Source organism: Falco punctatus (genome assembly GCF_963210335.1).
Source record: "Falco punctatus genome assembly, chromosome: 11".
Classification (NCBI taxonomy): domain Eukaryota; kingdom Metazoa; phylum Chordata; class Aves; order Falconiformes; family Falconidae; genus Falco; species Falco punctatus.
The window spans coordinates 2970664-3220895 of record NC_137591.1 but is presented as its reverse complement, the minus strand read 5'-3'; the positions used below and the strand labels follow the sequence as shown (position 1 = coordinate 3220895).

The window sequence follows — 250232 nt, the reverse complement described above, 5'->3', positions numbered from 1 at the left end:
CATCGGGGACATGGGATCAAACCTGCAGCTTTTCACTGCTGCTGTCAGATCTCTGCTCCATCCCCTTTCCCTGGCCCAGCTCATGGGCAGCGTGGGATTCCTCTGCCACCTTTTTTATTCATGCCGATCACTGCTGTGAAACCTGCCTGATTTTCCCCCAACATTTTAACTGGCAAATAGAGATTCCAGTTCTGTAATAGAAGCCCTTGTTCCCTGATGGTACTTGGTGCTGGGCTATGACAAAAACACCTCCTCCTTGCTGCTGCTCTGCAGCACGGAGCTGGCTCAACTCTTCCATTTTAATCTGCAGAGGAGGTTTGTAGTTGTTTTAGTGGAGACAATGTTTGGAGCATTTGGGGCTGTAATGAAGGACTCCATTTTCATACTGTGTGTCAGGCATCATTAGCACGGATGCTGCTGTGACTTTGGCCAGATGAATTGGTCTGGAAGCATGAGCCACGTGGCCCGGAAAGGGCAGATCCAGTCAGCAAGGAAGCTTCCAAATTAATCTGGGGAGTCTCCTTTCTTCTGAGCACTTGAAAGACCAAGCCTAAATCTACTTGACAGCTTCTGTAGGGACATATGTGGTACAGAAACATTTGATCTCTCAGTTGGCTAATAACAAAGTTGAAAACAATGTAGATAGGTGACTGTAAAATACTTCCAAGAGACAAAAGAATTTACATTTGCACTATAGAGCTTCAGTCTGGTTTGATTATGAAAAACAACGAGAATCACAAATAATGACTTCTGTAAATTGTGTTAGCACCCTGATAGCTACTCAATAGAATGATCTAGATCAGTCTTAGGGTAAAGAGGAAAAAGGAGATTATAACAAAGGCTAAAAGCTGAGGTGGGAAACACTGCTGCCCGCAGGCAGGCTGTGCCAAGCTGCTGCGTGCATTCTGCAAACGGCTGCTCAGCTGTCGGTGTGGCTGTGAGCGCGGGTGTGCGCAGCATCATTGCCCGGTGGTGTGGCAGCTGCTGATCCAGGGAAAGCTTGTGCCTCCGTCTGGGAGAGCCGTGTTTTCTGTGCCGTGGTCCTGTGCCGGCACTTTGCTTGGCAGAGTGGGGTCTGGGAGGCTTTCCTCACCGTTGGCTGCAAAGCACTAAACCAGAAAGCTGGGATTAGTGGGGAAAAACAATTTGGCTGCTCTTATTTGCCTTTTGAGCACTGCATGAACAAGTGACCTTGTAGTTTATGGTTGGCCTCTTTTTAAAAAAGGTCAGCCCTGAGGTCTTTCTAATGGAACCATGAGCACTTTTCAGTTAAATTGTGTCCAAAAAACTGCTCTCTTGCCCATGATGGTGCTAACAGCTCTATCGTGGGGTGCAGCTCTCCTCTCTTGGCACTCCCTACTTATTTCAGCATCTTCAGGATGAGATGCAAAGCTTCCTGTGCTCTCGTAGCTTACAGTTACAGTTTCTCCAGCTGTTCCTTTCTGCTGTACCTGGAAGTGCTGCGAAGTAGGGCCTGAACTGTTCCCCCCTGTCGATACCCTTCCCCCAAGACAAACAATTTGTGCCTTTGCAGCCCTTGCCTGTTCATCTCATGGGATTTGGAGCCTTGCACAGGAGAGGGAGGTAGCCACAAGCAAAAGACTGCTCCTGGGGAAGCCCGAGTGGATTCGCTTGCTGGGTCACTGAGCAGGGACGTAGCTCTCAGCAGCTGCCTGTGTGCCGGCAGGTCTCTGAATATACAGCAAATGAAGGAAAAGTGGCTGGTGGTTAAGGGTAACTGGTACAGCTCTGAGCGCGGGAGACTTCCGTTCTACACGCCAAGGTTCAGTTAGTCATAATTTTCTCAGGAAATTCACTTTTACCCCTGGGCTGCATTGTAGTGGATTCCTTCCAAGTCAGTGACTCTGTGCAACAACAGGGAAGCACGGTCAGCCCGTACGGCACTTAATGGGCCGCGTTTGCCAAAGACGTGGCAATGGAGGTGTTTGCAAAGACTCAGCCCCTCTACGCAGATGGATATTTGCATGAAAAATTACGGCTGCTCTTCCTTTGCTTCTCTTCAGGCTAAAGCTATAAGACTCCTGTCCCGGAAGAGCCCAATTAGATCCAGATGTCTCGCTAGTTGTATGTGTTTTAATCTTTACCCCAAGTTTACGTAATGTAATATTTCATTTCTGCATGCAATTTCCACTGCACAAATGAAAATACATCACAAGAGCTCACCAACAAAAATAACCACAGCCGTACAAAGTGGAGATCAGCCCAGCCACCAAACTGCCACTCGGTGATTTCTTGTCCCAGTCTGGTGGGTCTTGCAGAGGAGCCATTGCCAGAAGCCAGGTTATTGAGCAGCAGCAGCAGCCGGGGTGACTCCCAGCGCCCAGGGTGATGGTTTTCCTAGCTGGTGTCAGTGAGCACCTGCACCAGGGGCTGAACCCTTGTGCCAGAGGCAGAAAAGCTCTGAAATCCTGTTCAGATCCTACTGCTCCACCTGTGGAAGGTGGACTGTTTCTTTGTAGATGGTAGCAATGCTAAAGAGCCTCAGGGCATCCGTCTCCAGTGGACCCAGGGTCTTGCTACACTTCACTTTGGCGTGATTTCATCTATAATCCAGGTGTTCGTTCACAACTCAAAATTACCGCATCTTTGAAGTCCTTAGCGAGGCCACAGGCTGCCAAGCTGTTCCATAAGCATCGTCTCCCAAGCATATGCTGAAACCCAGCCTGGTAAACCAAAGGTCACTTTGAGACTGGCTAGAGCAATTCAGGAAGATGCTGCATAGTGCTGGGTTTTGTGGGGTATTTCCATGTGATAAATCCAAAGTCTAATCCCCAGATCTTCAGTGTATAGAGTTTTGGGCAAGATTTCCAGTTACCATTGGAAAGAATCTGTTCCCTCAGCTTTGCAGTGAAGAGCATGTGTTTTTCAGCACGTTTCTATCACAGCACTGACAGCTATGCCCAGGCTCGAGTGGGGAAAGTGGCTGCAAATGCAATAAACCAATTATCAAATCAAATAAACCAGTTCTCATTTTTCCTCTCAACATTACCTTATGCTGTCCAGGCACATGGGGCCGCCAGCCCGTCCTGGTGTCTCTGCACTTTTCCCACCTTCAGAAGAACTTCCCTTCCCTTAGTATTTCCTCGCACTCCCCAGCTCTGGGAGGCTCTGGAAGGTTCTGGAAAGACCCCAGAAACTAGGAGCAGGGCTAGGCTGGGCCCAAGGAGTGTGGGTGAAGGACCAGGGTCAGGGAAGCATGGCAAGAACAAGACAGGATCAAGAGCTGGCGCTGGGGTGGAGGTTGGGGGGAGTGTAGTGGTATATATGGAAACTGAAAGGGGCAAAAGCTTCAAAACAGTGATGGCTTTGGTTTTACTGACTTTGTTTTTGCAGGTTGTGATTACAAGCCAGAATTAACAAAAATAACAGCCCTATTCCCCATTATAGGACATGGCTGTACATGCCAGTTCAGAACCTGCTGCTCACAGCATCCCACCTGCACTTTAATTCTGTAAATTCACATTTTCCTCTCTGGCTAAACACTCAGTTGTACTCACATGCAGCTTGGTTATAGGGAAAAAAATGTTTAAATTAGGATGAGGAATCCTAGTGATGCGCAACAGTCCAGATTTGAAATTCATCCAGGCTTGTGTGACAGTGTGTGATAGGAGCCAAAGCCATATCCGTTAGGATGGATTTGTATGGCCTCTGAAGTCGTTATTAAATATCCATCCTCCCATTTTAGATGGTATGGGTTATAATTTGCATCATCTTGGTAAACAAACCTCAGCACAACAGGGGCTGGGCGCTGGGAATGTCTCCTGGCATCCCACTGGCTCCTGGACAGAGCAGCAACACTGTGCACTTCACCAGTGAAACTACAGCAAGGCAAAGGCTGGTGAAGAAAACCTGCCCGTGGCACATTTATTTTGCCATAATTTTGACCTTTCTATCCATCCCTGGAAGCAGCCAGGATGGGATAAATTTTAGAGGAGTTTGGCTGTATTTAACACCATGGCATTGCTTGGAAAGGCATTTCACCAACTCTGGATCCATTCAGCTCCCTCACCCCCTTTACAAAAGCCATTCTGGAGTGTCTATTAAAAACCTTTCACGCTCTGCTCCCTTGAGGTGCCAGTTCAGGTGCCTCAGGGTGACTTTCAGATATGCTGTGGCTCCCACTGTGGTGTGCAGCTCCCTGCATTGGAGAATCCACAGGGTTATTCCTCAGCTCTTTCAGGTCCCAGTGAACCTCCTTGCATGCACAGCAGAAAGGAAGGTTAAAAAAAAGGTAAGTTGTAGAGGGAGTGAGTGGGCAAAGAAAGTCCTGTGTCACAGTGAGCGAGTATGCAAACCTTTGAATCATTTGACTCCGTGTTTATCCACTGCTCCTGGGAGAACAGGGGGAGCTGGAGGGAAGCGGAGGAGTTTAGGAAGTTTGCAAGCAGAGTGCTTGTGTTGTTTCTGGCACAAAATTCCCAGTCATGTGTGTCCCTTCACAATGCCGTTAACCTCCCATGGCGAGGCTGGGATACCTTCAGAAATGATCAGCTCCAGCACTTCCATGAAGGATGACTTGGGCAGTTGTTCCTGGCAGCAGCAAGGCTTGGGCTGCTGGTAGGAGCCATGAGCAAGGTGGGGCAGGATCCAGTTTTGCAGAATAAATCTGGTAAGTGCGGGTTAAAACGCTGGAGATGGCTGCTATGGGAACGAGAAACAGGTCTACCTCTGGATGGTGCTGCGAGCTGGGGGTGACTCGCTCGGAGGAAGGTGCCTAATCTGGCTGTTCGGCATCAAGGCAGCAGAAGTTGGAAGCACTGACAAGGGGGAGCAGCACGTGGGGCTTTGCCTTCTCCTTTGGGGTCACCTGCCTGCGAGGATCCTTAGGGAGAGAGGCTTTACTGAGTTCCAAGGCAAGCATGCCTGTAAGCATTTCCCTGCTCAGGTCACTGATGTTGCTCCCTCCCTGAACTGAATGTACCGCTGCGGTCTGGTTTTGGCTGTGCTAATGCTACACACTCCTCCAGAATGAAAGGAAGGAGAAAGTTTTCTGTATTTTTCCCTTCTGACCATGCACAACTGGATGAAACAGGAGACAGACTACAAATCTACCCTGCCCAAAGATAAAAGCGTTAAAATACTCTGTAATTATAGTCAGCCTCAAAGAAGAAGTTTTATGAGGGCAGTAATCAGATGCTCAGCTCTTACAATCCATGGCACAGAATGAAAGAATGTGATTTTTAAACAATGCTGGGGTTTAATTTGGCTCAGCAACAGTTCAGAGGTGTTTCTCCCTTTGTAAGAATTTTGAACTGTTTGAGAGTCCAACCACTTGGATGACAGAATAAAACCCCACATTTAAATGACAGTCCTGTCCCGTTCTAGATGCCTGCATGTTTCAGGGTGAAGCGTAGCTGCCTACAAAGCAAAATGAAAGCATTGGTTATATGCAGCTTAGGCTGAGGAAGTTAATTAGTATGTAGGTGTTATTTTAAATAGCTAAATTAGAATTTATTAGAATGCTAAGATGGATGTGGCCCAGTTAGGTCCTGACTGCCTTTTTCAGGAGCACACGAGCTTCTGCCGAGTTCAGAAGGTCAGAGTGTACCCCGTGCTTACCGGTTCTTAGCTTTAAGTGTCCTGCTGATAAAATTGTTGCTTTTGTGGAAGCTGAAACGTTAGGTTACAAGGAAAGTAGAGAAGTCAGGAAGTTTGGATACCTTAAGGACAGATTTCCTAACGCAGGATGGCCACCCTCAGCCTGTGTTATTTAACCAACTAGCTTATTAAAAATTAAAAACATTCTGTTAAACGTTCTCAAAACACTCTGGTTTTCAGTGTTCAAGCTAAAACTCGGTTATCAGAGATTCCCTCAGACTTCCTGCAGTCAAAGGGAACTTACTTTCCCAAGTTTTAACTTCTTAATGGGCAATGCATAGGTATCACGCCTGCCTGCACAGCGCTCTTGTGAATTTTTTAGCCTGATTTCTTAGAGTCCCATGCGATCACCTCACCTTTGCTTGTCTCTTCTAGGTGACACCAGAAAACCTGTTGACATATTTCAAATTGGATATAGATGTGAGTTCGCAAAGATGTTAAAATCCTGTCGGTTTAATGGCACTTTGCAGCAGAATGGCAGAGTGAGCAGCCCTGGTGAGACCTTCACCGAAGAACAGTGGCTCTGGGGGGTTCAGCCCTTCCTCGACATCAGTGAATCCACACGGGACTGCATGCCTAAACCACACACCCATAGGAAACCCAGTACCGTCGTCTCTTGTGCCAGTGGAACTATTTGTTTCATCATTAGTTGTTCAAAAAAAGGCGTGAGGTACTGGTGCTTCTCGCGGTGCTGCAGCGAGCCCGGAACTGGCTCTGTTCGCCCCCTCCTCGCTTAGCAGGCGGGGCAGAGCTCTCAGAGGTCTGGCTCATGGCAAAGGAGGTCTGGCTCATCCTGTCCCCTCTCACTGTTGTTAATGTCCTGTTTATTTTCCATGATCCCATGAGCCCTCCAAACTCAGGAGCTGGTACTTGCACCTGTGAAAAGGGATGCTCTTTAGCCCCAGAGCAACGTCAGCAGTCAGCTGCAGAAGGATCTGCTGGAAAGCTTCGGGTTTTTTGGGTTTTTTTTTTGTTTGTTTACTCCTTCTGCTTATTTTCCTCAGGGAAAAGTTGTGGTGTGACCTCAGCCTCTGCCTGCTCTGCCCTTGGCCGGTGTTTGTGTGTGTGCAGGCACTGCAGCTCAGCACCAGCCACAGCAGCACCTTCGGGGCGAGGAGGGAGAGGGGAGGTGGGGAACTCGGTATATTGGAGTCACAACGGATGCTGGATGGGTGGTGGGAGATTTTTGAGGTGCATGCATTAAAGGATAAAGGACACAAAGCTGCTGGGTATCATTACTTGTGCTGTTTGTATCTTGCTTAAAAATACATTCTGGGATTCTGATATTAGTCAATAGAATCACAACACAGCAAGAAATATGGCAGAATGTGGCCAGAGCTGCCCCGGTGGAAGTAAAGGGAATCTACAGGGCATGAAGCTGTGTCTGTGTTTCAGCAGCACACCCGGCTAGTTTATAACTCCCTCTGTTAATAGGAACGTGCTGTTGGATGCAAGTTACTGGCATTTTAGGCTTTTGTGTGTGTGCACGCTATTAAAATCTGTATGTGGTGAGAGTGACGAAGACACTGACCCGCAGAGCCGCGCATGCACACCGCAGAGCCGTGGTGCTGGCTTCGTGAGCCAGGGCTGAGGCAGGGCCAGGACTTGCACTGGGGGCTGGTGGGGCGTGCAGAGCTGGGGCTGCTCTCCTCCGTGAGTCCACCCCAGTGAAGATGGATCGTGATTTGTGATGCTGCACATACTTGTTTGCTTCGGCACATTGTTGTGCGTTGAGAAAATCAGGGAGATATTTTAAAAAAGCTAATCTTTCTGCTTCTGTATTTTCAGGATAAGCTTCCTAATTTTTGTACATTTTATTTTGATTGAGAAAAATGTTTACTGTAAATTAAAGCCATTTATTTTTTACTTTATTGCAAAACAAAATTGCAAGTGAAAATGTGCTACATATACAGGGCTGTTAATTAGTGTCTCGCTCGCAGTAGCAGGTGGGACAGCAGAGCTTCTGGCAACATTTCAAGCATTTACTGTTGATAACATTTACGGCAGCGCTAGCAAGGTAAGACATTTTATTTTTCTGCTTTCACAGAAAAAAAAAAAAAGAAGAAATGGAATTGATCCATGCAAATTAAACAGCAACAAAACCTAAACTAGACATTAGTGGTTTCAAATACCCAGGCTGTACTGGTAAGGTCTCTGTCATAGAGGGAATCAAAGTCAATCTTTAAGCAGCTACTGTATGTTCTACTTTGAACTGATTATTGTAGATGCCTTATAAAAAGCAGCTGAGCTGCATTTTTCAATTTTATATACAGGCCTTGAAAACCCACTAAGTAGCTGAATGCCCCCGTGCATGTATGTTAAACGTCCTGTGTGGTAGGAAGAAGGTACAGAATATACCTCAGCTCGTATATAAATAACAAATGACTGATTTTTTCTGCCATTTCCAAGTAAGTTGACGCTAAACAGCATATAGCCTGTGGGTGTTTCCTAGGAATTTTTTTTAGATCCAGGGAAGTGCTACAGATTCCTCTCACTATGCACTAATTCCTGCAAAATTGTGCTTTCATACTGGATCTTTCTTTCATCTTAACTTTTGGACTTTCTCCTCCTATCTTTTTTCCTTCCTTTGTTTCCAGCTTCTCCTCCTCTTCAGTCTCCTTCACCATTTTCCAGTTTGCCATCTTCTCCGTACGTAATATTTTTTCCCCCTCTAGATTTCTTTTATCTTTTGTAGTACTGTGTGGGACCACAAGACTTCAAGATATTTAAGCAAACCAACATCTGCAATCCTTCCTCTGGTCCATGCTTTCAGCATTGACTAAAAATCCCTTTGTGGAACTCCAGCACGGGTGTCTGAGGAGTTACTGTATGATCAGGTGAGCATGAAGAAAAGGCAGACAATGCAGTTTTTGTAATGTCCCCGGAAAGTGCCCATGGGAGAAGGGCGAGACAGTGGCTTCCCTGGCTCTCCTTGGCTGTGGTGGCTCCTTCAGGGCTGCCTGAGAGTGGCTGGGGCTTTGGCCACGTAGCCTCAGTTGTGTAGGTTTGTCCTACTAAAAGATGTTGTAATATGTACAGCTGTGTTAAAGTAAAGAACATCTGCAAAGAACATAGCAACTGCAGTGTTTGTAGTAGCAATAGCACACAGGATTGCCTCACTCATGCACTTCACAGCAGTGATCACTGCAGTGATCATCTGTTGCAAGGAACGCTGAAGCCATGAGGCACTGACTGGAGAAAAAAAGGACATAAACCCCCATTTTCAGAGCCAGTATAAGCAACTTACAAATGAATCACACTAAGAAACAAGGGGGAAGCAGCTCATCAGTCATTGCAAACCTGAGTTGGATGGATTAAACCATGTCTTGTCCAGTTCCACGGCAGCTACACACCACAACCCTGTGCACAAACCCATGTGCTCTGCTGTGGAGCCCAGGTGAGTGTGCAGTGGCCTGACGGGAGCAGCTCAGTACTCGCCCAGCTCAGAACTCGTGTTCTGAAGACCCCAGGGCGGACGCACCAGGGCACTCAGGCACCACTGGGCAACTGGGAATATTTAACCCAGAAGTAGAAGCAAGGATGTTTGTGCTATGTATGTGGTCTTATTCCCCAAGCTCCAGCCCTCCTGCCAGCTGCATGGGTCAGTGATACCTGGTACCTATGCAAACCTCAAAGATCTTAAAAGTTAGTCTTCTTGCGGCACTCAACTCCCTCAAAACAGTATTTAAAAGCATATGAAATGGCCTTCAAAACCAAGCTATCTGTATTTTGACATTGTTCCCTTCCCCACCTTTAATAATGATTAACATTATTTTAAATCTCTGTAGAGAGACCTTGAGCGATGGCCAAACACAGAAGGTGCTGATGCGGGTGCCAGAACTGGAGAGGATAGATCAGGGGTAGGAGAAGGAGATGACATGGGGAGGCGCAGGCTACCTTTTAAGAGAATTTTTTAACAGTAAGGTATTTTGCTAAGGGTTATTTGATGGAATTTGTAATGGAACACTCTGGAAAACATCTCGAGTTGTTATGCATTTAAAGCTCTGTAGATTTTCAGTTTAATTTACTCCATAGAAACTAATGTAAAGAATGTTTTAATCAACATCCTTTAGCATAAATGATACACTAGAAACATTACAAAATACTAAGTATTCAGTTACATCCCAGGGTCCCATCGCTTTTATTCCATGTACAATGAAACATATGTGTCCTGAAGCGGTCTGAGAGGTAAAGGTTAAATTATGGATATATATTCAGCATTTTAAAAGTCTAAGAAGTTGTCAGGCTCTGTAGTCCCTTCTACATGAAAGGCTTGTCAGCACGTGTTGCTGAGATCAGTGGGAGATCTGCACTGGCAACCCAGAGGAGACAAGCTGACATGTCATGAGCTGAAAGGGTAAAGAATAGAACTAGTAGTGGTCCATAAACCCAATATAACTCGTATTTTTTCCTTTGGCATTGCAATACCACTCCAAAACAGAGGCCAACTGTTAGCAGGGGCAAAGCCAACTTCATCTTTTGCAGGCTGACAAATGGTCATGTAAGTTACCAAATAACCCAAGACCTCAGGATTAAACTTCGCCAATTGTTTTCACATGATGCAACTTTAAATCTCTCTTTTGAACAGTATTAAATTTCCTTTCATTCCCATAAACTTCAGAAAAAGTTGACTGCTCTCACATTTCAGACTGTGACCCAGCTAACTTGCACTTTTCCCCTCTGCTAGTCTGGAGAACAGAATAATGAAATTCAGACAACAGTGACCAAATGTTGCTCCATAGAACTTTCCTTTTACAAAACAGATGAATACTCCTGGGCTCCAAAACACTGCAGGGAACAAAACTTTCAAACCTTATGGAAATAAAATAGTAAGCCTATGCAGTGACTTCATCTCCTTTATCAGATCAGAGACATTTTCACTGGAATTGAAATGGGTTTAAAAAAACCCTCTAAATAGAGCAAAAGAATTAAAAAATCCCACTGAAGCCATTACTGAAATACTGTTTCATTTAAAAAAACCCACACCCATGTGAATGAAAGCTAAATTTCACAGAGCTACAGAGGAAAAAACCCCACTATCACCCTCATAATTTACATAATTCTTTGTTGCAGATAGAGGTGCACTTTTATAACAGCCAGGAAAATAAATATTTTAGCTTTTGTGTTTGTGATTAAAAAGATGATAAGCAAATGTATTGTGTACTCTAATTTGGACAAAGGGCTATAGAAAATGACCACAGACATGCTGTGTGGAGGTTCAGTTGCTGCAAGGTCTGGAATTTCTCCCTCGAGGTGCTGAGCACTCTCGGATCTCACAGAAACCCAACCAAGTTAGTCCACTCAGCATCTTGCCAGATGAGGCCCTATATTTATATAACAAGAAATACCCACTGTGCTGCAGATTTGCTGCTGGTGTGAGTGGAATTGCATTCACTTAAGCCCATTGCAAATTTAGCCACTAGAGTCAAAATAAAAGGAGCCAAAATATATAAATCCAGCAGACGAAGTTTATGGGGGAACTAAACCAAACATTCAACATCAAGATTTAGTGCAGCCAAATTGTTATAACTAAATGGGGTACCTTACATCATTTTGTGTCCTAGGGGCATAGTCTCCATTTTAGTGGCGTGCTAAACTCACGCTGATATCAATAAAAGTTTTACATGCAAAATGAGTGGAAAATACGAGATGTTAGATAGTACGATACAAGTCTATAAACCTGATACCTAAACCCTATCATGGCTTTGCCAACCCCCTGCTAACTTCCATGCAAATTCCACCGATGGATCTCTAGTTCAGTTTGTCTTAATTGAAAGTCTTAAAGGTGAATTGAAATGTTGTTGGAATAAAAACCTGTTTAAGATGCCAAATCCGTAACAAAATCCCTGTGTAGACTTACAAGTAAATAAATTGTAAAGGCAAATGTACAGGCCTTCTTATTAACCTGTCAAACCACAGATCCTGGAATCTATTTTTCTCCTGAAAAAATTGTGACATTCTTCTTCCTTTAATGACTGATGTATTTTACTGCTTTACATGCCTGGCAACAAAGATTATATTGTTCAGGAAGGTGGTGAAATCTCCCTTGTTCACGCTGATGACTGCCATGGCCCTTCCCGGCAGGACTACTTACTACAAGTTGGTCTGGGGCTACCTGCAAATTGTGTGAAGTCATGGATTAAGACAGCTGAGTGTAATACTAGTTCGGTTTTCCAAACTATTGCCTTAATAACCTCCTCCTTGAATCAGATTTTTTGAGGATTGGTTTAACTGATTCCTTTTAGGAAAAGCAAACAAACTCTGCAAAAGGAATCAATTAATGAGGAGTTTCACCTGAAATTACCTGAGATATTTTGCAACAGAACAACCTGGTCATGCCTGAACTGAGCTGTAAATCCACTGCCTTCTTTTCAAGACTCACTTCTGGGGCTAATGAGAAAGTCAGAGATAAAACAGTTGCAACTCTTTCCTCCCAGAGGACAACTACAAAGCTCAGCATCTGAAATGTAAATTACCAGCCTGTGCGACTACTTGGTACATGCTTCTCCTATTGACTGTCCCGCTCTGTACCATGGCTGGTTATTCAATTAACTCTTTGAAAGTGCCTGGCACAATGGATATCAAATTTAATGAAATGCTGGATGCCAAACAAATATAAAGTAATATCAACAACAAAAATAATAAGCGTGCCAATATTTGCGTATGTTATTAAGCAGTTGCTAGTGTTTGTGCCCCATTCTATCACCCTCGTTTTACCAAAAGGGTAACATTACATGTTATGGAGGTATGTAATTCAAGGATATAAAGAACAGAGTCCTTCTGCTCTATATATAAAATTCCAGTGTAATACACATATGAAAGGGAAAGAATTGTGGTCTATTTCAAGGCTTTTCCTTTTATCTTTTCCATAGTCTCCTGCCAATTTTCAAAGTACTCCCAGATCACAGACTGAACTAGGTTGTCTGAACAAGATTGTACTGCACCTCCTGATACTCCCTCTGTCATTCCCCAGGGCTGCAATCTGTCCCCTGTCCCCTGACGGTGCTTCTGCTCCACCTCTCCCTATGGATAGTCGGTCCTTTGCTTTTCAGGCAAAGAAAAAAATTCAGCCTGGGAAGGTGGCAGAGCTGCTGCAAAGACTGGCACAAATGCAGCTACTCGTTGGCCTAACCTGGTGCCTTCAAATCAAAGAGGCCCCTGGCAAGGGATGCGTATCCCACTACCTACGGGCATACCCTGAGCTACTGCCTGATGTCTGCAGCTGACCTGCCTGATTCAGGCAGGGAAAGGCACATCAGGAAACATCCTGACAATAATGACCAGTGCTGGATTTAACTCTAAAATAATGGATCAAGTGCAATCCATTACCTCCCTGTCTTTGGCGTCTTCTTACTCCTGCTGAAAACAAATACTGAAACCAGCCTTAAATGCTTCAGAGTGTTCTGTCACGATCACCAGGTTTATCAACCATTTTCTCATGCAATTATGAACAAAAGAGAAAGCTTTTGCTACATGATCACATAAAGTAAAATTTTTCCCATGCATGTTGGCCAATATCTGTAGTTCTTGAACTGTCTGCAACAGACTTTTACAAGACAGCTAACTTGCTGAAAAAAATCACGTAGCGCGACGTCTTTCTTGTGCATGCCTGTTCTCTACACAGTGGCTGATTTTTTTTAGAGAAGTCAGAAAATTTACACTCATATCTCCTGTTCCTTTTAAAGAAACATGTTATTATTTGCACTGCACTTGCTCCTGAAAACTCAGCTAGAAAACAAAGGATACATCGAGTGGGACAATGTCTTCACGTAAGTTAGAGAGAATTCCTATTCTAGAGAATTGACAGTATAAGGTAGACGTAAATCTCCAATCTTTAAGAAGTACCAGCAATTGTTGTTTTCCATGGCATGTCAGCATTTAAAAATCAGCGGTGAAATCAGATTTACATGTGGTCTTTCCACGGATGCACAGATTCTAGAAATCCACAGGCAGTTCTAACCTCATCTCCAGGTTCCACTTGGGAAGCCTTAACACACTAGTGTAATTCTAGTGGAATTTCAAATGGGCAAAGGATGATTCATGTGGCCTCAAATGGTTGAATGAAAAAAATCTGGTATAGATTAATAGGAGTATTAGTGAAAGATGGAAAGGAAAACAAGGATTCTTTTATAATGTGACATGATACTTAAGAACACACATTGTCAGTAACTACAAATGTGTAATGTTTCTCTTTTATTTTGCTGTACTTCTGACACTATTCTTTTACAATATTTTGCTTATCATCTTCTTGTGAGGTTTATTGTACTTACAAATCATTCCCAGACAGTCAGCTTCTTTGCTATCTTTTCATTAAAAAAAAAAGAATAAAAAAGTTTTGTGTGTAATACATTTTCCCTGCAGGAACTAATTCCACAAAGATATTGACTACAAGCCTTTCGTTGTTTTAAAATATGTAGACATGCATCAAACAGTTGATTTTTCTCCCCAGAGTCACCTTCTGAAGCTTTATCTGTGCATTACATCTCCGAAGCATCCTGCAGACTGCGCAGGAGAAATTCTCTCTGATTTGTCCTCCCAAGCCAGTGCTTATCCTTACCTCGACTACTTTTTGCCATCATATCATTATGAATACTCTGTGCTATTCATTTCATGGTGTTTAGGGCTGTGTCCGCTCTAGTTCCTTTGTTTAATATATTTTTACTCTTCCACTGTGGTATGACAGACTGCAGCATGTTAAAGGAAAAGCAGGGAGAATATCTGTATTGATTTCAAAACGCTGCAGATTGAGAGCAGATGTACCATGTATTCCCAAAACGTATGTTTTAACTTTCATTTATGTGCTGTGCTGAACAGTCTTCAAGCCAGGAAGTGATTTATATTTGCTAATTGCATGCACTTTGGTAGATCTGCAGCTAAAAATAAGTGGTTTGTTTTTTCATTATAAATGATTTATCCTTTCACACTGCATGTATCTAACACTTAGAAGCTAACTGAAGACTTGAGGATTCTGCATTTAGTTTCCTCATCTGCCATAGAAGCAGTATCTTTAGGCGTGCACTGTGGATTACCCCTGTGCCCAGCTCAGAGGTATCTGGACCTCACGGACATCGTACTTCTTTACACAACCAGCAGACAGATTAAGGAAACACTTCTGTGTTACAGCTAAGCAAGTCTTAACAGCTAGTTGCTGCCAAAAGCAGTGTTCAACTGCTCTTACCCCACCCCTGAACCAGGGTCCCACTTGCCTTTGCTGGATCTCACACCCAGCAGCTGTGGGGGAGCTGACCCAGCTGGCTCTTCCGGAGGAGTATTGCTCTTCTTTTCTCTCATCAGAGGGTTAGTTTTCCGTAGGACCAGCTGGCTGAATGGATTTGCCCAGATGAACATACAGGAAACAAAGTGGATTTTTTTATTGTGGACAGCTTGCAGTTAGAGCACCTAAAAGTAACTTGAAATGTCACTTTAGGGGGTCAGGGCGGTCAAGTCTGGGCTGGTGCTGCAGAAATCCTATCCCAGCTGTACAGCGTGACCTTCTCACTGGCATTAGCTCTAGTATTCCTGTATTTAGATGACACGTGTCAGGACCCTGAGGGCACTCACAGCTCTTAATGACTGACCAGCTTCATCTGGGGCCTCAAACACCACCCCACCCTTGTCAAGGGGCTCTATTTAAGCTCTGCCCTGCCCCCCACTACCTCTTAGTCCCTGCTTGGGCTATGTTGGAGGGCTTGTAGTCCGCTACTCCAACATACCTGTGCCTGGCTATGGACCCTGGCACGTGGACTGACTTCCCTGTTTGACCTCAGACCTGTCTTATTGCTCTGGACCTGCCTGGCAATCACTGTCCTGATGACCATGATGGAACGGACCCTGGCCTCTAGTTGATTTCTCATCTTGATGTTAGACCCACCCCACCACTACAAACTTGCCTGGTAATAGAGACTCTCGGTTGGACCTGGGCCTGCCTTGTTCAACTTGGTTGGGGGTAGTGAGACAAGCTCTGGCTTCTAAGGTCCATGTTCTGCTGGTTCTGGCACCACTTCAACTCCTTGTCCCTTAAGAACCAAAAAGCATTTGCTATGCCCTGGGAAAGAAGTGGTTCAAGGACCTAAATTGGCAGAAACACCTCCACTCTGAAGCAGTAACTATCTGTCAGCTTGGCTCTTGAACCATCTCAGTTCCTGGTTCTTTGTGTCAGGAGAAAATGCACGGGACTGGGAAGACCACGTAGCTGTCTAAGGAAGGCAATGGTGTGGGTCTTTCCTAATCTTGATTTGAATTGGCTTTTGCTGGTACTGATGGGCTTGGCTTCGTGGTCAGTTTAAACTGGCCTAAGCTCATACTGCTGCTGAAAGGGCAAATCCTGTGTGGCTGTGTACCTACTAGGGGTGACACAAAGACTGTATTGGAAATGCATGATTGGGAAAAGGGGGGAGGTGGCAGCATGGCTGCCTTCAGTCAGCTGTGAAACTGCATCCTAAGGCATATCAGAGCAAGGTGACAAAAAGTCCTGCAGCTCCAACAAGGACCTACTTTGTCCAGTGCTGCAGAAATTAAATCCCACCATGCTGCAAACATAGGCACCTGGGTCCCAGGCACAGCTGGTCCCTTCCATGCATCACACACAGAGCCTGTAACAGCTCTGGCAGTACCAAGCTTGGCTTGCCTCTTCCAATTATTCTGTGTTTGCATAGTGGTCAATTTTCACTAGGAAGTGGATAATCTCTTGCCATTGTCCTCCTTGGTCTGAGGAGGAATATGCGCACATTTGTGTATGTGAGGAGAAGGTGGTTTCAAACCTCCATCTACTTCCCTAACATGCAGCCAGATGCTTATCTGGGTTTGTTCCTCCTCTTGAAACTCTATTAGTGTCTGACAAGAAATACAAGATTCATATGGCAGAAAGCAAGCCTAGGAGGGCTGGGATCTGATCTAGCAGGAAGTGAGGAGGAAATTCCTTTAATCTTGTCCTTGTTTCCACTCTGCTTATGAACTTTTTATTAAACAGTTGCTGACTTTTGAAATCCTAAACCTAACCTAAGCATTCCAGGAATGTGATCCTTCTCCTGAATGGAAGGAAAGTAGTTATCATCCTAGTAGCTTCAACTAGCTTTGGCAGTGTCCTTCAACTCCAGCAAAACAGTGCTATCCGCTATGGAACCTGCCCGGGCACAGTTACAGCTGTGATGTAACATATGGTCAATGGTCCTTTGTGTTGGCAGGAGGGAGCTGCAACCCTTCTGCTCGCAAAGCTTAGCTTCTATCACCAGAGCGAGGGAAAAGCATGTTTGGGGTCTGGCTGTAGGTACCTTGGGATGATTGAGCCCTGGTAATGAGGCCACAGCCGTGCAGGCAGCACGCTTGTGGGGGTGCCCCCCCCCGGGCTGAGGTGTGCTGGAGAATGGTGGGTAAGAGCAGCATTACAGTGCTGCTCTTAGCATTTACGATCTTAGGTAGCAAGTATACCTGACTCCTTTCAGGTAGGGTGGTTTTTTTTTGGTTTTTTTTTGTTTGTTTTTTTTTTTTTTTTTTTGTGAAGAAAGGCTGAATTAGGAGAAATCTGTATATTAAACATTGATTTCACTGAGGCAGAGAGGGTTGAAAGTGATTCCTAAGAACTTCTGAGTTCCTGACAGGAAGAGTAGGAGATATCCAGTAAATCTGAAATGTTGTGAGGGGAAAACTGGAAGCTCTTGACCCTCAACCCATGTACGAAGAACAGCCCTGCTGCCGCACTGCCATGAGCCCTGTGGGAGGCCGTGGTATGTGGGGCTGGCCTGCGCGCCTGGCTTGGAGCTGGGCACCCTGACATGGCGTCCTTCATGGCTGGGGAGCTTCCTCAGGGAAGTTTGCTGACAAGGTATTCCAGCTGTCATGTGTGGTATGGGAAGACCAGGAAGAGACCTGGACCGGTTGTGAGTGGTGGTAACAAGTAATAAAACTGGATTCTGCCTGGAAAAGTGGTTTCCCCCCAGTAATCCCACCTGTCGTGTTTGCTGTTTGATCCCTGGAAAGTGAAATGTGGAGGGGAAAGGCTGGTAACCCCAACTGCTGCCTTTGTAAATCCACCTGCTATGAAAGGGGAAACGTGAGGTGGGCTGTGAGGAAAGGTGCTTCTCCTCCGTCAGGCCTCTGGCTCGCGGGCAGGTGAGAGGCGCCGGGGCCGCCTGCTGAGGTGAGGAGGGAAAATGGCGGACGGCGGGGAGAGGAGAGCGCCCCCCCGCGGCGGGCGGCCGGGAGGCGGCGGCGCGGGCGGGGCAGTAGGGGGCGCTGCCGGGCCGGGCTCGGCGGGCCCGCGGCCGGGGCCGGTCTGTGAGCGCAGCTCGCGCAAAGTGACAAGTGAGAGGGGCTGAGGCGGCGGCCGCCCGCGCTCGCTTCCCCGCCCGCCAGGAGAGCGCAGCCCCGAGGGCGCGGCGTGGGACGGCTCGGGAGGAGACGCGGCCCCGCGGCGGTGCGAGGGCCGGCCCGGGACGCCGGCGCTGCGCGGTGGATGTGGGAGTAGCGCGGCGCCGGCTCAGGAATGCAGCAGCCGGGCGGCGGGGACGGGAGCCTCTTGCTGCTCCCGCTGCTCCTGCTGCTGCGCGCGGGCAGCCGGGCGGAGCTGGGGGACGCCACGCAAGGTAAGGGGTGTGCGGGGCCGCCGGCCGGCTTTTGTCCCGCGGGAGCCTCCCCTCGCCCGCGGCGGCGGTACCGGAGGCGGTTTGTGAGGGGGACCGAGCCCGCGTGGAGTCCGGCGCGGCGGGGCCGGCCGTGAGGCGCGCTGGGGCGAGCGCGGCGCAGCCCGCCGGCGGGATGCCGCCCTGCTGAGGGGCTGGGGGGCTGGGGGCCCTCCGCCCGCCGGGGAGCCCGCGGCTCCAGCGCTCCCCTCCCGCCGCCCGTTAACGAACTCCGAGTTTTATACTCGATCGGTGTTTAATTGCTTCGTAAAAAGCCCTTCCAAGTGTTCGGCCGAGTTATTAGCTAAGTGTAACCATGCCCAGGCAGTCCCGCTTTTGATACGTGATTGATGGTTCCCGAGGCGGCGTTATCGACGGTGACTTGTCCTTCAGCTTGTAGTCTTCCAATAAGAAGTTTTCGGCTTTTCTATTTTTTTTAAAAACAGTAATCTTAAGGTCCCTTTGATTTAGTTTTAACGAGTAATATCTATTTTGCTATCCTTCTGTTTTATGAGGGTTTTGATTTCAGCCTTTTGCAAATGATTTATGTTTAAAGCATAGCGTAACACATGCATAAAGGGACCTAGATGGAATTAGGCAAGAAGGACTGATTCTGAAGCCAAGTCAGTAAAATGTGAGCCTGCTTTTGGACGCCTACATGACAATTTCAGTAAGAGGTGACTGACTACTCATGAACTCCATCTCCTTGAAGGTATTTTATGGTGGGTACTTAAATCACAAGCCAATTCTGCAAAGTCCCGGCTGATAATATGGCCATATTTAGTATTTAAAGAAGAGGGGAAAAAAGTGAACACTGAAGAGATCAAGCTGATTGAATTTAAATACTTAGCAGTTCAAAACTGAAAAAGCTGTGGTTGTAAAACCTCTAAGCCAAATTGCAGATACTGTAGGATAACTGCGTTTAAAAGGCTGGTCGTAGCTAACAGATACAATGCTTTTGTCATATGCCTGTGCCTGAATTTCTCGCTGTGTTTCAGTGTGTCCCTAGTGATGCCGTTACCTGGGACTGTGTGTTAGGTAGTGGATCTGTTTGAATGACTTCCAGATATTGCAGTGTGATTCTGTTGGACCCAGGAGTCTCCTGGTGCAGATTCAACGGCTGGATGATGTTCTAGCTTAGGGTAGGAATTCTCTATGACATCTCAGTGGGAAAACTTTCAAATGCTGTTTTCTAGTGTCCCCAGGGAATGCTGTATGTGCTTAATAAATAGCTGTATAATTAAAAGGGGCAGGGGGGAAGACAGGCCATCTTTTTCAGATAATTTCAAAACTTTAGGGTTAAAATATGAGAACTTGTGATTTTCTAAGAGCCTAGAGAGGGGAGAAAACCCATGAACATAAAGCAACTGATCATGTTGGGTCTAAACCTGCCCATTTTCTATTTACGGTGAATTGTGCAGGGAAGTATCTTTCGTTATATGAATTCACCTTTATGTATGACTTAATATAGTCATTATGCACAATTACTTTCCACAGTGAAATATTTCTTGTGTTTTAAGTAATATTTTTGGCGAAAGCTGACAATGTTGATTCATGAGCAGATCAAGTGATTTTTTTTTTAATAGATAGACATTTATCATATGTTACAACTACATACTACGTTTTCCGCCAAGCTTGCCAAAGATCTAGGTTTTGTCAAAGAGTAACGAAACCTAAACATCTAATGCTAATTAAACAAACAAAAAAACTATTATAATGTGTTTTACAAATGTCTTTAAGATAACTGTAGTGGCTGGGTAAATAGATTTTGCTCCATCAGAAACCCAACGAACCATACAGTACCCTTCAATCCCTACCCTTTTACCTTCACATTTTTCAAAAAGGTAGAATATGGACTGCTATATAAGTAAAAGACTTGATTTTTCCAGGCATGTCAAATAAGGACTGCAATGAAAGTCCATCTCTGGTGGTAGCCTAACTTCTGCTACCAGAAAAGATGGCCTGGAAATCCAATATCTGACAGCCTAATACACTGAAAATATTGAAGAGTAGTTTGGGCTCTTAGCTCCCTGAGGTCCGTAAGGATCAGAGCCTGCTTGTGCTGCGCTTGGTCCAAACATCTGTGAAGACATGGCTCCCAGTATAGAGTTTGACACTGTGATCCAGTAAACGTATACAGATGTGCACAGATGGCCTCATGTGAATAGGCTGATGCAGCTCAGTAGGACAGGTCTGATGCCAGGAACTTGCACAGCTATTGTCACATCTCTTTTGGGGAGGATTATTACCAGGTCATCCATTTAGTTGAGTTATTGTCAAGTGACCAAAACTGTGTTGCTGTGTTGCCTTCCAAAGGCTCTTTTTTGGCCTTTTCCTCTTCACTTTTACCCCCGTCTCCTGCTGCTTCCTTTTTGTCAATGACCTTTCCTTGTAGAAAGCAAAACAAAACAAAAAGCACATTTTCCTTTGTATATTCATGCTGTCTTTAATGTGTGCTCTTCCCAAGGGTGCTCACGGGCTGCCCAAATGTTCTGAATAAAACCACAAAGTTAACTGGAACAGAAACGCTCCAACTTGGGTATTTTTTCATTCTTTGCAGTATCTGACTATGGATATTACCAGTTCAGCTTTGTTATTTTTATTCCATAGCATGTAACTTTGTGAGGAGTCATGATAGAAGAAGTGTGACTAGTATAAAAGCATTATAAAAACATACAGTAAAACCACAGATCTCTAGATTAGGTTTTAGATTATAGGGGGTACTGTTGATTTCCTTGAAAGTTGCCTCTTGTGAGATAAAGTTCCACAAGCTCTTCATTAGTCCCTGTAATACTCCAGTGGTTAATTGTTTTGTCCATAGGTCAACAGGCTGCTATTTCAGCCAGTATCCACTTACGAGTTCACAAACAAACTAAATGCTTTTGTTGCCTTAAGCCTATAAGAGGATGAGAGTAGATGTCACTGTTTGACTTACAGTGATTGTAGTCTCACATTTCTTGAGAAAAGTTGCTTGAAGTATCAGCAGATTATCTTCAGGACATAATTTCTTTGTTTCTATAATTAACATTTACTGGAACTGCTGTGTTGATTATGTACACACAGGAACTTTAAGTTAAAGCATTGCAAATGAGATATGGTCAGGAGAGCGTTTTTGAGCTTGTGTATGGATTTTAAATACAAATACCTAAATGTAGGCAAAGGTGGGGGAAGCTTCCCTGAGGTGTGACGCTAGATACCACTCTTTGGAAACGTGTAGAAATGCAGCAGTCTTCTGAGGCTCAGAAGAGCACCTCAGAGTTGAAAACTCTTTAAAAAGCTCTCTTAACTGAATGCAGCTGCTTTCCACATAATGATTGTCTTGCAAGCCAGAAATATCTGGAAAGTTAACTAATACAAAATAAAAGGTGTAAACGTTTTCTTCCCCAAGCCCTGGAGAAAACCTCAGTGGACCTCACTTGCAATTACAGCATGTTTTTGAAACTATGTATCTTAAGAAACAATTTTTACTGATCTGGTAGACTGTGAGCTGCAGTTATTTTCAGTTGCAAAGCCCTGTGTTTTATCTGCTGTTGTAGTGTGATGTTCTTGTCTTGCTGCAGGTACCCAGGTAACGTTGGCTGGTACTTCACTGGTGAAGTCGCTCTCTGAACCAAAAGAAATGAGGTAGAAGTAGAGTAGTACCACGCGTAGGTAGAGGCGTGGTGGTGGTAATGCAGCTTGCATTTTGACAGTGACTCCTATGTATTGAAACACTTAATAGGAATGTCAAATGAAGTTATGCTATTGTTAAGATGCTGTCTTTGATCTAAGTTTCTGCTTCTAAAAATTACCAAATTGGGGTATATTTCTTATAATAATGTCTTGCACCTGAAGGCAGAGGAAAGGTTTATGTGAAATCTGAATCTGGTTATGCAGTAGGAGGCAGTTCCTAGTGGTAAGGGTAGTGCAGCATTGTGGGGAGAACTGTGGAACCAACTCCTTAGAGCAGAACTTAAAGAAATTGTGGGTTGATTGGGGCTGGGGCGGTGGTTAAGTGATAGTTCAGAATAGTTGAGTGACTTTATAGGGCTTCTGTCCTGGTTTCTTTTTCATTCTAATAATGGAACTATTGAAAGGCAGTGAATCTGCTCATTTATAAATGAAACAATAATGAAATGAATAAAACAGCGCAACTGTCTATGATCCTTTGGAAATAATAACAAAATACTGCTGTTAGCTGAAGGATGGTTCTATAGGTTTGATGATTGCAGTTCTACATTCTTTATGATGAATGGAGAGCACTCTAAAATTCCTGAATTTTACATTTGGTGTAAAATTTCATTTGGGCAGGTGCTGCAGAAGAAGTTACAATTTTTTCTGTCTGTTTACAAGCAGAGCCACCCCCTGCCCCCTCGCCAGGAGTGTGGCATGTGAGAGGCTTGGTTGTGTTTAATGTCTTTTAATTGGGCTGAAATGACAGAATGCATGGAAAGGCTATGAAGTTTGCTAAGGTAAAAAAATGGAATTATTTCAGCTTAAATAGATACTACTAGTGTGTTATGTAATAATAAAGATCTAAATACTGCTGTTTAAAACTAGTAAAGTTCATTTAGGTCCTCTTGGGAATATAATGTAAAATAAAAGAACTTGCATATATTTGGAATCTAATGCAATGTGATATTGAAAATGGTGCTCCGCCAAAGTTAGAGAGCTTGGGAAAAAGAAGTAGCTTTACAAAGGAATCCTTTAGTGAGGGAAAGCAATAATGCAGGCTTCTCAGCATACTTCCATGCCAGCATCCTGTAGTGAGGAAGATTGCTTTCCAGGATCTCCTTCTGAAGTGGAGACATTGGAGTGCCACTGTTTCCAAGTAAATCTGCAGAACAGTATATGAAAGGAAATGGCTAGTGACTTGTAAAAAGAATCCCATGGTGCATATTACTGGGATGGACACAAATTTGGAGGATGATTAGTTAGATACGATTCCTGAAGAAATAATGCAGAATATTCACCAACAGAAAGCCAGATCACTCCCATTGAGGAGGGACTGACAGGTATAAATTAACTGCAGGGCCAGTACTGTGTTTCAGCAGTGCTGCGTTCAGTGCTGGGCTTTTTCTAATGTGTTTCAACAAGTCATTAGCTGGAGTTCCTGCCGAAGGCATGAAATAGTCTCCAAAGCAGAAGAAAGCCTAGGTCAAGTCTGCTTTGTTACTTCTACTGAGTTTCATGGCGTAATTGTACTTGATAGCCTCTTTTAACAAAATCCCTTCAGGGAGCTGCATAGAGGCTCTGGTTGTGTTTGATCAGTGAGGTGCTATAGAGCACCTTCACAGGAGATTGAAGAACAACAAAAAATTGCCTCTTGCAGGAAGTATCCTGTATTGCTGATGCTGGCAAGGTCTGGGGAGTGTGTCTCTGTCAGCTGGACTGGGACAATTGCATGCCAGTTCTAGGCATGTGCTGGTCCTGGCATGGCTTAACCCACTTGGGCCTTTCTGTTCTCACGTTGGAGGCAGGGAACCTGGGCACATTTATGGTGCTTCGGGAGCGTTGAAGGGAAAGGAGATATTTCTGGCCTTGGTGTAAGGGGAAGTTTAGGAAAAAAAAGAATTAAAAAAAAATATGAGGTGAATCACTATATGTAGAGGCAAGACACGCTCCTGAAGAGTTCAAGAAAAAGTGCTGGTAACTTTGTGCAGATGTTGCATGTTTTTTATAACTGCTGCTGATGCCCTGTTCTGCGTTGTGTTGTGCAAAGACATGCTTTCACTCAGTAACAGATATTTGGGTCTAGGTTTACATTAAGACTTAGCTATCCCAACATGCAATGCCGAAGTTTCATAACTAGATGAGTTCTTGAGAAAACAGTTAGTGGAGGCTCTGGTGGAAGCCTGCATTTTATTAAAATTTTTTTTCAAACTGGTCAGGTCATATGTTGAAACCGATACTTCACGATGGCTTCCTGTGACCTTCTGCTCCTTTCCTCCAAGGGGTGTCAGTTGTGTGTACTCCTGTCCGGTTCCCAGATGCTCTGTTCTGTCTGCAGCAGAGGTCTGAACATCTGTTCCATGCGGATCTGGGAAAGAGACGGAGTAGTGAAACTGTGTGTTGGAGCACAGCAGCAGGCCATGGGAAATTGAAAGATCAGAGATAAGCAAGGAAAAATGTTCGGCAACTTTATAACCTCATTGCACATTCTCTCCAGAGACTGGAAATATATGAGGGTATGCTTTTCTTACCCTTAGAACTTGAGATTATCTTTGGAAGGATATGTGCTTCCAGATTCACAGAGTGAGCATTCCTTTCAAGAAAGCTGTTTTGTCTTCCTCTGAAGGAGGTGGCACGGTCCCTCCTTGAAAATGCTGAGCCATGCTTTCAAGGATTGGTGGTGAAAGTTTAAAGTGCTGCCTGAGAGCGTCCGCATTGTGGCCAGTCAATACAGAACATAATGGCTACTCATTCAGAGGAACTGTGTGCTGGGAATATGTGCTGGGGAAGGAGGGATTTTATGATCTGTGTGGCTGTATTTTCAAAACTCATGAGGATCTTTAGCTCTTATCATGTTTCCTTGGGAGAGCCAAGCACTTCTCTAAATCTCATCAGAAAGGGCAGAGGGTGCAGACCAGTCTAAAGGCTTCAGAAGCCTAGTCAGGACGAATGAAGCTGCTTGAGATGATGCAGTGAGTGAGAAATTTTAGTAGAGCCCTTTTTATATCATGTCTGGTACTTCATCTCTTCTTGTTGGGCTAATACCACTTTGAAAAGAACCTGTCTTTGTACTTCAGTCTCCTAACCACATCTAGGTAAAAGGGAGAAATGGCATTTGTAGGGAAAAGGGTGAACTTTTGTTAGCCCAGCTGACAAGCTTTTGAGTGCAGAATGTGGGCTTTGCCCTGAGGGCAGGAGTGGACCCTAGTAAGACCTAATAATAACACTACCACCTTTCCTTGTTTCTTTCAATTGTTACAACTATGTAGGTATCATTATTTGAAAAATAATAGCAATGCTTCCTGTAGTACATAGAATAATTCATGCTAGGCAGAGGCTGCAGGTTAGTGTTCTGTTTTCATCTAAACATTTCCTTTAGCACTAGCACTATAGAAAAGTTATTATGATGTTCAGTATGTTGAAGGATTTTCAATTAAAGTGATTTTTCCACTGTCTTCCAGAGAGCTTTTATCTGATTTTGGACAGAATGTGTGTCTGATGATAGGATTGTTCTTACTGAAGGCTTTGGTTTAAAAGCACAGATGTAAAGCTGCTTGCATATGTAAAAGCATTATTGGGTAACAAAACAAAGGGTGGTAGAACAAATTGCAGAGTATGGTGACGAGGCTGGGCTAATGGACATCTTAAAATGTTTGAAGCCCATACAGCAAGGGCATAGGAGTCTTCATGTTCTCCTAGGAGAGTCTGTTGGTTGTGGTGAGCGCTTCCCTTTATTCTTTCTTAGACTTGGTACCAGCCTTTGTTACACAACTTTATGCAAGGGTATGTTTGGATAATACAAAACAGCTTCCAGAGATGTTTTGTTGCAAATATGAACATGTTATGGAACTGCTGATTGTTGAAGTTGTTGAGATAGTCAGGCATCTGGAAAAAACCAGAAAGGATTCGTCCAGACTCAGTATACCCCGTGAGGTCAGGCAGGTGTATTCCTGACGTTCTCACTACAATTTGAAAAGGGTTTGAATGTTTTCAGATGATTCTTGCATTTCATGAACTTTTAAGTTTTCATCCCACTTGCAGAAGTAATTATCTATGCTTGTGCTTGTTAACTGCTCTGAGCTATGAAGCGAGTGGTAAAGTCACCTTTTTGACTTGGTTAGAAAAGGAGAAATGCAGTGTCATAATGCTGTCATTGTGTTTGTAGCAGCAGCTGAATAAAACGTACAAGCCACCTCAGCATCCATAGCTTTGAACATCTGTGAAATATGCAACTTGGAGAGGGGGTTTGTTTTCTTTCTGTTGAATTCAGCTTCAGTAATTCTGTCCTCAAAGATTATTGTGATTGTGTATACAGAGCAGTCTCTAAGAAAAGCCAGAACCATGGCCAAATGACCAAGAAAAAATATAATTCAATGTTAGAACTAAGATTAGATCTATTTTTGATCCAGCAAAGTCCTCTTTGAAAAAAACTTATTACTTCACCTTTTTCTTCTTGGAGAGTTACTGTCCTTATTGTACAGTGAATATCATTTTAATCTGTGACACCTTTATAGAGTTATTGTATATCTGAATGCTGTGGATTCTACACTGTATTTACAACAGTTTTTGCCTCTCCTGGTTTTTCCTGTAAGAGGTCAGTTATCGTGGTTGAACATCTCTTCTCAAAATTAACTTGGCTTCAAATAAAAGGAAGTATTTTTGTAATTGTTTTGTTTACTCTGAAATATTTGATGTGCTGTATAAGTAACAAGCATTCTGTATGTTTTAGTTTTTAATTTTATTTTATATGTTAATTATTCATTCCATGTTTTGATTTTTATTTTTAAAATGCATTATCTCTCTGTGAATTGAGTGAAAAACTGTAGTATGATGGAGACATCTCTTTTTCTCCAGAACAAGCTGAGTGTAGAGAGCACCACGTTGAGCTCTGCTTTCAGTGTGTTTCACCTAGAATGACAAGAGGTCACTTAATTTGAAATTGATTGTCAGGGAAATAGATTTATGTCACTAAATGCTTTCAAAAAGCCACCGAATAGCATTAGGTGGATCTCTGCTTTTGACCATTGACATACTATTCTAGTGTGTTGAATCATTTTCTTTTCCTACATTTAAAGCTCTTCTCTAAATGAAAAAAAAAAAAATATGGTTTCCAGCTTTGATTTGTGCGCCCTTTTTTTATGAAGAGTGGAGCTCCCCTGAGAGCTGAGTTACTGTGGAGGGCTACTAATACCCACAGCTGAGAAGCTGGCAGCAAGAGGGAAGGCTGGTAATTAGAAGTAAAAATGTGGTAGTTTAGAAGTGACTATCAGCCAGCGATTAAATCTGAAATTGCAAGTGGGTTCTTCCTTTGTTTGGGCCCTGTCTGGGCTTTTGATGCCTTTTCCTGCTACTGGACAGGAGAATTGCATTTACTCTAATTAGCAATATGTCAGAAGTCCTCCCAGAAACCCTGGCTGGTACAAAGCTGGCCCCCTTCTAGCTGGTATGCGCTTATGAGGCTTGAGCCTCTTCATCGATTTGTATTTAATATCTGGGGCAACTTGGTAGTGTTGCCAATGCTTTTTATAGCTCTGAATGGTCCAGTGTTGTGGTTTGAGAGCATGGTTGTTCTGCCTGGTATTGCATCAAGCAGTTAAGATTAGCTTGGGAATGCTGGGCTGCTGGCATCTCTGAGGCTGAAACACTTCATGTTCACGATAGGATGTTTTTGAACTGAGGGCCCCTTACTTTTACATTCACTTGGCGTTCTGTCAGAGCCCAAGTCTGGCGACCTTTGTAAGTGAGATGCAACAAGCCTCACTTATTTTAACTATTGGTCTGTCACTGTGTTTTTAATTTACTGTAATTTAATAACTGACACAATGCTGGAATGAATAAATGGGCTGTGAACATTCTCGTAGACCTTGGAAGTCCAGCTCAGGGCAAGATTTAGCTTTTAATTAACACTGTCCATGAGATTTATTGTTAAAACTATATCCTTTTAAGTAAGTACATCTGAAATTGAGTAAGAGATGAATAATTGAAACCTGGTGTGGGATAACAGAATGCATTCTAGTGCATGCAATAGTGTAGCACAGTGACCTTCTGCAGCAGAGTGGAGGACCATCACAGATCTAGACTCTGTTTCTATTAAGTTATGGGTCGTTCCACTGTTGGGCAACAAGTTGAATGTTGTCTTTATCTCTCCCTTTATTTTTCTTGTGAATGATATGCTGCTATATGTAGAAAACCGCGTGTTCTTCACTACATTAAGAGCACTAGTATTTTCCATGTGTATAAACCAGATTTTTAGTACAGCAAAGAGCTTTAGGAAGGCCTTTGGATGCCCAACTAAAAAGAACTGTTGAAGGGGTTTTGCATCTTTTAGCCCCTACTGCTACATAAATTTTCCAAAAAGAGGCCCAGGCAAAGGAAGAAGCTGTAAAGGCATCCTCTCACTATAGAGGAATCTTAGTCATTAGCAAAATTCTAATTAATGAGGGATCAAAAGATTATGTTCTTCTGATTTTCTTCCGTTATGTAGGGAAAGATTTTGGCTGCAACGCAAACGTCTTAACTGACATAGTTGTTCTCGTTGTGTCAGTAAGTGACTGAAGCTGTTGCCTCAGGCATCGCAGGCAATCCAGCAAGGGTCATAGCCAGCAGAGCAGTGCTATCGCTGTCTTTGATTTGGGAAAACTGCAGTGTGTAGTGTTCTGCACAGTTTTGTACGTTAGGGGGTTTTAATTTTATTTGTCAGCTCCACAGAAATCCCCTACCCAAACCCTGTAATTGTTGGATGTTCTGTTATACTATTCCCCCTGCCAGTTATTATCTCCTAAGATTATCAAGGGTAACTTCACATGGACTAATTGTAATAACTGAAAAGGCCCAAGGGGAAGAATTCTGTCTCGATGTTGCAAGTAGGGGATTAAGTGTGCATGTATTCAATGTAATTTGCTGAGAGGTGTCTATGTACATAGCTGTCAGAAGAACTGTAAAATTGTTTGAAATATTGCAAAGGATAGATACGTGGTGATATGGAGGCTCAACTTTTGCTTTTGGTACATTATCCCATTGAAGGTAAATGTGTATGCTTTTTTCTCCCCTTGTCTGTATAAGCTAGTGTCAGGCTCCTCAAGAAGGAGGAATTTATGTTCTTGAAGGATTATTGTGCTAATTTAGCTTTCATTTCATCAGGTATCAAGGACTGATATTATCCTGCTATTTGTTACTGTATTTTTACTGTAAATTACTGACACCAGAGATGGTTGATGATTACAGTGAAGATGACTGAGGTGCAGGAAGGAAATACTAGTTTTTGATCTCTACTTGCTTTGCTGTCTTAAAAATCCTGTAAGTGGTTATGATCCTCTGGGGCTCAGTTGTTCAGTAACGCTGATTAAAATAGCTATTCTGAGCAACAGACCCTGACAGATTTTCTGCCAGGGCCCTGTAAAGAATACATGCAATACATCTTTTAGGAAATCTAGCGGGCAATTGCTTTCAGTCAGCTAAAATATTTCCCGTGTAAAAGAATGCCTGCTATGATGGACTTGTGATGGGAGGTACTGTTGTGTCAGAAATAACAGGCTGGATTCATGGCAGCTCTCCTGACAAATATATTTTTCTAGTGATCAATGTTTTTGTTAAAATAATGTTAACAGCACTAGACTTGTATTTGTTCTATAGTATTCCTGGGTTCCAGGTTGTTTCTTCTGAACTGTAGCATATTGAGTAATACAAGCATCCAAAGCTATTCAGTGTCTCAGTTTTATTTAAACAAAGGGTAAAAAATGAATTATCTAACTGTTCAAAGAAGATTTATCTTTCTTAATTTTGGCCTCAGTGGAATCTCCCTCTAAGCTTTTCTTGGGGCTTCTGGGTAAAATAGAGCCACTTTCAATGTGAGAATGATGATGTGTGCACTGCAAGCAAGAGCGTGATGTTACTGCCCCAAAAGATGCATCTTTGAACAGTTAGCATGATCATTCCTGTTAATGATGGCACTTGTTACTGTTAGACATAGAAGTAAATTGAAAAGTTACTTGGATATATTTTCCTTACTTCTGAAATAAAATCCATTTTTTTTTAATAGGGAATAATTTTGCTACTTTGTTTCTTGGCACACTTCATCTAGCAGTGAACAGAGCAGAAAGCAATTTCAGTGCTGAGTGTCCTAGAACATCTTATCCTGAAGAACAAAGAAGTGCAATTCTTGTCATTAATTTCATTGGGACTTAAAGTATGTGGGGTGCTTGAAAGAAATGGGAGAGGTGCTGAGTTTTGTTTTGCCACATTGCTCCATTACACTGGTGCAACTCCTGAGTATTTCCCATCAACTCTGGTGTTGTTCAAATGTACAGTGGTACCACTGAGGTGGTTATTCTTCTGTAGATTTGTGCAGAAAAAAACCCCTAATTTGACAAATGGCGATAGTCTGGACTTCTGCTGGTGCCCCTTTTCCAATCGAAGTTAAGTGTCCACTGCAGAATGTGTGAAATTTGAATACTTTGGATTTTGTCTGTAAGCAGAATATAGTGTTGCTTTTGCTTCCTGCACCAAATGCCATGGGAGAAAGGATAGTTTTGATCTGTGCTATCCATACTGTGATGTGTAGCTGTCTCGGCTTTCAGGGATGAAAGACGGCTGTCATTTACAGCACTTGCCATATGAGAAAATAGTGTCTGTTCTTGCATAGCTGTTTGGGGGAAGGGAGAAAGTGAATGCTTTGCATACAGGAAAATATCTGCTCAGGGGGTATTTGATTTCACCAAACAAAATATTATCCAACCTCCTTTGCATGACTTTCATACTATAGTGGGGTTAAAATGAACAGCCAAATGCAAATGGTTACACTTCTTGTTCCATATATGTTTTCATGCCTTCTCCAACCTTAATTATAATATCCTCTCTTTTTTCTTAAAGAAATATATACTAGGAAATTAAAAGGCAACTCGTTTGCCTAGTAACAAATAGTATAGAATTCAGTCAAATCCTAATTCAGTCAAATACTGTTTTTCTATGAGAAATATTTCTCAGACTGAATGTATGACTCGAAATAAGCAGTTTCATTTCCCTATTTTAAATCCATTTGTATGTCAGGAAAGCATTTACACTATTTGATGAAAGCCATTGCTACTTGAGACAATGTTTGTTCTTGAAACCTGCATTTAGTAATTGCATGTGCAATTCAAGGAGAGTAATAGTAGTTCTCTGAGCATGAACTTTTCACATTTTGGAGGAATATAAAGATATAAAAAAGGAAATGTTTGATGCTGTGCATTTAAATCTGCTCTTTTGATTGGGGAAACAACTGTTTTTAGTCTGCTATATGGCTTCTTTGGCTTTTATTAATTTTGTTATCACTTTTAGAGTTCTGAAATGAGTGATATTTGTCTATAAAAAAGGATTTTATAATCTTCAATATTTTTCTGTTTTGCCTGCATCTATCAAACATTTGTTCAGATGATGTGAAAGGGAAGACAGCTTGAAGTGTCTTTTTCCTGTTGCATGAGATTTGATCCTTGTTTGAGTTCTGCAGAATTTACTAGTTTGAGCCAAACTAGGAAACATTTTGGATATTTTATGTTCATTCATCTTTGATGTTTTTGATTTGGGACTTCAATGGCTTATTTTGGATATAAGCCCAGGTGAAAATGGGATGGAAAGGGGTTGTACCTGGCAGGTGAGGTTCTGGCAGCCCTTTTCTGGCCTGCACCAACAGGTTCTGTCCTGGGCCAATTTTAATCCAAGGCATTTCTAGGGTTTCCATCTCTGTCGTATCTAGATACTGGTATGTCTGAAGATGCAATACCAGGAGGATCACCCTTGGAGAGCACAGATACTAAAGATTTGGAAATTCAGTGTTAGTGCCTGCTTTCCAGAGTAGAGTTTTGGTTATTTTTTTGTTCTCTGCTTAATTATGTTATTTACCCTCCATGGAACTCTGTTGATTCAGAGGTGAAATGGCGTACACTGAACTTTGTGATTTATATTGTCTTTGGCAGAACACTTATTCAGAGATGCTAAGAGTATTAGAAAGCATCAACCCAGAGTGTAGCCACATTTTCACTCATGTTCTTTCGTGAGGAGGGGCTATGCTATTGAGCTGCTCTGATGAATCATTTCTATTGGCAATTCAACATCCTGGGGTTTTGTTTGGGTTTTAGTGTATCCTTGTCTCAGCCAACATCTGCTTAGATGCTTTTTATTGACATCCGTTTAATTTGGGGATTTTCTTTGTTTAATTGAAACTTTGAAGTCACAGGAAGATCGTTTGACCAAACCTGTTCTTCTTTGCACTAATATAAATGCAGAATAAATCCATACTGTGACTGATGCTGGTAATAAATTGTGTGTGTTGAAGAGTCCATGGTTTGATAGTTGCCAGTTCCTTTGGTTCAGCAAGACTTAAAATTTCTTGACTTTTGAAGCATGCTGCAAGGCTTGCCTGCTTATTTGAGCTGCTTAATAAGGAATAGATAGAAGGAAGGGTAGCTCTTAGAAATCGTGAATGGGTAGGGGTAGTCACTAATAAGTACGCTATGACATACTTTGCATGCATTTTTTTAAAAAACATTATTTAAATGCATTTTTTTGTACATGTGCCAAAAACATAGGGCAGTTACAGTTTTAAGTGAACACCCTGATCTGACTTTAGAGATGTGGTATGGTTCAATTCTTACGTGCATGTGATGAACAGCAGAGAAACATAGCATATCATGAAGTTAGGCAGCAGTGCCAGCTCTTCAGTTGTTTTGTGTTTATAAGCAGATGCTTATTCTTTAATCTAGGGAGTGATTGGTATATTATCCACAGTGTGACTGATTTACCAAGAGATGCAATCAATTTGTTTCTATGCAGAGACATGTCTGGCCTAATACAATACAGGCACACTAATGACAATGCAGTTTCCAGTGCTTTTTCTTATTTTCCAGTTTTTAGTGACTGGCATTATTAAAAAAATGAATAAATCCATCTGTACCAATTTACATTTTCAAGGGAGAAGGTAGTGGGGAGCAGAATTACAGATGTTTGTGTGCCCAAACCCTATAATGATATTAGCAAATAACAGAGCTGCAATGCTATTTGGCATGACAGCTAAAATGATTGACCTGTTTTTCTTTCCAAACCTTTGTTTATATTAGAAGCTTTATATCTCAAATAAAATTAGCTTTATATGAATTGGAACTATACTTGTAATGATTTAGTTTAGAAAAGTAATGTCAACACCCCAAAGGATTTCTGGCCTTTGATTTTTTTCAGTGTCCAATGGAAGCCTTTCATAGAGGCTGGATAATGTCTTGTTCTGACTTCTGTTGCAGCACACAAAGCTAAGTGTCTTGACAGCTTCCAAACCAATAATATCTTACTTATGTTTCAATATATGAATAACAGCACAGGCTTTCTAGAAGTTATCTTTTTAGAATGTCTTTAGTTCTGTAACATGATGTAGCCAGATGAATGTAAATCCTTGAGCATTTTGAAGAACAGGAATGTATCCCTTTAAAAAAATGTGTGTTATAGCAGGGATGTGCAGTAATATTAATTCAGTAAGCCAGAGCTATACTCTTTTAATTAAGAGGTACAGTTAGCAGAGCATATGATACTTCTTCCTCTTCATGCTGTTTCTTTCCTTTTTTCTAATCTCTGCTCTCCAGTGTGTTTTTTTCATGGTCCTTGGGAGTCTTGTTTTTTCAAAGTGATCCCCTGCTGACTGTTTTGAGGTCTGTCTAAGCAGTTTCTTCAGCTCTAATTTAAAAGAAAGTGTTCCCTTTGATTACTTAAATAATTCCATTGCTGTCCGTGTGCTTATTTTCTTCGCGTGGAAGAGCTGGGAGGAGAAGAGACCAGAGAGCTGCCAGTGCTTCTTGGTCCATCTGCTGTGGTGATGTCTCATCCAAGTGGATGCATCTTTCTGCATCCCAGGTTTGTCACCCTAGGCTGGGGACTGTGTAAACAAGCGTTTGCATCAGGTAGCGCATGGAGAGACTGGTGGAGAAGCCATTCTGTGCAAACTGGTGCTGGAAATGCTGTTTCTGTTGAAAAAGCTGTTCCACACAGTGCTGCTACAGATGTCTCCTCTCTGGTCATTCTCGGCAGGCAAGTCCTATGGCAAGCTCTAGTGCTTTATCAGCTACAGCAAGAAGTGAGAACTCCTGCTAATTTTCTTACAGAGGCAATTGGTGTGGTGAGGAAAAATGCCTCAAGCTGCTACCTTCTCCGCGGGCCTGGTTTGTTTTCCCCTTTCCTATCATTTCCCTTTGCCCCACAGCATATGCAGCACTGCCTGTGTTTGCCTTCTTTCTCCTATTGACGGCAAATGTTGCTAATTTATTCTTGTCTTGAGGAAAACTTTGAAAATAGTAACTTGCCTTTAAATTTAATATCTGCTGGTTCCTAGATTACTGCGGTGGCAGAATCTGAAGTGTTCTGACTGGGGGACATCTGTGTTTGTTCAAGAAACAACAGGAGATGCAGTGGATGGAAAATAGATGAAGTTTGTTGAGGCACAAAAAACTGGCAAGATACCTTGAAGAAAGTGTTAAATAACAATCTCTGTTTAAGGCCCCAATCCAGCAAAGCACTTAAACATATATTGTAATTGTAAACAGTCGAGACGCCCGGTTGATTTAAATGGGAGTAGTTTTGTTTTTAAAGTTGTTAGATACTCACTTGAGTGCCTTTCTGGATCAGGGCCTAAGTGAGCGAGGGATTGAGTTGTTTTTCATTTACAAGAGTGAGACTTGAAAGTGAGACCTGACTAGTGGTTAGTGGTGTCCTGGGGCATCTGAGATCTCAGAGAGACTTTTTAAGGCTGTATCCCTGCTGATACTTTTCCTGCCACTTGCAAATATGTTGCTTTTCCCTTGCTTATTTTTCTGCTAACTAGTCAAATAACTTAGGCAGAATGTGAACCTAAAAGATGCAAATAATTCATTTCATGCCAGGGTCATGGTGTAACTGATCACATTTTTCAACCCAGCTTGTGTGGTGGAAGAGAGAAGGGAAGGAGCAGAAAAAGTAGTGATGTAGAGGTGGCTTTCTACTTTACTGGCATAAAGTACATGTAAAATTCTTAGGTTTATGTAAGTGCATATAAAATGATAGGTGAGGTTTTAATATATATATAGGTCCTATTTAGATAATCTGTATCTTTTTGTGAATCTTCAATCCATCCTAGAAGTGTTTCTTAGGAAAACAGGATTTTTTTTCAAGCAATTATTCACATATGACTTTAATTACTAGGAGGAACTTGCTTAGTGGGCTTGATCACACATATTTCTCTTGCAAGTTGTCTTTACTCCAGAGAGCTGACTGCTGTTTTCAGAGGAGACTGCTGTGCAGAGAATGCTCTTCTGCTTCAGGTTTGCCATTGGCTTACTCTGCAACAATTTGTCTCCTTCCCAATCTATGGGAAGCAGGATAATAATGTTTACCCACCTGTGTAATACAAGTTCAGATTCTTGAATGAAAGGCCCTACTGTGCGAAAATACAAGGTAGCACTATTGGGGAGAGGGTGGGAAGTGTTCTATACCTGCAACTTTAGACGACTTACTGTGGATGTAATGAAGTTTTCGTTAACAAATAGGTAAGGTGTAGCTGGTATGCACCAGTGTATGATGTTGCTTTAAAAAGATAACATTAGGGAATAATGCTACAATTGTCACTATCTTAGTATTTTTAAAAATGGGAAGGTCAACTTTCTAATCCCTTAGGTGTGGAAGTTGTGCTGTAGCTATTCCTGGTTATTGAACTATTCTGCTCTGGTTAACATGCTGCTTACCTGCTATTCCTCTCCAAGGCTTGCGTGTCCATGTAATTTCTAACTCAAAACGGCAATAGTATTTTGAAGGAGCTGGTAGAGGAAAACTTTTGCAATAGCAGGGTGATGAAGAAGAATGAAGAGGAGAATCAGATTTGCTGAAGAATAATATTGTTTCTATTGTGTATTGCACCCGCAGTGCCTGGACAAGATTTATGCCACAGTCCAGGTTGTGTACAAATGCCTGGTAAGGAGCAGGCTCCTTTCTCTGATGCTTTTATGGTGTAGATCTCAGTGGTCATGATGTCAGTGGTAAAACTCCATTGACTTCCACAGGGAAGGGGGTTTGCCTCCCCCTTCAATATATAGTGAAGTGTGAGAGATGGAACAGTAGCTTAGAGCAGAGATTTGACCAAAAGTCACACAACAGGTTAAAAATAAAGCACGTGCTCTCCCAAGTCTCCAGCAGGCGCTTTATAAGCTGCCCAAAACACTTCTCAAGAAGTAAATGAAAGTATATAGGAAATTGTGAAATAAGCAGCTCTTCTGTTAATCTTCAGTCATCAGCCGTGGGGGTGTGTGGTAGGTGTGTGTGTGTACAGCATACTCAGTAAAGGCCCTTATAATTGTTCCTGCATGAGCCTTAGGTCAGGAAATACACCTGACAAAGCTATAATTTGTAGACCTGTGTAAAACACCTTTTCATAAATCTTTGTTTCATATTTGTTTGGCTAAATCTTCTTACAAATTTCCCTAGCATTTTAGGGGCACAAACTATATCATTGTTTTGGAAAATGCAAGTCTGACCACTGTAAATGGGTTTATATTTCCAACAGGGCAGTTATTTAATTTCCTGTTGGAAGTCTGCAAATGTTGGCACTGTTGGCTCTTTGGTAGGAAGCCAAAAGAGTACGGTATCATTAACATGCTGCAGTCCATTTGAGATTTCAATTGGTTTCATCCAACCTTTCAGACTGGACTATAACAAAATATGTTTTTTTGATTAAATTTCATAAAAGCAGTCAGGGAGACAGGGGTGAAAGGAGGGTGACAGGGTATTCTCTAGCATGAGAACAGCTTTTGTTCTTCCTTACCTAGTCTTGTGCTGGAGTAATCCTCATTTTGCTGCAGACTTTATCTCACTTTGTAATTTTCCATTAAAGCACCACAAAAGGAAGGATGAAGTCTGATCCTGAAATTGGCTCTTTCAGTATAAACACGTTCCCTGATGCAGTTATCTTCCTTGGGATCCACGTGCAAGGTCCCTGCAGAAGGAGGAGTGCCAAGGTTTGAACCTCTTAATAGTCACGGTAAGTCACCCAGGTGCATTTCCAAAGGATTCATCAGCATTCAGACGACTGAGCTGTTTGGAAAATGCTGTGTTTAGAGACAAGTGCTTAGAGATGATTTGGAAAGCAAACTCTTATAAACAGAAAAGCTATTTTTGTTCGGAGTTTGTTTTAATTACACAGTCTTAACTCTGCAAAAATTAATCACACTAGTATAAAACCACATAGTTTACCTTGGATGCCTGGTGTAGGCTATCTATAGCTGCATGATGCATCAGGCAAGGCAATTTCCTCTGTGTAACAGTTACTGGCTCACGTGGACCTGCTGGTGTACCATTTCTGGTGCCCAACTTGCTTGTGGAATTCTCCATTTTACCATGGTTTGTAATGGAGATATATTCTTAACAACATCTACATCTTGAAATAGAGGAAGCCAACTTCAGTTTTCTTTTGCAAATTTTTCACTTTGAAAGGAACTATGTGTTGAAAACAAATGATCAAATGATGTGATGAACTCTTCATCACTTGGAAGCCTTTAAATCAAGGCTGACTTCCTGAACAATATGCTCACAGTCACAGTGGGCTATGCAAGAATTGCTGGATGAAGGAAATTGGGGCATGTGTCACACAGGGGATCAGATATAGGATTATTGTGGTCTCTACTAAATCTCGCATAAGACAGTACTTCAGTGTAATCTGTTTGGATTTACCCTGTTCTCAGCTGGAGCAGCTGCTTTTTCTCAATGATTCGCATGTTGAAGAGGAAGCGCTCGCAGAGAAATGTGCACAATTTATACATTGTAGTTAATATTTGCACTCACTTTCTGGCTTATCTGAAGCTGTAATAGGTAAAACTATATGATGGAAAGCAGAAGGAGGATAAAAAGCATGTTTTGTACACCTGTCATACTTTAGTATTGTTGCTTGAATTAAATTCTTGGCTGCTGATACGTAGCTTAGGCCATTGATAATGTACTGAATCAGAATGGGGAGTATCTAAATAACTTGTGTGTCAAAAGATCAGGTTCTTTTTTCATTGGGTCCTGAGAAGTATGCAGTGCAGCTAAAGGAAAATGCATGTAAAGATCAAAACATATAAAAAAATATATTCCTGAATTGTGTACTGCAATAATGTACTTCTGCCACTTCCATATTTTTGGTGATAATTTATTTAGTAAGATTTGTAGGTTTTCTTTTCCTTTTTTTTGAAGCATACCGGTGAATGCACTTAACTGTATTTACATCCCAAAAAGGCAAACTAGAGAGTGTTCTTTCCATATGCTTATGGGGCTAACAGCCGTAATAAGTATATAGGGACAGGAGAGCCTCTGGTCCTTTACAGTTTCTTCTGGGTGTTAAATTTCATGCAGAAAATATGGTTCTTATTGCAGTTTGGCAGGCTTTAGAAAAAAACCACATCTTTTCAGTGTTCCATCTACATGGGAACATGGCACGCTCAATTTCTATTTCTTTGCTGTCTCTTAGTGATAGTATCCAGAAGTTATCATTTTTTTAATATTAGGTTTGATCAAGGGATCTCAGAACTGTTTATAAACCATTCTTAATTTTTTACTGTGTCTTGTCTGTGATTTCTGTGTTTTCTCCTTTTAGATACATGTAATGGAGCACAGGGTAAAATCGCTTGTTTGAGATCCCAAAAGAGAACCCCTAGCAGGTCTGGAAATAGAAGCCAGGGATCTTTTCTTCCACACACCTCTGTTACATCAAAATGTTAAGACCAAAGTCCTATTTATTTATTTTTTCCCTGGTAGTCTGGGACCTTGCCTACATGTGGTTCTTTTTCATGGTGTACGTATGCAGCCATCTTACATTAATCCTTATTGGACTTGCCCAAACTCTGCAGTCAGTGTCTCCTACCCATGCACCTCCCACATCCTGCAAAAGTCTTCTGCCATTCCCAGCTGCCTACCTCCCAGGTTTGTGGATTTGGGGAGGGGAGTGAGATGTTGACAGAAAGAAATCATTATCATGTTTTTGAAGTTGCTAATTATTTCAAAAGTTGTTACCTTCATGAAATAAATGCATTTGCTAGCATTTCTTGAAATTGCATGACGTTGGGTTGAAAATACTCTTTTCTGCACAATGTTGCATACTGGTTTGTTAACTCCAGTTGCCCTTGAAGGCTTGCTCTGCTGCTGGCAGAGATTGTCCCCAAGTTCTGATTGCCACCTGAACATCAAGAAGAAGTGTGAAGAGGTCATGTTGTGCAGCAATCTGAAAAGAATAAAGCCCTATATAATGCTTTATGCATTTCAAATCAATATGAGATATGCTAAATGTTTTAAATGCAAATTTAGATCAAACCCTGAATCTATAGACATCTAAAAAATCAGGTTTACATAGCAAAGGGACAATAAAACAACGTAAATTAGCCACACAACGAACAGTGATGTCTGTACCTATATGTTAATATATCCTGCTAAAACAAATGAACTCTCAACATCATGTAAATAGCATGAAACACTTACTAAAGTGTAACAACAGAGGTGAATATATTTTTCCAAGGAGAACTTCCATTTATCATGTAATGTTCAAAGTTTAGCTGAATGTATAGCCATCAAATATAAGATGACAAAGTGCTTTTAAATTTGCGCACTTGACTTTGAAAAGTATTTTGATTTTGAATCAAAAAATTTTTTGAATTCAAAAGCTTTGAATGATGTGAGTTCAAAATCCTTAGGAAATAAGGATGATATAAAAAACATTGTGATGTGGTGCAGACTAAAGACTAAAGTTTGTAAGTAATGTCCTGTGGGAAGCAAATCTAAAGAGAAAAAATATTTAAGGGAATCTATGGTTACATACAGAGATTATACTGCTGATGTGAGGGCATCCTCTTATTATATGGGAATGATAGCTGTGATTAAAAGGGAGCGAGTGGCCTCAAACACAAGAGGGAGGCATCTAAAAACTGCAAATGAGATTACCAGAAATGGGTACAAAAGCTTAGGATAAACACAGCAACAAAATCAGAAAAGCAGAGGCACAGAATAGGACTAAATCTCTAAGTGATAAGAGAAGCAGAAAGAGAAAGCCAAGAGAAATGCTGACTTGTGAATCAGTGCACAGGAAAAATTCTTGATAGGTAAAACTGAAGGCTGAAATCTCTAATGTCCTTTTTTTGCACTGCTTTCCATTCTGCCCTGAAAAAAACAGCAGATGCAATGAGTGCAAAGATGTAAGGACTGTAATCTCAGTCTAGAATAAGAAAAAACAGTCAGAAAATACTAGATAAATTAGATGTTTTCAGATTTCTCTTGTCAATTCTTTAACCAGGGAAAATTGTTTGGTCCTGATCAGTCTCAGGAGTGAGAGACACTGTACTGATGGAGGTAGGCCTAGAAAATTGGGAAGAGGGGGGAAGGACAAATATAAAGCCTGTTAGAAAGAGAAGTGCTAAGGAATTCTACATCAGTCTGCTTAAGAACAGATAAATTATTTGCAAGCAGCTGGAAGATAACAAGGAGATAAATAGCAAGCTAAAATGGTTTTGTCAAGAACAAATCCTCTCACACCAATCTCCTTTTACAGCAGTGTATTGAGTCTTGTGGAGAATGTGAGACCATGTATCTTGAGTTCATGTAAACTTTTGATGCTGCATTTCATGTGCCATTCCTACAAGTCACTTAGAGATGCAAGGTCTTAGTGAAACTAGTCTAGCCTAAAGGCAGAACTGGAGTAATTGCACGTCAAGGATAGTTCTCAGGGTTCACAGGAAAAATGGAGACCCTCTAAATAAGTGGAAAGCCTTGGACCCAGGGGTTTGGTACTTCTGGTAGCAAGCTGGGAAATGGAATAGGAATTATGCTGGAGGACACACAAGTGGGAGTGACTGTGAGGGTATCGGCAGGCAGGTTTTAAAATGCTCTTGCTAAATTAGAGAAATAAAAGAAATATTATGAAATGGAATAAGTGCAATATGTTAAACTTCCAAAGGAGTAATCAACTGTATAAATTGCAGAATAGGAATGTGGTTAGGTTGCAGCTCTTCTAAAATGATTTGGGAGTTTTTGTGGAACAGAAATTGAGCAGAGTCAACAGTGGCATACTGTGAGGAGAAGGCAAACATTGTGTTTGGCTGTGTCACTAGCAATAGACCCAGCAGGGTACAAGAAGTCATGTGTCCCTCTGCTCAGCATGGGTAAGACCTCAATGGGAGGAGTGCTGTGTATAGTTTTGGGAAGCATATCTTGGGAAAGGTATGGATCAGCTGGAGAAGGTCCAGTGAGAACAGCAAGAATTGTCACAGACTAAGAAAACATGACCCGCGAGAATGAATGAACTGAGAATGAATGAACATCACCAAAAAGGGGGTGGAGGGGCAGGAAGCAGCAGACACTATGAGCTTTTTGGTACATAAACTGTTACAGGGAGGAAGAGAACAGCTTATTCCCAATGGCAGTGATTGATAGGACAAAAGATATTTGGCTTCATTAACAGCTGAATAGATTTAATTTAGATATGAGGAAAAAACTTGCCCAGGTAAGGAGAATAAAGCCCTTCACAGTCAGGAGACTGTGAATTTTGTGTTGCTAGAGGTCTTTAACCACAGATTAGGTTTACATCTGTTAGGACTCAGTTTGGGGAGTGAGATGGGAAGAGGACTTTTGACACCTCTGTTTTACCCTGGTTAATTTGGTGACTCTAAAGAGATCCTAGAGAAACTAGCTTCTGTAGGCTCCATTTAGTCTTTGTGAATATTTCCCTCACCTGTTTCTTCAGATCTTCACAAATATACACATTAATTAAAACAATAGTAGTATCATGCCTAAATTGTTTCTCATCTAAAACCTGATAGAGTATAAAATGCTTTTTGATATGAAAGCTTACAGACCTAAACAGTAGCACGTGATCCTGAAGCCCTCTTCTGTACTTGTTCCTAGGACTTACAAAAGGAAGGGTGCTTTTGCACTGCACATCTTTCTTGCGTGGTGGGGGAGGACAGCAGTACTGTGGGTGGTATCCACCTGTGGTGTTTATCTAAAAGCCTATTAGTCTTTCCTCCTAACAAAGTACGTTTTTTGTTCTGTCCAAGGAGATGACAAATACGTCTACTTTATTAATCACATGAGTCACTTGAGAACAGCAAAACATCAAACATTTTCAAAGGACCGAGTATGTCAGAATTTCTGTATCTGTGTAATAGTCTTTGATTCACTTATGACTTCCCAAGTAGTTCAAGTCTGCCAAGAAGCCTAATCACTCGACACCAACCCACAAAACTGGATAGACTTAGGTTCACTGTCGTTTTGAGTTAATACATCAGTGATGAGTCTAGTCCAAGAGCAGAAGAAAAATCTGTTTTCCAAAGTTGTGTGAGCCATTAAGAGGGGTAGCTCTGCTGGGACTAGTTTACATATAAGTTAAATACCAGATATGAGGGGTTGTACTGAAAAATAAGTAGTCTGTCGTTATATAGAAAACAGAGGCCCGTTTTCCTATGTACATGTGTCTAGCTCACAATTTAGGCCCCAAAGGATGTGTCTGTTGAAAAGAGAAGGCAGAGATTGCCAAGAAAAAAAGGCATGCCCTACTCAAATAACAAGTATTACTTTCCCCTTTCTCCTTCCTCCTTTCCCCCCAAAAAATTATATATACACATACTGCCCCCCTTTTTTAATACTCAATTTTTTATTCAAATGGGCTGAACCTTAATCTCGTGAGTCTGAGTGCTATGTTTAGCTGCTTTTCCTTCCATTGGAAACCCCAGCATGGTTTTTTGTCACAGTAACTTCCATCTAACACATCACCCTCTTTGTGAAGTCTGCTGTTACTCACTGTCCTGTAAGGATCAAAGTCAGCCTTTTAATATTTATTAATTAGACTTTAGCCAAGAAGTTTTGTGTTGTGTGTAATGGTGTCAGTCAGTTGTGCCAGAATCTTGCTATTTTCCAGGATGCAGAATGTCTCAATTTTATAGAATCATGGAATCCTTGTAATGCTGCTCAAAGGGACTTGGGGTCACCCAGTCCAGCCTCCTGGTTGGGGTCAGACTGTTTTCCTTTCTGTTATATTATGCACATGTGCTCTACTTTTCTCAGTGGGTTTTGCTGTTTTTCTTATGGTAGTTCCTCAAGGCCTTGTTAAGCTGCACATGATGCAAAGACATTTTCTGTAGGACACTGCTCCCGGTAAGCTCATGTCCTGGGTAATAAAGCAGACAGAAAGGAAATATCCAGAGTAACTTGCCTGAACAGAGCTGCAGTTTAACCTCTCCAGGTTCTCAGTGTCAGCCTCATCTCTTCCTCTAACTGCTCATTAACACGGTGGCTGTTAATATGAAACTTGCACATTGTTTATTCACATGTGTACGTACACATGTATGTGCTACACTGGGGAGCACTGCAGAGGTGTTTGGGTTCTTCTCTTAATTCTGAACATTTTTCTTTCTTCTGCATGTAGAAGGGACCAGCTCATCTGCAATGTATATAGTTGTTCCAGGGGGCACTGCTAAAAATGTTTAGGTTTTTCTTCCCCTTTTATTATTATTCTATAATGTATCTGGTTTTTCAGATACTGCTTAAATATAGTTCATTCTCATGCTGTGTCCCATGAAGGCAACGTAAGCCATTTCTAATGCAGCAGTGAAGTTTGACCAGATGCAGTTTTGTTGAGTATCTCTCTGTATGCCTTTGCTGGGGTACTCTGCCTGGTATTGTAATAAAGGAAGGAAAATGGTCTTAGTCAACAATAAATAGATTTTACTTGTTTGTAAAACCCAATTTCTGTTATTTGGCCGAAAGGAACCTGCAAGTGAGTATATGCAAGATCAGTGAGGTTAGTGGGCTTTCTCTACAGCTGTCATGGGAAAGAACATTTCTCTACAGCTGTCGTACTAGAAAGGCTTTCAACAAATTGGGGTGAAACCTTAGAGGAAAAACATCAAAATCGATTCTGTGGTTTGTTTTTATTTAGGGGAAAATGAAAGCATGTTGAAGTTAAGGGGGAGGATCTTGCGCATACTTGATTTCCGTGACCAACAGGGAAAGGGTTGATTGTTTAGAGCAATGCAAAGGAAAACATGGCTATGAATAGGAAATGCAGACAAGGAAGCCTCGGCTAAATTTCAGAACCAGTTTCCTAAGAGTAAAACCTGTTGGACTGAATAATCTTGCAAGGGAGGTTATTGAAGCTACATTGTTTGAGATGTTTAAATTGGACTGGGCAGAACTACAGGGGAATACATTTCTGGCACCAAGTCCTCCTTGGCAGTGGATTGGATGTACAGGTTGGTCCAGCACCTGGGGAAGTCAATGGGAGTCTTTCAGCTTGCTCTGGATCAAGCCTCTACTGACTGAAGATGTTGCTTCTGTTTCTGTGATCTCAGTCATGTTTAAATGTCTGTTCAGATTTTCAGGTTTCCTAGAATGGAGGAGGGGACGAGTGGTGGGACCATATTTGCCATCATTCTTTAATTACCTCAGACTGCTACCTGTAAATGCTGCTTTAGAGACTAATTTTTTAAGATGAGATTAAAAGAGATTCCCCTGTTGAGATGGGAATGTATCTTTTTTCCCTCTTGGATTTTCATAAACATATTTTTAACCTGGATCTATTTCATTAATTTTAAAGGTGAATGATTTTTCTGGGTTTTTTCCCCTGTCTTTTTAATATTTCTCTACTTAATGCAAAGTCCCTGTAATGTTTGCCTTGTTGGTGGTCTTGAAAGAACCCAAAATATAGATTTGGTTGATAATGTGTAATGTAAATACAGTTAGTAGTATGTGCTTGCTTGTTTTTCTAACAGAAAAAGGTCTACAGAAAAATAATACATCACCAAATTCAGATCACAGGAAGGAGCTATGATACATCCTTAGGTTTGTTACCTCAGATTGTGTAACTGCCCTTAGTATTTAAATTCCAGAGCAATAAAAAGCAGTATTTTTAGTCTCACAAATTTAAATAACACAGTATGATTCCCTGATACTGCGAAGTCTCTGTGTGAGAGAACTGTGGCAATATTGTGTTTTTCCTCCCTCATTTCCCTGCCATATGTAGTTAACAGAATAATAGTTGGTGGTATGCCTATGCCTCGATGCAGCTACCACACTGGAGGAAAGTTGCAGGGCCTTTTGGCTTTCACAGTTCGCCTATTTCTGCAAATCAGTTGCTTAAACAATGCAGCAAGTTCTTCACAGATATGTGAATCCCTTATGCTGGCACGTGGCAGCCTGCCTGCTGCTTAGCTTGTTGGCATAAAAATCCGTTTCTTTGGTATTTAAAGCTTTCCTCTCTGAAATTAGCTTTTGTTGAAGTTTGTGTAAGTCTTTGGTATTAGAGCACTTCCCCCCCCCCAAAAAAAAAAAAAAAAAAAAAAAAATACTGGGATCTATAAAACTATATTTGTGTTCTTAGAATTGTATGGAAAAATAGCAACTGATATTTTTTGTTTTGTTTGTTTCTTTGTCATCCTCTGAAGCTTTGGCACCATTGACACTTTACTACTTATTTCTGTGGTAAGTGGGAAGACACTTTTTTAGTCATTGCACAGCATGCTGCAGCTGCACAGAAATGGAGACAGCCTGAACTCTTCTGCTTTGCCCAAAATCCACAGGGCAGATTTGTGGCCACCATTTTGGATCCTCTCCTGAATGCAAATTCTTTCCCACAGCCATTTAAGTCTTTCTAAATGTGTTTTTCCATTGGAAAGACACATTTGGGCATTAAACATGTGCTTAGAGTGTATAAAGAAGAGGAGAAAAGTATTTCAGATGGGCAGAGCGGACTCATTTCTTCTTTCCCTTGGGGGAGCATCCTCCTCAGGAGGTTGTGTGTGTGCATACCCCGGGCTGGCACTTGGGCACTTTGCTTCAAGGAAAGCAAAAAACTGCAGTGGACCACGTATCGGTGCATTGGGGTGCCAAAATTTTACTAAAGTGAGCAAAGGGAGGGAGTGTTCAGAGTTTCAGCCTAGAAAGGAAGCATTGTTCAGAGGCAGCTCTCATTCTGTGCAGGTATTTGTTTGCTGACAGTGCAAGGCGCAATGAAGAGGGTTAGTAATCATCCACTTCATTAATAGTACTGCTGAACTGAACCTGTGCTGCCCTTCAAAGCCCTGGGAAGTGATTTCTGTATTGATTTTTGGCTAAGACAGTTTTTTCCTATCTGATACTTACACAGTTCTTACCACTGTAAATACCCCAAAGCTGTACAATCTTTGACATCATTTTCCCCATTAAATTCCTTTTGAGACAGACAAAACCTGCTATTTCCATTGTACGGTTGGGAAACAGAGACATAGGCTAAATAACTTTGTCTAGGATGACACCAGACAAAGATAATTATCCAAGATTCAAACCTTGAGCCCTCTGCTCAGATGGGTACTGTCACCTCCAGGCCACTTGCACGGAGACTGGAGGGGGTGGCAGAACTTTCGGGGCATGTGTATTTCTGCTGGCATAGTGAAAGCTGCTTGTCGCACTGGTATCACAAGAGTCATGGTGTGAGCTAGATACTGAATCTTGGTTTTATACTCAAGGTATCAAAACACTAAAGACCATGTAGACTCCCAGCATCCTCACCACTGTCATTCTCCACCCAGTTCTGTACTTCCAACCCCATATTTTTGCCTTGTAACATGATTTTACTCCATGCAGTGATTAATTGTCAAAACATTTGAAGCCATGAACAATTTCTGGCGTGGTAGAAAAATGTAAGGGGACACAAAACCCCAAAGGTTCAGAGCATGTGTGTTTCTCCAGGTCCAGGCTGGCCCATGGGAACATCTGGTTTCCCAGTACCATCATCTTCCACTTAACCACTCCTTGGTTCTGCCAGTCTGGTGTGTCTCCTTCCAGCTTGTTACTCCTACCTAGTGTGCTCTGGGTGATGATAAAGGCATCTTTTCCTATGTTCCTCTAAGAGAGTTCACAGGGGTTTCTCCCCTGTTCTTTTTCCCAAGTTGTTACCTGGACATTGCACAGCAGTTTGTCAGCCTGTGGCAGCGAGGCAGTGGTGGTGGATGCAGGTGGGGAAGGTGGAGTGCTTTTGCTTCCTGCCATCTCCTCTCCAGGTGAAACTGCCTCATCCTGCTGTCATCTTACTCTAAACTGTGCAATGGACAAGGAGCTCAACCCCACTCCCTTTCAGGGTAGGGTTCAAACTCTGGTTAAGAAATCCCCATTCACATGTTCAATAGACAAATTTGGTTTACTTTTTATTGCCCAACTTTTTTTGTATAATACATCATTTTTGAGTTGGAAATCTTGAATTTACAGCAAGGTATTTGTTTAAGGAATACTTCAATGAAGTATGAATGTCTTCGGGTGAGGAAACAGATTTTCTCTCTTGCTCTAGCTGTGGCTGTTTGGCATTCAGATGCTACTCTCCCATCGCATTTGGTCCTGTCACAGATGGAACGGTTAACCCACACCACCAAACCCAGGGGTGTAGCCTTGAAAAAATCCAAACCAGCCCAGCAATACTTTTAGCAGGTACTTTCCCTGACACTGTTGCTGAAGTGCTAGGTGCTTGATTCAGCTGTTCAGTATGACATAGCAAAAAAATTATGAGAGATGGTAAAATATAACCGTAGACATGAGTTAGTGTTTCTAAAATATTGCATTTCATGTTTTTTAATCAGCTGTGTAATACTTAATATGCAGCATGAACATCCCATGCCTCTGTAGGGTGTGCTTGAAGCAATTTTTTCATGTAGTTTGGGTTCAATGTTCTGAGCACTTTGTGTTTTATGTGTCCTGTTCTGCAATGAAAAAGCAATGAATTATTTCCAACTAGTTATAACCTGCTCTTTTTCTGTCAACACAGAGTAGAAATCCTGGTCGTCTTTCTCTGTGACACAAATTTTCACACTTTCTGCAGTTAATGTAATTGCAGGCGCTGCCAGATAATGGCCTGCTTTCTGGGCACAGGACTGTGAATGTGCATATTATCCCATATTTTAGAATAATTGGCCTGTACATGTTACAGAGTTTGGAACTTAATTTTGGAAAGCAGCATTGCTTCTTGGCAGTACTTCTTGGCAGGAAGCAGTGTGCTTTTTTGTCCGCAGCAGCTCTGTTGAGCAGCATGAAGAGGGTTAATGCTGATAACACTGGAAAAGTCTCCTGGCTGCATGGTGGGGGAATTGACCTAGGCTGGCTGAAACAGCGGGGAGATAATAGAAGTTTTCTGCTCTATTCAGAGCAGGGTAGTCAAGCATCTGAACTTCCCACCAAACTCTGTTTTCTATTGTACTTTTGATGCCAGCTCTCTGTAGCACTCACACTAAAAGACAAACATTTGCAACTCCATCTTTGCAATTCTGACTATATGGCATTTAGTCTTAAAAAAATAAATAAATACCTGCAAATTGCTAGTCTTATTTAAACAGACTGGGGGAAAGGAACTTTGCTATTTGCAACTAAGAACATTCAAACTGTTTCAGAATAGAGTGTAAATAATTAGACCACACTTACACGTCTGCTCTGAGATAATGCCACTGAGTGAATCTTATCTTGAGGGGTTTTTTTTAGAAGTAAAGTTTTGATTAGGGTAAATGTCATTTTTATCTCTCTTTAAAGCACCTATCGTATTTTGGAGCTCTATGCAAATAGCAAAGGCAGAGAACCTAATTTCTGCTGTCACCTTTGCACTGTAGTCTGAGCATTGCTGTTCACTTACTTCAGCTTTTTTACATGAACATCCCAATAAAAGAGAACAAAATTTGACTTTCATGCTAATGAAACCCCACTCTCATTTTCCTTTGTGAAATTTCCCTTTTTTTCTCAGTATATACTCTGCTTTTGAACATTTTTTTTTAAACAAAAGTATAGGAGGAAATCTGCTATAAATTTTATGTACATATAAAGAGGGTGAATTGTTGTATACTGGAAATACACTGTTGGGTGGATCGCTAAACTTATATATTGCAAGAATTTTGTACATCTGTGCCTTGATATGGAACAGCGCTTGGAACGTAAAGGTACAGGAGCATTTTGCCTCTGCAAGCAGGGCATGAAGACAGCCACTCTGTAAAAATGTGTATTGCATCTGGATCTAGGAGTAACTCTTGACCTATCCCAGACAACTGATTGACATTATGAACAGGGGGCATCTGAGCTCGAATACTTGGCAGAAACAAAACTGCCTTGTCCTGACTTTCTGTGATCCCTCAGTTGGAGTCTTTTCGAAAATCATAAGGATGGAGACCCTGTGTTGAAAGACTGTCTGGTAAGATATTGTTGAAAAGAGGCAGGGGGAAAACAATTTCTGAAGAATTTAGAGCCCTGTTGATCTACTAGCCCATTGAAAAGACTAGCTGAAGCAGAAAGTCCCAAAAGGGTTAAGTGGAGGCAGGTGTTCAGTGGACATGATAAACTATATCCCTTTCAGCTCTCAAGAAATATCTCATTTCTGCTGTGGAATGGAGAGAGAAATGACTCTATGTGCCTCTTTATACCTAAATACATTCTGAGGACTGATTAAGTTTCCTTGATACCTTTTGTAAATATTCTCATTTTTTTAAAAAAAAAAAAAAGGAAAAAGCTTTCTTTTAAGGGACAAATACTTACAAATTAGATGATGGTGGATTTTTTTTTTTTATATAAGGAAATGCAAATGTTAATTTGTTAGGAGCAGATATTTGTGTACAGCAGGCCCCAAGCAATTCTTGTGTGTCTCTTGCAGTAATGAAGGCAGTTTGGGTTTCAGGCTGCTAGCTAGCATGGCCATGTAGCATTCACTGCTGCAAAATGTTTAGTATGAAGTGTGGCCCTACATCCACGACAAGACTGTATCCCTTCCAGATGCGCAATATCGGCATACTAATTTGCAGTGTGTTTGAATGCATGTCAACAGGAGTGGTTATTTTAGGCTACAGAAAGTTTATCTTGAAGTAAGCATGATAAAAGAATATCCTTTTTGGTCCACCCCCCCACCCCCCCACCCCCCCCCCCCACACACTTCCCCCCAGGCAAGCTCTGATTCCTGTGCTATCCTTTTCTCTTGGAGCAATGTGCAGGATCTGGGCTACCTCATCCATCTGGGCTGCATTCACTCTTTCTGTGCATTTTTACATACATGCTGTTTTCCTTTGTCTCCTTGTTCTCCTTCCCCTGTTCCAGGCACGGCAAAATGAAGGAGTCAAATTCAGGCTTGTGAGGGCTTCTCTCTTGTTCTTCTCTGCCGTTAACATGTGTCTCCTAGTTTTTACTGGACATCCTGAGAAGGTTGCCAGATGACATGTATGGAAATGCTGATGAGGTTAATGGGACATCAGGAGAAATATTAAAAATCATGATTTATATTGGGACATCTGGCAAATCTGTTTCCAGAGCCTCTTTTGCTCTGTAGGTGAATTCTGAAAACTCTTAAAACTTCATAGGATGAGCTTGTACGCTGCAGGATCTACCCTGTGCTTTGCAGCATTGTTATCCCTCCCTGGCAAGTATTTAGTGCTGTGTACCCAGAGCCACAGCTGATTTTGAACAGAGCTTGTTTGGCCTTCATCTGGCATGGCACATTAGTTTATTTCTGGTGTTTTCCTGTCCCCTTCCATTTCTCCGGCATTTAGCAACCCTAAAATTTCTCTTTTAGGGTTGGTTGCATTTAGTTTTCCTTTCTTATAATACGCCTGGTAAAAACTAATAGAACATTTTAAACTTAAAAAAAAAAAAAAGTGTGTTGTGTGTGTACAATTTTTGGAAGGACTGGCTCATTTTTTACTTGTTTTTGTGTAATTTATTTAAATTTGAAGTATTACTGCACATGTTAGCATGAATAAAAGATTCCAGGAATTTTTCATTTACCAAAATGAATTTTAATTTATCAAAAGCTCCTGACATCTTGAGGCAAGCACGATGCGTTCTTTGTGTTTCAGTCTGATGCTGGCTCCCAGCCATAAGGCTGTGAAGGATCGTTTTCACCCGAGGCCTCTTGTAGTTGGAGGAAATCAATCTTGTGTGATACAAAATGCCTGAGCATTGGAGGCACGTCCATCTTCAGGAACTTCAAACTCATTCGCTTCCTTTCAGGGACTTGGCTTGAAGGCAAAGGCTGAACTCTCTTCTTGTCCAAGAAAAATGAACAAGCCTTGTAAAGATGCTTTCTCCTCTGACTGGATGTCTATTGAGCTGGAAGATTTTGACTTCTCCCTGGAGTAGGGAAGATGTGGGTGGCCTTCAACAAAGATGAGGCCGCTGAACAATGTAGCCATTGTTTGAGCTCCTCCAGGAGGTAGCAGAGTGTTGCTTTAACATGGTGGTTCTGTTTCTGGTGGGCTGGTAATATTGAGGCATTGCTTTTTGTCTTGTAATTATAACAGTATTAGCTAAAGTTTTCTCCCTCACTAATATTAATTAATCAATGATGTAGATGGGCTAGTGTTTGGGTTACTCTCTCTTCATGTGCAAGGGTAGGAATCTATAAGAATTAAGCGTGGAATCAGAAAACATGTGTTTTCTCAGGGAATGAATTTGAGGTAGCAGCTTTTGAACATTCTCTGCATTATGATTAAGAAGGAACAACAACAACAACAACAAAAATCAAACTGCCATCCTGAGTCTAATAGCCTATTGCACTAGCATGACTGAGGCACTGGTTTCTGCAGCTGATGATACCCAGGGACCTGGTGTGGGCAGCTGACATAGTAGTCATGACTGAATGATTAGATACCCCATTTACAACAGGGGCTGCAGTAAGGATTCAGCTGGTCTTTGCAGAGTGAGTTGGCTCAGGCCTTCTGTAGTTACTCCCTTTTCTCCTTTTTTTTTTATTACAACATGTTTAATTTGGGAAATAATTTAACACAGACTTCTGTTTTCTAGTTTTAACTTCTCTCTGCTGTCACTTGGGGAAGAACTGTTGTGTTCTCTCCTCAGGAGATAGGAAGATACCTGACTGAGGGTCTCCATGGTGGAAGCCTTTGGCTTTTTTCAAGGTAATCTGTAGTTTGTTCTGTTTTGCCACAGCCGCTTGTTGGAAAAAACTGTAATTACTTCAGGTTGGTATTAAAATGAGCAAATAAGAAGTCTGTTTTCTCTTTGCTGGCTTACATGGTGTTTTACCTTATAAATCTTCTGTTTGAAGCATGTGGAATCTGGACCAATATCCATGGTGACATGTTATGCTCACACTGCACAGCTGTAAGTCTATGAAAGGTGAAATTTGGATGTCACTGAAGTGCATGCAAAACTCCGGTATGCAGCAGGTCTGAGATTTCACACTTCCTCTCCAAAGTTCTGCTGGATGAATTGCTTAATGCTGGGTTTTGGGAATGTCAGGACGACCTTTTTTGTTTGTTTGGGTTTTGTTTTTCAAATAAGGTAAGGCTAAGCAGCTGCTGCTGCTGGAGTCATTCAGAATGAGTTGTAGGGGGGTAGAGATTAAAAATGTTTTTAAATAATTGCAATTTGATTAAGAAAAACATACACATAATTTTGAGGTGGTTCAGGGCATAATGAATGTGTGGCCCTGCTTTCTCAGATGTCTGTACTTTTCTCTTGAGGGTGTACAACTAAAACTGCTCTGTGCTTCTGCAAAGTATTCAAGCCCTACACCCCCTTCACGGAGAATGTTGTGCACATGGTGTTATGTTCAGTGGGGAGGAAAGGAAAATTTGCTTCAGGATTATGCTGCAGGAAGGCTGAAATCAGAGCAAAGGTCTTACTGCTGAAGGTGGGATGCTTTGCTCTCTTAGGAGGGCAGCGGGCTACAGGCATCAGAATTGTGCTATTTGTGTCACTAGTGACAATTCCTGGTTTTGCAGAATTGTCTGGACTTTGCTTCAGCTCTGGTGCTGTGCTTCCAGACTCTGCCATTTTATGTTACTGAAGGAAAGCACATCGTCTGGCATTGCCATTTGGAGAGGAAAGGTGACAATGACTCGGGCTGTTTCTTAGAGAATTCAGCCTGTTGCTTTCTGTCGTTATGGCATATCTTCATAATCTCTGTGACTTTAGTAAAAGTAAAAGTAAAGGGGCAAAAAGTAAAAGGGGCAAAAGTAAAAGAACTGAACAATGAAACTGTTATTAAATTGAATTTATTACACGCAGACATGAGAGGGCAGATTTGATAATGTGGTCCAATACGTTAAGGAGCTGCCACAAAAAGGAAGGCAATAGTTGTTCTTGGCCACTGAGATTAGGACTAGCTATGGTTTTAAACAACAGCGAGGGACGTATAGACCAAACCATTAGCTGATGGAATAGCTTTCATGAAATTGCTGTTCTACATGATCTTTAAGGTTGTTCAGATGCTTGTGGTACAGCTGATGCTGCTTTGTGCTGAAGGGAGGGAAGAGGAGATGTCTACAGTGTGAGCAGCTCTGCTCTCTGTAGTGCCCTGCAACAACCTACAGAATGGGAGTTGCTATGCTTAGAATTATGGAAATAAGGTTGCAGAAAGTATAGATTTATTAGATTTCCCTTAGCAAAAAGGTGAAGATCCTCATCTTATCACATCTCCAGTGATTGCCCTGCTCATTTTTGTTGGAATTGCTGTCGAAGACCATATCTGCAGGGTAACTGATGGCTTTGCTTTGCTGAGTGGGAAGTCACTCAACAGCAAACTTCATTTCTTTTTGCCTGGCCGCAGAAGTGGTCCTCTGAATTGCTACAGCGGAGTTTGTGCTGCAGTGCCTGCCTACCACAGCTTTTTCTTCTGCTATTTATTTTCCAGAAGAATACAATAGATACAGTAGATAAATGAGCAAGAACATGAACATAAGCATGAAGGTAAATGCACAAGGAGTAGTGTTTTTTTCCCTGTGCTTATGTGAGGTGTTGTACAAAATGTCATGGCACTTGGATCTATTCTTTTCTTCCTGCCACTGGCAAATGTCCCTGCCACTTGCCCATCTGTAATACTGGTTTCATAATAATAATAGTTCAAAGAACTTGCATGGTGAGGCTGTAGTTTTTAAAGCATGTTGCAAATACCAGTTGAAGCACACTGCCTCCAAATGGTGGGTAAGCCCTGGCCTCTTCTCGCTGTAGGAGCAGCAGAGCAATGACTTGGCCAGAGCAACAAAAGAAGTTATTGTTAAAAGCAGCACGAGAAACTAGAGGCTCCTGGCTCAAAAGCCAATGCCCAGACTCCCAGGCACATGACACAATTTACCAACATGCAGCCTGGTTTTAGCAGTTTTAATGTCAAGCATATATCATCATTAGTCTCACTCCAGCAGCCTATGTATTTTCCTTTTCTTTATTTTCTTCCTGAAAGCTGTGAGCAGCTCCAGTAATTCTTGAGAATAAATCTTATTTCATCAAAGTGAGTGCCTCGTCAAAAGCACTGTTTATCTTTGCAGCTCTGTCTGGGCTTTAATGCTTGCAAGGAGTCAGGAGTGGCTGCATTGTGCTTCCTGACCAGATGTACAAATAGCAATCATGCGGGCACTGGGATGAGGCACATTCCTATCATTATTTTGCAGAGATAAGATCTATCAAGCTACTAGACAGTCGTTGTTTGTTATGTTGATTCATAACTTTATTCATTCCCAAGGAGCTCATTGATCTGGTAAATTCTGTCAGGCGCACAGTGCTGTGAAAAGAGCTAGTTAGCACATGTAATTCAAACGGTTTTCACATAAAAATCAAGCATGTGCTCATAGCCTCTTTGGCGATTCTCTGAGTACTTTTTCCAATGGATTTTATCCTGAAGCTTTAAGTGATAGAAATGCCATACTTATCTGCATGTCTATATAAAGACACATATGCAAATAATATTAAATGTCATGCAGTGTGACTTTTGCTGCTGTTGTGTCAATGGAAAAATCATCAAGTAGTTTTAAAAGGCAATATTTTAAAGTGGTGCTTCAAATTAAAGGAGTGTCATTGTTTTGAACCTTATTACCTAATATTGCTATGGATAGTACTGAAGATGATAGTAGGGTAACTACCTGTACTTCTGTATTTTTTTTCATTTTAAAAAGAAAAGTGATAAGAATTATGAAATTTGCAGAATACCTTGGGCATGACTTATTCTTGAAATAAAATAGAGACTTTTACAGATGGAGGATTTATCTTTACATTATTCAAATTGAGATTTCAATTTGCAAGAATGTGATTTTTTTTTTTTTGTTCATATCACTTGATCAATTTGTTTTTATGGATGCTTATATTTAATTATTAACCATTGTGTATGGTTTGCTTGTAGGTTGGTTGTGTAAATAAGTATAAAAGTCCAGATCTGTTATTAATTACAGATAAGCTCTGTGTAACACACACAGCTTTGTATCATCCAACAGTCACAAAATCTGAATGTGTTACATTCGGCTTGATGTGTTTTTCCTCACTTATACGTTGTTTCTTTTCATTTGTACCAAAAGAAAAATGGATACAGTCAGTTAATGCACAACTTCTTTGTTCAGGTTGAGTGACTTGCTGTAGATGGTTTAAAGGGAATGTTAAACATTGAGGGTTTTATGCCAGGAAGGTACTACTTTATTGTAAAACAAGACAATAAAGGGAAGAAATGCTCCTTTATTTTATTTATAATTTGCACAGTGGTACAGAAATAATTGTTTAGTTTTCTTTTGAGGTCAGACTGAAGTACAGCAGGAAGATCTTATTACTGATTGTGAAGAAGTGTTTTCATAAAAATAAAGATATACCTAGATGAATCCATGCTTTTGTGTTCACTTTAAAAATAGTACTGTAATAGAAATATTAAGGTCATGGTTTTGGTTAATTAATGTAATTTAGAGGCATATAGAGGATAAATTGAAATCCCATGTTACTTGTGTGGTTGTCTTTTGGCATGCAAGAGACATTTGATCAAACACTAGTTATATGCCTACATAATTTTAATACTTTGGAGTTTGTGAATGTGATTTCTGTTCCTGCATAGTTTTGAAGTAATCCATATTATGATTAAGAAATGAATCAATCCTAGACAATGAAAGTGTCTCAGTACATTCACTGAAGAACGAAGTGCATGTTCCTCTCAGCGTTTTTTGCATTGATTTAAACAGAGGAGTGCTTTAGATCCTTCCCGGTAGCTGCTGCTGTCTCTATATGTATGTGCCTTTGTTACTGTAGAGTATGAAAACTCAGTTTGTAGGTTTCTGTGCTTCATATGATGATGAGCATCACTGTTGGCATCAAGTCTAGATGTCCAAATAAAGGGAGGGTTTGTGGATTATATGGGTAACACCACCCACCAGCCCCAATTCTTTGCAATTCAGAGATGTAAAGTGAAAATTACCAAGCAGGAAACAATAGTATGTGTAGATTTATTAGTCTGGGTCTTAGGAAGCTGTTGCAATGCAAAAGACACCAAAGAACTGTGTAGACAGTGACTTGAGCTGCTCTCTGATGGTCCCGGCAGAAGTGGTGCATCCAGAAGCAGCTTGCAATAAATAGCATTTTCCATTTTAGCAATCCATCTTTTGTTTAAAAGAGGACTGCAGACTCAGTCCTTCTTACAGATTTGAAGTTATTAAGTGGTATAAGCAGTCTGCTAATTGGGGGGATGTAGTAGGTAATATATTAAATCCTTTTCAGTTCTGCTGATTTTGTTAGCAGGTGGGGGTGGGTTGGGGCATGATTCACAATTCCTTTGAAGTTCATGGCATAACTGTTGATTTCAGCAGAGCTGGAATTAAGCTTCGGGTCTCTGCCTATAAATTTCTTTTTCCCTCTATCTGTAATGTTTTTAAATAGCAATGGCATTCAGGTGCAGCTATTGTCTTGCACTCAGGGTGATCACTTTCTGCCCTGATCCTCCTCTGATTGCAGAGCTAGGAATCCCATGGCCATCAGCTTAGCTTGAATTTCTTTAAGGTACAGGAGAGGAAAAATGGGAGGTGTTGAAGGATTTTGTGGTTTGGTTTTTCTTTCTTTTTTTTTTTTTTTTTTTTCCCTCAATCCTTGGGGTTTTTGTATTCTCTTTAAATCAAGAGTGAATGATTTTACATGATACCATGACAACAACACAGACTGGCAGTGCTGTGTCTTGTAGCACAAATTTCCTTCTGAAAGGATGGCATAACATCACCCTTTTCACCATTAGCAGTAAGATGGTTGTGCAGATGGAGGAACTCAAGCTGAGCTCTCAGGTGGACTTGCCCTAAGTTTCCCTGCCACTGAACCTGTGAATGTGCTAATTGTGCAGACAGCACTGTCCTGAACAGAGTCTGATTGAAGCATATAAATGATTTTTTTTTCCTGAGTTTGTGAGAGTCTCTTGGGCACAACAATTTAATAAATATTTGACCTACCCTGGGGGGAGGGGGGGGGGTTATTATAGCTTAGACTGTCTTAACTCAGTGACTCAGGAGACACCAATCCAACAAACTGTTGATATTTTAATTGAGACTTTTCTGAATTTCTATCAGCGGTCTGAACCTAGCCAGAACGGCTGCCTACCTCCTCCCTTGACAGATTATTTAATTGTGGTCAGTTCTGGATAGTTACGATTTACGATCTGTTGGTTGTGTTCATGAATGCTTTGGGAATGGTGCTCTGCTCTTGGGCTGACTTTGTCCAGATGCATCAATATTTTGGTTTGGATGATATAAAATAAATGGTCAAGATTAACTGTCTGCGACATTCTCATTTTAACAACGAAGTAGAACCATTTTTCACATCGGGAGATGTCTTTAAAACAAATATTGAGGTTTGCAAAATGGTTATAGCAGCCCATGCAGAAGTGGCTTTCCATTAGCCTTTGCTACATCTTTTTTGGCATTGCTGTTAGACGGTGAGAAGACCGTGGGGAATCCACTTGCGATGCTCTGTGCTAAAGGCTTCAGATTGTGTAATGATGACCTAAGTGTGAAAGGATAAGGTGAAATCTTTTCAGCCTTCAGGCAGCTAGTGCTGCTCTAATAGGAGATGAGCTGGGAAAGGTTTAGAGAATTTTGTGATGAGAATGGAAAATCTGTAGTGTGATTTTTATTTGGTTAGCTCTGATCAAGTGAAGGAGGTCAGATCTCCAAAGGCTGATGTTATCTTGAGCTCCTCACAGCCTTCTCCTTTGTGGCTGCTGTTACTTAGGGTAACACCACTCTGTTATGTGCAAGGGGCTTCTGAATAGGGAAGTGCCAAGGTACTTGCATTACAAAACCATGAAGCTGACAGTTGTTAATGGGAATAGAAGAGCCCATTTCCCCTTAGTACCAGTCTCTGCCATGGATGGGATGTGAGCAGCCAGCAGAAATGGGTCGTTCAGGGCCTCCTACTGTTAGAGAAAAAAGATGAAAACTCATCTGGATAAGTCTCTGACAATAGAAGATGTGCTGATTCACATCAGCAGCTGTGAAAACCAATTCCCTGCTAAAGAGCTGTTTTTCAGTGTGTGTATTTCTTGTTTGTGGAACCAGGATAGTTTACTTGATTTCGGTCTGATGCTTGATCACTTAGTAGTCCTTGAGTTCAGAGGACAGCCACAGGTCTGGACCAAAGACCCATGTGAAAGAGCAGCATGTCTCTGATGATGGCTGGCCAGTAGACGACACTTGGGAAGGAATGTAAGAAACAGTGCAGGAATAGGATCCTCCCAGGCTCAGGCAGGGAACTGCTTGAGCTGGAAGCCAGTTATTAGTTTTGTCATTCGATGTAAGATAATCTGGTATGACAAAATGAATGTAGGATATAGAGATATAACAAACCTGTTATAACAGAGTTAGCGTAAAAGAGAGCAAATGATTTTGTTTGGGCAACAGTAAGAGCAGTTAGCTTTTTGCTACATCAATTTATGCATATAAAATTATTCCAACTAGGTAGGAAGAATTTTCTGCATAAGGCATTAACTGGGTCAGGCTGGCTTTCGAAGGTGATGTTTGATAGCATGCCTTGAGTTGGATGTGGGGGATACTGGAAATGAGGTGATGTAAGTGTGAGCTACCTTGTGACCTGTGCTATACTTTACAAATGAACAAATAAATTGCTTACTTTAGGGCTGAAAAGAGTTGGATTTTTCAAAGAGCTGTTTCTACAGGATTAGGTCTTTGATATTTCTGTTATTTTGTTTTTCTAAGCTAGAGAAAGCTTTGAGTATGTAATACCTGCAGAACTGTTTTTTCATAGAAAGCCAATCTGATAGTAATAAAACAAGAAATGCAGCAAAAGGAACACTCTGTTTTGTTGTGCAAGTACATAGTATTTCATATAACTTTCATGTGCACTTCCAGTAGAATGGAGGTGATTAAACACCAAACACATCTTTTGTCTCTATCTAATAATCTGCACTGGTAAACCAGCCTAAACTCTTAAATTGCAGGGAAACAATGTTTTCCGTAAGAAGTGGGTATGTCTCGTTCTGAACTCTGAGGCTGGTGTAGCTACAGCCAATAAATTTCTTTCTAAAGGGGAATTTGACGTTTTAAAAGAGAAAATACGGTTATTCCAATCTTTCATGGTGTAAGCCTTCTGGTGTATTACCCATACCCTTTGTGTGTTGTAGTCATTCAGTGGCAATGCCTTGTCTAAATCGGGGATAGGTTACTACTTCTTTTTAAAAATCTGTTGCTTGAATTACTAAAGGTATGGCTATAGTGAGAAGTTGCATATTTCATTTGAAGCTGATTGCTTTAACTTTGAAAATATTTGTCTAAGTTTCATTTGGTTTGCTAACTCATTATATAGAAGTGACAGTAGTTTAATTAGAAAACACAGTTTGTATTTATGGAAAGTTTTCACATGCTGTCTTTTGTGAAAGCTGAAGAATTCAAGAAGGAACACAATGTTTCCCACAAACCATACATCTCCGCAATTCCACAGTCTCTCAACAGCTGGACTAAAAAGGTTTTAATACAAGTTATGTGTTTAATTAGGGAAGGGAGCCTTGGCAGATCTTCTGACTTATAGTTCATTTTAAAGTCTTCCAAAAAAAAAAGGAAAGAAAAAAAATAGAAAAAAAGGAATCAATCCAATTTGGTTTAATTGTCATATATAAATTAAGAACTCATTTTTTTCCACTTCACAAAGATATCTTCTTTGGCCCCTCCTGATGGATTGCACAGGGCAATTACTTCCAAATGAGGAACGCCAGGCTGGAATTCAGCAGTGAGTTCTCATGGTCTCCCAGAAGGCCCCGCTGCAGATCCCCCCATTGCAGCCCTGTGGTTTCCCAGTGCTCTGCAGGCATTTGCCTCTACGGTTCCTCCCACAAGACAGTTGCTCAGCCCGGAGAGAAGGGCTTCTTCCAAACGCTCAAAAACCTTCTTGAGAGTGGACTGTGGGCAAGAAAGTATCTTGTAGGAGATTCCTGCCTGAAGTGGCCATCCTGCGTGTTCAGCAGGACGCAAGGCCAGGCTTTTCCAGGCTCTGGTTGGAGGGTTCTCTACTGCTTTCTCTCCCCTTTTCAAATGGGCAAATCATTTTGGGTGATAGAAATTTATTCCCTTTGTAACATTTCTGCATGGGAGAAGATTAGTCTGACAAGATCAAAATAAATGGGCTTAAACCACAATAATTTAATGCAAGAGTACAAATTGCCTACCGGTTTCTTCTATTAGGTTTAACTCTTGGTAACAAATCTAAAACAAATTGGAAAGAGAAGAGTTGCTTCAAGCTGACTGAAATTTCTTTACTGTCTTCACAGGGAAGCATACAGTGGATTTGAGCTCTAGAAATATTAATGGCAAGCTGAACACTAACATTTTTATGTCTATCTCTTAGCAACCCTCATTTTCAGGATATAGGGTTGAATATGGTGAAGGATGGACAATTCTTTTTTTAAAAAATCTGAAAAAGGAAAGTTTCAGGGGTTGCAGAGGTTAGTAGTCTCATTCGTTAACTTCCTTTTAAGAAATGCCATGTGTCACTGGGCTTCTGCAAGGCACCGTTGCTGCCTTGCTGTCTCCTCCTTGCCCTCAAGAAGCCAAAATGTTAAACGAGTGGAGTTTACTAGTTCTACAGAGAAATTCTTCACGTCTGGCCTAGATGTCTAACTAAATTTGGTATGTATCTTGTGGGCTGGGGCAAGTGCTGGAAGCTATTAGAACGCTGAACAAAAAGCTCTATTCAAGGACTATCGCCTTCCTGCCGGGGTAATCCAACTATCAAAATGTTAAAAATATGGGGTAGGAGACTGTGGCTGCCACAGACGAGAACTTTTAAAGGTGTCTAGAACATCCACTCACTTTAAAATGTTGCTTCGATGGTATATGATTAATTTGAAAAATGCAACAAAGCCGCCCAATATAACATATACATATATATCCAATTAAATAAAATTGAACACTTTTAATAAAGTAGAGTTGCAAGCTGGTAAAAATTTTCTCTTGTCACTCAGAGTTAGGACAGGAAAACATTTTTCTTTCCCTTGAAATAGCTGTATTTATTATATCTGATCTGTTTAACATTGCTGGTTTTACTTAAGAACTAGAAAGAAACAAATGCTTTTCATCATTTGGTGCCTTTTTTGTAGTGTGAAATTGTGTTACCAAGAAAAATAAGGTAGAAATGGTTTCCAAAACACAGCCCTGAATAATGATTCTTTTTTTTTTTTTTTTTTTTATGAAGCTGGTTAATCCTAATTATTTGAATCTATTATAAATTATTTACTTTCTGAAAGGCAGCTTGTTCTCATTTTTAGGCTTTAAAACAGCTATGTATGGGTTTTAGTTTTCAGTAGTTTCTTCAGGAAAGGTGAAAATGCAATGAGAATACTTGTAGTGCTTAGAGAAAACCAGACCATACAAAGTGATTCAACTTCCAGTTGAGCTATCCTGTCTGTTAGTTACTTTTAGCTGCTTCCTAATGAAAAAGTTCTAGGCAGCAGGAGAGCTGCTCAAGTCCATTCTGTGCTTGGTTTACTTTTAGCGTATACTTGTAGCTATATTTTTTGAGATATTTATACAAGATTTTTTTTTTGATGTCATGTATTGTAATGGATTTGCCTGAAGAGCAGACCTGCTCCATGCGTGGCTGGGCTAAATATCTTCATTCCACAGCCAGAAGCATGGGTTATTTATATTATTTGTCTTTCATTTTACCTTAACCATTCCAAGTTAGCCAATGAACTGTGCAGCTGGTACCAGGCAAGTCAAGGAAAAAATCTGCAATGTTGTGGCCCCAGCAGGCAGATGCTGAGGGTGTTGGAGTAAGTGGGAGTATTTCTGTTGGGATCACGGGAAATGAACAAAGATGAAGGAGTCAAGACCTTGCTGGGGTGGGTTTGTACACATAAAGTTGAAACTTGCAGCACATTATTTCACAGGAAGATCCAGTTGCAGCAGATGCCTCAGGATGCTCCCAGGGAGGGCCTGATTCTCTCCTTTCCAACTTTTCCCCCCAGGTCCATTGTCCAAACAAATCTTGAATGAACATTGGATAAATTGCTTATTTCCCTCCCTGTTTCACCAGTGTGCTTTAAATATGGGAGACAAAAATTCAGCAATTTTGTTTTACACATGCTATTTGCTTATCTCCCTGAGGATTTTGAAGTCAGAAATGGCATCTATTCTGCATTGCTGCACTACTCCTATTGTATGGAATTTGTACCTGTGTGTACTTTTCATGTTATGCTCACACACAGAGGAAAAATCGTAGTTTTTAATAAAAATTAGATCTGATGTGTTTGCTACCTATTGCCACTTATTTGTCCATCTTGCAATCCTTTAAGGTTGAGAGGCAACTGAGCATAAAATCTGCTGGTAGGGCAGAGCCCTTACACTTACCCTGTCCTCTCTAGCAGGAATGTGAGCCGAAGCCTACTCAAGTCAATACAAGCCTTTCCACTGCCTTCAGTAAGTGGTGGATTAGGTCTGCGGTGTGGCTGTTGAGATTGGTTGAAACAGAAGGCTTTTGTATATAAATTTATTTTATTTTTCTTCCATAAATGGCAATGAGTGGTGTTACAAATAAAATAATAATAGACTTGCATTATAGAGCTCCTTTTATCTGTTGACTTCTAAGTGCTTCCAAGTTTGCATGAAGTTCCCAGCTTTCTTGTTGGAGAAACTGAAGCAGGTGGAAATCAAATTCGAAGTAACACGGTGCAATAGCAAGATTGAGAATAGCACTTGGCCTAATTTTCATTCATATAAAGTGTCCTTAGCTTTTGCTAGTTTTCAGTTGTCCTGAATTTATTTGGATGTGTTTTTTCTGTCTCCTGTATTTTTTGACAACCAGGATACCAGAGTACAGCATTAGTGAGAGGCAGTAGGTGAAAGCCCTGGCTAGAGGCTTTGTAAATGTACCATTTTAATGTACAAAGGGTGATGATCTTATATTTCGATTGTATCTGTGTTCAGTGTCATAACATTAAGCTATTATATAAACCATAGCAAAAGCTTTGAAAACTTGTAATGTATTAAGCTGTTCCTTTCCAATTTTCCTTATTGTCTAGTTTTCTTTTTTTCCTCAGTAGCTTCCCTAAAGCATGCTCATTATTTCTGTTTTCCAGGATTTGCTCTAGAAGTTGCAATTAGACTGACATAGTCACAAGTATGTTTGAGGCTTTCTGTTGTTAGAGAGTTAAAACTGAGGTGATTTCATGCCCTGAACTTGGGGTGCTGTGTGATGAGAGAGCACCAACACAGTCTCAGTTCTAAGAGGTTTGTCCTTACTTACAGATTGGAGACTTTGAATTCTTAAAATATTAATTGAAGTGTTATATCCACTTATATTTGTCTTTTAAATACCTGTATAATGGATATTAATACCTGTTCAGCTTTGTGCTTCAGTTTCACTGGACCCATATAGTATAAACATGATCTTTCACCAGATTTTTTTCCAAAAGTAAAATGATCATTTGGACTGAAGACTCGCACTTTTGGCTGGAGAGAGAGTTGTAGACTGAGCTGATTTTACAACCATCTAACTGAACGGATAAGTTCTGGTTTCTTTTCAGAGATTATCTTCTAAAATAAATAAATAAAAAGCAACAAGCTGGAGACATGCACAGAATCTGTACAGTAGGGAGTCCAGAACAGCTTTTGTGTGTTTCCTGCACTTCAGATGAAACTTTCATTACAATTTGTCTCAAAATGATTGCTTTAAAGCCATCTCTTGCAAGCTACAGAAGCTTGGATTGATTACAGTTGGTATAAAGCTGTAGATAACATTAAAAAAAAATAAAAAAAGAGACTCCAACTTTTACATCTTCCACAGCCCTGACTGGATACGCTTGGAAGGTGGATTGCTCTTCCCTGTCTAAATGTGGGGAGGGTTTTTGGTTTGTTTTTCCTTCTTTAGCTCCCATGTTGGTCACTGAGAGGGAGGTTGCTGGGTTTCAGAGGTCATTCTCCTTATTGCTCCATTCTCTGTGTCGGGTCTTGGCACTTGCATGGTTTTCGTGCATGAGAGTGTTAGAAAAATTCTAGTTTGCAAAAGACTGTATTTTCTACTTCTGTAATACCAACATAAGCAGGAAGATGAAAATTCTAATTTGATCATAATTTTCAGTAGAGAATTGTAAGGATTTACTTTCAAACTAGAGGCCAAAAAATGCAACTGCTTGGCACTAATTTTATATTGAAAATTATAATACGTGAGAAATGGGAAGTGTTGACTGCTAGGCTTATGGCAATCTGTCGTAGCTGGAGGGAATAATTTTTCTCATGGGACAAGGAGTATGATTTCTAGGTGTGTGATCTAGTTGCTAGGTATTTAGTACATGAACAGTGGTAATTGATTTTAACATTTACCAGTTTTTTCTTGTCATTCTTGTCTTTGACCCTGTGTTTGCTTTGATAGGGCCACATGTGCTCTAGATGTAAATTGGTGAATCTTTGTGGCCTCTGGTAATTTGTACCTGGCTCCACATTATTGCTGTACAGCAGACATAGTGTAGTTTGGCAATTTTTATCGTCTTCAGTATAGTGCTAAGGCAGGTGGTGCTTTTTGTGTTATGTTTTACTTCCATCTTTTGTGGAAATAATGAAAAAATAGTAACAGAAAGCACCCTCCTGCTTAAGAGAAAGGTGGTTTTAATTTCTTAACAAGTTAATAATTCATTACTTTGTTTCTGTCTGTACAACTATTAGTGAAATGTGCTGTAAAGATCTACCTGATTGCCTGAAGAGAAAGCTGTTATGTGTACCCATGCATAAAGAAATGAAAAGCACCTGCCAGGTCCTATGTAACGCAAGCCTGGCTTTAAACTCTACAAGTAGTACAGCAAATGCTATTAAAGCGGTGCACTGGGATCAGTTGATAGTCCAGTGCTAAATCAAATTACCAGATTTCACTTCTCATGACAGTGATATTCCAGGATTGCTTTATGCTTTTTCCATTTGGAAATAACTAAGTTTTCCTTACTGGTTTTGTTTATAGCTTTGATAATCTACAAATTTGAAATCCATATTGTTACTGAGTCAAACAGAGATTCCACCAAACATTAGAAAGTTGGTATTTTCATACTGAAAACTTAGGCACTCTAAATGCCAAGGTTGAAATTAAGTAAGTCCTTAAAAGCTTGACCCAAAGTCTGTTGGGTCAATATAAAGACTCACATTGAATTTTAGTGGGCTTTGATCAGGCTGTAAGTAATGTACAATTTATCAAGTTATTTCCTTGCTATTCTCTTTCTTTTCTCTAAGGTTCACAGAGGAAATGGCTTTTGTTAGTGACAAGAATAAATCTGAAAGATGAATGGAGGGGAGAAAGTATGCATATGCTGAGGGCTTGCTCCTCCTTTCAGCAATGCAGGTGTGGGTCTTGGTATCTTGTAAGATCAGCTGCACTGCTGATTTTACAAGAGATATGATTTACATTGTGTGCTCTGTGACCAGAGTCAGCCTCAGTGATGCACGCCTGCATATCTGTGACTGGGGCAGGCTGAAGTTGATGGAAAGTGCAGGTATTCTTTGTGTCTCTGTCATTAGCTAACATTAAACTGATGTAAAGGACATTTAGAAAGAGCTCACTATTTGGCAAGCACATGGAAAACCAAGCAAACAAATACAGAAGCACAGTTTTGCACTGCTGGTTGTCTTGCACTTTTTCAGTCCTTGCCAAAGTCACATGCAGGAGCAGGTTCTGGCATAATCAAGAATAATAGGGGAAATCTGTGTGTATGCAGGGCAAAAATTAGTCAAAAGAACGCCTGTCTTTTGACTTCTATTAGCTAGAACTTCCTGTGTATCTGTTGTGTAGCAGTGCTTTCACGTCAACACTATTTGTATGCTTTTCTTCAAGACTTGTCTGTGTCAAAACAAGGCAGCTGGTACAGAGTAAAAGCTTGAGCTAGTAGTTGGGAGAAGTGTGGAAAGTCTTATTACTTAATACCTAGCAAGTTCTTATGGAACTTGCATCCTGTTTCAGGGTAACTCCCTATTTATTGCTGCAAATAGTCATAGTAACATCGTCTCTCCTTTGTGGTGTTCAAGGAAGAACTACAATGGCTGGGTTATGCGATACACAGCAGGTGTGGACTGCTGGTGTATGACCAGACACGTCCATTTATACAGGTACCTACGATGCATGCAGAGTTATTTATGAGAAAAAATCCATAGTAGCTGTGTTGGCACACAAGGGTAAGGTATTTCTCCTTTTTCCAAGCTGGCAGCCTTTAGTGACTCACTTCAAAGGTAAAAACACATCTTTATTCCTGTATACCATAGCCTTTCATCCCTCTGCTAATCCGTAGGTTTGGGATACTTATCCCATGACTAAAACACAAACTGGTATATAGTACAGAAGAATGTAGAGAAGAAAAAAAACCCCAAAACCTACCCCAAAAGAATTTGAAGGGCACAGTTCTGTAGGTGGATTTTATTTTTGCCTTGAGATAGCTTTCTTCTCATTTCGATTGAAGACTGGAGATGGTAAGTATCATGAAAACTTCCTTTGTCCTGCAGAGGCCTGCATGGCAGATAACAAACCCTTTGATCTGAGTCCCTGTCTATGTTTAGAGTTTAGTCCGGAGAGATGAGGTACAAGAGCTCGTCATTCTGGGAGAGCTGCTGGGTAAGAGTATAAGCAGAAGCAGTTACTGGTAGAGAGCAATATGCTCTTTGCTTACCTTGCAGCAACTCGTTTTTATGTCCGTTTCCTGAAGTGGTTTTCCTTGTTTCTGCTGTTTTCTCATAGCTGTTTCCCCCGAGGGTTTCTTGGGGTTTGTGTTTTTGTTTGTTCTGCTTAGTTATTTTTTGAGTTTGGGTTGTTTTTTGAATGAATCGCTCTGTTTCACTGGAATTAATAACTCTCTCTTTTCTTTTTGAGTAACCACAAGTGGTTAAGACCTGTCTCCTCTGGTAAACAGCGCGTGCAAAACCACAGTAACTTATGCCGCTGTTGACATGCTTTTTCCACTGCCTTCTGGAGTCATGAACCTCTGCAGTGCAGCTCAAAGGGTTGTGTGTCACCTTCAGGGATTCACCGTCAGTATTCCCTTCAGCATTCTGCCTTCTCTTGGAGGTGTCACATCAAGGTATTGACCTGATCTGACCTCTGTCACCTTCTTTGACCCAAAACCTCCACAGCCTGAGGTGGTGTTACTGCAGGAACACCTGTGACATTTTCATTTTTTTTCCTATTGGAAAAAAACAAGTTTTTCTTTCACACTAATTCCATCTAAGCACTGTATTTTCATCATTCCGGAGGTAATGATTTGAAATGACTTCATTCTGCTTCCAAGGATAGCAATCGGAATTTAATAAAGACCAACTTGACAGAATTTAGTGCCTCATCATATGGTATAATTAGGATTGTGGAGAAAAATAGAAGTGTAAGTCCCTGTGTACTCTGAGAAGCACAAGTCTTGTGCCTGTGTAAGGTCATGGCATGTTTTATCCCTGTTCAAACTTGTTAGGAAACTGATGATTTTAAAGCCCACTTAGATGTTTTTCTTATTGTTCTTGCCTCTTGATGTTTGCTGGCTGGTGGGGGATCATTATACTTTGGGCATAATATATCTGTACTCAATGCATAGTTGCAAGTCATTATTAACCCTGGAAGCTTGCTTACAGTTCCATTTTTTGCTCAGTTTTTTTTCCTGTACTAAAAGCAAGGTAAGCCAATGAGCAGTGTTTGGAAGGTTTGTTATTAAAGGCCTGTGATTTGCATATTTGATATGTTCAATGTCTTTAAAGATGTCTTATGGATAAACATAAAATCACAGAGGAGTTTAGGCTGAAAGGTAGGTCGTCTTGTCTGAGCCATTGCTCAGAGCAGTGGCTGCTTTGAAGCGAGACCCAGCTTTGGTGTTAGATCAGCTTGCTTGTAGGTTGAATGGCTTATGTGTTATGGACTTTGAGGGGTTAAAATCACTTTGCTAAGTGGTAATACTTGAAGTTAATAATATTTCTTGACTACTTAGTACCTTGAAGTAAACCTTCTGGATGCATCCTATGTTTCAGTACAAGTCCATATTGTCACTAATAGGTTCTCAATAATACAGCATTTTCTCCTAACAATGGATTAGAGAGAAAGAATGCTGCTTCTTGGTGATTAAATGGCACTTACTCTTGTGTGCTTTATTCAGCTATTCCCCACCAGTTGCTGACAAAAGGTGCTTTCTCTGAATACAGACCAGCGAGCCATCTCCTCTGTGTTAGTAAAATACTGTAAATTCCAGATGCCTTACAAATAAGCTTGGCCAAAACGTTGCATTCAGGAAGAAAGGCTACTTTTTAATTAACAGTAAAGTTTTGTAGAAAATTATAACTTCAAAGTTTTTTTTCCCATTTTTCCTTAGAAGTATGTTGTTTTGATTTTAAACTCCACTGAAATACTGAAAATTCTAATGGAAAGATTTCCATCATTAAAGTTTACATGTGGGAAGAAAACAGTTTCCTACCCAGTTAAAATTTTAACCTGTGCTCCCCCAATTCCCAACACTAGTGTTTCTCAGTAGTCCTTGTTCCCTGAGAATTTTCACAAAGAGCTGATTTTTTTTAATTAGGCATTTGCAAGCACACGTATGTTTGCATCAGTGAGTACATTTTTATCCGCTTCATGTGCGCACCTTTGAACACGAATTTTTGTGGGTATGTATATTTAACACGTATTTGAAAACTCTGCTCTTACGATAGCTGCCTTTTGAGCACTGGCGCCATAATTTCCTAAGGGAGATGTGCTGCAGCACTCCCTCCCATCTGATCACCAGGACAGTGATTGCGGTTAGAGATAACTGGCAATATCTTTAATTAAAAGGCTTGCTGGAGAGCAAAGGGCACTTGGCCAGTTACCATAACAACTGTTGCTGCTGAGAAATTATAACTGCATGCTTTGGCACAAATGGTATGCTTTCAGGTATGTTTTTTATCTCCTCGTGACTTAATTGTTTGTGTTTGCAAAGTATATGGCAATTTTTTTCTTTAAGTGTCATGTGGTTTTCACTCTGCTGTTCTCATTGTGTCTAGGGATTTTTAGCCTTCTGCAGCAGGCAGTGAGAATTGTTGCTTTAGTTTATAATGCTCTGTCAGGCTTGTGACCATAAATAATCCATGGTGGAGCAGTGATTATACTGCATTTCCCCAGGAGCTGCAGGCTACCTTTGCACTGGACATACACCCACTGCATTGCTTTAGGCATTTGAGTGATTCCTATTCTCAGTTTATTTTAAAAAGTTGCAAATGGACAATTTTTTAAATGGTTTGTTATTTTTATTTAAGTTGATTTAGTATTTAGACTTTTGCATTTGTACTTTAAAGAGACTGCAAATTAAAACCAGTTCTGAGTCGGGAATGTGTATTCACTACAGCTTTCGAACATGTATGGAATCTGAAGTTTATGGCTTTGAAAGCACTTGCCCTCTTTCAAATGTTTCTAATAAGATAGAGTGTGGTGATTTACACCTCTTGAGATATTGAACTGCTCTCCAAGAATGCTGTTTGGCTCTTAAAGAAAGAAAACATTGGTGGGCCTGATTTTGGTAAAAAAAAAAAAAAAAAAAAGCCAATGTGATTTCATTGAAACTTAGACAGTATGAGTGTAAAAGAATTCATTATTTAACACTTTCTCTGCACACCACGAATGCATTTGGGATCCATCAGCTGTTAGTTTCTGCCGAGGACAAAGAGGAGAGCAGAGGCCTCGCATGACCTGCTTTTTCTCCCGCTCCGAAAGGCGTTGCTGTACCAGGAAAAGAAAATTTGACTCCGCTCCCAAAGGAAGCTCTTTGTCTCTCCGCTGCTGGGCTCTGATAGCAGTCGTGGCGGTTCAGAGCCGCAGGCTCCCGCGGGGTGAGGCCGTGCCGGGGTTACGCAGCTCAGCACAAGGCGGGTCAATCGCCATGGGGGTCCCCGATACTACTGTATCGCAGTGCTAGCAGCACTGGGTGGCTCACACATAGGAGAGAAGACATTTGGAAACAGTGAGCTGGGACTTTTTTAATATGTGTATATATTTTAATGTAAAACAGGGTGTGTAGCTTATAAGTGCTCCAGGGTGTGTTTCAGCCTAGATGCAAAAAATGAAGCATGGGTAGGGAAAGTGAAGGGAGAGACAGAGCAGAATGAATTCTCACATCGCTCATCAGAAGAGGAAGGACTTGTAAACGGGTTTTTGGAAGAGCTTCTAGGAATAAGAAATGGTGTCCTAACTTGGGAATCTATGATGTGTTTCTCAGGGTGATTTAATGATTATCTATAGAATATAACTATATTATAGTTATAATTAAGGGGTTTTTTCTTACATAAAGTTGAGAATGTTGTGATTTTTATAGATTACCTACACTCACCCCATCCTTGTGGGCCAGCAGTGCTTCTGCCCTCGCTCTCCCTGACTTTCATTAGAGGTTATCAAATTACATTTGCAAATCCTGAGATGAGTTACAAATTATGTTTGCCCATTCATTTGACTGGAAGAACTGGGGAGGGCAGGCATGAAGAGGGCAGGAGGAGGTTCAGGTCTGTCCTGGTGTGTGTGGTTCAAGTTTTAATCAGTGTGGTATTTCCTCTTCCTGCAGGCCAGAGGAACACCTGTGTTTTTCTTTAAGTATTGCAAGGGACAGTTGATGGGCCCTATCCTTTTGAAGAGAAACGCTTTAGAACCTATCTGCATATATAGGCTTCAAAGGGTGTGCTCAGTGTTTTGGCTGATAATTTAAAAAAAATTAGGGTGAGATCTCTTGATGGAGCTAATAAGGCTCTAGGTAAATTGCTTTAACAAAGCATCTGTCCTGGAGAAGACACCTCGGGGTTGATATGAAAGGTCAGGGAGGTTTTGTGTGATGAAGTCCTGAAGTGTTTCTTAACCTTCAGGACTAGTTTCTTGTTTTGAGGTTATGTTTTATTTCAAAGGACAAAACTATTCTTAATTTCATCCTTTGTTTCATATAAACCTATGTTAGAAAGCTGTAAAATTACATACACTGTTTTTTGTCCGGGATCTTTTTCCACTCCTGAGAACTTTTAATGGGAATTGTTGCTCCCAGGTCCATTTTGCAGCTTTGCTGGTGTGTAGTAGCACAGTACTGCCTGAATGTCTCCGGCACCTTTATTGGCACACGCTGGGGGTTTGGCAGGTGAGTGCATGTAAAGCATAGCAGGCACTGCTGTAACCATGTTTTGGAGGCAGCTCCATGAAAGCTAGAGGGGCACAAATGCAAGCAGAGAACCTCTCTAATCTACAAAACTGGGAACTGTTTGCTCCTGTTCTCCCCTGTGAATTAACTTGTTTGTGTTTTTAAAGGATGAAAATTTGAGTTGTGTGGAGAAAGATGATTACTACTCACAGAGGACTAGAGCATTTAAAAGCTGGGGTTTTGTTCAAGGTTGCACTGAAAGCCAAACCTGTGAAATTCTCTGTAAAGGGAATGGGGCCTTAACTCAGGGCAAGCTGCCTGGGGGGACGCATGAAGCCATCGGCCGGGAGAGCTGGGGCTCCTTGCAAGACACAGTCCTGGGAATGATGTTTCCAAGCTCTGGGCTGCCCTTTAATCTGCCAGGTGGGCTGAAGGGAAGCCAGGAAACTGAAAGTCTTAGGAGCCACGGCTCCAAAGTGTCTGGCTCGGCAATAGTTGCAGGCTCTGGCTCCTCTTCAGCTACTGATGGGGAGCCAGAGAGCCCTGCTTCCCAGCACACCCTCAGGGGAGCTGCACTGGAGGGGGAGTATGCCGGCAACTGGGAGCTGTGGGAACTGGAAGGCATGTTGCCAGAGGGCTGAGAGCTGGAAGGGCAGACTCCCTGTTAACCTAGCAAGGCTGCTTGGTGGGGTAGCAGTGAGGGTCTTGTCATAACCCTGGCAGGGCCCTGCAACAAATATATTAGAACTGAACCATCTCCAGGTAATGTTTTGATTGTGCAAGTTTGGCATTCTCCAGTGGAAACTCACTCTCTTAAAGAATTTCTGACAAGCATTTTTAAAATCCAAGTTTGTTTTTTTTTTCTCCTTTTCAAACATACTAAGTTTGTTGATTACAGCCTTGCTTTTGTAGCAGTAAGGTCAGCTGTTTGGTGGGTTGTTTTTTTTTTTTTTTTTTCCTGTCTTTTTTTTTTATGTCTTTGTTGCTGATTGTTATTCAGGATTTCTGGTTAGCTTTTCATACTAAATGTCCAGGAGGGTGATTTTTCATATGCTAGAGTATAAATTCAGTCACGTACAACATAGAGGAAAATCTGTTTCCCACAGAAGTCAGTACAAATTTGAGACAAATGAACTTGACTGCAGCATGTCAGGACTAGAAATTTAGGCCCTGGTCATGTCATCAGATTTACTTATGTGGCATTGTAATGAAATTCAGTCCTTTAAAATGTGTTGATCAGATCTTAGCGAACGAAGATGCATCTTCAGTTGGAAGTGTATTGAAAACATTGCTTGTAATCATCCGTCATTATATCAAGAAATTGCACATTGCACCTGAAGTGGGGAGAGCAAAACAAAAACAACCCCAAAACCAATAAAACCCAAACCTCAAGGATCCAGGGAAAACCACCACCTTTACAAACTGCTATAAACTCATATTCAAAGACCTCCTTACATTATTTGCAGTTATTGCATAAACATGTTGCACAACAGCTATACTGTTAGCAAAATACATAAACACATACTTACAATATTTCTCAGAGCAGATCATACCGCAGGGGCTGCTAACATGTTCTCAGGGACTTCGCTAGCTCTTCTAGCTCTGCTCACAGCTCTGGAGGGAGGCAAAAGATGAGGAGCTAGGAAGCCCGCTGTGTGCTTACATGTAGAATGTGTGTGCCCCAGTTTCTTGGATTGGGGGTCTTCTCAGGGTTGCAGATTTCCTTTTCCAGCACCAAGATTATGATTTTGGCTTTTTTCTTCATCTGCTGCTGTTGTCCCCTGTCTGTCCCCTCTCACACATTCTCATTTAGCAACATGGTCCCTCTCATCCTCTCTTGTTGATCTTTCAAGTACCCATCCTGATTTTCTGATAACCAAGCTCTAAATCCCATTTGTGCCCACCGTGTAAGTTTGTGTTTCTTGATGGAAATTCTTGGTCCAGCCCGAGTTCTGTCCCTTTGAAAGAAATTTTCTCAGAGTTGGTTTTCTGAAGACCCCTTTTCCTTTGCCTGCTTACTGTTCCAGGTAACTAGGAATTTTGTGCCTGATTTCTCTGAGGTAAAATTCTGTCCTCTGGTTGTTTTGTGTGTGTGGTGTTTTGTTTTTTTTTTAAACATGCGGAGAATATGGGAAAAAAGCAGAAGGGAAACAGGATTGTACCAACCAACTGACTGGGAATCATCAATGTGGGCAGGCAGATGAAAAGGCAAATGATACCCTAGGGTGTACCAGGTAACTGATATTAATAGTGGAGTAAAGGAAGTTTCAGTGTAAAAGGTTCTGGAAAGACCCCATCTGGAATTCTCCACACAACTTTAGTTTATGACTTTGAAGACCATCACTGATATGGACAGGCTCCTTGGTGAGACTGCTGATACATCTTGTGTAGTCAAGCTTAGGTGCTTGCTACAATGAAATGTGGCTGGCTGAGTAAAGCGTTTATCCTCAAATGCCAGAAAGGCAGGGAATGTAACTGAAGCAGAGATTAATGCTGATGCAAAATTAAATTTGTCTAAACTGGCCAGCAGTAAGTTTTAGTTAATGTTTTCTAAGTAGAAAAGCTGTGAGGCACTGGAATAGCTTTCCAGCAGGAGCAGTTTGGGCAAGAAACTTCATTAGTTTGAAGATGGCACTCATTCAGTTCCTAAGTAGTGTGGCCTGCCTGCAATAAAAGGCAGTTGTACCAAATCACCCGACATGTCACTTTAAAGCTGTCATGGCTACCTGTCTCCTCCAGCCTTCCCTCCTTCCAGAGCTTATCCTGCACCTCCTGGTATTCCCTGCCGTGGCTGTTGCTGCCTCTGTATCCTGCCCACCCCTCCTGCCAACGGCCCACCCGTTCCTGATGCTTCTCAATGAAAGGACATTTTGTGGAGCTGATTCACTGCTGTGTTTTTACTCTTTGCTGCTTTGTATAATCCTTGCTCTTTCAAGCTAAACAGCTTCCCGTCAGATGGCTTGCCAATAGCAATTGTGATCTTAATATTTCATGCCAGGTTCATCTCGCTGCCCTTACAAGATAAATGAGGCTTATGTGTACTCTAGAGAGTGCATCTTTCTTTTTGTAAGGCCACAGTTAATTGCAATTAAACAGCCAGCCTTTGTAAAATTAATATTATTATTACTATGCAGTGTATGTGCTAGAACTTTGGGAATGGCTAAAAAATGTCAAACAAATACAAATGTAGCCCTTCGCTTACTGGGATTTTTAATATATTATAATCACCTGTTTGCCTTGGCAAAAATGTATATTTTAGATATTCAAATCAGTGGGAAAATAAACTCGTAACTTTGCTTTAAGTATAGCCTGACATCTGTTCCTTTCTTCTTTTCTGTTCAGCTTCCTTCATTATGCTTTTTCACAGGTCTCTTTGTTCTCAAATATGTTAATTTCTTGGGTTGTTTAAACCACATACCTAAAATGTCGATTCTAAAGAGTTCTTTAGAATTTAAAGTTGCTCTTATTATTCTGAAATCCAATTCTACCACCGCTTGTACAAACCGAGCTAGTGGGAGTAACCCACACAACAAAGTTACCAACCTTGAGCGTTTTCAGACTGGTGGAAGTTTGTGTTGTACATTCGATGTGACAGGGCTGACCATCCGAATGAACTCTGCGTGCTTTTCCTTGGGAGCATGAAAGTAGCAGCTGACATTCCCAAGCTGAGCCAGGCGTTGGCTTCCTTTTCTCAGCATCTGTTGTTGCTGCTGCGCGGAGCCGTGGTTCGGCTGCACTAAACGGATGACCTTGTGATTGCGAGATCCTAATATTGGGGTTAACTTCCCGCAGTTGTGGCTTTTAGCAGACACAGCCGTGAGCACAGGTAGGCTGTAGGAGGTATATCTCTGTAGATAACCTTCTGGATTATTTGATCTGTTCTCCTGCACACAGCATAAATGATGAGACAGTGTGATGTTCCCTAATAAATATAGATACTATGTAATCTTGATTAATGAATCATGACTGCAACTATTTACTGAAAGACATATTTGTAACAGAAGGAAGTTCTTTTTATTATTATTTTCTTAATTGTGGTGACAGTCTCTCACCACTGAGCAGGAAGACTCCCAAGATACTTAAATTGTTCATAATTTAGCACCCCATGTGAAACAAATTGGGTGTTGCCATTTTAATCGCAAATGGGCTCTCATATCCCTCTGAATAGTGCCTCATGCAGTTCCCCAAAAGTGCCCCCACTGGAAATAAGCATTGCTTAGAAAGAAAAACCCAGAAATAACCCTTCTGACTGCAGGCCCTTGCATCTCAATTGTACATGTGGTTAGGTTGAAGGTCATGGATGCGTTGCAGAAGGAGCAGGGCTCTTTGCCGAGGCTGGAGATAGAAGGGATTTCAGTTCTTATGACTGGTTCCTAATGTTTCACAAGTACACGTTTCTTTCAAAATTTAAGAGAAGAAAAACTGTATTTTGACTAAGGAATGTAATTCCCTCTCCCCCAAAAGAGATATTTATTCAAAAGCTGGAGCAGGTCCAGTTCAAATGTTGAATACTGAGCCAGTACAGAGACATATAGCACATGTTCATCACCATGCAGGTGCAAGGGGAAAGGGAGTTTAGGCTTGAGCCGTTTTGAAATATTACTTTTACCTACATGTTTGACATTTTGTAGCTCTTTTATAAGGAGTGATGGAAATCTACGTTTTTCCTCCTTTAATAAAATGAAATTCTTGCTCGTTAAAGGTGCTAGATTGACAACTGTGGAGACTGAAGTCTTCTGTTTACCCAGAGAATAAGCACAGCATGGGAAAGCTGCAGTACAGACTTCCTTCAGGTGCTGCCTAAGCTAATGTGCCTCAGCCTTGACCGGGTGAGAAATCCATCTGTTCCCGTTGCAGCTGTAGCTTTTGTGATCAGACTCTGCAAAGGAGGAGTCAGTTCAGGCTGGTTCTAATGATGCTGTTATTCCTTTAAGAAATTTTTTGGACCTAAACAGACCACCCCACAAGCTACCTCTGGAGCATGTGCAGTAAGCAGAATAACCTCATCATCTTCTCTTTCACTTTGTACACACAAAACTGAACACGTCTTTGATGAACCCCAGGTGAAAATTCAGAGCTTGCCATGTAAAATAAGTAGCAGGAAAAGATGACTAACTGAACACATACATTGAGAAAACCTCCAACGATTCCTCATTTTCCTCCTCTAGTCTTAATCACTGGTGCATTTTGTATTAGGGAATGTCTGAATGTGTGTGTTTCAGGACAATAATAAATAGTGGCTTTGCATTAAGATAGATCAGGTCTGCACATCCCAGAAAAAGTGAAGGAGAGAAACTGAAGTTTTAAGTCCAAAAATCTTTGTGCTTCTCTCATTTTTATGGCTAGCAAAACGCAGAAAATTTAGCTTTGGAAAAAATTATGACAGGTCTTCTTCAAAAACAGTTTGTGATGACTGACTAACAAGAAGAAAGATATACAAGTACCCCAACAAATCACTTAATGATATAAATTTATGCATAATGGTAATACTACTGGCCTCAAAAATTTAACTCATCAGTTAATGTTAATGTAGGCAATGTTTTCATTACTGTCCTGTCCTATAACCCATTTTTCTTTTTTTCATATTACTAGTTCTGTGGAGAAAATAAACTTTGGTAAACTCACTTGTGATTGAAACTATTAACAGTGAGTTCTTAGCACATTAAATAGCAGATTCTTTAAACACAAATTTAGATAAACTAATTTTAATGTAATGCTAGAAATTATTAATTTAGTGAGTTTGAAATAAATAGTAGAACTACTAGGTGCTTTTCTTACTGGAAAACACTTTTCTTTTGGAAACACCCCTACTGTGCTGTTGGTCTCTGTGAGCACACTTGTTCTGATCATCTCAATGAAGCACAGTCCTACTATCCTCCTGGTAAGGAGACATCTGGACTTGTAAAACACATCTTCTCTGCATTATCTTAGTCAGTAAATGCTGTTGGATAAACATTTGTGCCAGTGTGGCCCTGAAGCACCGGAGTCCTGCGGATGGCCTGACATGCTTTCTAGGTTTCTGCAGTAGAGGGAAGTCAAGTAGGATAATTTATTTCTGTGAAAAGGTTAAAGCATCAGATTGGGACATAGAGGAGATGTAGATGCAGAAAATGGCAAAACGGGAAGATGGTTTCCTAATGAGTACTAAGCAATTTAAGGGAGGAAGAAAAGTTTTAAAACCCTGAGATATATGAAGGACACTGCTACAGGATAGTGAAGATCTGCTTGAGAAAAAAATATAAGGGGGAAATGAGCTTCTTGAAAATAGTTGTGTATCTATTAATATGTGAGCTTGGAAGTAACCTGAACCCTGAAGAGGGCCAGGTCTTTTAGGAGCTACACCACTTGGAGTGGGCTACTGTGTAGTTTTCTGGGCTCATGTGAATTAGGGGTAATGTTCATTAGAGTTTCCCATCTTGGCTCTAGCCTGTGACTCTCCAAGGTGCATCTTTTCATTTGTAGTGTAGTTATGTTTCCCTTGAGCCTGTTGATATCCTCAGAATGCAGGTAAGTAACACAATGACCTACAACCTCACCAGGACAATTATAGTCCAGTTCCACAGAAGTCAGTGTAAGACCTGATTTTTATTTTTTTTTTTAATCAAAAGAAGAGCCTGTGCTCCTGCAATTTTATTTTGGGAGTTTATCTAGTGTCAAGATTTTGTGTGCCTGTGCTGTGACAGTGTAGTTGAAGAACCCTGCCAAAACCTTCCTCACTTAGAGTATGTGTACTCAGAATGCTTAACTCAGGCTTTTAATGATGGAGAATGGTATTGTGCTATTGGGACAATAATTTTCAGATAAGGTTTCCAGACATGATTTCTGCTTTAAGGCTTCGCCAGTACTAACATTAAACAAGCTTAAGTATACATCTGGGTTTTTTTTCTATCATCTAGATATGCGGTGTTATTAACATAACTTTTAATTTACATGTCAGAGTACAGATAAAACTCGTTTGGATTAGGATCACCATGAAACTGCTGAAATGGTGAATTTTAGGTGTGTGACTGTGTCACACTAGGGAAGGGAAAAAGCAATCAAATGTAAGAGGGCTAGAACTTTTCAGGGTTGTTACAGATCCCATATGGTGAGAAATCACTTTTTTGGCAATTTTCAAAAGATAGTGATATGATTTCACTTCTTTGTGTCTGTCACCACATCATCTAGTGTGGAGAACAGCACAGAGGAATGTAAGACACTGTTAGCATGACTTTAACTGTTCTGAATTTAGTTTATTTGTGCAAATTGGCTTAATATTATACTTTGAAAACTCTTTTATCAAAAAAATTTTTTAAGTTCAATTTGGTTTGAAGGTATATATTATATCCTTTCAGGACACCCTTTGGTGATTACATGGGAAAAATGTATTTTTTTGGTTTGTTTTTGTAAGCTTATTTTTCAGTGGTTCATTTACTTACTGGTTCATTTTTTGTTGAAGTTCTGAAGGAATGATGCAGTCATTTTTCTGTGACACCTGGTTATTTTTTCTTTATGTTACTCTTGGAGTACAAGAAAGTAATTTGCACAGATTCAGGAGTCTTTAAAATTCTTCTGCATCAAAACATTCACCATAGAAACTAATCGTGCTGCTTCTTAACTGGGAGTAAAGGGGAGGAGGGGTTCCTTTTAATTAGAGTAGACCTGAAGCCATAACAATTTCTGAAGTCACTTGGGTCTCTAGAATCCGTGTATTTTGGTAGAGCACTGGAAGTCCTTTTCAATGCCTAGGCTGATTACCTGCAGTCTTGGAAACAGCTGTTTGCAACATCAGGGATAGCATCTAGTGGTGTGTGATACTGGCTGGCGCCAGTGCTGCTTTCAAATAAGCAAAGTCCTACAGGACTGGTAGGAACTGATTAATTATTACATATGAAGTTTACGTTGTGTGGACAGCTGTATAAGGCATGATCACCGCTGAAGTCCCAAATAGACCCATTGAATAATGGGTAGTAAAGCGCATGCTCCTGTGTGAGAAAATTTCCTTCCCAGTAACTCATGCTAGTACAGCACGTACTAGTAACTATTTGTGTTTATATGGTGACACACAGAGGTGGAACTGAAATAACACTAATAAAGTTTGCAGGTACATGCTGGATTGCCAGTGATGTGGCAATCCTGTGACTTTTACATCATACTTCATTTAACAGTGTTGCCAAAAAACTTCTTTTCAATCTTAGTGGTAAAATTACTTTGTCTTCCCTTACTCTACCCACCTTATTTTACTATGATATAATATTTGGCTTTAGTAAGTGGTATCATATTAAAGGTAATAAAAAAAAGACAAGGATATGAATTAAAACTTATAAAAATGGGATTGTCTGTTTCATAATTTGTACAGAAGTAGAATATCTACTATTTCCTACTGATATGTCCGTCATTTTGTATCACCTAAGGAGTAAAGTGCAGCCTTATGTTGTACTTAAGCTTTACAAATCCTGTTTTGACTCATCAAGAGATAAGCATTTAAAATGTTACACTCTGCTTTGAAGTTCTTTACAGAAAATTGTACTTTACATAGTGTTTCTACAGTGAGGTACCAGTGACTTCTTGTTACGTATTTGGGAATATGAAGTTCAGAATCAGGCATTCAGCTTCAGCTAACTGGAACTGTTTTCTTATTTTTTTTTGTGCAGTATGTCGCTGATTTATAGTTTGGTGCCTGAGATGGTATCTGCAAAATATAACTATTATTGAAAGTATTTATTAAGAATTATATTAAGAATTAGAATCACTGTTGCTAGTAGGTTATATATTTTTAACTTTCAAGCTCTCTGCTTGGTTGTATGTGTGGCATTTTAAAATTACCATTACCCACCCACCCTCACCCCCCTTCATAGAAAGCTATTTAGTACATATTATCCCCTCTCACTATTTATCCCCCAAGTCCTACTTTTGCATTATAAACAAATGCTTACACATGGTAGTGGTACCAGCAAACATGAACCCACTGACCAGTGGCCATAATATTAACAAGGATAATTTTGCTGGGACTGGATAGCAATTTGGTTTTAGCAGTAACATAAGCTTACCATGTTGCAGAAGAGAAAATGAATGTCTTTCAATGTGGTTCTTTATTGTACATCCCTAAGGAGCAAGATTTTATGTTAGTAGTTCATATTGTGTGGGAGAGTACCATTTAAAGTAGTATAAATAACAGCACAGTAGACTTAGGATCATTCGATTTAGCTTAAAATCAAAGTGATTGAGCATTTTCTGTCTAAGCACCATGGGAGTTCAACGAGCCCAAGATCAATGCCTGAATCAGTAGTTCACATTCTGCACCTGGTTATGTGGGTATGTTAATCTTGAAAAAGTTTCCTTCATTGGCACAGATTTATACAGCGATGCAAGAAGTCTGTTTTGTGACCTGTCCAAACATTCAACTGTTACTTGCTCTGGGCAAATGACTGTTCAGCAGAACAGCTGGGTTGTTGTGAATGCAAGTCTAAAGGTTCACAAGTTGCACAAACTGGTGTCCTGCCACTTACTAATTATCCTCTAAGTCAGCAGACTGATTTCTCAAGAGTTTGTACAAAAACATACTAAAGAAAATGGATTATGTTATTTATAAAGCACTCTGCTACTTCTTACGTGAGAAAGAAATATTTTTAAAATTCTCATACTTGTCTAGTAACTTTATTCAAGTCTGTTTCCTGAAGGTTTTTGACTCCACTTTTATGCTTTATCCTTTAATAACTTTTTTGTTCCTTCCTGTTCTTCCTTATACATTTTTGAGTGAATTAATCAGAATGCTGCACTTGGAACAGGCTCACTTGCATTTTTCTTGGGAGGAGACATGTATTGTAGGGTATTAAACAGTCTAGTTCTTTGTACTTTGCATATTGAGTTACTACTGATCCAATTCTGTTGATCATTTTTTTTACATATCATCTGCACTAGTACAGTGAAGAACTGAGCATCTGCTTAACTACTGTATTGAATCCACAGGTTGCTTGTTGTTAAACTTCTTCAGGCCCTTATGCAGGTTTTATAGATGATATGAAATACATGCACAGGCAAAAAACATTGACTCGGGAATGTAAATATGTAGAGGATGCAAAGTAGCCACCTTTAGGACACCAAAACCCCCACATCTTTATTACAATTTTGCTGAGGGGAATGCACAAAGAGAGTAAGCAAGCTATTAGAAACATACTGTAATGCCTAGTGTGTATTTGTATGATGCTGTAAATCATGTAAGGGCCTTGTATGCTGAGAACACCGGAGCAAGCGAACAAAGGAAAAGACTGAAGTCACAGTTCCCACAGTGCGGCTGTTTACCCTGAATTGCTTCTACAGACTGTGACTTTTTGTTGTTGGGGCTGAGTCTCACCTCGTTCACTTGAGATGATGCAGGACTTACTCTGTGCTTTTGTTGAGCCCCTCTGGGTTTTTCTTGACCAAGAATCATCAGGATATTTTACTGTTCGGCTCATTATTATTCAATGAAAAGATGACAAGATGCTGGAAACCACAAGCATCTGCCCACTATTAGACAATGCAAAGAATGGTAAATAGAGTGTTTGGCGATTTCTTACACTTGTAAATCAGTTACTAACTATGCCTGTACTTGTGGATGGATGAATCACTTGCTTAATTTATTGAACAGGCTCTCTTGTTTTAGTAGGGGTGTAGGGAGCTCAGAAATCTTTGCACACTGGGAGCAGTGAAGGCTCTTGAAACAAATGTGTGCAGGCAAAGTGTTTAGGTACGTTTTGCCTTAGAGTGACCTTTCAAAGAATTTCACACACACTCTGGGCACTGGGTTTCTTTCCATGGGTTTACCCTTAAGTGCAAAGCCATATGTTTTAGGTAAGGTTAAGCCATCAACAGGTTGTATGTTTAACCCTTAAGTACCATATCTGGGACTAGACATTTTTATTGCATCGCTTCAGTCTATGTATTGCTCTACAACCAAGTAAGAATTTAAAAGGTTGATACAAGTGCCTCTTGAATAGTATGGTGGTTTTTTTTAGCTTGTTGATTGAAATTTATTCCAGATGTAGGTTGTGATTTATTTATTTATTTAATATATTTCATAACTGCGAATCAGTACCTGATTCTGAAAGGTGGTCCTCTTGGGGGGGCTTGAATATATTGCAGCCTGTTGAAGTAAATGGTAAGTGAAAGTGCCTGTGATGTGTGATTAGGCCCTTGTTTCAGGAGACAGAGGCCATCAAGCTTTTATTTACTAGATTTATCTTAGTGGTTACTCTGTATTCTAGCCAGCTGCTAGCATTTGAGGAACTATGTGATATCTTTAAGAAAATATATCAGTATTTCCCTGTTGTCCCTGTGATAAGGGAGTGTCAGCGTTTAGCAAAGGAGTTGTAACAGCATTGAGAGCTGCCCCAAACCTCTTGACTGCTCATCTGGGCAGATCTCACAGATTTCACGGATCTCCAAAAAGACTGGTCTTATCCCCACATGGTGGCTGGCGTTACCACCTAAGTTAAGGTCATGGTATGCTTTGTTTTCTAGCAGTACTCAGATGGAGAATATTTGTAATAAAATGTATGAAACTGTGGCTTTTTGATGGGAATATGAAACTCATCCCCTCTTCCCCTGTCTCTGAAGGAAGAATACACTGTCTGTTCCTACTAAGAGTATTCTGATCTTAGAGCTGATGCAAAGCAGTGGCATAAGCTGATTAATGGCACGGCTCACCACCGCTGACGTTTGGGGTTACATTTTTGAAAGACACTTGTGAAACTGAGCCACTAATGTTATTTTACAGCCGTTTTTATGCTTTGAAATTCCTCTAGCAATACAGAATGTTGTTTTTCCTTTTTATCAAAGTTTAAGGATATTTCAGCAATTAAATTTAGTGTACTTCAGCCAAAGAACATACTACAGATAGCTGCTTTGCCTTGTTATATAACAAGTCTTCCCATATTACCAACAGAGTAAATATTGCTTTGTTTGGCATCTTGTGAAAAGAAAATTTCAGAAGAAGATGGGAAAAATATGCAAGATTGCTTATGACAATTTTTAACATGTAAGTGAATAGTGAATATAAATTGCTGTAGTTCTAAATTTAGCAGATCTATCCCAGCGTGCAGTTGGTCAGGATCTGTCTTGTGCTTCCAAATATATCCTGGCAGATATGTTCCACCAAGTGCCTGCTTTTGAATTAATCCTGAACTTCCAAATTTATTGTTCATGATCAGAAAAAGGAAAGATGGGAATGGAAAACGCTGGGAGTGGTTATCCAGCATTGCCCACAGAACCAACCTGTGCAAGAATAGTCGTCTTCTGGAGACGCTTCTTTCTGCCAAATGCCAAAACATCTTTGTGTGATTGAGAAGTGCTGTCACTTCTGTACCTGAAAGGGCTGGGGAGTTTTACACCACCATTTCTTTTCTTTTATGTTTACCTCAGTAGTATAAGATGTAATAGAAAGCCAAGAAGACATCTCCATATATAGGTCAGAAGCTCATCTGAATTTGTTGTGCTCCAGCTTCATTTGCTGAATCATCAGGCAGAGTGCTGCAGAGATAGAGGGGGATTTGGGTGTTGAATGTCGTTAAGCACTTCCTGCACCTTGCCATGTGTATAGTTTTCTTAGTTTTCTGATGCTTCTTTCACTATTTTGAAAGAAATAATTTCTATTATAACAATGTTTGGGGCACTGTGAAGGGTAAAGATGTCCTCTTGAACTTGACTTGCATTGTGCTTTTTGAAGGCAGTATTAGCTACCTGGCGAAGTGATGCTTTTTTGTCTTCCATATAATGAAATCACGAAATGCTAAGGTAATAGGCCCATCAGATGCTCTGTCAGGTGCTATATTGAAAGAGGTGCATTGTCGGTGATTCTTTAAGCATAGCAAGACTGTGATTATTTGGCTAGGTGAGCAATTTTTATTTAAGTTTTTATATGTATCTTGAATTTTTGTCCAGTGAAAGCAGTAGGTAGGATGGTACCTTTCTACTTAGCACGTGGCTTTCTTTTCAGATAGAAATTTTCTGCTAAATTCCTATTAGCTTTTCCAGTTTAAATTCTGTTTTTGGGATTCTTGTGTTACATGTATGGCAAAATCAAAATTATTTTCTGGTTTTATGAGGGATTGAGTTCTTTAAAAAGTTTTGTAAATCATAAAAAAAAGGATTTGTTTTTAGTAAGTTTGAAGTTTTCCAGGCCTTTAGCTCACTATATGGACTAATCAATGCCTTTTGGATAATTTGGACAGGGAAAACAATATGAGACTAAGATACTCTCTTCTTTTTTGGGAGTCACATGGCATTTCTGCTTTTCAGCAAACATTTAATCAGTATTTCTGACCCTTGGGGGTTGCATGCATGCACAACAGCCAAATAGTCTCTGGGTTTAAGACTCCCTAAATACTCCTTGGCATGATACACTAACTACTCCAGTGCTGTGAAACCTGAAGGTCAAAAATTGCCTTTATAAAAGTCCCCAAATGCAGGTTTACAATTCAGTTTTTAATGTCTACTGGCTAGATACTACCTGCTAGGAAAGATCTCCTAATACAGCTGGGCCAGACAGGATTTTTTTATGTCAGCCCTGAGTTACTGCTTGAGAAGTTGCTCTAAGTGCTTTCCCTGGAAAGAGCAGCCTTGGGAAGGAGCTGACTTGGAGGAGTCATGGTTCATTGCCTGACCCCGTCTGGCTTAGACCTAAGAGGGAACAGCCCAGGAAAAGGCATTACTGCTGGCTTTTCTCTTTTCTCCTCCATCTTGCAAGAGCCTGCTCAGCTGCCTCTCGCTCTTTTTTCTTTATCACAATTTTTCAGTGCAAAAGATGCACTAAAGCTTCTTTGAAACACAGCCAAGATCTGCATGGCCTGGGAAATCCTTTTTGCCCGGGTCCAAATTAGAAAAGGACACAGCTGATCTGTGTCTAACAACTGTTACTAGGAAGACTTTCTTTTCTAGAATTCCTCTCAATGACCAGGTTCAGAATTGCATTTGCTTAATCATATTTTAAAATTTAAAGATACATGAAAGGTTGAACTTACTTGAGCTCAACAAAACCACTGTAGCACTGAAAAAAGAAATTGGATTTCTTCATATCTCCCCTGCCTTGTTCACAGAACTACAAAATCAGTTCCATTTCTAGCATCACCTCTTCAACTCCATTGTTTTCAGGTTATGTCCTTAGCTGTAATTGTGCATCCTCATGGGTAGCAATAGTTTTCCTGTTGCAGTGCTGAAGGATGAATGAAGTCAAGGTCACTGCTTGACCTGTAGACTCTTCAGTGTTTGGTCACAGCCATGAAGTAAAGGTAAAGCGCATTCCTGGGGAATTAATGATACAGTTTTAGTTCTGAGTAGGAATTCTCTGGCTTGTTTAGTTTCTTGGAGTCCTGCAGCAATACTCTCACACTGTATTTAAATGTGGAATCAGTTCAAAATTTCAGCATCTCAGCATGTGCTTGCTATCGTAGTACTTAGCCATAAAACCTTTTTATGATCTCATTTAAAAGGCTCTATTTTATATGTAGTTCTTAAAAGCCCCTAAATTGTCTTTAAAAAGCTATTTTTAATTATTGCTCTTAATAACCATGTTAAACCCTATAGACGAAAACCTAACCTTACTGAGGAACTTCAGCAAGGCAAGGATTTCACTCTGTGTTTACAAGTGTATTTTTAAAGTGTTGTTATAGGCAAGTGGCCAAGTGAGTTATCCTTGAATGATAACCGCTGCAGCCACGTTATAGGTGCTGTGATGGGCTTTTGGGAAGTAACTGTTGAGTCTAGCCTAGAGGTGTTAGTAAATCAGAGTTCCTTCAGATGACTGATGATACAGATAAAGTAAGTGTGGGTTTGTCTTAATTCAGTGTCTTTGTTAAACAGTTCCCATGGTCACGTAGCATTGAACAGACTACCTTTTTGTGAAGGTCTGGACTAAGCTACCTTTCATCTTCCCCACTGCTCCTTCTGGGTGAATGATGAGGATGTTAATGGAGTCATACTTAAGAAAGCTAAACTGTTGTGACTTGTACTTCTAAAGTATCATGGATAAAAATATACCTTTTTTGGTCAGGACTGAACAGTTTCCCAGAACCAAACCTAAAAAAAAAAAGCTTAGCTGTCTACAAAACAACATATGGATGTTGTAGAAAAACAACACACATGTTGCTTTACAAATCTATAGTGGTATATGTAACATAAATATACATAATAACTTGATTGAGTATCTTCACTGAATATCTGAACATTTATGTCTCTGCTTTAATGGAACTTCAGCAAAAGGAATCATGAGTTCTACTTAAAAATCCCACAAGCAGAGGTTTTTAAGGGTGGATTTTATATTGCCTGATATATTTGGTGATAGAATGTTAAATTGAAAGATGTCACATGTAACGTTTCAGGTGGAAATTCTAACTAATTGGCAGTGAGCCACTAGAGATTGTGTTACAGTATTGTCCACAAATTAAACAGTTTTGCTCTTGATTTTTTTAAATAAATTATCATTGTTTTCAGGGCCAGGCCATAGTTAGAAATTTTCTGTGATTCTGTCACCAGCACATTTTGCATAGGTAGACCTCTGCAGAACTCTCAATAAACAAGCTGTCAGGGCTGTTTGGATAAGAGCTAGGGAAGGGACAATAATAAACCAAATGTACAACAAAGTTTGAAAAGCAAAGTTATCTCAGACTGTTTATTTTTAATGGCCTTTCACAAATAGAAGGTACTTTATTGACTGTGATGCAAATAAATATTATGAAGTGTGCAGGTCTTCAGCCACTGCTGAACTTTGTAAGTTGAGTAATTTGCAAAATATAATGAAATATCAGATATTCCATCAAAAGTTCCTGTCTGGTGCAGGGTAGTGATCTGTACACTCTTTCTCATTTAAAAGATAAATAAAGATTGGGATTCCCTGTGGTTTCTTTAGAAAGTGCAGGTCAATACGATGTGCAGGTGTAAAGGGATTGTGGCATCACAAGTACAGGAGACAGGGGCTGTTTGTAAAGTCTGCAGCTGCCCTTTTTGAAAGTGGGGTAAAGTCCACCCTTAACTCAAAGGTTGTCGGGTCTGTTTTTTTATCATTTTCCTGCATAGACTAAATAGAAAGAAATAAAAAATTAATGCCATGTTAATCAAAAGAAACAGTAGGATATTTGCTGCATTATTAAAACCAGGCTTTCCTGTTGTGGCAAGTCACCTGTATTTTCTGATCCGAGGTCTGAAATCCTGCCACTTTCACAAGCCCCAAACTGCAGGTGTGGGCCTGAAAGTCCCCATGATGCCTTTTGCAGATTCAGGCTTGCCTTTGCAGCCCATCTCAGAGAGGTGTGTTTTAAAACTCCAGCCTCTGCTCTTGACAAGGACCCTTTTGGAGTCTGCATTGAAGAGTCAATCCTCTAGCAGTCATCTGCTGTTCTGTGTTTCTTGTATCCCTCTTTTCCCCATAACATATAAAGGAGTTTCTTTGCAGCCAAGTTAAGAATGAACTTAGCTGAACCAAGTCTAATACACAAAATATAATTTCTGTGTGTCCTCTCTTTGAATTTGACTATATTATTTTTCTATTCTTTGTGTGTTAACAAGGGACTTTATAACTGTGTTCGCTGTAGTGCAGATACACAAGTACAGTACTTGCCTGTCACTTTCGTTTTTCTTTTAAAAAGAGACTAAGTAAAATAATAAATATAATAGCATTATATTTCTGAAGAGCCAAGTGTGAGATGTTTCTTTTTGTTTTAAAACGTCTGATTTCTTTTTGGGGAGGAACATGGTACCAGTAAGCACGAGGGACAATTACAGGGATCATATTTCGCGGATGCGGCCCAGGCATTTATCACACAAAAACATCTGATGAATCTGAGTATTCCACAAGTATTAAAGTTTATGTCCTCAATCAAACCCAGCATAGGGTGTAAAAAGACCACCAACAACAAACACAAAACCCCCAAACAAACAAAAACCCCAACCAAAACGCTGCTTTCCACCACATGCTGTTTCAAAAATTAGTTTTGTTTTGAGCACAGAGATGGATCATGGAGATAAGTTGCCCTTTCCAGCTTTCAGCGTAGCTGTTCTCCTATGACTAGACCTTTACCTGCCTTCTCTCTGGTCTGCTCTCCATTCCGTCATTCTTGCTTCTCTCCATTCATGTTTGTTCCTCTACAGTTTCTCAGCCATAGCTAGAAAGGACGCTACAGTGGGATACAGCTATAATAACAAATCACTTGTGGAGTTTGAGGTTTGGATCTGAACTTGGATCACTCAGTTTTTTCTTTGAACAAAGTATGCAGCTGACAATTGGCATATAGTAGATTTTTTGAGAAGTAAAGCATTTGGTGTGGAACAAATGGAAAATTTAAAAATAATTGTTAAAACATTGGAAAAAAGATTCACTTTGAGTCAGAGTGCTTTATTTGAGAAAATCAAACCATCTTACTTGCTTTTGACTGTTTTAAGTTTTCAATTGTATTCAACAACAATTTGAAATGAAAGGTCTTTTCAAATGAAATAATTACTCTTTTCCTGAAGCCATCTAAAGAGGATTCAGAATGGTATGAAGCTTTTGTTTTTACATAAACAATTCATTAAGATTAACATGAACCTGCAAAAAATTGTGTCATCAATCAACATGTGTTTTTGCTATATATAAAAAAAAAAGCAGCCTGTTCAAACCAAGAGATGTGGGTTGATTATTTTGCACCAGCACAGATTTATGGGTGGCTTTAAATCAGCTTCCCCCTCCCAAGTTGTAAAGTAGTGATAATGCTGCTCTTGTTCAGTGTTTTTATTTAGATAGTAAACCTCATTGAGGGGAGGGTCTGTTGTGAGCAGCTGGTTATGTATGGGAGGCCGTGCTGAAGTCTGCTTGGGCATGTGTCTGACACGGGTAATGCAAGAAAGTAATGCAGTTAGTTCCCTTTGGAGATGGCAACTGTCTAACATAATCCAAAAGAGGGCTTTTGTGGATTTTTAGCTTTATTTAATGAAAACAGTGCAAATGGTGAGAAATGTGGTCTATTTTGATTCATTGTCTGTGCAGCCTTCTGCTGGGAATTAATTAATAATTTTGTAGGTTATTTTTGTAGGTCTTAAGTAGCAGGATATTATCTAGTCTGTCTTGGGGCTTCACCTCCTCAGAGTGGTAGCCAGGATGTCTGAGAGGGTTTTGAGGGCTTTTCCCCCCTTGCAGCCCATCTGGTCCCTTGATGAGCTGTACTGGGAACGAGTTAGTCTTTGAAGTTTGTTTGGAGTCCTATCTAGACTTCCAAAAAATTCCCTCCTCCCCAGCTTTGCTTTTGTAGTTTTTTAAAAATTTTTGTCTGTTAAAAAAATCTTTTCTTATGCTAGTACCAGCTAAACTTGTCTGAAAGCTGTGTGATTGCATCAGAGAGGTACTGGTCTCCTTTTGGGTGGCAGAAGCTATTGAAGTTCATGTGGTGGCCCCTAAACTACTTCTCCCTCCCCTAAATTCATGTACCCACCCTGAATGACTTTCTCTGCAGGCAGAAATAAAATCACTATAACTGTACGAAGGCAATCTGTTCTATTTAGTATGTCAAAGAAACACCAATTTTTAATCTATGTAGTTGACCTCATTTTCGTTTTAGGTAATGCTCATGGCTAATCTAATGCATAGATGCTATGGGAAGATAAGCTTTATTGCTTTAAAAATGTGCATGGTAACACACTGTACGTTATTTCTCAGTCATTGCTCATTTCTCTAACATTTGTTCGCATAGCCAAAGAGGTGTGTGTGGTTTTTTTTTTTTTTTTTTTAATTTTTAAAAAATAATAATGAACTGGAGAATTCAGAGGCAAGTGTAGTATTTTCTTTTATAGATGACTGCTGTTGATTCTCCTTTTAATGTTTTTTAGCTTTTATGTGCAGTCGTCATTTCCTTGAGGTTAAATTTCTAGTGTTTATTCAAGATTTATGTTTAATCTTAGTTTCAAAGAATCCTAAAAATTATGAATGCATTTCTTTCAACCAAGTTTTCATTTCTAGGAGCCGCTGTTCTTATTGGAGCTGATCTACAAAATAACACATTATTACAGTCCCTGTCTCCTTTTAAAAGAGACTTTGTTAACAAGCTGTGCAGGTCTTGCACACTTGAAAGAAATGCAGAAACCATGGGGAACTGTGGTGTAGCTTTTTATCAGACTGATACAGATATTCCCAGAAGCTCTTTTTGACTCTTAGGATGTGCAGAAATCATGGTAAATTTTTGAAGTTACTTCTGTTTTATGTCTTTAAAAAAAAAAAAAAAAAGTGAACTTTTCCTGACCCTTTACACGGACTGCACTTGAAGCTGGCACAGATTCCATCTCATAAATCTCATAAGAGAGTAAAATGTCTACTTTTTGTTCCATTCCCCTTCTTCTCCCCAGCCAAAACTTGTCATAGGTCCAAGGACAGTGTTACTTGGGTTGAACACATGCACCACGTTAGAGGACAGAGGATCCTCGAAGTCAAAAGCACACACAAGTCCAATAGTAGATCCGTTTTAGTTCCATGTGCAAAGGTCTAACAGGCAGCAAAGGAATTGATTCTCAACTCTACCAACAAAGGAGGATCAATGATTATGTGGTCACCTCTATGCCTAAATTATTTGGAGAGTAAAAAAAAGGACTGTCCTTTGGTGGAAACCTGATGGGTGCTCCTATCCTGGCTGAAATGGAACGAGTGAGAAAGGAGTTCAAACCCGCAGTGCAAAATGGGGAATGTCTTGAGAGAGTTTCATACCTAACCTATTTCCCCTTCCTGGGGATGTAATACTGTGTGGGAGTAAAACCTTATTTCAGCTTACTCAAAATGTCTCTTTCAATTAAAGTAGTTTTATTTTCCCCATCTGACTTCTTATCTTTCCTCCAGCTTCTCATTCACGCAGGTTTCCCAGGTGACAAAAGCTGACTCTACACTGAATGTCTGAGGTCAGAATGAAAATAATGCGACTTTTTATTTTGGTAGATGAATCAGTAATTGGAGAGTTATGCAGATGTATCTAAACCTTGCTAATGAAAAGCATTTGAAGTTTGTTAACTTTAGAAAGGCATTTTTTCATCATGAACAATGGCATAGGTGGGGCCAATGTATCGCATGCCAAGTGTGAAATAAGTTTTGCTCCAGGGAAAATCTAATCAGTCAGCTAAATGTGGGGCTCCCATTGCAGCTCAGGCAGGCTGTTTGGCTGTGTACATCGGATGAGAGACTGGGTGAATTCAGGGGAGTAAGCTTTTATAGCCAGATATGTCAGGGCAATTGGCGCCCTGAATAGTATGAAGTTCCTATTTCTTCCTCCCCTGTTTCCAGGTGCTTTTTCTCTGATGAAACCCAGCGGACAGTATCTTCATACCTCTACGGGGGAAAGTACGTGGAGTTGTATTCTACAGCAAAAAGCACTAGTCCTGCAAGTCCTCAGGAGGCAGGCCTGCTGGGCTATGGCTTACTCCTGTTAAAGAAAGTCCTTTTAGTGCTGAAAGATGTATGGAAAAAAGGGTGCCTGGCAGAACCGCAACAGAGTGGTGCAAGGGCAAAGAAAGGGTAGGATGAACCCCCACACTTAAGGATAAATAAGTCGAACTTTTAAAAAACAAAATAGGACCATTTAAATGAGTGTATTTCCTTCTTGAAAAATTAAATCAATCTTCCCCACAAATTTAATTTATTTTAGATTGTTTTTTTACAAAAGTCATATAGGTTTATAGTCTGGCTCCTAGTTTTATCTTTTTAAATAAATGTAGTAGTAGGACACGTTCTTAGTTAAAAAAATTATTCATGTCTTTCTTTTGGGTAAAATAGAGAGCTTATTATATACATTGTATTTCTATTTGTCTGTTGTTTTGAAGTTAGAGGTAGGGAGTTGTACTTTTTGCTGTATATATAGCATGCATTTTCCGTAGGACCATTTTCTGAATTGCTTTTAAAGAGGTGTCAGCAAGGTAGAATGAGGTGTCCCGCTTTAGCCTCTGCTTCCATGGAAGTGGGATTTTGCCTCCTGTTTTACTGCCAATATTTAGTTTGATGCCTCAGCTTGCAGCATGCTGACTGTGAAAGGACAAGATCTTCCTGCGCAGGCTGCTGATTCAGGGAATAGTGGCTTGGTAACCTGCTTGCAGCATTCTGCTGATCTAGTGTTACAGTAATTAAACACAAAGAGGTCGGGATAGCAAACACATGGACTGAAATCTTCCCTGGGTGTCAAATGCAATCTGTCTTACATCAATCGCTCTGGGCCGTTTCAGTCATGTGATGTCATAACCCTGATGACATGATCTGGTGTGACAGCCAACCTGATTGAGGCACATGCTAGAGAAAGAAATTTGGAGGGGGAGGGAGATGGATCACTTTCCCTTCCCCCAGATGAAGTGTGCATGGAAAAGTTTTGGCCAGCTATTTGTGTTGAAAGCTGTGTGGGATCTTAGCCCCGGAGCTCTCTGGAAGCTGATGCTCTGATACATTGCCAGAGCAACATTGCCCACTAAAATGTATTTTTGGACATATTTTCATCTAAAATACCACTACTTCTGGAAGAGATATGTGGGATGGGGATAATGCTTTTTCGCACGAGCACAGTATCAAAAATCTGTTGTTGTGAGTAGTGCCTTTGCTTAGGAACTTGCCATTTTTTTGCAGTGTCTGAGACCCAACAAACTGAAATCTTAACTGCTGCTTTGTGACAGTGTTAAAGAACAAGTGCCAGCAGAAGTGTCACGTTGCTTATGGACCTACCTTTCACACATACTTTGTTGCCAGTACCTGTGTAAGCATAATAAAATGATGCTCAGAAGTTGGAAATCATGAGAAAATGTAGCTGGGAAGGAGCTGCTGGAGGTCAGCTCATCTAGGGCTAACTTCAAAGTGTGCCCAGGACCTTGTTCTGTCTGGTGTGAAAAACAGGCAGAGGTTTTCCAGTGGTAATGTTTCTTTCTGCAGCTTGTGGGTGTTGTCTCTTGTCCTTTTCCTGTGCGCTTCCAAAAGGAGCTTGGCTCTGTCTCCTCCACTCTGCGATCTCTCACCTGCTTTCTCTTCTCCAAGTGACGCAAGCCCACATACCTGGGACTGCTCTCCTGTGTCGTGTAACTCCATCCTCTGACCATTTTAGCTGCAAAACTCCCTCTAGTCGTCTGTTCTCTCTCAAATGAAGGGTGTGAGGGGAGGGAAAACGGGGCTCCAGATGTGACCTCACAGGTCCCATGTCGAGGGGAATGCTGGCTCCTCGCGGCCAGCTGGCTAAGCTCTGCTAATGGCAGTCCCATAGGTGAGTGGCCTGCGAGGGTGTGCTGCTGTCATGTGTTCAGCCTGCTGTCTGCCTGTCTGGGTGAGGAGAAAATGATCAGCCTGTTTAGTTGGTGAGGGAAAACAGCCTTATGCTTGGGGTGCTGGGCTACGGCTACAAGGACGTCATATCATGCCTCATGTGAACACATACACTGTGTGACCTGGGTAGAATTCTTGATTTTGCTGTGCCTCTCTTGTGCATCTGCAAAACGGATGATAACACTTCATTCCTTTTTTGTACTGTCCATTAAGCAATAAGCCAGTGAGATTGGGAACTGTCTCTTAATGTGTTTAGACAGTCTCCAGGGCTTCACCAGGGATCATCAGGTATGATTGATCTGAAATGACAGTGAGAAAGAGACCACAAGACAAAAAGCTGTGCAAATATTTCTGAGATGATCTGAAAATACCCGGAGTTGTTAGCAAGGTAGAAGTCAAATGCCTTAACTGCATGCCTTCTAATTGAACCAAGTTGGTCTGGCTACATGCATCTAAACATACATTTTTTTTAGTTAAATATGGCAGATCTGTGAAGTTTCATCTCTCCAGTGATTATTAGGAGCATTAATCCTTCTTACTTCCCCTTTCACTTTTCTAAGGAAGATATGTTGGAAGCTAGTGTTTAGGCAAGGAGGGGAAAAGAGGCAGTCAGGTTCAGGTTATTATGAATACAATAGTATGGAACTCGTTTTGCTTTATGTAGGGAACTGCTAATTGGATGTTAGAGGCTGCTAACTTTATAGTCCTGTAAAACTGCAATGAGTGAAGCTGACACTTGTATAAAGTCTCTAGGGAGAAAAGGAAGTTTTCATGTCACTCTAAGGAAAAGGTTAAGAAACAAACTGAAAAAACAGTTGTTTTTTGTGTTTGTGCTTCAGTAATTCTCAGTTCTGTAATTTAAACAAGATTTTAGACATCCTCATGGCATTTGCAAAGTAATTGTAAGTGCTCATACTGAAAATAGTGGAACAAATTTTAAAATGGCATAGATTTAATTTGCATATGGCCAGACTTAAATCTAGGTTCCCATTCCCTCAGTTGTTTTCAGAGGGCCAGCAAGTTGAGATAAGTTTGCTGTAAGCTTGTAGCAGCAGAATACAGGCAGTTGTACAATCCAGTGTTTGTATCTTGTGTGCAGAAATGGATTAACTACTTGCGTGTACAAAACAGTGTGTACTGGATCTTAAGAGCAAACCAAAAATACTTACTGTGCATGTTTTCCAGAAGTAGCTAGCTCTGTGTGTGTCTGCCTATAGCACCCATTTTGCTCATTAGTTGAATTCCAGCAAACCGTCATTCCCAGGACATGGCAGAGTGGAAGTTCTGCTTGGAAGTGCTGTTCCCCGTCCCACCTGGTCTAGCTAACAATGTAAAATACAGTGTCAATATTTTGTACCCACAGAGGTGAAAAGAGCCTGTTGTTTTAAACACAGGCCACTCATAGCTTGTACCTTTTTTCTTGTGTAAATGACAGTGAAAGGGTCTTGAGGATTTTTAGAAATCAAATCCCTCTGAGAGAAAAATGCATCATTTCCTTAACTTTTAAGATGTGTTAAGAGTATATAAATCTGTGTATTGAGCCTTGAGGGACTGCACGCCTGGACCTATGCAGGTGCACACAGTAGTAAAAGCAATAAAACACACTAAGTGGTCGGTACGCTTTTGTTTCACGCAGATCAATTACTGTGTTTTCATGTATGGAAAAACTGCCTTGCCAAAGATGACGTAGCTCCTTTTAAGTGATATAATAAAGTGCAGTGTTTCTGAAGGCTGCGTGTGAAAAACTCAATAGTGAGGGTAGAACTAAACCATTTCTAGGTGCCTGATTTAACTAACCTGCAGGTTTTTCTGAGATAGACCCTGAAGGTGTCAGTTTTATAAATAAAGTATTTTTAGAGGTATTGACTGTTTCCCTCCTACTCTGCTTACTGGGACACTGTAAAGGGGACATGGTCAACTGTGGTTTTAAATAGAGTGGCTGATCCTTTGCAGCAGCACGTGGCGATTTATGGTCTTAAAGTGACATGGTCAAGTGTCTTAAGCTTAGAAAGAAAGAGAATGCCATTAGAAAATGGGTGTGAGGTGACAAGTATTCTCCAGATGACAAATCTCTGTATGTTCCTTTACATCAGTCCCTTTGCATTTCAGAAATAAGAAGCAACTAAATGATGCTTTGTATGGTGGAAAAATGGTTTTGTACTTTTTGGGGGGACACCACCCCCTGACCATGTGCTGCTTCTGGGCAGTACAAATACTTGATTCTGGTTCAGCTATGAACCCCCCACTATAGAGCTATGGAGAAATGATGTCATTGGCAGAAGCATAACTACAAATACAATTCCAGATTTATCATGATTATAAGGAAGGGCCTTTCCAGCACCTCACATCTGTCTGGCACAAGAAGGCTGGCCAGCTGTGTGTGCAGGAGCCGGTGGTGGTCCCAGCCCGCTGTGGTCTGCTCCGAAGCATGGCGGTCCCACTTAGCCAGGCTGAGCAGGAGGGAGGAAGATCATCAACGAGCTGATGCTGACACCCTTGTTACTAGCAGAATTCCCTCTGGCGGGGGAGAGAGGGAGGGATGAGGTTTTCTAGCCAAGCTGGAAGTGAAAGCAAGCTTTTCCCCCTCCCTACTATCTGGTTATCCAAGTTCTGCAGTGATTCAAAGGGGACTGTGATTTAGATTCTGCATAATTTAGATTAACAAAGGCAATCTGCCTGCAGCAGAAGGTGGAGACAGTGCCTTGGCTAGCTCTGGAGAGGTCAAGCAGTCTTGGTCATGCAGAGTTCTCCAAGTCTCCCGAGCTCTGAAATACCTTTGTAGCTGAAGGAGATTTTTCTTTCCATCAGTTATGCAGGCAACGATAATCTTCCCATCAGCTATGCAGCCCTCAGACCTCCTTCCCCATCTTTCAAGCCTCACCGTGGTCCTCCTGCTTCAGAAGTACCACTCCTTGGATGCATGCCAGAAAGCTTGGAAGAAGTAGGGGGGTAAAGCACAGTAAATTATACCAGTATTATTCTTAGTCAATGAAGGAAATGAGTGATTAAGTGTACATGGGACTCATGAGTGTCCAACACATTATCAGTGCCGGTATTTAAACTATGTACAGTGTATCAGAGAGAAGAAAAGTATTTCCTTATATCTGTGTCTGCCTTTCTTCTTGACTGATACAAAGATAAGGCCTGTGCTATAATGAATCTCCACTGTGGGAGACAGTAAGATTGATTAGGCCTATTACTGAGTGAATAGGTCAGATACTTGTAGTACAAAGCTAAACTTCAACTTTGATAGCTCTCAGGCTATGCTTTTACTGTCTGCCCCTACCCCCCCAAAAACAAACAAACAAACAAACAAAAACAAACAAAAAAAAAACCCCAAAACCCAAAACCCTAGGCTTTTATATCTACAAAAAGATATTTAATTCTGTAAGAAATGTCTATTGGCAAAATCAAGATGGACAAGATAAAACAGTGACTGTGCTGAAGGTTTACCTACAAGTCTTCATAACTTTTGTAGTGACATTTAGTCTACATTTATGTGTTAGCTAAATTACCAAGGTGATGAGCATCTTGCATAGATCTCCTTTTAACTGTTGCATTACATTTTTCCTCTATTTATTTAATTCAAACATTTAACACTGACAATTAGGTTTTTAAATAATGAAATCTATCTGCAGTTGTATTTTAAAGGTTGTTTCTTAAAGGGCTGCTCACTTCTGAAAGTATTAGGTCTGAACTGTGATGAGCTGCTCTGAAAATGCTGAGGGGACAGCCAGCAGGGCATGGGTAGCCTTCTGCACTGGAGCTCTTTATCCTCAGAGGGTCAGATCTTGCAGGAGTTAATCCCAATGCACAAAGTTAGCCCCCCAAGTAGGCTGCACACCCATGTAATTGACACCCTTGATCTTTGTGTTGCTGGAAAGGACTGCATCTGTGGTGATGCCTTCATCAGTGGTGGAACTGAGCTGTGGATTTCCATTCCCTCTTCTGAATTCACACTTGTCATTGGCAGGGGGTGATAATGAGAAACTTTTTGTGGGCTTTGGCAAAAGATACTCATGTCTTTCCTTTCTGGACATCCCAGGGTGTCTCAGCTTACTTGAGCTATATTGTCTCTCGAGCTCTTAACAGAAATGCTGTGTCCAACTACCATGGCAGTGTAGTGCCTTTATTAATACAGGATAATTATTATTTTGTGTAATAGGGCACTTAACCAGTTTTCGGTATAAACGTGCAGGAGCATTTAACCAGCATCTACCTTATTTTCTTATTTGTCTTGTGGGGGCAGAAGTTTTACTGGGGAGGGTCAGACTCCAGCCTTTTAGCACTGCATTGGCATTGCCACCACTGCATTCCCACCTTCTTCCCTTCTGCTCAGACTGAAGATGTATCCATTGTTTTTTTTAAATTCTTACATATGGACTTTTTAAAAATAAAACTATGAGGACCTGTTTAAGGAGGAGAAAACTGCCCTTCCAAGTTAGTCCTCAAGTCTTGGGCAGTAAAGTGAGTAGATAATCAGTGACCTGTATTAAGGAATTAACGTTTGGTGGAGATCAGACCTTCTGAGCATTCCCACAGAACTTCTGTGTTGCTTTTGTCAATAGATATGTCATCTTTGGTCCTGTATGAGCTGTTTATGGTATAGCCTGGTGTTTACCAAGTGCTTTTTAACTGACTTGAAGGTTTATGTCACACCCCAACTGAACTCATATTTCCAAACATAAGTTTGAAGCCCGGAGGAGATTTAATAAGTTGTTGACCAGTGCGTCACTGAGAGACAGTGGAAATCCACTTTCAGTGCTGTCCAGGTGATAACCTTGGGCTTGTTTTTATAGGTTTTCCAATACTGAATCAAAGTATATTGAATTGGTTTGTGGTTCCTCAGGACACAGACTGTCTTGCAGAAAGACTTGTCCCTGATGGAACTGCTTTGGCTAGATCTCAGACTACATTTCTTGTGAAACATTAAAAGCGCTGTCAGAATTGATGAGAACCTTTACTTAGATATTTAGACAGATAATTCTTAGCACCTGAATGGCAGCACCTCTCATCAGCAAACCATACTTGTAGTACACAGGGATACTATGAGCCGAATTCAGGAACTGTGTTGCTGTTGTATCTGTCCAGGTAAAAGTTTGATGAAGAGGATCCAAGACAGTGCGTTGGAAAGTAGCAAGTAGTCTGCCAGCTAACAAGATTTGAAGTCCACAGCTTTAAATGTATGTATTCAGTGATGGGAAATGTCTTTTGTGGAGCAGGATGGCTGGTAAAGTCATTTTCCTCATTACCAGTGAGAATCATTTACTGCTGTGCTGCTTCTTATAATATTACGGAATATGAGGGAGAGTCCTCTGCTGTCACTAAACAGTAAAAGGTGATTTCAGACCAATTCTGTATAAATGGAGCGGGGCTTGCATGGCATAGATGGTGATAATTCTGGTACTTTGAAGCAGTTAAGTTTTTGTTGACTCTAAAGGCTACTGTGGTAATGATAGAGTTCCTTTTGTAATACCTGTTTTGGCAGTTCTGGGAATGCCTTTGGAGCTTGCTTTGGCATACTTTGGTCTTTTGTGGTTTTGTTTGCTTTCCATCTGTGCCTTTTTATTTCTCAAAGATGTGTAGTTGTTTATCTTGATCATCAGGGAACATCAGATCTGTTGACATACAAATAAAGGAAGCTATTATTTGTAGAGCTTTTGTGGTTGGTGAGCTACAAATTATTATGAAGTTATTATCTTTGCTATTGTATTGCAATACTGCGTTCTTCACTACTTTTGTAAACTAGATTTATGTGATTTTAGTGTATCCTATATATTTCAAAAAAGCAGTAGTGAATGGTAATCAAATGATGCAGGCAAAAAAAATAAATCACAACTGATCAGATCCTAACCTAACACTATTGGAGCTGTCCTCACAGGAGTATGATATCTGTGAATACGTATAACTTTCTGCTATGCAGCGGTCGTTGTTTGAGTGGAAGCGGTTTGGGCAGCTTTCTCCAACTCCTGAACCCCAGCTAGCCTTCTGGAGTGGTGTCTGCAGCTCTACCTGGCTTCTGTGTGGAGATGTTAAGAGGGAAATCGGTCTGACAGAATTTACTCCTACTTTCTTTTTGGTGTCCTACAGCAATCTTTGAAAAATGTGAAAATGGATGAGAAACACGCAAGTCGCTGTTGAGATTAGGCATTACTTTTAGCCACTTTAGAGTTAGAACCTAACTGTTGAAGGCAAGTTTTATAACCAGCTGCTCAGTTTTTCCCTTTCAACCATTATCTTTACCTCAGGGAGATTACTCATGTAGGTAAATGTTATTGATGTGAATCAAGTTTGTAGGACCAGGTCCACAGACCTCATCTTTGTATTGCTGTTAGATTGCAGTTTCATTTAATGGAGCAGCATTAAGTATAACATTGTTGCAACATGTTAAATTGCTTTAAATATAATCAACCTTCACATCATGCTTTGGGTTGATCATTGCCATATTTGTAAAAGTAAGGCTGAAGACATTTTCTTGGCAGGTTCCAAACTACGTTATACAACCTGTAATGCAATCCCAAATTGCAAGGGCTTTAGTATTTTTGGGGAAATGATTTCAGGCCTGGGAGCCTCAGCATGGAGATGCTGTCACACATGAGACTGAAATCGGCAATGATGTAAAGACTTTTAAAACAATCTCATGCAGTAATTTAACTTGGTTGAACTAGATTTAGACAGTTTTGCTTCCAAGATCTTTCAGGTTACATTCTAATTATTTCAAACACCCCATGTGGCACAACAGAGATAACGCTAAGTGGCTGTAGTTTACTTTTGCTGTTAAAATCTGCATTTAAAGAGAGCTCATAAGTATACATTTGTTTTCCTTGACACTTGGCTTAGCCAAAAATGCACAGTTTTGAAAAAGCCAGGATAGCTGAGGTGGCTGTTAACTCTAGAGGTTTCCATATTTTTTACATACATCCCTAGCAGATTCTGCAAAGGGAGAGCTCCAGCTGGCCTGGGAAGTTCAAGCTGTAAAAGGAAAGCTGTAAAGTGAATACATAAGATTACCATACTTATTCTGTAAACCTCACATCTCATTTCTCAGCTAGGACTTCTAAATGCAGTATTAAAATTAAAGTGAGGGCAAGAGATTTCTAGGTGAATTTCTGGCTTTCTCTGGATTCGATTATAAGGTAAATATTTCAAAAATACCACTCCACTGAGCTGATCAGAAACTATTCAAATTTTTACATTATTGAGTACCACCAATACATACTTACAAAGTTTCATCTAGATTTAAACAATGAATTCAGTCATTCTGTAAACGGCTTCTGAATTACCATTGTTCCCAACGATGACATTATTTTGTAGGTAGCTATCAAGTTTCAAAGTTATTAAATGTTATTCAGCCCTCGCCTTACCTCCCCCTTGAAATTCTCTCAGCAACCATGTGCCACTCTGCAGTCCCAGTTGATTAGACTCTGCTGAGAAATGTGTAGGTGAATGATCTTTTTGTATTCTTGTCCACTGTGATGCAGTATGTGAGAAAGTAGGAATGAAGGCTTATATTGCCCCAGCGGGTCAGTGTTAACTCTCTGAATTCCTAGGTTATAACAACGTGAGTTCAGCATATCCTTTTGTGTTTGCTTCTCCATGAAACATTGCAATGGAGTCTCTTCTCTGCTGGGGTGAGAGGGCAGTTCTGCAGGAAAAATTTATTCTGGCTGTTTGAACTTCAGTCTCTTGGGCAGGAGAGTTTCAAATTCCAACCACTTGTAGGTTGGGTGTTGTTTTGTTTTTTTTTTTTCCCCTCCTGAAACACATAGCAAAGGAACAGGGCATTAAAATGCAGCCTTTTGGTAAGGTTTCAGGCCTTGATTTGGGAGTTGTAGTAACAGGTAGGTGATGAGCACAGGGCTCTATCACACAGGAAGGCACAAAAATTTCCAAACTAAATTACAGAGGAGGGAAGGAAAAAGGAGATTATATCGTAGTCTTTCTAATGCCTTTAGAAATGCCTAAAAGTGATAACATACAAACTATATGTAAACATCCTGAAACTGGCTGCAGAAAACATCTTTTCCTCTTTTTCCTTAAAATCACTGAAGAAATGTCACAAAATTGTCTGGAAGCCCTGAGAAACTTGTTTGAATGGAGAAAGTAAAAAACCAAAACCAACACCTATCACTCAGCCTCAAGTACATGCAGCTTGCCTGAACAGCAAGGACTCGGAGAGAGGGAAGGAATCTATTATCTCAAAGTGCATTTGTAATTATTACGATTCAGCCTTTGCTAATAGTTACCACAAAATGTCGTTTCAGATGCCACATTCTCCCCTCCAAGTTTAGAAAGGCAAATAGCTCTGTGGGAAACACTGACTCCCTTGAAGTGGGCGGTATTGGATAGTAAAGGGAAAAACCAAGAAAAGAGAGGAGCTGTTTTAACATAGTCCAAGGGAATGATGGGTGAAACTGAGAAATGGAAAATACAGAGCAAACATCAGGAATGAAGTCCTTATTGCAGAACTTTTTAGCCTCGAGGATAAACTATGAAAGTAAGTGCTGGGAACTGTGTTGCTTGGGTCAGCAGCAGTAACATGAAATAAGCTTTTCAGAGAGTGCAATATGGAATAATATTGCAAAGGTAAGAGACAAGAATACATGAAAACGTTGACGTGATTTCCCAACATAGACGGGAAAGTTAGACACTCAGAATGGTCTATTGAAGTCTCATGATGGTTAAACATCATGCACGTTGCCAGGTTAACTTAGCAGTTGTTGATTAAATGAAATAAAAGGCATTCTTCTGGCCAGGACTGACTGTTTTGGGGGTAATTTGGGGGCTTTTTATAAGCTGTTAAATGAATGCTGACATCCTGTATCTAGTATCTACGGATAGGCTGATCTGAAAGCCTTGGGAGACCCTGAGGGTCTGACCTACATTACTGGTACTGTCAGTATAGCAAGCTCATATATCTTCCAAGCTTTTCGACAATTTAAAGGGCAGTCAGCCTAGCCCAAATAGTTAATCTCTCTCTCTTGTCTCTCTTTCCCTCTTTCCCCCCCTCAATTCAAAGAGAAGGGAGAGAGCCAAGGAAAAATTTATTAGAGCGCAGCATGCCTATTTGTCTTTTTAAGTTAAATAAGTGTTGGATGTAGTTAAAATATGGTTTTGTTAAAACAGAAAGGGATTTAACCTCTTACTTTCCAACAGTGAAGAGGGGGGAATCTACACAATGCCTGTGACAATGATAGCCTATTTGTTGGTTTTAGGTTAAAAACCACACGTTGTCATCTCAAGGTAGAGTGGCTTCAGCCTGAGAATCGCCATTCAAAAGCAGATGAGCTCTTTAGCCAGCAAAACCCAATCATCAAAGATGTTAGGAGTCAAACTGTGGAGCATCTAAACCCATGTGATGTGTGGGGGCCAGAGAGCCTTCTGACCTGTAGATCAAAGGCTGATCGAATCCTTTCTCCATGCCCCTTTGGGAAATCAAAAGTCAGCACCTACACCATGCCTCCTCTAAAAGCAACAGTAAGAAAGCATGACGTGGGCTCCATTCCTCCCCCATTTTTTGTAGAACAGCATGTCTGTTTTAGGGAAATGAAACAAATATCCATCATCAAATCTGCATCCAGTTGTTTTGTTTGCTTTGATCAAGGCGTTTGATCATTACATATATCTTTATCGTTTCTGTGCAAAGATGACGTTCAAGAGGCATGTTTTCCATCACTCCTCTGTTTACTGTCAGACAGGACAAGCATGTAAGCATCTATTACATGTAAAAAGTCTATAAATAGATGAACGCAAGAATTGTTGCATAAAGGTTTGTGGCTTGCTCCTGATCTGCACTAAAGCAGGCTGACAGACAGCCTCAGAATTAACATGATTTAGAAGAGGCAACCTCTGTGAAAGCCGAAACCGCCCAGCCCCTGCTGTGTTCCGTGCTCTGGGAAGCAGCCTGGCGCAGCAGCAGGTATTAGTGATAAGGACATCAGTGCTATCTGGCCTCCTTCAGAGGCAGCATCCCTGAACTCTTGCTGGGTTTCAGCTGGAGTCACACAGCTGGTGGAATCTCCAGAGCACACCTCTCTTCCCTTGCATTTTCTGGCTGGATTTAACTATTCCTTTCCCCCAGGAGTTGTACAGCATGAGCAATGTGAAATAGAATCAAGTATGAGCACATGAACTGGGGAAGCCTGGTTTCCTGGGGATTTATGCCTTACAGCACTGACTGTAGGCTCAAATGGAAAGACCTTTTCACATCTGGAGCATTTAAAATGTGCTCTTTGCCAGGTAGACTCTGTGGTGGTTGTAAGGGCTGAGCTCACAGTTCTGCCTCTCCTCCATAGGGCACGGAGGATTTCTCTCCTTTATCCACCCATTTATATTAACGCAGAGGACTTTTTCATTATAAAGCCCTTATGCTTATAGGGTAATATAGAGCCAACTAAGAGCTAGCCCACAAGGGGTTAAACAGGACCTGTATGCTGCTGTATAGTAGAGATAAATTCTTTTGCCTGTTTCTTTGCCTAACTCTGTTTTTCTCTGTGTGCTTTCAACTACCTCTTCTTGCTCCGCCGTATCAAATGCAAGCTGCTTCCCTTAATTTTCAAAGTCCATCCCAGTTTGTTCTGTTCTCTATCGTATTTCCTGGGGCTGAGGAGGGGAGTGCCTGCCTTTTGCTGGCTCAGCCTTCATCATCTACTCATTAAATTTTCAAACAAATGACTTTGTGTATTCTTGTACCTCTCCCCTCATGCATGGAAGGAGCTCCCCATCAGTATCTGCAAAGCTGTTTCATTACACTGTTTCAGAAATCCGTCCTTAAAGCTTTCCTTTGCTGAGATGCTGACAAAAAAAGCCTTGTTATCAGTGGGGCATTGAAGGCGCTGAGCCTGCTGCCGGTCACACTGACCCTACTGTTTCCTTGAGTCTCCTGCTCTCCCAGTCACAGAGGGTTTCTAATTCTTGCTGGCAGAGAATGCAATGAAAATTCAAGCTGCTTAACCCCATCTTCATTTTGATAAGGTACGGGAGGCAAGAGCAGTGATGGTAGAGGTAGATTGTAATGCTCTGAGATATTCATGGTGAGCAGGGAGGAGAATGGGAAAGTGGCCACCTTGTTCAGATGGCTATTACAGTACACCTCGGGGACCTGTTAGTCTCAATAAATGGGGAATTTAAATCAGATGATAAAGGAATATTCAGTGTCTTCATGGGGAAATAATGCTATATGGATCCAACCCCAAAGTCTCAGTGTGAAACATCTTACTTTTTTCAGTTTTGGTTGGCTCAGCAACATATTTGAAGATTAAGCATTCATTTTTAAAATTATAGAAAAATATTTTACAAAAATGTTTTAAAAAATGCCCAGGCCAGATCTTTGGACAGGTAGTATGAACTGCCTACAAGACAAGTGACGTTTCCTGCAGACGTCTCAAAAACCAAACCAGCACTCAATGTGAAAGGGATGAATTGTTACCAATTGCTATGACTTGTGGTTCTCATTGAGTTGACTCCCTCAGCTGTGTAGCCATGCTCCCTAAAATCCAGCAAGTTGGAGTAGTCAAGGAAGCAGCTGCAGGATAGTTTTTACAATCCAGGAAACAAGTACAAATAGTCTAGATATTTATCAGTCCATGTCTGGATAAATTTATTTGCAAGTTTAACTTAAATTATGATAGATCCATTCTATTCCTGTTGTTTCTCTTCCTGTACCGTATGCTTTTTCTTTCCTGAAGGTATTAAATAGCTACATAAATCCTGGTAATCCTTCATTCATGGGATTTTAAAAAAAAATCCAGGAAGAAAGTTGTCAGGAGAATGGACAGTTATGCAGTTATTTCCAGAGTCTGTGCTGCCAAAAAGCTAATTGTTCAAGTGTTAGAATAGCTTCTGCCACATTACGGAATTATCTAAATAATGTGGTTTCTTGTCACAACTTTTGCTAAAACATTTGACCACTTGATTTTGGTCTCACAGCAAACTTTTTCAGATGGAAATATAAGCATCCTCCTTAGTTAAGGAGAATTTTTTTCCTAAATGTGAATTATTGTACCACTGTTGTAGACAGCCTGGAAATCTCTTTTAGAGTGGGAATGAATGGCCTCACTAATTCTAGTGATTCTTGACTTAAAATAACTATGATACCACTTTTTCCAGAAGTTTTGCACATTGCTTCGGTTAATGCTGGGACTCTCCTTTGGCTGTGCAGTTACTGCAAATCTGGGAAGCACTCAAAATGATGACCAGATATTACGACAGTGGAATTCCTAAGAATGCCTTGTATCAATATGGTCATTAAACAAACAAATCTAAATTATTACAGAAAGCCCATAGTCTGCTTTGAGGGATGTTCCTTGTATTGCCATAACTGGGAGATAGGCAGAGCAATATGGTATTCTAAAACTGCAGCCCAATCCGCAAGCTTAAACATGTGATTTTTCATTTAAGCATAATTCTGATTTATTTTTACCTCTGTACTTCTTTCCTAGATTTGTAACTCAAAGATCAGTGTATTTAAAATGAAGAGTCCTTTATCTCTGTCATTATGCTTAAAGAGTATAGAAAGTCAAATTGGACTCTAGTATTTACTTTTATTCAAAGAAGGTGCAGGTAGTACTTTCAAAACCTGACCTGTTATCTGAAGTTGTAGCTAAGCTGTCCTTTTCCCTCTCTGTAACAATCTCAGTTAAAATAGATGCTATGAATATAGTCATAGCTCTAAACACTAAAAAGTGAGAAAAGAATTCTTATCTCTATCCTCAGCTACGTACATTTCTCAAGGGCAAGGTTTTTTATTTTGTATGCTGAGGTTTTTTTCCCCCATAAATCTTAATTTCCTAGAATGTTTGTTGTGTGTAATTCTTTGGAGCTCATGTATGAAATGTGAAGGAAACCATGAATGTAATCCCAGAAAACAGTTTGAGTAGCTCTGAGCTGTGTTGGAAGCAGCCTGGCCGGAGTGATCCTGATTCAAAGCCAGTCAAAGTCCATGGAAAACCTCCTATGCCTTCAATGGCTTTTGGATCTTGGCCCAAGGTTCTGGCTTCCCACCTTGTTTCCAGCTGCTAGAGTGCATTAAAAGAGGCTAAAAATACGTCAGACAGTTTTCTAACATTATTTTTTCTATGTAAGCAACTGCCTTAGTTGCCATTTTATCTGGTGGGTGGCCCATGACCCTGTCTGTTGATACCACGGTCAATTCTGTAAAGAAACTAAAAGACTCTGGAGTGGATACTATTCCAGTTAGCAAGTATATTTTAGAGACAGAAGAACTGTACAAGAAAAAAATGAATAGTGAGTCTCAGCAGCTGTTACGGGTCTCATTGTGCTAATGCAGATGTCTAAAGGAATGGTGTGGAAAAGAAAGGAAGAGAGAAAGAAGAAAGGTTTCTATTCTAAAAATGTAATTTTCATTTTTAAGGAGAGAATGTACCTTCAGTATATGGTAATGTATACAGGGTCTGATTAATTGACCGTGTTGTGTAAAGGCTGTGTGGGTGCATGTCTCTGAGGTCTTATATACAACATAGTTTTCTCCAGGGTATTTCTCTTTTTGAGTGATAAAACATGGAAGGACATAAAGTCTTTATTTCTCCGTACCTGAACAAAAGATGTTGATAGAGGCACCAGCATGCATAGTATGAATTTCTGTTTCAATGAAATCTATTTAAATCACTAGTGAATTCCCTGATTTCAGCAGAACTTGGGTAAAACTTCAAGTTCTCTTTTGGTTTTGAGGAAGACAAGTGGTCAGCCTCTTTCTGCACTCTTGGAGCACAGGTCAGAAGGGCTTAAGGCAGTATAGCAGGCAGCACTCCCTGGCTTGGGGCAATAGTTACCTCCATCATTTTGCCTTTCCCCTTCCTGTGTTTTACCTGTTCAGATGATGAATTCTTTTAAGCAGGGATGAATTTTATTCTTTCTCAACATGGTCTCTTAAGCACACAATAACTGGTGGTAGGAGCAGTCATGATATTTTCTCGAGCGTTGTCTCAGGAAAATGCTTGATGAAAGTCAGTTGTAGCAGGTTCCAGCTCACAGGATTTCTGAATCATTTTAGCAAGGTATCAGAACAAACCCCAAGGATTTGGGATAACTCTGAGCTTTGGAATAAGTTTGATTCTGCTTTAAACTTGAGCACTGATGCTTTACTTTCTGGAATAAAAGCCCTGCCTGTGAGCATCTGTGAACTCTGTACAAGTTCAAAAAACAGAACCAGACCCACACTTTTGTGGCTTCAGCCCATCTTTCATTCATTAATTTCTAAAGTATTTTATGGCCTTTGTTATCTGGCTGCTTCCTGATGCCTTTAACAGTTTCCTCATAGCAAGTGAAGCTAATAAATTTACGGTCACCATTCTTACGGAAGTTTTAAGCAGAGTCACTTTCCTTTAAAAGAAAAAGCGGGGGGGTGGGGTGTGGGGGGTGTGGGAGGGAGCTTCATCATCTGATCTCTCTAATGTCTGGTAGTTGGTAAGGAAACAATACAAATAATAATTGTGACTGATGAGATGTATAGGAAGAAAATTTGATAATTGAGTGTGCAGGAAAATGTATGACCTGGAAGATGCTGGATCAGTCACTGGAACTCACCCTTCAGCTTAGGAAGCAGTATTCCCAGTGGCATTCCCAGCTCAGGGCCCTCTATGGCAGCACAACTTGTTAATCATCACACCATCAGACTGGCCAGAATGCAGCTATATAACTTAAGCTTTTGTGTTGCCGTGGATGCTATCTAAGCATTCCTGGAACAGTAATTTCCTTTTCGACCTCCATGGAAACAGTCATAAAACAATTCTTAAAATGTCAGGAGAAACTGCATCTAATGGTCATGCTTCAGCCAAAGAAAACATACTTTAGTTTTGAAGCATTCCCACCAAAACACTGAAATCTTAAAGCTACTAATAGGCTGTGCATCAGTGCCTGAGCACTTTACCATGACATTTAATAAAATGTAATTCATATACCAGCTTTACTGAAATCACAGTATTCACCAAGGTATGCTAAAAACTTTCCAAAAGAGATCAGACAAAGAGAGAAGGGCACTGGCGACAGCCTAGCTGGAGGCAGAGAAGGACCAACTGGCTTGTATGTGCCAATAATACTGCAGCATGGTAATTAGTAAATATTATCATCACGTCACGCTCCTTTAAATACCTGTCCAGTAGCGAAAGGACTGTTGGTGCTATTGATAAATGTATCACACAGTAGAATTCACAACAAGAAAAATGTGACATCTTTGAGCAAGTCGATGTGTACAACAGTAGTGTGTGTCCATGTGTTTGCATTCTTACAATTATTTGAATTTTTTCTGATGCTGCTTTTTGGCAGCAGGGAAAAGATTCCTCGTGTTTTTATGGATAAGTTGCCTTTTGAATCACAGGTCTCTTGTGCTTTAGTTGAATTTGAGGAAGGAAGGGAGGGACAATCAAAGGTGCCAGGTGAGCAGTTGCAACTCATTTTGTATCTTGCCTAAATCATTCGTCGTAGTCAATGGTGAAGGGCTGAGGAGCCTTCGTTTTTCGTTGCCTCATGTCAGAATGGATTCAGTGCTCAGCCCTGTATACTCTGAAGCAGGATTTCCATGTTTAATTTAATTAGGTACCAGTGCCAGGAGCAAGCAGAGTCATTCCTGGCCTTGTGCTGGGCAGTATGACAGGGGAGAGCTGGCACAGTAATGCAAGACATGGCCCTGTGCTGGGCTTCCTCCACTTCTGTTGAAGTTGGCGTATTGGGCTATTAATGCAGTTTCAGTTCTGGAGATGCTCATTCACTTTATACTAGAAAAATATGTCAGCTGTTCCAGAGATAATGACACCCCTGTGAGCGGCTGGCTGGCCTTTCTCTGCCGTAATGCTGATGTACATCAATAATCTGGTAGGGCAAACTTCAAAAGATTCAGAGAGTGAGTTCATGCCAGCACACAAAGTTCAACTGCTTACGGGAAGCCAATCCAAGCATATCAAATGCTTTTGGGCTGGAATTTGCACTGTGAATCTTTCAGGATTAGGCTCTCTTTCGTCTGCAGGACAGTTTCTGTTTCCAGCAAGGCTGGAATACCATGAGAACAGGCACCTTTGAAATGATCTGAGATTTGAGTTTCCATCCCAAAGATTAGTGCCTGAAATCAAGTTGTGGTGATAGATACGGGAAAGAAAAAAGCACTTAACCACATTTCTTCCATGCTGGGTATGGCTTGAGCGTGTTCAAGTTTTTGATGACAGCCAAAATCAGCTCTTTATTAAAACTGACTCACGCATCCCTGGTTTGTGGGTGGCTGTCAGGCGGATTCCTGCTTATACCCCATGTTCCTTTAATTCATAGGTGTTTCAGATTGCCTTTATCTTTTCACCCTGGAATATTTTATTTTAATACACTGTTTTAATATAACCAAAGTGTGGAAAGCTTTGAAAAATTCTACCTGAAATTATTTGTACAATATTTAAACTACACTTTAAAACCTTCCAAATTTTAAAAAAATATTTCTCCCTTCTTAAGCCCTTCTGCACTTTGGAACATACTACAGATTTGAAAGATACTGCCTATTCATTTTATTTTTAAGTTTTAGTTTGCTGATATTTTTTTTAATTGGGACTGAGCTAAGCTCATTCTCTGTAACTGATATGGGTATCATTTAACTGATGTGGGTGTAAACTTTCACCCTTAAGACAATTTTAAAATTATATTTCTAATCCTCTTATCTCTTTTGTGAATCATCAGTCTTGCTTGTAGGTTTTCTGGAGAGAATGATTTAATTATGAATTAATTTTTTCCATTTGGATTTGTTTATTTTTAAGAAAGATAACTTATCTTTCTATGAGAGAGAGCAATTAAAATATTTCTAATTATAAATTTGAAAGAGGTGCAATTCAAAATACTTCACTGACTGTTTGCTGGGATAGCAGAAATGTAACTGATGGAAACATAAAAAATTGATGAGCCTGTGAATTTGAACATCATGATGAAGTGATATGAAAGGGAGAAGTAACAGAAAATGGCAGGAATAGTGAAATAAATGGAGATATGTAATCGGTGCATCTCTCCTCTTCAGGTACCATTTAATTTGTGGTATATGTAGTGGTATTTACTGTTCAGCCAAGTCACTTCCTTGGTATAGACAGGGAAGTTCTTTAGAAACCTACCTAGAGAAAACCTGTAAAAATGTCTTTTACTTGCTGCTTTGTGTCTGAGAATTAAAGCTTTAGGATATATGAGATCTTGTAAGAAATAGTGATAAACACCCACTTCGGGCTGGGAGTGTAAGTGTCAGAAGCCTGAAGGGAGGGAGAGGGAGTGCTGTGGGATGATATCCAAAGGGGAGTAGGTATTGCAGAGGACCTGTGGAGAATTTGCTGGGTGGTGATAATGTGGAGGAGCTGGGGGCGGTTGGGAAGTGAGGCCAAAGCAAAGAGGTATTAATGCTTGACAAATTTTGTTATAATCCTGTGTGATCATCAGCTCATGGAAGCCGGAATCTAAATATTTCTTTTGTCCACATGGATACAGACCCAGCGTCCATAACAAGTGATATGCGGTGTCCCAGAGGTGGGCAATTTCCACCTACCAAGGATGAGCCAAAGCAGTATTGTAAGAGGCCCAGCATCAACCTTCTCCCACATTTTCCTATTTTAAAAGCTGTGATTTCATCGGGGGCTTCTTTCTAGTCAAAAAAAGGTTTCTGCATCTGTGCTCCTGGATGGGACTACTGCTGTGGCACCTAGGAGGAAATCCCAGTTTTCCACGTTCACAGGGAACCAGCGTCCCACTAGCAGCATTTACAAAGTGATCTGAAATCAAGTGGGCAGTCTGATTCCCAGTGTTGAGTCAAGTACGGCACATGCTGAGGCTTTCCCTGTGAAATAGTCTGTAATAGCCCATTTCATCTTATATGTCTGTTTCCCTTTAGTTTTTGCAAGTTATTTTTCAACTGAAGACACTGTTTCTGCTTGTGCCACCATTTCATTAATTCACTGGACACATTCTGATAATCCCGATGTTCAAAGCTAGAAGAGGGAAGCAGATGGCAAGGACTATCTGGCAAAAGGTCTTCCAAGTTTCCGTGTTGGCTTCACTTGAAAAGGAGGATAAGCACGACTGTACTGCATGTGGGATTTACTGCAATGCAAATTTCCATCCATCTTCTGGAAAAATAACTAAGGGATGTTTTGTCTGCTTTTACTGATACACCTTGAGGAAATGTTGAGCCTTTTCGAGGTGGTGGTATATTAGTTACATTGTGAAAACCTTCCTTAGATATACATGGTTTCTTTGTCCAAAAAGGAAAAAGTGGTCAGTATATTTACATTGTTAATGGAAAAGGAATTTAAATCGGATTTTCTTGGACAAACTGTCTTAAGTACTTCTATAATACTTTTTTTTTTTTTTTTTTTTTTTTTTTTTACATAACAAAAGCCTAGAAATAACCCAAATTTATAAATACGAAAAAGCTTGGAAGAAATGCATTAACCATTTGTGTCACTGCAAACAGTTACACATTGAGAAGGTCCATGAATACTCAGAAACAATGCTTAGGCATTCACAATTGGGCTTAATAAAAATTTAGTGTGGAGATAAAACCAGAAAATATTTGTGCGCTATTGCAGTATATTAGAGTTTAATGATACTCAAAAATAAATCATATCTTGCCATCCTTCGTAAGTAATCACTTGGTGGGGTCAGATTACCATGCGTTTGCAAAGGCTGATGCAGAATTTTGCCTCTTCTCACCAACAGTTACTCTGATGGATGAGTATATATTTTTGTGACATAGGGAAAAGGACTGTATATTAACATTTTCATAACAAATACACTGAGAGATGTTCATAAAACAGGTACAGATGGACAATAATTCACAACAACTCTTCTTTTAGAGCCCAGGGACTCAGGATCACCTGGTAGGTATCCTTAGTGTTTTGGACTGGTTTTCTGATTCTAGTCCCTTTATGGTATGGACCATGAGCCCCTCTTACAGTAGAGTATTTAGGCACATACTTAAGCCTTATTAAAGTTACTCACGTGCTTAAGTACTCTGCTGAACTGGGCCTTGAAATGCATTCAGCAAAAATGGATTTGAGTTTTTTTTGTTGGCGCGTTAAGTGTGTCATGCGCGACTCAGAGTAATTAACATGCCTGTTAAGATTCCTTTAAAAGTTCAGCAATATGGGACTCTTTTTCAAAGAACTGGCTTTCAACCTTTGACCTTTCTGAGTATTTCTAAGGAATTACAAGGATGGACACATTTTAAACTGTTCAGAGTTGCTCCTTCCATAGTAAAATTTATTATATTGATCTGAATGGCCCAGAGTCTGCTTTTGGGGGGAGAGAACATAATAAGGGACTTTGCAGACTGTTAAAGGGCCCTGGGCTGTTCTTTATGGTGGGTGTCTTTCTGCTGGAGGAAGGAAAGGAGATATCTTCTCACCTTCACAGTGGAAGGCCTTCTTTCTCTATGTTTCAGGGAATACATAAGATTAGGCTAGGGCTGCTATTTTTCTGCAAAAAACCTCACACCTCTAGAAGAACTTACTCCAAATGACATTATCGGAGGAACGACATTTCCCTGTGGCATGAAGCATTTTAAATGGTTATCAAACCCAGCCTCACAGCCGTCGAGATGAATTATGAACTACAGGCGTGCGGGAGTGGGGACACTGCTGCGGAGCTGAGCAGCTTTGATGCAGGATTGTCCTTTGTGCAAAAAATAAGAACCAGCTTCTCCAGCACTCCCAATCTCACACGCTTTTCCCAAAGAGTGGTGCTGGAAGGGCAGTTACATGCTATCTGATGGACTCAAACACATTAAGAGCAGCGGGGTGAAATTTTACTATATTTGGATAATCCTTTAGCACTGAGGCAATCCAATATTTTGTTTCAGATGGCTGATCTTTCCCCCCCCCCTTTCCTATGCAAGTGAATTGGTACTTTCTTAAATATTGACATTAATCTCCTCAGCTGGAAGCAAACCAAGCTTCTGTATTTCTTATCCTCCCAAATTGCCTGTACTTCAGATCTGTTTACCGAATGGGCTATATTGCATTCCCATAAATCCTGTAATTCGAGTTTGCTGTGATATTAATTTATTAGTACGCATGCATTTTCAACATCAATTACACTCTATCTCAACAGACATAATCTCTCTTCAAAGGAGATAGAAAGCCATGCAGCTCTTTGGTTTCCACATCCCTTCCCCTCCCTCTACCCCGCTGCAGAGCGGCCGGGCTCTGCTGGGCTTTGAGGCACTGGGAGCCAGCATCTGTGCAGGAGCAAATAGATGAATGAGAAATATCACTGCTGCAGTGTTATTCTGGGTTTCCTGGTATTTTGCTTAAATGTTGTGCTTGTACGGAAGGCAGTTTTCCCTGAAAGCAAAACTGCTGTTTGTGTTTGTAGGAAGGTGCTTGACATTCTAATAGAAGTGCAAACTTCTGACACAAAAGAGCAGAAGAGGGCATTAGCTTTCAAAATGTTGTAATTTAAAATCAGTTTGGAGATTTTAGGGGGAAGGAAGAACAACAACTTTTTTTTTTTTTTTTAACCGAACAGCTGGAATAAATGTCTACAGACGTACACATCTTCATTTATGCGCCCAGAGCTTCCCACTACACCAAACATTGCCTGTTAAGGGAAAATGATGCCAAGTGTTTATTTTTTAAAATGAAGAATTACAAAGGACAATTTTTTGAAAAAGACATACCAGATCTTCTCTTCATGCCCTAATATTGCAGTACTTGGGGGGGACAAAGGCAAGGGAAAGGAAAAACTGCTTTAGTGAAAAGGAGTTAAGTGCCTTAATTTTCTTCCTTATGTTGGGCTGGAATAGAAGTGGTGCCTTGTAAAGGAAAAATAACTTTTCATTTAGATGACCTGTTTAAAACTAGAAGTACTGTTAAAGTTTAAGAAATGCTTGTCAGCCTGTCACTGATACATAGGGAAAAAATGACAAAAAAAAGAAGCACATGGGACTTAGATCCAAAATTTTACACAGTTTTACCTGCATCCACTGTGCTTGTAGGTACACAGGCTTGTTCCTCAGACAGAAGTCTTGCAGAATGCATTTGATTTTGTTCATGTAGGTTGTTCAAAAATACACACTGTGCTTTCCCTTCGTCACCTATTGTTTAATGAATCTACATGTCTAAGTGGGAATGTTTCCCTGGTACTTTTTGCCAGAAATACTTACAATTGTCCCTTTTTTTTTCACTCGACGTTTCAGAAGTTTTCAATACTTGGTAGTGAAATGAGAGAGTCCATTCTTCCCTTTTTGTAACAAACTACTGAATAACTGCAATCCAAATCACTTCCTCCCATGGTGAGACTTGCAAGAGCTGTGAGGTGATTTGAGAGGCAGAAAGACTAATATTTTTCTCACTTCCTTCCCCCCAAGTTGTCCACTCAGCCTGGGCAGGGCAGCTCTGAATCCCATGAAATAACAGCAGGTTGTGTTCTTGCAGCCTGCCATCCCTTTGAGATTTGCTCCGGTGCAAGCTGCCACAGGAACTTCAGCCTTCCTTCTATTCTTTCTAATTTTTTTCCTAATTTCCCCCAATTTCTCTATTTTTAATTTAAATTACCCCCTCCTTTTTTAAAACTATTTTGCAATAGTTATTCTTTAGTAGGTTATTAATTCAAATGGAAACTGAGTGATTTTTTTTTTCAAAGTACCTTTCCATTGAGGTACCTTTCCAGCTTGCCACACTAAACTGCAGCACAGATGTTAAGCACATTTAACTGTACAGGCAGTGTGTGCATATTTTTAACATAACTTGTCTTGAAAATATTTATTCAAGCCAAGACAACAGAAAATTAGAGTAATTTGATTGCTCAGGCTTAAGGAATAGATTACTACTGTTCCAGATGTAAGAAACAACAGATGACTTATGCTTTCTAGGCTGAAAAAAATGTCTTTGGCTCCTGATACCAACCATATTTGCTATTATGTTCATAGTAAATCTTTTAAAAGTTGAATACCTTTAAAGATTTTCAGTTTAAACTTTTGCCAACTAGCATTACGAGAATTTCACCCCAAAATAAGCTCATTATGAAGGGTTTCATAATACCCAGTGCTCCAAGGGTGCACTATTACAAAGCAAAGTTATAAATCATCTTTGCTGTGAAATAAGGGTGCCAGATATCTGTATGGCGGACTTGGTACTTGGACTACTCAGGGCTTTCAGCAGTCATTGCTGATTAAATTTAAATATCAGGCAGTTGGCACAAAGGATGTGTGATCTGGGTTGCAGATTTTTTTTCCTTTCCTTCTCCTCTTCGACTAAATCTTTGTTGTTTATATTTGTAGTTATCACTCAGCCTTTTGGATTTGTTTTTACTGGTTGTTTTTTTTTTTTTCCTATTTATGACTTATGCTTATCCTTTGTATCACTCAGTGGGTTTCTGAATGTATATAAATATGCAATAGGGAAGCAAGACAGAAATGCTAGCTGTCTTACCCAGGGTTTAAAATACATATTCCTAATAGCTTGGGTTAGTAACTGTACAATTAGATTGTCAAAGTACTGTGGGACTATGGAAGGCTATTTTAACATATTTTTCTGCAACTGCAGCTTCTGTATCAGTCCTTCAGGAGCGTGTTTTGGGATGTAGGTATAGTCCTGCTTTGCATACAAGTACCTGAGCTATTTTTACATGAACTGATCATATATGAAATGATAGTCGAGTTTGCAAGTGGGGCTAACGTTTTGTGTCTCTTCATTTTTCCACTTGTGCCTGTAAACTGCCTTCATACATTTCATTTGAATGTTTTGTATCAAGATGTCTTTTTGACTTGTTAATCTAAATGTGGTGTCCACAGATGTAAAGTTTTCTTTGTGTAAGAACTAATCATGCACATGTGGAAACCAGGTTCACAGCTCCTGAAGAGTGTTGCTTCCAAGCTGACTATAACCAAATGGAGCTGGGCAGATACTCTTGATGAAACTACCATTTTGTTGTGGGTCTCCTCTCCATTTTCTCCTAGGTACCATTTTTATTTAATCTTTTATGTCTGGTGGTGTTTGCGGTTTTTATGACTCTGTCAAAGAGAGTTAATGATTAGTAGAGTGAGAATCAAGGTGCAGGGGTCATACACTGTTAAAAGAAAGGATCATTCTCAAGCTGTCTCTGCTGGTTCCCTCCAGTGTGCTGATTCTGTCTTCATAGGCTGCTCTGTTTATTTAGAAGATTACTTTTCAAGAATTAGCTTTCTCTTTTTTTTTTATCCCTGACCTTTTTCAACAAAAAAAGTGCCTATGTGCAGGGTTTTGCACTAACTGTACCATACAACTTAATGCATGCTTCATTACAGATCTTCCCTCTCTGTCCCACCAGCTGCCTCTGCTCCAGTAGTACACGAAGAGAAGACTATAAAACCCTCGGTCCTGTGTCTGGTTTTACTTAAGGACCTTATTATTTTAGGGTGAAGATGAGGATGAGAAAATAGTCTTCATAATTGCTGTTGAACAGAATCTCTCTGCGTTTGAAATCACTTACTTAAATCCATCCTTCTTTTCTCTTTTCTGAACAGCAAAGAATGCCATATTTTCACTTCTCTTTCTGCAGTAATGCCATCTATTTCTCCTGTCAGCTGAGTGGAAGGAGTCATTCAGCAGTGAAGTAAAGCACTGTTTCCACTCCCTTTTGGATCAAACTTTGTGCCTCCATTAGCTGGGTGTAACTATGGATATCCTTATGGTCCAACCACTGTATGCCTTAAAGCTAGTCTTAGCCATCAGTGTTTGCGAAGAACAGCGCTTTGAATCACAGTTCCCTAAAACTGAAGTAATGAAAGCAGAATCTTTAAGTGGATAAATGTTTCTGGGCTGCTAATCAAGTAGTGTGGAGCTCTAATAGTGCTGTGTATACACTAGCTGCTGGAAGTCTAGTTTAGTTGTCTGAAGGGAGATTTCCTTCATTCCTGTCCTTCCATGTTCACCTTTTGAAGAATACAAATGTTTGTGTATAAAAGGTCATTAGGGGTTGACTTACTGCTTAAATAACAGCACCTTGTGTCATTTTTCACATAATAACCAGGATGGAGCACAGCACCCTTTAAAGGGGAACTTGAGCCATACTGCTAAATGTTAACTGACAGCCTAGTAAAAACAAAAGTCTTCATTTTTCTCATTTATCTGCTTTCTAACCAGCCAGAAACTGTGCAGAGTGCTCTTATTAGATCTCCAAGCATGCAATGCGGAGAAATCCTTGGATTCTAAAATTGCTGAGTACACACAAACGGTGCCACAGTGTCCTCACCCTGTGCCAAAGCAAATCTCTTGAGTTATGTAATTCTTCTCAGTATTTGAGTTAGGTAAAATGTTCAGCATGTCTGAGTTGCTTGTAACAGCGCATAATCTGTAGGATCCTGCAGTTTATCAAGGTGCCATTGGCAAACACGGCACTGTGGCATTGGATTTCATGCAGCCCTGCGGGGTGAGTTTGGCCATGCTGGCTTGTGCTTGCCATCGTGGGAGTGCCCTGGACCAGTGTCGACTCCTGATTTCTAGTAATGTGGTTCTGCATGAAATGTAAGTTGTCAGAGCTTATGAGCCAGAGAATGCCATGTTCATGTGCTAACCCCGTTGAGCCCAGGAGATTTTTCATGTGCAAAACTCTAAACCAACAGTCTAATTCAAGGGGCCATGAGCCCTCGTCACAAGACCAGATAACTCTTCCAGTTCCATCAGTTCTGGCCTTATTTTATGTCTGCAGTCTGTGAAAGTGCCAGCTATTTAGGTTCCATAAACTTCAGTAAGGTGATTCTGGTGGCTGCAGAGCAGTTTTCGCTCTCCTGAACTACAATATACTGAGCATGTGTAAATAAACATTAAATTTAATTAAAACCTAGACCATGATGAAGTGGCCTTCAGTAGATCGTGTGCAGATGAAAAGGACTGCAGGCAGTCAGTGTGTGATGGTTTAGAAGGGCTTTCAAACATTTCTACCCCTTTCTTTGCTTTTACTTTACTTTCTTTATTTTCATTGCTTGTAACTTGTAGAGCAGTTGTGAGCTAATAGCTTTGTAAGGCACTTTTCATCCACTTGTACAGCTTTCAAAAGTGCTCAGGATTTCCTAATTCAGTAACAGCTTTACTGTTGACTTCAATTGGAGCGCAAGTGGGACCAAGTGCCTCTTGAAAAACCACGCTGGTTTCCCTAGAGTTTTATCTTTTTGACTGTTACTTCATAGAATAAAGGTGACAGCATCATCAGGTGATAATTGTAACAGTTAAAAATTTCAGCATGTTCTGCAATTTCAGTGTTTGATCCCAGATCGCTAGAGAGTCCTCTCAATGGGGCTGCAGTAGGTGTGGGGGGCTTACAGGTATTAATTGGCTTTTAAGAATTAATTGTTAAGGAGAAGTTCCTACTCAAATCAAACATGCTCCTTTGCATACATTGAAAAAATCTCTCTTCTCATACTGCACGTTGGTTTTGCTCTGCATTTTAAGTACTCAGCGTAGGGGAACCTCCTGCTTGGTGACCTTTGTCTAGCCTGGCTCTTTCCCATCATCGGTGACACCTGGTACCACTGGGACTTTCTTCTCAACCCGGTATGGGAGAAGCTAATTCCACCATACTGTTCTCTGCTGACTTCTAGGTATTATGAAGTATTTTTGTATTTATTTATTTAAAAAGTAAACCCACCTGCACTGCTTTACCTAAATACATGCTGGGATCTCCAAGACTCCCGTGTCTGCAGTGCAGTGTTTATCCACTTGGATCAGAGCTCACGTTCTCATTGCCTGGCACAATGTCAAGTATTATGGCACTAAGTAAACCAAATCCTGAAAGCTTTGGGCAGTCCTTTATTTATCCTTTTTACTCAGAACTCAATTGACCACAGTGGGAACCCTCCCAGAATTGGGTAGCAACGTATGGATATGGACAGGAGCCTCCGGTGGAAGAGCTTATGGCAATACATGCAGAGTGGCAAGGTGTGGGGTGTCCCTGACCCTGGAAGGTCAGCTGTGCTAATGTCTGGAGGTTTGCCAGCAAAATAAATCAGTTTGTTGGTTCTGATAAACTGACAGTCTCTTTAAGGTACCACGTTATGTGCCGCACAGTGTGTAAATGTGATGATTGTACAGCTTTTCTTTTCCCCTGCTGCGCTTAAAGATTTCTAGATAGAAAGGGAGACCGCTTGCAAAAGTCAGCTGGAAGGCTGGAAAATTTACAAGTGCCTCATGCCCTACGCCACCTTCATCTCCTCTCATGCCTGAGAAGAGTGTATCTTTTGGGCTGATATAAAGTGTGCAGGATATAAGGGTGTTAGGCTCGTCTCTGATTCCATCTGTTAAGTAAGTTTGTTACATGTTTAAACCCAGCAAAATGTTCAGAGAAGTTTGGTTACTTTCTTGCAAGGCAAAGCTGGGAAGTGTAATGTCTAGGTGTCACAGAAGACTAGTTTTGCTTGTCCTTGCTCTTGATCAGGCTTGCACAGAGAGGAGCTCTGTCATCTAATGTAACTTATTTCTAGATTATTCTCTTGAATTCACACACTCTGCTCCAAGGCAAATTAGTCCTCATTTCTATCCTTGTGCTTCAGTTTTGCATTAGTATAAAGCTGCACACAAATGCACAAGTGTGTTTAATAATTAATTCCACCCTGGAAGGAGCGTAACAGAGGTTCTGCTCAGCAGTGGAAATAACAATTGTATTAATTGCTTTGGATACTATGGTGCAGGTTACTAAAACTCCAGGCTAACACTGTCATTGAAGGGCTGAGGTAGAAGTGGATAAAGTTTGGTCCAGTAACTCCTTGTTTTCAACCAATTTTAGCTTGAAGGAGCAACAACAAAGCTTTGTTAAACAAAGCTTTTGTGAAAATGTGAATTTTTCCAAAAATTGTGAAAATGGCCATACTGTTTGTCTGCATCAGTCACATAATAGGACTTCAGTGTTCCTCATTGTCTAGCAGGACTTCATAACCACTTTGTTCCCCAGGGAATGCCTTGAGTGGGTATTTACCCCCGAGGGTTCACGTTGCATTAGCTTTCCATGTCTGCTTCCGCTGTAGCTCCTGGATTCCTGGTGTCAGAGAATGCAGTTGAGTTAATACCTCACCCCAGATAGTGTCCAAGGCATTTGGATGCACACCTTCCCCCAGCTTCGTTTAAAGCCAGTGTCTAGAGCTGTGCGTGCCACTGCCTGGTACACCAGCAAGTGGGTCAGTTTGTTAAAATGGAAAGCCCAAGGCAGAACAAAATTTTGTCAGTCACCACAACAACTGCTTCTTAATGAACATTGTGCTGTGCTTTCTCCTGTGAAATTCATCACAGGTGAGATGTTTGGGATGTGCTATCTGTGATGTGACACTGCGTGTGTCGGATTTTGTATCTGAATCCAAAATCCCTATCTGCTTAGTTGTGTGTGCATGCTTGTGTGTCTGTGTATATACGTATGTATATGTATTAAATGGTTTCAGAGCTTTAAGTCAGTAATGCAAGGAAACCAAAATCACAGGGCACGATTTGCTCTGTGGTTTGGAGAGAACCACATCTTCTGAGAATTCCCGCCTTCGGCATACCAAGCCCAGACATTTCAAACAAGACATGATTTGCTGAGAAATGTGGTGAAAAAAGACACTTCTGCATGATTGATATTTATGGTTTGTCTAAGTTTGCATTGAGAGAGATGATGCTGCTTGGTACCATCTCAGTGGCCCTCAATGCAGCAGAAGCAATTTCATCACTTTACCTAGGATATACCTCTGTTGAATCCATTTATGGTCTATTCACATCTTTTTGTGAATATGCCTCCTATTGCAGGTAATTTTTATCTTTCCTTTGTCATAAATTGAGAACATTTTCAATTTGGTTTCCTGTGAGAATAGTGAGATTTGCTCCATTTGCAAGTTTAGGACTAACCTGAAGTTCACAGTCGCTCCAGGCTGAGGAGTTAATATCCCAGAGGACTACTGGCTCTGAGAGATCACTCACTGGGAGAGGGAAATTCAGTCCTTCAGCTCTTGGACTTGCCAGGAAGGTTGCTGCATCTGTTAGTTGTGTTTTCTGTGACAGGGGTATTTGGCTGCCGGGAGCTGGACTGAGATCACAAAATGTGATGTCTTTATCAAATCAGGTAACCCACAAGAATATATCTTCTCTTACTTCTGGTAAACCCCTTCTGAGTCTTTAATAGCTACATTTTTAAAAGATTATTGTAATGCTATAATCTGCTGTCCCTGGCTTTATGTAAACAGCGTGACTAATCGCAGCACACAAACCCACTGTCAAAGTCCATTAATTTGGGAATTTGAGTAAGAAAATACACAACTTGGCAGTGCTGTGTTTCAGGAGGATTGCAGGCATGCACAAACCTGAAACAGCATCCAAAATCATTAATTGATGCTGGGTTTTCCAGGTATCTCAATAAACTCTGGATTAGGTTCAAATATTCCTCAAGCATCTGCGTATTAAATAGTGGAAAGTTTTTAGTCTTGTACAGCCACAGGGTAAGGAGTTTGATTACTTCAGCGTCTTAATTTAAACTAAACAGGTGATAGATTGTGATATTATTTGAGCAGAATCATGAAAACGATAAGGTAATCTGCCAGAATAAAAAAAAATAAGTATTTCCAACGTATTTCTCATATCACTGATGGACTGTTTAGACTTTGTGCAACCAGTCTTCCATATCTCTCAGGCAGGAACACTCCTGAAACTGCAGTCACTGCTCAAGAGGCTAAAATTGCAGTTGTCCATAGTCTCCTGCCATCATTCATTCAGAAGCCCCTTTGGTAGCATCAAGACTTTGCTTTGTTTTGCTAACATGGGGTCCTGTACAAGATGGTCAGAGCTGAGAAGTGGGATAAAAGTGAGGGTGTAGCTCCTGGCATAGTGTGGAAGGGACCTGAGAATGAACTTTAGGAGACTTGAAAAATTAAACTGCAGAAAAATTTGGCTTGACCACAAGGAGTAGTTTGAGAACTAATGACAGATGAGTGGAGAAATATTGGAGGAGCAGTCTGTAAATACTAGGTACGAAACTAATGAGAAGGCTAACAGGACATTCTACCGTTTCGGTTTGCCAGTGTCATGTTTGCTTCCAAGCTATCAGGGAGAAACTGTGTTTTCCTTTACTTGTAAATAGTCTGTGGAATATATTTCAAGCATGTCTGGATGCTATCAGAGCTGACTAATGCTAATGAACCCACTAGTCAAATTTAGCCCTGTAATAAGTATGTGCTCGTTTGAACTCAGCAGAATCTGTGCACTCAGGCTTACTTTGGCAGACACTTGCTCTTATCACCTGCTGAGCTTGATATTACTGCAGTCCTTTGGCCTGTAGAACAAGAAATTAGGAACAGCAATGAAAAACCTTTGCGCAGCTGTGTGGTTTGCAGCTACTAGGCAAGCAGTTGGTCTGCTGGAGCTTCATCTGGATGTACTGTGCTCAGCGTGTTTATTTGGATTGCCTTGCCTTTCAGGGAGAATCTATATCCGTTTCCAAGCTAACTAGTTTCTTAAAGTATGGCAGTTGCCATGACTTTGAAACATAATCTCTGTAGATCTGCAGTAGCATTACATCAAATGCCTAACTTCTTGTTTGTTGAGCTAATAAAAAAATCATCAGTGGTTTATCCTTCCACGAGGCTTCAGTGGCTGCAAAAGCAGTTAAGACTGAACAAGCCAACTTTGCCCTGCTCCTGTTGATTTCCTATTGTACAGGCTATTAACTTTTAGAGACTGTGGGTTTTTTGTGGCAAAGCCCTTACGGGGTCATGAAGACTACAGACATTTGTACTTCTGGGTGCAATTAAGACGAAGGCTTGCTAAGTGTTAGTTGTGTTGTTTAGAAGTGGCTCTTTTGCACCAACCGTTTCTTTAGTCCTGACTCTGCTTGGGAAAGTGCACAAGGATTGCTGCATAATTTAAGGATTCAGGAGATTGACTTCATCAAACCTTTGGATTTGGTGTTCGTTATTAAGCTGCCAGCATGAGGCATGCAGTGCTGAGGTCTGCATGCCCATGAGTTTCAGTAGCCCCTAGAATTTTGCATAATTCTATATCTATTGAAATGATGGGGAATATAGTACAAGAGCATGCTTAAGCCACAGGTGGAACAATTTGAAGATCCCCCAAAACATAGCAATGAAAATAAATTTGGTCCTATTGGTAAGTTTGAATTTAATTTTTCTTAATGTTAGAGAGTATCTGAATCAGGAGATCCTGAATTCAGGAAACTTTCCTACAGTAAATAAGTTGTAACCGTGGCTGAATCAGTATATACGCTCATTCCAGCAATGAAGGGATTAAAATTAAACTTCTGGAGCATTGATATAAACCTTTTGTGTGGGCTAATTGCCTATGTAATTGCTTTTGTTAGCTAGCATGCGGACAGCCCTGATCTGGAGTCCCACAAGGGTAGGACAAGAACAGACATGCCTGTGTCCTGTCACTGTTGTGTCTGAAAGCCAACCTGGAGCCGTGAAAAGGGAGTTCAGTCTTCACCTCCAAGAGACCTAGCCCTCTCTTGATGTTGCTACTAAATACAAATTAGCTGGAGGGCCTTGGTTTGGTTTTGGCTTCTTGAGGATGCTGTGCCTGCATGCACAGAGGGATCTGGGTCAGGATTCTGCCTCCTGGCGCTTCCCTCAGTGCTCCCAGCTGAGACCTGAGCTAAGCCCAGTTCTCCACTTGCACACTGATCAGCTCTTACTCACAAGTGGCGTCTGGTTGACTTCAAGGAAAATTGTAAAAACCCAGCCTTTTAGCAGAAGAAATTAAGTTTTAAATCTGCCTTCTAAAATGTGCAGGCTTTAAGCCTGTCTGAGATCAGGCTTGTGTGGGTTTAGACCAGGGTGTAAGTTCCTCTTGAACAATCAATGTAGCTCAGTCCCGACTTGGCCAAAGCATCTAGCTCTGGCATCAGTTAAATATTTACATTCCCCCCTTTTTATATAAATTGTGCTCTATTAGCATACGTTTCACAGTGTATCCTTGTGTTTCAGACTCTTTATAAATTTGGCAGTTTGTACATTAATCAACATCAACCCATGTAAAATCCTAGGCATGAGGTTGAAGCCGTCAAATGTGCAACATTTGCTGTTTCATCATACGCAGCCAATAAGTCATGTTGCAATGTATGCCTTGTACCAAGAGGATATGGTATAAAATGGAGTGTGTTTACACTAGGGAGACTTCTGTGTATTTAAGAAGTAATTGTTTCAGGACTGTTCATTAATTCATGAGCTGACTTGGGTACATTTTTCGTCACTGCAACAAAAATAATTATCGAGCTCAAAAAATAATAATGAATTTGCACATGCCAAACTTCTACTGTGATTTTCTTCACAAGTTATAAGGGTTTAATTGTAGATTGCTAGTAGCCTTATCCATTTCAATCATTCCTGGCTCTCAAGTGCTGAGGTGCAAGGAGTTACGGTGTGCTGTGATTTATGGTGGATGTAAATGATTTCTTGTTTGCCCTCCCGGTACTTGGCTGGGTTTGCCTTCTTTAAAGCTTTTGCGGGTGGATTTAGTGTGGTGGCACTGATGGAAGCCAGGGACAAGCAAGCAGGTGCAATGCAAAGCCCTGTCCAGGCACTTCGTCCTTTGTCTGCAAACACTTCTATCCTAGCTGTGCACTTGTGGGTGCTGCTCAGTCTGCTGTTTTGTGAGATAAATGGGGAGCCTGTGTGGATGTTCTGTCAGTAGAGGGGCAGGGCCCCAAAAATGCTTGTGCATGGCATTGATGCCTTCAGGAAGGCAAGCTTCCATTGTAGATGTGGGCTGTGTATCACTCAGAGTCACAAGGACATCTGGGCTTTGCAAGAGAGCCTCTTCTCTTTGCTTGGATGGATCTCGGCACTCTTCACACTTGGGACCTTTCCAGGGGTGTTAGGGAAACCTCCATCTCAGACAACCGAGATGTTGCTACCACAGTGTTGTCCCCAGAAAGTGCCTAACAGAGAATACTGCCTCCTTCCGTTCCTCCCTGGACCCTTTAATACCATTACTGACATTGAAATGTCTTCGCCTAACAGTGCCCCGGGACATCTTTCTCCATCTCCCCACCCTCCTGATACTGTGACGGGTTTTTGTGATTCTCTGTTTCTTGTCACATCCTCTTGCCCCAGACTAGGCACCCAGTACTTTCTTGCTGCCGTTGTTAGTTTTTTGCTTTCTTCTGTTGCAGTCATCCAGTTTCCTTTGTGTGGTTCCCACTTCCACTTTCTCTTCTGTCTTTCCGCCAATTTGAGGTGCTCAGAAGAGAATAGCTCGGGGCACGGAAAAAAATCCAGTATTATTTCAGGTAGGCTGAAGAGATGCAAAATTTGCATTTATTATGCGAATTCCCAACAACCAGACTCTCTGATACCCATGTCCAATAAAACCTGCCTTTATGGGCAAGAAAACCATGTGTTCCTCCCATATCTTGTTTCTACATCCCTTGTGTTTCAGATTGAGCAGAATACAAACAATTCTTCCTAGAAAAATGTAGAGGTCCCGTGAGTTTTTGCAGCGTAGGATCACGTCCAGTCCACCTGAGCGGTGCCGTTCCCCAGAACACCAAACGGAGCATTTTCTGCGCTAGGCTCACGTGCCTGAGGTTCACGTCTGGTGACGTGCATTGAAGTGCCATTGTAGCCACATTTCTGCAGTTCATAAGCACAAAGACTCGACTGTGAGCTATGAAATGCTGGCATTCAGCCAACTGGCCATTTCTTTTCTTCATTCCCTGTCATTAAAGCTGTGGGTTGCTCCAGGGTGCAGTGTTTTGCTCTTCTTAAGTGGAACTGTTAACAACCCAATTTAGAGCAATGTAAAGTGCACCCAGATTCCACAGTGACTTCTAAATCCATATAACATTAATGATAATCTGTAATTAATAGCTGCAATCAAAAGGAATTGTAGTTCAGTAATTAGAAATTTAGGATTAAAGTATTAGCATATAAAAAAGCCTCTTAAAAACCTCTTCTTCCAAGAGATGGCTCTGATCCCATGGAAGAAAACAATTTTTAACTGATATGACCTTAGCCAAAGACCAAGTTACTAAAAATATTGCAGTCGGCCCTGACTTGTTTAGGTCATTAGACTACTGCCAAAACATTTAAGGTATTTTACTGCAGATATTCAGTACGTAGCAATCACATAATTTTCTGATGATGTTCCAGAAAAAAATCTTCAGAATGATGTGTTTGAGAATAAGCTTTAATCTCCCCAGTAGGCGTTTTGGAGTGGGGTGGGTACTGCTGGTATCCTGTAAGTATGGGAAACCCCGGTGACTGCCCACCTTTAAGCCAAAAGCTTTCCTGGTGTATCCTTATTGAGGAGAGCAGATCTGCAAGAAGAGGTAAGGCAGAGGTATCAGGTGCATGCAGCGCTCCTGGCTTCCTGCCCTGTAATCAGAAATAGGGCACCAAGAGTCTTTCTGATGATGCATCATAAATGGGCTAATCCTTCAATTTATCTCTAGCCCTCAGGAGCTTGAGGCATTTAGTAAGACTCCCAGGCAGAAGGCTTATTCATTGCGTACATGCTGATTAAAGTGCCAGTAGCAGTGATTAAGTGCTCTGATAAATGGAATAAGCTGTGGTATAAATGAAGTTCCTCACAATTTCCAGTCCTGCACTAAATGAAATCATCATGCTGCCCATCTCGCTTTTGAAGCTGAAAATGAATATATTGTATATTTGAAATCCCTAGTTTAATTTGTTCATTAGTGTTGAAAATTGTTATGTAACGCCAATTATTAACCTACCCTAGATTATCAATGATGATATAGTACAGAAAAATAACAGGTAGATGTGCTTGAGATTTTTACATTCTAACAGTGTGAACAAAAATAATCATTTGAAAGTTAGTAGCATCGCATGGTATCATCTCTGCCCTTGTCTGCATGGAGCAGCCGGAAGAGCTCCAGCGGGTCCTTTGCCAGCAGAAAGTGCATTTTCTGACACAGCGATGACAACAGTTGTGAACTCTGCAAGAACTGGCTGGTAAACTATCTCTTGGATCTGCCTATGCAAGGTTTTGGCAAAATAAACTTTGCCTTTGCTTTTTCAGCCATAAAGGAAGCAGGTGGAGTAAAGCTAACTAGTTAATGTTAAGCATTTGAAGGAGAAATGCTGTCATGCAGCGTTTCATGTTGCTTACCAGATAGATCTTTACTTAAGGTCTGTTATTTGTAGGCTCTTCTCTTTCAAAGTATTCAAAATGATGATACAAAGGCCAGCAGCTTCACCTAAACATGGAAGGCTGAGTCTCTTTGCAGGAGTAAATTTTTAATGTAGGCTGCTTGCTGTAAGCTATATACAGGATATCTTTTACACGTCATTGTGCACTGAAATTGCTATATGCATAACAGCTCAATGGAAGATTTGTTGCTGACCTATGGTATTGCATACTATTACAGGCAGTATTTTCTCCTTGAGAGACACCTGCCTTACTTGAAGAGCACAAATGCACTCAACAATTTCCTTTCTTCATGCAGTTTTGCCTTGTTCAACTGATTGAAGTATTTATGATTCCTACCTCCTTTTGAAACACAAGAATTGTATAATGTAGACATGTCTACTGACACACAGAGATACTGATGTCATGAAAATAGAATCCTTTCACATAGTAAAGATATAAGCAAAATTTGAGGTATATATTATGGAAATTCAAGAATGGTGCCAACTTTTAAACAGACAAGAAAATTAGTAAATAATAGGTCATATGCATTACAGCCTGCAGAAAGTATGTCTAGATTTCCTTCAGCACCTCCAGGGTGGGCTGTGGATAGGCTGGTAACTGGCTGATTGCAAAATGTAATATCTTGGGAGATCAGATGAAAATGTGTGGGGAACTTACAAAGGATCAGTGAAACAGAAAACACAAAAGGCAAAAAAGGAAGATGAGGGAGATATGACTGAGAAGAAAAACAGCCATGAGGCATATCTGTGGGAAGATCCTGGAAGAGATCAGTCAGGTAGGAACCAGACAGAGAAAGATGAAGCGTCGGTCTGGAATGTGCAGAAAAGCCAAAAATACTGAGCACTTAGTATAATTAGGTTTTGCTCTAAGTCTGTATAACTTTATCTATGATTCCTGTTTTCACAATGTTATGTCCAACTGGGATAGCTGAAGATTCCATTTTCTGAAGATTTTTATTCACCTGTTCAAGGGGTGTTGATTTTTCTAGTAGATCTGCTGCTATGAAATGATTATCGGTGATTTGGCCAATATAGTTGTGCCCAAATCTCCTGTTCAAGTTATCCTCTCTTGACCCTCCTGATGTCATGGGATAGCTCCCCATTTGTGTCTGTAGTACTGTCTTGCCCAATCTTGTTTTCGGCGTCTTGTGAAACTGGAGTTTTATCACTTCCCTAGGCAAATTACTTCAAAGGATAAAAATCTCACTTGGGGTAGACTTTCTATGCAGCTTCAGAAAGAGGTTTGCAAATGGAAAACTTCTTTTTTAATTTAGTTTAAACATTCATTTTGTATAGTTTGTCTTACTACTCAGACTTCTAACTCCTTTGTTGCTCTGAATACCTCCTTGCTCTTTTTGCTATTTTGGGTATTGTACAGTGACATCTGAGTTGCATACATTGGAAGTCACATTCATCTATGTATCAGAAAAATTTACTCCCGATTATGCATATAATTAAATAATTAGGGTATATAGTCACCCTCGGGTGTGATATGAAGTCAGACAGAGGATGCCCATTAGGATAATGCTTTGAATTTTTTGTTTGTGTGTTTTAACTGGATATATCTTCTACCTTAAAAAGATGTGTTCCTGCAAGACCTGGGATTTTCATCTCTGCACCTGAGAAGAAAGCCTGTTGCAGCCAGTGCTTCTGCTGGAGTGCACGTTGCTACGCTTAGCAGCCATACAGACCTCATGCATTCCTCGTAGGGCCTTGCAAGCAGAATATCCACTTCCTCAGACTTACTCTGCTCTCTGCTTTGTTTCTGTATAGCAGATTTATTCCTTGTTAAAGTCTTCCATCAATTCTGGGTTTGGCGTCATCTTAGTTATCTGCCTTCTTCCTGTTTTGACTTATATTCTCTTTACTTCATGTTACAAATGCATCGCACAGAGGTATTAATTAGCCTGGGCATGGGGCCTAGATCTTCTCCTTTTTGGTTCTGTGGCCAGGGAATGAAGCTGCCCCAGCCTTTTGATGGGTCTATAACCATGACAGTATGAACACTGGAGCACTGAATAATGGTTGCTTCTGGTGAGAAAATGAGACAGTAGTGTATGCCTGTGATAAGAGCTAGCTCTGTAGTTTTTCTTCAGAGGCAGATTTTTGTAAACCTTATTGAAGTTTATTTAATCACAAAGGCTTTAAAAGGACTGACTTCTGTGAAATTCACTCTACATTTATGCTATATGGTAGTAAAATCAGATATTAGCCAAATTCTCTGTGGGGTGTGTATTTGAATACACTTTACTTGGCTTTTCACAGGGGTTATAATTGACTGGTTTGATTTCTCATTGACTTAAAGACCAACATTTCTTAATAGTGATAGAGATTTGAACAGAATCTTATCTTTCCAGTATTAAGCCTAAGATTTGTCATTCTTCAGAACGGTTTCATCTATATATAAAATCTTAACAGGATAATGTTTCTGTCTGTTGATCACATTTCTCAGGTTGACTTTTTTCCAAAACAAATCTTGTTGTTGTAATAGTTAAAGCAGGGCATAAGAGGGCATTTTTAACAATTAAGGATTAATTTTTAAACTCCTCATTTGAAATCCAGTTGCAACATTAAGCAGGATTATTTTTTTTTCTCTCTTGTTTTTAATGGTGACAGCAAATGGGCAAACCTGTTCTGGTCTCCTTCAGGTCACGGGTGGAATAGCTGTAGGTGTCTTGCATTTGGGGTGACCTTCTTGGTGCTCCAGCTCTTTGACCCACTAGCACATAGTGGGTCCCAGAAGGGAAAAAAGTCCTACTCATTCCCAGTTTGGTTTTTTTAAACCTGTTTTCCTCCTGGAGGCAGAGTTACTGAGAGTTACTGAGCGAGGTGGGTCAGGCAGGAGCAGGAGGTTCCAGGGGAGGAACAAGTTTGCTGGGATGAGTCTTTGATCCTTCTCCCATCCATGACTCATCTCTCTCCATGGGCTGGCTGGAAGCTCACCTTCTGACAGAGCGCACCTTGTATTTGGCCTGCAGGTTATAACATAGTTTTTCCAAGGAGAGGTATCACTGCTCTCATTTTCATGCACAGCGAAGTCATCACAGTTAGAAATTAAATTCATGCGTGTCTCACGGCTGCCTTTTCTGGGATGCTTTTGTATTCTGCATTAACCGATTCGGTGTTATGTTCCCATGCTGTGTAGCTGCTGTGCATGGTCCTTTCAGTCAAATAAAATATTTACTAAGGGCACAGTGATGCTTTGCTCTTAAATCTGAGCTTTAATTCAGGAATATCAGAAAATTGCCGGTTACCAGGATAACTGTCTCACAAATAGTAAAGTTTGGTCTTCTAATGTGGTTTCTTCTGTAGATCAGATGATGGATGTCTGCTCTGTGAGATTCACGGCCATGTTTTCAAAGCCTGTTTAAGGAAACATTCATATGAGCACTCTGGGGTTTTCAATAGCAAAATATTGTATTTGGTCATAGTATTTTTAGTACTTTTTTCTTTCATTTTGCTTAATGTGTGTTAGCTGTTTGCAGAATATGGTTCATTTGTGGGTTCTTAATGCTGGAATATTTCCAGGTGAACAAAAGTAATATCGCATACAGAAAACACAATGTTGAGTGCAAAACTGGAATGAGTGAGCAGTGTGAATGACATAACCCATTGTTTGTGCCCTGTGGACATGAGAGATGAACCTGTTTGGTCTACCCAGGAGGTGTGAGAGGCAGTGGCACCTTAGATCCCTGTCTCAGAGGGTTTTATCACGGGCCTACAGGAGCTGCCCTGTTTTTGGGGTAGGAGGGATTGATAGGCAAGGATGCAGGGGAGGCGTAGGAGATTGGGCATCCCAACCTCCACTACCAGCTTAACACCAACCAGGTCCTGGACAGCATTTGGCGCACTGGTTATTTGTCACCTACCCTACACCTCAGCTTTAGCCTCAGAGCAAATCCATTGACCTCAGTGTCCTTTAGCCCGGATGCTCGTGATCAGCATGAAGATGATATTAGCACTGGATCAGGTTTTTTTTCCTTAAACGAAGGAGGAGGTCTTTCATCCATGTGATCCCTAATGGACCCAGTGGGCCAAAATCTCAGCTTGGGTAAACAGGTGTCAACTGCTGACATCAGAGCGCTGCCATTTTACATGGGCTCAGGATTTGTCTCTGTCAGTGGGTCTCTGCCCTGTGCATCTGTGCAGGCTGGGGGCCGTGTTTGTAGGTGAGTTATAATGCCTTCAAATTCCGTGTTTACATTGGAAATACTTGACAGAGTCTTAAATAAGCAGTGCTACCAGGTGGGCTTTTAAGAAAGGCGGTATTTATAAAAAGCGTAGTGGCTGTATCTGAACTGCTTCATGCATTTGTATGACTTTGTGTTTACAATTTTCTCGTGATTTTTTAATGAAATAGAAATAGAATAGTTGCCAACCGGTCAAATAAACACAGAACATTTTTGCATATCCTTGCACTGCCACAGTTTTATGAGTGAAACTGCTTTGTAGTTAAAAGCTGTGTGGGAACAAGTTAAAGGGATGGTGTCACAATAAAAACAGTATACTTCAGACTCATCCGGGATCCAGCCGACGCTCAGCGTCCTGACTCTGCCCTCACTGGGACTCTATGGGACCAAGTGAGATGACCTAGCACTGGGGGCCCAGCCAGGGTGCAGAATCAGGCCACAGGGTGTTAATATGTAGTGAGCATCCCACTCAGGTCGGGAGCTGACACATCGAGCACTGCTTGGTTTTATTTCAGATTCACTCTCCCCTCCCACATTCTGTGCCCTAGCACTCCTGTCCAGCATCGCGCTCTTCCTCCTCAGGGTCAGGTTTCCTGGGGCTGGGTAGATGCAGGGAACTGGGAGCTGCGCTACATTTCCATGCATGTAATGTGTGCGCACACATTCTTCCCACCGTCACTCACTAAAGCTCGTATATATGTGTAGTATCCCTGGGGGCTGACTAGGAGAGCAGCAGTGCTTTCCAGGTGCCTGAAGAGCATCACAAGGCTCATGTGGGTCAGCTGTTCCAGGGGAACAGTAATTCCACCCACACCATGTGATGGTGGGTTTACGCTGCTGAACATGGCTTTGTGAAGACCCTCGGGGAGCTCGGCAGACACCTCATCACTGTGCCTGGCCACCACAGCCTGGTGGGATGTGGCAAGCGCTATGGCAGCAGTTACACACCATATGGGTGTCCTCATGTGGGTGTGTGATGAAATCATCGATGTTCAGATACAGGGAGGTGTTTTACCATGACCTATAGCTGAAGCTGGAAGTATTCTGGCAGTTCCCCTAACACCATCTTCCATACAATTTACTGTTTGTGTGTTTAAAAAAAAAGGTAAAAATAGAAGTGAAAACTAAAATCACCATTCAACTTCTTCAAGAAAAAGGAAGAAATGTCATAGCAATGAGAAAATGCTACTGATGTTCAGATCAGTCTTTCCGGCCCATGCTTACATGAGTTGTAGGACAATTTTTCATACAAGTAGCCCTATTAACTTCAGTGCATAAACTATGTCTCTTCTTGTGCACATGGGCCTGCAGGATTAAAATAGCTTGTAAATGTTAATAGATAACATGGTCAGCAACCTCATAGTGTTTGTGTTTTTCTTAGCTGTAACACTGCAGAGTCATTCTACCTCTATAAAACTTGTGGAGAGATTTTAAGGTGGGCCAAATACATCTCAAAGATGGGTTGCTTAGTTAACGCAAGGCTTCACAGTGACAGCATTGCAAAACAAACCCCAGCGCTGGCCCTGTGCCTTTTTCCACTTTGCTGGTTCTGCTGCCCATATGTCTGAGCCTGCCAACACAGAGCATCGAGTGCCTTTTAATAGCTGCTGTTCTTCAAGTAATTTTATTACTGTGACAGCGACTTTATAAATGTCTCTCACTCTCCTGATTATACAGAATTGATATATTAACAGCATCTTTTTTTTTTTCTTTTCTTTTCTATTTTTCCTTTCTAGGAGCAAATTCATCAGTTGTTGCTGATTTTATGCCTACATCATCATGGAACATCTCAAGTGAATTAGATAAAGGTAAGAGGACAGAAAAAATAGAAAGATGTGAAATCAGACTTTAAAATCTCAATTCTTGACTTGGCCAAACCAGCAGGCAAAGCGGTGAGGGGGCATTTAAGATAAACCTCGTTTCTCTTGTGATCGTTTGACAGTTAATTATGTGTTGTTCTGTGATTTCTGGAGAATGCTGTGTTTGATTCTTGTACCAGTAAAATGTTCCACATGGTAAAAATATTTCAAGATGTGAGTTCTGTTGGTTTGTGAACTGCTTGACATTTTGTCTGGTGGACGGTAGGATTTGTACTCAAAGTTAACAAGCATCAGGCAGGCAGTTTGCCTCAGTGTGTTTTATTATGAAATTTTGAGGCTTTAAATTAAGGGGGGGAGGATAGATTTGCAGGTGGTAATTATGTATGATTTGGAGCTTTCCAAAGAATATCTATTGTAAAATAAGGGTTGTATTTACCATTCCCCTTCATTTTGTAAATTATGCACCACCAATTATTTAAACCAAATTGCTTAGATTCCTCAAGTCCTTTTTGCAAGGCAGCGGCCTGCAGCTCCTTGAGTTAATCGGGTCTTTGAAATGCTTCTAACATAACATGTGCAGTGGAGGATGCTGTTAGCTACACTAACTGCAATTTGTCGACCACTCTTTTCATTTACTTATAACTTTGCCTACCATTAACTATTTAGACTGAAATTTCCCATAGTGGAGTTCTGCTACAGATGTTTTTTCTCAGTGTTTTTGTCTGTATTTTGTTAATGTTTTTTATGAACATGTGTTCATAATGTTTTCTGTTTATGCATAAGTATTTTTGGTGCTAAAGTGTGAAGAGAATATATGGTTCTGAGTACTTTAAGACAAGATTGACTCTTCCACATCTGCCTTCCCACCAGGGAAGGAGCAGGACTTTCTGGCGATGCAGGACACATTGGAGAAGACAAAAGTCAAAGGGCCTGTGCTGGCTGGTGGGAAAGGGAGAAAAGCATGTAGTCATTAAGCAGAGAATTCCCAATTCACAGCATATTGCTGAAAGAAGGTGTTGATAGAATGGATGTCTTGTCTCACTGCAGTGATGCATCCAGGTGCCCATGGTAGGACTGCAGGTCCAGGGAACATCCTGAAGCTGTAGACACGTGAGGGTGGTGGTTCCCCCAAGCAGGATGCCTGCATGTTTCTTTACTTGTTTGACAGCTTTCTGTGGTTTTTCAAAAAGAAAGAAATAAATAAGTGGCTAGAAAAAGCAAGTAAGGCCACAAAGCCAAACACTCAAAAGTTAGAAAATGACAGAGAGGCAATCAGTCTTAATTCAGGCCTCTGACGATATCACTGGCAGGCAGCCTTTACTAACCTACAGGAACCCACCCCGTGATCAAAGGAGAAGACAGGGTCACACTTCGTTGAAGTGGTGGAAGTATTTGTTGCAAATGATCGTCAGAGATATTCTTTTTTCTCCACTGTGAGCCCTAGGGTTCAACTGGTAAGGTGCCCATAGATTGCTAGATTCTGCAGGGAAAGCTGTGTGCTTCCAACCAAAACCTAGGTAGAAAGGAAGGCAGAGAAGAGATATTAAAATTTACTGTAAAATTACATTACCTTGATCTGGTCTGTGATGAAAAATAGCCCCCCAGTAGCTACTTTATTGTTATTCCTAATGGGAAGTTTCATGTAGACTTATTTCTTATGACCAGAGTGACTTTTAACCCATACTTTGATTGTTTTCTCTCAGCTGGTAGTTCAAATGCTCCTTTTTTCCAGTGTCATGTGCTCCAGGTAGGCACTCTCCAAAATTTTAGTTTGGCTAACGTAGCTAGGAAACAGAGAAAAGTGCCTGATGGTAGCATGGAGTGCGGGCCTCCTTTGGCATCTGCTTTCTTCAAAATACTCTCCATGTCTTTGTGCTGGGCTCTGTCAACCAGGGTTCAGATGTCCCACTCTGGTTGCCAATGTCTGTTGGAAAGCAGCAGCTCCAGAGGCAGCAGAGGTAAAACTTGGGGGGGGGGCTGCCACTGTCCTGGACATTGAGTCATCTTACTGCTCAAAGCAAGGCTTACACTTTCTGCGCCAACGCTGAGCCTGGCCTCTACACTGGTAATTAAACCATTTTCTGCATTACTTCCATGGCACCTGTTCCTGAGCTATATTGTTAGAAACAGGTAAAATGAAGTTACATGCTTCTAATCCAGCTGGAATGTGGCAATTACCACTCGTTGGGCTGAACCCTGCATTCCTGGGGGATTACCGGCCCCTTTGCTTGAGCTGATTAGCATTTAGACTGCTGTAAGCTTACACACCTAAACACAGATTTACATATGTGATTAAAATGCATTTGCTGCCCAAAAAGCTTAGTCAGAGGGGCGGATTCTCCCAGTGTGCCTACAAGCAAAGTAAGGTGCGCACGTTTCGTCTTGTCTAAGAGAGAAGCAGGGGCTTTAATGTGGGAGCTGCTGGTTCTGCTAAAGGTCTTTGAAATTCTCACTTGTGTAGAGCCAAATATACTGCAGTGCATGCTGACTTGGTGAGTTCAAACCTCAGAGGAGAAAATTAGGTGTGCACTTAGTTTACATTTCTTTTCCAAACAAGTATCTCAAGAAATCAACATCCACTTGTCTTTGCTGCAGTTAGCCATGAGGTCATGCAGGCATCCCAGTAAAACTCATTTTAAAGCCTATTAAGTTCACCACATGAAAGTGGTTTCCAGCCAAATTTCCCAATTAAATGGCTGCCTGCTTTAAGTGGCTCTAACTCTACCTGCTGCCTTTTGGAAATGAGCATCTACTCCAATATATCTTCTGTGTTTGGGAAGGAGGAACAGCTCACAGTCTTGCTAAGCAACATTCTGCATTTTGAAATAATTACTTAATATGGTGCTTTCCCTAGCTCAGTGAGTTCTGCAATGATTATCTTACAACTGAGCCCTATTCAGGTTTCAGTTTCTATTAAATAAGCTAAATCGACAGCATTAAACAGTTGCCTGTTTATTCTTTTTAACAGGAAATGAATTTAAAAGAGACGCAGCCACCCGTGAAGAGCTGTTGAAAGCAACGATTGATGGGAGGGAGGAGGTGGTTTCTCACCAAAACCTTAAAAAAACAAACAAACTGTGCTTAAAAAATAAAAAAAATAATCACTTTTAAAATAGGGGAAATTCAGCTATGAGCATTTCTCTCTCTTTTCCAGCTGATAAATCATGGCATGCAGAGGGAATGCCAAAAGGGAAAAAGAGAAATGAAAACTTGATTCAATAAATATTTAATTACATCAGGAGAAATAAGGAAAAAAGGGGAGAAAAGAGGGCTCTGGTGGTAGGAAAAGGCCCATCTCAGGCGGTCAGTGGCAGGATGCGAAGCCTTTCATCCCCAGGTCGCTAGCCGAGATACCCCTCGGGCTGTGGGAGCCTGCAGCTGCCGGGCGGGTGGGAGATGACGACGTAGCTCATCACTTCATGAGGCTTGCAGAAGTCTGCCTCCACGTGTGCTCCTGTGTAGCCCTGCTGCACTGGACTTTCTAACTGCTCCTGACACTCGCCATGGCATGGCCATTTGTTCTTGGTGCCTTAAGGGAATTTCCTTATCTGGAAATGGTTTGACATCAGCTGTGGCAATAGGTAATATCTGAGGCAAAACAAAAAGACCAGATGGAATGGAAAGTAAGTGGAGTTCACGTGGACACTCTGCCCTGGTGCCAGCTTTCAGGGTCCATACTCTGTTCTTTGATGCAACTCTTTTTTGGGGGTGTGCCAGCAGAGGAGGGAACAAGGCAGGCAGTCTTGAGCATTATTTAGTCTGTCTCTCTTCTTGTTGTGTAAGGCACTCTGGTTTCTCATTTCTCCTTGGATGTGCATTGCCTCCCCTCTCTCCCCTTACACCACGGGACAAGCTCCTGCTCCAGCTCTTTGAGAAAGCTTCCAATTTACCGTGAGCTCTTCTTTTCCCTGATCCTTATTTTGAAAGGTGAAGAGCCCTTCATTCAGCTGCTTCTCTTCCACAAAAACAATTGGAAGGTTAGGCTTTTCCCTCTGTCAGATGTCAGTTTATTTACAAAGAAATAGGCCTGAATTTGAATGAGAGCCTATTTACATCTGTACAGTAGGGGAATTGTTTGGGAACTCTTCATCCTTAGGCAAAGATAATATTGGAGTCTTTGCCAAGAAAGAGTCAGCTTCAAAATATTATTTTCTTTAAACTGTGGGTAGGATTCAGCTTTGGTGGACATTCACTCTACAGGACTGGTAAGAAAAGGATGCTGTTGCTGTAGCTTCCCCTGGTCAGGTTCTCCCAGTCCCCCCATTCCCACATGCAGCCTCCTCAGGAGCTCATTTCGCCATGGCGGCTCCCTAACCATGCACAAGGATGTGTCCTGGCTGTGATTGATCGAGAGCTGAGGACGCTGATGCTGGGGTGCAGCGTGTTCTCTTGTTGTTGGTACCTCATCCTCCCAGGAGCTTTTCACTTGGTCCTTCAGTTTCCAAAGAAAACTATTTGTGTGGGTTTTTGCAGATACTACCTATTTTCCCTTTCATGGCCTATCTGCTTTGGCAAACAAGTTTAAAATGCTAGTGATTGAGGGCTTGGGAACCATTTTCATTTCCAGACATCCACGATCCCAAGCCCAGGCTTTGAGCTTCCCTCTGCTCACAGCCTCGCTGTGTGGCATGGACCTTGCAGTCACTGCTGCAGCAGCACTTAGCAGTCTCATGGTGCTCCAGGTATTATATGGAAAGCAAACATTCCCTGGAGAGCTCGGCAGCAAGTGTCAGGATTTAGAAAATGGCACCCCAAATCACGCTGTGGTTTAAGGTTAATCTGGGATTTATCCTAAAGTATTCGAAGACATATCAATACAAGGATCACCTATAGCAAGCATCCCTCCCCTGGGATGGTCTGGGGATCCAGAGCAGAAAATAACTGTAGAAGGCCAAACCAGGGAACGGGAGAGCTGCAGTGTGTGCTCCCATGCCCTGTGTGTGGGGCTGCGTGTCACTGACTTGGAGATCCTTATGCAGGCAGAACGTCCTCTGGTGGGGTGGGCTGGACAGCAGCTACTGCGCAGGAGGCCACAGAGCGCGGAAGGGGCTGCAGGACATCCCAGTGGGTACAGCCATGCTGCTGATCGACCCTTTGGGTCTGGGGGCTTCCTGAGGGGAGAAGCAAACCTTGCTGTCCTTACTGAGAAATCCAGGCTAAAGCTAGTACCTTGACAAGTCTTTCCAGGCAGGGGAATGACCTGGCTATGAGTTCTTACAGGGAAAATCTTTCTGATGTCCCAGGGAGAATTTGACTTTTGGGCAAACTACATCTTAAAAAACATAAACAAAACCAAACGTGGCGAAAACCAGGTGGATCAAGGCCTCCTGACTTTGGCCTCAGTTCTTTAGAGATTTCCAGATTCTCTTTTGAGATCACTGGATGTGAATTTGATACACATGGTGAAAGGGGAAGAATTACAGCTTTCACATTCATGCACAATTTACCTTTTTATTTTCCTTTATTATCTGGGGGATATTCGGTAAATCAAGCTCCCCTTATGGAGCTCAAGATTCTGATTCTATTTGTGGGGTCCCGTTAGTAGCGAGGCAGTAAATTACTTCTACTTTGTTTGAAAATTTTTTTAGCCACAGTACATTAGCTCCTTTTGTTTGCTTTTCCACTGACGGAGTGTACGTTTTTATTTGAGAATTTGTGTTTCTTGAATGTCTCATTTATAAATAATACAGGGTGTGAAATTTGAAGGTTGCAGAACACAACCTGAAAAAGAAACCACCCTGAGTAACGCTGGGCATTCGTGGCAAAAATCTTTCACAAAATGCTTCACTTACATTGGATTTTTATATAACCTCAGTGTGTGCAGTGAATATCTGACCGTTATACATAAGGTAACTATATATAATAACCTTTTCCTGGCTCATCCAGCTATCTTTGTTTATTTGAAAGATTGATAGATCAGAGAGTGAAGAGACGTGTTTTATTGTAAGTTTCTGTTCCAAATTTCCTGACATTTTTGGTTTTTTTAAAAAAATAGACTGTTAAAAGGCACAGAAAGGGCTAATAAGAACCAGATCCTAAAGTGATGCTATGTCAAAATGTCAAAAATAACAGCTTTTCTTCGACTTTACCACATTAATCTTAAGGCACATACCTTTCTATACACCCTTCCTTTAATAGCTTGAGTTTTTCTACGTGGCTCTTTACTGCAGAGCAGCTTTTAAAGTGACAACAAAATCCCTTGATGGTTTTCAGTAGTTGGGTTTATAGCTGGATGTGGACATTTGTTTACCTATTCCAAATCACTTTTTTTGTGATAAAGTTTAGAAGCTTCCTACTTGTGCTATAAAACTGGAGCCTGAGTAAAGAAAAGCTTCGTTTCCTGTTGCCAGATCGTAGCGTCAAAGCTATCACCAAGACATCTGTCCTTAAACATGAATGTTGACTCATAAAAGGAAAGACAGATACAAACTCTCAAATGCATATTATGAATTAACATCGGTGCGCAGGGCAGAGAGTTTTTGCAGTTCCTATCCAAAAGCAGTGGGATTCAGGTGCTCAGCCCCAGATAATTTTTTGCAAGTCTGCAGGCATCTGTGCTCTGGTTTCCCTCTGCAAACCTTCCCGCCCCTGCTATGGCCCAGGGCAATCTCTAAGCTACTAATTATCAGAAAGTAGCAATTAATTCTGAGAATCCCAAATACACTGAATGTCACACATGGATATCTGAAAAGCCATAAAGCCTCAGGCAGTGGTCAGCCTGTTTCAGTTCAGTAAATTATCCTCAGGTGGCACTAAACCCCCTAGATAGTGTCTGTGGAGAGAAAGCCCAACACACAGCTGCAGGGTGTATTGAGTCTTGCACATACACATCGCTGAAGAAACTCATTTGAAAATAAGCTGGGCAAGCAAAGGCAGTAGAATATTTTTCCTTTTGTCCCAAGACAGTTAACATTGAATATTTCCGCATGATTGTCTGGACTTCTTTAATATTCTTTGTACGGGTTGCTGAATTATGGGTTGAGTGCGGTATTCCTTTCTTCCCACTGTCATTCCTCTACTTTTATTCATTTAAAGTAAGTGAAATTCCAGCCAAGAGCCTTCCTTTTGCCCCTTTTAATAACAAGGGCCTGTTGGTCAGACCCTCAGATCGGACTTGCCAGGAGTTGTCTCCCTTTGTGAGTTACGGGCAGATCAAGCAATCGGTGGTTAATCCTTTTTCCAACTGAGAAGTATGTGCTCTGTCTATGGCTACACTTCAGTCAGAAATCCTGCTCATTCCTTCTTCAGCTTAAAACTCAAGTCGATTGAACATATGGAACAACCAGCAAGCCCCTCCAGCATCTTCAGGCTGGGTGGGCTCCGCGTTGTTGACTTGCTCCAAAGAGAACATTTCCACGTAGAGAATTGTCAGTGCTCAGTGGTGGTGCCGATACATGTGAGTACGGGGGACATGTCTAAGTGTAGCATCAGACTGCGCTAATGTAAATAATGCAACAGTCTGAATGAATGAAAATGCTTCTTTCCAGACTAGTATATTAAATCGGACAGACTGTGTCAGACCCTCTGATGTGCCTGACAGGCTCTTTCCCCTTCAACAAAGGTTATCAGCTCCTTAAGTTCCCAATCACTAAATGCATCTGTCTTGCAATCACTGACTGAGACACTAGTTACATTTCTTCTCGCCAGAGTATGCTATGACAAAGAACTGGTGAGCTGCTAAACTTGTGGTGCAGAAAGATAAATGCAATAAGCAGTCTGTAAGGCTGGTGTCCCGACTGCCTTACTCCAACCAGGTCAGGTGGTTGCTTTACGTGCTGCAATGCAGATTTAAGTTTTCAAATCCAGACTTAAACTTATTCTCCAGTCCAGCAGCTGGAAACAGTGTCCCCACAGCTGTAGGTTTGCTTGAGAAAGGGTCTGGAGATGTTCCTGTCCAGGGAAGTGTGTTCTTACATGTCTATAATGGGAAGTCACTTGGTACCCCAGCCTCTCTGTTGCACCTGGATTGAAGCTGTTTTCAGGGTTGCGATGGCTTGAATGGAGACTTTAATTTCAACTTTTCTTTGAATATTCTGAAAGATCAGAAGGGCGTAAAGAAAAGGATAAATGAAACAACAATTCTTCTCATAAAATGAACATTTTAGGGTCTAATTCTGCATCCCCATCGTGCTTTAAACACCTAGTGAAATCAGAAACATATAGTGCACAGTGCTTGGGGAAAAAAGGTCTCACTGTGGCCAGCAAAATCCTCCTCCAAGGAAAGAGGGTGTTACTACTTTAAGATTTGTCTTTGGTAATTTAAGATAGAGTAACCATGTGGTCACAGAGGAGATTAACATTCCTTGGCCAGAGAGGACGAGCTTTTATTTTGAAAGCCACCTGGGTTCCACTTAAAAGTAGTAGAATACTTCAGGATTTATTATGACTGGGCAGGCTCCTATTTAACAATGTCAAGACGGAGCTGTGGAAATACACACACTTTTCTTCTTTTGAGATGCGCAAACGCACTACGTTTTGTCCTTGCACAGCTGCTGCTATTCTGTAACATCAAACCAGCAAAAAGTTTGGCCATGAAGGATACCTAATATTTGGATTTTATATGCAGTGTCTCCAATTCATGCGCTTAGAATCATGAAGATGACTTATGATGTGTTGTGTTTGCATTGGCAACGGCTCAAAACCAGAAATATATTTCAGGCTTGGCTTTCCAGATATTATCTCAAGTCATTTAAAAGTTCATTATAGGGCACCCGCTAGTGCTGCTATAGTAAAGGGGCTGTCAGCGTTTTTCAAGGGTTTATAACTCAGCCATTAAAAAAAAAAATATCTCTGTGGGCTGAAACTTGGCATTCAGGGTCTAGACCCAGCAGTAAATTGTTTTTACAAATTAAAAAAAAATCAGTTTGACTATTATTAAATTATAGGTGGGCTAAATTTTATTTAGAACCTTTTCAGGCTATTCTCCCATACTTCTGTAAATTAAAATGTTTCCAAAATGTTTTTATAGAGTGCTACTCTAAAACATGGACCAGCTTTTGTTATGTTCTTGAAACCCTGATATTTAACTTAAAATATAATAACAGTGCTTATCCCAGCATAGCACTTTTCACCTTCAAAGTGCTTTATGAGCATTATCTCATTAATGTACATAACAGCCTCCCCATGATGTAAGAGGGATTATTATCCTCACTTTACAGCTGGAGAGATTGAGCCAAAAGGTTTAAGGCTGTTTTTAAAAGGACTTAGTTGCACAAATCCCATGTGAGCTTTGATTGGCTTTGGGTGTCTGCTTCCCTTTGGCTCTTCTAAAAATCACAACTGAAGTGATTCACCCAGGACTACTCAGAGCCAGGATTGAAACTCAGACTTTCCGATGGCCAGTGCCACTAGACCAGTTAATTCTCAGAAGCGCAGTAATTACTTTGTACAGAAGAAACATCGTGTTTCTAAGAAATTATTCTTTCGGTTGAAGGGAGTCAACTCTGGGCATCTGGGGACCTCCTTGATGGCGCGGAGACTGTCAAATTAAATCTGGTAGAACGTGGCATGCTCTAAGACCATGGCCATGCGATAGTGTCTTCATCATGTGTGCAAGCAGCGAGTCCATCCTGTTTCATCATCCCTGTTCGCCTCCTGCTGAAAGCACAAAAGGAGGATTTACCACCGTTTTTCTTGGCCTTTTGTCCCAGAGAGAAGAGATGTTAATGCTGGTGGCCCTAGGGAGTGGTTCATGGGGGATGACCTGGGCAAAAACCTGGCTGTAGGCAGGAACTGGTTTATATGTTCTTTGTATAGTTGTTATTAAGGGCAGAGGATGGTGGTGGTAGCTTTGAAGATTTGACGGGCTTTGGTAGGTGAGAGTCAGACACAGGTATTAAAAATAAAATTGGGCTTCTCCTCTGCCCCTCCATGTCAGGCAGGGCAGCAATGGGTGGCTTTTGTACGTGCCAGGGAAGGAACGCTCATAATTTTGTATGCCTCGGTAACAGCTCAGGGTTTTTTGGAAGCACTGTTAGATATTCCACTCGTTTTCAGTTACAGAACTGCTTTATCTGTGAGGAATGTCTTCTCATGAAGCTTCCAAATGCTTGAAACCTGCCCTGTTTAAATCTCATCTCAGGTGATCTGCTTGATCTGATTTATGATTTGGATGCAAAATTTATGGATTTGAGGACAAAGCTAAACCGAATTTAGCAGATGCGTTTTGTTTAGGGTTTCTGTAGTAGTTTGTGGAGGAGGGTGGAGAACACTTAGAGGAGTCAGAAACTCCTGAAGCTGAGAGGCTGTTTCTGTTTGTGCCTATAGAGCAGTTGCACCGTAGCTTTTGCATTACAGCCATATTTTTTCACTGACTTACTGTCGCTACTGATATTTTAAAATCCTTCTCCAGCCTTTGGAAAGCTATGTTACATCCTTACTCCTTTATTTGCCTCTCCTGTATACCATAGGACCTTTAAAATATTATATTTACTGTGGTGTTTGTCAGCAAGACCATCACAGGACTGAGGCCATTCTGGTTTTTGACTGTTATACTGTAGATATCTGAACTAGTCTTTGAAATGTTATCAGGAATTATATAAATGACTGCGGTATAGAAACGTTACGTTGGATAATTAAATGTGGTTATCCAGTTTCATGCTATTACTGTGATTTTATTAAACCCAGATTGTGGAGAGAACCCAAGAATACGTGCGCTGACTTAGATTATGCTTCCCAGTGAGGTTATTAAGATAGCAAGTCAGGAACATTTCTAGTCTTGCAGTGAAGCACGCAGAAATGGTTCTGGAGAGCCTAAAGGCCAGTCTGACACCCCTGACGAGAGACGTCGGACCCTGTTGTCTGGCTTCACCAAGGGCTGGCATCTCTGCCCTTTTTACCCCATACACAGATTTCCTAGCTAATTAGATCCGTAGGAGCTTAGGTAACAGTTGTATTTTGCACAGTTTCATACCTGCATGTTGAAAGGCTAGTCTGGTGAAAAAAAAATATGTGTGGGTAGTACCTTTGTGTTAAATGTTTATCCTGATGGCTTCTCAGGATCAAATGAAAACGGGGATGCCTTGTATAAAGTGCTATGCAAACACAGGGTAAGAGCTTAGGTGCTAAACAGATTAAATACAAAGGAAAGAGATAATGATGTACACAAAATATAATTAAGGGAGTAGCTAGTAAAGACACAAGTCTTCAATAAATAATAATTTATTATTATTTAATAATAAAATAAATAATTAGGGAAGCAGGTTAGTTAAGTAAGTTAGTTGGCTAAGCTGTTTCTATACATGCTAGAATTTTTTTTCATACTTTTAGGCAGGCTTATTGCTGGAGTTAACAGTAGATGTACCTGAAAATGGTGGAGCATAAGCAGCACAGCACAAGCTTACTTACTGATAGGCTTTTCTTGACGTGCTGGGTTAGCTCTGAGAGTGCCAGAGCAGGGCACAGTCTCTGGATTTCTCATGCTTTGGCCACCCTGCTGAGACAGCCAGCAGATGATAATGGGTTTTGGCCCCTAATGACACTTAGATTTGAACCTGTGACTTGGAGATGAAAGCCTGCATATTCCATTCCCCATCCTCAATCCATCTCGGTCTCTGCCTTTAAAGGATTTAACTAAATGTTGAATACAGTTAACTAGAAATGGTCCTGTTCCTGAATGATGCAGAATGAAATAGCACTTGACAGAAGAAGACAATGCTCATGAATGGATTAGACGAGATTAATTTTGCTAAATTTCAATTTAACATTCTCTGTCTTAAGGAAAGAACTCTCAATCTTCGATCTTCTGCTTGCACCTATCATGAGACCTATTTCAGATTTAATATAAATTTTGGTACTCTAGCAAGGAAAATACCAAGTGAGAAAAAAAGTCTTCATCTCCCAGATATGATCCTTATTCTTCATCTATGCAGTTAGCGCTTACAAAATCATTGACAACATACTGTCTGCATTGCTGTGTGAATCAAATAGAAATGGCTCTGAGATCTTCACTTCTGAGTGATTAATTTTGTATATTCCTATATTTTGTGGGTCTTAACATGAGCAGAGGGAGGTCTGCATAGGCAAAGGCATCAAAATGAGCAGCCAGATTTCTGATACATGTTTTTCATGTGTATTGGTTAGCAAAAAGGAGAAATAAAAGAAAAAAAGAGAAGCAGTGCTACCTCCTTTTCCTGTGTTGAATGAAGCCAAATAGGATGATGTTGAGAAAGTAGAGAAAATCCATGGGTATATGAAGGGAGAGAAGTTTTCAAGAAATACAGCATTACTGTAGTACATGGAAATTCCAAAATTTGTTCCTTTTATTACCATGCAAAAACTATGTGGGACCTACTGTCCTGAAACATCAATTAACAAGTATTATTGTTTTCTACTAAATTTGATGGCCACTTCCTTTTTTTCCCTTTCGGAGACAAGCATGAGGTTTCTTTAAAATAACATTTCCTGAGCTGGAGATTTTTATTCACCCTTTTTTCTTTTTACATAACAGACTACTTCTTGACGCTTGATGAACCTATGAATAACATAACTACCACCCTTGGCCAGACTGCAGAGCTGCACTGTAAAGTCTCTGGCAATCCTCCGCCGACAGTCCGTTGGCTGAAAAATGATGCGCCAGTTGTCCAAGAACCCCGGAGGATCTCCTTCCGTGCCACAAGCTATGGGTCTCGACTGCGCATAAGGAACCTTGACACTACAGATACTGGCTACTTCCAGTGTGTTGCAACTAACGGCAGAAAGACTGTTTCTACAACTGGTGTGCTGTTTGTAAAATTTGGTAAGTTTTCTCCTTTTAAGGTGTTCAGACTGTTACTTAGAAAAACAACTCTGGAGAAAGGGGTGTTTATCCACCAAAAATGAACGCACTGATGTAGTAGTATTATCCAATCTGATTCAGCCTGTTTCTGGGAGCATCTCTGGGATGGCCGTTTATCCTCTCTGCCTGTTTGCTTTTTGCTCCACTGCGGTGCCTGTGTTGACAGCTGTAATCGTGGCTTTTACTGTATAAAAGCCTACTGGAAGCAGGACCGAAGCACAGAGGTCACTATAAACAGCAATGTTCATGAATATGCTACCTGAGTGGATTCAGACCAGAAGACAAAAAAGGTTTTATTCTCAGGTGCCTGGTGCCTGAGTGACCTCCTTTTTCTCTAACAAGTGAGAAATTTCAGCTTGCAGTATAGATTGGAGGCATGTTAATGAGAGATACATATACACCTGTCAGGTGAAATAAGCACTTTTTCTTGCAGGTTTATATTGAGATAATTGCCTTCAAAGCTGATCTTGCAACTGGGAAGATTCCAAACAAGAAGCAGGTTTTGTGTGTCTTCTCCACCTCCACATTCAGAGGGAAATAATTCACTGAGATGAAGATACTTGCAGAGTCCTAGTTAATCCTCTTAGGAACTGGACAAACACACAATGAATGATGTATGAGATGAGTTTCATAGTCTTTTTTCATAAACCTCCCACATTTTCAAAATTCTAATAAGAAATTAATCATTAGATGTTCTCATAAGGCAGTTTTCTTTTCAGCTTCTGTATTCTTTTCAGTATCTGAAATGTAGGAGATTTTTATTTGAAAAATGATACTTGTTTAGATGCTCCTGTAGAAAATGGTCAGTATTTTTCTTTGTTCTGGCTGGAGCAATATTCAGTCTCACAATTTGGTTTCTAGAGCAAATACTCATTAGTATGAACCTCCCTGAAATCTGCTGCAGCCAACTCTTCAGTCTGCACTGTGCCAGTGAACGTGCACTCTGGCCTGCTCAGCACTTCCAGCAGCTGTCAATATACAAGCACCCAGGGCAGTAACAATGAGACCCTCTCAGCCAAAGCCCACTGAGGTCAGAGTGAATTTGACCAATGCATCTGAATCAGGTCTAGGATGAATTCCCTGATAAATAATGAAGATTGATGGGAGAAACGATGATGTTTTCTCCCAGTTACAGTTACAACATGCTTTTGGGCAAGCCTGCGGTTTGCTTTAACCTTTATGTGATGGCCTGAGACACAGCTGAAATGCAGGATGAGTGCCTCACCTGCTTATTGTCCTTGTCTACGGCATTTTGCAATCACTGCTGTGGGGTACAGTCTTGTCTTTGGTACTTAGAAACTGTGACTTATCTGTTAAGCTACATAAACGACATCCAACATGACAGAGTATTACTTTTATCTTTTAAAACATTTTCAAAAGCTTCCTGCTTGCTACCTCACCATAACTCATCACACTGTTTTTCTTCTGTCAATTTTCCAGGTCCGCCGCCAACAGCAAGTCCAGGATCATCGTAAGTTGTTTCATGTCTGTTATGTCGATTCATTAATCTTGCGTTTCAGCAGTCAGAAGTTCATTTTTCATTTTGTGTGACAGGAGCACTTTTACATTCCACTTTGAGTCAGATACTATGGTAATTTATTATAACTGAAATATCTGTCTCGTAGATATATTTTCATGTTATCATGTCAACTTCTATTTCTTACCCTAGACTTCTTAATTTCCAATATTATTACCTTCAGATCCTCTGGTGCCTTCAGTCTTTGAACAGATTTCAGTGTCCTTCAAACTGTTCTTCATACATGTCACAGCCCAATCCAGAAAATATTTGTCACTATAAGTAGATTTTACTATCTAGGGGCTTCTTACTGGTTTTAAGAGGACCGATGGTCATAAACTGTATCTGTATCTGTCTGTATTTGTGTTAGTATATTGTCTTAAAACTGAGATTTTAAAGATCAAGTATGTGGGTGGGAGTAGTGGCTGTTTTTACAACAGTTCCCTGTATCCCGGAGCTCAGGTTTGGTTCCTGCGGCTGGGTCTGAGCAGTTGCCACATTGTTGTATTTTGGCAGTGGAGGTTCTGTCTTCAGTAGCTTTTGAGAACATAGGTTTATCATCCCCTCTAGTTCCAAGACACGTGATCAAACTTGCTCACCTTATGTAGTCCCTTACTGTTTTCACGTGTGATTTGCAACTCTTCTGAAGTTTGAAATTAATTTTGTGATAGTGCGTCCAGCTTATGTCTTATGTGCCTGGAACAACACTGAAAACCCGCCTCTCCTGGTGAAGGAAGCCGCGCCATTAGAAGAGAAATACAGTACCAATTAAAACATAAAACACATCTATTACACTTACAAGGGATGCAAAAGCTTGGGGATGTGACTGTTCCTGATTGTCCTTATAGAAGATCCTTCACAAAGTATTGCAGAAGATATATCTTAAGAGCATCTCACCACAAAAGGACATGCTAGGATGCCCTCTAATGGAACATCATAAAATGTGTTTTTGTCTTCCCTTTTGAAGGTACCTGATAGGAAGTTGCTGAGTTTGTTTTGGAAGGGGTGCGCTTTGCTCACACTCAGGCTATGTTTTGTGATTGTGGTGTTCCAAGGAGGAAAGCTTCATGATGCTGTGGGAAGTGGGGGGGGCTGTGGTGCTCTTTAGTAGTTTGGAGAATTAATTAATGAGTTGAGAAGATATGTATTTTGTGCCTACTTCCACCTAGTTTGGGGTTTCTGAAATGTGTAAGGTTGAGCAACACATCGTTGGTGGCCAGAAACCCACAGGAGAGCAGTGGGAGCACAGAAAGCAGAGAGCTGTGCTGGAATTTCACTGTCTAGGCCACTCAGGTTTGCCTCACTTTTTAAAAACAAAACAGATTTGGGAACCTTTTCCCATTTTCCTTTCTGGCAGGGTTTGGGGTTTTTTTTGCCCCCATGCGAAAAAAAAAAGACCACGACTTAACTAGTGAGAAGCCTTACCAAGTTATGGAGAAGTAACAGCAAATGGTCCCTCTAATTCAGTGAGTGCTGGGCTGAGCTCTAAAGCGATGTCTGCACAGCATCACCCAGACCATGAGGAAAAAACAAACTAGTGTCATGAGTGCTAGTTTGGAGACTAGGAGTATTACATTCCACCTGAGCTAAGCACCCTTCTTCCAGCTTCACATGGCCGTGTCTTATTCTGCATGTAAAGGCCATATATCCAGGGAACAAACAATCACTGTTCTCTGTATGCACCATATAAAACGTTCAATTGGCTTTAAAGTTGACTCAATTCAATTTTTTAATTTTTTTTCCCCAGCATTTGCTGCCCACTGGTATACATGTGTACAAACACAAAGAGTGTGAAAAGGTGAAAAAAAGTGAGACGCCCACTTTAATAGTCCTATTTAATAGTTGATTTTATAATTGTGCCCTATAATTTTGTAGCCAAAAAATACATTTAATCACACTTCATTACCATGGGGGGTTGTGGGCTCTATCTAGTAAGAGGTCAGTCACATTGTACTAAACATTGGAGAGAAACAAATGTTGCAGAAGGATCTCTGTTTTACCGAATGAAAAATCTCTACGTTCCTGTAGGAGGTAACCAAGTTTAATCTATGGAATAAGAGAATCAGGAAGGAGCTTATGACAAAGAAGTTATAAACTTGGAACTCATACTAAATAAGAGGTAAAAAAAAGGTCAGTGTACGTCATCTTGAACCTTGCTCATATCTGCTGCCAGTGGTGTGAGTGCAAGAGCCTTACGGATAGCAGCAGTGGGTTAGGTCCAGCTGAGTGAAGTGGAATTGCAAAAAGAAATTGCATGTTCTGGAATGCAGGAGGGAAATTGCCTCGAAATCTGTTCCTTGCTGTTTGCTGTTCTTTCCATGCAAACAATATCTTGTGTGCTGTATAGCCTATTCACGCATAGCCTTCTCCCCATACAAGTTGGCAAACAAATTCATAGCTATGAAATTAATGAAAATTTGGTGGAAGTGAGAGTGAGCCCACATCACATAGGTAAGTGTCACAAAAAAGCATTTGAAGGACTGCTGGCTAAAGGCCGCAGTACTCTTCAGCACAGGGGAACAGCATTTTGTACAGCTCTGCAAAATTATCTTGTCTGAAAACCAAATTCATGTAAGTTGTTCCAGGGATGAAAAAATATTTTTTCTGGTGTTTTGATTGAAAATTTCTTCAAATATGAATAGAAGTTGGAACCTGCTCCCTGTGAGACCCTTTGAATGCATCAGCCCTCAGACTATTACATTGTTTCATAGTCTTGATGCCATTTTAGGACTCCTCCTTGCTATTAGATGAGCAATGAGTATAGTCATGAGAAATACCTGCTTTTATCTGTGAAAACCAACCCCATCTATGCCAGCCTGGATTTTCAAGTTCCAGGGTGATACATGGTCAGCCTCCCTCTCCATCATTTAAGACTCATGGGAGTCCTATGGGGAAACAATTTCTTCAGGAACACTCCTGGAAGCTGGGTCATGAAATATTTGCCTGCCATTTTTTCCAAAGCTAGGGCACTGGTCATGGTGCTTTGGCTAAACTGGCTGTGGGTCCATGGGTTCGGCTGGTTTTGGTTCCCCAAAATACATTCATGGGAACCTATGGCCCTCTTCCCTTGCTGCGCAAGCTGACTGCTGGTGTAGCTCTGAGCAAATGGACACCCACCGTACATCATCTTACAGACATATTATATTATTTTACAGTGATTAAATGAAGGCTAAATATGGAAAGCACTTGGAAGGATGTTGTGGAAATGAAAACTCATACTTGGAAAGTGTTTGTGCCTTATCAGCATGAGTTTCTTCTCCTATGATAAGGCAATGAACAAAATTGATGGTGAGTAGCAGCCCTGTTCAGCGGGTGTGCTTCTCCCATGTTGTCTTTATCAGTCTACCATGAGTGGAAGGTTCTGTTCATTTAAGGATTTAATTTGAGGATCATGTTTTTAAAAAAATCCATATGCTCAGCACTTTTTTTCGCATAATTTATAGGTGCAGAGTTCTGTGCTGATGTGATGGCAGAAAAATAGATGAGCCAAGTGTAGCTTAAAAATAAAAAGGTTAAATGTGTGACTTCTGTAAAAGAAGACAGGCGATGCTAGATAACGTAATAATTCACGTGTGTGTTATATCCTTATTCTTTTTGCTTTCCTTAAGCACTGTTACAGGTAGCTAGAGCCAGAAGTCTCATTTACAAATCAATCTGAAACAAATAAAAGAAAATCCAGCAGAAACATGCCACTGCAGTGCATAAGGAAAGCAAGAACCCAAGGTATTACTGCAGTGTAAAACGCTGGCTGACCTGAATTTCTTCTTTTAACTCTCTTGTGTTTGGCAAAGGTCAGCTTTAAAGCCCTTATCTGTGAGGTGTGGTGTTCATGCCATTAATGTGCTCCACTGCTCTGCATCTCTGACATAGCTTGAAGAAGCTTCTTTTGTTAAAAAAAAAAAAACCAAAACAAACAACAACAAAAAACAAACCCACTCCCCTGCTTGATAAATAAATCATTATTTTATCTTTTGTTTTGCCAGAAGTTGCTACAGATACAGTGCCAGTTACAAGCAGTTTGGTGAGCTGTGGGGAGAGTGCGAATGTCTCTGTCCTGCAGCCGGACGCGTGCCCAGGAGCAGGGCAGTCATGGCTCCGGCTCTCAGACTGCTGGAATAGTTTCTGTAAAGTGGATGGTGTCAAGGGCACCTCCACAACAGGCAGAGTCGGGGCAGGGGGCCTCTTCAGGCGGGTAAGTCAGGTTGTGCTGACTCTTGGTGGAAAAGGCCACCATCAGCTAATTTAGCCCCTTCTTTTTTCCACGGAATTTATGAATGCAAACTCAAATTGAATTGATTGAATAATTTGAGGAAGATCAAAGGGAGCGTTTTGCTTGTTAACTCGTGTATCAGTGTACACTTGTGCATCGCATATTTCTGTGTGTATATATATAATATTGTACACACGTATATATGCACAGCTTTAGCCATCACTTCTAAAAATTTCCTGAAAGACCATAACTCTAACATTGTTTTTGAAGTTCCTATGCTTCACATCACTTTGAAATTCACTTTTTATCCATCATCCATAGCAAAGTTTGCACCTTTAAGGACATAGAAGTGTGTATCTTAACCTCAGGTCTCTCTGGTTGCTACAGAGATGAAAATCAGAAAGGGCTGAGGTGAGAGCACAGCAGATTCCTGGAGATGAGAGAATTTAATATGACAATAGAGATACTTTGGCCTAGAAAATGGTTGCATGCCCAGTCTTTTCCATTATTATTGTTCTTTTTTCCCCTCATTCTGTATCGTTTCTACTGCCTGGAGCGATGACCCTGTCCTTGCCCTGAACTTCACCCACTCCAGGAGAAATGCTAGGCACAAGTCACTGAAATGAGAGGAGGCAGAGCACACTTGCATACTGTTCGAGAAACTGTCAAAAGAGCTATAGTGGGAAAGAAAATAACTGGTTTACATGGTCTGGTCTAAAGATGAGCAAGACAAACCCTGCTGGAGTGTAGTTCAGTGGGAAGAGTTCAGGATAATGCTCTGACTATTCTGTGTCAGAAAACCACACACAATTTATTGTGTTTTGAGCATGTTTCAAAAAGGCTTAACCTGCAGGTGAAATAGTTCACTCAGTAACACAGACTTATGATTTTATTACTGGGAACACATTGGAAGAACAGCATGGCACCTCTTGGAAGCATTCTGTAAGTTTGCAAGACACTTTTAGGTTTTAAAGGAGAAAAATGACTAGTTCATCAATATTACCGCTCTTGGATGTGCAGGGGTTACTGTGTGGCAGAGAGACAACAGCGTGAATGTAAATCAGAGTGGATGTGTATACTGCAGACTGGCATCTCCTGGGTGTATACAGTCCTTGTGTCACTATTGCTCTTCAACAGTCCTTTTATTCTTAATGGAGCCTTTTCTACATATATAACTAAATATGGTATTGTTTCGTTCTTTATTTAACCACTGGGAATGAGGAGAGGAGGAAAAGAGGAGAGGGCTGTAATTTTAAGGGGCATTTGCTTCATAAAATCAAATGGGGTTTGTGATTCCCAGAAATAGCTCGCAAGGCTTGTGAAACCACAAACCCCACAGGATTCTCCCATCCTCTTTTTCAGTGATTAAGAGAGTTCTCTCTCTCTCTTTTTTTTTTTTTTTTTTTTTTTTTTTTTTATTAGTTAAACATATCTGGGCTTTTTTAGTAAAACAGATCTTTTGTACAGTGGCTCTGTGTGGCTGGATGTCACCGTGGTTCTTTCAACAAGAAAACGCATAACCACTGGCCAGCATCCAGGTGAGGCTTGGCCAGCCATGTATTTGACTGTAGATTTCAAAGAGTAACATAGAGACTTTACCCCTTTGGCCACAGAAGCTATATTTTATACAAGAAAAAAATCCAATGAAGAGGCAAGAGTAGATTCACTGGAGAGCCACTTCAGCAGCATCCTGAGACCAACCTGCCTGCTGCTGCCCACTGCCAGCACCCAGGGCTCTGGCACCCAGGCTGGGCATCAGCCTTGACCCCCAGGATCTTGGTGGAGGAGGTGTATTGATTTCCAGTCCTGTGACATGTTTTGTGGCTGTGACAGAAGCTACCTCCTTGTTGCTTGGTGATGGTGGAAATTTTGAATGAGGACTGAATGCAAGTCCCACGAGTTTTGGTGTGGGATCTTTTATAGCCCCACCGTGTGTTGGTGCAGCAGCTTGTACGTATGGCATGTAGGATCTGAGGCGCAATCTTGAAGTGGGATATTCTATGTGGAGGCCAATATAAATATATTTGTGCAAAAAAATCACGTGGTATGAAGATGAAGTCGGAGTGGCTGATGCTGACAGAAACCATGTTACGTTCTGTTGCATTACTTCATTTGAGTGAAAATAATACTCCCTTAGTTTTGCCAGGGTCTGAGAGTCAGATTATCTGCTGTGAGCATGCCAGTCGTGGAACTGAAATGTTTCCAGGGAGAGCTGGACCTTGTCCTCTTCACTGCATCTTTGATCTGGTACACACTTCTCTGTTATGCCACTGTCTCACCTTTCCCTTGTACTGATTATTCTGCTGTAATTTTCTTTGTGGCATTCCTGTAGCATTGTGGACAGTAAGGTGAGTGCTGAGGCACTGGGGTGTATGGTTGAGGAGGGGGCATGCTCTTGGACTTCCCTAAGCAAGCAAAAATAAATTAAAACCTCTGGGTAAATCTAGCACAGAGTTTAGGAAGCCATGTTTGTGTCTTGTATTAAAACAAATGGGCTACAGGCAGTATTCTAGTGCATTTTATCTACCTCAAGGCACTTACGTAGCTAAATATACACATTATCTGAGAATTCCAGGATCCTTTGCCTCTTGCCTTCCTCTTATCTCCCAGACCACATATGGGAAACAGCCAGAGTAAGATTAAAGGTGTGGTACAGTTGCCTTGACTGCAGCTGTTTGTGCTACTTCAGATGCAGCTGAAGTCACACTGGTCACCTTGTCTGGGTGTGACACCCTGGGGTGATTTGCCCAGCTATTGCGTGTGTAGCCCGTAACAAAATCGAGAACTGAACTCTGTCTCTGGAGGCTCAGGCCAAAACCTGTGCTACTGGGTGGTTGTTCTTATCGTCTGGGGCCATGCATTGTCCACTGGTTTGCATGTGAGCAGTGCTGCAGAGATCAGAGTTCTTTGCCACAGAGCTCTTATCCCAGCTCTTACTAATGAAGTGAGTTAAATTGTATTTTGTTATGCTATGGGAAGTCTACAGAAAGGAAAATGGCCTGTAGTTTGGAGAAGGATTGTCCTTAGAAAGTGCTTTTCACTTTTGGAAAGGTATCTGATAAGTATTTTTACAAATTTTAGCCGAAGTGTTCCACTCTTATCTACCTGTAGTGCAAACGGAAAGCCCTTCTGTCTTCATGCAGCACAAAAGAAAAGTATGACACAATATGGAGACATAGTTGTATTATCTGAAAACAAATTAATTGCACTGATGTCAATATTTTTTAAGTGGGGAGAGATAAGGATGTAAAGGACGTTATAACATGGACATGGGGAGCTAGAGTTCCCTAATGCATTTTTGTAATACAAGGGAACAGACAATGTGCTGTTAAGAACTGGATTTGTTTTCGTTCTGTACATGATCACCCATAGCAACTGCATATGCAAATAAATGTTTGGTATAGCAATGGCGTTTGTGGAATGCTACAGTCAGTATTTGAAGAGTATTTGGACTTTTATTTCTATGAAGCTTTGATATGAGCCAGTTGCATAGTCAGTAACCCCAGACGTTGCATACAGGATTTGTAGCAGGACACGAGGAGACTGGGAGAGTTGAAGCCTTGATTCCAGCATTTTGTTGCCCTCATCCTGAAGCCAACTTGTCCGTCCATGAGCGGCACCATTACCTGCTCACCACATCTTTCTCAAGCACAAGTCTACACAGGCAGCTTAGTGCAGCATCCTGCTACACCCAGCTCACTTCAGCAAATGCCCTGTGGTACCTAAGGACAGGAACACAAGCACTGCTATTTCATTTCTTTGCAAAATCAGTTCTCAACCCTGTTTCGTCGCCTTCCTGAAGAAGCAGTAACACAGTTTCTTGTGCTAATTCCCACTGCACATCCAAACAGAAAAGGAAAAGTACATATGGTGCATTTTGATGTGCCTGTAGAGGTCAGAAGGAGGCAGGCAGTGTTAATTGTGTATTACAACCCACATCGAAGTGAAGATGAAAATATGAAATGGCTTTTACTTGCTTAGGAAGTGCTCAGCTTTCAGCATTTTGGAAATGCAGGATCAGGTCTTGTACCTTTTTATATTTAGCTGCTTTTTAGCATGTTAATTTAGCCTTGCTGCATTAGTCCTGTTGCCTTGTTTGGCCATATTTGATAAATGCTGAAGATAACACTGAAAGGTGAATTTCAGCTGTCGTTATAAACTATGCTCAGATACCTTATTGTTGTTTTTTAACACTGTGGATCTAGAAACATTTCAAATCCAGCGTAGGAACCTGGGGTGCTGATACATAAAGTGTGGATAAGAGAGTAGATTTTCCTTTCTCTAATTGGTTAAGTCAGTTGTCAGTGTTTCTGTAAACACTTAAAGAAATCCTGTAATTATATAATTTGACCCTGAGTTACACACTATGTGTATATTTTCTGTTTGGAAACAGAAAGGATTAAAAAAAAAAAAAGATAGGCTGAAAAGTTGCATTACTTAGGCTGATCATCTCTTGCAGCCTTCAGGGTGTCGTGTTTACAGAGATATTCTTTAACTGTTGCAAAAAAAGAAAAAGATCATTAAATACAGTTGGCAGTCTGTATCTGACTAATAATATATTGAGTCTTATGAGTTAAACCAAATAGATCTGCCAAGTATTGTTCCTATTAATGTTGTATATCCTTAATGTCACACAGAGGCCTTTTTCCCACAGAACTCCCTGGCAGAAATTGTCTGGGTAGTAGTTCAATCCACCCCAGGACAGAGGACCCATGCTGCTAAGCCCCATATTAAGGCTGCAACTAAGACAGGTTGGAAAAAAAGTATTGCATTTGATTAAAAATATTGAGCCTTCAATATCTGGTTTTATTCCATGTTGAAACAAACCTGAGAGCATTAGGCATTTTTCTCAGAAAATAAATGTTGCATAGCCCCTAGTGCAACATATACTCACTTGAGAGGAGGAAGATGCAGGCTCTGCTTTAGAGCAGAGGAATAACCTGGTTTTCCCATATTTCTTGTGGTCATTCCTGATAGCAGCTATTTTGAAGCCAACCCAAAAAATCCTTCTGGAGCTGCTAAAAGATCACAGCAGCAGTTTTGGCCAAACCACTGTGTTTTTGTGAAACATTCCACTTTTCAGAAGATGATGTTTTCTCTCAAGACAATTTTAATGATAAAAGTTTCTTACTTAGCTCTAATCATAAAGGCAATTTAAATGGCTTAGAAGGTTTCTTTGAGCCTGAAGGCTGTGAGGCAAGATCTGACAATATTACAGTAACAATTAATTTTACCCTTCCTGGACTGTGTCAGGTTACTGTACTGGTTAAACAGAGCCTATTTTGGAAAGGACTTGCCCTGAATTTATGTCTTGCCCTCAAAGAGGGTAAATTAAAAATTGTTTTAGAATGACTCTGATTCACATGGAATTAGACCTGATTTGTGTTATGCTCAGACAACACAGTGTCTTAAAGTTTCTGGCAGAGTCTGTTTTATTTGCATGTATTTACAACATAGCACCTTCTGCAAGGGCTCTTCATCTAAGAGTTGCTAAAATAGAGATGGGTACTGTTGTTTTGGGGTGGAGGGGTGTATTTTACAATGCAGCCCAAGTGCCAGAGCCTCCTCCCTCCCATTCCCAGGCTTTTGGAGCTTTCTATTCTGTTTTGGGGGTTTGCTGGTCTATGTCAGCAGTTTTTAAAAAAACACAATGAAAACCTGAAAAAAACCCAACAAAACCCAACAAAAAGCTAAAAGATTGGAAACCAACCTCCTTGATTTCCCTCCTCGCCAGCCTGCAGTGGGATGACAGTCAACATAAGATTTTGTGTTGCAGAATACATTGATTCATTGGAACAGGGTGCCCAGGGACGGGTGGAATCACCATCCATGGGGGTGTTTAAAAAACTTGTAGATGTGGTGTTTTAACGACCTGGTTTAGTGGTGGACTTGACAGTGCTGCATTAACGGTTGGACTTGATGATCTTAAAGGTCTTTTCCAACCTAAATGAGTCTGTGATTCTTGTCTGGCTGTTGCCTCATTAGTGTTGTTTCCCAATGTGCACAGGTGTTACTTCTGGGGAGGTGGGTGTAAAGGTCTTAGATGTAGGAGGAAAAAAGGGAAATAATTACACAACCTGTGTCATATACTTACAGTATAAAATGATTTCTAGCTGTCATGGAATGAGTTAAATGTAACAAAGTCAGAAAACTGACGAAATTGTAAATCAGTCATCTTTATTATGATTTTCTGAAAGAGAAAATTGAACTTCTGGCACATGAAGCATGCATGTTTAAAAGGCTTGTATGGTCTTGTTTTACTTGAAAACCTGCAACTTCTGGTGGCCAAACGTTAGAGCACTTTCCTGGGCTTCTGGCCGTTTGCACAGCCATGGGAGTAGGTCAGGTGTAAGGGGTGAAATAAAGAAATAGTCAAACATTTCAGAAACTGGTTAATGTTTGAGGTCATCTCCGGGTACTGTGAGGTTCACCTATGCTGTAAGGCCTTAATTATAAAGGAAATCCTATTTAAAGGCCTATAATGTTTCTGTGGTTGTCATAAAATATCTTGCATAACCAGGTAGTAAAAGCTCAGTGGGTAAATCTCAATCTTTCTTGCATTTTGGTGTTCTTTTACTTAGGTGCCCAGCTGTTGTTGATATTCCTTAAACAAATCCTGTCCTGCTATTTTCAGTTTGTGTTGATGGGGAACCGAGAAAAGGAGGAGCAGTGAGGGATCTGTCAGAGATTTGTCAGATCGTAATGCCATGCAATGGCTCAACTCTGGGCATAACTTCAAGCAGGTTTTTGTTTTATCTGCTGGCTGCCAGCCTCGCTACCAGTGGGCTGAAAATTAATTAAGATGAAACATTCAAAACATTAAGGGTAGTGAAACCTCCAGTTGCTTGTGGTAGGAATTATTCAAGAGAACAAAAAATAGTAATAATAATAATTACAGTACTGCCAACAAAGCGTGGGTGCTGGCAGGGGGAGAGGCGGTGTCTGTGGCCTCTGTGCGATGGATTTGTTTCCTGTCCTAGGCTCTCGTTCACCCACATGAAAAGTCATCTCTGTCCGTATGTAACCCCCTTCCTCCTGCCCCCGTCACCCCCTGGGCAGTTTATGCTTCTCCTCCCACTTCAGATGGACTCGGCATCAAGACTTTGCTTTTTCCCTGAATGAGACATCCCAGGGCTGGGATCCAGAGCCATGTGCTGGGCTGTTTCTTGCCTCTTAAAATCACTGTCCCAACCAGCAGCTGGGCAGCTGCAAAATTTCTTTTCTTAATGACTCCCCATGTATCTTCAGATTTTTTGATTTCATAAACAGTCCAGTGATAGGGGTGTTTCTGCTTCCACCTGGACTAACATCCTACCTCCCCTGGGCTGGCCCGACGTGCCTGCTGGGAGGAAGCTCCTCCGCTGCCAGGGGAGGATGAGTACAGGCATACTCCAGGTGCCCCATGCTCAAATGGGACTCTCTCGTGAAGGCTGCCTGAAAATCGGCAATTTAAATGGCCACCCAGTGCCATGGGCAGCTGGGTAATCAGCCAACATCAGGAGTGTTGTGAGCCAGAGCCCCGAGATGAAGGGGCTGTGAAAGGTAAAGGAGTTGGTTGCAGTCCTCCATCTAACCATGGTGGGGGCTGCACCCACTGCCGTACTTCTCTCAGGTATGTTATGTTCCAAATCTGGTGGCTTTGAATTAACTAGGGCACAGCCCTGGAGAGGGGGAAAAAAAGTATCTGTCTTTAACTTCTGAACATGCTTGTGCTGTGTCAAGTCGAATGCCTTTATAAGATTCTAAACATGCAAGCATTGGTATCGTTACAACCCCAATCCTGACTTCGCTAAGGCACATTTAAGAGGTCTCTTTTCCATAAGCTCCTGGGAATTGCCACCAGAGCTCTGTTACCACCTCAGATCCTGTGGTTTTGGGGCTTTATTTCAGCCATTCCACTGTTGTGTCTCGGATGGTGTAAGGCTGGCAGATGTGGGGTCACTTGGGTCTGTCCGTGACATGTGTGAGTACTGGCAGTGCGAGGGCTGCTGGGCATCTGGTTAAGTGAACAGCCATGAAGAGACCATGGAGACATTGTATTTACAATTCCTGGATGCAAGCTGTCTCAAAAGATCTGGTTTTAGTAGGTGCTATCTAATGTTGTCTTTAGTAACTTTTGGAATAGAGACTATTTTGTTGTATTTGTATGATTTAAAAAAAAAAAAACAAACAAAAAAACCCTGACATACTCTGTGTTGTTGTTGACAGTTCCACGTTTTCCATCTTGCAAGAAAAAAATATGAATTGTAGCAGAGACTCTTGGCCCTAAAAGCATAGGAAGAGCCTCTCCTGTACTGTTTGCAGCTATGCTACTTTCAGAAATCTCCTTGTCTGACTTTTGCTTCTCATGGTAATTTTTTAGCATTTATTTACAATTTGGTGGTGTCAGTTTGTCCTCCTCAATGGATGCAAATTAGCCCAGGCACAAATAGCATATGAGGATTTGACCTCCATGAGTGTACTGTCCTTTGCAGATTTGAAAGGAACAAAACATAATGAGAAAATATTATTCTAGCAATGATAAATGTGAAGGAGTGATCCGGAGAATGTTTGCTTTGCATTCGGAGCTGTCTTTGGGGCAGTAGTTGGCATCAAGAGCTGTGACCGTTTCAGAGTCTGATCTTGGCTGTAGGGGGATAAACCCAGAGGAACTCCATGGGTTTCTGTGGAGCTGCTCCATATTTTTCCTCAGTGTGAATAACACAGGAATGTTCCTCCATCCTTGGCATATAAGGTGTTTTTGTGAGACAAAATAGGCAATTGTGGTCTTGCCAAAATAAAGTTCCTCAGCTGGATAAAAGGAGCAATGGTATATGAATACCAGTGTTTCCTTTGATTTTCAGCTTGCTCACACTATGTGTAAATTGTTTTGCTACATGGATGGTATGTGTGCATGCCTTTTAAAATGTTTGGCTTAATCCTCATTTAATTTTTTATGGAGTTGTAAAATACATGTTTTATATTACAAGACCATGATAAGAATTAGTATCGATACGAACCAGCATTTCACCTATTCAAAGATAAAAAACAGCTTTTAGACTTGATAAAATACAACTGCAAAAGTATGCCAGGACAGACATTATTAAAACAAGGTTCTGGAAACAGTTCTATTATCTTAAATAATATTTTTCTAGTGAGGGAATGCATTAATATAATACGTAACGCACACATAACCTTATCAATACCAATTAATTTCAGATTTACAGCTGAAATTTTGGTGTCATGCAGCTCAGCCCATCATGCCATGTGGAGGCAGGTAGGAATTCTGACAGATGTGGCTGCACTTTCTTACTGAGAAATGGTAGAGCTGGCTGTTATGAGTACCCCAAATACAGTTTGCATCAAAGTACCTAAGTAATCCTGTGTAAAATGTCTTAGAAATTTGTGATCCTTTCACAGAGGCAAGTTAGTGTAGTTACTTCTAATGCAAAATTCAATCGAATTACTATTCTCAATTGCTGACACATTGAATAAAAAAATAAAACTGAATAAAGCAGTTGGGATAGTTTTATTTGTTCGTAAATATCAATAAATTGCATATCCTGCAAACTTAGAGAAGTCCAGAAAAATATGTACCTTTTTCTTCTTCTGCCAGGGTGCTGATTATGGGGGGAGGAAAGTGTTTTTTTCACCTTGAATACCAATTATTGGCTGTAAATGAGCTGCAAAATGGCATTATCTGACACATCTTCTGCAAACAAGTTGCTCAGACAAGTGCTTTAAGCTTGTAGTGTTTCAAACTGGTTGGTCTTGCAAAATTAGATGTTCCTATGTTTGTTTACCACAATAAAAGAAAAAAAAATTGGAGGTCAGAATTTACTTAATTCTTTTAATGCTGCTGCCAGAAAATAGGCAGGAAGGCATGTTGCAATGAAGTCGCTCTTTTGGGATAGCAGAAGGATTTGGCCCATTTCTAAGTAGAAAGCTGCCATTTTTACACAGTTTTTTCTACAAATCAGGAGTTTCAGAATTTAGGGTAGGCATCCTTCTGAAGGCTAACCAAAATAGGGATATTTTGGTCCCAAGACGGTTACAGATGTGTGGTTGCTTCATGCTGGTCTGTGCAGGCTATGTAGAGAGGCAAAATGCTTTAAAAGAAAACAAGTTCTCTGTACCTTATCTGATTACCATTAGAGAATGGATGTACAGATCTTAAATTTTCACCGAAGCATATTTTCACTCATGTTTGTTGCCTTAAGAAAGGGTTTCTTATCTTGAAAGCAATCTTTTTCACAAGACATTCTCAGTTTAATATAACTCACCATACCCTTTAAAGCAGACTGGCGATTCCCAGCTGAGGAGCCTCTATTTGTGTGTGTCTGTCAGGAGCAGAATTTATGATAGACCTGCGAGTTATGTGAACTTTAAATGTTTTCACAGTTGTTAAACTTGACCAACTATGTCAATGAGACTAACTGCTTAAAATGGTTTGGGGCTTACCAGCTACCCCCAGCCAAAGTATGAGTATTATGCTCATAAACCCAGCAACCCCCAGACTGCTCGTCAGCAGAGAAAAATGCCGTATTCCTATCCTACCTTGACATGATTCCTAGGAAGCCTATTTAGTAAAATATGTTTTCAGCTAGATTTTTTTAAAGGACTTGAATTTCAGATCATCATTTTCCATGTAGTTGTTCTCCATCCACTGTCCTTACTTTGTAGTGCCTGCCTTCTCCCCTGTCCCATCAAAGGGAACCACAGAAACGCATTTCAGGGCAAAAGTTAGTTACCACATTAAGAGAAACAAGTCTATATGCCTGTAAAATCAGTTATCTGCAATTAATTATTGGAATCTGAATTAGTACTGAGGCATCAAACAGCGATGCACAATGCTCTGAGCAGGTACACGACTCATGCGTTGGGGTACTGGTGTGCTGAAGTCCGTAATTTTTTCAGTAAGTTTGAGCTTATGGTGGTTACTGTTATTTTTGTAGCAGTTGTGGACTATAGCAGTTATTGATGGGTGCAAATTTTTGGTCAAATAATAAGTTTAAACAAGCTAACATTATATGTATTATTTTTAATTAACTTGTGCTGAGGCATGTGTTTCGCTTTTAATTCAAGTGTCAGATTTGTGAAGTCTGTTTTTCATCATGCTTAAGGTTAAAATATTAGGTCACCAGAAGAAAGACCTATTTGAGTCACGTAAGACAAATTAAATGTTAGAAGGAGGGAGAGGGGAGGGAGGAGCAGAAATAAAGCTGTGACTTCAGAAAACATGGTAAAGCAGGAAAGAGTGAGTGAGAGATAAAATGGGCTGCAGAGGTCCTGAAACTCATTTTGTAGTGTTCAATATTGACTCTTGGTGCTTGCAAGGTTTTGTGTTGGTTAGGGAGAGTTCAAAGCTGTATTTGCAGGGTCCTGAGGCCCAGGAAGGAGCGGGATACTGCCTGCTGTAAGAAGTCCCTCCTGAACAATAGTTTTCTCAGGGAATGAACCAGGTCTTTCAGACATGCTGCTGCAGGATGGGAAGGTTGGTAGTCCTTCCATAGGAGAGAAAGAAAAAAAAATAATCACATAGGATGGAAAAACAGCTTGAAAATGAAGATATTTTCATATGCTATTTAAATAGTCTATGTGTTAACACCATAAAAAATTGTCCTTTGCTTTAGATTAAATGTTTTCCTTTTTGATGTTCTCATTTATGAATGTGTGTTATTTCCTGTGTATTCCAGAAGACTTGACTATCCTGTTGCAAAGGCAGGTGTGTATCATACAGCAGCAAGCCAAGTCTCCTTTACTGAACACTTGATCAGTTTCAGCCATCAGCCAGGAATACGCAGTTGAGAGGGAGACAGGAATCATAGTAATGCTAACTGGAAAATTTAAAATGTTAATTTTTCCTTAAAAAAAGGACATCTGACAAAAGAGATTTAATGTAAGGCAAACAGAAAGGTGTTACTTCAAACTTTGTTATTATTCTCACCCTATTCTAATCACAGGGGTTCAAAGTACCCTTGTCCCTGCTGTTTTCTCAAAGCAGCACTCCTAGGAGGACCCAGCTCCTTATGCATTAAAGCCTGGTTATGCCACACTTTTGGTGCAAAGAGACCTCATGTGGTATCAGTTGCATGAACACTTGCTCTGAGGCCCCATTATGCCTGTAAAGAAGCAGGAAAATATTTAGGAATAAAGCCCTTAATGTCCAGATCAAGCCATTTGGAAGGCGACTCAACCTTGACTGTATTTCTCTTACCTTTAAAGTTTCTTTTTTGAATATATCGCAGAGATGCACTTTTCTGTATATTGGGGGGGAAATTTGTGGGGGAGACGCACAATGTAATCTGCAGCTTATTTAATTGCTCAAGGAAATCTGAGCAACCTCCGTAACTTCATGTGACTAAATAATGAATGAATTCTTTGGTACTGGGGATTTTTATCTGACTACAAACTGAATACAATGTAGAATATGTCCTTTGGGATATGCCCTCTTTGTTTGTCCTCTGTGTAGCCTCCTGGCAGACCCCGAGGGGCAGAAGGATGTGTTGTTCTTATGTGGAAAAGTGCTGACGTCATGCAGCACCAAGTAAACCTGCAGTAACTCTCCCATATGGCAATGCTCTAGGTGGGGAGCGGTCTCTGGGGGATGTCAACTTCCCAGTCAAATAGGTCACTTAAATACTTTTTATGCATATGAAAGCAATGAGGTGTTTGATCAAGGAGCTCCGTCAGATCTGGTGGCTTGCTGTCACTTGTACAGAGCTGCAGCCAGCTGTGATGGTTGGGCATGGGTGGCTGATGGAGGTGCCACAGGCGGGCTGTAGTACGCTTTGAGGCTGCTCATAAAATGTGCATTCAGAAAGCTCCTGGTTACAAGGGATTTGGGCAAAAATCCGAGAGCTGGGGCCAAGGCACTTAGAGGAAGCCTATTCCCTTTGCCTGGCATCTTACTTCATGCCCAGCTTCCCGGCACAGTGCCCAAGGGTTGCGCTCTCGCTGTTTAGGAGATGGATATGGATGTGATACGGTCCGGGGTGTCCACTCCCGAGGGCCATCAGCCCAACAGCCTGGGCCCCTGTGGGGCAGAGGGGTCTGCTATCACTCAGGGCAGAGCAGCTGCAGCCGATTTATGGGGTGAAGTTGATGATCTTTCCATCAAAAATTCCTTATCTAAAGGTTAATGCCCGATGAGAGGTGGATAAGGAACGTGTGTGTGAGATCATTGCAGCTCCATGAGGGAATCCAGGAGGAGGGGAGAGTGTTTTTCTGGGCAGTACAAAGGCTTGATAGAAGAGGCAACATTTAGCGCTTGTAATCTTATCCTGCTTGACTGCTCTTCAGAAACATTTTACATTTTTTTCCTCTTCATCTAGAAACTTGGATGGACCGACCTTCCAAACATAACCTTAAAATAGCTTTGTCAAACAAAACATAAGTGCAAGAAATTTCCTGCCATTTCCATAACTACGAGCATATGATTTGCAGTTCATCTTGAATAATGATGTAAGAAATCTGCCAGGAAAGATCCCAGCGCTGTTACCAGGGTTGTTTCCTAACCAGCTGCAGCTGCTGAGCAAGCGCAAGGCCCGCTCATACCCTCGCTTGCAGGAATGCCCATTGACTTTGGAGGAGTTTTGGTGGGGAAGGGATTGTTATAAAGTGTTTAGGAGGAGAAAAAGAGTGAATCTCAGAGGCTAACATCCCAGTTAATTTATTTATTTGTGGTCAATGTTTAGATCAAATTCATGGCCACCATTACTGAGCTTTTCTAGGCAGATTTTGCTTCCCCAAAATGAGTCATTTTGATAGAGACACTGTAAAACTTTCTTATGATGACAAAGGAAAACACACAGTAATTGCTTCAGTGCATCCTTGCCAAGGGATTAATTGCATGAGAGAGATATTTTATTAAGCTTCCAAAGCTGTGGATGCTGCCACGCTGCCCAGATGAGGTTAGTAGAAAACACATGTCAGCTCTCACCAGTGATGTTTATGTCTCTGCGCAAACCTGCCTCCTTTCAGCACCAAAATCCTTTAACGAGAAGTGACTGGGGGAGGGGAGTGCAAGGATATGTAGCCCTGAGAAATGCTTAGACCAATACATCTGGGTAATTGTAAGATTTTTGTGGGGTCAGGGATTTTTATCTGTCCCAGTTTTAGCAAAGAATGGCCGTAACATGGCCTCAGCGCTGGCCTGAGCCACTTGGTGCCATCCCACGTGCGAAGCTGTGCAGAACAGCATCCCAAACTCACATTAATTTTGGATATTTTGTCCATCTCTGGATCAGAGGCATCATGTTAAACCAGCTATCAGCCTGGAATGTGAGATAACAACTAAATAAAGTAGTTACTTAGGCAGATCATTGCTTATTCAGTTTTTTATCATCATCATTATTATTATTTATAGGAACTAAGTGGGTCAGTGGTGCTATGGGACTCTGTAAATTTAACGATGTCAAAGGACAGCATTATTAATATGTTTTTTATGCCTACACTTTCCTAGTGAACCATTTAAACCCTAGCTGCCCTGCGACTTTAAAGGGGTGTCAAAACAGCAATACCTTATATTACACAGAACTTTTCCTTAAATTACACAGTGACGTACAAGTCTGGGCAATTCTCTTCTTTTTGCAAAGTAAAATGCAGCCCTCACATTTCTGAAATATTGTTATGAAACAGAGCCAATATGTTCCCATTTTCAAAGCAAGGCACAAGCAACTGGGAAAGTTGCTCTTTGGAAACTATGACAGAATATTATTCATCTGTTTGCTTTAAGGGATATCTGCCAAGTCAAAACTTTTCATTTTATTCTCTTTGAAGCTGGAACATGAGTACAGAAGAAAATACAATTTATTTAACAATGTACAAATAATTTATACAGTATTCATGCATGTAAAGAGGGTGTACTGGCTATATGTAATAATAATAATTTATTGATACACCTTTTAATTAACTGCAAATTTTTCTAGAGCATGTTTCTTCCTTCCATGCTGTCACCTACCAGCATGCGTTATGAACTCAACTCCCCTGAAGCAACACCCTCCATAAACCCCAGTTTTAGGTGGTGGATTTGTAGGACATGAGTCAAGTGTTAAGCAGGAGCCTTTTGGTGCAGCTCTTGAGAGGGCCCCGAAGTCTCCCCAGGCGCAGCGTGGATCCCCGGCTGTGCCAGGGGACTTGCCAGTGCCAGGGTGACGGGAGCTGAGCTGTCTGCTCACGATTCTGTTGTCCCGCTGCAGCAAGCAGCAGTTTTTCCTTGGAAAAGAAGGATATAAAGCACTTGGTTGTCTGAACTAGACAACATTGGCTGCATTTTCCCATCAGTACTCTGCTGTTGGATATAAATTATTTAGATAAACAGCTCTGACTAGTTTAGTGCTATGCTAGAACATTTTTTTTTTTTTTTAAGCAAGACAAAATGCCTTTCACTTTGTAAGTGAAAAAAAAGTGTGCTCAGTCTTCACACAGAGCCAAAGCTACTCCATCTCCACTTGTTAGATCTCAGAGATAACACACCATTTATTTGCTTTTGCTCTTCAGATCAGTTAATCTTCATAAATCAGTCTGGCACTGCATGCACACCTTAATCCTGTGCTGGCTTTACATGGCCATCTTCTAGTGTCACAGACCATTATGATGTCCTCTCCCCTGTTGCTTTCCTTAAATCCACGCTGCCTTTCTGTACACTCCCCTCTTTACGTTGCTGTCAGTTAGAGATTTGCTTACCAAAATCATGGTAATCCAATGATCCCACCTAACCAACTGACTGGGCCTAAGCTTAAGTGTGTATCTTAGCAGGCTGGTGTTGGAACAGGCATCAGGAGGAAGAGCAATGCTCCTACTTCTTGTCTTGGAACAGTCAAACCATTTAGGCCTTTGTTTTGCCTTGTCCTACATGTCTGTTTTGCCTTGTCCTACATGTCTCCTTTGCCCGTTTTTGCTCAAGATACCAAAATTAGTCCTGTATCTAGGATTCTTTCTTGTTGGGTACTCATTCAAATCCTTCTTAAAGCAAAAGAAAGAAAAAGGAAAAAGAAGAGAGAAAGAAAGAAAGAAATCCATGGAGTGTGGTAGAAATGACCACACTTTTACACCATCTTTGGAAAATGTATTTTTAATACATTGGATATTGTAAAAATAAATACAACATGATCTCACAACGTTCAGGTTTTCTATTAATTTATAAAATACTTCTAAGTGAACTCACGTTAGAGCCTGGTTACAAAGCTTCAGCTAAACTAAGTTCCTGGACCTGTTGTTGACATTTGCTGGGACCGTTGTTTAGATTCGGGCAATTTCTGGTAAGTTAGAAAAAGACTGGCAAAGAACAGTCAGGATGTTGGGAAGTGGACTTTGATGGAGAATCTTGAAGAAATGGTTTGCATTTACAAATCAGACTGCAGAGAGGCATTTGGATGAGGTGGATACCGTGCAGCCCCTCCATGTTTAGCATGAGCCGATAAGAAAGAAATTGCAAACTGATTGTTATTTCTTTTCGGCTGCTGCAGGCTGCTTTGCCTGGTTTGCATGGGGATGCCTAAAAAGCTGCTGCTGTTTCAAGTCAGCAGCAATTAGAAATTCTCCCTGGTTTCAGGCTGCAGCAGAAAGGCACTGCGCTGGGAGGCAAATCAGTCTTTCAAGCCACTGCACCACAGGCAGATGAGATAGAGATCTCTCCTGATATGGTACATGTAACTAATTCCTCCGGGATTCCAGCGCAAAGTCAGAGATTTTGGTCCTTCCTTCCTTTCCTTTCCTTTTGCATTTTTATGCATGAGTGTATCTCTCATAAGAAAAAACCCTCTGTCAGCTTCTGTTAAAGAACTGCTGTCTCAGGAGTGCCTGCTGTGCTCAGTCCTGCTGCCTGTTGCTGATCCTGTGCTCGCCTGGGAAAGGGCCAAGGAGTTTGTGGCATGTGGGAAGCGGCAGACGTCAGTAACAGGGTAAACTTTACGAGGAGCAGCACCTCCATCGCACAACATGAAGCACCCCTGCATTTTGACACCGCAGCAACGCAGCAGTGCTGCCCTGGTGCCAGATCCACCGATTGATGGTGTTAGTCTCAAACCACTCTGCCTTTTCTGAATGTGCTTTTTCATTCACCATATGGCTTTTGCACATGGAGCTGTAAGCACTCTTGCTTTCATGTTTACCTCTTCAATATGCCAAAGTCAGATGGGATGAAGGAGAATATCCCAGACAGAAGAGAAGGTTCTGGCTGTACAGTCAGGTAACACCAGGAAAACCATTGGGAGGCTCTGAGTGAGAAGCAAAGGGAAGGAGGAGAAGCATGAACTTGGACCAGCCATTCTTTGGTTTAGGGTTGGTTTATTATTTTGTTACCATTTCAATATGTGAAAAGCTGCTGGTGACCCAGAGTTGACAGATATAAATATTGCCAGCAGAAAACTGAAGAGGGGAAAATGAACCCAAACAGTGACACTGAATTCTTTGTCAGTTGCAAATTTTTTTGTGCGCTGTGACTTGGTCTCTCCTGGCTTTGTTCAGGTGACCCTGGTTGAGACCTTTGCTATCGTGAAGGACAGGGTCCTTTTACTCATACAGGCACTTACTTGTATTCAGGTGTACCCAGAGAGACATGAGGTACCTTACTACAGTGCTGATCTTTCTGTGCAGCCTCTGTAATCCATAGAAAGATGCTGCTCAAGTTTGGGCTTTGTGAAGACCCAGTACATTCCATGTTGATGCAAACTCTAGCTCAGATCAGAGTACGTTAGTGAATTGGTGTGGACACCCTTCAAAGCTCTTACTCAGTCTTCTGTAAACTTTGTGCAGTCAGATACTTAAAGACACCTGAGTACAGTGTAAATTTAATCCATGGTACTGTTATTACATGAAGCCAGGAGTATTGTCACAGAGGGAACTGCTGTGGGATCTAACAGCAATGGGCAAGCTCCAGGATTCACATCAGGGCTAGAAATATTTAAAGACCCAAACAGAAAACAGAGTGGAAACAAAATCTGAAAAGAAATAAGCTTGAAATGTTCCAGTGCTGTGTCATCTGTCGGCCATTAAAATCCAACACTTTCCTTTGTCTTGTGTAGTTGTCATTGAAGGAGAGTTGGTCGAGGGGCAGTGCCCAGACCCCAAAACCTGCGCTGTGATTAGCGCTGAATTACCCCTGCAAGCTGCCATTCCCCGGTTTCGGCTGCTGACTGCTTACCTCTCCAGTTCAAAATTTGCACAAGTGATTAAGTCCGTCCCCAATCAGCAATGCCTACAGGCTTCAGTTGGCTTCCATTTCATTAGGACTTAAACTTGTCTGTAAATTTTAACACACTAACTGCTGAATCAAGCCTAATTTACATCTGTTTGAGCCAAAGGGACACATCCTTTTGCTGTGGGTAGAATCAAACCAGGACCATGAAGCAGATAGTCATTTGAGCAACGATGCTGTGCTTTGCTTACCAAAAAACATGTGAGGTATGTAAAACGTGAACTGTGTGAAAGGTATCTGCAATCTCAGCCTTGATCCCAAGAAACTGATAGCTGTGTTTTAAAGGCAGCCCACAAAGCGGCTGCCAGTTGGCAGCAGGAGGTGGGGAATGTGTTTAAGCCTTGTAGGAGCTCAGCATGCTATTGTGGGCTCCATGTCAGGCTACAGCTCTGGTTTTGGATGAAATGTCTGGCAAGCAGAGTGTGTTCAGCCTCGGCAGCAATCTGTTCAGTGAGAAATGGTCTTAGATGGAGAGTTGGTGGCTGCCCCCCAAAACTCTGTATTGTGGGGAGCGATGGCTCAGGCAGTGTCTGTCTGGCAGAGCTGCAGCTGCATTGGCAGCAGCGTTGTCTCCAGGGCTGCCCTGGATATCGCTGGGTACAGCTTCAGTTGCCCATCAAGAACCAAAGGGATGCCCAGGGAGGCCCTAGGTACTAGATGTGAGCAGTTCCATCCTGAGCCATCTCATTAAAAAAAGCCGCGGGAGCAAGGGAGAGGAAGAGGCATCATGAAGAGAGGCAGGGGCAGAAGAGTTGGTGTGCCCCCAAATGGCTGACAAAGTGCCATACAGAAACAGCCAGGGAGTGAGAGGTGGCCACTTGTTCGTTGATGACCACGTGCCAATAACTTCACCACAATGTCATGTTACCAGCCTGGGATCAGGACGCCTGTCGTGGGAGCTGCTGTTCTGGGCTCCTGAGAGCTGTCAGGAGCAATAGCTGAACCTCACAGCCCCGTACTTCCCTCCTTTATCACCGTGGGGCAGAGCAGCTCTAGGAGTGGGGACCAGGAGACCTTATCCTCTTGTGTCTCAGGGGTCCTTCTGTCCTTCTGTCGTATTCTGACACTCCTGTTCCTTTCATTTGATTTATCATTCTGACCCACTATGGGGCCGATTTACAAAGTAGTGCCTGCTCCATTTGAGCTACTAATCTCATGCTTTACCTCTGTGAATTCAAGGCTGGCATGCAGCCCCAGGGGCAGAGGTGGTAGGATCCAGGCTCTCCTCTTTAATCTTCACCTTCTGAGATTATCTCCAAAATCCCGCTCCTGGGGGCATTTCCAGCCAGGTAAACTGGTGTCCTTGCTCACTTGCCATCCTTGCTGCGTGCAGCTATGCAGTTACATCTTTAGTTCGAAGGTGAGGCTCAGAGTGAGGTGGGTTTGCTTTGTTGGTATGTTAATCACATTCATCCTGGTTTTGTCTTCTCTATCTAGTTGTGTGCTTAAATTGCAATGCTTGATCGCCTTCAAGAGCTGTTTGGTGTAATCCCTGAGCTAAATTCCATAATAAATTATAGTAAATAATAAATGAATAATATATTATCTCCTATGGGAGGATTTATTGATTAGAAGATGCAGAACTGACCTCCAGAGCCTGCAGTAGCTATTGTGGTTTTTCAGCTCAGGTTTCAGCTGTTTTGTCTTCTCTTCAAGCACCGGCAGAGTAAAAATGTTTTTGCCAGAGCTGACTCCATGCAGAAACACATGCATGTGGTTGTGTGTCTCTGTTTACATCTCTGAGTATCTTTGTTGGCTGAATACTATCCATTTTCTGAGACACCTCAGCCTACCATCGCTCTAGTTAATGAAGAGTTTAATTGGCAGTTTAAAGGTTGTGCTTTTGCAATCCAGTTTTCAATGTACTTGGGGACATCTTGGGACCATCATCTAATGAAGCCTGGACCCCAGACTCAGTTGATGTGAGATGTCTGTGGAAGGAGGTTTCCATCTCTACCATCCCTCTTTCCCACCCCCCTGTCTTCACAGTCATTACTGCAGTTAATTCATGGTGTCTAGCTTCTCCCCATGAACTGGAAAACAATGCTGCGTGAATCCTGGGACGGTGCTCTGGAGCTGGTAGCTCAGGAGTGCTGGGAGATGTTTGGAAGGTGATCCTAGCACTTCTTCCTGTTAATCCCATTAGCTCGCGCTGGCCGCTGTGACAGGGCGCTGGGGAGCCCTGCTGCAAGCTGGCCGCTTGCTCTAAGCCCTGTGCACAATGAATGGGTGACTTCAAAGAGGCTAAATGTAATTTGCATTTCCAAGCTCTCACAGCCAAGGTCTTCAGGCGGGGATGAAAGTGTCTTTTGTGAAACTTAATAGCAGAGTTGATTAAAAAGCTCTGATTTTTCCCTGTTAAGGCATAGTCTGGTTCCACTGTTAGGCTTTCAGCATCTGGGGGAGGATAAATTCTGGAAAAAAAAAAAAGCATACAAAGAAAGTAACTTGTTGCCTAGCCAGCCATGATCATAATTAGGGATATTCTAATATAATTTTTCCTAATTTGAGAGTCATATAGTAGCTGTCTTGGGTGAATACCAGCATGAATAACAAAGAAATTACCAGCAAATTTTCATTAGGTATCTCCCTTTGCAGGGGCCTCAGCAGAGCCAAGGTGTCTGTCTTTCCAGAAAATGGGTCCCAAGTATCTCCAACTGGATTCTGGAAGCAAGAAAGTGAAAGGGCTGATTCATGCAGTTGGGTGCATGTTTCAGTGATCCCATATGCAAACTCCTCCTCAAATCATCCATAAAACTGTGTGTTGTGTGCCAGCACTTAGCTGTTGATTATCTGTTCAAAATAAGCAGTGACTGGTCTGGTCTTCAGAGGTTTAGTAATTTCTTTCTTTGCTTTGTTTGAAGAATATTGGCAAATAATTTCACATCTGGATTTATGTATTAAATGTCTCCTATATTGCATAAAGCAAAGCACCTAATGAAAGAAATCTGTCTACTTAACTCCTGTCTTAGCTTTGGTTCTGTTTTAGCAATAACTGTTACCACACTCATGGAAGATTGAAGAAACATTTCCTATTTCAGGGGTATCAGTGCTGGGAGTGGTTTGATTTTCTATATACACTTTAAATTCAGTCTCTGCTAGCATCACTCTTCTGGCTATGTTTGTCAATATTAAGTACTAAGTTTGGCTTAAAACTAGAAAACAGCATGTTAGTTGCTTTAAATAAACATTTATTATTTTTTTTCCCCAGGCAGTTTGTTTTATCTTCTAATCAAGGCTGGGTATATTCCTGAATATAGCCTTCCCCCTCATGAAAAAAGCATTAATTTCATACAACATTAATGCATATTCTGGCTAACCTGAAATGCCACTAACTGCTTTTACCAAACAGCTGAAGTGTTTTGAAAAAAATGAGCATTCACAAGATCTTGTGAAATATAAGGATATAATCCTTATATTCACTTTGCGTTTGTTTGTGAGATACTGAAAACTACCTGCGGCAGTGTGGGAATCCTTTAAGGTTAAAATCATCCAGGGCACAAAGCCCATGCCATGCCCCTGCACTACTTAAAGACCATATAATCCCTTATCACAGGCTCTAAATGGAGGGGATGGCGGCATGTGGGCTCCCGCGCTGGGGGAGCGTCACCCAGAACGAATTGCGGAGTGCAAGACAAACACAGTAAGCCCCTCGCATCGGCCTCTATTAATACAAGTGCCAGCTCCCTGTAGGGACATTTTGTTGCAAAGTCGCATGTGAAATGTTTCACCCCTTTGTGTTTATGATTGATTTCAGTGACGAGTATGAAGAGGATGGGTTTTGCCAGCCCTACAGGGGGATCGCTTGTGCACGATTTATTGGAAATCGAACCATTTATATGGAGTCTTTGCATATGCAAGGTGAAATAGAAAATCAGATTACAGGTAGGTAAAAAATGCATTTGCTTCTTTTCCACAAAACTCTTCCCAAAAAGTGCTAGAGTTTTGTAAAATAGAGTAGTGTTTTTATTTTCTCTTTATCCTCTCTTGCTGTGAGCTTCCCACCACAAAGCTCACCCGGGACTCCTGCCTTGTGCGGTGTCAGTGGAGGGAGTCATCTGAAGACTGACAATCTGAGCAGCCTTCATGTCTCTGCTTATCCAGCTCCCCCAAGAGAAACTAAAGAATTATTTTCCAAGGAGAAGCGGCTGTGTATTTACAGCTTCTGGGATACGGCTGTGTATTTACAGCTATTCTCATAGCTGGGCTACCTTGTACTGCTGTTACCCAAGCAGATTTTAAAAGCAGAGGGAGACCAGACTTGAGTTTTATGTGGTTGAGATTATTTAGGTGCTGGAAGAGGCTACATAAATAATCCAGCAGGTAGTGTTTTCCCTTTAGATTTAGGAAAGAACCAGTTTTCATTGTTTTTGTAGGATATGCCATGCCAGTGGAGGTGCTGAATTAAAACTGAGGCCTCATAGATGTCTATCATAGTGCCTCTCTATTTTTTTAATATAAATTAACCTTGGCCAGATCCTAGCCATGGTAATCATCTTCTCTATATTCAGGTTTTCTCTTGCTGTCAGAATATTACGAATTCCGCTTTCCCCTAGAGTGTTCTTCCTTTGTTTCCAAACATTGTCAGCGTTGTGAAAAAGGTTGTTGAATTGCTCACAGGGAAGGCCAATGGTTTCTATACAACCAACAGTTCATAATCTTACACCATTTTGTATGAAAAGTCATTTGGGGTAGTGTGAAAGCTGTCATCTTCCACCAAGGTACTGGTGCTGTCAGCCTGCAGCCTGCAGGAACTTTCATTTTCACCTGCTGAGCAAAAAGCAGCCAAATATTATATGACTTTGCAAAACATTATAAACTCTTTGGGGGGGGGGGGAGTATAATTAAGTTTGGGGTTTGGGTAACATGCTTAACATTAATCCCGTGTTGAAAACCAGATGTACTTTCTCTGTCAGCAAAATCAGCATCGTTAATAACTTCTAATGTAATTAGTGCTCTGTATTTCTTGAAGGCCCGTTCGTCACCTGAACATCTGAAAATAATAGTCACAATGGGAAGTGAGGGTTGTACTGGGAAGGCAAGAGCACAGGAATAAAACTCCTACTGGGTTAAGTAAAATCCTTTTGTGTATTTTACAGCTGCCTTCACCATGATTGGCACTTCCAGCCATTTGTCGGATAAATGCTCCCAGTTTGCTATTCCTTCACTGTGCCATTACGCCTTCCCCTACTGTGATGAGACTTCATCAGCTCCCAAGCCACGAGACCTGTGCCGTGATGAATGTGAAATTCTGGAAAATGTCCTGTGTCAGACAGAGTATATTTTTGCAAGATCTAATCCCATGATTCTGATGAGATTAAAGCTGCCCAACTGTGAAGATCTTCCCCAGCCAGATAGTCCCGAAGCTGTCAATTGTATCCGGATTGGGATTCCAATGGCAGATCCCATAAATAAAAGTAAGTGAAAACCGCCTGTTTCTCTGTGCAAAAAGTACCACTGTGAAAAGGTTGGCTGTAGGGGCTCGTGCTATCAGAGTCGGAGCTGGTGCTGGGCTTTGAAAGCTTGCAGATGCCGTGCTCTTGAGTTACCCCACTCGCACACTTCTCCCCTAGCTAGGCTGGATGGGTAGAAATTCAGAAATACTTTTTCTTTTTTTTTTTTCTTCACCTGCCTATGGACTCACACTAAATGCTGTTTATTGGTTTCAGATCTTTTCTAATTAATATGAAGTAGGAAACAATGGCAGTGTAAGCATTTGAATCCTGAGGAACATCCCTGTCCTCCCACAGCCATCCAAGGTGCTCCAGCGAGGCCAGGGGTGCTTGTCAGAAGGAACATTTGCAGGGGTCAACATTGGCCATGGCTGCGCCTGCCAAATGCAGCCTAATTTTAGACATCGGCTGAGCTCACTCTTTGATCAGACTGGGCTGCAGCCTGTTCACAGCCCTTATACATCTCAATAGTCAAATATAAAACATGGCTCCCACAAATTCTCTACCTTCATACGAAAATAATGGCTGCAATTCAGGTTCCCACTGTAGTTTTTACTTCTTTGTGTATCTTATATTAAAAACGCTTGGCATAAGCTGTTTTCATTACAGAAGCATAAGCTTTAAATCCTCCCAGGAATGTGAATGCAAAGCAGGCCTTGTGTTACAGCCACAGCAAATTGGGAGCCCGTGCTTCCAAACTGGGTTTCCCGGCCCTGGGCCAGCAGCAGTGTGCTGGGGCTGGGGATGCCGGTAGCTCACTGCCCCCGAGTGCTGCAGCCCTCTGCCTTGCCGCCACCAACTATTGCTTTGGATTATTATTTTTTTTTTCAGATCACAAATGCTACAACAGCACAGGAGTAGATTACCGAGGGACGGTAAGCGTGACCAGGTCGGGGCGGCAGTGCCAGCCGTGGAACTCACAGTACCCCCACACCCACACCTTCACTGCCATCAGGTACCCCGAACTCAACGGGGGTCACTCCTACTGCCGCAACCCAGGGAACCAGAAGGACGCCCCATGGTGCTTCACCTTAGATGAGAACTTTAAGTCTGAGCTTTGTGATGTCCCAGCATGTGGTAATTACTGACCTTTTTCACGTTTTGTTTTGGAACAAAAAGGGGCACTGTTTTGTCACGTCCTGCAAATCAGGACCTTGGGGAAGCTGTGCACAAAGTGTCTTTCTTGAATCCCTGTAAAGAGAGCTGTAGGAAAGGCTAACTACAGTGTCTGTAACTAAAGCCACAGCATCCCCACTTCTAGGAGACCTTTGAGCACTTACTGCCCATGCAGCTGGCAAAGTGTTGGCATGAAAATATTTTAGGAGGGAATACCTGAGCACTCACCAGAAGGTGATGAAGCAGCAGCATGTTGCCAGCCCAAGCATTCTAGGCTTTCCTGTTTGCCATTACAATCAATACAACTTCTTAGTCCAAATTAAAACAAGCAATCATAGAATCATTTAGGTTGGAAAAAGCCTTTAAGATTATAGAGTCCAACCATTAGCCCACCACTGCCAAGCCCACCACTAGCCCATGTCCCTAAGTGCCACATCTACGGGTCTTTAAATACCTCCAGGGATGGGGACTCCACCACTGCCCTGGGCAGCCTGTTCCAGGGCTTGACCACCCTTTTGGTGAAGACATTTTTCCCAATATCCAATCTGGCACAGCTTGAAGCCGTTGCTTCTCATCCTATCGCTTGTTATCTGGGAGAAGAGACCGACCCCACCCCGCTGCACCCCCCTTTCAGGCAGCTGCAGAGAGCGATCGGGTCCCCCCTGAGCCTCCCTTTCTCTGGGCTGAACACCCCCAGCCCCCCCAGCTGCCCCCGCCAGCCTTGTGCCCCAGCCCCTTCCCCAGCCCCCTGCCCGGCTCTGGACACGCTCCAGCCCCTCCAGGTCCCCCTTGCCGCGAGGGGCCCGATCCTGCACACAGGGTTCGGGGTGCAGCCTCGCCAGTGCCGAGCGCAGGGGGCCGTCACTGCCCCGGCCCTGCTGGCCACCCTGTTTCTGGTACCAGCCAGGACGCCGCTGGCCGCCTTGGCCACCCGGCCACGCTGCCGGCTCACGTTCAGCGGCCGCTGACCGGCCCCCCGGCCCTTCCCCGCCGGGCAGCTCCCAGCCCCCTGCCCCCAGGGGCTGGTGTGACCCCCGGGCAGGGCCGGCACTGAGCCCTGGGGACCCTCGTCCGATCGGCCTCGGCCCCTCGACCCAGCCTGCCCAGCCCCCCCTGCAGAGCCGGCCGACCCCCCGGCAGATCAGCACCCCCCAGCTCGGGGCTGCCTGCAAACCTGCTGAGGGTGCGCTCGAGCCCTCGCCCAGGTCATGGGTGAAGGTGTTAAGGGCTGCCCCCCGCCCGCACCCTGGGGACACCCTTGTGACCAGCGGGGTGTAACTCCATTCACCACAAGACTCTGAGCTCGGCCACCCAGCCAGGTTTTTACGCAGAGAACAGCACACCTGAACCAGCCGTCAGCAGCCAGAATAGGGTCACAGAAGTTGCACTGTTGACGCTGATCCACAAAGTCATTATATAACATTCTATATTTCACTTAGTTTATTAAGAGCCATTTTCATAAATGCAAACCTTGCTTAGTAGAGCTCAGGCCTTATTTAAAAAATAAAGATTATCTTGCCAGACCCTTTTATCTGTCTCTTAAGTCTGTGTTCACAGAACTGCCCTGGCTGCATTTTGGTTTTGCAAAATGAACAAAAATGGAGATTCAGCTCTCATTTTATTCTGCTTTTCTGAGACACAGAAGCAGTGGATAGAAGACCTGAACAAATAGTTCCTAATTGTTTTATCGGCATATAGAAATAACAGTGCTGATAGCGTGCCAAGAAAAAAATACAGCAATTTGCATAGACGTGCCAGAAATGCACCCAGAAATGTTCTGGAAATTCATGGTGCGAAGTTTCACCCAAATTTTATGTTGCCTACAAGTTGTCCCAGTAACATTACCTTTCCCCTGGGAAAGGAGATACCTTTTAATGTTACTGTTCGATAGCCAGAACCAAATTAAATTATTTCTGGTTATGGTTATGAGCATTCCTGCAGTGAGACATGTTCTGAGCCTACTCCAAAGCCTTTTTCAATTAATGGAAAGATGGGAATCGATGCCAAAATAGGATCTAAATTATGTTCTTACTGAAAGAGTAGATCAGGGGAAAGGCAGACAGTCTGGGCTGTATCATGTGCATCTCAGTTTTGGGCCCCTCACTTCAAGAGGGATGTAGAGGTGCTGGAGCATGTCCAGAGAAGGGCAGCAGGGCTGGGGAAGGGGCTGGGGGTGTTTAGCCTGGAGAAAAGGAGGCTCAGGGGGGATCTTCTCGCTCTCCACAACTATCTGACAGGAGGTTGTAGCGAGGTGGGGTCTGTCTCTCCTCCCAAGTAACAAGTGGTAGGATGACAGGCAGTGGCCTCAGGTTGTGCATGGGGAGGTTTACATTGGGTGTTAGGAAAAATGTCTTACGCTGGAACAGGCTGCCCGGGGCAGTGGTGGCATCCCCATCCCTGGAGGTATTTAAAGACCCGTAGATGTGGCACTTAGGGACGTGGGTTAGCGGTGGGCTTGGCATTTCTGGGCTAATGGTTCGACTCGATGATCTTAAAGGTCTTTTCCAACCTAAACTGTTCTGTGATTCTGTGTATGGTTTTTAGAATCCTGTATCTCTTTTGCTATTATTCCACTGCATTTAACTTCAGTTATTTTTTTTGTGTGAGGTGCAGTGATAGACTGACTACCCGAGAGTAGTTCAATCTATACAGACTGTTCTGAAGATCTTTTTCAGCACTTCAGTATGAAAATCTGGATCTAAGTAGCAGTCAGCAGGTCTCCCCTTAGCATACTGTCCCCTCTGGGCTCTCCACCCCGGAGCTGCACGGCTGCATATGCTGGGCTGAGCTGGGCGAGCAGAGGGAGCTCAGCTCCGGGGGGGGGGGGGGGGGGGGGGGGCGGGGCAGCTGAGTTTGGGCAAGCTGAGGGGTCATGCATGTCCACCAGCAGCGATGCTGTTGAGCTTCTGTACTACACTGTCGCTGTACAACCTTTCAGCCTTGTGCATTTTGTGTTTTCCACAACTTCTGGATAATGGGTAATTAAAGAGTTGATTGGGGTGGGCTGCTTGCCAGGCCCCCTCTAGATGGGCTCTGAGATCCCAGGGCTGGCTCAGTCTTTTGATCTGGAATAGCTGAAAGCAGGATGCTTTTGGATGTGTTGCAAAGTCTCTGATTTGAATGTTTTACTAGATAATAAACAAGATAGGCTGGGTGGCTTGAAGAATTCCCGACAAGGGTTTTAATTATGTCTCACCACTGCCTTAAATGGTACTGGCAGTACGGCTGAGTTATATGGCATTATTATTCTAAATACAGACAAATAGAGCTGTATCAGGTGAGTAGTAATTTAATTGGTAGATGCTAATATGCATATTAAAACCAAAATACCATGTGGGACTTGCATTCCGTTGGTTTTGCACTGGTTGAAAGAGCCATTTCAGGCGCATTTTAATAAGTATTGTGCATTCTGCCTCACCAGGACATGCCTAGATGGGAAATGGATTTAATTAGGGTGGCTCCCAAGAAACCTATTAACCTAATGAGGCTTCACTGCAGGGGCTGCTACTTAATAAGAATAATAATTCCCTTTGACTGGAATAGCTCAGGTGATGAACTAGTGCCCAGGTCTCGTCTGCCTCATGCTGATGCTTTCTTTTTCTTCCTTCAACTGTATCTTTCAGTTGTCTCATAAGCTGCAATAGATTCATTTCATAGAAGTTTGTCAACTTGAATATAGGAAGATGTGAAACATGGAGTAATTCAAGCATGAGGCTTAGCAAAGACAAACATAAGAAGGATTTGAAGGAGAGGGGAAAGGCACAGATAGTGTGTCTGTGTTAGAGAGCAGCAGCTCACAAAGGAGACCTACAGTGGGTCCGTGCTGTAGAGCTGAATGTTCACTGAAGACAGGGTGAGAGCACAGGCTGCCCTTCTGCTGGGCACAGGGAGACTGTAGCGGGGACAGTGCTTTAGTCCTCTGTTGTTTCCCAGAGGCCATAGAAATATTTGAACCACCTCTCCTCTCAATTAAAGAACAGATGGCACTACTTACTCTAAAAAGAGTGGACAAAAAGGAGGGCAGGGAGAGCAGTGCAACAGCGTGAGCCTGTAAGAGGAGAGGAGTTATGCAAAATGACATCTAGAACCATTTGAACTTTGCCTCTGTCACAATTTGAGTCAAACCCAAGCTTCGGATCAAGTTCATGTTTAATTAAGTGCATAAAAGATATCTGTGTGGGCTGCTAAGCACTTCTACAAATCCAGTCTGGAAAACACAGACAAACAAACTGAAATGACCCTGCAGGAATAATAAAACATTCCCCATTCTGCCAGAATCCACTAAGCCTGATGCTGCCACAGACCTTCACAATCTCAACCAGGCTACAGCCACCAGTCCTGCAGCTCAAGGTGATCCTCAGAGTTCCTGGGGTGCCCTATAGTTAGTGTGTTAATCCATGCGTAATTATACCCTAAATTTTATGAATGCTCCTGAGAAATGCCAGAGCAAAGCAGGTTTCGGCGTCCCCGTGCTCAGAGCAGCCCGACTGGAAGGTATGTCCTTGTCAACCCAAGCAGGTGCTGCATGAATGCAAGGACGTGAGCTCCTTCCCGAAACCCGTCTCTCCTCTCTCACGGCACCTTCCCTCTGAGCACTGTGCCCTGTGAAACTGGAGCCAGCTGGAGGGAGGCAAGTGTCCAGCGTTCCAGCTGTGCCTTGCCGGGCAGTGGTAGAAGAGGTTTTCATATTTCTAATATTAATCACTCCCTAGCTGTGAAGAGAGCTGTGTGCAGAGGGAGCAAATATTGCAGCTAGCATTCGCACTATGTGCAATAAACTGGCTTCCCAACCTCTTCTGGATCCTTCTTTTTTATCCATGCTCTAGCTTCCTCTCAGCTACCATTGCTGCGTCCTTTGTGCCAGCATCTGCCACCCTGCTCAGATGACCACTATTACTGTATAGTTGGTAGAGGGGTGGGTTTTCCCATTAGCCCATTAATCCTATTAAGACCAAGTTCTCAGTAGGTAAGATCTTTTTTTAAGATTATGCTACAGTTTTTGTCTGTGTTCAGACTTTCTGAAGCCCTTTCCTAACTTTCTGGGATGAAAAACAGGACTATGCTCTCTATTTCTTGCCATGCAGTTCCTCCTGTTTCCCAGGTGTTCTCCATTTCTTCTGCTCTGGAGTTCCTATTCATCCTGTTCCTGCACCTAACACTAACTAGAAAACAACTTTTCTGTTGCACATGTTGTTTGTTCCAGTGCCCTGGGTGGCCACACAAATGCTTCAGTCGGTGCTAGGAGATATTGAGATCAGGAGGCTGGAAATAAACAGGGGGATAAAACTATTTTTTTTAATGGCTCCCCACATTTTTGTTGGATTAAGGAAACTATGGCACCAAATCCTAATATACATATTAAAATAAGGAGGCTATAATCCCACCAAAGCCTTTCTTCCATCAGCTGTCTTAGAAATTAACTTTTCTGTGGACCTGTACTAGCCCATCCCTTCATTTCACCCCAGTCAACAGCCATGTCACAGTATTCACCTATTTCATGACCATAAATATGTTTGAACTGACGTGCTGCAGCGAAGTTGTTCCTGGTCATTCTGTGTTCTTACAGAAATGTTACTCAACAAAATTAATTGCTCTGTTAATATTAGGGAAAGAAAACAGCATTCAAGGTGGATTGCAGTGGTGTTATCGGGATGTTTTACTCTTAACACTTCTAGTTGATCCAGGGATGTACTTGACACTGTGGGATACTTCATTCATTGGTTTGGGTCTTTTTTTTTTTCTTCTGAACCAGATTATAAGGATTCCAAGGAAAAGAATAAAATGGAAATCCTGTATATCCTGGTGCCAAGTGTTACTATTCCCCTGGCCATAGCCTTACTCTTCTTCTTCATCTGCATCTGTCGCAACAATCAGAAGTCATCCTCCCCTCCTGTTCAAAGACAGCCTAAACATGTAAGAGGACAAAATGTGGAGATGTCAATGCTCAACGCCTATAAACCAAAGGTAATCCCTCATTTCTGCTTTGACATTTGCTGTCTGTAAAGGCGGGGAGTGAAATGCTTTGATCAACTCAGCACTGAAATACTAAGCTGATTTCCAGCTTGCAGTTTCTGCTGGTGCCTTCAGCTGTAATTTTTGTAAGGACTTTTCTCATCAGCAGCATAGCAACTGTGCTGGACCCGTGGAGGTAATTCCTCTGTGTCCATGTACCTGGATAAATAGGAGCTGGAGTTTTTTTGTATTAAAGCAAGCAACCCATTAATGAAGCATCTCTAAATCACCTCGTTTAAGTTAGAGAGTAGTGCGGATAAAGATGTGATTCAGCATTTTGTCAAGAGAGTTTTTTCATGGGTCTGTTGTAGTCCTATGTTATCTCTCGCTCGGCCAAAATCACTTTGGAAAGATTTGTTCCTTGTTTTTTCAGGCTTGCCCGTTCTCTTAAATTCCTTTTAAAAAAGAGGAATTATCAAAACAGGGCCTTAGAAGTCTGCCTGCTGTTTTGGCCAGCACAGCTGATGCGTAGCGGCTCCTGTTGCCGGTATTGTTTTGCTTCACTGCAGTCCCAGGTTCATGAAGCATATTTAAAAATCATTTAAGATTTAGGCATGATCAACCTTTAGCTCCTTGTGTATGGGCAGGGCAGCCAAATTGCAAACCTGTGGCGTTTCAGGGCTATAACTGCCTTCTGCCACCTACAGACAGAATAACGCCCTGGAAAGAATATTTGCCTTGGTTCTCACGCCCTGCCAATTCTCTTCCACAACTTGATGAAGATTGTTCTTTTGAAACATTTCAGAGTGAAAATCAGTATCTACAATTAAGTAGAATAGAAACTGTGTAGACTGTGGTATCTGAAAGAGTCATGCCTTTGGGTAAGCTGTTATTTTTGTTAGAAAATGACATAGAAAAATGAATTCAAAGTCTGATTTTATTGAGTTTAGCAATGTGAACTCTAGCCTTCAAGCATTGCTGCCGTAGGTATTCTTTCAGCAGAGCTAATCACTTAGCATCAGGGAGGCTCACACGCTTCAGGAGTAGTGTTCAACATCTCTGAACAAATTCTGGGGTCGTTTCTTCTGAAGTTCAATAAAGCAGCTATGGGATGCTGTTAATGCTTGGTCTTAAATGTCAAGTTTACAGAATTAGGTTGTAAAGAGTTAATTGTGACAGCCTAGGGAAAATGGAGTAAGTAGCTGTATCCGGTGAGGGGCTGGGATGGATGGATCCGCCCAGGCGCTAGCTGCTCTTTCAGGGGTGCTGCCCTGTGTGTCTGTGGAGCTGCAGTCTTAGTGCATGCAGCAGAGACTGGCACAGAAAGTTGTTGCAGAGGAAAATTCCAGCTCCTCGCCAGCTCACAGAAAGAGTAGGAGAGTCTTTTTAAGTCAGCGATAAAAGTAAACCCACAGCTGTGCTGGAAAATGCTGTGCTGCTTTAGCCCGTTAGTAACACAAACTGCATTCAGAGATGTTTTCACGGGGCTGACACTGGGACTCCTGTTTAAATAGTGTGGCGGGCACTGGGAGCTGGTGATCTGTGCGGGGTATCTGTTCAGGATGGTCAGACAGGGTTTGGTCTGTTGTTACATTTTAACTCCTCAGTCCCATACACACTGGCCCTGGGAATTTATCTTCTTTTTCCCTTCAAGTTCTTAATTCTAACTTTCATGTACATCTTAGAGTAGCTATATATAAAAATGTTGGTAATAGTACAAAGACCATTTAATTAGGTAAGTGTCAGAACTACATCTTGTGTCCAACTGCCATGGAATATTCTGTTAAATTTGGATTTGATTCTTGGTCCCCATTCTACTAGATATTTGGGATACAATCCTGGCTAAACTGAAGATAATGGGAATGTCAGCATCATTTTAATGAGGTCACAGTTTCCACCTAGACTGCTGACACGCTGGTAGCTTGTGCACACAACTTAGGAAAGCAACTTGCCCAGAAATGTTTGCAAATATAGACTCTTTTTGTGTTCAAAGTCATATGCTGCAAAAAACTTTCCATCTTATTTATGATAATTCTGTATTTTCCCACTGGGAAACCCAGCTCTCCCTGTCTCAAATGTTTTGATTGCCTTTCAAACAAATTTTAAAAGAAAGGAAGTAGAATCCTATTTTAAAATACTGTATCTAGTATTAATGTCGACTTTGGATAAAAACATGCTTAGGCTTCAGGCTCCAACTGAGATAGATGTGTGTTTGCTCATGCAAATAAAACCGTTAGCATTTAATCCAAAAGCCTGTCTCAGCTTTAAGGGATTTTAATTGCCTTCCAAAAATATAATAAACTAAGCTCGTCTTGTCATTCACCTAGTGGAAGGAGCCGATAAAGAGATAGAGGCGGTGGGCTTCGCTCTTGCTGCTCTCCCTTTGTACTCAGTTTACTTTGGCGTGCTGCCTCGTATGTATTTTACACTTCTTTACATTTTGTACACCGATGTATGACAAATACTTGTCAAACAAAAACTAAGCAGATTTATAACCGCTTAACTTGAAGTGAGCCCTTCCTGCCAAAACTTTATGACTTCATTTTCTTTCATAGTTTTCCACTATGTTGGTTCAAACAGACGAATCCAGCCTCAGGTCAGACAAAGGTCATTTCACTTTCATTACTAAAATATAATTTACAATATGCCAGACCTAAACAAGTTTTAGCCTAAAGGATTTGTATAATACAAACCATCTGTTTCTCAACAATATAGCTAATTTCCTGCCATCGCCATACAGTCTACTGGCTGCCTGCTCAAATGGCTGCTATTATTATTATTATTATTGTTGTTGTTGTTTTTATTAGTACTATTATTATAGTTATTGTTGTTATTGTTATTATTATTATTTTTGTTGCAGTGATTGTCTGAAAGTCGTAAGTGGTCAATATGATTAGAATTCATTTATTCTAAAATGCCATTTCTTCATCATTTTTTAAAATGTCAGTTCTTCTGTATTGCCACTGTAAAGCTGCTGTTACGTGATTTCAGGAATACAAATGATAATTTTTACACTAACTTATGAAACATAGATCCCACACTCAGTAATCTTAAATTACTACCTATGGCTATACTGAGGACCCTAAATTAGTATGTTTGGGTCTAGGTGTTACAAGCACGAGTGGAAGTTAATGTCTGAGAATAATCCAGCTTCTTTATGGCCTAAGAGTGAATATATGCACCCAGAATAACAATAGAGTTTTAAAACACTTTGCCTTTCTCCTTTGACCACTATTTCATTTTTCCAGCTGACTCTGTCCTGCCTGGAAAATCCTGTTTGGATTGAACATTCCGTCAAGTGTGAGCAGAAATAGTCTCTACTGTGCATTGGAAGGTTAATAGCAAAGTCAAGGAAAAATTGGCTACAAGGACAGAATTTTTAAAATAAAAAAATATTCTCCTAAAACTTTAGGCCCTGGCCCAGAAAACGCTTCAGCATGTACTTACTTAAAGACTGTGAATTGCCTCAATTCCTGAAATTAGTCAGATTCAATTTTAAGCATATACGTGCCTGAGCCCAAGTATATAAATGCCTTTGCTGAAATGCTGATGGTTCCTGCATATATTTTGATCTAATACTTGCTACTTTTATCTGATCTTGTCTAGAGGGTAAAAAGTAATTCTGAATTTAGGTTTGGAGCATGGAGGGCAGAGATTAGGTAGCACTCAGCCCTGAGCTTTGCTGATGGTGGGATACTGGTGTCCCTCAGGCTGTCCCTGGCCCTGGGGCTGGTGCCGTCACACCAGTGCCAGCATCTCACAGGGCTGAGCAGGGTCGTTGCCAAACGGGTATGGAGCCCAGGGAACTCCTCTGCTGCCCGTTTGGCTCTCAGACATCCTGTGCAAAAAGATCTTTTACTTAAAACCACATTTTCAATCCTGTTTTTCTGACGTGGTTTTGCTGTCATTTCTTTAACAGAGTAAGGCTAAGGAGTTGCCCCTATCTGCTGTTCGTTTCATGGAAGAACTGGGTGAATGTGCTTTCGGCAAGATCTACAAGGGACATCTCTACCTCCCAGGCATGGATCACGCTCAGCTCGTTGCTATCAAGACACTAAAAGACTTTAACAACCCCCAGCAGTGGGCAGAGTTCCAGCAAGAAGCATCTCTCATGGCCGAGCTCCATCACCCTAACATTGTTTGCCTCTTAGGTGTTGTGACCCAGGAACAACCTGTCTGCATGCTTTTTGAGTACATGAACCAAGGAGACCTCCATGAGTTTCTCATCATGCGATCGCCGCATTCAGATGTGGGATGCAGCAGCGACGAGGATGGGACTGTAAAATCCAGCCTGGACCATGGGGATTTCCTGCATATCGCAGTCCAGATTGCCGCAGGGATGGAGTACTTGGCAAGTCATTTTTTCGTCCATAAAGATCTTGCTGCTCGTAACATTCTAATTGGAGAACAACTTCACGTGAAAATTTCGGACCTGGGACTTTCAAGAGAAATCTACTCGGCAGATTATTACAGAGTTCAAAACAAGTCTCTCTTGCCCATTCGCTGGATGCCACCAGAGGCAATTATGTATGGCAAGTTCTCTTCCGATTCAGATATTTGGTCATTTGGAGTTGTTTTGTGGGAAATATTCAGCTTTGGGCTGCAACCGTATTACGGATTTAGTAACCAAGAAGTCATAGAGATGATCAGGAAAAGACAACTGCTGCCATGCTCTGAAGACTGTCCTCCCAGAATGTATAGCCTGATGACAGAGTGCTGGCATGATCTGCCATCCCGGAGGCCACGATTCAAAGAAATCCATGCCAGGCTGCGCTCATGGGAGGGTCTTTCAAGTCACACTAGTTCTACTACCCCCTCCGGTGGGAACGCTACCACTCAAACGACTTCCCTCAGCGCAAGCCCAGTTAGCAACCTCAGCAATCCTAGGTACCCTAACTACATGTTTCCAGCACAAGGAATACCCCAAGGCCAAATCGCCGGGTTCATCGGACCGCCAATACCTCAAAACCAGCGATACATCCCGATCAATGGGTACCCGATTCCACCAGGATATGCTGCTTTCCCAGCTGCCCACTACCAACCGCAAGGGCCACCCAGGGTGATCCAGCACTGTCCTCCTCCAAAGAGTCGCTCTCCCAGCAGCGCCAGCGGATCCACTAGCACAGGTCACGTCACTAGCCTGCCATCTTCAGGATCCAACCAGGAAGCAAATATTCCTTTGCTATCTCATATGTCAATTCCTAGTCATCCGGGGGGAATCGGTATTACAGTTTTTGGAAATAAAACTCAAAAACCGTACAAAATTGACTCAAAGCAGTCTTCCCTATTAGGAGACTCCAGCATCCATGGACCGAATGAATCTATGATTTCAGCTGAATTGTAAATAAGTGAGGCCTTTGTAAATATAACTATTTACAACACAAACTAGAAAGTCGTAGAAAAGATTTATATTCAAATATTTTATTAAAGATTCTTCTGGTTGTTTAACAGACATTGCAGCAAGTATCTTCTGTGAAGTGTAACTGCTTAACAAGATGGGCAGACGCAACCAGGCAAAGATCGCTGTGGTATGGATACTCAGCTCTGTCAATGGACACGTTTCTTTTAAGTGCCACCGACAATTCAAAAGGGGGAAAGGAGATTTTTTTTTTTTTTTTTAACTAAAAACATTTTATCATATGTTTTTCACAGCTTTTTAAACCTCTGGTGTGGTTTAAATCACAGAAACTTTTTTATACTGAAAACATATTTTAATATTTGTCTCTTTTTTTGGGAGATGCAAATATTCAGAGATCTACTGGGTGTGCAATTTCAGTTCCAATAGCTCGTTAAACTATTTGTAAATTTTGCAGTCAAGGATTATGTCTCAAATATGTGATCTGAATAAATTTCTTCAGGTAGGATTTTGGTCTTTCGTTAAGTTGGGAGTCTGAGTTCAGATTCAGACCAAAAAAAGTCATTTATATGACAGCACAATAACTTGAGTTATCAACTTGCAGTCTACAAAAGTCACCTGCTGTTGGCTGCTAAAGATGGCTGGAGTTCTAAGAAATTGCCTTAAAGGAAATGAAATTAAAGTGTTTTAATTTCAGAACCTGAATCAACTTATTCAAAGATAACATTTCATAATCTAGTAGTTAAAGCAGAAATTTTATATCCTTTTGTTGCTATGCAACTGTGTAATGGAAAGGCTCCAAACCACAATTTTATATATGACAATCAGTTTTCCCAGGAATATTTATTGTTTCAGATCAATGTGTAATTTCAGTGACTATGACTCCAGGAACCCTGAAAAAGGGAAACTCACATTCCATCATGCAGCAAATCCATTGATAGCAATTTTGTCTAGCAATTCTAATAATGTGAATTAGTGTTAACTTTCAACTTAGAAATATGACATTTGTATATTTACTAAAAAAATCATTCAGGTATAAGCAATCTAGATTATTCATTTGAAACCACTTTTATGAGTTACAAAAGTGCTGTGTACATTACAGTTTTTCACAGACTTTTTTGTACTGAAAAGTATTTTTATTGTACACGGAACGAGAACAATCTTTTGCTCAGTTGACAATGTTGTATAATATGACTTTATTTTTACGTTTTTGCACAGAAGTGTGATAATGTTTTGTACAGCAGAAGTGAAAATACATCTCTGCGTTTTATATCTTGGTCTGTTTCTTTTTGCTTTTAACCTGATGTAGATGTTCTTGAAATATATTATGGTGATATTCAGCCACTACCTTATACAAATATTTTTCTTTGTTTTCACTGCATGCATTTAATCACTGTATTACTTGATGATTGATTTATTAATTATGGGCATTTCAATTAGGCAAGCATGAAAATGTAATAACAAAGGCTATTTTATAATTAAGATATGTGCATTTTTGTATTTCACATGCCAGAGATGATATTAAACACTGATTATTTTATGCTGCTGTTTATTAAAATGTTGTTTTAACATAAACATGTCGATATTTCCTCCACCTTGGTGTAAGATATTTGAAGTGCTTCTTAATTAACACAGCACTGAAATTGCTCACGCAGCTCAGGCAAGGAAGGAGTCTGCCGAAATGCTGCCTTGAACGGGACACGACAGTTTTGCAAATAACATTTGCAGGCACAGATTACTGAGGGGTAACGTACAGAGGCTTAAATGAATATGTGACTGTAAATATTTGCAGAGCGCACCAAAGAAGCAGGATGGCATCACTGCCCTGTGAGGATGATGCCGTCTTGGCTGTGATCTCACCGGCGCCGCTGAGCTCTGTACCGAGGGCCAGCATCGCCCTTTCAGCTCCTCACTGAGGTTTTGCGTCCTGCTGCATCGCCTGAGCTTTCACGGTACATTGTATTGCTGCAGCACCCGGAGCTGCCAAGCTTCCTCTCCATTGCACAGGCATGAAACTGTACTTGCAGATTAAGAACAGCCAGTAATCACATAGTAAGGACTTCTGTGACCTCTGAGATACTTTATGAACCTGAGATGTCAGCTTCCGTGTGGATTGAATTCACATCTGCATCAGTAATGAAAATACGGTATGTGTCAGCTAAAACTTAGTTTTGACTGAAGATTCAGATAATAATTAAAACTTACTAACTTCTGTATCTGTGTCAGGTTACCAGACTCAGATGCAAAAAATAACTTTTGATCAGAGGTGTTTTGCAGGAGTGGATGAGGTTTTGCTGTGAGCCGTAGCTATTAACATAACCAGAAGCTCGGGAGCTGCCCTCACACATGTACATGCACGGCTTTGCAGCGCTCGCTTGGCATCTCGTTCAACAGATGCCAACTGTATTGTCGTTCCCAAGTCATCTTTTCTCTCACCTGCTCCTGCATACTTTCTCCAGTGGTTGCATCAGTGCAAACAATTATTGCAACTTAAGCGTCAAACACACTGAGAAGGAAGAAGCCTTTTTTCCTGCTCATTTTTCCTATGGGATTTCTTCACTTAGACCATTTAAGGGCTTAAAATTTCAACAGTGCCAGTTCAAAGACAGTCTGCCGTTTCCTAAGTGTCTGGTTTCAGAACCGTAAGAAACTATATGCAGCCAAGCATGTCTGTGGCCCTTAGGTTATGCTGTTACTGCAAAATCTTCAGTAAAGAACATGCTGTCAATGAAGTCAATGCAGAAATAGGGGTATTTGTGCCAGGCTGGTACACAGACATTTGTGCAAAAACATGGCCAAAGAAGATGGTGAGATATCGTGATCCATGAGATCAAAGTATTTGCTCATTGCTGTCAAGCAACAGCCTTCAGAGTGCACGTGTGAAGAAAATGGAAGTTCTCTTCAGGAGGTTCTCTTTTCACCTGCACAGGCAGGCATGGAACCAGGCAAAGGCAGCCACAGAGCCAGCTCACGGGACATCGGACAAGTGATGCATGTCCCATCAGGTCACAGCTGAATGCATTGGGCGTAATGCCGTAATTCAGTTCAATTCTGTAAAGAGAAGCATGAACCACGCTCGAGTCAAACCGCCCTCCCATCAATACTACACAGGCTTGGCTCCCCCAGGACTGCCGTCTTACGCAGGTAAGCTTAGCTGTGAATTTGCATACTTAGCTTTGATCACCCTGATAGGAAAGCAGTAACCTAATACTTCATGGAGCAGCAATGGGAGTCATAAAACAGTCCCTCATACCCTTTGTGGTTTTACGTTAAAAAACCAGGAGCTATAGTGCGAGCCCCCTCACGGCTCAGTTTAGGGTTTTTCCTTTATTTGAAAGTAAGCTGGGTCCTTAGGGTTAAAATATTTTTAGACTCACAGATGTAAACCAGCACTGAACAATACACCTGAAAACGCTTGCAAAGACCTCTTCCTGCCCCTCTCCCGCTCAGCAGGCGAAGTTTGTGAACTGCGAGGCTGAAATCACAGTCTGGCTCACAGCCGGTGCATAGGGAACAAATGCTAACACAGAGAGGCAGGAATTCACTGGGGAGAGATTGGGGGGGGGGGGGGGGGGAGGGAGGGGAAGTCTTCTAAAAACCACTTAGATAATGCTGAAAATAAATGTTGCCAGAATTAAGGAATTACTCCTCAGGTGGGAATGCAAACATACAGATGAAGGCTATTTTCGTGGCAAACGAAGGAAAAGGGAATTTTCCAGATTCCTAATGCTACATGCTAGAATCATCATCCCTTCTTCCTTCAAAGAGATGGGGCAGCCAAGACTGTTGGAAATGCAGTAATGGATTGAGAAGCTCTAGAGGTTTGGAAATGAAACTCTGAATAAACACTGTTTAGTAAGCCTTCAGTCTGGAGAATCTCATTCCCTCCAGCTTAGCTTATATTTTTGTAAAAGAGAATAAATATTTGCTGATTTAAAGACCAAAATGCAGAGTCTGAAATGGAGATGTGTATCCTTTGTTCCCACAGAGGAGCGATTACAGTGGGTTTTGGCATTCTCTGGATTGAAAGCAGAAGGTAAAGCAGAGACAGAACTTGTGCAGAAATTTGGGCTGGAAAACTCAGAAACACCAGCATATGTTTATCTGGAGCGTGAGAAATTGTCAAAAAGGAATCTATTATTTGCTTTGCATGAATAAGGATCTCCAAGAAGGTTGCTTGGAAATACTCTTTACATTTGCTTGTTGTTCCAATACTGTTCTGTAACCTACATTCACCAGGAGGACTTTAAAATATCCACCTAACTCGAAACACTCCTGGCTACGAGGCAGGCGGTGCAAACACCCTCTCAAATACAAACACATGCTGTTCCCTGCGGACCCGCTTCTGCGGAATGAGTGCCTTCAACAGCTCTTGGCTCTAGTTACGGTGTTTATCAGCAGGTATTTGGCTTGTTGGCAGGATTCACTCTTTTCAGTATGTCCAAACCTTGCCTTTGCCCCCTCACAGAGTGGAGTTTCGCCAAAGGGCGCTGATTTTCTCCTGTTCCATACCACCAGGCCTAGGTTGGTCAAGGCAGGCCAGGCGCAGCTCAGGCTGGAAAGAGGAGCTACGCAGCCAGGGCTCCTTCCCAGAGGCGCTAAGCCACCCTCCGTCCTCGCACACCTTGTCACACCAGGTGTTCAGTACATTGGAGCACCAAGGTGGCTCTGACTTTATCATCTACCTTCTCCATGCAAGCATAAGGTACAATAACTGGTTATGAATTATATATATTAATTAGAAATTCATCAACACGGTAGAGCTGCAGGTAGGGAGGCAGAGGGCTGTCTTTGTGCAGCAAAGATGGTAATCTTGTAGGATGGCCAGTTCTGTGAAAAAAATTCTTACTGTTCCTTACAGCTTGGCATAAAACACTGAAAGCCAGAGCCTTTGCACTGAGTTTAGCGGTGCCTGAATTGGGCTCTCTGCCTGCTGGAGAGTCCTTGGCAGTTCCAACGAGCCTGGTGAAACCCCACACCTTCGGCCGTACCTGTGAGAAATCTGATTTCGCAGCACAAGCTCACAAACAGCTCTGGCACAGGCACAGAGCGTGCCATAAAGCAGGGTCCCAAGCCAGCAAAGAGAAACGTGAACATTTTTGTTGAAAAGAACAATTTTGTACAAAGGCTGACTTTGGTTCCAAAGTACTACAATAAACCAGAAAAGGTCAGTTTTTTATTTGCAGGAAAAATTACAGCCTCTTTACTGTATGTTACAGTATTTTAGCCAGTATTTCTTGAGAATATGAATTCATCATCATCCTGTGGTCAGGGAGTGGAACGAGCAGCCATGCTAAGCTGAACTTCACCACCTCTGGTTCGGCTGGAGAACCTCAGTGGAAAAACGAGGCAACTGGGCTTCTGCCTGGGCTAAGCTAATAGAGAGCAAATGCCTTTGGGAGAGGAAGCACTGGCTGCATTTTGGAAGAGCACCTCCTTTGTGTCTGTAAGATCTGCATGCTGATTCCTCAGTTCCCTTCCCCAGCTATCACAATGTCTTCGTGGTACGTAGCCTCACACCTTTGTCCCAGATATTTTTTTGGCTTGAGACAGAGCCAGCACATTCATTCCAGCAAAAAGACAGTAGCCAAGCGGTTCTCGGCTGTCAGGCTTGCAGAGCACGGCTAAACTGAGGAGGTCTGAGGGTGTTGGGACCAATCTTAAAGCATGCAGTCGCCCAAACCACATCCTTGAGTTCTGTGAGAGCATGCTTGCTTTTGGCTGCATCTTCAGCAGCAATGTTTTTTTGTGGCCCCAAGTCTGCTCTCCGTGGGCCTGAAAGCCTCTCTTAAAGATGTGATGTTCATGGAATCTGAGAAGCAATTTTTATCTTGCTGTGGGCTATCTTTTATAGGAGGAGAGAATATTGCCCCCAAGTCAGTCACTCTCTATCCCATCATATTTCTTCCTGTTTGATCTCTCAAAGATTAAAGATCACTATATTTGAGGACAGTTATATTGCTGAGGTAATATAAAATTATTAAAAACAGAGAGAGAGACAATATTGTGACTGCACATCAAAAGCTCTTTAAGACAAAGGAGGGAAAATTGACTTGAAACTGGAATTATTAGAAGCATCTGTGGTGGCCTCTATTTCCCATTTAACAGTGCAACACATTTTGGAACGGTGTCTAACTCTTTTGAACTGGCAACCTTGGTACTGCCTTGATTTTGTGATCTGTACCCTGACCCACGTGGTTTATCTGCTCCTGCGAGGGCAACAGCAGCTGCGTGTTAATGAGTTTTGACCTTAAGACGCAAAAGAACATTTTGCAATGCTGCAACCTACAGCCTGTATGAAGAAGTTGGGTTATTATTTTTTTTTTCTCATCTGAGGAATTTAAAACAAAGCAGAAATATCTATTAGATTCCTAAGAAGCACATGAGTTTTTAAACCACAGCTGGTGCTTGGAGTACGATGTGCCTATGTTTGTGTGTGTGCATACACGTAGCTGTACACACTCAGATGATTTTGGTAGGTATTTCCAGAATTTAAAAAACATCCAATAACAATTTAGAATAGTAACCAGTGGGAACTAGGATAATATTTATTTCCTGAGCACAAACAGAAGGAGCTGCCTTGGGCCGGTGCAGAGCCGTGGGAGGCGGAGGTGCTGCCATGGCTGGGTCCCTGCAGCAGCAGTGCCAGCTCGCCGGTGCTGGGCGCTCGCTCCGGGGCAGCCGTGGGGTGACTCAGCCGCTGGCCAGAGCCATGGGGAGAGTGAGCAAAACATCTCACCCTCGGAAAAAACACCCTTTAACGCGAGCTCACCTGCCTTCACACACACCTTCCTACATTTTAAGGCCAAAAGAAGCAGAAAAGGACAAGTGGTTTCTGAACACCGTATGTAGCCCTTCTTCCCCAAGCCCAAAGTGCTGCTTGAGGCAGAGTTTCTGCCTTTGGGCAGAGCTGGACAACACATGGCCGGTGCATCCCGTTAAATGGACGTGTTTTACTCGGCCCCTTGACCAGGCGTGAGTTACCTCACTCCGGGCACTAACGGCCTTTGTGCATCCTCTTCCTCGCTGCACAGGATGGCGAGGCCACCATCACACTCCCCAGGGGTACGGGCCCATGCTGGCACAGGTCCTGTGGAGCTGCGGAAGAGCGACAGTCCCTGCGGCACAGGGAAATGCTGCATCTGGGAAAATGCAGCCACCTGAGGGAAGCGGGGCGGCCGGGTGGAGGCGGTGGGGGCTGAGGTAGGAGCTGGGAGAGCAGGGAGGTGGCGAAGGGAGACAGGAGGGTGGGGGGATGGGGCGGTGGACTGCAGCGGCATGAACACCACAGCATGGCAGGTAGGAGGGGATGGGAAACAAAGGTGGGGGGCCTCTGCAACCAGGGAGGAGGGGGAAGACCCCCCATTCTGCAGAGCTGGGCCTGGTCAGGGGGAACATGGTGCACACGACCCCCCGAGCCCCCCTGGCAGCACCCCAGGGTGCGTTACCTCAGGGTGGCTATGGCAGTGGCACTGCCCGTGCCCCACACAGCCCTCAGATGAGCCTTGGCAGCTGCCAGGCCGGCTCCCATGCCCCCTGCCCAGCTCCCCGCAGGCCACCTCCACGCTGCCTCGGGCCAGTGGAATAACCCTGCCCGCACCCAGCCTTCCAGCAGACAGAACTAAACCACGCCAGTGAAGGCTGCCGCATGTGTTCTTTAAAAACTGCTGTCTCCAGTTTGCATTGGAATTACCCCAAATCATTATGCTGAAACAACGTAGCTTAAATAAACTTCACTGCACACCAAGCCCAGCTCATTCCCAGGTTCCACCGTGAGCTGTGGGACAGGTAACCAGCTGCCACCGGTGGCCCCATGGTGGCCCGGTGCCCACACGCACCGTCTTGCCTTGCCTCACAGGGCTACGAGGCACCAAGTGGGCTTAGCTCAGGAGACACCTTAGAAATGGTATTTGCTATTCTGTCGTTATGCTTCATCACCTATTTTCTTGCCTCTGAAATACTTCTGTGCACCAAAGAACTTGAATGCTTTAGAGATTTTTTTTAAAGGCAGACGAGGCGGTACAAAGGCTTGGCAGAAGCTCTGCTGAGCACCCCCCTGCTGAAGGCCAGGTTTCTGCTGGTACCACCAGCCCACCAGTTTGCATCTAAACCCCTGCAGCTCCGCCTCAGCCACTCCTCCGGTCAGTGCCTTACCTGGCTCTGCACACTTCAGGCTAAGCATGCCAGGTCCAGCACAGAAATCCTCCCATTCCCTGCAGGATCTATCAGGACTGCCAGGGTCTGGGCACTGGCTCAAACCACCACATTGCTGTAATTCCTCCTGCATCGTGCCACGATTCCTTGGGCCTGCTCTGGAAGCAGTATAGGAGGACGACTGCTGAGCAGCGTGAGCCCAACTGCTGTTTGCTGTCAATATGCTTTTCTGTGCGTTTGGGCAGCTGCTTTGTTGGATGGCCCTGGCTGCCTCAAAAAATATCTGTGCCAATGCAATAAGAACACTGGTAGACAAGGAGGAGGAAACGGAATAATTAGGTTTTTAACATGACTCCACACAGTGACACTGACTCCTGGAAGAAGAAGGGGATGCAGAACAGTAAGGACCTGAGTCAGAAGTACAGCTGTGGCCATGGAAGGTCGTACACTTACAGATCCGCACAGAGTTCACTGGGGAGCAGGAGCTACGTGGGTGCCTGCTCCTTGCTGAGAAATGGGCATCTTCTTCCTCTGGAAGGTCACTGCCTCTTCACCCTTGGCACTCTGCTGGCTGCTTGCAGAGCCCGATAATTCCAGTAACTTCTGTTAGGAGTTCAGGCTGCTCAGAGGGCAGCAGGTCCCAGGGGGAACTGCAAAACCCCGAGATCGAGTTGCCACGCTGAGGGTGGGTGGGATGCTGACTCTGTAAAACCATTAGTCCCAGATGTAAAGCAGTGTACGTGTCTTGTGTGCTAGCATTGCAAAGAGGTCAGATCCTGGCAAATAACTTAGAAGCACTAGAGAAGACACAAATAAACAGATGGTCTGGATGCTGTGTTATGGTATAGTGGGAAACAGTGCCAGAAATGGAATAATTATTCCAAAGTAGACTCACATAAGCTGTATCCTGAAAGAGGGATGTTTTTTCCCAAAGACAGTCAACATGAAATGGATTAGATATTGGATAAGAAAGTTAAAATTACTTCTGTATGTGGGCACAGATTAGTTTATGCTGAAAAAATCTCCGGTCCTAAGGAATCTAGCCTTCCTAAGTAGCCAAGCCATGACAATTGCACAAGAAGCCATAAATCTGGCATTTCCTAATTTCTGAGTGCTCAGCAATGCAGAATGAATAATATTCCTCTCAAACATCGCTTTGTAGGCAATTTCTTTGCAATATAATTTATGCATTTATTTTCTTATCTGGTGGTTAGTCTTGGTCCTGAAAATATGCAGACCACTATAAGAGCAGGATCAAGAATTAACACCACTATGGGTTTGTGTCACACCAAAGCTGCTGCTGCACGTGGTCCAAAAGCTGTCTAGGGTGCAAATGCCGGATCGCTCCATGCTGGTGCAGAAAGAAGAGTCGTGTGCTGTTTCTCCCATATTTTGCTGTTGCAGCGACTGGCAGGGATACGGGGAGAGCCTGGTTCGCATGCTATTGTTTTTCATCTTGCTGACTGTAAGGCAGTTGTGTTTGTTTACTGCTGGCTGCTTCAGGAGGGTTCATTCAGCTCCTGAAAATGATGCTGTTCCAAGTGACTTGTGCAGCGTGGCAGGAACCCAGATGACGGGAGCATCCAGTTCTCGGTTTGACCCTGCAGTGATTCACAACACTTAGGCTGTTGGTTGAACATGAGGCGGATGCTGTCAACCTAACAGCTCTTTGCAATGGAGGGGAGGAGGGTAGACTCACCAAACTGCTATGTCAATGACCATATAAACACACTGTTAAACAGAACCTCAGAGAGGAATGTGTGAATTCCTAAAAAATCAGAAAGAACGGAGGAGAATGGGGAAGATAACAGTCAGGGGTCATCTGGGTATGAGATATGCCATATCTCCCTCCAGGATAAGAAGCAGGGACACCTTCCAGGTAGGACTTGCTGCATACTGCTGTTCATTTTATCAGTGCATTTGTTATAAAAATATGCAGAGCTGAAATACAACAGGCTGGTTGGAACTGTCGAGCTGTTGTTCTAGCCTGGCCATTAAATGTCCAAAAGTCTTGGACAAAGACAGAAATTTTAACAGTTTTTGCCAGGACAGATTTTTTCAGGGCAGAAAAATGGGAGCATATCTGGAGAACCGTGCAAATAGTCCCATAGATAGGAAGTCTGGAGACAGGCTTTTGGGTCACTTAAAAATACAAGATACACAGGGCAAAGAGCTCTAGCTCCTTTAGAGCCTAGCAACACAGCTGTCCTATCTTAAAGCTATACAGCACCTAGATGTTTTCCCTTTGTGCCGTGGATCGGTGCTCTGGGAGGCCATGTATAGACTTCCTCGACAACCCTGAGAAGTGGAAAGAAAAGTAATGTTTTACTTGCTCTCCGGGTAAGGAAAAAGATGGAGGCTTACAGTGTTAGGTTGACAGCATCCACCTCATGTTCAACCGACAGCCTAAGTGTTGTGAATCACTGCAGGGTCAAACCGAGAACTGGATGCTTCCGTCATCTGGGTTCCTGCCACGCTGCACAAGTCCCTTGGAAAGCATTTTTTTTAGGAGCTGAATGAACCCTCATGAAGCAGCCAGCAGTAAACAATTTTATTCTCTGTTGGAAAATATTAGAATATGCTTTAGGTAGTAGTTGTGAATTTTAAAATACAAACTCCCAGATGACTCCTGAGCTGGGGTAAACAGGATCTGTTGGCCACTCCACAAACAGGAATAATTTCTTCCTCACTCCTGCATTTCTTCACCAGTGGCTCTTCTGGCAGCTCCTTAACTCTGATGAAAACAGATGATGAAATGAATGACCACAACTGGAGTTGTTACCAATGCTAATTTTTAGATAGACCAGGCTAACTGGTTCCTTTGATCTTTAGGATTTACACTCTTTTATCTTATGTAAGTCAACTCCTCAAGAGGCATGTGCCCACCCAGCACTTCAGAAAAATGCTTTAAAGCAGCTGATAATTTTACTTTTAAGTTTTCTGGACTGTCATATTGTCAATCTTGGTCAAGAGTGCTGGGATGAGTCTTAAGATCAGTGATAACCAAGTGTTGTTTCATTTTGCTACACAGGCCTCTATGCTTCAGATTTACTGCTCACTCTGGTTTTGTTGGTTTTGGGGTTTTTTTTAAAGACAAATTAATCCAGATTTTTTCTTGGAGCACTCTGCTGTTCTTTCTGTCCTCATTTCCAGCCTCACTGCTTGCCGTCACTTCAAGTGATACTGTACTCTCATAACTGACTATGTCCCCTAGGTGTATGCATGATTTTTCCAAACTTCATATTGATTATGAGTAAAACAAATGGTAAAGTCACATGCTATTTACAGCTGTCTGCTGGGATTTGTAAAAGAACGAAGGGGAAAGTTGAAAGGAGCAAGAAGATTGTGTCCTTCTTTTTTTTTTTTTAAATACCAAAATTAAAAGGCTACTATGATTATTCTGGCCGGAAAGCAACCAATTTAACAGAATAGACTCGTGTAATTTTACTAATTAAGTATGAAATCAGGGGGTTGACACTTATGCTTGTGTGAGACTTGTGTTTATGTTTCTTTAGATGATGCTTTCAAATCCAGTAAAATGCAGCAAACACAAACACAGCAGGAGGGGTAAAAAGCAATGGATCTTTGTATAGGCAAATGGCACTGCAGTGTGTTAGAAAGAGCCTGCACCCAGAAGATAACACTGTCTCTTTTTTTGTTATTATTCATAAATAAATGTTAAGTATTTTTTAAACTTTTAAAACCATTCTAAAACCTGCTTAACAAGTAAATTTGAGTGTTGATTTTAATGAACAAAAAGTAGTTTTGAAAGCAAACATGTGGCCTGATCTTGCGAATGGTGTAGCGGTGAATGAGCCCCAGCACGATCCATGGATTCATGCGTTCTTGGTGAGCACAGCTGAGATAAAACAGGGAGATGGGAAGTGCTGATATTTTCTCTCTGAGACACCAGCTGGTTTCCCTACCCTCCAGTCCAAGCACAGCACAGCCACTCAACAAGTATTGGCTTTAGTTCAAGGAAACAAACAGAAAACAAAACTCTGTCCATTCAAACCATCCAGTGAAATCAGCCAAAAACCCTCATTCAAGTCTCTTTCACCTCCTCTGCTCAGATATTTCTGGGATAGAGGAAAAACCCTTCATTTCCAAAGGAAGGTCCCTAAAAGTCCTCTGCCTCCAGAGAAGCCCAGATCTGTCATTCCTTCCTGGCTGGTCCTGAAATAAACCCTTTTTAGCCAGGAATCCTCTTCCCTAGCGATTCCCAGCAGCAGCATGCTGGCTCTCAATGCAGTGGGGCAAGTTCTCCTCCAGGCTTTTTAAAGGGTGGGTGTGGGCTGGTGAAGCCCAGGGGTTCTGTTTCACAGCAATCAGCTGCCAGAATGGATTGCCTGGAGGGGAGAACTTGTGGCAGAACTCTCAGTTTGCTCAGTAAGTGCCAGCAGGGAGAGGGAGGGTGCAGGTATGGATCCTGTAAATATTTTCCTACAGTGGCACAAAGTGTCCGGCGTCTGATGATGATAAAGAAGTTGCCATGAGCCTGAAGGCAGGCAAGCTGTGCTTTCAGGTGGCCATCAGGATCAAGGGTCAGCTGCCTCTCCACGTTCCTTCATTTCCCATAGCCTGTTATGCTGCATACAAGCAAGGATTGAGCCCAATCCCTATCCAAGTGCAGGCACAGCACCCTCGCCTATGCTATTCAAGATAGGGAAGGAGGGTAACTGTTTCCAAGTCAGCACAGCTCCCACTGAACAGTCAGTTCATGCCAGCAGGATCTAGACGAGCAATTTTTAAAAAGACCCTGTTTTCCATTGTAGAACTTCCTGATGTTGAGGACTGTTCTCTGAAGTTTTACCAGCCAGCTAAAGGGTCTTCTCTTGGCTTTGCCAGGTAACAAATTACAACAAACATTCTGCTTTCACTGCCACTCTTTTACAGAAAGCAACATAAGTCCAGGATGTTTGGGTCTGTATGCTAAAAACAGGAATTATTTTCTTTTTCCTGTTAGTGAATATTCTCAATTATTTAATTTCCTACGGAGACATTTGGCAAGCAGTTTCCTTCCCAGCTACTGCCAGCAACTCTTGTTCCTAAATGAAACAAGTTCTTGGCCTACAGGAGCACAGCCAGGAAATTTGTCATTGTTGGGCCAAGTGATATTTTTATTTGACCTAATCAATTACATTTATTTCAGGCAATACATATTTTAAGATCATTTATTATATTAATAAATAGCATAGAAAAACCAGTGAATTCACTCTAAGGAAAAAAAAAAAGTGGCTCATTTTTATGATGTATTTCTTTTTGTACTGCTAGGGTTGTACATGGCATCACTGTTGAAATATTTCTGAAGCTAACGTTCAAACTAGCAGATGGAGCCAGATTCTTTTTCTCAGTTCAGTTGCCTTTGCTTCCCTCCAGAACTTGGCAGTACTTGGCCTGCTGACAGTTTTCTTAAGGACAAGAAGTTCTCAGCCCCGGTAATACTAGTGCAGTGGATTCCTAACTCATTCTATTTCCAGACCCTAGCAATGGGGATGTGGCTGGGACATTAAGGATAACATCTTAGCCCTGGTGAAGTTAAATTCTAATTCACACTGGTGGGAACAGGATTTTCATTGTAGAATTTTTGCTTAGGTACAGAATCAGGTTGATTGCAAATCCCAAACGAGTATCTCCAGTTTGTCTTCAAAGTATGGTTGATCTGCTTGTGCCTTTGAAGCTCAGGTACAACTTCCACTGGTTTCCTCACAAATTCCAAGCGTGGAATGGAAGGAAATTGAGATTTGTAATGGAATTGTTTCCTTTTATGGACACAGCTTTAAATATTGCTAGAAGCAAAAGGCCTCTGGCAAGCAGCTTTTGACATTTTACAGGACTACAATGGCAAGGGAGGTTGGAAGGATATCAAAGAAAAAAAAATAATGTTGATCACTGAGCTCCAAAGTCGATGTTTTTTCATAACTGGTGTCTTCCTCTCACTTTCATTGTTACTTCCTGAGAGATAATAGACAGTAGTGGGATCACAGGGGATTCTGTAATTCAGACAGGGGCTGAGTCAATGTTTTGTTATGTATAAAATTGCACTAGCCCAATATGTTTTGTTTACAATTTAATCTGACACACCACCCCCCCTTCAATTATTTTTGTAGAAGCAGGAGTAATAAGTATGAGATAATGCAGAGCTTTAGGAGGGCGCCAAGTCAGACAATGTTGGCTAGCCACGAGTAGACAAGAGTCTCATGCAAGTTTGCCAGGTTTCTGGTGGGGGCCAGTAAAGGGGATGAAATTTTTAATTTTCCTCCTTCCCATAAAAACATCTTGCTAAAGAAACGTTCAGTATTCTGAGTTGTTTCAGAAGAAGTGTCCTGAGATGAGATTTAGGAAAGTGGTTAGCGCTGGCTTCCAGCGCTCTCGGCAGCTGTTAGTTTTATGGTGACGGAGCCACAGTCTTCAACCAGACCCGCTGATGTCGGAGCCCTCTGAGCAGCGTAGGAGGAAAAGCGCTTCCTGTGCCCTCATGGGCATATTGGGCCGCAGAAACTTCTTTCTTGCCTTACTCTAGAATAGACACCTAATAAAAAATCTCATCTCATGAAGTCAATGGTAAAACTGTGACATGAACCTGCACAGGGCTGGCGTGGTGGCATGGAGGGTTGCTCTGGATGGGATGAGATGAGCCAGTGTGAGTTCTGCCAAAAAGGGAAGGGCTTGTTACCCATCCCCTTCCCAGATACGCAGCCCTGCTGGGTGCCCACACCAGCATTCTAGCAAGTTGCACACACTGCACCACCCCCACCCCCACCATGTCTGCTTGCTGGCTGGCCCAGCCCCAGCCCTGGAGAAGGAAGCGGCTCATTCTCGGCTTTGCCTGTGGATCGAATGCGCTGACAGAAAGATCCCACGGATGCCAGAACGGGCCCTGAGGGGAAGGGAAGCGTGTGGCCAGAGACTTTCTGATTAAAGATGTCGGTCCGTGGGAGTTTAAACCTCCCTAAAGTGACTGTGGTCCTGCCCCCTCCCTAACCCCAGCGCTGGTGCCTGCCTGACCCTGCAGTGTCCCAGCTCAGGAAGCCAAGCTAGGAGAAAATGATCTTTTATTTTATTTTATTTTATTGGTTGTCTGATGGCTTCCCTCTCAGTTCGCAGCAAGATCAGATGAGCCCTGGGGAAGGATAGGAATGTGTGGACAAAAGCACAAGAGACAGTGGGGTCATGGCAGCACCAGCTTGCTCTTTTAAGCAAGCTGTCATGAAACTGAAAATTGCCTTACCTTACCTAGGTTGCGGTTTCCCTCACTCAGTTTAGTAAAAGATGATGTAGGTATAGAGTATACCTGAGGCAGGAACAAGACCTATACAATGTGAGGGGCCCACACACAATGTGACGAACCATACAGGACTCACAGTTAAACAGGCACTTTTCTTCATTTATTTTCCATGTTTGTGTAGTAACTTTGAAACTAAGGCAGAAAACTCATGCAAAAATACCAAATGAATTTTACAAAACTCTACCTAATAGCAAAAATATTTCTTCCCTTGGCTTCAGATTGGCTTTATAAATGATTTTAAACAATATTTTATTTTCCTTGGAATAGAAGGGAAGGACAGAATATTAAAATAATCTTTGCTTTTGCTTTTAACAGCAGTAATGAACAGACATACCAATTTCTTGTGGAAGTCATTCCTCTTGGGTTTGTTGGAGCTTTTTCTTTATACAAATATATATATTTATAAATTATTCTTTATATAATATATATAAATATATATTTACATATTATTTTTATATAAATATAATAAAAAATAGCTTTGTGCACCTATTTCTTTCTGCCATTTGTCAACTGTTAATACTGTAAGGGTTTTAAATCCACTTAATTATGTTCTTTTGTGAAAGTTATACAAGTGCCTGCTTTAACTAACAAATTTTGTAATTGCCAGAAACTCCTCTCTTGTTCTGTATTTGTTTTCAGAGGGATGAGAAGCATTTCATTTGAAGATTACCACAGGACATGGTCTAGAATAGCTACATCAAAAGCAAGAGAGCACTTCAAAGATTCACGTAAGATGTCAAGCCTGGTTTAGCAAAATTGAACGTAATGGACTTGGTGCTGTCCTAGTGCCAGACTTGTCCTAGTGCCAGACTTATCCTAGTGTAGCTAGGATAGTGTCTGTAGTCAGTCTGTTTTAGCCAAGTGCCCCAAAACTTGCAGTCTAGATGATGTGTTGCTGTGAGCTCATGTGTCTCAGGGCAGCCGTGGCACTTTACAGCTACTGGAGATCCAGCTTTCTGTATCTGATCTGGAGCCAGGTGATGCGCTGGCATTGCACAAACCCAGCACGAGGGATGATCCCCACCTCAGAGACCTTCAGTCAGAGAACGACCTTGCTGGCTGGGGACAAGCTTGGAAGTCTGGATTTGAACTGGGCACCATCATATTGAGAAGCCATTAACTACAAGTATTGAAGCATGGAGAGGTGGTAAGGAAAGCGTGTGTCAGCTACAGCCTTGTGAAGTCCAGCGCTGCTGGATTTTGCTGTGCCTGAACTACTAACCAAACTGGGTAATCGGTGATGTTTTGCAAGGGGGTTGTAATGGCTCATTACTAATTTGGGTTTGCAGCATTAAGGTTGTATTATCATTTTTTTGTACTGTATGGAAAACATATAGCAGGCAGTCCCCATTGTCTGTTTTCCTCCGGCCAAGCAACTCAGTGCTACTTCTGGATTGTGCCATGAAGACAATCTAACCAGTTCTCTGTTTTTCTGCAGACTGAGGGTGATGGAGCACGAGGAAGCCAAGCAACACAATTAAGCAAAAACCTTAAGCAGCACTGCTGTTGCTAGACCCAAGTAGCTCCTCATAAAGCAACCTCTGGTGCTGAAGTCCCCAGTGTGTCTGGTTCCCGGAAAACTTACTGACAGATCCAACTGGGGTCCAGAAGCAGTACATCCAACTGGAATTACAGGTGAGGCCAAAGGGACCAGATCATTCACCCCTTTCCTTTCTCTGCAGACACCTGCGCAGTGTTCACACCCTGTCTTTGAAGAAATCTGTTTGTGTGAGACCGATGGAGAGAGCCCAAACTCTGTTGGAAGCACAGATCCTGCAGAGCTTGCTGAGGCACATCATTCTGAACAAAGGTAGCTGCCCTTCCTCTCTTCCTCTGGTGTCTTTAGAAGTAGCAGAGATGCATTTACATGGAGCAGTGCCTGAGCTAAGGAGCATAGACTGCTCTGGCCAACACAGAGCAAGCGCAACTGTCTCTGAACCTGTGGAATAACTTTTGGCAACCCCAATAAATCCATGGAACTACCATGACTGGGAGGCAAACGTGTGGAAAGAACAGAGGAGTGGGATGCGGAGTTGTAAGTTTAAATTGCTGAGCATTTACACCTGGGGGTGTTTTTAAGTGCAGTGGCAATACTTGGGTACCATAATATTTTCAGATTCTGGATGTTTGTCCCCATGTGTCCTTAAGTTATGGCAGTTCTCACCTTATCTTAAATTTCAACTCCTAAGACAAGTGTTCCCTCGAAAGGTACATCTGTGGGAGGGACAGGTTGGGGAGGAAAGGACGCACAGTAGCTGGGAGGGTACCTGTCCAAACCAGCAGCTTCACTCCTCAGAAAGGAGGCTTTCTCTACCAAACATAGCTATTGACTTGCTGGAATAAATTCCTTGCTGTAACTGTGAAGTTACATGTGCATTAGGTCAGCTGAAGATGTCAGCAAGGTTCTCAAAATTTTACTCTTGAATTCTCCTGTGGCTTAGTTAGCAGAAAACAATTTAGGGAAGTTGCAAAGCCAGGATGCTGCCTTGTGTCTCAGAGGTTGCTGGAGTTTTCTTCCTTCTTATTTCTTGTTTGGGAACTCTATAACAGTTAAAAAAAAAATAATCCCTTTTCCCTTTGAATCCCATTTATTTTCAACATCCATTAGAAAGGAAAGGACTGCTTCATCGAATTTGAAGGACAGAAAGACCTCAATTCAAATTAAGAGGGTTTTATTCTTTCACAAAAAGCCCCTAGAATATAGGGTTAATTTTCCTTTGACATGGCTTCCTTGTTTTTATGTCCTTTAACAGAACTCCTTTGTTTTATATGTTTGATAATTGTTTCATTATGCAGTGGCACACCATCCTACCAGACTGTAGAAAATGCTGCAAACGCCCCTTTTTGCGCTACAGCTTAGGCAACCTGGAGTTGTTTTAGAGTTGTCTTCATCTCCCATTGTAGTGACAGCCTGCACACACACACCCCACCACCCCCAATCAAATTCGTAAGAACTAGAGAGGAAATTGCAAAGGTGAACTTTCTGATTTGGGGGGAGCAAGGCCCATTCCCTGGTGATGGGAACTGGGGACATCTCGATGCCACCTGGTGGTAGCAGATAATGGGCTTTTAACAGATTTCTCCTTGCCTTTGAACTGTGGGGCTGATGGATCAAAGACAGGTCCAAGCGTTCAGATGCAGGTTCAAACACAGGATTGCCTCTCATTTTGTATTTTTTTTTCCCTCAATTGCAAACAGCTTACAAAACATGCTTGTTTTTTAGAAGCTTGCAGTCTGTTCTTAACTCCTGGCATGGGATTAGAGGGGAAAGAGGCCAAAAATGTGCTGACATAAGTGTAGCAGCAGCAGCAATCTTAATTTCGGTTATATAATAAGGCAAATGTTCATACTTAAATGTGTTTTCTTCATAAAATTGGATCTCTAAATTCAATTACTTCTATAAAAGATATTTGAAATACAGCTTGGTTTTGTATAATATGCTGTTCAATTACTGTGAGCAGTTTGCCCCCGTTGGGTTTTTACATGTTCACTAATTACAGTGGCACTGAGTCAATTTTTACATCGTTAAATCAGTGTAAGCCTTCAGGGACTAGTGATTTGTCCTGGTGTAATGAGCAGTTCGTTGCACATCATCTTTAGGAAGCACTGAATATTGTTAAAGAAATGATGGTGAAACCCAGGGAAATGGGGATGTGTGAAGTATAACATTGTGATTATAATTTGGAGAGCTTTAAGAATTATAGGATAAGCAGTGGAGTCGATCTTGAAGTAGCCCTTAAGCTATTACAGTAGAGACTGGAGGTTTGTTTGTTGATGGCAAAGGACAGAAGTGGTACTTAGGGTACAGCCACAAAAAGAATAAAACCAAACCCACGTTTTCAGAGAGCTGGTTGAACAAGCAGAGGGGACTGGTAGTGGGCATGTCTCTGTTGCAGTGACCATAGTTTGTGCCAGAATTGTGTACAGTAGAGGAGGAATACCTTCAGAAGTGGGGCTGTCACAGCAGGAGGTTCAACACAAGTTAAAAAACCCACCTGAGAAGGTAGGCAACTATTCCCATGGCCAGACATGCTATTCTGCAGGCATAAGGCAGTGCTACAAGCCAGTTTCCAGCTAGCTGGAATATTTCTGCAGCAGCTATGCTTACAGCCACAGGGTAGGCATCCTAGTGACCAAGAAAGGAATGCAAGCATGAGCCTCCAGTTCCCAGCTAAGCATTCACACTGCAGGCCTACGTCTTCCTCATGGCCAATGAAACGCACAAAATGTGCATAGCAACGTACTTAGATCTTTTAGACCTTTTTCAGTTTCCCTCTCTGATATAGCCGGCCTTCTCAGCATATGGATCGACTGCCCTGTGCTCTCTAAACCCACTCCTGCTCGAAGAAGATAGTAAAAACTACACGGTTAGAATTTGTGCATGTGTTTTGCTAAGCTCCTTAAAAAACCCGAGGCGCTGCGATTTTATCGCATGTTAAAAGCTGGTTTGCCATCTTGTGGCTGGAAAGAGAATGCAGTGACCAGGTGCTCTATCTTGATGACTCCTTGGTTTCGTTTCATGAGAGATAGCTTACACATCTGATTAGCAGCAGTATATTTAGGAACCATTTTCCCCCACTACAAAAGTAAGTATTCCAGGAAGCATGAATATAAAAAAAATCCTCTAAAAGTCAAGGCAGTGAGACAGTTATTGGACAAATTACTGGGCTGGTTCATATTTTAAAGGATATTATTCTGTGATTCTTTTTTCTTTACAGCAGTTTTCTCTCCCATTCCAGTTATATTTTGACACAGCAGAGAAGAAATGACAAGTCAAACTGAAGAGTGGTAATTGGCTGCAGGGGAATGAAACTGGAGGACACGAGTGATTTTTAAGAATTTTATTTAATGCTCTCTTTTGTACAATTTAATCCCTAGTATACACCACTGCCTTTCAGAATTGTGGGGGTTTTTTTAAACAAATTTAAAATAGAAAGCAAGGTTGGTTTATTTGCTAAGAATGGAAGGGATGTGGCAAGGCTAAGAACTGTATCATGGGATAGAAAAAAGTTGTGTGTACAAGTGTTACTAGTATACCTCTTTTTTAAAAAAAAAAAAAAAGTTAGGGTACAAGGAACATAGTACATTATTCATGTTTCCTCATAATGATCTTTTACATTTCTCATCTTTGGAGAACGTAAGTTGTTTCAGTCCCTGGGACTCGGTCATGAAAGGTGTTCAGCAATCTAGTCATGAGTCAGCAAAGTTCTTACCACATAATTATCTTCACAATTGACAGGTTAGCCATTAACTCCATGCTATTAACTTCCAAGTGCCTTAATAGTGCTTGCAGAGTTAGATGTGTGATTAGTGCTTTACTGAGTCTGGGTCAAGGCTTTCAGCACTTTACAAGGTAAAGCCTCTCTAGCGTGTATGGTTTTCAGCTCTTTATATGCTACAGCTGCACAGTCAGGTGGCTTCTGCATCTTCCAGAGGCTTCTCATTTAAAATGTGTTCTTGGGAAGATATCAGAGAAGACAACTGACGTACATCATTGATTGCTGGCCTAGGATACAGGATTTGATAGTCTAATTCTCTGCTGTGACTCAAGCATAAATTTTGACTTTGAACTCCAAGACTAAAGAGTGGGGAAAAAGCTGGGCACAGAAGGGAAAGGAAGTCTTCTTCAGTTTATACAGCTCAAGATGCAGAGATGCCAACAGGAATGATATCCTGGTCAAAGCTGGTGTGTGTCTCTTTGAGGTTTGTCCATGAATAAAAAAATCAAACACATTTCTTCAGAGATCTGCTGCTCACCTCTGCCTCCAAATTCTTTTTGTAAGCACTTGTTTGAAGTGAACAGCCAAAGTGGGCACTGTGTCTATTATATAAAATTGTCTTAAAGAAGTGTATGCTAAATTGATTTTATCCAGCAATTTTTACTTTTGTTTACAGATGCAATGCTACCATATCTCTGCCCATCAGAAAGCAAAAGAAACAAACAGCCACAGGGTTGTTTGAAATGAGCAAAACAGAGCTAGAAAACTATCCATCTCCAGGTAAAGAGTCAATGCCACATAAATTAATCTTTCCTGTGAATATGTATGACATAATTTTCCCCTCTTTATTTCACCAGTGTAAATCTGCCACAACTTCATTGTAATTTAATGCTCTTGGGAGTCTTGAATCACGTATTTTAGTGTTGTCATTTGTGGATTTAAATGTGCTTCTACCCAGGGGGAAAAATGATGTTGAAAATAATGGACAGAACTAGATGCTATGGAAGAAAAATCAATGTCATTATAAATACATGTGCAGCTCCCAGCATATTAGTAATGGTCACAGTTTATTTTTTGACCTATTCAGAAGTGTAAATGTTAACAATATTATCACCATTTCTTCAGTGAGTATTGACTAGGAGCCTGCTATAAACTGTGCCGTAGATCATGTTTTGTCTGAAGTTTGTAGGTTTGATTTTTTTCCCTGCTAACCTAAGGAAATTGGGATCAACGCAACTCAAATATGTAGAACCTTTACCAAAATAGAAGTGAATAAATGAAAGAAGAACTGGGTTCTACATATCTGAAGTCAGGAGATGTGTTACACGCTTTTATTAGCATAAGGTTTCATTTTTTATTTCACCCCCATTTTTTTCCAAAAAAGAAGAAAGAACAGATGTAAAGTTGTTATGTAGAGATGCTGTTGGAATACAGCTGTTACACATTGATTTTAAATATTTATTAATTCATGGTAGCACTGTTAATGGCTCTCCAAAGTTTATCATTGTCTGCTGACAAGGGAATCTTCCTTGTATTTCTGATATAGTTTGCTTTGACCCAAACTAACACTTTCTAAGACTGCTAAAAAATCTGATCATCAGAGGCCCAAATAGTATTGCATTGGATTTGACTGTGTCAAATGAATCAATGTCTAATCGAGGGGAGGGTTTAAAAAGAATATTCAGACTAGATTTTCTTATTGAGAGTTATACCTAGAGAACTTGAACCTCAACACAATAAAAGGAGAATCTTCCCCTTTTTTTTTTTTTGCTGAAGCCAAGCAGTCAGCTTGGGATGTCTGTGGTGCTAAACAAGATCCCTGCCTCAGCAGAGCTGAGCTGTAACTGGTGTAACTGGAGGACTCCAGCAGCCACCACAGAGCTGCTGACGCCACCCAATGCCCCACTTGCTTTAGCTTCAAGAAGCCATTTGTTGCATGATCTCCTGAAATGTCAATTTTTCGGACCAAAGAGACTGAAAACTGTAACGTCCTGCACAGCAAATCCCTGCAGCTTGAACCTTTCATACTCAGCCAGAGAAGGAACAGGGCTTAAGGTTGGCACTCCAAGAGAGAGGCAAAGCTGTTTATTGAGGGCACATGACTAAGCAGTGAACACTGTAGCTTGATTACATTGTCATATGATTGGTTTCTTCCTTATAAACCTGGGTTTGTTATGAAGCCTGTGCTTGGAAAGAAAATAGATGACACATTGAAAATGATGTTTTTGTCAGTACCTTAAAGGGAAAATGCCGTACATGTTCTTCACAACTGTATGGACTGTTGTTTCATAACCTGAAACATTTTAGGCACATGTTTTGCATGTGAAAAACCTAATATTCCTAAGCTCTTTTTTTTTCTTTTTTTTCTTTTTTCCCCCCTCAGAATAGTATACAAAGCAAGAGTTTAGTGGTTTGGAGCATTGTGATTTTCTAGCATTCAAAGTGCATGACATCACTAACTGGCTGCAAATTAGTCAGAAAAAATGCTTAAAAATAGCACCATTTTCTCAATAAATCTGTTCCTTGTTTGTATTAGAGGCATATGGGCTTACTTAACTGACAAAAACAAATTATAATACTGTTAACACAGCAGAGTCCTAGAGCTATAAAAGAGCAAATGGGAATCCTGCTGACAGAATTGTTAATATTGATAATGCTGGGAGTGGTGGAAAGGATATTTCACTCATTCAGAACACAACATCATCATTCAGAGCCTCAGAAAGAAACTTTATTTTTGACAGGTTAAAAAGCAGTTGTCCAGAATAGCTTGGAAGAATCTATAAAGATTGAGTTTAAATAGATTGGTGCCCAGATTTCAGGCAGAGCTGTCCGACAGATGAAAAATGTAGTTTATTACATTATTCTGCAACTTGTTATACAAATACTTCTCTATTTATAGCACATGTGAATCTGCATGTTCCCTGTGCGTTCCCAGCAGATGCAGTTTCATGTATTATGGCAAAGCTGGGCTTGCATTTAAAATTAAAAATATGTTTTGGCTTGTTTTAGAAGCATCCTTCCTACTCTTTCCTGCTGTATTTCATTTCCTACAGTAATTTTTTATCTTCCTTGTCTCAAACCGTAGATGTGCCTAAGCTCCTATCAGGAAGGCCAGTAGCTGATGAAGATGGACACAACAACCAAGAGGAACGATGGGGGAAGGAAGCGGGCAGTCTAGCGGTTTAGACTAATTCTCTAACAAAAGATTACAGGATTACATCAGGGAGACTGCATGTACAGATAAGCAAGTACTTTATTACCTTCTAAACAGTTTAAGGATTTTTGTACCATTTCTACCAGGCAAATCTTCAGCTGTTACTTTTCAGTTGGTTTTTTTTGTTTGTTTTGCCAGCATGGTGCTATCAGCTTCAATTAGAGACTGAGTAGGAATGGGGTAAGAATCTGTTTTGTGCCTGCAAGCCTGGCATTTTACCAGGATTTCTATCTTTCTTTTGCCCTTGGTGGTTTGTTGCTGTGTAATTTTTTGGATCTCATTGTCTAATTAGCTTGGTATTTTTCAGTCTTGTAAGGTCTGCTGGGCCTAGAGTGATGACAAGATGTAGGAACTACTATGAAGAAACATGGAGTTTTGAATGCACAGGAGAACATATCTGGTGAGTGAGAAGATGATGTTGCTTATATTAAAATCAGGCTATGGTCATGTTCAGAACTGAATTGAAACAATGCTAATTTTGCACTCCAAATTTCCTGTGTTCTCCTGGTCTTTACACTGGCTACAAAATGTCTGAATGTGGCATATCATAGTTTTACTGAAAGAACTGTACAGGTCTGTCATCTCTTCTGGGCTTATCAGTTGTAGCCATCACTAAGTAATTCATGCAGCTGTGTTGAGACCTACGTAAAGGGCAATGGAGTACAGGCAGGCAGGGCAGTAAGGATTCATACAGCTTGGATCCAGGCTCATGTTTCAAGAGCCAGCCAGGCACTGTCACTAGGTAAACAAGAGCCACACTGTTACAAAGTCTGCAGAATGACATTCACAGAAGATCTCTGAGATTACAAGAGAAATGTCTTTTTTCCATCTTCAAGTCACTGGCCACTTAACATGTCTGTGCACTGCCTAGGGAGAGATGTGTCTTTTATGCTTGCATGCTGTGTCCTAAAGAAAACCTAACCCACAGGACTGGAGCACAGCGGTGAAAGACACAAAGACTTTGGCATAGGAATCGATTAGAAATGCCAGTTGTGTAATAAGACTTCAAAAATATTTATTGTCTGAATACCTAGAGATAAAACAGATAGGAAAGTCGCACCTCTGACACCTGTTGCCTAAGTGACATAGCAAACAGAGTAGCTGCCATAAAGCAACCCCGCTCCATGGCTTGTTCTGTGTGTATGACACACACACATGAAATTTCTTCTTAGTAACCAGTACCTTGTCATTTTTGTGCCTGTGAGGATGGTCCTGAAAGACTAAAAACATTGAATATGCACATACAACTGTACTTGCAGGCATCAGACTCTAAGAAAAGAGCACAGGACTGGAGGGTGGGTAATCTGTCACCTCTTCAGAGCAGTGCTGCTATGACATGACCATGGTCAAGTTATTTCACCTTTCTGAGAGCTCCTTCTCATTTGATTGGTCTCTTACCTATGAAGGTGGTAAATTCTGGAACATAATTTATTTCTGTGGTGTGCTTGCATGTTCATAGCCAGTCTGGTCATGCTCTGAAAATATTGTATTGTTCCTGAAGCAAAGCAGGAGCCTTGGAACTTATCAGTAAACTCACTTTTCTAAGAAATTTCTCACATTAGCCTTGCAATACATAGGGAATTATTATATCTTGTGTTAGTACAATCAGTTGAGCCCTGACATCTGCTTAAATTGGGTAAGGCATGTAACTAGGGCTTTGGTAAATAAGGGACAATGCTGCATCCTGTATAGACTTACACATGTATATCTGGGAAAACTAATAAATATTCTTGATCTGAAAGAGGTATTCAGAATCAGCTGGCACAAAGCATGAACTAGGTCTGAACAGGTATTGGGTCTGTAAAACAGGCAGGCAGCTGAAGGGAATGAAGGTCAATGTACTGTATCTTTGATGGTGCCTTTCTAGAAACGGTTCACAGCCAGGAATGCAAACAATATATAACTGAGTGAAGCTGTAGTTTGTACTTCAGTCTAGATGCAGATGATATCACTTTAATCCTGTCGACCATGTGTGGAAAATTATCTCCAGCTACAAATGCCTTGCATCTTTTCTAATGAAAATCCAGCTTCAGATTTTCCTGTGTACAGGGTAATGGGACTCCAAACTGCAGTCCTTTAAATTTCACGCTTCTTTATGAGCTCTTACCTGTGATCTTTGCTTCATATAACATATTATAGGCAGAGTATAGTTCAAACTGTGTGTGCGCCTGCTATGAGAAAAAGCAGCGTGTATCACATGGTGGTTTCATTAACGAAGAAGACTGTTCATGCACTTTTTTATCAAATACCTGTAGAAAAATTAACCAGCTGCAGGTACTCTCCAGACCTGTTTCTGGTTTAGTCACTGTGATTCCACAGTGTCATGGTTTAACCTCAGCCAGCATCTCAGCCCTGCACAGCGGCTCACTCACTGCCCACGGGTGGGATGGGGGGGAGAATCAGAAGAGTAAAAGCGAGAAAACTTGTGGCTTGAGATAAAGACAGTTTAGTAAGTAAAACAAAAGCCACGCACACAAAGCAAAGCGAGGAATTCATTTGCCACCTCCCATGGGCGGGCAGGCGTTCAGCCATCCTCAGGAAAGCTGGGCTGCATCATGCACAACAGTGACTTGGGAAGACAAATGCCATCGCTCTGAATGCCCCCCCCCCCCCCCCCCCCCCTTCTTCATCCCCCAGTTTATATACCGAGCATGACATCGTACGGCATGGACTAGCCCTTTGGCTAGTTTGGGTCAGCTGCCCTGGCCACGCTGCCTCCCGGCTCCCTGTGCAGGTGCTCGCTGGCAGGGCAGGGGGAGCCTGGCAAGCCCCTGAGTTAGAGCGAGCCCTGCTCGGCCACAACTAAAACATCGGCGCGTTACCAACATTATTCTCATACTAAATCCAAAACACAGTGCTGCACCAGCGACTAAGAAGAAAATTACCTCTATCGCAGCTGACAGCAGGCCAGGCGGAGTGAGGCGCGCTGCATAAGGCCTGCGCAGCCGTGAGGGGAAACGCTGCTGTGTTACCGGCACCGGTCCCAGCCCCAATCCGAAATACAGCCCCGTAGGAGCTGCTATGAAGATTACTCCAGCCCAAAGGGGCACGGCTGGCCTGTGGAGCTGCGGAGGACCTCCTCCGCCTCTAGATGGCCCCGCGGCCCTGCCCGAGACGGCTTGGCCTGGCTGGGCGGGAAGGGCTGCGGCGCGGCTGGGCTGGGCTGCGCTGGGCTGCGCTGGGCGGGAAGGGCGGGAAGGGCTGCGGCCTGGCAGCCCCGGCAGCGCCCCCTCGCAGGGCCAGCTGCTCAGGGGGTGCTCCTATTTCTCGGAACCTCCTCGGCTTTTCACCAACTAACGTCTCACCTTACCTGAGAGGGAGAACTGCCTCTAAATACTTGTCTCTGAAGTGCCTCAGCCGAGGCCAAAGGGACGGGCCCAGCGCAGGTTGCGGTGGGTTTGCTGAGGTAACGTCCAGCCTGAGGGGCCACCGCCTCAGGGAGCACCGGCAGCGCGGTCACACCACCAGCGCAGTCACACCGGCAGCACGGTCACACCAAGCGTGGTGGCCCATCTAAGCATAAAATGTACATTGTGCAGCCCCTCAGAACATACTGTGCCTGAAGAACCTGGGTACCATGCCGATGAGCGCTGTGAAGGGCCAGCGAAGGAAAACACATGAGTCCCAGCAGCTGCACCCCAAGGGGACACAAAGGGGGCAGTGGGAGATGCAACCTCTTAGTTTGGCGTGTGGGTGTTGGACAATGTTGTTACACAGCCTCAAATATGTGTTTGTAGGTAGGCACAGATGTGTAGCGAAGGCCGTACGCTGTGTTCAGTCTATAATAGACATCAGTGATGTGAATAGATGTGCTGCCATGGAGCTGAAGGTGCTTGGCCTCCTGCCTGCTGTACTTTCTGTGGGGTAGCTTATGCTGTTCTCCTTCTGAATAATATTCTCTAAATAAACCCGAGAAAACCTGCAGAGGAAGGTACTGCTTGCTCTGTGCTACCGTGTCACAGTGGTGTTTCATATTAAGGACAGACTCAAAAACAGTTTAGAAGGGGTTAGTAAAGAACCAAAGACCTTGTTGGTAGTGAGACCAATCCTGAAGGCAAGCAAGACAATAAATGGTTTGTTACCCCTGGTAGCAATTTCCACCGGTGGAGTGTTTGTAGCCATATGTATCCCACTGCCGATTTAGGTTCCTAAGATGCTTATAACAAACACATACTCCTTTTCATCATTATGCTTTCCCTAACATTAAGGGTGACCTCTCTCAGAGTCTGGCCGTAAGCTTAGGTGACTTCAAAGTGCTGCCTTAGCTCAGCAGAAAATTCTGATGGCAAGGGATTGCTGAAAGGCTTCCTCCTGATTCTTTTCTCACTGGGGGTGTCCTGTGGTTTAACATCCGACAAGCAGGTTGATCAAAGGTATCCAGTGAGAAACAACATGACTGGCTCAACCAAGGGGTGAGAGAATGAAAGTTGAAAGATCTCTTTTATCTTGAGCACACTGTAAAATATGTTAATAATTTAGAGCATCCAAGGACAAAAAGATAGCACTTGAAAGGGAGGTGAGAGAATGGCAGAAGTTTAAGGGTTGTTTGCAAAGCAGCTAAATCAAACAAATCTTTCATTTGACTCTAAGCATAAGAAAGAGGTGTGAACAAATTCCTAATTAGATTGATGCCCAAGGCTAAGTGCTTTATGCTAAAGTTAGGCTACCTGGTTCTTTTGTGGTTTGGGGCTTTTTTAAAATAGAAAATAAAATAAGGAATGATCTTAAAATCTTGAGGCCAGGTCCCCTCTTTTGTTGGTGTGAATTGCCCTTAAGGTTGCAAGATTTGCCTTGAAGTGAAGCCCAGCCTGTGGGGAATCTCTGCCAGCACCACAATTCCTGCCTTGCCCCTCTCTCCCAGCTGCTCTGCAAAGCACCCAGCTGTAATGCTTTTAAGATGGAGCAGCCATCCTTGCATGCTGCTCTTCTATGCAGTTGTGTCAGGGACGTTGGAAACTCTTACTGTAGCCCTGAGATAACCAGGGAACCCTCTGCGGAGACCACATGGCACCTTATAGAGTCCCGTGTTTGGGGACTTGATTAGGGAGGCAGTCAACATGTTTTGTTTTGTTTTTCTCAGAGTAGCATTCCCTGTTCTGATAGCAATACCCTAGTAATAACCCATATGGCATCCTGAATTATTTTTTTAGCACCTCCACCCACCCCAATACCTTGCACAGGTGTATCACTCCTGCAAGAGATTGCTCTGAACCTTTTAAGTTGACCAGTTTGGCAGCTTCAACAAATACAGTGAGTGCATAAGAGCATTCCTCTGCGGTGCTTGCTGTTAATGAAAAAGCCTAGTCTCTCAGTGTGATGGGTGAGTTGAGAACAACTTTACAACTTCTCTAGCTTTTGTCTATATTTAATCATTCTCTAGATATAGCTAATGCTGCTTCCTCAATGTATTTGACTACTGTAGTTTAAACAATCTGAATGCATATACTTCTTGTGGTTAACGAAAAAGTAGTTAGTATCAGCAAATACATGATTTGACTTTCCTTGGGTGCAGGCAATGTTGTTCTGCCCTGAAGACAGTAATAATCCCAATTAGATTGGGGAGAGGGTGGGGGACAAAACAAAAAACACATAACTGGGCAGATGAGCCTCCCAAAACCCAGAGCTTTGAAAGCTTTCCAACTATTATCCCATCTTGGTTGAATATTGTGGCTCTGATGATTTCCGTGTGGCTGCAGCGCAAGGACAGCTGCAATTTTAAATGATGGCACGTTGATTGTTAAATTACATTGGTGAGCCCAGGAAATGCATGTTAGTGCCACATTAAAGCTATATTAATTTATCATGATTAATTGCACAAGGAATATCAAATGAATTATTGATTGGTCTCTTATTACTGCAACAGCTGTCTGTCATTACTGTGCATGGTGGTTTGTGATAACTATTACCCTTGTCATTTTCTGGGCTAAAACTCTGTGATGAATCATAATCTACATTCCCACAACTAACAGATGCCAATTTTCCTGCTTACAGTGGTCAAATGAGTCTGTATTAAAGTTTAGTGTAGACATAGACTAAATAATCTAGTAGCATTTAATATGCTGTTAAAGGATAAAAGAATTAAACTGCCCTGAAAATACAACTAAGCGTATCTATTGCGGCAGCCTTTGAAGAAGAAAACTGCTAGGTTGTGCATGTTAAGGTCAGCTGTAATTTTGACTGTACTAGCCTTGAGTTCCATGTTATGCAGTGCGGGTTGAGCCTGTATAGTAAGGCATAGCTGTGGATATACTGATGTAAAATTTGTTTGTGCTTACACCATTGCTTCCTCTCTAAGTGGAATGAGGTGTAAGAATCTCTCTCCCACTCTACTTGCTGACAAGTTATACCTCGTGCCCAGCTCAGGCAGAGGAAGGTTTTATCCTCGCCTCAAGAGGCATCGTCCTGCATTCACAATAGGTACCACCACATTCTTAATTTGTAGCTGCAGGTTAATGTTAGATCAAATTGTCTATTTCTGGTGCTTCTCACCAAACGCGATGCCTGGCAGTCAATTCCTCTGGATGCTTCTCTTTCGTGATGCTCGTGAGCGAGCTTCGTTCCTAACACTATAGGAACCACTTGGTGAGATGTGATATGTAAGGATTATAATGCGCTGAGAGGGTATGACTAATTGCAATGACAGGGCAGGGCTGGTGGATTCATTGCGGAGAAATTAAATAGCGCATTCCACACCACTGTCTGATCAGCTGTCGGCAAGAGAGGAAGGCCCATACAATGGGAAAGAAAGGCCAGGCTGCAGAGACAACACCCAGATCCCCTCCTCAGCCAATCATCCATTCATACTGGAATTATATCAGCGTATGTATGTCAGAAGAAGCCAAGCTGACATAATGGCCTTTGGTGATTGATTAGTGAAATAGAAAGAAAAATGCAGGAATGAAGGCAAGCAAAAGCATCTCCTCAGGGCAGGTATTTTTTGTGCTGTGCTGAATCCAGTATGGTTTTGTCCTTGCCTACCATTCTAAATTGATTTTAAGTAAAACTCTATTAATTCTTGCAAGTCTCAAACTAAAGTGAAAGCTGCAATGTCCAGTGATAATACATAAAAAACATTGTATGCTTTACTAAGGAAAGCATCATGTCCAAAGCTGAAGCCATAGGAGGTGAATTAACTTACTCATGGTCACTGTAAAAATAGAAACTGTTACCTAAATCCTGCAGGAACGGACTGCAGCATCCACCAACACTGCTGCTTCTAATGCCAGTGATGGTACCATACTGAGAATTGTATTGGTGTAAAACCCAAAGGAATCCCTCAAGAGTAACAAAATTATTTCAAGTTTTTGTATAACAGAATGTGGAGAGTAATAGCTGCCAGGCTATGGCCCTACGTATAAAATAAGATGCTGGGTAGATCAAGGGTAGAGACCAATTTGGCAGATGTCTTCCCCTTTTTCTAAGGAGTACGTGTCTAGCAGTTAAAAAAAGAGTTCTGTACAGAGTTGCCACTGAGTGCTAAAAGCAAAGGGATCAGTGTTCATGATGGAGCCTCACACATAGTTTGAAAACATTTAAAAACTAAATATTACTATAGAAGATCATGTTTTTGCCTGCAGTAAAAAGAAAGGTGAAGGAAAATTCAAATACAACTAATTTATTTGCTGAAAAACGCAGTTTATGCTTAGCCCAAATGGTTAGTAAATCTGCATGAAATTCAGTGAATGCCGTCAGTTTTCTGTTGTCGTGTTGAAGGGTTGCCATGTTCCAGTTAGTGGAAAAATGCAGATAAATGAAGCAATGTCATCCTGCACAGGACCATTCAGGTCCATGATGGGTGTTAGTTGCAAACTGGCTCCATCCCCACTGGCTCCGTGTCTTTCTCACCATGCTCTGCCTCCTGGGAGGGTCTGTTGGCCCTCCTGGCACCAGGACTGAGCTGGCTTTAGAAACAGCATGGCTTAGATTAAGAGTAAAGAGAAGATCTACCAAGCAAAGAAACAAAAATCATATAATCCCAAAGCTCCTGATATAAAACCTCCTGATAATTGTCAACACCATCTCCACATCAAGGAGTAACGTGGCTGGAAAAAATGAGAAAATTATTCCCTTCTAAAATGAAGAAATCTTTCAGAGGCTAAAGTGTGGGTTTGGGAAGGTGAAAGCTCTTTTCTTGCCTCTGCTGAAGGCCAGGAGTAGCATGCAAGGTGTTCTGCTTCTTTGTACTGCATTTTCCCCAAATATAAGAAGGAAGATTATCACTTTGATATCTCAGAAGTCTTTAAAAACTATGGATGAAAATTGCAACTTAGTTCTGTATTGCTATCCATACCTAAACACCATCTCTGGCTTGACTTGATAACGCTCATGAAATCTTTTGCAAACTTCCTCTCCTTACCCAATAATTTTGCTGCAGCAATGAAGCTGAGCAGGGTTAAAGGATGCTGGAAGGGATCTGCTAGTATTAGGGGAGATTGTGGGAAGACAGCTTGGGGTTATACACTGTGTGCATGGGGCCATAGACAAACTTCTTAGAAATTATCTGTGAGCTCTCCTGCTGCTCACAGTACAACTTGTGTTTTATGAGGCATTTCATTCAAAGACTTTTGAAGTAACTGAATGAACTAGTTAAATGTTAAAAGTGAATTGGTGTACATGTTTTTGATTTACCATGACAGCTTAATTTATTAAAGAAGAAAACCTTGCTCTCACAGTAACTTTTCCCTTCCTGTTTAAGGCTAAAAAATGGGGGCAATGAAGGATTTAAACCTCTCAGTCTCCTTTGCTGTGCAATGAGACTAGCACATACAAACCTAGACTCTAGCTAAAGTGTATGCTACTTTTAAAATGTATTGATGTATAGTAGTGCAGTAACTGGATCCTAACAGGTGTAAATGGATGTATTTGCATTAGCTGGATGGAGCACTGCCAGTTCTATCCTTCTCTTTTGAAAGATACACCTCTGTCTCTTAAGTAGAACAGAATATCTCCCTGTGCTGAGAAATAAATGACAAAGCACAGACCTTTTATTTTTGAAATCACAGCTAAGGTCTGAGTTAAGGAAGAGCCAGGTTGTGCCCAGACGTACACTGAGAGCTGGAAATGGAGAGGGTCCCTTTAGTCACCTTCCACATCATTACTGCATGGCAGGCAGAAGTGTCCTGTAAACCGAATACCAGAGCTTTCTAGGGCAAAGCCATCACTCATTAGGTAGGGTGTGCTGTCCTTCTTGCCTGTCTGCAGCAGAATTCAGCAAGCAGCCCTTGGCTAGTTGGCCTTGAGCCTGGCAGCAGCAGGATGCTTGCTCTGCACATCCCTCGCTGCCACAGCTGGGTTCTGCTGCCTGCTGCCCTTGCCAGTTCCCACCAGGAAGGAGAGGCTTCTATTTTATGATATTCAAGTCAGTCATTTGTGCTGGGAGGGCTCTTGATCCAGCTGATCCATAGCCACCTAGGTGGCTGTAATTGCTATTATCAGTGGCAGCATTAAAGCAAGAGGCAGGCGGAAAAACACACAACTTGGAGAAGAGTGAGGACATGTAAATGAGACCTTTCTGTGCCACACTCAAAATAAGATTTAAGAAGTAATGAAGCCCAGCTGTTTTTTCTAGAGCTAGCACGAAGCTCAGGTGAAGCCTGCCAAGGCTGGTGTTGAATGATCAACTTCTCCTGAGGGGGAGGATGGATGGCTGCAGCAGCTGCAAGGGCTGCAGGGCAGGCAGGGCCAAACTGCAGTGAGCAGCAGGAAGAGTTGGGGGTGGGGGGAGCTGTGGAAAGCAGAGCTGGCCAGAAGATTTAGATCCAACTTCAGGTTTTAGAAGCTGTTTCATCATGCTTGTATCTCAATTCAGCCATTTATTCCAAGGATCTGGAGATCTGGTGCCCTGACTATTTGCAGGTGGCTATGTGGGCAGTCAGTTGCTGACCCACAATTGAAACCAACTCATAGGATCTACCCATACCTGATGTAGATGAAGGATCATGTAAAAACACCCCTGGCCTCCTTACATGTGCAAAGGTTACCACAAATTAGTGAGCCCAGTTCCTCATTAGGATGATATTATGCTAATGGAAATTTTGAGTAAAGACTTGAGGAATCAAAGCAAGTTCCCTCAGCTGCAGGGGGAATGTGATAACACCCAGCTGGCAGGCTGGTGGCAAATTCTGCTCCCTAGAAGCCCATATGCACTTCTCTGTGTTCTAGGAAGACTAATCTAATTTTTAATGTCTTCATCTCTGCTTGCAGGTATTAGCAGATATAGAAGAAAAAAGAGGAGGGAAAAGAAGTGGGAAAGCATATACATGAAGCAGAAAGAACATTTCTGTTTGTTCTAATCAATCATAGCCCCTTTATGTGGTTTGGATTTTCTGAAGAGGCATCTTATAGACTTGAGTGTACCTTTCTGACCCTCTGTGGGATTGGGAAGGATGTTGTCCAACTGGGCTCTTGTCCCTTATGTAAAACACCTTGCTTGGTGTTGTGGTTGTTGGTTCTTTTTTTGGTGTGGAAAGCCTTGTGTTCTCTTCTGTGTTTGGCAGAACTGTTAGGGTGAGCTGCTGTTTCAAAGTATGTCGTATGTAATGAAACAAGCTACTAAGTGTTTGCAGCAGAAGTTATAGGATCATTAAAGAGTCTTTACCAAAAGACTCCCAACCAAACAATTACACCCTCAGCCACAAAAGAGAGGAAATACCACAGATCTCCACCAAGGACATCACTCTCCCAGAATAAAAAGGTAGTTGGCCACAAAAAGGAGACTGACTTCCTGGAATCTTCTTTTGGGTGTCTGGTTTATAACACAGGAAAGAAAGAGAAGGGAATTGAAGGTTTGAGCATGTTCATGTGATTGAGAACAGGGCAGTTCACTGCAAATCTTGTGTTAGCTGTGTGATATTCCTGTGTCAGGACAGATTTTTAGCCTGGGTGAGTCTTTCCTCCACCAAACTCTTTCTCTCCCCTTCAAAACTTTCTTCAACAATACTTCCCCTTTATTTTCCTTGTTATTGAGTTTGTCACACTTTTTTTTTTTTTTGAAGGGTGTGTGTGTGTGTGTGTTGTGGTTAGGGTTCCCTGCCCCACCCCCCCCTTACTCTTTCCTTACTCCGTGTTTCATGCTTCGCATTTATGGTGCCTGTTGGGTGATGAGAACAGGAGGGGAGAGGTGCCCCGTCCTATATTTGTGAAGCACTGTGTGCATGCCTGGGACTGCCCAAATGGTTTGCTGTAATAACATCTCTCATGGCTTGGTTTTCTTTTTCCTCGCTCTTCCAATGTGATCCCTCCATCACGAGCTTGCAGACAAAAAAACTGAAGTAGCTAGTCCACTTTTTGCTGATGTGTTAATATTTGGTTATGTGTTCCTTGTCTTCTGTATACGTAAATGTAAAAATGTTGATCCTGGGGTATAATAAGATGGTGTTCAATCTCATCCCCTATGTGTCACGTAAGTTTTTCTCTTGCATGATTTAAAATAATCTGGAGAAGGGAATTCTGTGGCCTAGCTTTCGTTATGCCTCTAGCACAGAAAGCTACATGGATCAGAGACATTTTACATGTGCAAGTTAGCGTGCAAAAGCTTGAGGGTGGATTTCTCCTGTCTGTACTCCTCCATCCTTACCCTGCTAAATGCAAGGGAGCTTATTCCTGTTCCCCTGGAAGGTGGGAATCATTGTAGGTATCCTTGTAAGGATTACGTAATCCTAGAGGTACCTAGAGGTAAGCAGGCCTGAACGATTAGCTGGTAGTGTGAGTTCATGTTTATTTTCATTTCTTGTTTTTAGCTTGTGAGAGGAACTTGGTCCATCAGTACTTTTTTTTTTTTTTTTTCAAAGAAAAGCGATCCTTTTTGCCTTGGGTGATTGCTAAGACCTCATGGTATCTTTCACACATATATATATATTCATATATATCTTTGATATACTGATTTTAGTCACTTTGCTTCAAGTGCTTTTTGTATCTCTGTGATGCATTCAAAGGACATCAGTATAAGTGACTTTGACTCTTGTCTTGGAATAAGGGCAGTGACTTGAAAATACCCCTATTTTTCTCATGTATTGGGAAAGTTCAGTGACATGAACCCTAACATTAAGACTGAAGAACTTGGACTGCATTTTTTAAACCTGTTAAACTAGTACATCTATGATTCAACTAAAGGGAAGAAGGAGGAAGTTTTGAAACGTTACATGAAAGCCTGATTGTCAGATGAGTTCAGAGGATGAGATTCCTTCCAGATCACTTGTAAAAGTTTGTTTTTCTGAAAAGTAGACAACATGCTGCATTCCTACCAGAACTTGACTGCTGGCTTTGCTAAGAGCTTGCAAGAACTGCATCAGGGCAGGAAAACAAGTTGTTATATGGATTTCCTGGTGCAGATTGCACTGCAGCCATGGGACACCCCCCTTTAAAGTAAATCTGTTTGTGGCACACCACTGCTGAGCACATCTGCAGCTGCTAAAATAATCTTTTCCCACTGTGGTGATTCACAAACTGAGTTTTGCCATATGTTTTGCTGCTCACTTATTTTTTGGGAGAATGGAAGGGAAATTTGTAGTTTTAGTGTACAAGAGCTCTCCATCCGTACCAGCCTGGAAATGCTGCTGGCCAGAATCCCTATGCCTGCTCTGCGTGGGCTTTCTTCACAAACACAATCTAGGTTCAGGCAAGCAAAATATTCATTTGTGACAACTTGCCAGAACTGGTATGTACATTTGTAAACCTCAAACCCTGAGGTACTGATTGCCAGACCCATGAGAGCAATTCTTAGCACTTCAACCAGTCAGAGGACTACAAGCTTTAAAAACACTAGCATTTGAGCATCTAAACCATGTTTGCAAAGTAAAACATTATTTTGGAAGCCAGAAACTTTCAGCAGCAGAATCTGGGAGCGATTCTGCCGGAGCTGGTGGGGTGGCAGTGGCACAAACTTGAAGCGTCCTCTGTGCATTGCTGAGGTGTGTTATCTATAAGGTTTGATCAAGTTTGCTGTGGCCTCCTTAATCTCTTGATTAAAACCTTATGTTGCCAGCAGTCCTCTCCTCCTGTCTTCTGAAACAGGAATTTGCAGAGCAATCGGAAAAATTTCCACTGGTTTCCATCTGTATGGGACCCAAAGCCCTGAAAAGGAAATCCTTTGTCATAGTCTGTCGCCTGTCATTTCAAAGATCCCCTAGATTTATCTAGCTCTACCTTTCATTCATAGATCTGAAGGCATTTCATAGTTGGTTAAGAGATTTATAACCTAAGATGTGAGCTTTGTTTCGTCATTGTGAGGTGCATGGAAAGCCAGGGAGCTGAAAAATTCCCATTCATCTTGTACTAACACTAGAAACAGGTTTAACTAGCTATTCACACTAATTATAAAGCTGCATATAAAGAAATCTATATAGCATTTTATAAATGTTTTGTGTATTTTATTTCAAATTGTGGATTTAAAAGTAATCATTATCAATTCTGATAGTTAAGTCACTCTTCTGCAAATGTATTTGTTAGTACACTGTATAATTACTAACATCTCTCTGTAGAGCAAACTGACTTCTGAAGGTTTTCTGTCACTCTGTGGTGCTAAATATTCAAGTATGACAAAAATCATTTGCTAGCAGCTAATGTAAAGGCACATTAGGTCATGCCATAATAGTTGGACCAAGTCAGATCTATCAATTTTATCTTAACCATTTCTAGCATTTAACCAAGAGCAGCTATTCAAACTTTCATTATATAGAAAGGAGGGACCACAACTGGTAGCATTGCCTGTTGTCATGGTTATCTTGCAACAGCTGGAGGAACAGCTGCCTGTTAAGGCCAGCTGAAATGAAGTGTGGTGCTCTAGCTTTTAATAATGGTGTGCTCCAGGTGTGAACAGGGCAAGTGAGACATCTCTTCTGCTGGTGGGACCCAATGTAATTTTCTTTGCTTCTTAGTGCAGAAATGCTATACTCCAAGGAGTATCCTTCTGACTGTAATTCACAGCTTTTATACTGAGCACCCTTGTATTTTTCTGCCCAGCACATCTTCATGCAACACTTTTATTTTGTGGCCTGCTTTTGTAAGCTGAAAAATAGCAGTCAGGGTCAAGGAGAAATACCTGTGTTGGTTGTAGCAACAATTGGCCTCAGTGTAACAAACTGGCTGGTTTTGCAGCTGATCAGCCAGGTAGTGGCATATCTTCCATCCTGCTTGCTAATTTAGATCCTATGTGCAGATACATTTTGATATCTATGGTGTATCTGGGGAAGGTTTGATACTACATGAGCTCAACCATTGTACACGGATTACTGATGGCATTGTCTATTACTGACAGCCTTGTCTATATAAATGATATTAGGCACTAACAGGGGAAAATGTATGAAATTAAAAACTATGATTATGCTCTTCATCTGTAAAGGAGTTTAAATGCTATCATTCCAGCCCAAATATGCAATTTGGCATTAAAATCTCATAACAGGATTAGCCCATCACTCATAGACCCTGCAAGAATAATTTTAAAGGAAGTTATTTATATGGAGAAGCCAAGACACTTGTGCTTTTTACGGGCAGATAATGGAGACTGGAGAATGATTTATGTCAAATGGAAACAATTCCTCATAATTGCACGAAGTACTTAATATTCCATCTCCGCCCCCATGAACAGGAAACTGTCTGGCTTTCAATTTATGGTTAATTTGTAATAATCATATATTAAATCTATCATGTGTTCAGTTGCACTCTGAAATGCAATGAAGCCTTTTTCCTCAGAGATTCATCTTCCAAACACTCACTAACCGCTGCTGTCAGTAGCACTACTTTCTTTGCATCATGTCCCTCTAATCAATCAGCCTGTAACCAGGCGTTACACATTTAATTTGGCTAATATTTGGTAAGAAAATTTGTGCATTCCATCTGTAGCAAACAAGAATTTCTGAATATACTACATGCATCCCAGGAGAGGAAAATACACTTTCTTTGTGTTGCAAGCTGGGAAGTAGCAACAGGTACAGAGCAGGGCAGTGAGAGCTGTTGTTCACAATATCCTCTGCTGGCAGGATTTTGTTGTTGTATCAGAGCAGGAGAGGCTGGATGTGGAGCAGAACATGCTTGCGTGTGTCATGGGCTGCTGTGCCGAGTGGCACCCACCATCGGGCATAGCTGGGAGCTCTGGCTCTTTAAAGGCACAAGTTACTTGAAGATCAGCTGGGATCTATTCTGTACCCAGCACCAGTGTCGGAGGAATTTGCCTGGAAATTGGTTTACATTACAGTGGCATGTTCATTTTCTGAAGCTTAAGAATCTTGGCTTGAGGTCCGAACAAAAACCCACAAACTTTAATTTAGTGGGGTGGCTTGAAATCAGGACTCTGCCCTCCAGCAGACCTTGACATTAACCGTCTTCCCCACCATCTCTTTTTGCCAGTATAATTGCAACCTGAAATACTGCTTGAGTATGTATGCCCAAGAGGGAGAGGAACTGATTTTGGAGGCTGTAGGAATGTGAACAGTCAGGAATATCAGAGATGGAAATGCACAGGTTAGGCTCATTATTACGAGAAAAAAAAACAGGCTGGCAGTGAGGTCTATCAGTTTCTCTTCATAATTTTCACAAGAAGTGAGGAAGAAAGCAAAAAGCAGATTCTTTCAATTAGATCTGAAAATCAAAAGCCCTGGAAGCTATGCTGAAGGAAACAAGTCTGCCTGACCCCAGGCTGACATAACAGTCTTCCTGCACGGGGAAACCCGGTGGATATTCATGTAGGCTCTAAGTAAGACTCCATATGTTTATTCCAAGCAAAAAGAGTGTAAGGATGGAGCCAAAAGTCTGGAAAAATCCACCACAGGTATTTTGTGAGAAACCAGGTTCCTGCCAACCAACCTATGGAGCTGGACTGACCCACTGTGCGATGAGGATGCCACAGTGAAAGAGTTAACATCGGGGAGCGATGAGCAGGGGTGTTTGCTGGGTGGAAGATTTCAGTGGAAGGTCTGACCCAAGACAAACAACTGATGCTTTATTCTCAGACCGAAGAAACCCAAAGCTCAAGCAGGGCACAGACAGGCTGCTGAACTCTTCCCCCAGCACTTGCAGATTACTGTGGGTCAGGGGCACAAGACTATGCATCGAGGGGGACCAGATGGGGTGCAGGACCGGGGTTACATTTTTTCCTGTTCCTTTAACAGCTGCTGAAAACATCCTGATCTGATGGACATGATTCGTGGAAGTCAAATAAACCTGTATAAACCATCCACAGAGACTGAGGGCTTTTTTTTGGTGAAGTTTGGGAAGAAAGAGTGGTGCTGCATAAACATGTATTTATGAATGAATTTTGTAGGACCCAGTGCAAAATGACTAGAAAGTTTCAACCCACTGAAAAGAGCAAATATGCAGAGTCTCTCCTATACATTGATTTTTCTAGGTCAAAGAAATACAGTCTGAAACCTTAAAGGTTGTTCCTGAACATTCATAGAAAAGCTAGATACAGAGGATGTACTTGGTCACAGTCTGATAAGTGATTGGCTTAATCAGTGAATTCTCTGTGAGCCCAAAGATACCAAAAATGTCTGTATTATTTATAATCCCCCTGGGGAATCTAACTAGGCTGCAAAATACTTTTTGCTCATCTTTTGATTCTTCTCCAGAAAGACACTTTCCAGACATTTAAGTAGTTTTTGAGGATGACAGCTAGCTGCAATCCAGGAGTCTCTGCTAATTTTGAAGCACTGCTTGTTTTTAGACAGTATCTAAGGGAACTGGCTGTTTAAAACCCAGTAAATCTTGCTCTGTCTTGGATTAATGAAGTACTTGGAAAATAGCTTTGCAAACATCATTGAGCTTGCAGGCATGCTCTGTCTGCACAGCAGACTGCTGCCCTTCGGCTTTCTGAAGCTTTCTCCAGGCTATTTTATCAGCACAAAGTCTCCTGCAGCCCAGCAGTGGGATGGAGCTTGGAGCAGGATGAGCACTTTATATTGACATTGCACAGTAATTAGAAAGAGCAAGTATGCCAGTAAGAGTCTTATGAAAAGAGCATGAGAGATGCAGCTGAATTAAAGAGCTTCATTACCAAATACATACACGTTGCAATTAAATTCACCAGGAATGTGGGGGAACTCTTCTGTCCAAGCACAGAAATACTGGAAGAGAATGCCTTGCAGTAGGAGTCTGAGCACCAGGAATAGAACACCCATGTTTCCTGCAGACAGGAGTTTTACATCTTTTTTTTATTCCTTCCAGTAACTCTTCTCCCCACCTCCCCAGAGACAGGCAAGTGATGCATTTGCAGTATTGATTACCTGGGACATGAGGCATCATTTGTAATGCCTGATTCCAGTAGGAGTACATTGTTATTATTAATAATGTGGTACAGCACTACACTCATGGTCCTTTTCTCATCTGTCCCTTTGCTGTTGCCCCGGTGACTTTTCCAGCCACGGCTGATCCAGGCTATGTCCATCTGTTAACACAATTTCCAAAGGCAACCTCTCAGCTATGGTTATTCCTGGGAAGGGAAAAGCTGAACACAAGTCAGAAATACAGCTGTTGTCAGCGGGCAGTAGTCATGATGAATGAAAACTTAACTTTTCCTGTATGCCCTTCTATTCTTTCCAGTTTCCCCGTCTCCTGTCCTTTGCATTCATCAACCCTTTCATTCTGCTGCTGTGTTTAAGATGGTGCCTGTGGTGTCTCTGAGTGCTGTTCTTTCAGGGTTTGCATAATGGATGTTGACAATGGATTGGACACTAAAAGGAGATATTCAGCCCACAGCCATGGCGAGAGCTGGAGGTTTAATGGCTCAAAGACATGAGGATGGCCTCTGCACAAGGGGAGCATCTGGAAGAAATAATAACCAGAGGTTGAGGCAGCTGGTTAGCACAACAGCACTGGTTGGCATGTTCTGAGCAGGTTGGACAGTACACGTGCAGTAGTGTAATGTTAAAATTGCCCGCTAATTTTGGTCTGATCTTGTAGATATTAAAGTAGAAGCTTACTGGCCAATGTGCCTCCGAAGCCACTCAGAAGTCTGCTGTGGGGCTTTAGGTCCTTGTGAAGATTCCAAGCTTGGAATCAGACTCAACCCTATTTCATTTTTTAATGTTTTTTCAAAACATGCAGAAGCAGTTGCTAGAACAGAAGGCAGTATTTATGAATGATGAAAATTGAATTATATAGACGTGCATGTGTAGCTTATGTAGTACATTGGTTTTGTATTAATGTATTATATGATACTATAAACCAGTATATACTTATGTATAGCATGTATGTGTGTACACACACATATACCTACATGTGGTTTATGTATACAAACCCTAATTGTGTTGTATATCTAACTCTAGTTCTCGTAAGGCTCATCCAGGCAGAGAGCAGACAGCAGCAAAGGGATGCAGGAGAATAAGGGCTCTGTGTGGCAATGGGTTCTTCAGCTCTGCCTCTCTCAGACTCTGCCCCTGCAAAATAAACCTCCAGAAGTTTCCTGCTGCCACATCCAGCCTCATCTTGCCCATCACCTTGGCTAACACAAGGGCTGTCCTGGGAGTAGAGAGGCTGCCTGTGTCCCCAGTGCTCCACCCAGACAAAGCAGGAGGAGCCCTTCTGTTTGGACACTGGGTAGAATGATGCTAGCTCTTACATGTGTGGATTGTCCATACCGGTAATTCCTTTGCTGTTTCCTTTCCTGTAAGAATACAGTCACCTCTGTGCAGCTTTCAGCTTATATCCATGGTGAATTAAAAGTTTTGTCCTTTTTTCCAACCACCAAATTCTGAGTGATGCTTCCCTTCACCTCCAGCTCTTCCTGTGCCCTGGCTGACCTGTAGCCTGGTGGGGCATCTTCGATTTGGCAGTTTGCATTTCAAATGCTGCCACACGGGAGGTTTGCTGGTGCATGTAGCATTCTTCTCCCACAGCTGTGCAGTGGGGATCAGGGGCTGCATCCTTAGCTAGTGCATGTTAGCTGAGCTCCCTTTGCATTTACAAATGATGCTTTTTTACACCAGCAGCATATCTGCATAGTTAAAGCTAAATACTAGTGGAAGCTGTTTGATTTGATCCTACAGGCATTGTCTTGCTGTTGATAGCTGTGACCATGGGCTGCAGATTGCCTTATTCCCTTCTTGTGGGGAAATCATGTTTCCAATAAGGAAGCCTGATTGATCCTTGCTCCAACACAGCATATCAGCTGGGTCATATCCTGCCTGGGGGGCTGTCTCTCAGCCCCACAGCCTGAGCGTAGGAAAACATCTGAGGGCATTGCACTGTATTTATTTTCCCCAGCTTTTTTGCAGATGCACCCAACCCAAAATATGTTATTAATTATTTTTGTCATCATCAATGACAGTTGTGATTCATCATGTAGTTTTATTTTCTTGCACTTAATAACTTCTATGCAGCAGAAATATACTTCAGTTGCACATCTGTCGGCAAACCATGGCTCCTTATCCAAGTAAACAAAACAACTTAATTTATTCTCACTAACAAAGACATTTTCTAAAATGTGCTGTAAATATTTAGAATGAGTTGCATTGCTGTGTGATCTTTATATGCCTCCCAAATATTTCTGTCATTATGATCTATACTAGAAAACTGGGTTGAAATGCAAGCTATATGTGCCATTCAAGGAACAAATAATAGCATCAAAGCCCTTCATGGATGTATAGGGTAATTGCTCTTAGCACACTTTAGAAGTTAAACTACTGTAGCTTGACTATAATTGCTGCATATGTACTCAGATAAATAATAACCATTTTAATGCAGAAAAGAAATTACCTAAAAAAGCCCAGTGTGTTGCCTGGCCTGTTTTATATGAGCTGGAGTTCATAAAGGCATGGCTGGCCAAGTTCACATTGTTTCCAGCTAACGCCATGTCCCTTCCCTGTGTGCAGTGAGGTCTCAGGAGAGGCACAGCCAAGTCCGAGCAGCTTTTCTCTCCGTTAGTACCTCTTTGGGACGATACGTGGCACAGTTCTGCTCCAGCATATCATACAGTGCTTGAGCCACAGTGCACACCCTCACCCACATGGTTTGGAAGATTTAGTATGTCACAGACTGGGGGAAAAAAAACACCCAAATGGTAATTGGATTTAAACATAATATTGTAGCAAGAAAGAATAAAGCATAAATATTCAAAACACATGAAAAACTATGCTTAGGTGCAGATGCAAATGTCATTTATCTTTGACCCCTGCATAAATAGCAACAACATCTCTGCTGTTACAGATAATGATGCTCTTCAGCTGCAATAAAGTACCCAGTTTGGATTCAGGCTTTTCCTACATCCTTTGATCTGTATTCTGTTTAGTGATGCCTGGCCCTTTACATGTGGTTCTTTGTATATTCTGGGAACACCAGCACCACATTACAGCAATAAGTAACATAACACAGTTATTTTTCATTTCTCCTTTTTTCTAAATTTGCTACTTAGAAACATCATGGGCTCAACTGACATAGATTATTTAATGCATCGGTTGCTCATTAGCTTCATTTTAAATTCCTCTAAAATATAGCCAGTGATCAGGAACTATGTTCTTACAGTTCCCTCTTTTTTTCATATTACAGTAAAAATACATTTTATAAAATAATAACTTCCTCACATTGTTTAAAACACAACTCTTACAGCCCAGTGAATCTGAGATGAGGCTGACTTCAAAGGTTCCCATTGTCTGAACTGAAATGTAAAATACAGCCAAAGAGCAAAAATAATGACAAATCAAGTGGAGGTTACAAATTTATTCACCATTAGGTCGACAGTTTCTCTTTAAATAAAGTGTTGTGGCTTGAATAATTTGGAGTAAAGTTAATAACGAGGCACCAGCAAGTAAATGCTGGAAGTCTGTGTTAGAGCAGCAGTAGCAGGGCCCTCTGTGGGTTACACAGGCATGATGCCACTGGCACCCCAGGGACATTAATTTGACATTGTGCAAATAAGTTGTGTGGAGCCAAAGGAGCGAAGACTGACCTGCCTGGCTGCATCCCACCCATCTGCCCCTCAGAGCAGGCTTTGCCCTACAGCATACTATAGGTTGTGTCCAATGACAGAGTTTTTTTTACATGTACAAGTGACTGCTAGTGTTGCCTGAGTTTAAATTCTGTTCTTATTGAAGTTAATTGTGGACTTAAACAGCAGTGTGTCTTACTGGATGGGATTTATGTGGTATATTTTTGCTACAGTTGGCAAAGTCAATTGACTGAAATATTTTCTGGTGGATATCAGATTTTTGCTTGTGTAAACAGTTTGGCAGAACCTGTTTTGTACCCATTGGTAATTCTTAATCTTTAATAGAAAAGCAAAATTTGGTTTTGAATTTCAATTAAAATGGGTCTATCTTTAATAGACATCTGTATTTCTCACTCATAAATTCCTGTGAGGGTATCCACAAGCTCCGTGTTACCTATTGCTGTACTTCAGTTGTATTATATTTAGTAAGTTTTTTTCTAAGCATCTAACATATCTCTCTTGCTGTGAATTGAACTGATTCCTTCTAGTTTTATTCTTAGTGGATGTGGAAACCAGTTAATAATGGTCTTATGTAAAATAACCTATGAGGATTGTGACTGTCTTTTATCTCCTTTCAGTTTTTCGTACAAAGCAAAGTCAATACTTCCCAACTTTCCTCACACATCTTATTTTAGAAATCTATTATCATTTCTCTGAACCTTTTTCCAGTTGTCTGTTGTGTGGGTGCAGAATAACTATATCAATACAGATACAACATTCCTCTTAATACTTGGCAGGCCAAGCTCTTCCGTAAATATTACAGCACTACTATGCTCGTGCCTGGCTCAAAAGCAGGACTAATGAGAAGTTGCTCTCTGTTGCAAAGCTTGCTTTTCCTCTGCCAAGATACTCATAGTCGCTTCTGGTCTCTTCATCTGGCATTTGATTTTGGGTAAGGCTTTGCACATCGGGATCAGCCCAGCAGAGGGGGTGCAGATCTCCTTTTTAAAATAGGGTTAAGAGATTATTTGCATTGAAATGCATTAATGACTTTTTATTCTTGTGCTACCACAGTTTCACTTTATAAAATCACACTGGAGCTGTATACATGACCAGATGGTTGCTGTCACACACGTGAATGTTGATTGAAATATTTGCTTTGCTGATACTTGGAAACAGTCAGAGGCCTGGAGGTCCCTCATCAATGTTTAATCAGTGCTTAATGGGGCGATATTCTCTGTGACCTGTGATAGTGCTGCTTGAGCAAGAATTGCAAAATTCATCCTTTGGAGAACAGTCAAGTGACAGGGCAGGTTCTTATTACGTGTCAAAGACACGCAGCTTAAAAAGCAAGCTGAGAGGAGAGGTGAGCCTGAGGGACTGAGTGAGATTTTGAACTTTTCCCAGAGGCCATGAAGTAATTTCAGGGTTTGGATACGTTCCTCCCAGAGAAATACTTGCAGCAATAGAGTTCAGGCTCTCAACTGAAAGCACATAACTACTAGATTGCTCAGGATTGCTTTTTCCACATATATGCAGTGATGGTGAGCCTGGCAGAAACTGGTACTGTATTAATTATCAAGGGAAGGGTCCCTTGAACTGAAAAAGAAAATGTTTGGTAGAGCCAAATCAGTTACTGCTAGAATACCATGAAACATAAACACACCTGATCTGAATATAGTGGCACACATCACTGAAATTATCTGCTGGTGCAAATAAAAAGAGACTTTGGATCATTAGATAAAATAAACCTGGAGTTTGCCAGCATTGACTAAGCCCCTTAAGTCCTTGAGATGCTTCCTAGTTAAGTGTGCAGGCTCCAAGCTGAATTAACAGTGGACTACATGTGAAATTTGTCCATTCCTCATAATGGAGAGTTAAGATAACAAGTGGCCTGGCTGGATAACTTCTCAAGCTGATAGTCTGGAAAAAGCAAACTTGCTATAAAATGGTACGCTCAGATATAAACTACAGCAAGACCCATTTGTGCATTGCAGCCTGAGTCTTTCCTTGTTGTTACGGTATCTCAGCAGGGCTGGAGCAGCTGGAGGTTGGGCAGTCAGGTCCAGCTCTTCCCTTTCACGTGCAGTCAAGCACCAAGAAGCCGAAGACTTCTTCTGCAGGGACCCAGTTAAATATGGGGAAACACTTCACCAGGCAGTGGAAGTTTTCACCTCCCTGGTTTTGAAGCTGCATTCCTTTGAACAGAGATGTTTTAAAATAAACAACAACTTGTCCCATCTTTGGCATTGAACAAAAGGGGATTCAACGTAAACTAAGAAGTGAGTCCTCAGGCCAAGCCAGAACCTGGTGCCAACACCCCCGTCCCCACCTGCCCTGGGAGAGCTCAAAAGCAGCCAAGAAACCAAATGCAGTTTGCAGCATGGATGCTTTATCTTGTCTTGTAGCCAAATGAGAGAAATGCATCTCTAAACATGTTTTTCATAGCAAGGCAGCTGCTATTGGACAAATACAGCTCTCCCCAGGCACCCTGCAGGATGATCCCCATGTCCTCACCTCTGAACTCACCACAGTATTGTCCTCCATCTCACACAGAGAACCTCAACAATCCAACCAGTTTGATCTACTATTGCCATACATTTGCTTTGCTCTAACACAAATAGCCTCAACGTGCATTGCAGGGATAGTTTGCATCCTCAGCAGAGAAAGTAAGGGTGTATTTGCATTTGATGTTTGTATGTGATAAAGGTGGACTGTTTGCTCATTATTTTTAATGGTTTCTCCGTGAAATGGGAATTGCAAGCTTTCTGCCAGCTAGTAATAACATTTGCACTTTTATGGCATCTCTCCTCTGAAGATCTTGAAGTATTTTTAAAACATTAGCTAATTATGTGTGACAACACACCTGTCAGGTAGATGAAGGGATAAAGCAGCAGCAAACTTCCCCCGGCACTGGAACAGAGCCTGTTTTGGCTGGCGCAGTACTGCTGCTGCCAACCTGGGAAACAGCAGCTCAGGGAAGGGAACCGAGCAGGGTGTCTAACACAATGGGAAACATAAATTCCTAAAGATGGAGTTTATGAGAGCTGCATGGGATTAACCCTGTTGAGATTTATCAGGTGATCTCTGTCATGTGGTTTTGTGACACCTTTGAAGTCATATTTGCCGTGCTATTTTTTTCCCCCCAACTATAAGGAAGAAACTAAGAGACGGCAGCACAGCATTTCCCAACCCCAGAGGAGGGCTCACAGCTTCAGCTTCTTTTCATTAGGAAAACTGTCATTTTTACAGTGCTTTGCATAGAAGAGTTGGCTGCATTCATCCCACTGTGTGGCTGAGATGGGTGAGCCTGAAGGGTGTCCAAGAGCCTGGGGACTCTCCTCGCCATGGCTCTGCTTTTGCTGAGCTACAGTTTGGAAACCTCCACCAGACCTTGCCTCACTGCATTAGGAGAATGACCATGGATATTATGGAGCAATGCTGGCTTCATGGTGCTCAATTTAGATTCAGGCCCTTTGCCATAATAATACAGATTAACATTGACATGGACCTCTTAGAGCAGGTCCAGAGGAGACCACGAAGGTGACTGGGGGGCTAGGGCCCCTGTGCTGTGCAGACAGGCTGAGAGCTGGGGCTCTTTAGCCTGGAGAAGGCTCTGAGAGACCTTACAGCAGTTTCTAGTACCTAAAGGGGCCGACAAGAGAACTGGGGAGGGACTTTTTACAAAGGGAATGTAATGATAGGGCAAAGGGGAATGGCTTTCAGTGGAAAGAGGGGAGATTTAGATGAGATATTAGAAATAAATTCTTTAACGTGAGGGTAGTGAAGTGCTGGCACGGGTTGCCCAGAGCAGCTGTGGGTGCCCCATCCCTGGCAGGGCTCAAGGCCAGGCTGGACGGGGCTGGGAGCAGCCTGGGCTGGTGGAAGGTGTCCCTGCCCACAGCAGGGGGCTGGAACTGGGTGATCTTGAGGGTTCCTCTAACCCAAACCATTCTATGATCATATGGTTCTATGACTTTGCTTTTCAAAGACACTTGAAGAAGGTGTTGCCCCAGCTTACAAAACCCCAAATAAGCAGTTTGTAGCTCTCTGTAATAAGACAGTCTGAAATATAGAACACCAAACATAGCAAAACCAAAACAGAAATAAAATCCATACTCCTCACCCATAATCATAAACTGTATCAAAATCCACCCCAACCACTGCTCTGCCCCAGCATTTTGTTTCCCTCCACACACAGGCTTTTATTTGGCTTCGCCAAAGTACCCCACACCCTCACATACTAGCTTTGCACTGTGGTTACCTTGTGGTGATGTATAATTTTTTATTTTTCCCGCTATTTGTTGCTAGGACCATAGAAACACAGGAATGGAGGATCAGGAGGGCTCCTCAGCTCAGGGCAGCCAAGCCCCTGGTTTTGCGAGGCACCACATCATCCAGCTGCTGCTCTGTGCCCAGTGAGCAGGGTTTTCTCCCAGTATTCTTCCTTTTGGGTAGATGTTCCTAAATACTGTGGCCTGGTGGCTAGAGATGGTCTGACCTCCTGTCCAAATGTCTTTGGTCAATTTTTACCCGCATATTCATTGTGCCAGCATTGTTCCCGAACACAAATAGCTCTTCTCTCCTGCTCCCTTCCTCGGGTGTCACCTTCCAGATGCTCTTCCTATTTTTATCAGCTGACCTCATGCAAGTTAGAGCTGAGTATTTCCAATGCACTTACAGTACTTGCTTATGATGTTTTGGGAATTTCTAGGCTTTTTTGGAGGGGACCTGACATTATGCCCCCCACTAAGCACACCTGCATCTTTGCTGTCTTCACATGGTCGCATCTATCTCCAGAGCTGACAGTGATGGTTACGGGCACTGTCCTATAACAACACTTCTCCAAGCAGCATTCAGTTCATTTCCATCATTTAACCTAAAGTTTGTGCCATTTGTTTTGTGTTGGGTTTTTTCCATTTGAAAACATAAACAGTCTGAAAGTCAGACAAATTAGTTTGCGAGTGCCAAGTCTGTATTCACTCAGAACTGCACTTTGGATGCCTCATGGGGCCATTTTCTAACACGTGCTGGTTCCCTGTTTGCATTGCAGCTGCTATACCACAGGTCCCCCTCAGAGCCCAGGCGTTCAGCAGGCCATTGCATTGCAGCTTGCAATCCCGTTGCAACATCGCCATGTCATCGCAGCACTGCTGTCTCATCACAGCATGCTGCCTTATTGCAGTTTGCAATCCTATTGCAGCATTGCAGTCTGGATCAGTAGATCTGCTGTAGGTGAACCAGGCACCTTTCTTTGATCCTGCCCGTTTTCATGGTCTCAGCAGGATGTATTTTGCTACAACCATGAAGATGATTATGAGGAACTCTTATGAGGAGCGGCTGAGGGAACTGGGGGTGTTTAGCCTGGAGAAATGGAGGCTCAGGGGAGACCTTCTCACTCTCTACAGCTGCATGAAAGGAGGGTGGGTATAGCAAGGTGGGGTTGGTCTCTTCTCCAAAATAGCAAACGATAGGATAAGAGGCAATGGCCTCAAGTTGTGCCAGAGGAGGTTTAGATTAGATATTAGGAAAAATGTCTTTACAGAAAGGCTTGTCAAGCCCTGGAACAGGCTTCTCAGGGAAAGGGTGGGGTCCCCATCCCTGGAGGTACTTAAAAAACATGTAAACGCAGTGCACAGGGACATGGGTTAGTGGTGGGTTTGGCGGTGCTGGGTTAACAGTTGGACTCCATGATCTTAAAGGTTTTTTCCAACCTAAATGATTCTATGATTATGAGGATGACTGTAGGGAGTTATGAAACCTTATCTGGGTCAACAAAACCCTGATAGCTGGTTTTGTTGATGACAGTTGCAGTGAGCACTGCAGAGCGCCCAGTGGCAGGTTCTTGCTATGGATACTGCCACTTGCCCAGCCCGAACTCTGCCTTTCAGCCTTGAAGTGTATCCAAGGGTCTTGTTTGTAGGAAATCCACGGTGTGTGTGTGTGTCAGGTGTAGGGGGGATTGATTGATCTGGATTTTTTTCATCCAGGGAGGTAAAAGCATCCTGGATTTGTTAGATCATATGAGTTTGCTCAAGCCACTTTTTAAAAGTAAAAATAGCCAATTTATTCCAGTAGAGCAAAGTGCTAAAGCCTGATGACAAGGTCAGATATTATATTAAGAATAAATCACAGAAACTAAATGAAAAAAGAAAATTAGAAGGCACTTTGGAATCATCCCTTGTTCTAGTTGTCACGCAGGGTTTCCCTGCAGCCATCTGCAGCAAGGAGCAAGGCAGAGCACAGCCTCTGCCCTGGATTTCTTTGAAGCCTGGCTCAGCCCCTGGGCAGAGCTGCAGCTCAGCACCATGGCTCAGCATTGCAGCCCCTGCATGGTCCCACAGGATGGCCTCAGGAAGCCCAGGCTGGCTGCTCACAGGCTCCCCGGGGCCAGCACAGCCCCTTTCCTCTTGTTCCAGGCAGAATCACCTCTGCCAGATGCCTGTAGCTTCCTGCCTCCTCCTTCTTCCTGACTCTCTGTGTAATTTGTTATACTCCCAAGCTGTGGTTCAGTGGCTCTTTGTAGAGACGAGTAAGACATCTGTTGCCATTGGTGTGACAGTCCTGAGTCCATCCCCATCTCTGATCCCTGCTCAGCTCATGGCCTTTGGCTTGCTCAGTCCCACAGCTCTGCTTGCTCCAGGACTCAGAAATATTCCCAACCAGTCTACTCCAGTTAAACTAGATGAGCCAGAAATGTGTGTAAACCTCTGGTACCTGCTGCGGCAGAGGCCCGGCCAGCCTGACCACGTTGTGGCAGTTGGCAGGGTGCCCCGGCACAGCAGTGGCTGCTGGGGGGGCTGTGCTTTCCACAAAATAGAGCAGAAGGGGCCTTTGAAGCTGCCAAAGTTCCAAATGCCGTCTTCATTTTAATGAAATTATATCATCTTCTGTGCTACATACCTTCAAATGTTGTGTCTTTAGCAAGGTCTTTTAAAATTAATTTTCCACCCTCTGTGGGAGCCACTGACCTCCCCAACCATATTGCCTCCAGATGTCCAGGAGGGAGCAGGGTGAGTGATCCCTGCAAGCTCCTCACCCCCCTGCTTGGCTGGAAAAGCCGCTGGCTCCGCTCACTAATGTTGTGTTTTTACTCAGTTTAAATGAGCATCATCCACAGCCCCCATCAGAAAAGTGGTCCCACCGCTTCCAGCCCTGGCTGCTCTTTCCTTTTTCCACCTCCTTTGAACCATCTTAGGGAGCCGATCAGAATTTAAACCAACTTCCCCCCCCCCCCCCCCCCAGTGGTTTAATTTTAACCTGGATTGGTTGTTTTAATTGGACCTGGGTCACGGAGATGACCTCTGCAGCCACAGCTCATGGTGGGGTGGCTGGGGCAGGGACTTTCAGGGCAAGGAATGTGGACCAGTGTCCCCTGGGCTGATGGCCTCCAGAGCTGCATCAAGCAGGAGAAATGTTGGCTGCAGGGAAAAAAGCTTTTAAAAAAGTGAAATAACTGAAACTCAGCAGGTGAGAAAGCCCTGCGCCTGCTCCCATCCTGCATTATGCAGCATCCCTGCGTTCTTCGCCACATCCTGGGTAGCAGAAATTTGCCAACATGAGGCTTTTCCATGGTGTCTTTATCTGCATCAATATTCCAGGCTGCTTTTTTATTTGCTCCAGATGGGCTACAATAGTTTCCTATCTTCCTTCTTTGGTCTTTTTATCTTTTATTTCAATCCAAACAATTTCTGCACTTCTTGCCAAACTATATATTGTATCACATTCTTTCCTTCTTCAGACACAATATCCTCCTTGACCCAGGCTGGCATGTTTCCACCTGCCCTGTTGTGTCTATTCTTTCTACAAACTCTTATTTCAGCATTAAAAGCAAGACCAGACGGATGTGATATATATCCTGTTGTCTGTCATCCCAGTTACATAAAGTGTCTCTTTGACATCAGGGGGACAAATTCCCATCCTCTAAACCTCTGCAGCTGCCCAGGAGGGCTGGACTGAGAACATCACTTCAATACAAATTTTGGTACATTTTTTTGTTAAGCAACCCTTTTAAGTGAGTTGTCTGTTGGCATGTACACCCAACCTCTCTTCCAGGTTGAGTCCTGCAGTTGTGTACAGCTACATGTGCCAAAAAGTACATTTTACATTTCTGAATTGTTTCTGCTTAGCAAGTCAGGACAGCGTTTAATTGCATAGATACACCTCTATCTCCCAACACTGTCTACTTTAAAAAAAAAAAAAATTATTTGTTCCAATTTGTTATTTATCATCTTCGATGTCTAGAAAAAGAAGTATTTATGAAGACCCTTTTGAGTGTTTCTATGCATGCTTTCAATATTGCCAATGTCATCTCTGCATACTTTAGTCTTTGGAGGTAAAGCTATGGGCAGCCTGCATATAGGAATAAATGAAAGCTACTGCTGCTGCTGAAGAGTATTTGAGGTACTGATGGAACTGTCTTACTGTCATTTCTCAGCAGATCTGAATGCCAGGCAATGGTCCCATATAACCAAACTCACTTGATTTAACAGGTTATGCTGCATTTGCTCTCAACACTTCTGTTTTCTGTTATTTTTTAAAATTTATTTTAGATGGACAATCCAAAAAAGAAATGAAAAGTAAGCAAATTATTCTAATACCTCCAACAAAAAAGAAGAGAGGAACTGCTCTACTGATAAGTTCAAACTAATTTGACTAATAAGATAAAACTAATTCAAGAAAGTTATAATAGTGGGGTAATTTACCAAAATTTCAAAGGGAGTGCAAAGGTACCTTCGAGTAGTTAATCTGGTCCACAGGCTTGTAAGGGCTTTTTTGAGATTAATGATGTGCAAGGAGGAAGAGCCTGGCTTGACTCTTGAGATGTATGAATATTAATGAATTTGCACTTGCATAAATCGGACAATTTAAGATAAATTTGATATCACTGTGGCAAATCCTTAATACAGAGCTAGTTACACTAGGTGAAGATGCATTTAAACTGTACTTTTTTGATATAATTATTAAAAATATATTTACTTTGCACAAGCTAAAATTTTGTTCTGTAGAAGTGCTTTTTTAACCTGGGATAATTTGGGTCTGTTTGTAGTTAAGGAAAATATTTTAATGTTGCTATCTGACCAGCTTTGAGTTTATGTACTATTTTAATGGATACTTTTCCTATAAGAGAAATCCAATTTAAATTTTCGTCAGTGTTAAATAATGCATAAAAAAAGTGAAAGAATTAATGCCTTTGTAGACTCAGACCCAAACAAGTGCTGGCCAAAAGATGGACTGTTATCTGTGGCTTTGCTCTGATGTATCTGAGGTTGTTGTATCCATGGCCCCATCTTAATTTGTCATTCAGACTGGAAAGGAACTAAAGGGTCTGCTGGGAGATCTTTTCATTGCTGTTGTTAAAAAAGGCCATTTTCTTTGCAAGCCATTTGTCTCTGCCTTGTTTATAACAGCAGGAGGTATGGCTGCACATGTCTATCATATTTTAAAGGGCCATTGGTGATAAGATGATCAAAAGAATGCAGGCTCTTTGCAACCACTTGATTCCAACAAGCTGTATATATCCAGTATGACAAATGGATTATTCTACTTTTCTCTCATTTTAAATATATAGTCATTTCCAGTAAGACTGTTGGATATGAATGTATTGTGCAGAATATATACAGTAGCTATGCAGTGTTGTTGAGTGGGTAACTAACCGATCAGGGTGTCAGGACACTGTTATAATTGATAAGTATTCCTTTATCTTTGATGAGGTATGATTAGCAGTAAATTTGCAAGAGGCTTTGTGGAAAGTCCTCACCAATTTTCACAATGCACTAACATTAATTTCCTATTAATTTGTTAGTAGGTAGAGGTAAGCACCTGGAAACTGCCCACTCTGTAATGACTCACATTAAAGCAATCTCATGTGCTAGACATTTCATTTTGGTTAAGGTAAAGATCATCTCCCTCAGTGCATGGAGAACACTGCGTTATTTAGCATGCATGGGACATTCCCAGCATGAAATAAGGTAGTTTTCCAAGCAGGGATTGAGACAAACCCACAACCAATCTAGACTTCATGGCTGCCACAAGGCAACTCAACATCCACAGTGGCAACACTCTATAAAATGGACCCTCTGGAATGCAAAATATGGAGTCTTGCTGCTTGCATTAAAGGTGATGCTCTGCGATTGCTGGCCACGCTGAGCCTATATATACATATGGGTCCCTTGCCAGGAGGGCTAACGGTGCCCGTACATGCTAGCCAAGTCACTGTAACATTTCCTGTGGAGCTGCAATCTCATTACTACACATTCCTTTGAATGTCCTGCTGCTGCAATGAAGACATGGAAAAACTTTAGATGAATTCAGTCACATATTAGTAAAGGATTCATTACTAATGTTTTCTCCTTAACACCATGGAGGGCCTTTGCATTTTTGCTAGGTTTTTGGTCTTTAATGGTGAACTCCCATCTTCTTCTTGAATAAGATGTCCTCCAGGGCTTTCAGACATCTCAAGAGAACGTGCTTTCTCGACCACACTTCCAAAATCTGCCAGCATTGGGAGAAATTATAAACAAAATGAAGCTATGATTACATTATGTATTGCATTTGCTGTCACCAGCCCATCTACTAAATGAACCTTTTAAAATGTTATTATCATTCTTGTCTACCCTCTGACCTTACTTTTGTCTTCACTCCTGAAAAGGAACTGCAAAGAATGCTCTGTGACATTTAAATGCAATCCCCTAACAAGAACTGTTTCGTGTGTGTTAAATTCAACCTTCACAATTAAGGGCATGAATAACTGGAAAATAAAGGTCTGTTTCTTACCACATCTCAGCTGTTCATTAGGTGGTGGAGCTGAAATCTGTGATAAGCATCAGAAGGCAGAGCCAAACAGATAAAGTATTGTAATCCTGTTGATGGAAGAAGAAAAAGAAAACCAGCTGGGATTTTTCACTCTTTGTTTCTTTAATTAAGTCTAGACTGTATGTGTTGTGCAGCTTGGAAATATCTGGAAATATTTACCAAATTGCATTCTGATTGTGATGTCAATAATCAAATTAAAAGATTGAGTGGAAAAGGGATTTAGGAAAGAAAAGGAATATCTAATTTGCAGGTTCGCGTTGCTTAACAGAACATCACTGAACTTCAAAGACAGAAATGTTCTTTCTTCCCGGTTTGTAAAATTTATTCTAGCCAGCACTTCTGGTTTCCATGAAACTAGAATTTTACATCACTAACGCCAGAGAACTGATGCAGATGGGAAGATTTCACTTCTTGGCCTCTTGGCTTTCCATTTAAAAAATAGAATACCCATTTCAGCCTTTAAAAGGATTTCTTCAGCCAATCTCAAATAGTACAAGAAAAAAGCAGCTACAGAGTTTTATGATCCTCTAGTCTGAGGTTTTAGTCTCCACAGATTGCACACAATTTCAAAGTATTCCTATATATATTTCCTTTTAAAAGCCTATCTTTAATATGTATGTATCTAACTTTAGGTTAGAGGAGAATTTCAGCTGAGTATCTGTGTACTCTAAACACAGTAAAATAGCGGCAGGTCAGAGTTTTGTATTGGTACATGCGCTAGCAAAGAAAAAAGAAGCAATAGCAATGGATGAAGAGTAAGCCAAAATATCCTGTGGAGGCATGGAGTAACGCATAATGTTAATGAGCTAGGCAGACATCAGTCTTCTCTCTGCTTCTTTGTTAGTGGCAGTACTTAAAACAATGCCTCATCTAATCACAAGTCAGATTTTGGAGGAGTGTGTCTGTAGGTACGATCTGTCATGAAAGTTGGCAGTGGCATTTACCGTTTTTTCAAGAAAAATTGTTTAAGAGCAAGTAAGTGACTGGATCCTCTGGATTTGTACGAAAGATGCATGTTTTGACTGTTATTTAACTAGTTCATAAATGAGTTGTTTAATTAACAGAAGACTAAACAATTTAAATATAATATTATATTCCAAATGCATACTTAAAAACTGCTCTCTTTGATGGTGGCTTAATTTTTTTAGTTCAGACATACTTATTTAGTTGGTCAGTCAAAAAATGTTGACTAAAGTGATGTCATTGTCTGTTATTTCCCATCAAACTGGGAAATACCTTTCTCTAAGATTTTTTTTTTTTTTTTTTTTAAATCTTGTAACATTACAAAAATTATTGATTCAGGTGCCTTCCAACCTTTCTATTGGCAGACCTGTATTTATCTCACTGTTACTGGTGGCAAAATTACTTACTGTGCTTCAATGTGATCCTGACTCTTGAGAGTTTACAACCCTGTCCACAGGATACCTGCAATATGCGGTGACAGCACAGGTCTAAGATTTTGCAGGAATAAATTCTACTACGAAAAGTAGCCACAGTGGTGCGGTGAGCTTATAGGGAATATTTTTGGAAGGGTTTAAAAGAAAAGGGATAGATCATAAAAACGTAGTAAAAGCTGTAACAAAACAAAAGATAGCAATGTACTCTGAAAAAAGAATGGCCAAAAAAAAAGCCAGATATATTGATTTTCTTAATTTTGGTACTGGTTTACAGGCTGACACCGATTCACTCTGATAGCATTCCCTAAAAGGTGGTAAATTCTACCTTTTCATTCATATCTCGCAAAACAGTGACATTCAAATCAGTATTTTTTGGCTATTAGAGTATGCATTTCCTTTACTTCTGTAGGTCCTAATGAGTAGCCAAATTCCAAGCCACTGAGCTGGATACACTGAAAATGTAACTACCTGCAGATGGTGTTATTTAAGCATTTATTTTGGTGCACATTAGATGTTCCTAAAAATGTAATAAAAGAAAATTCCACTTATTGACTGCCTAATTTCAGAGACCATAACCAGCTCAAGGTGTTCCAAGAGCACAGGCTATGGTGAGGATCCCATTGCAGCCTGGCTGCTAAAGGCTAAAGAATTCCAGATGTGCTGGGGCAGAGGAGGAGGAGGATGGGCAGGGTATGACTCCAGGCACAGAGGAGGGTGTTCATTAGGCAGGAAAGAGCCCTGGGTTTTGGCCTTCATTCTTGAGTTAATATTTTAATTGATGGCTGTGGAATGTAAAATGCAGAAGAGAGGAGCAGAGCCCGATGCCCAGGCTTGGAAACTTGGCTGCTGACTGATGTACCCAGCAGACAGAGCTGTTGACTGAGATGAACACCACCGGGCTGTCTTCTGAGAAGGTGATGACGCACCATGGAGATGACTATCACCCAGCACAGTGAGTGGAGCTCCACCCTGCTGTAACTTCAGAAAGGACTTCCCAGAACAGTGGGAGATGGAGAAAGAGAGACCTGGGTCCTGCTGAACACACAATCCTGAATCGCAAAAATGCTCCTCAGCGACCTTCTCCATGACTGGCCACATCCCTCATCCAGACAGGCTGGCGAAACCTGTTAGACAGCACGCTCTCACTGTGCAGCTCTCCTGCTTGCTTACAACTCTTTTCAAGCTTTGTTTACATGCTGAAGTTGAGAGATTTAAATTTCATGTGCGTGGGAATGGCCCTGTCGACAGGCAGCTCTCTGTGTACACCACTTCGCTCCCAGGAGCATGCTGCATCCTTTGCCTAATTAGAGGGCATGTTCTCGGAGACAAAGATCTCATCAGCCTGTTTCCAAAGTGCTCCAGAAACCATACCAGGTCTAGCAGAAGTTATTACTTTGCCCTGCAAGCCTTGCCTTGCATACAGCCAGGCCGTAGGTGTCGGTGATATTAATAGCAATGCAATACCATGTTTAAAGTGTCTGCTCAGCATTTAGAGGGAGATTCAGATTAGGGACCTCAAGGAATCCCCATGACAGGGACAGCTGAGGTATATACTGTTTCCCAAGAGGCAGGAGAGAGACGGGTGGCTCTCACGTTCTCCCCGTTACCACTGCGAATATTTCCATCCAACCAATCTTGCTGTGACAAAATGACACTTTTTTTGGTCCTGTGGGAGATCATCCTCTTACGCCTGTAAAAAGGTCTTGCTGCTCTCTCATGCAATCCTGTGGCAAGACATGGTCCCCCAGCCAAGAGAGAAGATAACTGCACCTCGTCACAAGACAGGAGTCCAAGGGTGCGTGGAAGGTACACCAGAACTTTGCCTTTTTTCAAATAATAATAATGAGGCTATTTCAATTTTGAAAATGAAGCCAAAAGAAAAAGAAAAGGAAAAAAATAATGTGGTGCCATGAATTCCATGGCATCAACATGAAGATAAAAGTTGAGATGCAGAAGGAAGATAAAGAGATTAGAGTATCAGAATTATTACAAATACTGCCAGTAGCAGTGCCTGTTTCCAAGGCTGCCTGCCATTTCTCAATGATAAGATCCAGGTTTTCAGGTTGATTTTTTTTTATTATTATTCCATTTGTGCTAGAAAGCTCCTAGCTATTTTTTGCTTTAGATTCCAAGATATTCATGCTGAAGGGTTCAGCCATTTCTACAAAAGAGGTTATAGACAAAGTTGTTGAGAAAAGAGAAAAGCTGAGATTGTTTAAGTTTTGCCACACTGGCCAAGAGTGTGCCCTTTGATACACCTATGAAAATCCAACCAAATTTAGCTAAATTATGAGTCTCTGAGAAACTATGGCTTACATATAATCAGTGAGGCTTCACTGGAGTCTGGCAGCTCCAAGGGTGGAAGCACACTATAAAACCCCAGTGATTCTCATAACTAAGGTAGAGGTATGTATTTTTCATTTGATCAGTAAAAAGATTGATGCTGAATGTAATGAGAGGTCCAATCCTGTACTCCTTGACACCACGGATACATGATGTCAGCTGCTGCTCCAGCCTTGTGAGGGTTCCTGTGTGGTTCCTGCGGGTCTAATCTGGTGTCTGCTGCTGAGGCAAATGTGCACTCATTCCAGTGCAGGGCACTGCTGATGCAAGACGATACTGAAATTGAAAACAAGGTGTTTTTTTTTTTTTTTTAAAAGAGAAGGCATCTGATGCTATTTTTAGAAACATTTTCTGATTATCCTAAAATTCTAGAAAAAGTACAAGTTTTACAATATTTTGATTTTAGCAATAATCTCACAAATTCTATCTTCCTAATCATGTTTGCTCTTTCCATTAGCTGTGTGTAGCTAAAATGTAATACAGAATAATAAGAACTATGGAAGAATGAAGATACCAAGAAATGTGCATTTGAAATCTGTATGCTTTGTTCCACAACATGGCCATGTCCTTTTACCCATAAACGTGAAAAATTCTTAATAATCCATATGGTCTTGATTCAGGAGAGAACTGTGGGTGTTCAAAGAATTCCTTAAACATGTTTCAAATGTAGTTTGCTTCTCTGTCACAATTTGCTTGGGTTACCATCTGGTGAACCATGTCAGTCCTTAATGGAATGTTTAGGGATGAACTGTGTGCCACACTACTAAAAGAGGTTATCCCAGGTATCATGCAGGCAAAGGAGACAAGCCTAGAGCTAGGATGAAGTTGTGAGCCTGTGGAACCATGATTTCTGGAAGAGCCTCCAGCACATCTGCCTGCTGCCCAGAATCAGTCTGCATGGGAAAGCACAGCAGAAGCCTTGGTAAGGTTCAGGTGTGGTATGGATGAATACTCTGACGTCTGCTGTGGCTGGGGAACTGTTCACATCCTAACAGGCTGGTTCTCTTACAGGTAATTATGTGATTATATGAAGGTCACAACTTGTATATTACCATAGACTGCTGGACAACTGGTAAAAAAACCCCAAACATGCGATCTGCTTTTACGGTTATATTAATCTCAAACTGTTTGACTGCAGCTTTCCTGCACTAGCTACTCATCGTTCTCTTCTACACTGTGATTAATTGCATCTGTTATTTTTCCTATATCATGAACTTCTGTTGTCACATCATGCTCCCACAGTGGTTTTGTTTCAGGAGAAACAAGATGCGCTGAGATGCCCAGACCCCGAAAACCCTCTTTCTAGTAAAGGGTAAGAAAATGCCAGAATAGCAGAAGATTCTGCAGGGGGAAGTTTCTGGCTTTGTCTCCAATTTTCCTTCTCTGGAGCCAGCAGGAGTGGCAAACCAAGATCCTTGGGACCTTCCATTGGCTTCCAGATGCCTCTGCCTTAACCCCTGTTCAGTGCTTGCTTAAAATTTTCAGCCCTGCAACAATGATAGTTTGAAGCCTACAAGTTTATTTTCTCCCTTACATCATCTTTTAGTTAGAATTTAGTATAAAATTAGCTGACCTGAAAGGAGACCTCACCAATAATGCTGTGATATAGCTACGCTGCTAGCATCAGGCTTTTTCAGTGCCGAGCTGTGCAGCTGGGCACAACTCACTTTGAAATCCCACACTACACACGTGATGGCTTTCATTAAAAATATTATCTGGTAATGATGGTGCTATGGAAAGAACGCTCTCATAGGCACACTTACAGACCTGGGCTGGGGAGAGAGGAGACCAAGGCATTTTTCCATTTTCATTACTGGTTGTAATCTATAGGGGAATGACGGATTAAGTGTGCAGATGTTGCACTGACTATGAGATAAAACTTGGGTCTTTAGAGTGTTACAGGCCCTACCATGTGATACATGTGAAAATGGGCACATAGGAGAAGTACAGGCTTAAGAACAGGGTTATACCAACGCTCTCCCAATCAGGAATTAATGAGGAATGTTCAAGGAACAATTCTTTCCAATGTATAACACAGATTGTCATTTGCCTGCAAGGGAAAAGGTTTAGAGAAGCAGTTTCCAGATGCGTTAATCAATTGCTACTTGAATTATTCCATGCTAAATCAAAGAATAAGAGATGCTACCCTTGGCTTAATCTGAACATGTCAGTATATTCAACACGTAACTCTCTAAAGAGTGAGCAAAGATCAAACTTACTGAGAAAGCAAGAGCTAGCAAAAAGTTGCAACTTCCAGAGAAAACCTGTAAAGGTATAATGAGAGGGATGGGAAGCTAAACACGAAAATCAACATGGGGAAAGTAAGCCCTTCAGACTTAGCCTGTGTCCATCTTACTGATGACCACAATCACAATGAAGGCAAACAGAAAAGGAGTCAGGTGAGAAAGTAAAAACAAAGCACATAAATTGGGAGAGAGAGGAGGAAGACTGCAGTGAGGCAAAAAGTGGTAGCCTCATGTAAACTTTCATTTTCTCTATTTTTAATCTGGGTTTATACCAAAAGATTAAATTTAGTCTTGGCTTTGAGGTTAGGAGTTTCTGGGTTCCTTTCTTGGTGAGTGAGTAGTTTCACTCTGCCTTTATGGGGTTTACTGGATGTGCAGCTCACACACGACCAGTTAGCAAAAGGGCTATGAACTGGAAGAGAGGGTCAGGCAGAAGGTATAAGGCTGCTAAACAAACATTCTGTCTACCTTATAATCTTTTTTGAGCGTATATTGTATTGCTAGCAGGCATGAAGATTAGTATCATAGAAGTGCCACGTTCAAGATTTTTGAAAGGTCAGACCATACTTTTTCAACACAGTGTTCCTGA

At 41.7% G+C, this 250232-nt stretch overlaps 1 protein-coding gene and 1 long non-coding RNA gene across 7 annotated transcripts; both read left to right on the top strand.

Annotated features, from left to right (window-relative positions):
- The first annotated feature begins 17729 nt into the window (after nucleotides 1-17729).
- Nucleotides 17730-200974, top strand: ROR1 (receptor tyrosine kinase like orphan receptor 1). Of its 6 annotated transcripts, none has more exons than XR_013931253.1 (10): nucleotides 17730-18200; nucleotides 133474-133545; nucleotides 146006-146293; nucleotides 147773-147803; nucleotides 173994-174121; nucleotides 175336-175653; nucleotides 176521-176766; nucleotides 182558-182769; nucleotides 186677-191257; nucleotides 192632-200974. XR_013931253.1 is itself a non-coding variant. In XM_080407251.1 (9 exons), exons 1-9 carry the CDS (start codon nucleotides 18101-18103, stop codon nucleotides 188099-188101), a joined length of 2820 nt encoding a protein of 939 aa, XP_080263377.1. In that variant the 5' UTR covers nucleotides 17730-18100; the 3' UTR covers nucleotides 188102-200974. The 6 variants fall into 6 exon arrangements, 4 of the variants coding, with proteins under 4 accessions (XP_080263377.1, XP_080263380.1, XP_080263378.1 ...); XR_013931254.1 differs by having other exon boundaries at nucleotides 186677-193617; nucleotides 199783-200974; XM_080407251.1 differs by having other exon boundaries at nucleotides 186677-200974.
- Nucleotides 200975-225186: 24212 nt separating this feature from the next.
- Nucleotides 225187-247704, top strand: LOC308071612. The gene is made up of 2 exons (XR_013931256.1): nucleotides 225187-230559; nucleotides 232125-247704. It is a non-coding gene; the product is annotated as an uncharacterized lncRNA (long non-coding RNA).
- The last annotated feature ends 2528 nt before the right edge of the window (nucleotides 247705-250232 follow it).

What these genes read in the sequence shown, in the direction of transcription:
- ROR1 (XM_080407251.1), top strand. Translation starts at nt 18,101, where the DNA reads ATGCAGCAGCCGGGCGGCGGGGACGGGAGCCTCTTGCTGCTCCCGCTG. An exon ending in TGTGCTGTTTGTAAAATTTG is followed by an intron (nt 146,294 to 147,772) that starts GTAAGTTTTCTC and finishes TCAATTTTCCAG; the next exon opens with GTCCGCCGCCAACAGCAAGT. An exon ending in AATAGAAAATCAGATTACAG is followed by an intron (nt 174,122 to 175,335) that starts GTAGGTAAAAAA and finishes TGTATTTTACAG; the next exon opens with CTGCCTTCACCATGATTGGC.